We start from the raw sequence: 288358 nt of genomic DNA on the forward strand, positions 1-288358 counted from the left end.
TGTCCCCCAATGAGGCGAAGGAGAAACTAAGAATAGTGGCACCACTCAGCAGTAAAATAATGCACCACTAAAGTGGTTCATTTTAACAGGTTTAGTTTTTCCAGAATACTTACATGTGTGATTCCTACACATTATGAAATAATTTCAGAGACACCTGTGGCATAGCCTGAAAACGCCTACATAGGACACTCAGAGGAAACCACAATCGATGCAGACAGTAGTCATGAAAGATACCAGAGAAGGGAGTTTATTATTTTACCTCTTGAATAGAAGCGCTCACATATATACATATGTAAATGGAGTTGTACACAGTTATGTTGTGCAAAACAAAAGCACAAAACCGGAAAATAGGTACATATACCTCTACCATACAAAAATATTGCTCGTTACTGTGTGATTCTCTATTTCAATGGCAATGCATCGTCCGCATGAAAAGCCCCCAAATGCCGGTTTGTGAGGAAGTCAAATAAAGGAATATTGCAAATTGCTTGATGAATGTTGGCAACGCTGATTTCTCTTGGTGCTCTGTTCAGGACAAGAACAAAAAAAAAATTTGTACAATCCACAAATGACATGAGACAATTAAGAAAATTAATTGTAAGCATTTTCAACAAGAATTAATCACCGTACATGATTACTGCTTAGAGACAGACTGACTGAAGGCGATCGCCACAAAGAACATTTATCAACTGTAGATAAATGTCTGATTGCGGGGACACAAGTGATCATTCAAACGGAATAATTGATCCCCCCCTGTCCTGCACAACGACAGAAATGAGGAGTATGACTAGAGTGGTGGTCGGCCATGGAGGGCACAGGGAGAAGTCTGAGGTACAGCATGGAAGCACAGAGGTCACAGAACGGAGGCAGTGAGGGACACTTCCTGTCTGTTAGCCCCATAACAATAAAATAGAGAGGCAGTGAGCACTGACTACACCCCACTCACACTTCTACTCACTGTGGTTGTGCAAAAGAAAGCAATTTGTGGGGAAGTTTTAGTGACTGTGAGGTTCCCATGAATCAATCTTTTGTTTAGATGTTGTATCGTATAGATGATAAAATGTGCTTTCATAGACAACACCTTGGAAATAAGCTATGTTCAAAGTTAAGCTGTAGCACCCATAGCCGCAGCCTTGTCTTCTTCAAACCAAAGACAAAATGTTAATTTACCCAGTGATAGTGGTCAGCTAGACATTAACCCTACAGATGAGACATACGATCATATGCGCACCTGGTTGGAGTTTGCATGAATGAAAATGGGCATCTCGCTGTGATGTTCATATGTTTAGGATAAGTGCACATGGTGTCTTTGATACGTCGGCGCACCTATATTGTTTTTTAAGAAGTTTTAAGAAGATGCTTCCAGAAATTACCAGTGGTGTAATCCCTGATGATTGTTTACTAATGTTCTTGAGCTGCAGCATTGCGTTTTTTAATTCCATATATACAATGGTGACAATTTCCAAGCAAAAGCAAACAGGTTATTGGACCGGTCACTTCTTTTATCCACTTCACATCTTTCGAAGCCTAAAGCACTTAAAAGTAGTTACAAAAACCATAAATATGCACAGCAATTTTGATTTGACATTGCTGTGCATATGGTAATTATTTTTGGATTTTCAGCGCTTTTTCATGTGGGTTGCAGCTGTCGGACCTTCAGCGATCATAGAGTTATCCCCCATTACATGGCTAGCAGATAACTGGGCACAATTAAACATGACCTCCCAATATTAAGAAATCACTGGACTACTCAACACATTCATAGCAAACCTGCTTTAGCGGAAATTTATAAACTGCGGTTCATTTTACCATTTTGTAACAATGTAAATGAAACTATGATATATAATGTCCAAGCACTTTTATGTTAACCACAGACCCAGGAGGTGCGTGGTTATGCTGTCGAGCCGAGAGGTTGCACTGGACCATAGCTCCCAACATCCTGATTTATAACCAAAGAAAAAAATCAGCATGATCTCCCCTCCAGGCTGAAGGGCAAGAAGATCCTTCCAGGTTGAAAGAATTTACTGGTTGGGCAAGAAGGCCGCCTCGGTGCCTGCTGAAAACTTCCAGGTCACCATTTACTGAGCAGAAGACAGCGGCCATCTTAGGAGCGGGACCTAGTACTGCGGCACAAGCAGTCACTCCGCCACCAAATACCCAAGTCACCGGGTGTCCAGGAGATCTGACACACGTCCAGCCTCTGAATCGGCAACGGCATACGCTCTTCAATCTTCTGTGTGAGCGGGAGAAGGTGACGCAGCTGGGTCCTAGAGCAGTCATACTGGCTTTCACAGTGAAGTGAAGATGAAAAGAGCATGGACCGAAAGAAGGGGGATTCACATGGAACCTAAAGATGGTGCCCCTGCTGGATCAGCCTGCAGAAAGAGGGGGTGAGTGTGTAATGGTCTTTCTCCACTCTTCGCCTCAGGGAAAGGACTTGGCGCCATTTCTCCCCTCCGTATTGCACTTTCTGATTCTCTTGCTTCTAACACGGTTTCAGCAGTTGACAAGGGTCTCTAGTCAGATGGAGGTAAAAATGACCCACAGCAAAAGATCTGGCAGGGAGGAAGGAGCAGATTGAATTTCAGGAAGACACCAGCTCATCTGGTGTGAGGAGACAGAGAAATGTTAGTGAAGAGGTGGCAGCCAGAATGGAGCCGATCACGCATAGGGCGCAAAATACATCAAGAAGCCAAAAGCTGGAGGGGAGCATGCAGGGTCCCTCAACTAAGTCACCAACAGGGTTCCAATATGCGGGCCTAAATATGGAGGAGGAAAAGGATGGATCCCCTGAAATGGCCTCCACGTTTCAGGGGTCCCCAGAGGCTGGAAAAAATAAAAAGGGTGCCTTTGCAAAGGCAGCCTTGGGGGACTCTCCATCTTTACTGGATGTACTTTCCTGGATGTTCTTTAAGCAGTCAATAAGTGTAATACCACTCTTGATAAACTGACTGTAGAAGTTTGCCAGAGCGCACCACGGCTCTCAGGGGCAGAGTAAGCGAGATGGAAAATGCCCTTCCCCGTCTGTAGAGATATCCAAAGTCATGCACAGGCAGTGGCGGACCTGTTGGCAAGGGCGGAAGACCTAGAAAACTGCCAGAGACACAATATCAGAATAGCAGGGGTTCCGGAGGAGGAGCAGGGCGACCTGGACAGCTTCTTTGAAATATGGCTACTTGAGACCTTTGGCAAAGAAGTCCTTATGCATTTACTTGCAGTACAAAAAGCTCATAGGGAACCTGTAAGGCCAGGACAAGTGAGTAGACCTCCTCGGACAGTTCTGATTAAAATCCTACATTAAAAAAGATTGGGACATAATTCTGAAGAAAGCTCGGGAGAACCAGTATATCAGGCTTGGTGGGCAGAAAGTCTCATTCTTCCCGAACTTTTCGGTGGCAGTCCAGCGAAATAGATCTGTGTTACTGGACATCAAAAGGAAAATCAGAGCATTGGGCCTACAATATTCTATGATTTACACCGCCAAGCTGAGAGTGATTGCCCTTGATACCACCACCTTTTTTGAGGACTCAAATGATGACCTCAGATGGTTGAACACTCATGAGCATCAGATCCTGCAGGAGATAAGAGCTGAAAGAGATTGAAGAGGAGAGGCTTTTGGAGGAAGGAATCCTATGTATTTCACCTGCAGACTTCAAGGTTCATGGCGTTATTCGGCCTGGAACCCGGGTTACCTGGACAGCCCAAGTGTTTCGGTGTTAATTCGGTGCCTAGGTTTTGAGCAGGTTTCTTTTATTTGCAGTAGGGGAGAGGGCCCTGCTCTGGAGTCACCTAAATATAGTATACTGTACGGGATTCTGAAAGTTCTCTGTCTTAAAGTATGGGTCTAACGGTGAAATTCCTGTCATGGAATATTCGGGTCCGCAAAGACAGCTCCAAAGGCAATTATCGAGTACATTAGGAAAATTAACCCTGCTATTATAGGGCTGTAAGAAATGCACATGACCAGGGAATCCACCAGAATGCTAAATAAGTCCTGGTGGGGATGAATGAGTCTAAACTATATACTAGGCTATTGATTTAAGCTCTTCTATAAGTAGTGTTAGTTTCGTTATTCACTGTGGTTTATGTAGGTGAGGTCCACCAAGAAAGCAAGGTAGGAGGTTGGTTGGGAGATCTTATGGGAGTTTAAGTTGTTGGGATTTTTAGCTTTTTGAACAACGGTCATGTATGAAGACAAGATGTCTTTGTTGATCAGGCACAGTTTGTAGAAATTAACTAATGTACCTTTTGCGAGAGGTCATCTGATAGCCCACAGCTAAAGCATCTCGTAGCAAGTCACTGACAAACTGCTGAGTGGCCTGAGGGAATGAAGTAACAAAAATAAATTAAGAAATTCAAGAATAAACAAAAAGGTGTAAGGCGACCATAATATAAAAATTACCTTCAACATCATTTCTTCAACTGGAGAGGCATACACGTTTTTGTGGACTTCCACAGGTTGTAACGAAACCCCAATCTAAAAATGAAAAGAATGAAGCTTTTGCAGTTGAATAGTTTCTTGGTTATACACGGATATACTGTGTTTAGCATTAATAATGCATCCTGCATCCGACAGCATGATTCCCCTGTTACAGCCATTTTAAGTAAGATAATCCCTTTAACAGACATCACAATGATCACTATATATATATTTTTTTTTCTTTTTGCTGAAATGCTGTATAAAATGGGAAAGATCGTCAAGCAGTTTCCGAATTTTTTTTCCTAAATCAGCAGTAATAAATCTGTACCTCTTGAGCGGTGTCCCTTATAAACTCGCACGATAAGCTGGGGGTCAAGTAAAATTTGACATCTTCTCCTTCCTCCTTTTCCTTCTTAATCTGAGGTTTGTGCTCTACCTCTGTGCTGAGGATATCAACATCTTCTTCCACTTCTTTTTCCTTTTGAAGAACCTTCTCTAGTTCATCCATTTTTCTACAGAGAGCGTTGGGAGAGGAGTAGGAGGAGGGTAAAGCTAAAAGGTAAAGAGAAGGCATAAATACTTGGAATTATAGATATATGAAACTTATATTCTCTGCCTCGTGCAGGGCCATACGGGGCAAGGAATGACCCAGGGATCCCAAGAAGGGAAGTGTTGTCTCTGCATGCGCTGCACTTGGCATAACACATTGTACAAGTTTAGCAAAATGTTTTTTAACCTTTAAATATGTCACATGGGTGTCGGATGAGTATGAAATGGGTACAGGAGCTGCGGGTGCAATTACCCACTACCGCCCCTGTGACTAACTGCAGATTGCCAATGGGTTACGGTGGAAGATGGGGGACTCTTCGAACTCCTATGAAGCAGTCACAAATCTGTACAGTCACATTATTCTGAGGCACTGAAGAATTGTAATGCGTCACAAAGACAAACTAATGACTGTAGGCTCAAGTTCCCAAAGGGAAAGAGATGCTATATATGAATATTGAAAATTTATAAAGTTGGCCACCTTTGGGAAAAGTTTTTTTATGCATGCATTTTGAGTTAAAAATTACTTTTACTATTGAGTTTCATTACAAATTTTGCACCTTTTGGCTTTTACATGCTCTTTTATTTCCCTGTACATTCAACTTTAAACGTGGTATTAGGTCATAAATAACCCGAGAAGAGCCCAGAGAAAGGGTGTATTCAGACGTCCATATAAATTAGTCAGAGATGAGAGCACAATGCACCGACTGGCCACAGGTCTACCGACAAGAGTGGACAGCTTCCTATACTTCTGTGAAACGGTCACGCTCGGGTCGGTAGGCCGACCAATTTGTATGGACGTTTGAATGCGCCCAAAGACAGATAAAAAACCCTTTCCTGTTAGACTGTCAGGGCGAGCTTCCTGATGGAGATGTACTTAGAGGTTAGCCACCTAGCCTGGTTAGTGAAGCTTCCCTGACACTGACCAGCACTTCTGCCTACAATGACTGCTTGTAGAGGACAATGTGACCAGACTTGTCCATCGGACTCTGCCATTTGTAAGTAAGTTATGCCATTCTCTGTATGATGGCGACGTTGGGCAGGCACTGCTCTAGTATCACATATACACAGCCACACAACCCAGCCCCTGCTAATAAAAGCCTCACTTGCCTGCCTCATTATCTATACGAGTCAGCACATCTTCAAACGATTCCCGCTCATCAGTAGCAGTCTCAGGATCCGGAGGAGTGTAACCATGATTTCGACACCAATGTACAATTTCCTTTGTCTTCAGTGGAGCGAAATTACCAAATTTTGCTTGTTTTTCTATGATTTCAAGTAGCTTCTTTTTCATAGCTATCGCTCGTTGCCACTAAATTAAGGATATAAAATATGTGAAATAAATAAAGAGAGGATAGAAATTCACTTCTGAACCTCATTTCTCTATATGTTGCGATGTTTAGTCAGATGGCGAATGAAGCACTGGTTGCAGGGGAATATTTTTCTATAATCATATAACATTAATTCCTCAGCACTTTACAGATATCATCATCGCTGTCCCCATTGGGGCTCACAATCTGCGTTCCCCATCAGTCTGTCTTTGGAGTGTGGGAGGAATCCCACGCAAACACGAGAAGAACATACAAAATTGCTTGGTTTGACATGTACTGTCTACCGGTCCACAGTACGGCGCTGTAAGGACTCTACATGCCAATGAGCACAGCCCCGGAAAATGGATGTATCCATCAATGACAATAGGGTCCACCTTCACGAGGTTAAGTGATAAAAACAAAATAGATTGAAACAATACCTCAGACGCTCTCCTTTTACCAATGTTCCAACTATAATATTGTTCCAGTGACCTTGCACAAAATGTGTTGCTGCCATCTTCATCTATGGAAAATGAGAAAGAGAGCAGAGATCTTTAATTGTTTGTAAGTAATGATCTACGTTGGTTACTGAGAAGGAATCTTTCGCCAGATTTAAAATTGCTTCTTAGGCTGCTTTCACACATCAGCTTTTTTGCCGTCAGGCTCAATCCGGCGATTTTTTTTCCATCGCAAATTGTGAAAAACTGATGAGACGGATCCGTTCTTGAGGAGAGAGAGAGAGAGAGGAAGAGAGGGGAAGAGAGAGGAAGAGAGAGAGAGACCCCAGAACGGAAAATGCATGATTTGTTTAAAAACCGGAATCCGTTGCGAAATTCCATCATTTGACGGATCCGCGGCCATAGGGTTCCATTGTAGCAAACGGCAATGGATCCGTCGCTGCCCATTTTTTTCAACGGACATAAAAAACGTTCTTATGTCCGTTTTCTACAGCCGCCGGAAAACGAAGTTTCGACAGATCCAACGAAAAACGGATGAAACGTGAGGCCATCCATCGCTAATACAAGTCTATTAGCAAATTCACGGGATTGTGCCTGACGGCAAAAAACTGATGTGTGAAAAACAGGATTTTTGGTTGCTTACCGTAAAATCTGTTTCTCGGAGCCTTCATTGGGGGACACAGGAACCATGGGTGTATGCTGCTGCCACTAGGAGGCTGACACTATGCAAATAAAAAAGTCAGCTCCTCCTCTGCAGTATACACCCTACCGACAGGAAGTAGGATATTCAGTTAGTGAGAAAGCAGTAGGAGAAGCAACGTGTAAAAGAGAAAGAATAATAATATAATAATAAACTTTATATAGCGCCAACAAATTCCACGGCGCTTCACAGATCAACAGTTTCAAACACTCAAAGAGTGTTCAAAGAACTCAAACGTATACAGTAAACAGAGCTGTTCAACTTGGGAGGGTGCTGTGTCCCCCAATGAAGGCTCCGAGAAACAGATTTTACGGTAAGCAACCAAAAATCCTGTTTTCTCTATCGCCTTTCATTGGGGGACACAGGAACCATGGGACGTTCCAAAGCAGTCCCTGGGGTGGGAACAGCAGAAAAACTCCCTTCAGGTCGGAGGAATCACCACTGCCGCCTGCAAGATCCTTCCGCCTAGGCTGGCAACTGCCGAAGCGTAGGTATGGAGCTTATAACCCCTTGGCAAAGGAGTGACCGGAACACTAGGTTGCCACCTAGCAAAGATGTAGGGCGGATGCCCCATGGTGTACCGCCCAGGAGGCGCCCACTGCCTGGAGCAGAGGGAGGAGTCACTCTGTTCTTGATCCGATGAGCCTCCAGAATGGCAGGTCTGATCCAGAGAACAATCGTAACCTTGGAAGCCAGCAGGCCTCTTGGCGTACCGTCTGGAATGACAAAAAGACAGTCCGTCTTCCTAAAGAAGGCGGCCCTAGACAAATAGATCCTCACCGCCCTGACCAGGTCTAGCCTGTTCAGAGAACGCCCCAGAGAATCGATCAGAGCAGGACAAAGGTGGGAAGGATGATCTTATTCAAGTAAAAGGAGGACACCACCCTGGGAAGAAAAGGCGACGAAGGCCGTAAAACTACCCTATCCTGGTGAAAAACCAAGAAAGGGGCGACAGGAGAGAGCCACCAACTCCGAGATGCGTGGAGATGGCCACCAGCAAAGCCACCTTGCAGGACAGAGCAGACAGTGAGGCTCATGGAGAGGCTCAAGGGAGAAAGTCCACCGAGCCTCCAGAACAAGACTGAGGTCCCAGGGATCCACGGAAGTGTGGTACGAGGGAGCCGCATGCGCTACTGAAGAAAGGTTCTGATCTGAGAACGGGACGGATATAAATCTTCGTACCGTGATAGCCAGTAGCGAAGGACCTCTGAAAAGGGACTTCAGAAAAAGGATGGAAAGGGTTGCTATCTGACCCTTCAGAAAACTAAAGGGCAAGGCCAGCATCAAGTCCCGCCTAGAGAGAACGGCCAAAAAGGAAGGTTTCAACAGCAAAGCTGTTAACTTGAGACACCAAGAACTCTGCGGCAGATGGGTCCCTAGTACAGAAGATCTGACCTGACTGGGGCCTCCAGTGAGAGTCCGCGATGAGACAAACGATCTCAGCGAACCAGAACCTTCTGGGCCAATCTGGTGCGGTCAGAATGACCAGCACCCCCTCGCATAGATCTTCAACAGTCTGGGAAGAAAGGGGAGGGAGGAACAGAAAGGTAAGTACAAATGGCGACCCAGGAATGGTCAAGGTATCGGTATCCACAACAAGAGGATCGCGGACTTGGAAACAAAACGGTGGACCCTTCCTAAGCAGTCGGGCCGCCAGGAGATCCGTGTCCGGAGTTCCTCATCCAAGGAAAATTTGAAGGAAGACCTCCTGAGTCGGGACCCCTGTCCTGCCGCAAGACCCTCGCGGCAGAGAAAACACTGCGGCCTAGTTGTCCACGGCGGGGATATGCACTGCGGATAGTGCTGAAACCGTCGCCTCTGCCCAGAGGATCCTGGATACCTCCGCCATTGCCAAGAGACTGATTCCCTCCCTGGCGATTGATATAAGCCACAGCCAAGGCATTGGACGTCTGGATTCTGACTGGCAGACCTCCGAGAAGCCTTTCCCAGTGACTCAGGGATAGAAGAAAGGCCCCTCTCTCAATGGTGTCGATCGGCGGAGAGGACCCTTGCTCCGACCAACGCCCCCTTCAATGACGGATGGCGAGAAAACGCACCCCAGCCGGGAAGGCTGGTGACCGTCGTCACCAGCTGCCTTGGGGAGGACCGGACATGAGGAATGAGAGGGGATGACAGCCACCAGTTGAGAGGCTATTAGAATCGGATGGAAAGTCGGATTGGAGGGTCCAGAGACAGCACAGACGTGTCCCACTGAGGAAGGATGGCCTGCTGAAGTGGTCTCAAGTGGAACCGCGCAAAAGAGAACGCTTACGGAGCTGTCACCATGCATCACAGGACCGTCGTAGCTGAACGGAAGGAAGGCAGCCGAGGGCCCTGCAGAGAGCGAACTCCGTATGGAGAATTGCCCGCTTCTCAAGAAGAAAAACCCCTGGCGATGTCGAACAACATGCCTAAGAGGACGAGACGCTGACTCGGAACAAGACAAGACTTTGTTCTGTAGGCCAGCCACCAGAAACAGGACAGGGAGTCTAGGACGATGGTCAGACCCACAGGGCCTGAGAGAGGGGCAGAGGCTTGATGAGGATTACTTCAATGTATGTAATGAGCACTAAGGCCATTGATCATCAAGGAAAATCAGGACATGGAGCAAGGCCTCTTGGATATCCATGTAGCACAGGAAATCCCGTGGGTCCATGGAAGCCAGGACTGAACAGAGGAACTTCATCCTGAAATGCCGCATGCGGAACCTTCTGTTCACTAAGTTCAGAGACAGAAAGGGCCGAACTGCGCCGCTCTTCTTCGGCACTACAAGCAAGTTTGGATAGAAACCTTGGAAGCGTACCTGCTGTGGGACGGAAACAACCTCCGAACAAGGAAGGAAGGTAATGGACGCAAAGAAACATGAGATCAGAGGAGGATTTTTAGAGGGCGGGATTCAAAGAAGCGATTCCAGGCCGCTAAGCGAACCCTATCTTGTATCCAGAGGATACCACCACCCTGATCTAGGCGTCCTCCACCAAAGCCAGCCAAACATCCCTGAAAAAGGCAGGAGATGCCCGCCCAAACGGGAAGAAACGCTGGGCCGTTAGCACGAGTTATTATGTCGAAGAAGATCTGCCAGGTCTAGGCCTGGTGGACCAACCATGGGAGTTGCGGGCACACCGGGAAGGGATAGGCTTAAAGGAAGCCTTTTCTCTAGCCAGACGAAATCGCAGTCTGTGTTAGCTAGAGGAATCTTCCGACGCCGCAAAACAGCGAAGGGACAAAGGGAACTCGTGCCTCCCGTGGTGTCATTAATAATTTGTTCCCACATGTAGCCAAAGAAACAGGCCCCCTGGAAGGGCTGTGTGTAGAGCCGAATATTCCGTCGGATGGCCACCATAATGCTGGATGCGTGAGCTGCACAAGCTGCGCATCTAGGGAGGCAAATACCAAATATTTCCCTGCATAGGAAATCCGGTCCGTCAGGTCGGCTAGCTCCCCCGGAGGAGCTCCAGGCGGGGTGCTCTTACAAGGCTGTTTGGTCCATCTATCTATGGTCCTTGAGACCCAGGTAGAGGTAATGGCCGAGGCACAAAGTAGAAGCAGCCGTTACAAAAGGCTGATTTTTTCAGCGGTTCTATAAAAGTATCCTTGGAACCCGTGCCAAGCTGGTAGACAGTCTGGGAACTGACGAGTCCAGAATTGCCCGCTTCCTGTCGAGGAATCAGTCCAGTTAGCGATAAGCTCAGGAGAGAAGGAATATAGGATGCCGAGATGCTTCCCTGTCTGCAAGCATCTGGTATGGCTCGCATTTCTCCTGGGAAGTACCACCACATATTCAGTGTGTGTGGGGCAAAGATCCTGGAAGGTGGTTTGACCGTCTAAACGAAAACCGCCTATTCTGCGGGTTCTGTAGAGGTATCCATGATGCTTAGGGTCTGGTTGATCGCAACAATAAGGCTATCCAAGTCTGAAACTTCCTCTGCAAACATGACCGAGGAAGCCCGTCTCTCTCTCGATAGAGAGGAGGATCAGGAAGAGGGATCTCACCGGTCCAGACCGGAGGGCAAGATGGAGCGGGAAAGACAGGTGTCAGACGTCCATGGGGCTGATGGTGGACGTCCTGGTCTCCTCCAACCGACAGGCTCTGGAGGGCGAGTGGGTGGGGAATGGAGCTGGGACCGAACATCTAAGCACGCTTATGTGCTAGGATCATGGTCCTGCCGTTGGATCTATGAGGATACGGGGTGGCAGTACACGCCGTACTCATAGTCCATAATGTGGGATTGCAGGTGTGACTGTTCACCCTGTATCCCTCTGTTCTGTATCTCTTGTGGCCCAAGTTGAACAAGGCTGGATGGAGAATCCTGTGACCCACTAGCGATTGCGGACAGGCACGGATACCAAGGTCGTGACATGCTGGTGAGGTCCGCCCCAGACTGAGACAGAAGGAAAGCCCACCCAGGGATAGGGGTCTCAGCCTCACCCGGGTTAGGGACTCCTGGACAGGGAGTTGCTGCAGCTGACAAGAGGAAGCAGGAGGACGGGGACGCTCTCCTTATAGGGTTAGGCCTGGGAGCAGACACACTAAATGATGCCCGAAGGTTAGGGGAACAGGAGAGGGGAGTAATAGGCTGCATAGCAGAGCTACTCACAGTAATAGTAGAGTCCTGTAGACTGCTCCTGGCTGTAGCTGCGACCGGCATCATGGCACAGGTCCAGGGCACCAGCGATGAGATGGCAACCTAAGGAGGATGCAGGGGACCCCGCCGGAGGAAACGTGTGCTGGGGAAAAAAGGGCCTGGCTGCAGTCTGGAAGAACCGCAGAAGGAGACCGCTGAAAAGGGCGCTGGAACGTGCGCCCTGCTGCGATGTGGCGCTAAGCAGCGGTGTAGAAATCATGGGCCCAGGAGCACCAAGATGGCGCCGGTGGGCGGGGAGTAAAGAGATTGTCGGGCGGGAGAAAGCCCGCCCGATGAAAGCGGAAGTGGACGGAGCGCGGCACCGGAAGTAGGCCCGGGCAGAAGCCGGGGCCTAAATTACAGGCCAGCGACCGCCGGAGGAGAGCCGCGGCGCCGGATCAGTGCGCCGAAGGTAGAAAAACAGCGCGGCAGCCTGCCAAGGCTGTCACGCTGGAGAGGATGGAGCGGCTGCTATGAAACACCCGCGGCGCCAGAGCAGTGCGCTGCAGGGAGAAGTGGCGCGGCAGCCTGAGAGGGCTCTCGCGCTGGAGAAAGAAGTGTGGCCCCATTAAAACCGCGGCGCCGGGGAAGCGCACCGCAGAAAGAAGGGCAGGACAGCTAGTCAGGGCTGTCTCACTGGGGAGAGTGGAGGAAGCGGCGCGGCTGTAAAGGCCCTGTGCCGGAATAGAAGGCAGAGGGGGCTGCGTGGGAACAGTAATTCTGGGCCGTGCTGCGCAATCTGGGAGCAAGCGACGACCAGGTAATCTGGGAGCCCTAGCCAGAACACCCCTTGAAAGATTTGGGATGGAAAATACTCACCTCAACTTCCCACGTCGATACTAACCTGAAGAGGAATGAGACGTCCAGGAAGATGTGATGGACGTCCTCGTCTCCTCCAACCGACAGGCTCTGGAAGGCGAGTGGGTGGGGGACGGAGCCAGGACCGGACTTCTGAGCACGCTGGTGTGCTAGGATCATGGTCCTGCTGTCGGATCTATGAGGATACGGGGTGGCAGTACACGCCGTACTCATAGTCCGTATTGTGGGACTACAGGTGTGACTGTTCACCCTGTATCCCTCCGGAAACCTGAAAAGAAACGACGCACATTGAGGTAGATAAGGGTCTAATAAAAGACCCGTGTCCACCTCCTACTGACACTAAGCTAAACTGAATATCCTACTTCCTGTCGGTAGGGTGTATACTGCAGAGGAGGAGCTGACTTTTTTTGTGCATAGTGTCAGCCTCCTAGTGGCAGCAGCATACACCCATGGTTCCTGTGTCCCCCAATGAGGGGCGATAGAGAAACAGCCTTAATGCACAATAAATTAGTATTTTTGAGGAGTAGTGCTTAACAGAGTAGGAGTACACAACTTACAATAGCCAAAAGTTGTAACAGAAATTGTATGCATACATAATGTTAATAACTCGCTATTTATACATAGAAACATTAAAGGGGGTGATCCGATACCTAAAATGTCCTTACTAAATATGTATCGTTACATCATAACCACTTTTGCAAGTAACTTGCAAAATATACTACATTTCACAAATGTGTTTTTTTTTTTTTTAACCTAATTTCCTGTGACATTTCGTTTGAAAGGAGTTTCAAACGTAACATCACAGGAAACTGGGGCTGCACTCGCCTTCCTGCAGCGTCTTTTGCCCCTCCTGGAACAGGATGTATTCAGGTGGCAGCAGTGCAGTTACTTACATCACCACCCTCTGAAAATGTCTATGATCCATGGTGGGAAAAGCTATGGGAGAGGCAAGTGCAGCGCTGGCAATCTGCTTCTATTTCCGCCTACACATTGTCCAACTGTGAAACAATAGGTCCTCATACATGCCGGAATGTGCTGATTAGACGAACATGCTCTTGCTCAAACGTCAATAGAGTGAGGCAAGCATATAGAGTTGGAATATGACCAGAAGAATGCAAATCGCTTACCTGCCGTCACGTGACCGCCTGCTCTCACTGACAACGCCAGAGAAGCCTGACCGCCAGTAGTGCACGCGCTGTAAGGTTTCAAAAGTCTGCAGTCACAAAGTGTGACTGCTGACTTTCATCAGAAGACTGGAACCCCTTTAAAGAATTATTATCTTCATCTTTGTGATGAAGGAATAAAGCAGGAATTTCATAGAATTTCTGCGTATGTGCCGAATCATCTTTTACTAGTTGGTGGAATATTATCTGGTGGTCACTGGAAGATCGGCTCCTGACATATAAGTATCTATAGTGGAGTAACCAGTGGGAAGTCCTCTTATATTTCAGGGGTGGGCAATTAATTTTCCTGATGGGGCCACATGAGAGACTGGAACTGTTGAGGATGACAGGACCAATAAGTTGATTCTGTTCAATACTATGATTAACATTTTATAATCATTTCATTGCTTATTATTGAGCCGATCAAAACCATATAAGTTACTGATTTTTATAGTTTAGAAAAAACAGTAAAAATCATAGTGCATCTATTATTCAGCCCTTGTACTATGATCAAATCCCCCCCCCAAAAAAAAAAAAACAGTATGATGTTCCCACACACCCACACAGTACGATGGTTCACAGTCCCCCTCTCAGTACACAGGACCTCACAGCCCAACTACACAGAATGGTGCCCCTACAGCCCCCCACAGGATGATAAGCCCCACAGCCCCCCATAAGGTATGATCCCACCCATAAAAGGATGACACCCACGCAGTATGATCCCTTACAGCTCCGTAGATACAGAATGAAGAGCCTCAAAGTACGATCATCCATAGCTTATAATGACATTATGATTGCCACCATAGCCCCCTATACACAGTTATACAGTTATGATACCCATAGTCCCTCACACAGAATGATTCCTCACAGTCCTCAAACACCGTATGACTACCTCTGTAGCCTCCCAACACAATATGATGGCACCCAAATACCCTCAAACACAAAAGACAAAAACAGCACAGTGAGGTCAAAAATACTCTGTTGTAAAAAAAAAAATCACAGTAATAAGAAAGTGCTAGTCAAAAGATGGAAAAACAGGGTATTTAGTTGATACTTTTTTTTTGCAAAAAAATGTATACTAAGCTGCTCCACGACAGTGCCTCCATCTGCCTCATTATAGAGAACCTTCCTCTTGGGGTTCTGTCTGAATCTTGTATTTCATAGATTTACACGAAAAATCAGGTGTAAGCTCTCAGGGCAGAGTGCAGGATAAATGTGAGATGAGCCTTACTGCGATCTTTGGGAGGCAGAATGATCAATCAACAACAGATGAAGAATTGGTTCACACAGGCCAAATGGTAGAAGACAAAGCCAAAGACTCCCTCCTCCACCATTATTATTCACCTGTATCTGCATGATGATAATGGTGAAATTGGTACAGAGGGTGGGAGGACGGCCACGGCGAGAAACCGTAGTTTACTCAGGTCTGTTCTATTTCAACGCATATAAAGGAATCTTCCCCGTTAACCTTTAGATTGTAAGCCCGTGAGGGCAGGGTCCTTTCCACCCATGTACCAGTCTGTACCTGTTAACCTGTTCATTGTAATTTATATACGTATTTAATATATATCCCCTTCTCATATACAGCACCATAGAAGCAAAAATGCTTGAAAGAAAAAAAAAAAAATAATAAAAATATTACCTTTGCTTTAAAAGTGTGATAGCTAATTTGCCAGCGCTGGGCACCTTCACAGTAAACCCTACCCAACTTTATTCCCTTGACCAATGGCTCCACCATTTCACTAGATCACGGTGTTCAGTGCATCTGTGGAATCGTCAAGGCCAAAAGTGGGAGCTGTTCATCAGGGTCTGTGCATCACCTGCAGACGTGGGACCTTCCACAGGACACATGTAAGCTCATTTATATGAGCAATCAAAGTTCTTTTTCTGCACCACTCTCTTCACGTGCCCGGAGAAGCTATTGGTTTCATTGCCATAAACCATTTGACAATATTTAGCATCATCTATGTACAGACACCTTCAGACACTCATCCTTTTGTAGAGACGATAAAACAGGATTTTTGGTTGCTTACCGTAAAATCTGTTTCTCGGAGCCTTCATTGGGGGACACAGAAACCATGGGTGTATGCTGCTGCTACTAGGAGGCTGACACTATGCAAATAAAAAAGTTAGCTCCTCCTCTGCAGTGTACATCCTACCGACAGGAAGTAGGATATTCAGTTAGTGAGAAAGCAGTAGGATAAGCAACGTGTAAAAGAGAAAGAATAATAATAACATAATAAACTTTATCCACATAGCGCCAACAAATTCCACGGCGCTCCATAGATTAACAGTTTCAAGCACTCAAAGAGTATTCAAAGAACTCAAACGTATACAGTAAACAGAGCTGTTCAACTTGGGAGGGAGCTGTGTCCCCCAATGAAGGCTCCGAGAAACAGATTTTACGGTAAGCAACCAAAAATCCTGTTTTCTCTATCACCTTTCATTGGGGGACACAGAAACCATGGGATGTCCCAAAGCAGTCCCTGGGGTGGGAAAAACAGACTTCCATCAAGTACGAGGACTCCCCACTGCCGCCTGCAGGATCCTTCTGCCCAGGCTGGAGTCCGCCGTAGTCCGGCGAAACGTGTGGATGGAAGACCAGGTTGCCGCTTTGCAAAGCCGTCGGCGAAAGCCCCTGTGACGTACCGCACTGGAAGCGCCGACTGCCCGGGTAGAGTGAGCCTTTATCTCAGGAGGGAGCACTCTGTTCTTGACCCGGTAAGCTTCCAAAATTGCCATTCTGATCGAGCGAGCAATAGTCGCCTTGGAAGCGGGCAGGTCTCTACGCACGCCATCAGGGATGACGAAAAGAGAATCCATCTTTCGGAAAGCGGCCGTGCTAGCCAGGGAGATCCTCACTGCCCTGACGGGGTCCAGCCTGTACAACGATCGCTCCAGAGGATGAGTCGGAGCTGGACAAAAGGAAGGTAGAACGATGTCCTCGTTGAGGTGGAAAGATGAAAACCACCTCGTGAAAGGAAGGAAGGCGGAGGCCTGGGACCACCTTGTCCTGGTGGAAAAACAAGAAAGGAGGTCGGCAAGAAATGGCCGCCAACTCAAAAACGCCGCGGATTGAAGAGATGGACTTGAGAAAAGCCACCTTCCGAGATAGAACTGACAGGGAAAAACTCCCTCAGAGGCTCAAAAGGGGGGAACCCCTAAGAACAACCAGCACAACCTTTAAATCCCATGAATCCACAGAGGCCCTGTACAGAGGGACAGTGTGGGCTACTCCTTGAAGGAAGGTCTTAACCTGTGGCTGAGAAGATAACGTCTTCTTAAAAGGGAAGAAGAGCGCAGGAACCTGGCCCTTTATGGAACTGAGAGCGAAGCCCGAATCCAGTCCTGCCTGAAGGAAAACCAAATGGAAGGCAGGGAAAGGACATAGGTGAAAAGCGGTTGGACTCGCATCAACGAAAGTAAGCCTTCCAGGTACGATAGTAGATCCTGGAAGAAGACGAAGGCTTCCTAGCCTGGATTATAGCGTGACCCATCCGGGCCGAAAGACCGGACGCTCTTAGAACTGTGGAGTCCACAGCCACGCCGTTAAACTGAGCGACCGATAATTCGGGTGGCAGATCGGACCCTGAGACAGCAGATCGGGTCTGTTTGGAAGGCACCAGGGGTGTCCGTGAGAAGATTGATGATGTCCGCAAACCAAGACCTCCTGGGCCAATCCGGGACGATCAGAATGACCAACACCCATCCCGCCTTGATCTTTTCGACAGCTTGGAAAGCAAGGGAAAGGGGTGGGAACCGATAGGGGAGCGCGAACTGCAACCAAGGAATGGCCAGAGTGTCAACACCACTGTGAGAGGATCGCGGGACCTTGGGCCGACCCAAGGGACCTTCCTATTCAATCGGGACGCCATGAGGTCCACATCTGGAGTCCCCCAGTCGAAGAGCAATCCGATAGGAAACCTCCTGAAGTACCAGTCCCCTGCCACAAGGCCCTCGCGGCCGAGGAAGTCGGCGGCCTAAATGTCCACGCTGGGGACATGCACTGCGGAGCTCACCAGGACCGTTGCCTCTGTCCAAAGGAGGATCCTGGAATCTCGGCCGAGGCCAGAGACCGCCGAGTCCACCCCTGGTGGTAGACATATGCCACTGCTGTGTCATTGTCTCTCTAGGCTGCTGAGAATCCTTACCCAATGAAGGAAAAACAGAAAGATGATCCGGAACTCGAGGACATTGATCGGCAAGGAGGACTCCTACACCGACCAACAACCCTGAAAAGAACAGGTGACAAAGCCCCGCACCTCCGCCGAGCGGGCTGACGTCCGTCGTCACCACCTGCCAGGGAACTGAAAGGAAGGATATGCTGTGAAGGATCTACTCTGGGATAAGAGAAGTGACCTCGGCCACCAGTCGAGGAACCGTTTGACCCGGGAGAAAGCCGGATCGGACGATGCAGTGAGAAGACAGACCTGTCCCCCTGTGATAGAATAGCCTGCTGAAGAAGTCTTGAATGAAACGGGCGAAGGGAAAATTGCTCCCGATGTTGCAACCAACCTCCTTAGGACCTTTAAGGCCCATCGGAAAGGAGGGGAGCCGAAAACCCTGGAGCAAGCAAACTTCCTGACAAAGGAGGGATATCCTGTCTTCGGGAAGGAAGACTCTGGTCCGACAAGTGTCGAAGAACATGCCCGGAGATACGAGGCGCTGAACAAGACGGAACTTCTTCCTGTTGACGAGCCACCCACAACGGCTAGAGTGTCGGGAAGATGGATAGACTTTCGGGAGCCTGAAACCGAAATTCCTGAGCCTCCATGGAAGCGATTACTGAACGAGGGAATATCATCCTGAAGTGTCTCCGACGAAACCTCCTGTTTAGCAAATTGAGATCCGGACTGGGACGAACCTTGTCATCCTCTGATTCGAAGAGAAGCCTGTGAACCGTTGAACCGTTCCTGTTCTGGGACGGGAACGATTACCCCGGATCTAAGGAGGGAAACAATGGCTGTAAAGAAACCCGGGACTAGAGCGGGGTCTCTTGGAGGTTGGGATTCGAAGAAAACGATCCCAGGGCCGTGAAATGAAGATTTTGTATCTAGAGGATACAAGTGCCCTGGCCCATGCGTCCTCTACTGAGGAGACCCAGACGTCCCTGAGGAACAGGAGAAACGGGCTAGAGTCTAGTTGTGGGTCATGCCTAGGTGGAACTTCCAGTCCTGGACCTGGAGAATCCACCTTAGGAGTAGCGGGAACGCCAGGAAGGAGTGAGTCGAAGAATACCTTCTTTTCTTAACGTGCCTGTGGCCTCTGTTGCGAAAAGGAATCTGATGCCGCGAAACGACACAAAAAAGGCCGAAAAGGACCGAAGTTGCCGCCTAAGAGAACTGGTGCCGCCAAGTGGCTTCCTTAATAATTTGGTCCAGCTTGGAACCGAAAAGACGTGATCCTTGAAAAAGCCAGGCTCGTAAGGGACTTCTTTGATGACTCTTGAGCCAAACAGAACGACGGCTGGCAACAACATTACCGGGTGTCTGAGCGGCAGAAGACGCGACGTCCAGAGAACAAATTATTCCCCGGCATGAGTAATCTGGGTGGTAACTTCCGCCAGCCAGTCTGGTGGAGTTCCGGCTTGAATGCCCCAACGGAGTTGTTTTAGCCCCTTCGGATACCGACTTCGAAACCCAAGTGCAAGCGGGCATAGGGATGATGCGGCAGGTTCGAGAGCCGAATTCACAAAGGATTCCATGATCCTATCGATGGAACCTGTCAGAGTCGCCCCACCGGACAGCGTGAGGACTCTGTTGGTGGCAAGTCTAGCAGCCGGCGGATCCACAGGGGGAGAGGTCGTTCTCCATCGCCTCTCATTCCGGTTGGCGATGAGATCCGGAGGAAAGAGATATGAGACTCCAAGACGCTTTCCTCTTTGAGAACGTCTGGTCGAATTCGCTCTTTCTCTGGCCAGAAGCTCCTCGATTCAGGATGAGGAGCGAATCCCTTGGGAGGTAGTTTAGACCGTCTAAACGAAAACGCCTGATCTGCGGGTTTCGTAGAGGAATCTTTGTTGCCACAGGTCAGATTGGACGCTCCAATGAGGCTTTGAACCATATCCCTCATGTTAAGATATGGTTCGACTCCGGCCCCAAATTATCCTCCGAAGGCACATCAGAGAAAGCCTCGCCTGACTCAGAGGGGGAGGATAAGGGGGAACTCGACCACAGAGAAGGACCGTGGGGCGAGATGGACCGAGAAGAGAACTCAGACTGGCGTTCCCGTCTGAATCTTTCGCGGCCTGTATTGGAAGACTCGGACAGAGCTTCCCGTGACCCGCTGGCTACTACGGAAGGCTGCAGGGGCAACCGATCGAGCACGGACACAAGGGTCTGGGACACCCGTGTGAGATCCGCTACTGATAGAGACAGAGGGGAGGCCCAGCCTGGGGTGGGGACTTCGCTCTGAGGCGGAGCAGCGGGAACAAAATGTGGGTTGCTGCAGGCCTGCCTGAAGGGAGCTTGTGGTTACAAGGCGAACCCTGAAAGTGTTTCACTAAGACACAGGAAAAGGTAGGAGGCCGGGAGCGACCTCCCTTAAAATTAGACCGAACGGGCCCCTGAGGGAAATGTCAGAAGATTAGGGGTTTGAGTCAAACTGCGGTGCAGAGGTACTCACGGCAGGCGCTGTGGTGTCCAGATGGAAGGCTGCACGGCTTGGAAGATGCTCCTCAGGAAAGATAGCCCCTAGAAGAACAGGTAGACACATCTGGGGCACTCTTGTCCGGAACTTACTGCAGGCCTGAAGAACAGCAGTGGAACAGAAAGATGGAGCTGCTGCCCTGCAGCCTCTGGTGTAATCCGCGCAGATGATGTGCTGTGCCCCCAGGAGAAAATGCGGGCACGTTGGAATCTCCTGCCCTGTGCTCAGCAGCGACATGGAGGAAGGGGCGGAGACAGCCCAGATGGCACCGGTGGGCGGAGATTGCAGGGCACAGTTTGTCGGGCGGGAGAAAGCCCGCCCGAAGAAAGCGGAAGTGAAGGAGCGCGGTACCGGAAGTAGGCCCCGGCGGGAGCCGGGACCTAAATTAGAGGCCGGCGCCGCCGGAAAGGGGATCGCGGCGCCGAAGCTCGCAGGGCGGCCGCAGGGGGGAGCGGTGCCGGCGTCGCCAGAAAGGTGACATTGCGGCCGCTGTGCAGGGCGGCCGCAGTGAGGGCACTGCGGCCCCGATGAAGGGGATAGCCCGTAGTGCAGAGCCACTGCTCGTCTTGGTGCCCCTAGGATCCCTTTTAAAATAAAATCAGCGCCGCCATAGAAGATTGCAGCGTATTTAGGGACAACTACTCCCCCACACCGTGAGAGAGTAAGGGGAAGATCTGGAAATTTAGGGGAAATACTCACCTAAACATCCCACGCAATTACTAACCTGAAGGTATCAGACGTCCACGGAGCTGTGATGGACGTCCTCGTCTCCTCCAACCGACAGGCTCTGGTGGGCGAGTGGGTGGGGGACGGAGCCAGGACCGGACTTCTGAGCACGCTGGTGTGCTAGGATCTTGGTCCTGGAGAGGGATCTATGAGGATACGGGGTGGCAGTACACGCCGTACTCATAGTCCGCATAGTGGGACTACAGGTGTGACTGTTCATCCTGTATCCCTCCGGAAAAATCTGAAAAGAAACGACGCACATTGAGGTAGATAAGGGTCTAATGAAAGACCCGTGTCCACCTCCTACTGACACTAAGCTAAACTGAATATCCTACTTCCTGTCGGTAGGGTGTACACTGCAGAGGAGGAGCTAACTTTTTTATTTGCATAGTGTCAGCCTCCTAGTGGCAGCAGCATACACCCATGGTTTCTGTGTCCCCCAATGAAAGGCGATAGAGAAAACAATGTGCTCTGAATACAAATCAGGGACTGCTCGGCTACATCAGGACTATCAGCAGGAGCGAACGGTTATTACATATTGTGTGTTGTCAACGGCTCATACGAAGTAACGGATACAGTTGATTTGGGCCTTTCTATTGGAGCAAAAGAATCACTATTGGAGAGATTTATGAAAAAATAAAGATATCCGTCCTTCAAACGTAAATTATCGATACAGAATGCAACAAATCATATGCCCTCTCCATTTCACATGAAGACCCGACCTTCTGGAAATTCAGCAGTGTCACTAACAGTCCACAGTCTGTGTGACAGAGGAGCACAAAAACAATGTAGAAGGGAAAGGACAACTACCTCTTTCCCCTATAAGTGGAATCTTCTTTACCGTGGCTGTTAGCAGTTGCTTGAAATTCTGGAGATGCTCCGTCCTGCAAAAAAAGGATTAAACACGGATTTGAAGAACAAATCGTATAAAAGGTTTAGTCAAATGTGCGTACTGAAAACCAATAAAAAAAATAATAAAAAAAGCTTAAGGGTAGATGCACACAATCCGTAAACAATGCGGTTTGGACACTGCGTACTTGTGTAGAATCCAACCCGCAGCGTCCAGATGTTACATCATAGTGGATGAGATTTCACGAAATCCCATCTCCACTATGCGTCCAGAGAAGCCCGCGGATTACCTGTGAAAACGGACATGCGGAACGTGTTTCCAGACTGCAGCATGTCAATTTATCTTGTGGAGATGCGAGTCTACACAAGATAAATTTCACCTGTACAATGTATTGGATGCAGAGAATCCGTACGGTTCAATATACACATGCAGATTCACCTGCGTTCAATAGACTGCAGTGCTTTGGACGTAGCGGACATGTGCAGCTTCCAAAGCGCTGCCTATTCCTGGCCGTGTGTACATACCCTTACAGTAAAAAAAATAAAATGGAGCCAGGTGGCACAGAATTGATGGGACCTTTAAGTCAGGTCACGAGTGTGTAAATCAGGAGTGGCAGAGGACCCGGGCAGAGGTGGGGGTGTGCATAATGAATTTGAGAAGTTTACATTTTGTTTTTTTTTTTGGCCTGCCCCCGTGAATGCAGCCAATGGTCATGGGTACGCGGATATTTTTTTTTTTTCTAAGCATGTATTCCCTTCATTTAACCTCTGGCGGTAAACTGAAGACAACATGGATACTCAGAATTTGCATCATGTTAAGTGCAAACATCAACACAATCAATGTAAATCTAATGGGCAATGAGATATAGGGGCTGAATGATAGCAGAAGGGCGGACCACGATAATTACTTTAGGGAGCAGGATTCGGATTCCATGTGGTCTTCTAATTTCAATGACGTAGCAGCAGTGTGATACGATAACGTGTTACTGGAGTCTGGATCTGATTTTACTGGAAAATGAGAAAATGCAGTTTAGTAATGAGACTAAAGTATTTTAACTTCATTTATAATGTAGCATACTGATTAGAAGAAAACAAAAAAAAAAATCAGTCATTAAAAGGGGTTGTCCAAGTTCTACAAAAAAACCGCAGACTGGCAGCAATACTACTGAAAAGGTTAGAACAATATACCCTCTGTTACAGCACTGCATCCTCGCTGATTCCTGTACGAGTACTCTTTATTTTGACTGCAATTTACCTGCATGTGACATCTACAGCCAGTCACTGGCCTTCACGCTATCTTGCTGTATGCCATGGAGGCCAGTTGCGGTACATAGGCAGGGCGCAGTAGAGAAGCAGTGATGGAACAGAGGGCGAGTATATGCGGTTTCATTATTTTAGCAGCTTTCTGTATAAGTTTGACCACTTTAAGATACGCGATGCACAACATGCTAAAGGGTCAAAGATTTACACTATCGTCAGAGGTGTTATACTGGTGTTCATAGGCACCGTCAGCAGCTACATCAGATTTCACGGGAAGAATCAAGCAGCAATATTCTTCTGATCAAAATAATAGACACCAAAACAAAAAATCCTAATTTACATTCCTCCAGCTCCACGAGGCTCCCATATGTGACAGATCCGCCACTCATGCCATAGTACAGCTGGGTTAGCTCAGCAGTGTGGATACTAGAGAAAGACAGAGCTGCTGGTTGGTTGGTCTGCTCAGCAAAGAGAAATGTGCTGCAGCCAAACAGAGGTGTTTGTTTGGTGAACGCCTTTAATCTGAGTGTGCTGCTGCTGGGAATACCGAGATTGCTGAGGCTGTTACATTTTATTTCATTCTGAAAACCCACCTCTTCAAGAGAGCCTACAGCCTGCAATGACCCCACTGCCTCCTCACCACCACCAGAGCTACCCCCTCACCAACACCGGAGCTGCTGAAACCCCCAACCTATGGTCTCCATCCCCACCATCCTGCAGAATGTAAGCTCGCAAGGGCAGGGTCCTCTCCCCTCTGTATCAGTCTGTCATCTTTCGTTTGCTTACTGTAAGTGATATCTGTAATTTGTATGTAACCCCTTCTCATGTACAGCACCATGGAATCAATTGTGCTATATCAATAATAATAATTCTGCCTGCAGAAAATGACTGTTTATGTTATCCATTGATACTGAATGAAGGTTGTTGCTGTTTTGAACTGTAAAGCTTATGAGGGACAATAACGTACATGCTGTTTTAATATAAAACTTTGTGCCACATGTATCCAAGTGACTATCTGAGAGCGTGAATCCCAACAACATCTACACACCCACACAGACATTTTATATACACACAGTATACAGCTCAATGTATACGGATCAGTGATCAGAGCATGCACTAGATACAATACCTGCTAGTAGAGAAGTGCTGGGGACTGGGCTAAGCGCAGCTCTCGATGTGAGGACAGGGGCTGATAATGCACCAGATCTACTGCTCCCCACCATCTTCACTTGGCTGGTGGCGTTTGGTGCTGCAGGGGGTTGCTGTACATGGGTTTTACTGGATGACGTGGCAGATGGCACCGTGCTGCTTGACCCTTCGGTAACCTGAAAAACATAAAAATCATGAAGCAAGAAAATAGAATGTTTATAAACAAGACGGGTCAATGAACACCCCGTAAATATTTATACCTGTTCAATCTTTGCAAATTAGTTCTTGCTGAGCAAAAGTTTCTGGAAGTTCAAGGATTTTACAACATTTGTCTGTTACAACGTCATCTCTAGTTGTAAGCTAGTTCAAAGGCTACAATGGAGCTGAAAACTCAACAATTCTGATCTTTGCATTGCACCTTTCCTCTGTTATTCCTCATGGGAAGGTATTAAAAAAACCTGACAATTCGACATGATCATTTCCTATACAGTGTGCCCCTGCAACAACAATCTTCTCGGAAATTAATGAATATATTAAAAACTGGATGTTACCATTCCCCTTGGCAAAAGGCTGTGTCTATGACTGGATATTGTTTAACCATTGCCGACTGTCTTGCATTGTGTAGGGGCACATTCTATAGGTACGGGGGGGAAGGATATTGTCCAGTTGTAAATTTATTAATATATTTCCATGAGGAACAACAGAGGAATACAGAGTTCTAAAAAAAAAAAAAGATATTTACCCATCTGCCGATAGTTTTCTGCTCAGGGTATGGACTGACAATTGTGTAGCCCAGGAAGTACTGACAAGTGGAAGAGATTTCTAAAACCCTGTGCCGACGTATACAGTACCCAACTGGTGGCTGCTGAGGTCTAATCCAGTTATTATACTGTTCCCTTACAAGATTTGGTTGAAAGGAAACCTCCATTACCCAGGACTTTTCTATTCTCTTTCTCTGCATATTGCCAGCTGTAGAACGAGTTAACTAAGAATCCATTTAGCGAGCTCATTCAGATGAGGAGATTGTAATTATTTTATCTCCTTTCTTCTGATTTATGACCACATCAAAAGTACAGCTCAAATTTGATGTGGTCTGTGGTCATAAATCAGCCAAACCCAATTTGCAAAAGTAAGTTTTAGCCCCCCCCTCAAATAACAAGCATCTAAAAAAGAAAAAAAAAATCCCTGAAGGTATCCATATCTTTTAAGGAATAATTAATTACTCCTGCCCTTCATGCCAGAATACATTTGACAAGGATTGTATCGTCAGAAAGTAACCTACTGCATAAACTGAGTTTTCATGTTAAAGGGTTGTTGGAAGATTTAATCTTCTGGGCCACATGGCTCCCTATTTGCCTGGGCCGGTGCACTCCTGAAGATTGACAGTATGGAACAGAGTCATAGTTGAACACTGGCCCGAAAAGTGCACTCTCCAATGCCGCAGCAGAATCAGAGGAGTGCAGGGTAACTAAGGCCTCTTTCACACGTCCGTGTCTCCGGTACTTGTGGTGACAGTTTCCACACGTACCAGAGACACTGACACACGTAGACCCATTCAAATCAATTGGTCTGTGCACATGTCAGTGTGTTTCCACGGACCTTGTGCCCCACACGTAGACATGTCCAGTTTTTTACAGTCAGCACGGGCCGCAAATGGTCCCGCACACATGGAGAACACACATGGATGCCATCCGCGTGACACACATCGGCGCCAAGGAAGAAGCGTTACAGTAAGCGCTGTTCCCCGGCGCCGGGTGTAGAACACGGCTCTCATCATTCTCCCCTGCTCTGCGATCGGCGCCAGCACAGGAGAATGATGAGTTATATTCAAGTCAGCAGGTAGGGGCTTTTGGGACTATTACTCCCATCAACCTACACCTGCTGCTGTTAATAAAAGTGACAGCAGAAGCAGATGATGGGGATATTCCTCACCCGCCTCTTGCGCTATAACTAAATACCGTATATACTAGAGTATAAGCCGAGATTTTTAGCCCATTTTTTTTAGGCTGAAAGTGCCCCTCTCGGCTTATACTCGAGTCATTGTGCCAGGGAGTTGGCGGGGGAGCGGCAGCTGTCACATCATACTCACCTACCTCCCGGCGCGTCTCTGTATGTCCCTGCTTCTCCGATGGTCACCGGGCGCCGGTAGCTTTTCCTGTGTTCAGCGGTCACGTGGTACCGCTCATTAAAGTAATGAATATGGACGCGACTCCACTCCCATAGGGGTGGAGTGCATATTCATTACTTTAATGAGTGGTACCAGTGACCGCTGAACAGAGGAAGAGCTGACGGCGCCGGAGAGACCATCAGAGAAGCAGGGACGTGCAAACCGCGCCAGGAGGGTGAGTATAACAGGGGAGGGTGAGCCATGCGATATTCACATGTCCCCGTTCCAGCGCCGTGCTGTGTCTTCTGCGTCCTCTGGCTGTGACGCTCAGGTCAGAGGGTGCGATAACGTGTTTAGTGTGCGCCCCGCCCTCTGCCTGAACAGCAACTGAACAGACCCGGACACAGCGGCGCGCAGCGGTGGAACGGGGACAGGTGAATATTGCAAGTGCCGGTGTCCCAGCCTGCTCAGGACAAGAGGTGAGTATGTCGGTTTTTTTCTTTAAAACGCAGCAGCAGCATATGGAGTATAATATTCTGTGGAGCCATAATGAACCTTTATACAGCATTATATGGGGCAAATGTTTCTATGGAGCATCTTATGGGGCCATAATCAACCTTTATGCAGGATTGTATGGGGCAAATGTTTCTATGGAACATCTTATGGGGCCATAATCAACCTTTGTGCAGCAATATATGAGGCATATTTTTGTATGAAACATCTTATGGGGCCCATCATAAACTTTATGGAGCATTATATGGGGCATATTTTTGTATGGAGCATCTTATGGGGCCCATCATAAACGTTATGGAGCATTATATGGGGTGTATTTTGTATGGAGCATCTTTTGGGGCTCCTGATTCAATATGGATATTCAAAAACACTTAACCTACTGATGTCTCAATTTTACTTTTATTGGTATCTATTTTTATTTTTGACATTTACCAGTAGCTGCTGCATTTCCCACCCTAGGCTTATACTTGACTCATTAAGTTTTCCCATTTTTTTGTGGCAAAATTAGGGGTCTCTGCTTATACTCGGGTCGGCTTATACTCGAGTATATACTGTAAATTAATCAAAAACCCCTATTTTCTATAACCTAACCAGCCAAGCAAAACTCATAGCAGGGGGCTGCAATGTCAGCTTCAGCAAGGCTGGTTATCAAGAATAGAGGGGGCCCACGCTGTGTTTTTTAATTATTTTGCCATCACCAAGTAGCATAGTTTCTTTATGGATGGTTGTTTATACACTGGAATATTGTGACATCCCACAGCCAAGTATTTGGCATCTAAGGGTTTCTCAGTTTTGATTTCTGCCTGTAATTCAGTTATTTTGCGCCGAGTAATTGTAATGAAGGAGAAATCATTTCCTAGAGATGAGCAGTCACTGATGTCCCATATCTGTACATGGAGGACGGCAGCAGCTAGTTACAGCCCTCGCGTGGCTACAGCCTACCTGTATTGCAGGTCCATTTGCAGACACGGATGGCAATGATGTGCCACTTGCAGTTATAACGCCACCTGCCACCCTCAGTAGTGTAGTGCCTGGCTTCTGTGTCTGAGACGTCACTGGCAATGACTTTAGGACATTTTCAGATATTTTTACCAATCCAGGTGCGTTACTGTTTGCCTGAAACAGGTTTGACAAAAGTAAGAAGACAACCAAACAGTAGCCACATACAGAAATATCCTTATGTCTTATTCTAATCCCAACTACACAGCTTTTCTGCAGGCAACAGAGTAAGAAACGCATTTATTAGAGCATTTTTAAGGCGATTGTGCACCCATCTATTGGCAGCAACGATGAGTTTTCGGTCAGTGCCATGTCCTCTGATGGATTATGGAGGTCACACTCTGACCCTACCGCGCAAGAAAGAGAGCAGCGGAGGAGCCGCGGGGATGGATCGCCGAGAAAGACGTCTTTTCAATGTACGATTATATCCATGTTCATTTTTATATATATCACTTCCAATTATACAAGTTTAATGCCATGAATGAGATATGGATTCTTTGGAGATAATTCTCTCTGACGTTTGCTTTGGACGCCTCCAACATTTTTAAAGATGTTAAAGGGGAAGTTCCCAGATTTTTGTATTTATTTTTAGAGCATTTTATAAAATAATCATATTATGGTTGTCAAGGTGAAAATATATTTATCTTTATACTCTTTTGTACTTTTATATATTCTTATGCTGTGAAACAATAAGTTTTTCCCCTTTGCTTGCCAAATGCAAATTTAACTGTATTTAAGATGGCTGCCAGTATTCACCTTTGCTCCAGATTCGCCCTGCTGAAGAAACGAGTTATACATTCCAGAAGGACAAGTAACATTTCTCTGGAATTCGAAACTGGACAAGATGTGGACAAAGGAAAATTCATCAGATGATGTCAGGCCAACCAGAGGGACTGAATACTAGATACATTGCTTAACCCCTGCCTATCCCCGCCCTCTGCACACCTTCCCCCAATAGATCATGTAATATTGTGTTTTAGGAAATAAAGTTCAGTAGTTGCTGTGAGGTTACCACTACGTGTGGAAGCATAAGCAGACTGAGTTTGAACCAGCTTTTGTCTGACTCATTCTTCACTCCGGTACCACTGCTTTTAATCTGATTTGGAATGACTGGTGGATGAAGGGTATTGTCGTGACGACCCCGACAATTTGGCGCAACCAACGTGGGGCGTGGCCCGCGATCCGAGACCCCCTGGACCCATGCCTGGACGTCCGTGGACGACACCCGTAGTGGCTGACCTCGAGGACTGATCACCCTCCAAACACGGTAAGTGGAGAACACATACTATGTATGTGTCACACTTGCTAGTGTTTCAGCCGTTATTGGTTAGTCTGTGGTCTCCTTGGGTCTGGGGAGTGACCGGTCAAGTGGTGAGACCGAGCGCGATCCCGTGCCACGCTTCGAACCAGCAACTGAGAGACGTCGCACTCTGCGCGTCCTCGTGTACACCACACCTCCTCCACCGGTCATTGTACTCCATTCAACCACCCTACCCGTGACTGTTGCCTAGTAGTGATAGAGTGAAAGATTGAGAAGTTTGTGGATTGGGGGCGGCTTTGAGGAAGGGATAGGAGACGTAGCCTCTGTGATATTGCACGCACATACATCGGTAATTAAGACGTCCCAAGAGGGGGACCACCAGAAACACTTGCACACACTTGCACATATCGGTAATTAAGACGTCCCAAGAGGGGGACCACCAGAAACACTTGCACACACTTGCACATATCGGTAATTAAGACGTCCCAAGAGGGGGACCACCAGAAACACTTGCACACACTTGCACATATCGGTAATTAAGAAGTCCCAAGAGGCGGACCGCCAGAAACACAGTGGAGGGGTCTCACTAGGAGACAGCCTCCCAACGTTTAGAATATCGTGACAGGGCAGACTGTAATCACTGGTGTTCAGGTTAGGGAAAAATATTGAGCGGTAGGCTCTTTATTCATAACACGTAGAGCGCGACGCTCCGTGTTAGGACACAAGTGTTGCTGTCGCGGTCAGCGGCCTACTGCAGAAGGGCGTAGTATTCTGTGAGTCATGTTACGTCTCTTAAAGAAGAAGTCCGTGCCCCACAGGTTAGTTGAGGATGCTGTGGAAGTCAAGACAATAGTAGAGTCACGGGAGGGCAAGAAGGCAGTCAAGAATGTTGAAAGATGAAGGACTGTTAGAACAAGCGCAAGCTCATCTGCGAGTTGCGCGAGGTTTAAAGAACGAGGTTTAAAGAAAGAGGTTGATGGAGAGGGAGGATGAGAGGATGCAGAGCCCGTGTTTGGCTATAAAATATCTCAATCATTGGTTTTTCTAAGGTGTTTTGGTATATGAATTGTGTGAAGGTTTTGTAGAAATTAATTGAGTCTGAGAATTGCTGTATTCCGTTACTGTGGTTTTCCAAAACACCCCATGGGAGGGGGGAGTCAAATAGCTGCGTTGTTGTTTTTCTTCTTTTGTGTTGAGGAATGCTGTAAATTCTTATCTGTGTGTTTGTAGCCGATGGGAGGGGTGAACCCCTGCGTGAATTGTTTTTTGACTTCTCCTCTTTGTGCTGCGGGCCAGAGAAAGGGGGGCCGGCTGCGCTGAAGAATATGGAGTTGTGTATATTCTGTCCTTGGTTCAGTACGCGCTGAGTCCAGAAGAACTTAACCTGTTCTGTATCAGCAGCTGCAGCGATCCTTACTTGCTCTCTAGTCCCCCTCCCCCCCGCCACAGCTTCAAGGACACGGCACGCAGCTTGGTTCCTTATCAGTGGCCCAAGAAACAGATTCCAGCTCCAGCCCCCTCCCTTACACAAATCCAGTCTTACGCTCCAATATCCATTTTAACCCTGTGTCTGGAAATCTCCCTCCCAAGCCTCGCTATGTTAATTCTCAGACCAAGAGCTTGTTTTAATTAGAGTAGATGGCAGACCCAATTGATAGACTCTCACAAAACCCATCCCTGTGGGACCTTCCCCTGAAGTTACTGCTCAGTTTGTAATCTCTCCCTTATGTCCGGTAAATTTACTGGGGACAGATTTATTATCACAGTTCCACTCCAGAGTATAATTCCAAGATGATGGTCAGATGGTCCTTACGTTATATAACCCCTATGTAGATGAGTATAATGAGATGTGTATCTCACATGTCCTTTCCCAATCAGTTAAAAAAAAAATAAAAATAAAAAAAACAGGGGGGATAGTGTCTCTAACCCTGGCAGTTAGAATATCCTTATGTTATGCTGCTTCAGTATGTGGGTAATTTTTTTGTTTTTTGTTGTGTGCACAGACAGAGCAGGAAGCCATTGTTGCCACTGTTAGTTTTCACAAGTATCTGGCAGATCTGAACTGTCAGGTTTCGGCCTCGAAACTTCGGTTCTGCCTTGGTCAAGTGATATTTTTGGGTCACTGTCTCCTTCAGGGTGCCAGACACCTCACAGAAGAAAGAAAAATAGCCGTCAGCTCTACAAAAGATGAGACTGAGCTCCAGCGTTTCCTTGGACTATGTACTTATTGTTGTCAGTGGATACCGGACGCATCCCACATAATGCAACCTCTCTACAAGGCCCTGAAAGACTGCTCAAGATATGCTGATGATTTTAGCAGATTTGACACCGGATACGCTGTTATTACGGAAGACACTGTAGTGCACGGAGCTGCACTCCCTCCCTCCCTGCCTGTCAGCACAAGAAGCAGAACGTCAGGCTCTGTCTACTGCATGTACTTTGGCCAAGGACTGGCGGGCTAATATACACGGACTCACAGTATGCATTTGGTATTGCTCATGATTTCGGAGCCCTATGGACCAATCGAGGGTTTGTTACTACCGCCGGGACTCAGTGAAGAATGTTGAAGCTGTTAAAGCCCTCATGGACTCAATCAAATTACCTACTCAGGTGGCCATTATCAAAGTTTAGGAGTATGGTACTATGGAACAGGCCACAGACTGTTGGTAACACCTTTGCGGATATGCAAGCAAAAGCCGCTGCTCTCCTACCCGTTGAACTGACCATACCAGCTATGATGACCACACGCTCTCAGTGTAAAAAGTTACAAGAAACACTGGCTCTACAGGAACCTGATGATCTACGACAGACTGAGGTTTGCTGCCGGACCCCGCAAGACCGCTTAATGACGATGCAGAGAATGTCTCCAAAGGAAGAAGTGAAGCAGTGGAAAGCTGATGGAGCACGTATGGACAATGGTCGCTGGAAAAAGGACCAACTTGTGTGTCTCCCTAAGCCGATGTACGCTGCTATTGTCACGTGGGCGCATGGGCCCACACATCGAGGTATCTGTCAGACCTGCAAACCCGGTCAACTTCAACGTGTACCCCCGAAGCCCGATTATCCTTTCCAAAAGCTCCAGGTGGACGACAGGACCACATCACGTTGCCTAAGTCTGGAAGGTATGAATATTATCTGGTGGTTGTCGACATGTTCTCCAGAAGCATTCCCCGTTACCAATGTGACTGCAAAGATCACAGCAAAGAAACTGGTGATGGAAGTTATATGCAGATATGGTGTTCCAGAAGTTGCTGAAAGTGACCAAGGCCCGGACTTTTCTTCTCATGTGTATCAGGAGGTTCTGACAATGCTTGGATCCACTGTAGCCCTCCATACTCCGTACCATTCACAATCCAGTGGGAAAGTTAAGAGGCTGAACGGCACACTGAAGGGACAATTGACCAAAATGATGCAGGAGACTACGGCTCCATGGCCAGGGCTCTTACACATTCGTACTACCCCTATTGCAAAACATGGCCTGTACCCATATGAGATATTGTTTGGTGCTAGGTTCTCAGTTGTAAATTTTCAGTCTCAGTAGTTGTCAGAAGAAACTTACCGTGCTGTTCAATATGTTATTCAGCTTAGTAAAAATGTTGCTAACACCCATGTTTTAGTTTCTTTTTCCCTTCCAGATTCAGCAGAAACCGATATTTGTCACAATTTGAAGCCTGGTGGTTTTATGGTCGTGAAAAGCTATGTCAGTAAAACTTGAAGGAAAGAGCACCTGGATCTACGCTTCACACTGCAAAAGAGACCGAACCAGCGCTTAGTCACAGTGGTGATCGAAGGAAAATGTTGTTGTTGTTTTTGGTCCTAGGGCCAGGGGTCATCCTCACCCCTACCTCCCCGGCCCCTATTGTAAATAAGAATCCCGGTGCCACTATTCTCTGGGTAAACCTAACGGCCCCGGTAAATATCTGGTGATTTGATTTCTGCGATGTAGTCAAGTGCCCCGAGACTCAGCGGGTGGTAGAGGGAATTATCCAGTATTATATATGTGCTACCAGAGATAACAATTGTGCTGGGAAGATATTTTCATAATGTGTTTAATAGTGGATACTATGGGAATTTAGGCCATATACAGCTCCAGGATATTAGCTTCAGACCAACCAAGGCCCCCGTTACCAGTACAGCTAAACCAGGCCCAGGTGAACGTTTGCAAAATATAGTTAACGAAGTAATCCCCATTCCAGGTCTTCGTTGGCAAGAAGTCTTCTCCATAGAAACACAAACAGCCCCAAGGAAAAATTTATGGTTAGAATGGGTAAGATACAATGTAAGAGTTCAGAATATTTCTGTAGGATGTATTGCTTGTGCTGCAGCGAATACACATCTATACACACATGCATTGTTTTTTCCTGATGACAATACCACTGCCTGTGTTATGAATCTGTTGAAGGATTTAAAGCCCACTGATTGCTCAGATTATGTCCCACTAATTCATGAAGCACCCACACTAAAGGTCCCAGGAGGGATAACCGTATTAGCTGATAATTATACCTGCTATAATTCCCACAACACTACAGGTACATCAGTAGGGGTCTTCGAGACAGGTTTCTGCAAAGAGAACAGTTCCCTAGATACTGATTTGCTAGCTAATCATACACAGTACATGTACGACATTTATTGGTTATGTGGAGATGGTAAGCTCCGTCCTAGGTTGCCTAATACCTGGACAGGTCAATGCACCCTTGTTAAACTAGCTATGCAGTTTAAGATTTTACCTTGGGATCCAGAGACACCTGATGAATATACCAGAAAGAGGAGAAGTCTCGATCAGCTCCATATGAGTTATGAAGAAAATCCATTGATATATGTCGATGGCATTGGAGTGCCAAGGGGGGTGCCTGACCAATTTAAAGCCCAGAACCAGATCTGTGCTAGCTTTGCTTCTTTAATACCACAGGTGCAGATTAATAAAAATGTTGATTGGATCAATTACATATATTACAGTGAACAAAGGTTTGTCAATTTTACCTGTGATGCTTTCCAGGGTATAGTTGAGGAATTAGGCCCTAACACTAGAATGACCCTCCAAAACCGACTAGCCCTTGATATGATCTTAGCTGAGAAAGGAGTCTGTGGGATGGTGGGAGAGGAATGTTGTACCTATATCCCTCAGAACTCTGGGGTAAATGGAAAGACCATGATAGCCCTTAAAAAGTTAAATGGGTTAGAAGCAGAATTAAAATCTAATGCTGGAGTAGACACATCTTTCTTTTCCGGTTGGTTGGGTGGGCTCAAAGGATTCCTTCAACAAGCTTGTCTAGTACTGATTGCCCTTCTTGTGGTTAGATCGATAATCCTCTGTTGTGTTATTCCCCTGTATAAAAAGGTTATCACTAGGGCAACTCCGACTGGCACCTTCCTCAACCAAGAAGTAGACCCACCAGAGTACAATGGCACTGATCCAGGGGAGATCCCTAAGTACGTCCCCCTCAAGAAGATAGACAAAACCCCTTTACTCTCAGATGATGCTAAGAGATTTAGTTTAGGGACAGCGGGAGAACTCCATGTGAAGCTAGTGAAGGGTTCAGCTGCCTGGTGGCCTCTCACAAGGGGAGAGCTTCTGAGGTGTCTGGATGAAGAAATCCACCTCCCCTTTCCCCATCACATGGACAGTCTCGAAGGATCTTTCTTTTTAGGGAAAACTTAGTGTTTAGGGGGGATTGTCAAGGTGAAAATATATTTATCTTTATACTCTTTTGTACTTTTATATATTCTTATGCTGTGAAACAATAAGTTTTTCCCCTTTGCTTGCCAAATGCAAATTTAACTGTATTTAAGATGGCTGCCAGTATTCATCTTTGCTCCAGATTCGCCCTGCTGAAAAAACGAGTTATACATTCCAGAAGGACAAGTAACATTTCTCTGGAATTCGAAACTGGACAAGATGTGGACAAAGGAAGATTCATCAGATGATGTCAGGCCAACCAGAGGGACTGAATACTAGATACATTGCTTAACCCCTGCCTATCCCCGCCCTCTGCACACCTTCCCCCAATAGATCATGTAATATTGTGTTTTAGGAAATAAAGTTCAGTAGTTGCTGTGAGGTTACCACTACGTGTGGAAGCATAAGCAGACTGAGTTTGAACCAGCTTTTGTCTGACTCATTCTTCACTCCGATACCACTGCTTTTAATCTGATTTGGAATGACTGGTGGATGAAGGGTATTGTCGTGACGACCCCGACATGGTTACACTGACCCTTCACAAGAGAAAGTATGAGAACTTGAAAGGGGTTGGTTTTAAACCTCTTGGAGCAACTTTTTGCATTTATTTTATTTCAATTCAAGAATTTGGGATCAACCATCATTTTTACAATTCGTTTTCATTCTAAATTTTGCACTTGTGGACTTTTACAGGCACTTTGTTTCCTTGCAGTGATAAAATCAGGTGAAAAAGATAGATAAAAGAGTTACAAACTCTCTCATCAGAGCATGAACGCACTAACACATTCTCTGTTAACTCATTCTGCAGCCAGCAATATACTGTACAAAACAAAGACTAATTGCACAACATTTTAAATAAAACCCATTGCAACAACTGTTTTTAGCACCAAACATATGCATTTAAGTGAAAACAAAGCCCTCAAATGGTGGATAACCCCTTTAATACATATTTAACTCAATGATGAGTAATAGTATGCAGTTAGCATAGTTGGACCTTACACACTTGCTGAGCGGATGCCTGGTGCCGAATGGTCCAGGAGGCCCCCACTGACCGAGTGGAGTGTGCCTTAATCACTGCGGGGATAGACTGGCCCTTGACACGGTAAGCTTCTTGAATCGCTGAACGAAGCCATCTGACTATCGTGGCCTTAGAGGCAGGCAAACCCTTTCTGTGACCATCCGGAAGCACAAAAAGGGCATAAGCTTTGCAAAAAGACGCCGGTCTGGAAATGTACTTTCTGAGAGCCCTCACCAAGTCCAAAGCGTGAAGGGCTTTCTCAGTACGACGGACTGGAACCAGACAGAAAGAGGGCAGGACAATGTCTTCATTCAAATGAAAAGATGAGATGACTTTAGGTAAGAAGGACGGAGACGTCCTGAGCACCACCTTGTCCTGGTGGAAAATCAAAAACGGAGGTTTGCACAACAAAGCCGCCAGTTCCGAGACCCGTCTGATGGATGTTATTGCCACCAGAAAGGCAACTTTCCATGAAAGGAGAGAGGGAAACATCCTGTAGTGGCTCGAAGGGAGTCTCTTGTAAAGCACTGAGGACCAAGTTAAGGTCCCAAGGTTTTAAAAGGTATCTTGTATGGAGGGACAATATGTGAAACTCCCTGCATGAAGGTCTGAACCGGAGGCTTGGAAGCTATCCGAAGTTGGAAAAGGACGGAGAGGGCCGAGATCTGGCCTTTGAGAGAGGCCAGCGCTAGGCCTGAATCCAGATCCGCTTGGAGAAACTCCAGAATGGAGGGGACGGAAAACACCAACGGGGAAAGACCCGTATCTTTACACCAAGAGAAAAAAGTTCTCCAAACGTGATGGTAAACACGCATGGAAACAGGCTTCCTAGCGTTGGTCATGGAAGGTGCCACTTGACGGGAGAATCCGGCTTGTGCTAGGATCCAGGATTCAATGGCCAGGCCATTAAACTCAGAACTCTCGAGTTCTGGTGGCAAATGGGTCCCTGGGAGAGAAGGTCCGGAAGATCCGGTAACCTCCAGGGAACATTGGTGACGAGATGCATTAGCTCCGCGTACCAAGCTCGGCATGGCCAGTCCGGAGCGACAAGGATCACCGGAATGCCTTCCCCTTTGATTTTTCGGATGACCCTTGGGATCACCGGAACAGATGGAAAGATGTAAGGGAGGCAAAATTGGCTCCATGGGAGTACTAGGGCATCCGAGTCGATGGCTAACGGATCGCGGGATCAGGCTGCAAATGCCGGGACCTTGGCATTCAGCCTGGAGGCCATGAGGTCCACATCTGGAGTGCCGAAACGCTGGCAAATGCCGCAAAAGACTTCCGGGTGAAGAGACCACTCTCCTGAGGCTATGCCCTGGCGGCTGAGAAAGTCCGTCGCCCAATTCTCTACCCCCGGAATGTGAACTGCGGAGATGAGCGATTGATTTGTCTTGGCCCATTGTAGAATGTGCAAAACCTTGGTCATCACTCTTTTGCTGTGCGTACCTCCCTGGTGATTGATGTACGCCACAGCCGTGGCATTGTTTGATTGGATCCGGACGGGACGTGCCGCCAGTAGGTGATGGAAACTATGAAGAGCCAGCGTTATCGCTCGGATCTCGAGGATGTTGATCGGAAGCTTGGCTTCCTGAGCGAACCAATGTCACTGAGCAGTGTGGTGACAAAAGCTTGCACCCATCCGAGAAGTCTGGCGTCGGTGGTCACTACTAGACAGTGAACCGGGAGGAAAGACCTTCCCTGATCCAAGGACAAAGGTGCAGTGCACCACCTGAGAGATTGTCCGATTCTGGGTGCCAGGCGAAAGCGCGACCCAGGGAGGCTGGATTCTTGTCCCATGCGGAGATCAAGGCCTGCTGCAGGGGACGGAAGTGAAATTGGGCAAACGGCACTGCCTCGATCGATGCCACCATTTTCCAGAGTACCTGCATGGCGAACCGCAGGGAGTGAGAGCGGCCCAGAGATACCAACTGAGCTCCCCGGATTAGAGAGGAAATCTTTTCTGGAGGGAGAACTACCAACCCTAGGGAAGTGCCCAAGATCATCCTCATTCCACTGCAGGGAACAGCTTTTCGATGAAGGGCCTGGCTCCGGAAGGGAGTACGTGAGGGCGACATCTCATGTTCCCATCCGTTGTTGGTGTGGGGAGAGCAGACCCATTTAAGGATCCTTCACCCCTATAAGAGCCCAGGCAGACGTAAAAGTTGCAGGAGGGGGTACGGAGAGGCGACACTCCGCGTTCCCGCCTGTTGAAGATTTTTGGGAGATCGGAACCTTGAAAGGCCCCCTCGCCTGTCGAATCCGTGAAAAAAATGGAAAAAAAATAGAAAAATAAAATAAAGTCTGGGTCTGAAATCAGACCCTAGTGCCTCATAAAGACAGTAAGCAAGAACTGGTTCAGGATAGAGCCAGCAGAGGGTGTATACTGCGGAGGAGTTAACTTTTTTGTGTATTTGCTTAGTGTCCTCCTAGTGGCAGCAGCGTATCACCCATGGTCCTGTGTCCCTCAATGAGGGCGAAGGATAAAAACAAGCCCCCACATGGCCATATTGATGGAAAAATAAAAAAGTCATGGCTCTGGGAAGAAGGGGAGCAAAAAATGGAAACACAAAAACGGAAAATCCCAAGGTCAATGAGGGGTTAATATAGAACATAATATATAATCTTTAAAGAACCAGACCATACATATGTAGACCGAGGCTAGAAGCTAAATAAAGGTGCTCCTTACCTGTGCAATAATGGTGCCTTTTTGTCCGGAGGTTATTTTCAGAGCTTGCTGTCCCTGTGCAGAGGCTCCGGCACTTCCTTGAGCAGCCACATTGGAGGCGGCTTGCTTTCCGGATGCCTGTGCAGATGGCTGACCAACTAAAAATGTTCCCTACAAAACACACATTATAAAATATTCAACAATTATTGATGCTAAAATAGATTACATTTTTCACTTTGCATCTAACATTTATCCCTCTATAATAGAAGGGTGCCACACATCAAACATAAGAGCAGTGCTTTAAAAAGTCGTTTTTGAGTTACTGAAAAATAGTTATTAAGGTTGAAAGAAGACTATAAGTCCATCTAGCTCAACCCACAGCCTAACCTAACATGCCCTAACATGTTGATCCAGAGGAAGGCAAAAAAACCCCATGTGGCAAAGAGTAAGCTCCACATTGGGGAAAAAAATTCCTTCCCGACTCCACATACGGCAATCAGACTAGTTCCCTGGATCAACGCCCTATCAAGGAATCTAGTGTATATACCCTGTAACATTATACTTTTCCAGAAAGGTTTCCAGTCCCCTCTTAAATTTAAGTAATGAATCACTCATTACAACATCATACGGCAGAGAGTTCCATAGTCTCACTGCTTACAGTAAAGAATCCGCGTCTGTTATTATGCTTAAACCTTTTTTCCTCCAGACGTAGAGGATGCCCCCTTGTCCCTGTTTCAGGTCTATGATTAAAAAGATCATCAGAAAGGTCTTTGTACTGTCGCCTCATATTTATACATTAAAATAAGATCACCCCTTAGTCTTCATTTTTCCAAACTAAATAGCCCCAAGTGTAATAACCTATCTTGGTATTGCAGACCCCCCAGTCCTCTAATAACCTCGGTCGCTCTTCTCTGCACCCGCTCCAGTTCAGCTATGTCTTTCTTATACACCGGAGACCAGAACTGTGCACAGTATTCTAAGTGTGGTCAAACTACTGACTTGTATAGAGGTAAAATTATATTCTCCTCATGAGCATCTATGCCTCTTTTAATGCATCCCATTATTTTATTTGCCTTTGTAGCAGCTGCCTGACACTGGCCACTGAATATGAGTGTCATCCACCCATACACCCAGGTCTTTTTCATTGACGGTTTTGCCCAGAGTTTTAGAATTAAGCACATAATTATACATCTTATTACTTCTACCCAAGTGCATGACCTTACATTTATCCCCATTAAAGCTTATTTGCCATTTATCAGCCCAAGCTTCTAGTTTACATAAATCATCCTGTAATATAAAATTGTCCTCCTCTGTATTGATTACCCTGCAGAGTTTAGTGTCATCTGCAAATATTGAAATTCTACTCTGAATGCCCCCTACAAGGTCATTAATAAATATGTTAAAAAGAAGAGGACCCAATACTGACCCCTGTGGTACCCCACTGCTAACCGCTACCCAGTCCGAGTGTGCTCCATTAATAACCACCCTTTGTTTCCTATCCCTGAGCCAGCTCTCAATCCACTTGCACATATTTTCCCCTGTCCCCATTATTCTCATTTTATGTATCAACCTTTTGTGTGGCACCGTATCAAAAGCTTTTGAAAAGTCCATATACACTACATCCACTGGGTTCCCTTGGTCCAATCCGGAACTTACCTCTTCATAGAAACTGATCAAATTAATCTGACATGAACGGTCCCTAGTAAACCCGTGCTGATACTGGGTCATGAGGTTATTCCTCTTCAGATACTCCAGTATAGCATCCCTTAGAATGCCCTCCAGGATTTTACCCACAGTAGAGGTTAAGCTTAATGGCCTATAATTTCCGAGTTCAGGTTTTGTTCCCTTTTTGAATATTGGCACCACATTTGCTATACGCCAGTCCTGTGGCACAAACCCTGTTATTATGGAGTCTTTAAAGATTAAAAATAATGGTCTATCAATGACTGTACTTAATTCCTGCAGTACTCGGGGGTGTATCCCATCCGGGCCCGGAGATTTGTCAATTTTAGTGATTTTTAGACGCCGCCGCACTTCCTGCTGGGTTAAGCAGGTGACATTTAATTGGGAATTTTTATCACTAGACATTTTGTCTGCCATGGGATTTTCTTGTGTAAATACTGATGAAAAAAAGTCATTTAGCATATTGGCTTTTTCCTCATCCTCATCCACCATCTCACCCAGACTATTTTTAAGGGGGCCAACACGATCATTTTTTTAGTTTCTTACTATTAATGTAGTTAAAGAATATTTTAGGATTATTTTTACTCTCTCTGGCAATGAGTCTCTCTGTCTCAATCTTTGCTGCCTTGATTCGCTTTTTACAGAATTTATTTAATTTTCTGTATTTATTTAATGCCTCCTCACTACCTACTTCCTTTAATTCTCTAAATGCTTTCTTTTTGTCACTTATTGCGCCCCTTACAGCTCTATTTCGCCATATTGGTTTCCTCCTATTTCTAGTATGTTTATTCCCATACGGTATATACTGTGCACAGGTCCTATCCAGGATGCTAATAAACGTCTCCCATTTTCTTTGTGTATTTTTGTGTCTCAGGATATCCTCCCAGTTAATTGCACCAAGATCCTCTCTCATCCGTTGGAAATTTGCCCTCCTGAAGTTTAGTGTCCTTGTAACCCCTTTACTACACATCTTATTAAAGGATACATGAAAACTTATTATTTTGTGATCGCTATTTCCCAAGTGACCCCCAACCCTTATATTTGCTATGCGGTCTGGCCTGTTGGTTAATATTAGGTCTAGCAGTGCCCTCCTTCTTGTTGGGTCCTGAACCAGTTGTGAAAGGTAATTGTCTCTCATAGTTGTCAAAAACCGATTACCTTTGCTGGAACTGCAGGTTTCTGTTCCCCAATCTATTTCAGGGTAGTTGAAGTCCCCCATAATAATGACTCCTCCTTGAGTCGCAGCTTCATCTATTTCATTATTTTTGGAGATTTATAACAAACCCCTATCAGTAATTTATTATTTTTTCCCCCTCCCCTTATCTCCACCCACAGGGATTCTACATTTTCATTAAATTCAGCTATATTATCGCGCAGGATGGGTTTTAAGGACGATTTTACATACAGACACACCCCTCCCCCTCGCTTATCTGTACGGTCATTTCTGAACAGGCTATAGCAATGCAAGTTAACAGCCCAGTCATGGCTCTCATCCAGCCACGTTTCAGATATCCCCACCATGTCATAATTATGCTCCAACAACATTAGTTCTAATTCGTCCAATGGAACAAGACAAAAGAATGTATACTCACCAGTCATATCTCCCACCAGTGTTTGTGTACTTTCCTGCAGCAATGACGTGCTCTCATGTGAGAGCTGCAGCCTATCGCTGACCCCAGCAATGACCAGAGGCCAGTGATTGGCTGCAGCGGTCATGTGTGTACAGTACTTTATCCCTGCAGCAGGGGATATAACTGGTCAATACAAATTATTTCATTCTTTAATACCATTTTCCAGCTAGGTCCAAATGATGTATTATCTCTTTAACAAATCCAATGTTTCTCAGTTAATAGTCCTTTCAGAAATCTGCCACACACATTAGACAAAACTGATGATTCTGATGATTTGGCCATTAATGTGTAAATGGGTCTCCCGACTCTGCCTGACAAGAAGGGGAAAGGAACAATTGGGCATGTCAGGTCTCACGGCCTGCGGATAGAGAACACACACGAGTGTATTGGGTGCAAGGATGGAACGTCGTTTGCAGTAGTAGCTGTTGGCTCATTAAGCAATCAGCCATCTAAAGTATACAGATATGTGAACACAACGTCTTTAAGACCCCGGCAGACAACCTGAGGCCAAGTCTGTCTTCACTGAACAAATTGTACACGTCAATTGAGAATTTTGAAAATGAATGATGAGTCTTGGAGGAGGAAAAAAAGCAGATTTCTCTGATCAGATATCTTCTATTCATGTATACTATAGATTTATGGCATAGTAACATAGTAACATAGTTAGTAAGGCCGAAAAAAGACATTTGTCCATCGAGTTCAGCCTATATTCCATCATAATAAATCCCCAGATCTACGTCCTTCTACAGAACCTAATAATTGTATGATACAATATTGTTCTGCTCCAGGAAGACATCCAGGCCTCTCTTGAACCCCTCGACTGAGTTTGCCATCACCACCTCCTCAGGCAAGCAATTCCAGATTCTCACTGCCCTAACAGTAAAGAATCCTCTTCTATGTTGGTGGAAAAACCTTCTCTCCTCCAGATGCAAAGAATGCCCCCTTGTGCCCGTCACCTTCCTTGGTATAAACAGATCCTCAGCAAGATATTTGTATTGTCCCCTTATATACTTATACATGGTTATTAGATCGCCCCTCAGTCGTCTTTTTTCTAGACTAAATAATCCTAATTTCGCTAATCTATCTGGGTATTTTAGTTCTCCCATCCCCTTTATTAATTTTGTTGCCCTCCTTTGTACTCTCTCTAGTTCCATTATATCCTTCCTGAGCACCGGTGCCCAAAACTGGACACAGTACTCCATGTGCGGTCTAACTAAGGATTTGTACAGAGGCAGTATAATGCTCTCATCATGTGTATCCAGACCTCTTTTAATGCACCCCATGATCCTGTTTGCCTTGGCAGCTGCTGCCTGGCACTGGCTGCTCCAGGTAAGTTTATCATTAACTAGGATCCCCAAGTCCTTCTCCCTGTCAGATTTACCCAGTGGTTTCCCGTTCAGTGTGTAATGGTGATATTGCTTCCTTCTTCCCATGTGTATAAAAATGTGCATAAAAATGTAAACAATAGTTACTACCTAAGGTGTGTTCACACTCAGTCTTTGGAGCAAAATCTCACGCTCCAATCAAAACTAATGGATTTTGCAGAGTTTCTGTAAAAAAAAAATAATTCATGAAAACCCCTCACTATCACCATACCCTTAGACCCAACATGGTGGCAACGCCAGCCATTAGATGGGCAGGAAGCGGTGGCACCAGCTAATAAAACTTAATAGAGCGGTGTTATCACTTGTTGCACAGAGGGGGTCATTGTGCGGGGGAAACACTCTGCTGAGAAGACTTCTAAGAATGGTGAGTCTTAAGGTACCGTCACACTCAGCGATGCTGCAGCAATATAGACAACGAGCCGATCGCTGCAGCATCGCTGTTTAGGTTGCTGTAGAGACGTCAAACACAGCAGCTCCAGAACGATGCAGGAGCGATCCAGTGACGTAACGGCGACTCACTTATCGTTCTCGCTGGTTGTTAGCTCCATGTAAAACGTTGCTGCGTCGTTGCTTTTGCTGTCAAACATGACGATACACGCTGACCTGACGACGAAATAAAGTTCCGGACTTCTAGCTCCGACCAGCGATGGCACAGCGGGATCCAGATCGCTGATGCGTGTCAAACACAACGAGATCGCTATCCAGGACGCTGCAACATCACGGATCATTGTCGTTCTCATTGCAAAGTTGCTGAGTGTGACGGTACCTTAACACACCCTATGTACAGTCACTTACACCTACCTGAGGAGTCTGTTTTAGGATGTAGGACGTGTATGTGAGGTGCTGGGGTAACCCAGAAGTAGCATTTCCTGTGCCCGAGCCGCCACTTGTAGATGCCCCCGATTGGAGATCTGGAAAACAGGTTATGAAGTTGAAGACACTGGGCCAAGACCCACATAGGAGAATCCTGCAGAGAAGACCCTGGTTCCTGTAATACTACGTAATCATACAAGAGCCCCCATTACTAACCAGTGTCATCATGAAAACATGATTATGGTCCAATTAAATTAGCAATGACATTAGATAATGACTAAATAGGAAAAAAGACACCCAAGGACCTAGCTCCTATCTGCCGACAAAGCATTTGTATCATCCTTTGTTATTCTGAGTCCTCCATAACCTATGATTTGCATTTACACAGTGGAAAATAAGGATTTGATTGCAAGTTTTCCCACCTACTCCATTCTGGAGAGCACTGCAATTTTTATGGTAGATACAATTCAAGTGTGAGGGACAAAATCTAAAAATAAAAAAACAGAAAACCACATTGTATGATTTTTAAATAATTAAAATGCATTTTATTGCAATACATAACTATTTGATCACCTACCAACCAGCAAGAATTCTGTCTCTCACAGACCTGTTTTTCTTTAAGATGTGTGTCTCGCGCCTGTTTGACAGTTGCAATACATGAAGGGAGTGCTTTTTTGTTAGGCAATCCCTGCATATGTTGCAACTGTCGAACAGCAACGAGACACGCAGCTGCGGGGACTCGAACATATTTTTTGAGCACACCAAAATCACTCGGTTAGCAACCGAGCATGCTCAGATAACACCTTATCCCAGCACATTAGCTCATCATTACTCATTACCTGTATTGATTGCACCTGTTTAAACTCGTTACCTGTATAAAAGACAGCTTGTCCACACACTCAATAAATAACACTTAAACCTCTCCACCATGGCCAAGACCAAAGAGCTGTCTAAGGACACCGGGAACAAAATTGTAGTGCACAAGGCTGGGATGGGCTACAGGACAATAGGCAAGCAGCTAGGTGAGAAGGCAACAACTGTTGGCACAATTAATAAAAAAATGGAAGAAACACAAGATGACAGTCAATTTTCCTCGGTCTGTGGTTCGATGCAAGATCTCGCCTCGTGGGGAAAGGATGATTCTGAGAAATCATGAATCAGCCCACAACTACCTTGCCGGGACCTGGTCAATGACCTAATGAGAGCTGGGACCACAGTCTCAAACATTAACTTTAGTAACACACTACGCCATCATGGATTAAAATCTTTCCGTGGCGCACAAGGTTCCCCTGCTCACACCGCACATATCCAGGCCCATTTGCAGTTCGAAAAAGACAATTTGGATAATCCAGAGGAGGTATGGGAGAAGGTCATGTGGTAAGGCGAGACAAAAATATTGGGAATAATAGAAGTGGATCCAGCTCACTCACAGGGCTTATTTAAAAATCAGCAAACTTTTATTGGGTTATCCTTTAAAAATTGAAGGTTGTAAACAGACATCTCAGATGGCACAGCAATGACAGGGGGTGGTGTGTAATAAAACTATACGCGTTTCAAGCAACACGGCTCTTGAACATTGGTTACAAAGTGAAATACAAGCAAGGATTAAAAATACTATTAGGCTATGTTCACACCTTGCGTTGTCCTTCTGCGGGTTCTCCCGCAGCGGATTTGATAAATCTGCAGGGCAAAACAACTGCGGTTCTCCCTGCAGATTTATTGCGGTTTGTTCCGCGGTTTCCGCTGCGGGTTCCGCCTATACTATTGATGCTGCATATGCAGCAATATGCAGCATCAATAGTAATGTTAAAAATAATAAAAATTGGTTATACTCACCCTCTGATGTCCGGATCTCCTGGGCGCTGCACCCGGCGGTCCGGTTCCAAAGATGCTGTGCGAGAAGGACCCTTCGTGACGTCACGGTCATGTGACCGCGACGTCACCGCAGGTCCTGGTCGCACAGCAACTCTGACCGGACGGCCGCGTGCAGCGCTGAGACTTCAGAGGGTGAGTATAACCAGATTTTTTATTTTTTAACCCCAAATATGGTTCCCAGGGCCTGGAGGAGAGTCTCCTCTCCTCCACCCCGGGTAGGAACCGCACATTATCCGCTTACTTCCTGCAACGTGGGCACAGCCCCATGCGGGAAGTAAGCGGTTCAATGTATTCCTATGGGTGCAGAATCGCAGCGATTCTGCACAAAGAAGTGACATGCTGCGGGTTGTAAACCACTGCGTTCCCGCGCGGTTTTTCCCGCAGCATGTGCACAGCGGTTTGCGGTTTCCATAGGGTTTACATGTTACTGTAAACGCTATGGAGACTGCTGCGGACCCGCAGCATCAAAATCGCGGCGGTTCCGCGGTAAAACCCGCAAAGTGTGAATATAGCCTTACACTAATGAGGAAACACAAAACACATGAGGAGGTATAAGGGTCCAACAACAAGAAGGGAACAAGGTGCACGACCGCAAGCAATACAATGAACAATTAAAAAAGAAGTAAAGATATGGTACAAAAAATGCAAAATATACTCAGTATGTGTCAGAAAAAATATACATATACTGTATATATATATAATTTGATCTGGAAAAAGAATAATCAAAAAGGGAAGTTATGATAACCTTTAAAGCATCAATACCAAAACTTTGCAGTTAAAAACAACCATTTTATATTACCAAAAAAAATAAAATAAAAAAAAAATATAAAAAAAAAGGTATGGGAGGTCATGTGGTAAGGCAAGACCAAAATATTACTTTTTGGTAACAATTCCACTTGCCGTGTTTGGAGGAAGAAGAAGGACGAGTACAATCACACCGTCCCAACCATGATGCCTGGTTGGGGGAAACATATTTTGGGGGTGCTTTTCTGGACAGGACGACTGCACCATATTGAAGGGGGGATGGATGGGGTAATGTATCGCAAAATTTTGGCCGGCAACCTCATTCCCTCAGTAAGAGCACTGAAGTTGGGTCGTGGCTGGATCTTCCAGCATGACAATGACCCAAAACACACAGCCAGGGCAATTAAGGAGCGACCCCGTAAGAAGCATTTCAAGGTCCTGGAGTGGCCTAGCCAGTCTCCAGACCTGAACCCAATCGAAAATCTTTGGCGGGAGCGGAAACTCAATGTTGCCCAGCAACAGTCTCGAAACCTGAAAGATCTGGAGAGGATCTGTATGGAGGAGTGGGCCAAAATCCCTGCTGCAGTGGGTGCAAACATGGTCAAGAACTACAGGAAATGTCTGCTCTCTGTAACTGCAAACAAAGATTTCTGTACCAAATATTAAAGTTCTGTTTTTCTATTATAGCAAATACTTCATGCAATAAAATGCAAATTAATTATGTAAAAAATCATACATTGTGATTTTCAGGATTTCTTTTAAGATTCTGTCTCTCAAAGTTGTAGTGTATCTAAGATAAAAATTACAGACCTCTCCATTCTAAAAAGGAGAGCAAACCTACAAAATTGGCAGTGTATCAAATAATTAATTTTCCTTATTTTCATGTATGTACACATACATAGATTTTTTGTGTACTCACCGTAAAATCCTTTTCTCTGAGGCACTCATTGGGGGACAGAGGACCATGGGTGTATGCTGCTGCCCCTAGGAGGCTGACACTAAGTGAATATATAAAAGTTAACTACTTCTCCTCTGCAGTATACACCTACCACTGGCTCCAGCCGAACCAGTTCAGTGACAAAGCAGTAGGAGATACAAACCATTAAATACTGGTACAACATGTCAAACCGAAGAACTAACACAGCCATCTGTCCAATATAGAGTGGGTGCTGTCCCCCCCAGTGAGTGGCTCGGAGAGAAGTATTTTACGGTGAGAACAAAAAAATCCATGTTTCTCCTTTGCCTGATTGGGGGACACAGGACCATGGGACGTCCTAAAACAGTCCCTGGGTGGGGAAAACCGATATAACAGATCAAACACCACGTACCAACTGTCTAGAGATGAGCTACCGCCACCTGCAGGATTCGTCTGCCCAAGCCCGCATCTGCTGAAGCTTGAGTGTGAATATTGTAACGATTCGAAAATGCGTGCAGACTGGACCAAGTCGCAGCCTTGCAACCTTGTTCCGCTGACGCCTGGTGCCGAATGGCCCAAAAATACTGAGTGGAGTGTGCCTTAATCCCTACTGGGATAGGCTTGCCCCTGACACCGTGAGACTCGAAGCATGAACAAGGCGTCCATCTGACGGAAAGGGGCTTCTGAGCGCTCTCACGAGATCCAGAGTGTGAAGGACCCTTTCAACCTGGTGAACCGATGCGGAGCAAACCGAGGGCAGGACAATGACAATGTCCTTGTTAAGGTGAAAAGAGGAGACCACGTTGGGCAAGAAAAATGGGGGCAGCCTGATAACCACCTTGTCCTGGTGAAAAATTAGAAAAGGAGCTCGACAGGACAGAGCAGCCAGCTCTGAAACCCACCTGACTGACGTCACCGCGACAAGAAAGCCGACCTTCCATGAAAGGTGGGTTAGCGAAACGTCCCACGGTAGTTCAAAAGTAGTCTCCTGTAGAACACCCAGGACCAAGTTAAGGTCCCAGGCATCCAAGGGCATTCTACAGGGAGGTACCACGTGGGAGACCCCCTGAATGAAAGTCCTCACCTACGGCTTAGAAGCGATTCTACGCTGGAACAATACAGATAAAGCGGAAACCTGACCTTTAAGGGAGCTAAGCGCTAGACCAGAGTCCAGACTGGACTGAAGAAACTCCAATATGGTGGGGATGGAGAAGACAAGAGGAGGACGACCGCGGTCTCTACACCATGCGAAAAAAGTTTTCCAGGTGCGGAGATAGATGAGCACCGATACATGCTTCCGAGCGCTAGTCATGGTGGAAACTACCTCTTTGGAGAACCCAGCTTGGGTTAGGACCCAGGATTCAACCATGCCGTTAAACAGGGCCCCTGGGTTCTGGTGGCAAATCGGGCTCTGGGAGAATAAGTCCGGATGAACTGGTAGTCGCCAGGGAATGTAGACGACGAGGTGCACTAACTCTGCGTACCATGCCCGGCGTGGCCAGTCCGGAGCAACCAGGATCACTGGGACCCCCTCCGCCTTGATCTTCCTGTTGACCCTTGGGAGTAACGGAAGTGGGTAAAACACGTACGGAAGACGAAACTGACGTCACGGAAGAACCAGTGCGTCCGCCCCGATGGCTTCTGGATCCCGGTACCGAGCCATCAGATCCACGTCCGGAGTCCCCCAGCAAAGACAAATCTGTAGGAAGACCTCCGGATGAAGTGACCACTCTCCTGAGGCGAGACCCTGATGGCTGAAGAAGTCTGCCGCCCAGTTTTCCACACCCGGGATGTGAACTGCCGAGATGACCAAGTGTTTTCCCTCGGCCCGACAGAGGATGTGTTTCACCTCGCACATTGTCGCCCTGCTGCGGGTGCCCCCTTGATGGTCAATATATGCCACAGCCGTGGCATTGTCTGATTGAACTTGGATGGGTCGATCCGCCAGAAGACGATGGAAACGCCGCAGGGACAACCAGATCATCCGAATCTCCAGGACGTTGATTGGAAGGCGCGATTCCCGAGGTGACCAACTTCCCTGGCAGTGTGGTGACAGAAGACAGCTCACCAGCCGAGGAGGCTGGCATCGGTAGTGACCAGCCAATGAACTGGCAGAAAGGATTTCCCCTGGCTGAGGGAGGACTGCAACGTCCACCACCTGAGCGCCTGCTTGACCCACAGGGACAAACGGCACAGTTGGTCAATGGAGAATGGATTCCTGTCACAGGCTGCCAGAAGCGCATGCTGCAGAGGGCGGAGGTGTAGCTGGATGAAGGGAACAGTTTCCATTGCTACTATCATCTTGCCCAGGACCCCCATGCTGAAGCGGATGGAGTAAGGATAAGGACGACAAAGTGCCCGGGCTCCCTGTTGAAGGGCCAAGACCTTGTCTCGAGGGAGAATCACCAACCCTCGGGAAGTGCCCAAGGTCATACCTAAAAAGGGTATCTGCTGAGCTGGAATGGGGAAAGGCTTGCTTAAGTTTATCATCCAGCCCAGGCGAGAAAGAGTATCCATGGTGATATACTCCGTGCAGGCCTGGAAGGACGGTCTCTTGATTAGAAGGTCATCTAGGTAAGGCAACACAACCATGCCCCAAGGGTGCAAAATGGAGAAGACGGCTGCCATGACCTTCGTGAACACTCTGAGGGGGGTGGCAAAGCTGTGAACTGGAAGTGTTCCTCTCAGACAGCGAAACTTCTGGTGAGAGGGAAAGATCGGGATGTGAAGGTAAGCATCTCGGATGTCGATGGATGCTAGGAACTCCCCCTTCTCAATCGAGGAGATGACAGAGCGGAGGGACTCCATCCTGAAGTGCCAGACCCTGACAAATTTGTTTAAGAGTTTTAGGTCCAGGATGGGACTAACTGTTGCATCCTTCTTTAGGACCACAATAGGTTCGAGTAGAACCCCTCGAATCTCTCCTTTTGTGGTATCGGAATAATGACCCTCTCTTGACGAAGCAAATCGATGGCCCGTTAAGTTAAAAGGATCGTGTCCACGCCTTTGCTTTGGGAGGACGAGCGTGGAAGAACCTTGCTGGAGGGCGGGAAGAAATTTCTATTTTGTATCGGGAGGACACCAGGTCCCTGACCCATTCGTCGTGAAGCCAGGCATAACGAAACTGGAATAGACTGCTGCCAACACTGCTGGTGTCGACCGGATAATGCCATGAGTTATTTAGGTGAGAATCTATGGGACCTGGATCCCTTAGATCTGGACTGCTTAGGTCGGCTCTTCCACGACTGGTTGGTCTTATAGGAAACCTGGGGACCTCTGTCCCCATGAGGGGAGCGCCCTGATCCAGAAAAGTTGGCTGTAGTGGAACAACCGGGATTGCTGCAAAAGGACTGGAAACGAGCCTGTTGCGGACAGCGAAAGGGTGGCTTAACTTTCTGCTGGGGGAGGAATTTACTCTTCCCACCTGTGGCATCAGAGATAAGCCGATCCAGCTTCTCTCTGAACAAACAACCGCTCTGGTAAGGCAGAGAGGTTAGGGACTTTTTGGACGCAGAGTCCGATCGCCATTCCCTAAGTCACTGTGCCCGCCTAATAGAGACAGCATTTGAGGTCGCAAGCGCAGCGCAGTTAGCCGTGTCCAGAGAAACGTATGTCCGGCCTCTCTCTATGCCGACAAAATATGTCCTGAAACTTGGGGTGACTGGCAAACACCCTATGAGAACGTTTGAAAGACACCACGCGATCCGGGGGAGGGGGGGGGTGATTCGGGGTGGAGGTAAAGTCTTTGTCAACCCTCAGTCTAGTTAACGGCCTCTATGAGACTATCCACCGTTGCCTGATAATCCAGAGAATCGAGAGTGAGGGGCCCGTCAGACTCGTACTCAGAGTCCTGATCGATGCGAACCCCTGGTGAGGGGGGAGTAAAAAATGGAGCTCATGGATACCGAGGCGCGAGAGGGTCCAGGAAATGTGCTATGGGTCTGTTTTCTAGATGCCTGTGTATCTTTTGACTGAGAACGGCCCCTGCAGGCCGACTGTTCCCATGTGGTGGAGGAACTCTCTAAGACAGGCAAACGAATGCCCCGACCCGATGAGGGGTCTTGGAGGGACTCAATCGCTTTAGCTAGTGAAGCCACACAATAGTGACAAAGCTCACTCAAGGGGACTAGATACACTGGATTTGGTAGCGGCGGAGGGCTCCTGAGTGCATTCGGGATCACAGACCTGGCAGAGTGGAGCACTCTGTTCCCGTGGCAATGAAGTCTGGCAGATGGTACATGAGGTAAAAAACACTGTTTTTGGTGGCCCTCTTAGATGTCTTGGAGAATGACATTGTGTACCACAGTATGTCCTGACTCAATGCCCCAATAGAGAGAGTGGTGGCTAATCACCGGTGAAGTACTGCAGAAAAGGGCCAATGGGTGACTGGGCACAGCTCTTACCTAGGTCCTGTGGCCCTGTGATCCTCCCAGTGTTATTGATCCGGCTGGTGAAACAGAGGCGGCCGGTAAGCAAAAAATGGCCACCGAGAGCAGGAAGGACAGTCTGGCTCTGAGCGAAAAGCGCCAGGAGGGTAGGTGGAGTTTTCGGGTTGTGGCCCAACAGAGGCCGAAGCCAGGGACTAAATTTTCGGCGTCGGCCAGGAAGCACCCGAGGAGAAACAGCGCGCTACAGGAGCCCCCCTCCTTGCCGAGCCCTTACCCATCCTGATCTGGAGGCCCATTGAAGAAGCGCAGAGCTCAACTGCTCTGCCTGCAGGTCAGGTGCTGCAGTGTGGACGGTGCAGGAAACCTCCATCCACCATCCCTTTGTAAGGAATGTGGAGAGGGACCGCCCGCCTCCTTCCATCACCGCTGTTCTATCAGTGGTGATCCAGTGGGGGCTGCTCGGACTCCATCAGTGCCTCTGTACATCCTAGGGGTTAACTCCCCCAGGATGGAACAGGGCTATTGGTCCGGCGTTTGTAAGCATGGCTGCAGAAGGGGATACATGAGGCGACACTCCATGTTCCAGTCTGTTGTTGGTGTGGGGAGATCGGTGCTCTGAAGGGATCTGTCGCCCCTTGAAGAGAGCTCCAGCATGTGAACGGTGCAGGAGGAGGTACGTGGAGGCGACACTCCATGTTCCAGCCTGTTTGGGGGGTGATCGGAGCCCTGAAGGGATCCGTCGCCCCTGTAATCCTTTAAAAAGAAAAATATTAAAAGGTGAAAAATAGAATAAAAAAATAAAATAAATTGTGGTCTGAATAGCCGACCCATGTGCCTCCTACGCACACTAAGCACCTGGTTCGGCTGGAGCCAGTAGTAGTTGTATACTGCAGAGGAGGAGGAGTTAATTTTTATATATTCACTTAGTGTCAGCCTCCTAGTGGTAGCAGCATACACACATGGTCCTGTGTCCCCCAATGAGGCGAAGGAGAAATATACAGTTTGGTTGTAGTTTGTCATCACGTAGAGAGAATTATGACATACAGTAACATACAGTGGGTAAGGAAAGTATTCAGACCCCTTTAAATTTTTCACTTTGAGAATCATGAGGTCAAAAGAACCTGCCAAGGAGCTCAGAGACAGAACTGTGGAAAGGCACAGATCTGGCCAAGTTTACAAAAGAACTTCTGCAGTACTCAAGGTTCCTAAGAGCACAGTGGCCTCCATAATCTTTAAATGGAAGAAGTTTGGCACCACCAGAAGTCTTCCTAGACCTGGCTGATAAACTGAGCAATCGTGGGAGAAGAGCCTTGGTGAGAGAGGTAAAGAACCCCAAGATCACTGTGGTTGAGCTCCAGAGATGCAGTAGGGAGATGGGAGAAAGTTCCACAAAGTCAACTATCACTGCAGCCCTCCACCAGTCGGACCTTTATGGCAAAGTGGCCCGACGGAAGCCTATTCTCAGTCCAAGACACATGAAACCCTGCATAGAGTTTGCTAAAAAAAAAAACCCATGAACGACTCCCAGACTATGAGAAATAAGATTCTCTGGTCTGATGAGACGAAGACAGAGCTTTTAGGAGATAATTCTAAGCGGTAATTGTCAAGAAAACCAGGCACTGCTCATCACCTGCCCAATACAATCCCAACAGTGAATCATGCTATGTGGGTGTTTTTCAGCTGCAGGGACAGGATGACTGGTTGTCATTGAAGGAAATATGAATGCGGCCAAGTACAGAGATATCCTGGATGAAAATCTCTTCCAGAGTAACCTGGAACTCTGCGTTCACCTTCCAACAAGACAATGACCCTAAAAACGGAGCTAAAATAACAAAGGAGTGGCTTCAGAATAACTCTGTGACCATTCTTGACTGGCCCAGCCAGAGCCCTGACCTAAACTCAATTGAGGATCTCTGGAGAGACCTGAAAATGGCTGTCCACCAATGTTCACCATCCAGCCTGACGGAACTGGAGAGGATCTGCAAGAATGGCAGAGGATCCCCAAATCCAGGTGTGAAAAACTTGTTGCATCATTCCCAAGACAACTCATGGTTGTACTAGCTCAAAAGGTGCTTCTACTCAATACTGAGCAAAGGATCTGAATACTTATGACCATGTGATTTCAGTTTTTCTTTTTTCATGCAATTTGCAAAAATTACTACATTTCAGTTTTTTTCAGTCAAGATGGGGTGCAGAGTCAGAGTGTACATTAATGAGAAAAAAAAGAAATTTTTTGAATTTACCAAATGGCTGCAATGAAACAAAGAGTGAAAAATGTAAAGGAAGGGGTCTGAATACTTTCCGTACCCACTGAAAATACATAATGGTATGACAATTCCTGTCCATGTGCCATATGTGGGGACATAACAACTATGTGGGGGGATGGCCCAAGCCTGAAATTCCTCTGCGTGTTCAAGAACAGAGATGGACCATGTGGTGCAACATTTCTCTTACAGAAGCCCCCGAATAACTGCGCCCAGACGTGGTGAAAGATGCCAGAGCAATTTTACAACTAAAATCCTGGAAATGACAAGAAACGCATTTGTGAAGAAAGCAGTAGTCAAATTTTACATAGAAATCCTCTTACAAAAGGAGTACTATCATAAAGGGAATCTGTCAGCAGGTTTTTGCTATCCCATCTAAGAGCTGCATGATATAGGGCAGAGACCCTGATTTTAGTTATGTATCGCTTACTGGGCTGCTTGCTGCAGTTTTGATATCAGTTTTATCTGCTGCAGATCTACAAGTTCTCTGAAAACACCAAGATTACTTACCGGTAGCGAATTTTTCTGGAACCCACGACAGCACACCTGAGAGAGGGAGCCCCCAACCAGGACAGGAAACCTACTGAAATAAAAGGGCAGTACCTCTCCCCCACTTCAGTTGGGTTACAGAGCATGAGAGGACCCACGGTTAATTTACACACTTAACCAACACCACAGTATAAAAACGACCAAACTATAGTGCACACCCATAAGGTGAAAAGGGAACTATACGGGTGCTGTCATGGGTTCCAAAAAATGATAATTACTTACCGGTAATTTGATTTTCCAGATCCATGACATGATTAAGATGCTCCATAAAGATATTTGCCCCATATAGTGCTGCACAAACGTTAATTATGGCCCCATAAGATGCTCCATACAGACACTTGCCCCATTTACTGTTGCTGCGATTAAAAAAAAAAAAAAAAAAAAATCACATGCTCACCTCTCGTCGCTCATGCCACCGCCACTTTAAATATTCACCTTTCCTCTTTCCGGTCGCCGCTCCGTCTTCAGCATCTTCTCCACTGACGTTCAGGCAGAGGGTGCGCACTAACCACGTCATCGCGCCCTCTGACCTGAGCGTCACTGCAGAAGACGCGGAAGACGGAGCGGCGGCTGGAACGAGGAGAGGTGACTATCGCGCAGAGCTGCGCTCCCCCTCCCCATTATACTCACCTGCTCCTGGTGCGGTGCAGTCCCTGGTTCCCCGGCGCCGCAGCTTCTTCCTGTATTGAGCGGTCACATGGTACCGCTCATTACAGTAATGAACATGCAGCTCCACCCCTATGGGTATATATATTTTTATAATTTTTTTTTGTGCATCACACAACCATCACCAAGATAGGGCGGGAATTAGTGCGGTGCTGCCATGGATCTGGAAAATCAAATTACTGGTAAGTAATTATCATTTTTTCCCTTCCCCATGACAGCACCTATACACGAGAGGAAGAAATAGAAGAAGACTCCTAGGGTGGGACAATAGCCGAGTAAAATTTTCTCCCAAAGGCAAGACTTCAAAGCCCCAGGTTCAATATATAGTGGCGAAAGAAGGTAGAGGGTAAAGACCATACTGCCGCATTACAAATTTGCTCTATCGACACATTTGCCCTTTACGCCCAGGATGTGGCGATAGTTCTTGTGGAGTGTGTCGTTACCGCTAATGGAGGGCATTGCCCTGAAGAGGAGCAGGAGAGTGCAATAGCCATGTGGAGCCACCGTGCAATAGTAGATTTTGTGGCCTTCTTTCCCCTGTTCGCTCCCTGAAAGGAGACAAAAAGGGCTGAAGACTGTCGCCATGGTTTTGTCACTTCTAGGTATTGAATTAGGCAACGTCTGACATCAAGGCAATGAAAGGTTTGTTCTCCCTGGGATTTTGGGTTGAGGGTAAATCTCCTGGTCCCTATGCGATACATACATGCTAGCCACCTTAGGGAGAGACCCAAGTTGGGCTAAATGTAGCGGGACGAAAGAGACCGAAAAGCCCTCTACTCAAAGGAAATACATAGTGGATGCTTTCCTGAAACGGAAAGTACTTGCAAGCAGCATAATACAAAGAATAGCAGGTTTACCCAGAATCCTTTGCAGTAGGCGGAGCTATGCAAATCATCTCTTTCCACCCCTGTCTAATCCACAGCGCTTGGAACCGCCAAGCGTGCAATGCTGCGGATTAGTTTCTAAATTTACACAGCCAACCAATTCCTACCTGTGGACACGTGTTTCGGGCTTTAGGCCCTCATCAGCACAGGGCTGGAATTGGTTGGCTGTATGGAGTGGGGCTCGGTGAGCAAGCGATACATACATGCTAGCCACCTTAGGGAGAGACCCAAGTTGGGCTAAATGTAGCGGGACGAAAGAGACCGAAAAGCCCTCTACTCTACCTTTCCTTTGAGTAGAGGGCTTTTCGGTCTCTTTCGTCCCGCTACATTTAGCCCAACTTGGGTCTCTCCCTAAGGTGGCTAGCATGTATGTATCGCTTGCTCACCGAGCCCCACTCCATACAGCCAACCAATTCCAGCCCTGTGCTGATGAGGGCCTAAAGCCCGAAACACGTGTCCACAGGTAGGAATTGGTTGGCTGTGTAAATTTAGAAACTAATCCGCAGCATTGCACGCTTGGCGGTTCCAAGCGCTGTGGATTAGACAGGGGTGGAAAGAGATGATTTGCATAGCTCCGCCTACTGCAAAGGATTCTGGGTAAACCTGCTATTCTTTGTATTATGCTGCTTGCAAGTACTTTCCGTTTCAGGAAAGCATCCACTATGTATTTCCTTTGAGTAGAGGGCTTTTCGGTCTCTTTCGTCCCGCTACATTTAGCCCAACTTGGGTCTCTCCCTAAGGTGGCTAGCATGTATGTATCGCTTGCTCACCGAGCCCCACTCCATACAGCCAACCAATTCGAGCCCTGTGCTGATGAGGGCCTAAAGCCCGAAACACGTGTCCACAGGTAGGAATTGGTTGGCTGTGTAAATTTAGAAACTAATCCGCAGCATTGCACGCTTGGCGGTTCCAAGCGCTGTGGATTAGACAGGGGTGGAAAGAGATGATTTGCATAGCTCCGCCTACTGCAAAGGATTCTGGGTAAACCTGCTATTCTTTGTATTATGCTGCTTGCAAGTACTTTCCGTTTCAGGAAAGCATCCACTATGTATTTCCTTTGAGTAGAGGGCTTTTCGGTCTCTTTCGTCCCGCTACATTTAGCCCAACTTGGGTCTCTCCCTAAGGTGGCTAGCATGTATGTATCGCTTGCTCACCGAGCCCCACTCCATACAGCCAACCAATTCCAGCCCTGTGCTGATGAGGGCCTAAAGCCCGAAACACGTGTCCACAGGTAGGAATTGGTTGGCTGTGTAAATTTAGAAACTAATCCGCAGCATTGCACGCTTGGCGGTTCCAAGCGCTGTGGATTAGACAGGGGTGGAAAGAGATGATTTGCATAGCTCCGCCTACTGCAAAGGATTCTGGGTAAACCTGCTATTCTTTGTATTATGCTGCTTGCAAGTACTTTCCGTTTCAGGAAAGCATCCACTATGCTGGTCCCTATGGAATTTTGAATTGACCTTTGGTAAGAAGGCCGGGTCAGTTTTAACCCCTTCATGACCCAGCCTATTTTGACCTTAATGACCTGGCCGATTTTTGCAATTCTGACCAGTGTCCCTTTATGAGGTAATAACTCAGGAATGCTTCAATGGATCCTAGCGGTTCTGAGAATGTTTTTTCGTCACATATTGGGCTTCATGTTAGTGGTAAATTTAGGTCAATAAATTCTGTGTTTATTTGTGATAAAAACGGAAATTTGGCGAAAATTTTGAAAGTTTCGCAATTTTCGCATTTTTAATTTTTATTCTGTTAAACCAGAGAGATATGTGACACAAAATAGTTAATAAATAACATTTCCCACATGTCTACTTTACATCAGCACAATTTTGGAAATAAATTTTTTTTTGCTAGGAAGTTATACGGGTTAAAATTTGACCAGCGATTTCTCATTTTTACAACGAAATTTACAAAACCATTTTTTTTAGGGACCACCTCACATTTGAAGTCAGTTTGAGGGGTCTATATGGCTGAAAATACCCAAAAATGACACCATTCTAAAAACTGCAGCACTCAAGCTACTCAAAACCACATTCAAGAAGTTTATTAACCCTTCAGGTGCTTCACAGCAGCAGAAGCAACATGGAAGGAAAAAATGAGCATTTAACTTTTTAGTCACAAAAATGATCTTTTAGCAACAATTTTTTTTATTTTCCCAATGGTAAAAGGAGAAACTGAACCATAAAAGTTGTTGTCCAATTTGTCCTGAGTACGCTGATACCTCATATGTGGGGGTAAACCACTGTTTGGGCGCACGGCAGGGCTTGGAAGGGAAGGAGCGCCATTTGACTTTTTGAATGAAAAATTGGCTCCACTCTTTAGCGGACACCATGTCACGCTTGGAGAGCCCCCGTGTGCCTAAAAATTGGAACTCCCCCACAGGTGACCCCATTTTGGAAACTAGACGCCCCAAGGAACTTATATAGATGCATAGTGAGCACTTTAAACCCCCAGGTGCTTCACAAATTGATCCGTAAAAATGAAAAAGTACTTTTTTTTTCACACAAAAATTATTTTAGCCTCAATTTTTTCATTTTCAAATGGGCAACAGGATAAAATGGATCCTAAAATTGGTTGGGCAATTTCTCCTGAGTACACCGATACCTCACATGTGGGGGTAAACCACTGTTTGGGCACATGGTAAGGCTCGAAAGGGAAGGAGCGCCATTTGACTTTTTGAATGAAAAATTATCTCCATCGTTTGGAGAGACCCTGTGTGCCTAAACATTGGAGCTCCCCCACAAGTGACCCCATTTTGGAAACTGGACCCCCCAAGGAACTTATCTAGATGCATATTGAGCACTTTAAACCCCCAGGTGCTTCACAGAAGTTTATAACGCAGAGCCATGAAAATAAAAAAAATGTTTTCTTTTCTCAAAAATGATTTTTTAGCCAGCAATTTTTTATTTTCCCAAGGGTAACAGGAGAAATTTGACCCGAAAAGTTGTTGTCCAGTTTCTCCTGAGTACGCTGATACCCCATATGTGGGGGTAAACCACTGTTTGGGCACATGTCGGGGCTCGGAAGTGAAGTAGTGACGTTTTGAAATGCAGACTTTGATGGAATGCTCTGCGGGCGTCACATTGCGTTTGCAGAGCCCCTGATGTGGCTAAACAGTAGAACCCCCTCACAAGTGACCCCATTTTGGAAACTAGACCCCGAAAGGAACTTATCTAGATGCGTGGTGAGCACTTTGAACCCCCAAGTGCTTCACAGAAGTTTATAACGCTGAGCCGTGAAAATAATAAATACGTTTTCTTTCCTCAAAAATAATTTTTTAGCCCAGAATTTTTTATTTTCCCAAGGGTTACAGGAGAAATTGGACCCCAAAAGTTGTTGTACAGTTTCTCCTGAGTATGCTGATACCCCATGTGTGGGGGTAAAGCACTGTTTGGGCACACGTCAGGGCTCAGAAGGGAAGTAGTGACTTTTGAAATGCAGACTTTGATGGAATGGTCTGTGGGCGTCACGTTGCGTTTGCAGAGCCCCTGATGTGCCTAAACAGTAGAAACCCCCCACAAGTGACCCCCCAAGGAACTTATCTACATATGTGGTGAGCACTTTGAACCCCCAAGTGCTTCACAGACGTTTACTACGCAGAGCCGTGAAAATAAAAAATCATTTTTCTTTCCTCAAAAATTATGTTTTAGCAAGCAATTTTTTATTTTCACAAGGGTAACAGGAGGAATTGGACCCCAGTAATTGTTGCGCAGTTTATCCTGAGTATGGTACCCTATGTGGGGGTAAACCACTGTTTGGGCACACGTCGGGGCTCGGAAGTGAGGGAGCACCATTTGACTTTTTGAATACAAGATTGGCTGGAATTAATGGTGGCGCCATGTTGCGTTTGAAGACCCCCTGATGTGCCTAAACAGTGGAAACCCCTCAATTCTAACTCCAACACACCCCTAACCCTTATCCCAGCTGTAGCCATAACCCTTATCACAACCCTAACCCCAACACAACCCTAACCACAACCCTAACCCCAACACACCCCTAACCACAACCCTAATTCCAACCCTAACCCTAAGGCTATGTGCCCACATTGCAGATTCGTGTGAGATTTTTCAGCACCCCGCCTGGGCTGTACTACCACTCCCCCCTGTCCCTGCAGATCAGGTGAAATTGGAGTTAACCCCTTCACCCGATCTGCAGGGACGCGATCCCTCCATGACGCCACATAGGCGTCATGGGTCGGTTTGGCACCGACTTTTCATGACGCCTACGTGGCGTCAAAAGTAGGGAAGGGGTTAATTATTACTCTGTCCTCCAAAAAGGTAGTGTATGGGGGATCTACAGAGATAGCTTCAATTTCACTAATGCGTCGAGAAAGAACAGGTTATTGCTCGAAACGCGTAGTCTGCTGCTATTCACTTTCCTGTGAACTATATGGCACAGCTATGGGGCAACAATGAACGGCGCAGAGCACTATATGGCACAGCTATGGGGCAATAATGAACGGCGCAGAGCACTATATGGCACAGCTATGGGGCAATAATGAACGGTGCAGAGCACTATATGGCACAGCTATGGGGCAATAATGAACGGTGCAGAGCACTATATGGCATAGCTATGGGGCAATAATGAACGGTGCAGAGCACTATATGGCACAGCTATGGGGAAATAATGAACGGTGCAGAGCACTATATGGCACAGCTATGGGGCCATAATGAACAGTATGGAGCATCTATTTTTATTTTTGAAATTCACCGGTAGCTGCTGCATTTTCCACCCTAGGCTTATACTCGAGTCAATAAGTTTTCCCAGTTTTTTGTGGCAAAATTAGGGGGGTCGGCTTATACTCGGGTCGGCTTATACTCGAGTATATACGGTACCCATTGTGAGGTTTGTAACTTTTCCCACTGGTGGACCAAGAACCCAAGTCTCCCCCACCCGGATGTCGGCGTCATTGTTGTTTGGGGTCTGGTTTTTGAGGGGGCTAATTAAAAAGAAATCCTCTTTCTCTTCTCTCATTCCAGGGCTTCCCTCGTGTGGATTTGTCCCCTGGCCGACCCCGGTTCACCTTCTGATTCCACGTCAGAGGTTTGGGCAGGTCTAGGAGGTGGATTTTCAGAGCTATGTAACCCATACTGTTTCATCTGCTCTTTTACTGTGATTTTGACTTCATCCCTAACGATAGCCTTTATGTTTTGGAGTAATGATGAGGACTCCTCGGCCACAGTTTTATCTATACATAACCGGCAAATCCGCTTCTCATAAGTTCTAGGGAGAGCTTTATAACAGAGTGCACACACTTTATTTATCTGTTTGGCCGTAGCTTTCTTTCCCTGCATAATATGATACAGAAAGACATTGTTACTGACATGTTTTTGCCTTACAAAGCACTCACCCACCAGAACCTCAGTACCACGGAGTCTGTAGGATGTCCACCGGAACCGGCAATTGCGCAGTCGGGTCCGCCATTGTCAGAGAGGCGAATGCCACCGTTACTTGTGCTCTGCCTCTAAGTATTATGGGGTGAGAGCGGTGTGAGCGCCCCTGAACATTCTTCCACCGGGAGTGTCAGCACACCGCTCCCCCTCCCGTCATGCGACGTCACTTCCGGTCTGAACCAGAAGTCATCCGATTCACCTCAGCGCCTGCCTAGTGATGGGCACGCCCCTACCCCGGCCCAGCCTCCGGCCAGGAGCAGACGCCGGGGAGCCAGCAGCGGGACGGAGGCCACCGACACAGCCATTGCGCCCCTATCCGTGAGTAGTGTGTGCGCGCATGCCGCCAGCTGCTCCCGCTGCGGACCTCGGTCTCCAGACCGGCGCTGCCAGAGAGAGATCCCTCCAGACCGGCGTCGCAGGCTCCCTGCAGGAACAGGAAACCAAACGGAGGAGAGAGGTGCCGCCCTCATCTTATCTCCACTGCAGGTTTCCTGTTCCTGGGGGCTGGAGCCATCTCTCGTGTATAGGTGCGGTCATGGGGGAAGGGAAAAAAACTGCTACTGGTAAGTAACCTTTGTGTTTTCCCTTCACCCAAGACAGCAAACCTGAGAGATTTTTGGAGAACTGAAACACCTTAGGGAGGGAACACCGCTTCCAGCACCCTTCTACCAAAGGTCAAGTCAGCAGAGGAGGACAGATTCAGTCTGTAGTGCTTAAAACAAGATGTTGAGGACCATGTAGCTGCCTTACAGACCTGATCAATTAATACCTCTGCCATTTCTGCCAAAGAGGTTGCCACAGCTCTGGTGGAGTGAGAGCCTTGATGCCTTCAAGAACCGGAGCATCACTCGTAGCATAAGATAAACTAATGGCCTCCATGATCCATCTGCCAACGGTACTCCATACCCCTTTCTGTTACCCTGAAAGGCTACGAATAGGGACTGGTCCTTTCTCCACTGACTGGTCATGGACATATATTCCAACATGGACCTCCCCTCCTCACAACTAATGTATGGAATTTTTCCTCCCCAGGATTTTTAGGGTTATAACAAAAAAAGGGAAAGTAATCTCTTGGCTCCTTTGGAATTTAAGAACCACCTTGGAGAGATAAGACAGGTCCGGCCTTAGAACAACTCTATTGTTAAACACCTGTGTGTAGGGGGGACATATGGACAGGGCCTGTATATCACTCACCCTGCGGGTTGATGTCAGGGCCACAAGTAAAACAGTCTTAAGAGTGAGGTACCTAACAGGTGTTGGCAATAACTAAATCACACTTGCAGCCAGTTGACATGAATTAAAGTTGACTCAACCTCTGTCCTTGTGTGTACCACATTGAGCATGGAGAAAAGAAAGAAGACCAAAGAACTGTCTGAGGACTTGAGAAACCAAATTGTGAGGAAGCATGAGCAATCTCAAGGCTACAAGTCCATCTCCAAAGACCTGAATGTTCCTGTGTCTACCGTGCGCAGTGTCATCAAGAAGTTTAAAGCCCATGGCAGTGTGGCTAACTTCCCTAGATATGGACAGAAAAGAAAAATTGACAAGATATTTCAACGCAAGATTGTGCAGATGTTGGATAAAGAACCTCAACTAACATCCAAACAGGTTCAAGCTGCCCTGCAGTCCGAGGTTACAACAGTTTCAACCCGTACTATCCGTCGGCGTCTGAATGAAAAGGGACTGTATTGTAGGAGACCCAGGAAAACTCCACTTCTTACCCAGAGACATAAAAAAGCCAGGCTGGAGTTTGCAAAAACTTACCTGAAAAAGCCTAAAACGTTTTGGAAGAATGTCCTCTGGTCAGATGAGACAAAAGTAGAGCTTTTTGGGCAAAGGCATCAACATAGAGTTTACAGGAGAAAAAAAAGAGGCATTCAAACAAAAGAACACGGTCCCTACAGTCAAACATGGCGGAGGTTCCCTGATGTTTTGGGGTTGCTTTGCTGTCTCTGGACTGCTTGACCGTGTGCATGGCATTATGAAGTCTGAAGACTACCAACAAATTTTGCAGCATAATGTAGGGCCCAGTGTGAGAAAGCTGGGTCTCCCTCAGAGGTCATGGGTCTACCAGAAGGACAATGACCCAAAACATACTTCAAAAAGCACTAGAAAATGGTTTGAGAGAAAGCACTGGAGACTTCTAAGGTGGCCAGCAATGAGTCCAGACCTGAATCCCATAGATCACCTGTGGAGAGATCTAAAAATGGCAGTTTGGAGAAGGCACCCTTCAAATATCAGGGACCTGGAGCAGTTTTCCAAAGAAGAATGGTCTAAAATTCCAGCAGAGCATTGTAAGAAACTCATTGATGGTTACCGGAAGCGGTTGGTCGCAGTTATTTTGGCTAAAGGTTGTGCAACCAAGTATCAGGCTGAGGGTGCCAATACTTTTGTCTGGCCCATTTTTGGAGTTTTGTGTGAAATGATCAATGTTTTGCTTTTTGCTTCATTCTCTTGTGTTTTTTCATTTAAGACAAATTAAATGAAGATAATAATACCAAAGAATTTGTGATTGCAATCATTTTCAGAAAGAAACTGAGTCTTATCTGACAGAATTGCAGGGGTGTCAATACTTTTGCCCACAACTGTATACAACGCACCCAGGGCCGATACCTACAGTATACCTTGAGGGTGTTAGTTGCTAACCCTAGTTCCAAACCCGATTGCAGAAACTCTAGCATGGACCCTACCGTGGCCTCATCCCCTAGGGGCTGCCATGAGAAATTTCTTCCATGTCCTACCATAGATCCTTGATGTAATCGGTTTTCTACTTTTCAACAGGGTGGAGACTAGCCCTGGTGAGAACCCATGCCGACTCAGTAATGCCCTCTCAAATTCCATGCTGCTAGATGGAAGCCCTTCACTTGAGAGTGGCATACTGGCCCCTGGGAAAGAAGGTACGGGATCTCTGGCAGGATCCATGGATTGGACATGGACATTAGCCATAGAAGGGAAAACCATGGTCTCTTCGGTCAGAATGGAGCAATGAGAACCCCCCTCGCCTGATCCTCCCTGATCTTCCTCACGACTGTTGGAATCATCGCTATTGGAGGGAATGCATAGCAATCCTTAATCTCCAGGGAATCTGAAGAGCATCCATTGCAAATGGTTTCTCCCTTGGGTTTAATGAACAGAAGTTCTTAACTTTTCTGCTGTGTAAGCTGGCAAACAGATCATCTCCAGCTGCCCCCATGCTTGCACTATCTGATGGAAAATTTGGGAATTTAGAGATCCTTCTCCCGGCCTAAATTTCTCATGACTCAGGAAGTCTGCCTTTGTGTTGTCTATTCCCCTTATGTGAAGTGTCATAAGGGACAGCAGGTGTTACTCTGCTAACTGGAGTAGAATGTCCGCTGCCATCATTAGGGTATGGGACTTTGTTCCCCCCTGGTGGTTGATACAAGTCACAACTGATCGATTGTCCGATATGACAACACCTGAGGAATGGGAGAAAGTGTCTCAAGGCCCTTTCCACAGCCCACAGCTCTTTCAAGTTCGATCCCTGACACCTCTCTAGATCCAGATCCCCCAAACTGAATAAAATCTTAGATTTGCCCTCCATCTGGTATTGCTCGCATCTGTCGTGATAACTTCCTCTACTGGTCTTATCTACTGGACCACTGACAACAAGTTTTTCCTGACTGTCCACCAAGATAGGGAATCCCTTATTGCAGAAGAAAGATGCATCTTTCCTTCTAAATGCCCTTTGAATGACCTCTGCGCAGACAGGACTTTCCACTTAGGCCTTAGCCACCTTAGGTGAAATTGGGCTCTTACAGCCGAGATACAAGATGTTAGGGATCCTAGCAAGGACATTGCTTTTCTTAGGATCATTCTTGGCTGATCTATCGCTGACTGCGCCAGGGCCGTAAACTTGGCTATTCTGTCCTCTGGTAGGAGACAGATCTGGTGAATGGAGTCCAAAACCAGACCCAGGAAAGACTGTATCCTTTCTGGTTTTAGTCTCAATTTGAGGGTATTTACCATCCAGCCCAGCACCTTTAGGACCATCGTTCCCTCCATCAGCTGTTTTGCACAGTGATCTTCTGACTTTAAGGAAGTCGTCCAGGTAAGGGACAATAACCGTGTTTTGATAATGCAGGTAGGCCATCATCTCTGATATCACCCTGGTGAATACTCTTGGAGCTACTGACAGTCTGAACGGAAAGGGTTGTATATTGGTAATGTCTGACCCGTCCCTGGACATACAGAGCCACCCTCAGGAATTTTTGATGGTCTTCATGGATTGGGATGTGATAATAAGCATCCTTTAAATCGATGACCACCATGAAACAATTTTGGAATAAAAGCTTTATAGCTGTGTTCACTGACTCCATCTTGAAGGAATAATTCACAGTCCATCGGTTGAGCTTCCTCAGGTTGATAATAGTTCTTAGGGAACCATCCGGCTTCTTTATCAAATAGAGGGAGAATAAAATCCTCTTCCTATTTCTTCTACCGGGCTTCGCACAGAACACGCTTTTGTAAGAGTTCCATGATCTCTGCCTCCAGGGCCAGCTGTTCTCCTGGTGATTTCCTGAGGGGTATTAATAAGAAGCTCTGGTGAGGAGGATGGACCGTCTTTGATAATATTTAAGATCCAGCGACTGGGGGAGATATTCACCCAGGCAGGGAGAAAGAGGGAGAGCCTTCCCCCTACTGCTGACCTGACATCATTGGGAGGGCTTTTTGGAAGATGTAGAAGGTCCTCTGAACATATACAGGACTCCTTTCTACCTTTGAACTCCCACCTTTTCCTTTTTCCTGGGGGATGTCCCCTATAAAACTTCCTCCTCCGAAAGGAAGGCTTCCTATCCTCCACAGGGAAACAAGAAAATCCCTTCTTTTTGTCGCCTTTCTCTAAAATGTCTTTCAACTTCTGACCAAAGAGAAACTGGCCATCACATAGGATGGAGCAGAGTCTATTTTTGGAAGGCAGGTCTCCCAGACATCCTTTCAGCCATAAGGCCCGTCTGACCGCATTGGATAGGCTCACCGACATAGCCGCTAACCTGAGTCTGCAGAGGTATCTGCCAGAAACCCCGCTGCTCCTTGCAACAGAGGCATATTAGCTAAAATGTGATCTCTCGGGGCCTTGTTCTTAAGCTACTCTTCCATTTGTTGCAGCCAGATCATAAAGGAGTGGGCAGTACAAGTCTAAGCTATTGCCGATTTCAGACCCACCACGGCTGCCTCCCAGGTGTGCCTCAGGAACCCATCAGCTTTTTTATTCAATGGGACTCTAGGTGAGCCGGAATCCTCAAAGGGCAAGGCCGACCTCTTGTAGGATTTCGCCACTGCCCCGTCAATTTTAGGGATTTTATCCCAACTCTCAGAGTCTATCTCCTCTTTGAAGATGAGAGTAAGCTATCAGATCTTTCCGGCTTTTTCCACTCTTTATCTATGAGAGCTCGCATCCTGGAATTAACTCCAGGCCCCCATACATTATATCCTCTAGGGACTTAGGTGCTTTCTCCTCCTTCAGGCCCATTGTTGACCAGACTGCCCTGACCAACCTATTCGTGTCCTCAGCCGGAAAGCACGATAGGCCACCTATATCACTGTCCGAGGAGGAGGACGGGGAATCACTAGTGTTCTCCAACAGACAGTGGAGAGGCCTCAAATTCCGTAATTACCTCCTGAGCCGTTTTGTTCCCCTTTTTTAACAGGGTCTTTAGGGAACCTTCCACCTCAGCCCTGATCACAGACCTAAGGCTTGCGGCGAAGTCAAGGGTCTCATTCCGTATAGTTTTTTGGATACAGTCCGAGCAGACTATCCTGCCAATGGACTGCAAGCAAGGTCCTATAAAGGGCACATTCTATGTTCTTTTTGGCACCATCCTTCCTAGGCCCCTAGAGATTTAAGCAAGAAATGGCCCTTATTAACAAAAGGTGACCTTCTCGTAGATCACTGACCACCTGCTGTCATATCAAGGGTACCGGATTCAAAGGCTGATCAGGGGTACATACGATGCCCCTCCTGGATACCGAGAAGTCCTGCGACCTTCCACTCCTCTGACCAGAACGGCTGCACTCCTGCCACTTGAACGGCTGCTTCCCTTAGTGCGCCCGTGCTGGTGATCAGGCACTGGTAGTGGTGTGACTGCTGCTGCTCCTCTCTAAGAGCCTCCATGATGGGGAGCTTTGGCCATAAGAGCCTCTTCTGTGGTTATTCCCCATTTTATGAGAGATCCACTGCGCTACTCCTCAGATCCGCCTCCTCCGCTGCCTGAAACAATGCCTCTTCCCCCTCCACCGCCAGGATGCGCCAAGTCTCCACGTGTCCTGGATGTTTTTTTGCCCAGGGCGCTGCCATATTGCTTTCGGCATACCCCCTCCGACATCACTCGGGCACACCCATTCCCAGCATGCCTTGCGTGTGATGTTAGCGGTGCACGCCCCTGGAAGTCTAACCCACTATGGAGCTGCAGGAGGAAGATGGAGGAGGAAGAGCGGCGCCGTGGATCCAGAACAGCCAAGCCGAACCGCATCTGTGCCACCCGCGCATATGCTAAGGCCCTCTGGACCAACGGACAGCACCTCCAGCACCTGAAGGCCGGCATACAGGCATGTGCCTGTTCTTCCAGTACCAGGATAGGAGTGGGCAAGCAGAAATTAAAAAAATAATAAAATCTTCAACCCTCCAGGGTCTCAGCACGAGCGTTCCTGTCAGGACAGGAAACCCACCTGAAGTGGGGAGAGGTACCACTCTTTTACTTCAGTAGGCTTCCTGTCCTGGTTGGGCAGATCCCTCTCTCAGGTGTGCTGTCATGGGTGAAGGGAAAACGGAGTCCTATATAAGCCCTGTAAAACCTGCCCACACCACTGATTGCAAAGTGTACACAGAAAGCTGCCAAAAGCAAAAATGCTGCAAATCAGTGGAGGAGCGGTTATACAAAGCTCATGAATATGGAGGACTACTAGTCCTTTAGTGATAAAGTAAGTGACATCGCTGTAATCAAGATCTCTGTTTCTATATCATGTAGTTCTCAGAATAAGTGGAAAAAAACTGGTAATAGATTCCCTTTAAGGTCCCAAAACAAAATATCTGCTGGGAAATATAGAATAGCACACGTTATAAATTATCTGTAATACAGAAGATCATAATAACATGTAACAGTAGAATTTACTTACTGGCAGTATTGGCAGCTCGGAGAATTGCCCCTTGAGGTATAAGAAGTAGCTTTCCTTTTCCAGATGTATTCTTGCTGTTGGTGGTTAGGTACAGTTTGGTTCCGGGTGGAAGATTTGCTAAATTTCCTATATTTGATGACGGCAACTGTAAGGTTGCCATAACTTAAGAAAAAAAAAATAATTTCTGTAAGAAATAAGTAATACTTTACAAAAATGTATCTCAACAGAGCGGCCACAGCTATTGTATAACTTCCAATTAAATCACAGTATTTCTCATCGACACAAGATTTAAAATGGAACCATCATAGCATGTTATAGTTGGAAGGGACCTCCAGGGTCGCCTTGTCCAACCCCCTGCTCAGACAGATGTCTGTCCAGCCTTTAATCACATATCGGTTTTGATAATGGATCCATGTGCCCGTTCTGTGACACTCTGTGCAAGTCCTATTCTATTTTGTGGATTAGACTCTGCCATGCAATGTATGAGCCTCCAATAAGAACAGATGGTACCCAGAAGCCATCCATTTTTAAAAAGATCAGTTTTGGCATCCGCACAGACTGTCCCTATGAATGTGCCCTTATTACAGGTCTCTGATCATTTATACCACTTATCCCCCATTGCTGATAACCACATGAAATAGTGCCAGCCCCAAAATATAAGACTTTAATTAGAGCAATGCTTTATGTCTTAGTAGATAAATGAAATATCAAGTGATAGATACAGATGATTCCCCATTTCATTTCTGTTCCCCAATGCAGTTTGACTTTCCTGGATCACAATAAGGAAACACACGGACAAAGTTGTCAGTATCCAGGCGGCATATGGTTCACTCTCCTTGAGAAAAATGTAACATAATAATGAAGATGCAGTCTGCGGTTATGTCTGTACCTGAGCCCTGGGATCCAGCTTTTGTTGTTCCTGCAGGTGCGACTTGCATTTTGGACACGTTTTGTGTGGCTTGGGATAATACATTGACACTTCCGCTGCTAACAACAGCTTTTGCCACCCCCTGAGTAACAATCTGCTTTGCCCCTACAGCTTTGGCAGCTGAAGAGCCAGATTTGGAGACAAGTATCTGGCCACCGCTGATAGTTACGGAAGGTTTAATGGAGGCCTGGACAGCCGATCCAACAGGAATGCCTACAACCTGGAAAAAGAGAAAATAATTATGTCAGTGCCGGACCTGAAAAACTCACAACACAATGTATAATGTAAGCAAATATTTATTTTTCGGACTATAAAACGCACCGGACCATAAGACGCACCTAGGTTTTAGAAAAGGACATTAGAAAAAAAAAATTAAGCAAAAATAAAAAAAATATGGTTGGTTCTGTACTTAATATACCCTATCCTGGTCCCTCCATCCCCATTCTGGTCCCCTCATCCTAATACACATGGCTCCCTCATCCCCATCCTGGTATGCATGGTCCCCCCCTCATCCCTACCCTGGTATGCATGGCTCCCTCATCCCCACCCTGGTATGCATGGCTCCCTCATCCCCACTCTGGTATGCATGGCTCCCTCATTCCCATCCTGGTATGCATGCCCCCTTATCCCTATCCTGGTAGGAATGATCCCCCTCATCCCTATCTTGGTATGCAGGGTCCCACATCTCGTCCTAGTATGCATGGCCCCATCTCTAACCTGGTATGCAGGGCTCCATCCTTAATCTGGTATGATTGGCCCCCATTCCGATCCTGGTATGCATGGTCCCATCCTTACCCTGGTATGATTGATCCCAAACCCGGCTCCTGGTATGCATGGCCCCATCCATATGATTAGCCCCATCCACCCACCCCAATCCTGGTATGCACGGCACCATCAGAAAACATAAAAAACCCAAAACATTCTACTTACCTTCCTCGGGCTCCCTTGCAGCGTCCTGTTCCGATGCCAACAACTACTTTATGCTTGTAAGAAGTGCATGGCAGGGACGCAAGCAGAGCACAGCTGCTGGAATAATCAATGCTCTGCACGCCGGGACTGTGTGAGCGCAAAGCAGTGAGTATTCATTGCTCTCTAGGGAGAACAGTTTCATCTGGGGACTTCCTGCTGTTGTCGGCGGTCAAGTGTGGAGATACTTAAGAGAAATGAATATTCATGGAATGGGGTAAACATTCATTTCTCTTAAGTAGTGGCACACATGACCGCCGGCGTGCAGGGCATTGAGTATTCCAGCAGCTGCCCCTCGGCTTGCAAGCAGCGCATGATGTCCCTACAATTTCTGGCACTGGAACAGGACGCTGCAAAGGAGCGCCAGGAAAGTAAGTATAATGGTTTGTTTTTTTTATGTTTTTTGATGCGGCCATGAATACCAGGATGGGGGTGGGGGCCAATCATACCAGGATAAGGAAAGGATGGGACCAATCATACCAGGACCGGGATGGGGGCCAATCATACTAGGATGCCATTAAGAGAAATATTCATTGCCCTCCACGCCCATGGGTGCGGAATGCAGTGAATATTCATTTCTCTTTAGCAGCGGGCACAAGAGTTAGCCACAGCACCCTGCTCCTGCCTCTGTGACACCCCTCCTCCGCCGTAACCGCTCCCCCACCTCCCCACCATAGCCAGAACTTTAAGACATATCCAGGCTATAAGACACACTCTCCCCTTTCCCCCCCCCACATTTTCGGAGGAAAAAAGTGCGTCTTATAGTGCGAAAAATACGGTAGTTAGGAAAATTACCACCAGAGAAGTGGAAGAAACCTAGATATTAAACTCCTTAATAACGCAGACAAATTTAGTTTTAGTCCTTTTGCTTTTTCTTTCCCTTGAGAAAAAGATAGAACTGCACTCCTGACTACATCGGGCTATTTGAGAAGCTCTTGGGGAGAGGAGAGGTGAAGTACTTAAGAAAGGAGAGCAATCTCCACATTAAAGTGAAAGGCAGTGAATTCCGCCCGACTACTCTGACCTGGAAAAGGAGAGACACAGGTGAGAGCCTCGCTTGATGGAAGTGATAGCTAGAGGAGAAAAATCATTGGAAAGTCGAAATGCAGAGATCTCTTTGATCGGTGCCAAGTGGGAGGACTAACTAACAACCAGGCCCCGATCAAGGTCCCCTGAATTCGGTGGGCTAATACGATGGTCTCCAGTTTGCCCTGCCCAGATAGGCAGTCTTGACCTATGGCCTACAAGTCAAGTTCTGCTGGACCATGATATCCATGGCAGGAATCTGGCCATTGAAAGTCTCCCCAGCTCAAGCAAAAACTAAAAAAAAGGTCTAAAAACAGAAAAAAAGAAAGACGGTTAGCACCTAACCTAACAAGGCTAACAGTGGTCTGAGACTCAGGCATGTCTGCCTCCTACTGACACTAACCTAAACTGAGAAGGCCTAATGCTAGCAGGCGAGGTACAGGCAATTTTTCTTTTGTTAACGTGTATTATTGGTGTCCGTGACCGAGAAATATTTAAATACTTAGTGTCTGCTTCTTAGTGGCAGGCAGCTACAACCCATTAACATGTGAACCCCAATGGGACAGATGAGAAATATGTTTTTGCCATATGATATCAGCAAAATATTAATATAAGAGCGATTTTCCCATCAAACTCAATAAATGTATATTCTGGGATATCAGGTTTGATAGGCCAAGTTCTCATTGATGAAGCTACAACCTATCAGGCAAACACGAACTCCCTGACTCCCAAGTACATCAGGTAAGGATCCAGGGACTAAGAGAAGAGGTGACCAAATATATCCACAGCCATCACCATCAGGATTTACAAAATCAGAATGACATCCCTGTTCTCCTAAGTGGTGGGTTCTCAGGTTCGGACGTGAACTATTGACAACCTATAAAAAGGTCTTTGTGGAAATGCACATGGTGCCAATACAACACACATATAACTGTAGGAAGATCCTACCTTAGACCCCTCTGCAGTATTTATGGTCTTCTGGGGGGAAACTGCAATCATTTGGTTACCCTTCACAGTAACAATCTGCGGGAGAGATGGCTGTGAAGTAGAGGGAGTTTCTTGTTGTTGAGAAGGTTCAATCGGTTCCTGCTTAATAATTACCTAAAAGAAGCAGTACATTGTGGTTCAATCTCCAAAGCAGCTGGTTCCCAAGTCTAGCAAGCTACATGCAAGAGCTGTAAATGTAAGCCCCTGCCTCCATTCTTATATTTATCTTCCGGAGGCTTAACCTTTTACTGACGCCACTTCTGTCCCATGGCACCATCTTGTGACAGTAGTTTCTGACTGGCCGGATTTCAGAAGTTATGTCACAAAAGCTCAATGCAAGTCTATGAGAGCAAGAGCGAGGCTCTCAGACATGTATTGCAAAGTGACCTTTGGAACGCTCCATGAAACAGTGGAGTGCCCGCGCAGGCCACTCTTGTCTGCAGACCGACGGGAGCAACGCTGGAAAAGGATGTAGGTGGCGGCAGCGACTGAGACAGGAGAATCACATTTAAAGACCACTCCAATAGAAAACAAACAAAAAAAAAAACAAACAAACACTGGAGTGGTGCTTTAATGAAATTAAAAAAAATGTCTAGTTCGCCCAGCAGGCAACCTCCACCCCACAGCTAGGGCCATACCCCAAAACCATTCCGAATCGTTTTCAAGAAAAGAGAAAAAAATATATGTAAATTACCTACATTTTTATTTTAAAAAAACAAACAAAAAAACCCAAAACATTAATCTTTTCCCCTTTCCTTCCATCTTCACAACCGCACACAGAATTCACGCCATTATCACATAACAGATCACAGTGCTAAGGACAATACGTAATTTTACCTTTGTGAAAGCCCCGAGTCCTCCTGACACTAGTTTTGGACTCTGAGCCTTAGAATGACTTCCAATAGGACAAAGTGGAGGCATTGCTGCAAAGAGAGACTCCTCCTGCTAAGAGGGAAGGGATGTGCAAGACGTGAGGTTATCCGTGGGAATTATAAGCTATAAAATTACATAAATTACATTCACAAACTATGTACAGAGGCAGAAAAGGAGCAAGAGCAAAGACCTTTTTTTTTTATTTAATTTTAATAGATTTATGGCCGTGGCAATTCCAAATATATATGTGTATATATGTGCAGTCCGATTTTTGACGTGCACCCAGACTTGTATGGATGCGCGTGATCCGATTATCAGATGCACTTGCAGTAGGCTACGATTGTTTCGGCATGAGAAAAGAAATTGCAGATCTGCAATGCCCCATACTATAACATAAGGCTGAGTGCTATCCAATAAAACATCACATAGCACTCGGCTGTGTTATACACTCATTTGGGCAAGCTCTTAGAAACAGGAGAGGAAAAAGGACAAAGACAAAATTTTGAAAAAAAAAAAAGCCTAGTTATGAAGGGGTTAAACAAAATAAACCTGCTGTAGTCATTCAGATGAATGGCTTCTATTTAATACAAGGACGGCTGAGTTCACCAGGACAGGTACCACTCATACAGAGGCCTTCTAGTCTGGCTCGGTTGCCTCAGTGGAAACAAAACTGCTCACCTCAATATAAAATGCATTAACATTAACCTTTACCTTTATATTTTGAGTTATGAAACTGCTACCATGAATCTTGGGTAAAGGGGAGCGTGTCCCGGCTTGGGATACATTGGAGTGCTTGCTTGTTGGGCTACCTGAACATTGAAGAAGAATCCATTTTAAAATTTTAGAACATTTATTAATATAGAAACAAAAATATGAGTAAGAGAATCGAGGAGCCTTACCGGACACTATTTTGCAGCTCATTGTAATTGGCTGGAAAGATTTCCCAGGCGAGTCAGCCAGCCCCGCAGCCTGACCTTGGGGGACAATCTTACAGCTGGCAGTGATGGGCTGGAAAGCGGTGCTGCCCTGTGCTCCGATAGTGAACCTCTGGGTAACTTTTGTGGGTGTAAATGTGGGATCTGATGAATCATAACCTTATTAAAAAAATAAAAATAAATATTAGTCCATACTTAAAACACAGATAACAGATGAATGTAAATTGGGGTCCTCCTAACTCAAATCCCCTGCTTAATAATAAGCTTACATTAAGTGTATCTCCAGAAATAAGATCAGCAGTGCAAACTCAGACATGCCGGATCAATGTTACCCCCTTCCTGACAAATATTCGGGGCTCCCATATAGTCATGGCTGAAAGTGTTGACAGCAATGAAAATGATCCAGAAAATAAAGTATTTCCCTCAGAAAATTATTGCAATTACATATGTTTTGCTATACACAAGCTTGTTTATTTCCTTTGTGTGTACTGCAACAACACACAAAAAAAAAACAAAAACAAAAAAAATGCCAAATTGGACATCATTTCACACACAACCGAAAAAAAACAGGATTTTTGGTTGCTTACCGTAAAATCTGTTTCTTGGAGCCTCCATTGGGGGACACAGGAACCATGGGTGTATGCTGCTGCCACTAGGAGGCTGACACTATGCAAATAAAAAAAGTTAGCTCCTCCTCTGCAGTGTACACCCCACCGACTGGCATTATACTCTTCAGTTAGTGAGAAAGCAGTAGGAGAAAAGAACAAGGTTGAAAAACCATAACCACAAACTTGAGAACTGTAAACGTAAGAACAGTCATAGAACAGATAACAGAAACATTGGGAGGGAGCTGTGTCCCCCAATGGAGGCTCCAAGAAACAGATTTTACGGTAAGCAACCAAAAATCCTGTTTTCTTTATCGCCTCTCATTGGGGGACACAGGAACCATGGGACGTCCCAAAGCAGTCCCACGGGTGGGAAAAACAGACTTCCATCAGGTCAGAGGACTCACCACTGCCGCCTGCAAGATCCTTCTGCCTAGGCTGGCATCCGCCGATGCGTAGGTATGGACCTTGTAAAATTTGGCGAACGTGTGGATGGAAGACCAAGTTGCCGCTTTGCAAAGCTGTAGGGCGGAAGCCCTGTGGTGCACCGCCCAGGAGGCGCCGACTGCCCGGGTAGAGTGAGCCTTAATCCCAGGAGGGGGCACTCTGTTCTTGACCCGGTAAGCCTCCAAAATTGCCATTCTGATCCAGCGAGCAATAGTCGCTTTAAAAGCCGGTTGGCCTCTGCGCGTGCCATCAGGAATGACGAAAAAGGAATCCGTCTTCCGGAAAACGGACGTTCTGTCCAGATAGATCCTCACTGCCCTGACAAGGTCCAGCTTGTTCAACGATCGCTCCAGAGGATGAGTCGGAGCTGGGCAAAAGGAAGGTAGGACGATGTCCTCGTTGAGGTGGAAGGTGGAAACCACCTTAGGAAGAAAGGAAGGTGGGGGCCGGAAGACCACCTTGTCCTGGTGAATGACCAAAAACGGAGGACGGCAAGACAGGGCCGCCAGCTCGGAAACGCGGCGAATGGACGTGATGGCCACCAGAAAGGCCACCTTCCAAGATAAAACTGATAGAGGAATCTCCCTAAGAGGTTCAAAGGGAGAAACCCTCAGAACGTCCAGTACCAGGTTTAAGTCCCATGCCTCCACAGGGGCCCTGTATGGCGGGACGGCGTGGGCTACCCCTTGAAAGAAGGTCTTAACCTGTGGCCGGGAGGCCAAGGTCTTCTGAAAGAGGATGGAAAGTGCAGAGACCTGACCCTTTAGGGAGCTAAGAGCCAGGCCCGAATCCAGTCCTGCCTGAAGAAAGGCCAAAAGAGAAGGCAGGGAAAAAACCATAGGCGGAACGCGGTTGGACTCGCACCAACGGAAGTAAGCCTTCCAGGTGCGGTAGTAGATCCTGGAAGACGAAGGCTTCCGAGCCTGAATCATGGTGTGAATCACCCGGTCTGAAAGGCCGGACGCTCTCAGAACCGCGGTTTCAACAGCCACGCCGTTAAACTGAGCGACCGAGAATTCGGGTGGCAGATCGGACCCTGGGACAGCAGATCGGGCATGTCTGGAAGGCGCCAGGGAGCGTCCGCGAGAAGATTGACGAGCTCCGCGAACCAAGCTCTCCTGGGCCAATCCGGCGCGATCAGGATGACCGGCACCCCTTCCGCTTTGATCTTTTTCAACAGTTTGGGAAGTAATGGAAGGGGTGGGAACAGGTAGGGCAGCTCGAACTGTGACCAAGGAATGGCCAGAGCATCGACGCCCACTGCGAGAGGATCGCGTGACCTGGAGACGAATTGCGGAACCTTCCTGTTGATTCGAGACGCCGTGAGATCCACATCCGGAGTTCCCCATCGAAGACAAATCTGATGGAAGACCTCCGGATGCAGGGACCATTCCCCTGCCGCGATACCCTCGCGGCTGAGGAAGTCGGCGGCCCAGTTTTCTACGCCGGGGATATGCACCGCGGATATCACCGGAACCGTTGCCTCTGCCCAAAGGAGGATCTTGGATACCTCGGCAAGGGCCAAGGAGCTCCGAGTCCCCCCCTGATGGTTGACATATGCCACAGCCGTGGCGTTGTCCGTCTGGATCCGGACTGGAAGGCCCCTGAGGATCCTTTCCCAATGGCGGAGGGACAGAAAGATGGCCCGAATTTCGAGGACGTTGATCGGCAGCGCAGACTCGTGCGGCGACCAACGGCCCTGAACCGTCAGGTGGCGAAAAACCGCACCCCAGCCGATCAGGCTGGCATCCGTTGTCACCACCTGCCAGTGAACCGGAAGGAAGGACCTGCCCTGGGAGATGAGAGGAGACGTCAGCCACCAGTTGAGAGACCGCTTGACCCGAAAGGGGAGTCTGATCGGCCGATCCAGGGAGAAGACCGACCTGTCCCACTGAGACAGAATGGCTTGCTGAAGGGGTCGAGAATGGAATTGGGCAAAGGGAATCGCTTCCAATGTAGCTACCATCCTCCCCAGAACCTTCATGGCCGATCGGAGGGAGGGAGGCCGAGGACCCTGGAGCAAGAGTATGTCCCGACAAAGGGTGGATCTCTTGTCCTTGGGAAGGAAGACTCTGGACTGACGAGTGTCGAAGAGCATGCCCAGAAAGATGATGCGCTGAGAAGGAATAAGGCAGGACTTCTTCCGGTTGACCAGCCATCTGAAACGGGATAAGGTGTCGAGAACAATGGACAAGCTTTCGTGGACCTGAGCAAAGGACGGAGCCTTGATGAGGATGTCGTCGAGGTATGGAAACAGGACCAAGCCTCTGACTCTCAAAATGGCCATCAGCGCCGCCATGATTTTCGTGAACACCTTTGGCGCGGTTGCGAGACCGAACGGCAGGGCGACGAACTGAAAATGATCTTGTTGCACTGCGAAGCGCAGGAAACGGTGATGTCCGGGAAATATTGGAACATGTAGGTAGGCGTCCTGGATATCTATAGAGCATAGAAATTCCTGAGCCTCCATGGAAGCAATTACTGAACGAAGGGATTCCATCCTGAAGTGTCTCAGGCGAACCCTCCTGTTCAGCAATTTGAGGTCCAGAATGGGACGAACCTTGCCGTCTTTTTTCGGTACCACAAAGAGGTTCGAGTAGAAACCCGTGTACCGTTCCTTTTCTGGGACGGGAACGATTACCCCGGATTTTAGCAGAGAAGCGATGGCTGCTAAGAAGCCCGGAACCAAAGTGGGATCTTTTGGAGGACGAGATTGGAAGAAACGATCTCTGGGTCGGGAGGCGAACTCTATTTTGTATCCCGAGGATACAACTTCCCTGACCCATGCATCCTCTACTGCGGAAATCCAGACGTCCCTGAAACGGAGAAGACGGCCCCCCAACCTGGGAGTTGGGCTGGAGTCTTGCCGAGAGTCATGCGGAAGTGGATCTTCCAGTCCTGGGCCTGGACGATCTACCCTGGGAATAGCGAGGACGCCAGGACGGAGTGGGCCTGAAGGACACCGCCTTCTTCTCTTGACGTGCCTGTGGCCTCTGTTGCTGCTGGGAAAAGGAGTTTGATGCAGCGAAGCGACGAAAAGGCCGAAACGAGCGAAACTGCCGTCTAGGAGGAGGGCGACGAGGTTTAGCCTGGGGGAGAAGGGAACTTGTGCCCCCAGTGGCGTCCTTAATGATCTGGTCCAGCTGGGAACCAAAGAGACGAGAGCCCTGGAAGGGCAGACTAGTGAGGGACTTTTGGGAGGACAAGTCCGCCTGCCAGGCCTTGAGCCAAACGGTCCGGCGGATGGCAACGGCATTGCTGGAAGCCTGAGCCGCACAAGAGGCGACATCCAGGGAGGCGGAAACCAGGTATTCACCAGCGTGGGAAATCTGGTTGGCAAGTTCCGCTAATTGAACGGGAGGAGCCCCGTCCAGGATACCTCGCCGTAGATCCTTGGCCCATTTTGAGATGGATTTTGAAGCCCAAGTGGAAGCAAAGGCTGGGCATAGCGCTGCTGAAGCCGCTTCAAAGGTAGATTTCGCGAAGGATTCTATAACTCTGTCGTTAGAATCCTTCAGAGACGCTCCGCCGGACAGTGGAAGCACCGTGTTGGTGGACAGCCTGGAAACAGGGGGATCCACCGAGGGAGAGACCGTCCAATTGGCGGTAAGATCTGGTGAAAAAGGATATAACACCCCCAGGCGTTTTCCCCTCTGAAAACGTCTGGTCGGATTCTCTCTCTCTCTGGCCAGGATTTCCTCGAATTCAGGATGAGGAGCAAAAAATTTTGAAGGTGGTTTGGCCCGTCTAAACGAAACCGCCTGATCTGCGGGTTCCGTAGAGGGATCCTTAATGCCACAGGTTTGGTTTATAGCCCGAATGAGGTTCTGGACCGACTCACTCATGGTGGCGATTTGGCTAGGATCCAGCTCCGAAATCTCCTCTGAGGGCGCATCAGATAAAGCCTCGCCTGACTCAGGGGAGGAGGAACGGTGCGACACCAACCGCGGGGGAGGGCCGGGCGGCGAGATGGAACGCAAAGAGGACTCAGACCGACGTTCCTGTCTGGACCTTTTGTAGCTTGGCAAGGAGGTCTCGGGTGGCGGTTCCTGCGACCCGCTGGCCACGGCAGGGGTCTGCAGGGGTAACCGATCCAGCGCGGACACCAAGGTTTGAGATACCCGTGTCAAATCGGCCACCGATTGTGACAAAGAGGCGGCCCAGCCTGGGATGGGGGGATCACTCTCGGGCGGAACAGTCGGGGGATCCTGGGCGGTGGGAACAATCGGGTTGCTGCAGGACTGACACAGCGGAGAGGACTGACCTGAGGGAAGTTTGCTGTTACAGGACGAACATGCAAAGTACGTGACTAAGGCAGAAGATGAAGAGGTAGGGGGGCGAGAGCGGCCCCCTTTAGAAGACATTTTGAGAGATCCCTGAAGATGCCAGTGGGTTAGGGGACAGTGGGGCAGAGAAGGGTGTCAGTCTGCAGTGCAGCTACTCACGGACCCGGTCCTGGAAGATGTCCCACTTGTCAGCGGAGTACTCCTGTCCCGAGGGGCCGTATTCTGTGCAGATCGCTGAGCTCACAGAAAAAACACGTGCGGGGCTGAGCTGGTGCTGCTGCTGCGGAGTGCACACCAGAAGAGTGACTCATTCCCTGGAGGAAGTGGGAGGAGCCAGCCACGGAGGCGCCGGTGGGCAGGACAAAATATGTCGGGCGGGAAAAAAGCCCGCCCGCAGACCGGAAGCGCGCAAACCGGAAGTAGGCCCCGGGAGAAGCCGGGGCCTAAAGTAGGAGCCGGCGGACGAGGAGGATAACCGCGGCGCCGGAAAGATGCGCCGGAAAGGTGCGCCGCTAGTAACACAGGCGGCGCAGCAGCCTACCAGGCTGCGCCGCTAGAAAAAAACTGCTGCCGGGAAGCCCCCTGTGGCGCCAGAACAGCGCGCCGCAGGAAGAAGCGGCGCGCCGGTCTGTCAGGGCCGCAGCGCCGGAGTGGCCCCAGAAATCGCGGTGCGCTGACCTGTCAGGGCCGCAGCGCCGGTGAGCCCCTGGCAAAAGCTGCGGCGCGCCGGCTCGACAGGGCCGCAGCGCCTGTGTGCCCCCTGGAAAACCGCGGCGCAGAGGCAGTGCGCCGCGGGGAGAAAATGTGGCCCCTACCGGAAGACTGGTTTGCGGAGCCCACACTGGTAGACAAACGGCGCGGCAGCCATAACGGCCCCGCGTCCGAAGAGGAGGTCTGCAGAAACTGCAAGCCCAGGTCGTGCTGCGGGCCCTAGTAAGACCCCCAGGAAGCTCTAGGAAGGGATGGGGGGGGGGAAACGCGGCACCGGATATTTACCTCAAACATCCCACGCCGGTACTAACCTTAAAAGGGGGGTGAGACGTCCAGGGAGCTGATGGACGTCCTCGTCTCCACAACCGACAGGCTCTGGTGGGCGAGTGGGTGGGGGACGGAGCCAGGACCGGACTTCTAAGCACGCTGGTGTGCTAGGATCTTGGTCCTGGAGAAGGATCTATGAGGATACGGGGTGGCAGTACACACCGTACTCATAGTCCATAATGTGGGACTACAGGTGTGACTGCTCACCCTGTATCCCATTCGGAAACCTGAAAGGAAAACGACGCACATTGAGGTAGATAAGGGTCTAATGAAAGACCCGTGTCCACCTCCTACTGACACTAAGCTAAACTGAAGAGTATAATGCCAGTCGGTGGGGTGTACACTGCAGAGGAGGAGCTAACTTTTTTTATTTGCATAGTGTCAGCCTCCTAGTGGCAGCAGCATACACCCATGGTTCCTGTGTCCCCCAATGAGAGGCGATAAAGAAAAATGGACAAGACAAATTTATTGGTAACCTCTTTCTGAAATTGTGAGTAAAAATCTTTTACGTTTTAAGCATGTGATCCTTGTGCAAACTCATCTGTGGCAAGTAACTGGTGTGGGCAATATGAAAATCACACCTGAAACCAGATAAAAATCTTTGCATTGAGTATCTGTGTGTGCCACACTATGCACGGAGAACAGCAAGAGAAGAAGAGAACTGTCTGAGGACTTGAGAACCAAATTTGTTGAACAGTATCACATCATATAAGGTTACAAGTCCATCTCCAGAGATCTTGATGTTCAGTGTCAGCGAGAACGATCTGTCGACAATTGAATGCAATGGAAACGCTATAGCAGGAGACCCAGGAGGACCCCATTTCTGACAGACATAAAAAAATCTAGACTGCAGTTTGCCAAAATATACACGAGTAAGGCAAAATCCTTCTGATAATGCGTTGTGTGGAGAGATGACCTTTTTGGTAAAATACATCATTCTACTGTTTACTGAAGATGGAATGAAGAGTACAAAGAAAAGAACACCGTGCCTATAGTCAAATGTGGTGGAAGTTCAAAGATGTTTTGGTGGTGTTTTACCGTCTCTGGCACTGGGTGCCTTGCCTGCCTGTAAGGCATCATAAAATCTGAAGATTACCAAGGTTTTTGGACTGCAATGTAGTGCCCCGTGTCCGAGAGCTGTGTTTGCGTCCTAGGTCATGGGTCTTCCAGCAGGACAGTGACCCCAAACATACTTCAGGAAGCCCCCATAGATGGATGGAAAAAAGCGCTGGAGAGTTCTAAAGTGGCAGCAATGAGTCTGGATCTACATCTCATTGAACACCTGTGGAGAGATCTTAAAACCACTGTTGGGAGAAGGTGCCTTCAAATATGAGAGACCTGGAGCTGCTTGTAAAAGAAGAGTGATTTAAAATTCCAGCTGAGAGATGTAAGAAGCTTGTTGATCGTTATAGGAAGCGATTGATTGTAGTTATTTATTCCAAAGGGCGTGCAACCAAATATTAAGTTGTGGGTGCCAACAATTTTGTCCAGATCATTTTTGGGGTTTTGTGTGAAATGATGTCCAATTTGCCCTTTTTCTTCTTTTTTTACTCTTTTTTTATTTTGTTCTAATATACGCAAAGGAAATTAAGGCATAAACAACAAAACGTGTAACTGCAATAATTTTCTGGAGGAAATACTTCTTTATCTGGAACAATTTCAAGGGTGCCAACACTTTCAGCCATGACTGTACATTAAACCAGGGGTGTCAAACTGCATTCCTCGAGGGCTGCAAACAGGTCATGTTTTCAGGATTTCCTTGTACTGCACAGGTGATAATTTAATCACCTACACAAATAATGATTGCAGCACCTTGTGCAATGCTAAGGAAATCTTGAAAACACGCATGGTTTGCGGCCCTCGAGGAATGCAGTTTGACACCCCTGCATTAAACTGATGTTTGAAACCGATGAGGTCAGTGGGTTCAGCTGACAGTCTATTGTGTTTGAGGGGCTTTAGTGACACTGATGGAATCGGGGTCTCTTGTCCCTACATTATGCTGCTCTCAGTGTAAGTGGCAAATACCTGGTGACAGATTCCCTTTAAATCTACCTTTTTCTGATAACGTAAGACTCCCTTTATGTGGCGATGATGGTTTAACGACGGAAGGTCCAGGGACAGATCCTTCAGACTGACTAGACTCATTAGAAGATTGTGAACAGAGGTAATCTTCTCCAAATGAGTGTCTAAGGAGTTCAACTTCAACAACCTGCAGACAAACAGTAATAAATGGTTACAATTCTGAAGACTGAAGCCCACCCAATACACGCAAGATGACTGTCGGCTGAACGATGATTTGGCTGATCGTTCAGCTGCAGCCATCTCCCCCGTTCTCTCATACACAGGAACGTTCGTTCAGCCGTACACTCCTGTATTCTCTATGAGAGAGCTGCTGCCAGAGTTACTTCAAGCAACGCAAAAGGATTGGCAGTCTGAAATCGGACATGTCATGTCTTCATCTCCCCCATCATCTATCAAAGTCCACCATATGCATCAGACTGTTGCCTGAACCTGTCCATAGTGGTGGGTCGGCAGACATTGCACTAATGTGTATGGGGGGCTTAAGGGTTCATTAACACTAAGTTTCCCGCAAACGAGTGTTCATAAGGATGCTCATTTCACAACAAGCTGGCAGGCAAAACTGGTTGCCGATTACCCAACGAGTGAGGAAAAAAAATGCTTGTTCATAGGGTGAAATGATATTTTGTGTTGCGTTTAAGATTATCGGTTGATGGGCTGCCGAAAGCCGCGGCACCCTAAGGAAACGGACTGATCCATTTTCGATCGTTCAGTGCACATCTGAACCACGGACTGCGTAAATAATCAGGCTACTAAACGATCGCCGATTGGCAAACAAGTCGCTGATTAGAGGTTGTTATGACCGCCAAATCAGGACCTTCAGTTTAGGATCATAAGAAATGTAAACATATATGATGTCTACTCAAATTCCAGCGGAAAACATAGCCAGCATTAACTCACTTACGAGCACCATAATAAGGAACCACCTCATAAAAGTACACAAGGGTCCGAGAACTACAAGCTAAGAAAGACAAAGTAAACCGTACCGTTTCAGCGCCCAGTGTCTGTAATCCGGTGTACGTTCTGTCCAACTAAAAAAAAATATATATATATGTAAAAAGTGAAATATATTGAATATGTACCAGGGAAGAACAAGATGGTTTTATTACAATCTGATTAAGTTTAGGGGCCATGTGAAAGTTTAATCTTACTTTTCACTTCCTCTCTTCCCAAATCAAAACAATGGAGATTTAACCCTCTCCCCACCCACCCCTGTGCAGACAAGAAATTGGAAAAAGTATTGAATATAATTTTTTATATCTGACGTGGTAGGTAGAGATAGGAGGTTCAGACTTGCTCAGCTTTCTACATGTGTCTTGAACAATGTGTCTGTGTCTTGTGCCTGGGACCCCCTCTGTCACCTCATCTATATATACTGTCATGATTACTCATATTAGGCACACAGAAAATGCAGCAAAGTTTTCAAATAAATCCTTTTACTGATGGAAACTTGAGTGCTGTACTTGAGACGTCCACATGTATTCTTTTTCAACTGGATCCCAAAATATGTACCATGAAGTACACACGTCACTGGTAACTGTTCAGGAAATCACCAAACAGACTAAACCCAAATACCTTCAGGTTGTGAATGATATCGATCCTCTTATTTTGGTTGTCTTTGAAATGTATCTGGACTCTTACAGGAAATTCACCCCATCCTCTGCGTGTCAAGTGGAAAGGGGGCTCCCTAAAGACAAACAAAGCAAAATCAAAAGTATTATAGAGGCATAAAAATGAGTAAAGCCCCCATACATTTTAGATAACTGTCAGCTGAATTATCATAGAGCTAACCCATACACAGGAGCGCTCGCTCTTCTCCCCTGCGTTCTCCGTAAGAAAGCAGCAGCCAGACTCCTCTGATGGCGACTTGTCTCACCAACAACAAAAGGAATGGAGGTCTGAAATCGGACATGCCGAATCATTATTTCCTTCGATGTCATCTGCCAAGGGTCCCATACACATTAGGCTGGTGGCTGAAGCCCGTCAATAGTCAATATGGGCGAGCTCAACCGGTGTTTTACATGTGTACAGTGGTCTTAATAAGAAAGTACTCACAAGTACTTTTTGAAGATCTTCCAAAACCGTACATTTTCTGCAAGAAATCCGCATGCGTTTTTTTTTCGTTTTTTTCCGGAGCTTTCCCAATGCATTATATAGCAGGAAAAACGCAAAAAAAACCTGCAAAATTAATGAACATACTGCGTTTTTTACAGCGATGCGTTTTTTTCGCGGAAAAAAAACGCATCATGTGCACACAAATTGCAGAATGCATTCTAAATGATAGGATGCATATGTATGCGTTTTTTATGCGTTTTTATAGCGAAAAAATGCAAAAAAAACGCAACGTGCGCACAGCCTAAAGGTTCTTGGCTAGATACTAAACAAAATGTCACACATTCAAGCACATTTACAACAAGAGAATAATAGGGAGACTGGACCATCATTAAATAAGACCTGGTGACTAGTGAGCTCTACGCAAATATCTTTAATGACTGCTATAAAAAAAAAATGGTGTAATTTCTTATTGAATTTTAAAGAGTTGAGATTTCAAGAAAGGTTTGTCCTAAAACTCACTTGACTTCCACAAGGTCATTGGGTTTGTAGCTTGGGTGCAGAAAGAACCAAACCTTCTTCACAAAATGATCAATGCTGGGTTCCTTTCTAGAGCCCCTCACATAAATCATCCACTTGTGAGTAGATTGATCATTTTCTTCTCGCTTATCTGGAGGAATATACCTTAAAAAGAAAAAGATTAAGATAACGAGGATTTGCATAATCCAAGTTCAATCACTGTGTACTATTAGTATATACTTCCATCAGATTTCAGTGTATATTTTCAGATTTTAAAAATTAGATTCATTTTAATCACCATGTGGCTTGTACATCAATTATAAACTCCAATCCAATATGGTATTTTTATATTTTAAAGTTGAAATGCAACATTAGAAAATCAGTACTTGAGCAATCAGAAAAGTGGCATAAAACCAATACCACTCATCAGGTTATATCCCCAAAGAGGGAGTTACGCTTCAGTGGCTCTCCAATATGGTTAAAGGGCAACAAAATTAGGAAAACTATTACGCCCTACAAAGTCCATATGCAACAGCAATCCCGCTACCGGCCAAGGACACTTACTGCAGTTTAGAACTTAAGTTTGCTATCTCACCAAGGACCAGAAATTAGCTATAAAATGATACCGAATTTGTCCATCTTTGGTAACCCTGGATTCTCTTTACAGATTCTCCCAACTTCCAAGCCCTACTTTCAACATAAAACCTAAAATAAAAATTTTGTGTACACCCTGGTTATAAACTGACTGCTCACTTCCCACTCACCATCCTGCCATTCCCCCCTCATATTCTCCCATTCCCCCTGCCCATCCTCACATTTCTCCCATTCAGAAACTGAATCCAAAAGCTGGTTACTGGATGTGGCCATTCTGACTAAATCAGAGCTTTCAGATTTAGCTTGAAGCAGCAGTGAAAGCTGCCTCCGCCCTCATCAGGCTATGTATGTACAATGTCTATAGACAGTGAGCTGCTTATCACAGGAAGGGGGCGATGATGGACTAGTGTAGTGCAACAATATTAATCTCTTCGTAATAAATCCTTCACAGTTAGTAAGCAACAACATGTACTTTGACAAAAACACCTCCCTGAATTCTGCTTTTCAGCCTCTATCTACTGCGGTCTTCAGATTACATAGCAAAAACCTGCTGACAGATTCTCTTTAAATTGAATCTATCAGCAGGTTTTGCTACCTCATCTAATAGCAGCATAATTTAGGAAAAGACTATGAATGCAGGTCACTGGGTGCAGCAGTTGTGACAATCAAGAGTTTTTAGCATGAGGCAGAGCTGAGAAAGCGGCCCCCGGGCACCCCAGCCTCTATATGTACATTGTCTATTGACAGTAAGCTGCTTATCAGAGCAGGTGGCATGGTCGGACCAGTGGTCAAATGAGTATCCGTCTGGGAAGTAATAAATATCCTGGTGATTAAACATTCATTATATATGGAAACAACAGCACAAAGCCTAATAAGTGACATCACTGAAATCTGTGTCACAGCCCCTACCCGTACCCTCAGATTACAAAACAAAAAACTGCTGGCAGATTCCCTTTAACCCCTTCAAGAGCTTGCCCTTTTCCGTTCTCGTTTTTCTCTCTCCTCCTTCCCAGAGCCATTACTTTTTTATTTTTCTGTCAATATGGCCATGTGAGGGCTTGTTTTTTGCGGGACAAGTTGCACTTTTGAACGACATCATTGGTTTTAGCATGTTGTGTACTAGAAAACTGGAAAAAAAAGGAGATTTTTGTGTACTCACCGTAAAATCTCTTTCTCTTAGCCTCTAATTGGGGGACAAAGGACCATGGGTGTTATGCTGCTAGGAGGCGACACTATGCATAATCTGAAAAAGATTAACCATGGCCCCTCTGCAGTATACACCCCTGGACGGCGTTAAGCTTCACCAGTTTTGTGCAAAAGCATTAGGAGGAACGTAACATGAATAACATAACTATGCCTATAAGAAGGCCACTATGTACGAGCTCAAAGAACAATATGAGAACTCAACAGTAACAACGGCCCGTAAAGGGCAACAGGGTGGGAGCTGTGTCCCCCAATTAGAGGCTAAGAGAAAGAGATTTTACTGTGAGTACACAAAAATCTCCTTTACTCTGTCGCCTCATTGGGGGACACAGGACCATGGGTCGTCCCAAAGCAGTCCCTGGGTGGGAAGCAATGGACGAATATTGTGCAGACAGGCCCCTAAACTTCGGGCACCGCCTCCTGCAGAACCCGTCTACCCAGGCTCGCGTCCGCTGAGGACTGGGTATGAACTCTGTAGTGTTTAGTAAACGTGTGTAGGCTAGTCCAAGTGGCCGCCTTACACACTTGTGCCGAATGGCCCAGGAGGCCCCTACCGCCCGTGTAGAGTGTGCCATAAGATCGTCCGGAAGAGGAGAATTTTTAAGGCGGTAGGCCTCTTGTATGGTGGATTTGATCCACCTGGCAAGGGTAGCTTTGGAAGCAGACCCTGGCGGTCGCCTTCCAGAAGAAGGAAAAAAAGAATCAGACTTCCGGAAGGGCATAGTCCTAGACACATATATACGCAATGCCCTGACGAGGTCAAGTGTATGCAGAGCCTTCTCCACTCTATGAACCGAAACCGGACAAATGGATGGCAGTGAAATTTCCTCATTGAGGTGGGAGTGGGACACAACCTTCGGAAGGAAGGACGGGACCGTACGGAGAACTACCTTGTCCTGGTGAAAAGCCAGGAAGGGTCGTCTGTAGGAGAGTGTTGTCAGTTCACACACCCTGCGTGGTGAGGTGATTGCCACCAGGAAAACCACCTTCTGGGAGAGAAGGCGGAGCGGGACCTCCTTAAGGGGTCCGAAGGGTGGTGCCTGCAATGCTGTCAGGACCAGGTTGAGGTCCCACGTTTCTAGTGGTCATCTGTAGGGGGGAACCAATCGGGAGACCCCCTGAAGAAAAGTCCTTACTTGCGGCTTGGTAGCAATTGGGGAGGGAATAAGGGAGTGGGGTCTGGCCATGAGATTCGCACCAGGTAAAGAAAGCTTTCCAGGTACGGTAATAAATCTTGGCAGAGGTTGGCTTCCGTGCCCTGATCATGGTTCCAATGACGTCCGTCGAGAGCCCTGCCTGGGTTAGAACCCAGGTCTCAAGGGCCACGCCATCAAATTGAGAGCCCCTGAGTTCTGGTGGTAGAACGGGCCTTGTGATAGAAGATCGGGGCGGTCGGTGAGACGCCAGGGGCGTCTACTGTAAGTTGTACGATGTCGGTGTACCATGTACGTCTGGGCCAGTCCGGTGCGATTAGGATGGTTGGAACTCCCTCTTGCTTGATCTTCCTCACCACTCTGGATATCAGGGGGAGAGGTGGAAAAATATACAGAAGCTGGAACTGGGTCCAGTCCTGAACCAGGGCATCTGCTCCGAGCGACCGCGGATCGTGTGTTCTGGCCATGAAGTTGGAGACCTTGGCATTGAAGTATGATGCCATTAGGTCCACGTCCGGAGTCCCCCAGCGATGGCAGATCTGGCGAAAAATTTCCGGATGGAGAGACCACTCTCCCGAGTCCATTGCTTGTCGGCTGAGGAAGTCGGCTTCCCAGTTGTCCACACCCGGAATGTGGACCGCAGAGAGCACCGACCCTGTGTCTTCCGCCCAGTGGAGGATGTGTGTCACCTCTCACATTGCCTGGGTACTGCGGGACCCTCCTTAGTGGTTCACATATGCCACAGCTGTGGCATTGTCCGACTGTACTCTGATGTGAAAGGCTGCCAGTAAGTGATGGAAGGCTCTCAACGCCAGGAGGATGGCACAAATTTCCAGGATGTTGATGGGCATGGTCGCTTCCACTGGTGACCACTTGCCCTGTGGTGTAGGTGCACTCGCGTCGGTGGTCAGGACCTTCCATTGACCAGTGAGAAAGGATTTCCCCGTTGCTAGCAAGGTTGGCTTGAGCCACCAGTGCAGGGACCTCCTGATTGACGACGTTAGCTGGAACTCCTTGTCGAGAGAAAAAGGATTCCTGTCCCAGGACTTGAGAATGGGTAGTTAGAGAGGCCTGAGGTGAAACTGGGCAAATGGGACTGCTTCTATTGCTGCCGCCATCCTGCCGAGGACTCTCATGGCAACCCGGAGAGATCGGGATATTGGGTGCGGAGGAGGGTTGGCGATGACTTTTGTAGGGTGACTAGCCAGCCCAGGCAACAGAGTGTCGATTGTGATTGAGACGCTGAGCTCGCAGACCTTGAAGGTGGAAGCTTTGATGAGATCGTCCAGGTATGGAACGACTACTATGCCTCTGGAGTGCAGGACGTCCATGGTGGCTGCCATGACCTTGGTAAACACTCTGGGAGCCGTGGCGAGTCCGAACAGGAAAGCCACGAACTGGTAGTGGTCCTGGTCGATTGCGAAGCTGAGAAATCGCTGATGGGTGGGTGCAATTGGTATATGCAGGTATGCGTCCTGTATATCTATGGAGGCGAGGTATTCTCCCTTCTCCATGGACGCAATAATGGACCGAAGGGACTCCATGCGGAAGTGACGAACCCGTATATTTGTTGAGTTGTTTTAGGTCCAGTATGGGCGGTACGCTGCCTCCTTTCTTGGGGACTACAAATAGATTGGAGTAGAACCCTCGGAAGCGCTCAGCCGCGGGAGCCGGTACTATGACTCCTGCTTGAAGAAGCGAGGAAACCGCTTGGTGGAAGGCACAAGCCTTGGCTGGCGGTTTTGGGGGAACAGAGAGTAAGAATCGGTCTGGTGGGTTGGTGAACTCTATCTTATATCCGGAGGACACTAGTTCCCTGACCCACCTGTTTTCTGTAATAGGCAGCCAGACTTGCTGAAAGAGCAAAAGTCGGCCGCCTACGGATGGGATGTCTTCCGGAGTCCATGAGTCATGAGGAGAAAGTCTGAGGTTTTCCTCCTTTGGGCTTTGACTGGCCTGCTTTTGACTGCCAGGTCTTGTCCGACCTTTGCGTCGACTGTGAGTTGTCACTCCGTGGAGAATGGTTACAATTTTGTGCTGGACGCGAGACGGACCAGCCCGAATAATTCCGAAAGAATCGGACTTGGTTACGCTTCTTGTAAGTGCATTTAGGTTTCAGTTGCTGAATCCAGAGCTGCATGAAGCATGTAATCTGCTACAACTGCTATTTGAACCGCTTGGTCCGACAGCCAGGAGCGGATGCTTGGAGGCCAGCTTGTAAATTTTGGGCCCAAGCCAGGATGGCCTTGCCAGCCCAAACTGAAGCGAACGCGGGAGCCAGGGAGGCCCCTGCAGCCTCGAAAATTGAACGAGCCATGCGTTCTACCTGCCGGTCTGCTGCGTCCCTGAGGGTTGAGCTATCTGGCAGTGAAAGGAGGGTCTGTGCTGCTAGTCTAGAGACTGGTGGGTCCACTTCAGGTGGATCTGTACATTCTTTGGTGTCCTTCTGCGGGAAGGGGTACCTCGCCTCCAAATATTTGCGATTAGCGAACTTCTTCTCAGGCTGTGAGAGCTGCTTTTTAAGGATCGCCTTAAACTCTGGGTGGTTAGAGAAGACCTTAGGCGGTTTGGTTTCAGACCTCCTTCAAAGGAAATCTTGTGTTCTGGGGCCTCCGGGGGCGGATCAGAAATGTCCAGCACCCGATGGATGGAAGAGATTACGTTCTCAACTAGCGCTGTATTGCTAGGGGGAATCGGGATCAGGGAAGACTCCGTTTCATTGTCGGAGTCACAGATGCCTTCTAAATCCTGTGTATCGCTGAGGCATCCCCTGGTGGGTGAACTGGGGCAGAGGTCTTCTCTGGTCAGGGATCGCTGCGGAGATATGCATTGTCTGTCCCTGGTAGGGGACGGGCTAGGTGACCTGGAACTACGGTGTCTTTCCCTAGAGGGGGATAACCGTGTGCTATGGGATGACGCAGATGAACGTGACCTGTGGGTCCGCTTACGTCCTGTCCAAGACATCGATGTGCCCGGGGCGTCATGTCTCTGAGTCGAACTCTCCCTTTGCTGGGTAATGTTCAATAGCCGAGGCATGACCTTGCAGAGCCTGAAGCAATGTGGAGGTTAGGTTATCTATAGACTGCGTCATAGATTGCAACATCTGAGTAGCCCATTCCGGCGTGGCATTAGACACTGAAGCAGTGGTAGGGGCTTCTTGGGGCTCTGACACAGTAGTCTGGATACAGTCCCGGCAGTGCGGATACGTGCTGCCACTGGGGAGAGTGGTCCTGCAGGCTGGGCAGAATGCATAAAAGCAGTCCTGCCTGGTTTACTTGGACCTTGAGCCTGGCATAGTGCACGAGAGAGGTGGCTATGCAGAGGGCCCTACAGGGGTGGCTATGCAGAGGAACCAATAGGGTGTCTTATAGGAATATGGAATCACAGCCGAGTAAGCTGTGACCTTACCCCACCAGTTTGCCCCTAGGTCCAGCGCCGAAGATCCACAGTCCTGTGCCCCCCGGAGACTGGCTGGCCTGGACACCGGGAGATGCAGGGTTAATCTTGTCCTGCAGCAGAAATGGCCACTGAGGAGAAGAGGAAGGAGAAGGAGAAAGGGAGCGGACAGCAGAGAAAAAGGTGGCAGGGCTGTGTAAAAACACGCCCTTTCAGTCTCGATCCGCCCTCTCTATGACACTGTGGAGTGTCATATTTGTCATCCGGGGGCAGAAAGAAGGCGGCGGCCTTGACTAGGCCAAAGCCACGGCCTAAAGTAGATGCCTGATGCCCGAGAGGGCTCTAGGCCAGCGCAGAAGTCCAGGAGGGGATCGGATTTGAACCGGACCCTCCGGGATTTGAAAAGCAGGATAGCGGTAGGGCTATAAGTGGTAGGGGGGGGGGGGGGGGAGGGCTGAAGGGTCCCCCCCTGCTGATGCCACAGAGACAGGGCGCAGGGTGCCCTGTGTCTCAGATGTGCCATGACTGCCTGCACTCCCCCCGGCCCCGACAGGAGCCCGCAGCTGGGCTGGGGTCCCTGGATGCAGGCGCAGTGTGCTGGCCCAGGCTGCTGGGAGCTGCAGAGTGCTGCCTGTACAGACCCTAACTGAGGCATCTCAACCTAATGCCCCCAGAGGGGGATTAGGGAGGGTGCTGATGTCACCTTCAGGAGGCTTTATCCTTGCCTCGACCTCAACCCAGAAACCAAAAGGAATTGGGGAAGGAGGGAGGTCTCGACTTTGAACCAGCACCCGAGGGACTGGGGAAGGAGCGACATGGGGAATAGCCATCTTGACTTCAACCGGGCACCCTATAATAGGGGGACGAGGAAGGAACCGTGCCGGGAGTCTCGCAGGAGACCCACTTTTCTTCATCTGTAATCCCGTCGTGGAAAAAAACGGAGAACGAAATTTTAGGTGTGCCTCCTATGCGACACTAAGCAAAAACTGGAGAAGGCTAACACCGTCCAGGGATGTATACTGCAGAGGAGGAACCATGGTTAATCTTTTTCAGATTATGCATAGTGTGGCCTCCTAGTTGACAGCAGCATAACACCCATGGTCCTGTGTTCCCCAATGAGGCGACAGAGTAATTCAAAATGCGATGAAATTGCAAAAAAGTGCAATCCCACACTTGTTTTTTGTTTGGCTTTTTTGCTAAGTTCACCAAATGCTAAAACTAACCTGCCATTAGGATTCTCCAGGTCATTACGAGTTCATAGACACCTAACATGTCTAGGTTATTTTTTATCTAAGTGGTAAAAAAAAATTCCAAAGTTTGCTAAAAAAAAAAAAAAAAAAAAAAAAATTGCGCGATTTTCCGATACCCGTAGCGTCTCCAATTTTCGTGATCTGGGGTCAGGTGAGGGTTTATTTTTTGCGTGCCGAGCTGGCGTTTTTAATGATACCATTTTGGTGTAGATACGTTCTTTTGATCGCCCGTTATTGCATTTTAATGCAATGTCGCGGTGACCAAAAAAACGTAATTTTGGCGTTTTGATTTTTTTTCTCGCTACGCAATTTAGCGGTCAGGTTAATCCTTTGTTTTTATTGATAGATCGGGCGTTTCTGAACGCGGTGATACCAAATATGTGTATGTTTGATTTTTTTTAATTGTTTTATTTTGATTGGGGCGAAAGGGGGGTGATTTGAACTTTTATATATTTTTTATTTTTTTTTATATTTTTAAACACTTTTTTTTAAAAAATTTCGGCATGCACTACACGATCACCTCTGCTACATACAGGTCCTTCTCAAAAAATTAGCATATAGTGTTAAATTTCATTATTTACCATAATGTAATGATTACAATTAAACTTTCATATATTATAGATTCATTATCCACCAACTGAAATTTGTCAGGTCTTTTATTGTTTTAATACTGATGATTCTGGCATACAACTCCTGATAACCCAAAAAACCTGTCTCAATAAATTAGCATATTTCACCCATCCAATCAAATAAAAGTGTTTTTTAATAACAAACAAAAAAACCATCAAATAATAATGTTCAGTTATGCACTCAATACTTGGTCGGGAATCCTTTGGCAGAAATGACTGCTTCAATGCGGCGTGGCATGGAGGCAATCAGCCTGTGACACTGCTGAGATGTTATGGAGGCCCAGGATGCTTCAATAGCGGCCTTAAGCTCATCCAGAGTGTTGGGTCTTGCGTCTCTCAACTTTCTCTTCACAGTATCCCACAGATTCTCTATGGGGTTCAGGTCAGGAGAGTTGGCAGGCCAATTGAGCACAGTAATACCATGGTCAGTAAACAATTTACCAGTGGTTTTGGCACTGTGAGCAGGTGCCAGGTCGTGCTGAAAAAATGAAATCTTCATCACCATAAAGCATTGACCCTGCCCTTGATGAAACACAGTGGACCAACACCAGCAGCTGACATGGCACCCCACACCATCACTGACTGTGGGTACTTGACACTGGACTTCAGGCATTTTGGCATTTCCTTCTCCCCAGTCTTCCTCCAGACTCTGGCACCTTGATTTCCGAATGACATGCAAAATTTGCTTTCATCAGAAAAAAGTACTTGGGACCACTTAGCAACAGTCCAGTGCTGCTTCTCTGTAGCCCAGGTCAGGCGCCTCTGCCGCTGTTTATGGTTCAAAAGTGGCTTTACCTGGGGAATGCGGCACCTGTAGCCCATTTCCTGCACACGCCTGTGCACGGTGGCTCTGGATGTTTCCACACCAGACTCAGTCCACTGCTTCCTCAGGTTCCCCAAGGTCTGGAATCGGTCCTTCTCCACAATCTTCCTCAGGGTCCGGTCTCCTCTTCTCGTTGTACAGCGTTTTCTGCCACATTGTTTCCTTCCAACAGACTTACCATTGAGGTGCCTTGATACAGCACTCTGGGAACAGCCTATTTGTTGAGAAATTTCTTTCTGGGTCTTACCCTCTTGCTTGAGGGTGTCAATGATGGCCTTCTTGACATCTGTCAGGTCGCAAGTCTTACCCATGATGGGGGTTTTGAGTAATGAACCCGGCAGGGAGTTTATATAAGCCTCAGGTATCTTTTGCATGTGTTTAGAGTTAATTAGTTGATTCAGAAGATTAGGGTAATAGGTCGTTTAGAGAACCTTTTCTTGATATGCTAATTTATTGAGACAGGTTTTTTGGGTTATCAGGAGTTGTATGCCAAAATCATCAGTATTAAAACAATAAAAGACCTGACAAATTTCAGTTGGTGGATAATGAATCTATAATATATGAAAGTTTAATTGTAATCATTACATTATGGTAAATAATGAAATTTAACACTATATGCTAATTTTTTGAGAAGGACCTGTAGAAGTAAAGTACAGATCACCTCTATGTAGCAGAAATGCAGGTGTATTTTGAACGCCGACCACAGGGTGGCGCTCAAAGCAATCGGCCATCAACAACTATAGAGGTCTCAAGGAGACCTCTGGTTGTTATGGCAATGCACCGCTGACCCCCGATCATGTGACGGGGGTCAGCGGTGCGAGAAGCTCCGGCCGCGCGGCTGGGAGCGCTAGTTAAATGCCGCTGTCAGCGCCTGACGGCGGCATTTAACTACCGTAGTTAATGGGCGTGGGCGGATCGAAATTCCGCTCGCGCTCATTGCGCGCACATGTCAGCTGTACAAAACAGCTGACATGTCGCAGCTTTGATGTGGGCTCACCGCCCGAGCCCACCTCAAAGCAGGGGATCTGCCAGCTGACGTACTATTCCGTCAGCTGGCAGCAAGGAGTTAAAGCCCATGGCAGTGTGGCCAACCTCCCTAGATGTGGACGGAAAAGAAAAATTGACAAGAGATTTCAACGCAAGATTGTGCGGATGTTCGATAAAGAACCTCGACTAACATCCAAACAAGTTCAAGCTGCCCTGCAGTCCGAGGGTACAACAGTGTCAACCCGTACTATCCATCGGCGTCTGAATGAAAAGGGACTGTATGGTAGGAGACCCAGGAAGACCCCACTTCTTACCCCGAGACATAAAAAAGCCAGGCTGGAGTTTGCAAAAACTTACCTGAAAAAGCCTAAAACGTTTTGGAAGAATGTTCTCTGGTCAGATGAGACAAAAGTAGAGCTTTTTGGGCAAAGGCATCAACATAGAGTTTACAGGAGAAAAAAAGAGGCATTCAAAGAAAAGAACACTGTCCCTACAGTCAAATATGGCGGAGGTTCCCTGATGTTTTGGGCTTGCTTTGCTGCCTCTGGCACTGGACTGCTTGACCGTGTGCATGGCATTATGAAGTCAGAAGACTACCAACAAATTTTGCAGCATAATGTAGGGCCTAGTGTGAGAAAGCTGGGTCTCCCTCAGAGGTCATGGGTCTTCCAGCAGGACAATGACCCAAAACACACTTCAAAAAGCACTAGAAAATGGTTTGAGAGAAAGCACTGGAGACTTCTAAGGTGGCCAGCAAGGAGTCCAGGGACCTGAATCCCATAGAACAGCTGTGGAGAGATCTAAAAATGGCAGTTTGGAGAAGGCACCCTTCAAATATCAGAGACCTGGAGCAGTTTGCCAAAGAAAAATGGTCTTAAATTCCAGCAGAGCATTGTAAGAAACTCATTGATGGTTACCAGAAGCGGTTGGTCGCAGTTATTTTGGCTAAAGGTTGTGCAACCAAGTATTAGGCTGAGGGTGCCAATACTTTTGTCTGGCCCATTTTTGGAGTTGTGTGTGAAATGATCAATGTTTTGCTTTTTGCTTCATTCTCTTTTGTGCTTTTTCATTTAAGACAAATTAAAAGAAGATAATAATACCAAAGAATTTGTGTTTGCAATCATTTTCAGGAAGAAACTGAGTATTATCTGACAGAATTGCATGGGTGTCAATATTTTTGGCCATAACTGTAGATGAATTGCAAGCTTGCTATGAGTGCCGACCACAGGGTGGCGCTCACAGCAAGCCAGCATCAGTAACCATAGAGGTCTCAAGGAGACCTCTGGTTACTATGCCGACGCATCGCTGACCCCCGATCATGTGACGGGTCGGCGATGAGAGCATTTCCGGCCGCGAGGCCGGAAGCGTCGGTTAAATGCCGCTGTCAGCATTCACCCGCCGCTATTGCGGGCACATGTCAGCTGTTCAAAACAGCTGACATGTCCCGGCTTTGATGCGGGCTCACCATCGGAGCCCACATCAAAGCAGAAGCAGAGGATCCGACCTCCGCAGTAATAGTACGGCGGAGGCCGGTAAGGGGTTAAGGGCTCATATTGTGTGAAAAAAAGTTCCGATATCTGTACCAAAAAATGGACAAGTGTCATGTGAGTACAATCCGATTTACATCTGAATGCAGTGTGGTTGCTAGCAGAGCTAGACCCGTCGTGGGACAGATGGATTATCATCTCTGCGGAAAAGTAAGGAACATTGTTTTTTTTAACTCTTTTGTAGATGAAAATGGTGTCGGTGGAATGGGCGATGCAGTAAGTATGGTTTAATTAAGATTTATTAAAGGAGAATATGTGATTCTTTCAATTAAAGGACTTTTTTCTGGGTGTCTGTTTTATACAATGTGACTATGGTGTTACTAATGGATAAGTGTCTTATTGATGCCTCTCCATTATTAACCTGGACGGTTTCCAAGGCGACTATTGCTCGCTGGATCAGAACGGCAATTTGGGAGGCTTACCGGGTCAAGAACAGAGTGCCCCTTCCTGGGATAAAGGCTCACTCTACCCGGGCAGTCGGTGCCTCCTGGGCGGTGCACCACAGGGCTTCCGCCCTACAGCTTTGCAAAGTGACAACCTGGTGTTCCATCCACACGGTCGCCAAATGATACAAGGTCCATACCTACGCTTCGGCGGATGCCAGCCTGGGCAGAAGGATCTTGCAGGCGGCAGTGGTGAGTCCTCTGACCTGATGGAAGTCTGTTTTCCCGCCCTAGGGACTGCTTTGGGACGTCCCATGGTTCCTGTGTCCCCCAATGAGAGGCGATAAGAGAAAACAGGATTTTTGGTTGCTTACCGTAAAATTTGTTTCTCGGAGCCTCCATTGGGGAACACAGCACCCACCCAATATTTCTAAGTTTCTCTTGTTCTATGTTCTATGACTGTTCTCACGTTTACAGTTCTCATGTTTGTGGTTATGTTTCAACCTTGTGGTTTTTCTCCTGCTGCTTTCTCACTAAGTGAAGTGTATAATGCCAGTCGGTGGGGTGTACATTGCAGAGGAGGAGCTAACTTTTTATGTGTCAACCTCCTAGCGGCAGCAGCATACATGGTTCCTGTGTCCCCCAATGGAGGCTCCGAGAAACAGATTTTACGGTAAGCAACCAAAAATCCTGTTTTAAGACCAGGGAATACAGGTCATGTTGCCCCTTTAATGCAAAGTCGTCGCCACTGTGTGAGCCGGCCAGGTGGACCAAGATGGCCACCGGGAGTTGCAGAGGTGATAAAATCTCGCAGAAAGCGAGAAGCGCCAATTCGGGGGCGGAGCCACAGGCACGATGTGGGCGGAGCCTCGAGACTTCCATGAATAGGCCCAAGCCGGGGCCTAAATTTCTGCAGCTGGCGAGAGCGATACCAGTGGTAGAAGTGAGGGGTGTTGTACTGGCCGAGAAAACTGAGCGCTTCCGTGCCAGGCAAGTGGGCAGAGCCGCCTTAGGGCGCCATAGTGCGGGCACGGCTTCCGGGGTGCGGCCTACACATCGGCCGAAGCTGGGGGCTAAACTTTTGCAGCCGGCCGAAGCGTTACCTCAGGGAGGTGGGCCACAAGGAAGCTGAGGCTGCCTGTGAGCATGTGAATATCCCGCTGCAGAGGCCCACCGCTGACTGGATCCACTCACCATCGGTGCGCGTCCCGGCATGGAGCCGCCGTGGATGAGCCAATTATTGTTCTGCTGCAGGTCAGGTATTGCAGCGTGGACGGTGCAGGGATAGAGGGATAAACCTCAATCCACCATCCCTTTGTTAGGGAGGTGGAGGAACCGTCCGCCTCCTTGTGCCATCCGCTTTCACAGTGGTGGGACAGTGGGGGCCGCTCAGACGCCAAAGAGAGGGGCCTCTGTACATCCACGGAGTTCAGCCCCCGGGGGGACAGGGACAGTTGTCCGGCAATAGGCCTGGCTGGGAAAGAGGGTATGTGGAGGCGACACTCCATGTGCTCATCCGTTCAGGGTGTGGGGAGATTGGTGCCCTTGAAGGGACCCATCGCCCCTAAGATTCAGGTCAGGCTTGGCATCCCACGTCGCAGGAGAGGATACGGAGAGGCGACACTCTCCGTGCTCGCCTGTTGATGGTTCAGGGGAGATCGGAACCTTGAAAGGATTCGTCCGTGGAAAAAATAAAATCAAAAATTTAAAAGGTAAAAATAAAATAATAAAGTTTTGGATCTGAATAGCAGACCCGTCCGTGTGCCTCCTACGGACACTAAGCAAGGACTGGTTAGCTGAGAGCCAGCAGGAGGGTGTATACTGCAGGGGAGGAGAGAACTTTCTTTGTATCACTTAGTGTCAGCCTCCTAGAGGCAGCAGCATACACCCACGGGCTATGTCCCCCAATGATGGGAAGGAGAAAATGTATGTGTGCGTGTGCGCGGTGTATGATATATTTTATCTTAAATCCAGGTTTGTTTGTTTTTAGCGTGCTTGCCAAAAGTGAACAATTTACCTTTAATGGTGCTTTTTTTCCCCATTTAAATTGCCTGCAGATCAGCAGAGGTTCAGATCCCTAGATCCCCATTGATGGCTCAATAGACCCTCGAAAAAATGAGCAGCTCAGGAGACAGGAGCACATAGAGCAGCATACGGAGTCAATAGAATGCAAAGGCAAAGAAGCCCGAGCTTAGTACTGAATCCTTACCCCGCTCGGTGTGCTCCATTTGGGGGTTCATAGAGCGATCGGCGGCGATCTCAGTACCTGGACCCCCACCGATCTGCAGACACCTAAAGTGCCTGCTAAAGCTGATAAAATTCAAGTTCACTTATTCTTAAAGTAATTATATATAACCTGTAGTAGGCATACACAGACACCAGTGATCATAATGAAAACGTACTTTGAGACATTTCCCACCACAATAGTTTTCTTCACAAAGCGTCGAGAAGTGTCCTCAGATCCTGCAAACCCGATCGATCTATTGTTCATATTTTCCGTTGAGGCAGAATCCTACAGAAATAAGGAAATGATTGCACCAAGTCACAGTGTGAAGAACAAGAATGATCCCAATTACAGCACTCGATGATACGTACCTTCCCGAGCTGGCGGTCAGCTGAAGGAGACCCTTTATGGGTGGCTTTGGATAGAATGGTGCTGTCTTTATCCAGCTCGCTGTGGGTGCAGACAGAGTCCGTCTCTGAGTTATTGGCAGAGGGTGTATCCGAGCGGTGGTTTGCAGGAGAAGAAGCCCGAGAGGGGGATTCCAAAAACTTCTTTATAGACGGATGGTTCAAAATTGTGGGATCACAAGAAGCCGTAACCTGGTTAGACAAGAAGCAGCGTGGTAATTACAGCGTCGCTGGTGCAGAATTTATTTCTGACATTTAATAAAAATGTAAAGGAGTAAATAAAACAACACTTTTATAAAATGGAAGATTTTTGGTGTGGACTTCTTCAGTTACAGACACGGCTGCTAACAAAACAGCATTGGCTGCCATTAGAAACAGATGATGGTTTATCTCCACCCTGTGTCAGATACGTGACCTGTAAGATGGCTCAGACTACATTCACGCCTTTGTTGCCTCTCCTAGAGATTCAGCCTAAGATTCTGATGGTTAGGATGACGAGAAATAGCGATGCACGCCATGCACAGCTCTGCAGAAGACGACGGACTCCCTGACAGTGAAAAGGGTCTGCCGAGCCCACCTGGGGCCATAACCCACTACAGAAGTGTAACGCCTGTCATAGATGATGTCTCCACTAAGCCCATCAGTATGGGCTGCACTTTGCCCAGGACTGCTCAATGTAGATTATGAAATGTTGTAAATTGCAGTTTAAAGGGAAAGTGTCATAAGAAAATGACCTACTGTTTAAATTCTGTTTTTATATTTAAACGTATTGGTGATTTACACATCTACATAGAGGGATCTTTACAGCAAAGGAATGTGCACAAGATGGCTTTTTTTTTTTTTTAAGTGGATTCCGCGCTGCAAAGCAACTCAAAAGGCACTATCTGTACAGCCAATAGAATAAACATATACTATGAACACTTGGTATTCATGGGTTTAGTTTTTGAGCATCTTTTAACTGCTTTGGGTTTCCAAAGACGCAAAGTGGTTAAAGGAAGTGACCTGACCGTTCTTTAGGCTTTTTCTGCTCTACAGCAGCTGTCTGTGAAGCCATTGGTTTCTTCATCACTGAATGTATTTTAAAAGAAAAAGAAAATCCAAAAATGCCAGTTAAAAAAACCAAACATAACAGTGAAAAAAAAAACATCTTTCTATTTTCACACTACTGTCTGTACACATAGAGGCAGCAATACACTGACTCAGTGACTTCTACAGGAGGGTTCTACACATGCTGTAATCGGGACAACAGCCGTTATGCAGGGAGGAGGTGGTGAGCTGTGACCATCACACAAGGTGAATTCAGTTATCCTGTCAGTGATGATAATGAGACTGATGAAAAGTTATCTCCATAGAACAGGAAGATAGACTTTAGTATACAGCCTAGTAGCCAGTTTGAAAATTGCTGAATTTCTGATTTTTCTTTCAATTTTAAGTTGAAAATAGGAAACAAAACTATCAAATGTTTTAAAAATAAATTTCAAAAAATCAATTGATTAAATCAATAAGTCATTTTCTGGTGACACATGCCCAGTGTAGAAACTACGCTATCACTTGCCACAATGTAGAACCAACACTAAGGCTGTGATCACACACGGTTTTGTCAATATTTTTGTGACCGTGGTAAAAGGTAGGCGACAACCATAGGAATGAAGAATACGTCAAATATGCAGGATAATGGGAGGATAAGCGTAACAAGGGGCAGAAAGATATCTTACCTCCGGTAATTTGCTGACCCCTGCTGAGGCGTAGTAATTGGCCACAATGTAGGCACGAAGTTTATCCATCATACGCCGCGCTTCAGTCAAGCGCTGATTAAAAAAAATAATGAGAAAGAATAAAGATTAAATGTCATCACATCAATCCGTAACGATTTAGTAAACTAAAGACTCAGGAGATCAGGGAGATGAATCTGTGGCTCAGGACCCGTCTCTGTGTTGTATGGTCAGCCATTCCATAGAGCCAGGCACGGCTTTGCTTGGCCCGGCGATTACTGGGGTGTTATATTTCTTAAGGGCTTGTCATTAGAAGGCAGGATAGAGGGTCTCAGACCCTATTCCCATCAGTACAAAGATTTGTCTAAAGGTGCTACAATGTAACTCCGTTCTAGCTCATAGTCTACCTCTAAATCACCAAAATTTGCCCAAGTAAGATATCTGAATATCCTGAGAAACTGGATAAGCTGATACTGTTTCACATTCAAAAAGGTTTGTCACCGGGTTTTTACCACCTAATCTGAGAGCAGCACAATGTAGCGACAAAGACTCCGATTTCAGCGATGTGTCACTTACTGGGCTGCTTGCTGTAGTTTTGATAAAAAAATCAGTATTAGTTTATCACTAGAGGACTAGTAATCCTGCTGCTAGGTAGACCCTCATACTCATGAACTCTGTATGTATAACCCCACCCCCACCACTGATTGGCAGATTTCTTTGTACACTGTGCATAGGCAGAAAGCTACCAATCAGTGATGTGGGTGGGTTACACAACTGGTACATCTGCAGCAAACAAAACAGGATTTATTTTTCAAAATGACAAGCAAGCAGCCCAGTAAGTGACACCTCGCTGGAATCAAGGTTTCTGCCCCTACATTATGCTGCTCTGAGATGGGGCAGAAAAAAAACCTAGTGACAGATTCCTTTTAAAGGGAACCTGTCAAACTTCTACACCTACAAACCATATATATGACTGTGTAGCCATTTTAACCACCAGCAGATTGATTGCTTTATGACCCCAATGCTGTCCTCTAGCAAAGAGAAAATAGGGATTTTTGTGTACTCACCGTAAAATCCTTTTCTCCGAACCAATCATTGGGGACACAGGACCATGGGTGTTATGCTGCTGCCACTAGGAGGACACTAAGTTGACACAGAAAGATAACTCCTACCCTGCAGTATACACCCTCTCACTGGGCAATATTCAACCAGTTCGGTATTAAAGCAGTAGGAGTATTAAACATAAGACAATAAAACTAAATCAAAACCAAACAAGTAATAACAAGCCAATAGGCTAACAGGGTGGGTGCTGTGTCCCCCAATGGTTGGCTAGGAGAAAAGGATTTTACGGTGAGTACACAAAAATCCCTATTTCTCCTACGCCTCATTGGGGGACACAGGACCATGGGATGTCCTAAAGCAGTCGCTGGGGGGGGGGGGAATAATAGCAGCTATGTTGCTCCCCAATGTACCATAGGCTCACAGCTAAGGTACTACTGCCGACTGCAGAATGCACCTGCCAAGGGCAGCGTCTGCAGAAGAAAAGGAATGAATGTGGTAATGCTTTGTAAAAGTATGCAAGCTTATTGGGGGCTGCATTGGCGGGTGTGGCGGGGGGTAAGGCTCCGGGAGCGGATGGCATTCCAGCTGAGGTTTATAAGTCATTAAAAGAAACTCTGTTGGCCAAATAGGTAGGGGTGTACAATAGCTCGCTGGAAAGAGGGGAGTTGCCTTTGTCAATGAGAGAGGCTATCGTGGTGGTTATCCCTAAGGCCGACAAAGATCCACTGATGCCAGAATCCTATAGACCAATTTCACTCTTGACTGCCGACATTAAGATTTTGGCAAAAGCCTTAGCAAATAGGTTAAGTAGGGTGGTAGACAAATTGATACACCCTGATCAGTCAGGCTTCATGCCTAACAAATCAACGGCACTCAACCTGAGAAGGCTGTTTCTAAATTTACAAATCCCTTCGGACAATGTTGGCAAACGGGTTGTGGTATCCTTGGACGCCCACAAGGCCTTTGACTGTGTGGAGTGGAGTTATCTGTGGACAGTGTTGGAACGTTTGGGGTTTGGACCTAAATTCATCTCATGGGTTCAGCTGTTGTACTCTTCCCCAGTGGCAAAAATTAGAGTGAATAACGTCCTTTCTGAGACTTTTTCTTTGTCTAGGGGAACTAGACAGGGCTGTCCTCTGTCTCCACTGCTTTTTGCCCTGGCGGTGGAGCCCCTTGCTGCGAAAATTAGAGGTTCCCGGGAGGTGAGAGGGTTTATGTACGGGGATTCGGAAGAAAAGGTAGCGTTATACGCAGATGATATCTTGCTCTTCTTGGAGGATTCGGGGGAGACCCTGGTAAGGGCGGAGGCCATTATTGAGGAATTTGGGAGCTACTCTGGTCTGAGAATCAATTGGGAAAAGTCCAATATGATGTTAGTAGATGGGGATTATGAAAATAGTGAAATGAGGGACTCTTCTACAAAGTTGAGGTTAGTAGATAAATTTAAATATTTGGGGATCCAGATCGCGTTACCTCTTACGAGTTTTGAGGAACTAAATTTGGCGCCACTTTTGCGGAAGATACGTATTAAGGTTCAGGCGTGGAAAAAGTTACATTTATCGGTTATTGGTAGAATAAATCTAATAAAGATGATTGTGATGCCGCAACTTCTCTACGTGCTGCACAACTCTCCTATATGGATATCGCAGAATAGATATCGGAGGATTAAATCTTTGTTTGGCGAGCTGATTTGAGGCGGGAAAAGTCCTAGATTTAAACAAGAAATTCTACAAAGACCAAAGACGGAGGGGGGAGTGGCACTGCCTAACCCATGGTTATATTTTTTGGCTTCACAATGTCAACATTTTAGGGGATGGGGTGTGGAATCGGGTTGGGAGCGGACACCCTGCAGCCTGAGGAAATTGATTGGGTCAAGGGTACTGAGTGAGGGTTTGGAGGGTGGGCATTTCCGAGAGAAGGGTACTAAATTCTGCACTATTAGGCTTATCCATAAGGTTTGGGACAAAGTTAAGGGAATTAGGGGAGTGAGGGCACTTACTAGGTTTTCACCCATATGGAATAATTGTCTCTTGCAGGAGTTTAGACAGATGGAGGGATTTCATGTTTGGAAGGGAGCAGGAATCTCTAGGATGAGCCAAGTCTTGCACCAAGGTAGAATTAAGAATTTCGAGACATTGCAGGAGGAATTTTTGCTGCCAAACTCTGAACTGTATCAGTATAGCCGCATCTCTCATGCATATCGGGCACAATGTAGGAGGGGGCCTATAGAGATCCAGGTGGATCTAATGCTAGACTTTATCCTCATGGGGGAAGGCACGAAGGGGGCGATCTCAGGAATATACGAATTCCTTCTATTTTCCTTTTTAGAGGGGCATCCTATCAGAGCCAGGGCGAAGTGGGAGGCTGACTTGGGGGCGATTGACGGCGATCAGTGGGACTCAATATTGGAATATGTGCCCAGGATCTCGATGAGTGAGCCTGGGAGGCTGTCACAATTGTTTGTTATTCATAGGGCTTATAGAACTCCGGACATGCTGTTCAAAGCTGGTCTAAGACCTAATTACGAATGCCCTAGGTGCTCGCAGTCCGAGGCGGGTATCCTCCATATGATGTGGCAGTGCCCCAGGTTGTCCTCGTTTTGGATCGTGGTGATAAATAAAGTGGGACTAACATCAACGTATGATTCAACGTATGATTTTGGGATGTGCGGTTCATGCTCTTTTTTTTCTTTTTTCCACTAACATACAATTGTTCGGTACCACGGGACCCTCTGGTACGTGTATTGGGATACGTGGAGGAGATTGTAACTGATAACTTGTACAAAACAGTTATTGCTAGATTGCTGTTTATCGCGCGAAAGTTGATTGCTAAGTTCTGGATTAGGGTAGAGCCACCAACGAGAAGAGATTTCATGATGCAAGTGGACCATATTGCTGCATTGGAGAGGAGCATCTATTCTAAAAGAAACAAGATGGACCTTTTCAACAGGCTGTGGAATCCCTGGCTCGAGTCGACGTGATCTGGAGACTTTGCTCTTGCTCTTGGTCCTCTGTCCCCGTGGGAGCAGTATTGATACGACACCTTCTCGTTCCTGGTTAATGATGGACATTTGGGTAGATCGGAGCGGTTCTTGTTAGGTCTCTAGAGGTGGGGGTGTGGGGGGGGAGGGAGGCTGGTTTGGGGTTAAAAAGTTTATTGAAAATGTAAAACATATGTGTACTGTTTGCAGCAATGTAATCTGCATATATTTTTCTTACTGTTTAATAAAAACATTTGATTAAAAAAAAAAAGTATGCAAGCTTGACCAAGTCATAGTAACATAGTAACATAGTTAGTAAGGCCGAAAAAAGACATTTGTCCATCCAGTTCAGCCTATATTCCATCATAATAAATACCCAGATCTACGTCCTTCTACAGAACCTAATAATTGTATGATACAATATTGTTCTGCTCCAGGAAGACATCCAGGCCTCTCTTGAACCCCTCGACTGAGTTCGCCATCACCACCTCCTCAGGCAAGCAATTCCAGATTCTCACTGCCCTAACAGTAAAGAATCCTCTTCTATGTTGGTGGAAAAACCTTCTCTCCTCCAGACGCAAAGAATGCCCCCTTGTGCCCGTCACCTTCCTTGGTATAAACAGATCCTCAGCGAGATATTTGTATTGTCCCCTTATATACTTATACATGGTTATTAGATCGCCCCTCAGTCGTCTTTTTTCTAGACTAAATAATCCTAATTTCGCTAATCTATCTGGGTATTGTAGTTCTCCCATCCCCTTTATTAATTTTGTTGCCCTCCTTTGTACTCTCTCTAGTTCCATTATATCCTTCCTGAGCACCGGTGCCCAAAACTGGACACAGTACTCCATGTGCGGTCTAACTAGGGATTTGTACAGAGGCAGTATAATGCTCTCATCATGTGTATCCAGACCTCTTTTAATGCACCCCATGATCCTGTTTGCCTTGGCAGCTGCTGCCTGGCACTGGCTGCTCCAGGTAAGTTTATCATTAACTAGGATCCCCAAGTCCTTCTCCCTGTCAGATTTACCCAGTGGTTTCCCGTTCAGTGTGTAATGGTGATATTGATTCCCTCTTCCCATGTGTATAACCTTACATTTATCATTGTTAAACCTCATCTGCCACCTTTCAGCCCAAGTTTCCAACTTATCCAGATCCATCTGTAGCAGAATACTATCTTCTCTTGTATTAACTGCTTTACATAGTTTTGTATCATCTGCAAATATCGATATTTTACTGTGTAAACCTTCTACCAGATCATTAATGAATATGTTGAAGAGAACAGGTCCCAATACTGACCCCTGCGGTACCCCACTGGTCACAGCGACCCAGTTAGAGACTATACCATTTATAACCACCCTCTGCTTTCTATCACTAAGCCAGTTACTAACCCATTTACACACATTTTCCCCCAGACCAAGCATTCTCATTTTGTGTACCAACCTCTTGTGCGGCACGGTATCAAACGCTTTGGAAAAATCGAGATATACCACGTCCAATGACTCACCGTGGTCCAGCCTATAGCTTACCTCTTCATAAAAACTGATTAGATTGGTTTGACAGGAGCGATTTCTCATAAACCCATGCTGATATGGAGTTAAACAGTTATTCTCATTGAGATAATCCAGAATAACATCCCTCAGAAACCCTTCAAATATTTTACCAACAATAGAGGTTAGACTTACTGGCCTATAATTTCCAGGTTCACTTTTAGAGCCCTTTTTGAATATTGGCACCACATTTGCTATGCGCCAGTCCTGCGGAACAGACCCTGTCGCTATAGAGTCACTAAAAATAAGAAATAATGGTTTATCTATTACATTACTTAGTTCTCTTAGTACTCGTGGGTGTATGCCATCCGGACCCGGAGATTTATCTATTTTAATCTTATTTAGCCGGTTTCGCACCTCTTCTTGGGTTAGATTGGTGACCCTTAATATAGGGTTTTCATTGTTTCTTGGGATTTCACCTAGCATTTCATTTTCCACCGTGAATACCGTGAAGGTTTTTCCACCAACATAGAAGAGGATTCTTTACTGTTAGGGCAGTGAGAATCTGGAATTGCTTGCCTGAGGAGGTGGTGATGGCGAACTCAGTCGAGGGGTTCAAGAGAGGCCTGGATGTCTTCCTGGAGCAGAACAATATTGTATCATACAATTATTAGGTTCTGTAGAAGGACGTAGATCTGGGTATTTATTATGATGGAATATAGGCTGAACTGGATGGACAAATGTCTTTTTTCGGCCTTACTAACTATGTTACTATGTTACTATGAGAAGAAGGTGTTTAATATGTTAGCTTTTTCCTCGTCATCTACAACCATTCTTTTCTCACTATTTTTTAAGGGGCCTACATTTTCAGTTTTTATTCTTTTACTATTGATATAGTTGAAGAACAGTTTGGGATTAGTTTTACTCTCGCAGTTTTACAAGTCGCAGCTTTGCAGACCTGTTGTGCTGACGCCTGGTGCCGAATGACCCAAGAGGCGCCCACTGACCGAGTAGAATGGGCCGTAATCCCTGCTGGGATAGGAGCACCCTTGACACGAAAGGATTCCTGAATAGCCGATCGGATCCACTTGGCTAGAGAAGCCTTGGAAGCAGGAAAACACTTCTGCCGTCCCTCTGGAAACACGAACAGGACATCTGTCTTGCAGAAGGGAGCTGTCCGTCCGTGAGACGTACCGTCGAAGAGCCCTAACAACATCAAGAGTGTGCAGAGCTTTCTCAACTCGATGGACTGGTGCCAGAGAGAATGAAGGTAGAATAATCTCTTCATTGAGGTGAAAAGAAGAGACGACCTTGGGTAGAAAAGAGGGGGAAGTCCTCAAAACTACCTTATCCGGATGAAAAATCAGAAACGGGGTCGGCAGGAGAGAGCCGCCAACTCCGAAACTCGCCTGATTGACGTAATAGCCACTAGAAAAGCTACCTTCCCGGAAAGGAAGGTCAGAGAGACGTCCTGCAGTGGCTCGAAAGGGGCCTCCTGAAAGCTCCAAGGACCAAATTAAGATCCCATGGATCCAAAGGCATTTTATAGGGAGGCGCCACACGGGAAACTCCCTGAATGAACGTCTTAACCGGTAATCTGGTGGCAATTTTTCGTTGGAATAGAACTGACAACGCTGATACTTGTCCTTTAAGTGAGCTAAGTGCGAGACCGGACTCTAGTCCTGATTGGAGAAATTCCAAAATGGAAGGAATGGAAAATACCAGAGACCGCCTATGGGGGTTGCACCATGCGAAGAAGATTCGCCAGGTACGGTGATAAATGCGCATGGACACGGGTTTCCTAGCACTGATCATGGTAGAGGATACATTAGGGGAGAATCCAGCTTGGGCTAGAATCCAGGATTCAACAGCCACGCCGTCAAAGACAAGGCCCCGGAATTCTGGTGGTAGATCGGGCCCTGAGAGAGAAGATCCATGCGATCTGGAAGCCGCCAGGGGGTGTCGGCAACCAGCTGAACCAGTTCCGCGTACCATGCCCGGCGCGGCCAGTCCGGTGCAACTAGGATCACCAGAACCCCCTCTGCCCTGATCTTCTTGATGACCTTCGGTAGCAGGGGAAGAGGAGGAAAAACGTACGGGAGGCAGAATTGATGCCACGGCAGGACCAGTGCGTTTGCTCCGATGGCTAGAGGATCGAGGGACTGGGCAATGAATCGGGGGACCTTGTTGTTTAGTCTTGAAGCCATGAGGTCCACATCCGGAGTCCCCCAGCGAAGACAAATCTGCTGGAAAACTTCCGGGTGGAGAGACCACTCGCCGGAGGCGAGACCCTGGCGACTGAGGAAGTCCGCCGCCCAATTCTCCTCACCTGGTATGTGAATCGCCGATATGGGCGAATGGTGGCTCTCGGCCCAACGGAGGATGTGGGTCACTTCGAGCATGGCTGCTTTGCTGCGGGTTCCCCCTTGACGGTTGATGTACGCTACCGCTGTAGCGTTGTCAGACTGGATTCTGATGGGATGACCTGCCAGGAGATGGTGAAAACTGAGCAAAGCTAGTCTGATCGCTCGTATTTCCAGGATATTGATGGGGAGACGCGATTCCCGAGTGGACCACCGGCCCTGAGCTGTGTGGTGGTTGAAGACTGCACCCCAGCCCAAGAGGCTGGCATTGGTGGTCACCACCAGCCAACGCACTGGGAGAAAGGACTTTCCTTGGTTCAGGGAGGACTTCAGTGTCCACCACCTGAGGGTCTGCCTGACCTGTGGAGACAGACCGAAACGACGGTCGAGAGAGAACGGGTTCCCGTTCCATGCCGACAGGAGCGCATGTTATAAGGGACAGAGGTGGAATTGCGCGAACGGAACTGCTTCTATGGCTGCTACCATCTTCCCGAGAATGAGCATGCTGTAACGAATGGAGTGGGAGACTGGGCGGGAGAGACTCCGTGCTCCCTGCTGCTAGGCCAAGGCCTTGTCAGGAGGGAGAATGACCAGGCCGCGGGAAGTGTCTAGTGTCATTCCAAAAAAGGAAATCCGCTGAGTCGGGATCGGAGAAGATACTTCGAAGTTTATCTTCCAACCCAGGCGAGAAAGAGTATCCACTGTGATGGCAACGGACTCCTCGCAAACTGGATATGATGGAGCTTTTAATCAGCATGTCGTCCAGGTACGGGAGTACCACCACTTCCCAAGCATGAAGGATTGCCATGACGGCTGCCATGACCTTGGTGAAAACTCGGGGAGCGGTGGCGAGGCCGAAGGGTAAGGCCACAAACTAAAAGTGTTCCTCTCGAAAAGCGAAGCGAAGGAACGGATGGTGAGGAGGGAAGATTGGGATGTGGAGGCAAGCATCCTTGATGTCTATGGATGCTAGAAACTCTCCCTTTTCCATGGACGTGACGACAGAATGGAGAGATTCCATTCTGAAACGTTCGATTTTGATAAAGTTGTTGAGAAGTTTTAGGTCCAGTATCGGTCCTGGAGGAAGATTACTGTCGTGGACGGTGATGGTAAGCACCTCAGCCCAAGCGAACATAGCCTTAGCCACCCAAGTGGTGGCGAAAAATGGAAGGAGTGACGCTGCAGTGGCCTCGCAGACAGAGTGAGCCAGGTAGTCAATTTGATGGTCAGTAGGGTTTTTGACTGAACCGTCAAAGATAGGAGCGTTTTTGAAGCGAGGTGCGATGCGGCAGGATCCACGGAAGGAGACTGAAGCCAGTCCTTGATTAGTTCCTGAGCAAAGGGTATTTGGACCCAATAGGCTTTCGACCCGTGAAACATTTGTTGGGCCGGTCCCTATGTTTTTGGACAATGTCCTTAAATTCAGGATGAGTGACGAACACCTTTTGAACACGTTTAGTCCGTTTACAAGACACTACGTGTTCTTTAGTGGATACAGACTCCTCGTCCACCTTCAGGGTCTTGTTGACCGTGTCAATAAGAGAATCAAGTGTCTCTTGAGAAGTTGAGGAGTCCTGAACTAAAGATGCATCAGACTCGTATTCAGAGTCCTGTGCATTGGGGTTCTCGGGAGAAGGGGAACGAGAAATTGAGCTTGCAGAAGCTGAAGGACAAGCACGGTCATGGTCAGGGGACATGAGTCCGTTTTCTGGAACCCTTCGTTTTTACTGACAGAGTAAGCCCCCTGCTGGTGGACGGGTCCGTACCGTCGCCAGAGTCCTCTGCGGTAGTCTGGCTTAAAGAGGGACCCCAGAGGGAATCTAATACTTTGGCCAGGGAATCCATAGAACGTGAGAGGGAAGCGACCCACTCACGGGGACTAGGCTCCGCAGGGTCAGAGACGGCGTTGGCGGCTGAACACAGGTCGGATCACAATCCGCACATAACGGGGTAGTGTGAGCTAGGGGCAAGGCAGTACTGCAAGTGGCACATGAAGTGTAAATCACTGTGTGCTTTTTGTTAGCCTCCTTGGCTTCTTTAGGTTGAGACAGTCTTAGAGATAAGGGGCCAGATAGGCAGAGTATGCGCTATAGGGCCAGGCAGACTGCAGAGAATGGGTTAAGCTTTTGTGGCAGAGCTTACGAGTCCTGTGTTTGTGTCCCCAGGGAGAACAGGACAGCAGGGAGAGCTCTCACTAAATCCAGTGTGTGGAGGGCCTTCTTGATGCGATGTACTGGTGCCAGACAGAGAGATGGTAAGACAATCTTCTGATTGAGATGAAAGGATGAGACAACTTTGGCAAAAAGGACGGGGATGTTCTCAAAACCACCCTATCCTGATGAAAATTCAGGAACAGAACTTGACAAGACAGCAGCCAGCTCTGAGACTCGTCTAATGGACGTGACCGCAACCAGGAAGGCAAGCTTCCTCAAAAGAAAAGACAGGGAAACCTCCTGTAGAGGTTCCAAAAGAGCTTCTTGCAAGACTCCGAGGACCAGATTAAGGTTCCATAGGCATCTTATAGGGCGGCACCCTATGGGAGACTCCCTGAATGAACGTCTTCACTTGTAATCTGTTAGCAATCCTGCGTTGGAACAGAACAGACAGGGCTGAAAACTGCCCCTTGAGAGAACTAAAGGCGAGACCTAAGTCCAAATCCATTTATAAAAATTTGAGGATGGAAGGAATGGAGAATTCAAGAGGACAACGTCCCCGGTCGTTGCACCAGGAAAAGAAGGTTTTCCAAGTGCGATGATAAATGCGCATAGATGTAGGCTTTCTAGCGCTGATCATGGTAGAGATGACTTCCGGAGAAACCTGCCTGGGTTAGAACCCAGGACTCAATGGCCATGCCGTCAAACACAGGGCCTCAGAGTTCTGGTGGTAAATGGGGCCCTGTGAAAAGAGGTCTGCGTGATTCGGTAATCGCCAGGGAACATCGGCGACTAGTTGAACTAGTTCCGCGTACCACGCTCAGCGCGGCCAATCTGGCGCAATAAGGATTACCGGTACTCCCTCCGCTCTGATCTTCTTGATGACTCTCGGCAGAAAGGGGAGCGGGGGAAATATGTACGGAAGCCGAAAACGATGCCACCGGAGTACGAGTGCATCTGCCCCGATTGCTGCTGGATCGTGGGACCGAGCTATGAAGTCGGGAACCTTGGAATTTAGCCGTGAGGCCATCAGATTCACGTCTGGTGAGCCCCAACGACAGCGGATCTGGTGGAAGATCTCCGGATGGAAAGATCACTCCCCGAATTCGAGGCCTTGACGACTGAGGAAATCTGCCTCCCAATTGTCCACTCCCGGATGTGAACCACAGAGGTCATTGAGCGGTTTTCCTCGGCCCAACAGAGAATGTAGCCTACCTCGTTCCCATGCTGTGGGTACCCCCTTGTCGGTTGATGTATGCCATTGCAGTGGCATTGTCGGACTGAATCCTGATGGGACGACGTGCCAGGAAGGGATGGAATTGGAGAAGAGCCAACCTGATTGCCCAAATTTCTAAGATGTTGATCGGAAGGCGTGATTCCTGAAGAGACCAGCGGCCCTGAGCAGTCTGATGTAAGAATACCGCTCCCCAGCCTAGAAGACTGGCATCTGTTGTCACAACTAGCCAATATACTGGAAGAAAAGACTTCCCTTGATTCAGGGAGGACTATAATGTCCACCACCTGAGAGTCTAATTAGCTGGGGAAGGAAGAACCGACGGTCGAGGGAGAACGGGTTCCTGTCCCAAACAGCCAGGATGGCATGCTGTAAGGGACGGAGGTGTAATTGGGCAAATGGAACTGCCTCCAAGGCTGCTACCATCCTGCCGAGGACTCTGAAAATGAAGCGCAGAGAGTGAGTGCGAGGCTGAGAGAGCTTCCGAGCTTCGCGCTGTAAGGCTGAGATCTTTTCCAAGGGAAGAAGCACCAACCCCTGGGACGAGTCCAGTATCATTTCTAGAAAGGAAATTCACTGAGGCGGTACTGGGGAAGATTTTTTTGACGTTTATCTTCCAACCCAGGCGAGAAAAAGAATCTACTGTGATGTTCACAGCCTCTTTGCAGGCACGGAAAGAGGGGCCTTTGATGAGGAGATCGTCTAGATACAGGAGCACCACTACTCCTCGGGTGTGGAGTATAGCCATGGCAGCCACCATGACCTTTGTGAATACCCTGGTGGCGATGGTGAGGCTGAAGGGCAGAGCAACATATTGGAAGTGTTGTACCTGAACTGCAAAGCGAATAAACCTTTAGTGAGAAGGTAAAAATAGGAATGTGGAGGTACGCGTCCTTGATGTCTATAGACGCCAGGAACTCGCCTTTTCCCATGGAGGTGATGACAGAATGAAGTGATTCCATCTGGAACCGTTGTATCCTGATGAACGTGTTCAGCAGTTTTAGGTCCAGTACGGATCGTAGTGTACCGTCCTTCTTTGGAAACATGAAGAGGTTTGAATAAAAACCTTGAAACCGTTCGCTTTGAGAGACCGGAATAATAACTCCGTCTTTTCTCAGAGAGCATATAGCTTGGAAGAACTCTGATGTCTTTACCCTGGGAGGACAAGATAAGAAGTCTATCTTGTATCCGGAGAACACCAAGTCGCGAACCCACACGTTGTGAACGACCGAGAACCACGCGTCACTGAGGGAAAGCAGGAGGCCGCCTACTTTGAGGGTGTCCCCCGGATACCAAAGGGAGTCATTGTGTGGAAGATCTGCCCTATGTGGAGCCTCTGGATCCCGACTGCCTAGGCCTGCCTCTCCATCAAAGGAGAAGGTTAATAAGAGGCCAGGGAACCACTGTCCCCACGTTGTGCCGTGCTGGAACCGGGAGATGTGGAAGTAGAGGACCAGTTTGAGTTGTAACGACAAAATCGGGACCGAGCCTGTGGTTGTGGAAGACATTTACTCTTCCCTTCAGTAGCGTCGGAATCAATTAGTCGAGCTTTTCGCCAAAAAGGCGACCTCTCTGATATGGTAGAGAAGTCAGTGACTTTTTGGAGGCAGAATCCACACGTCAGTCCCTGTGCCATAAGGACCTCCGGATGGTGATGGCGTTTGCTGCTTCTTGAGAAGCACAGTTAGCGGCATCCAGGGACGCGGTCACTACAAAATCTCCAACTCTGGCTATCTGAGTAGCGAGGTCTACTATCTCGGGGGGGGGAAGATTGGTATCCAGCACCGCTGACGCCAGGACCTCAGCCCAGTGGGTAATAGCCTTAGCCACCCACGTAGCGGCAAAAGATGGGAAGAGTGCGGCTGCTGAGGCTTCAAAGGCTGAACGCACCATACTGTCGATCTGACGATCGGTTGGGTTTTTAATAGAGGCGCCCTCCGAGGAGGATAAAACAGATTTAGTAGCCAGGCACGATCAGGGGAGACTGCGACCAATCTATTCTTGGATCCTGGGCAAAGGAATATTTTGACTCCATTGGCTTCTGCCCTGTGAATCGTTTATCTGGACGGATCTTGTGAGATTCAATGATTTCCTTAAATTCGGGATGAGCGTCGAACACTCTGTGAGCTCGCTTGGTCCTGTTAAAGGACACGGCATGATCCGTTTTAGATAAAGGTTCCTCCTCAAGCTTCAAAGCCTTATTCACTGACAGAGAGTCGAGAGTCTCCTGATCGTGATGGAAATCCTGATCTAGGAACGTATCAGAATCGTCCTCTGAAACAGGTTCTCTACTAGCCCCAATGGAAGGGGAGCGAGAAATGGAGCTCTCAGAACCCGAATCCCGGAGATGGTCTGAGGATATGGCATGAGTCTTGTTCCTGGAAGAGCGAGAGCTCCTTGGCAAGGTACGACCCCTGGAGTATAAGGGGTTCTGATCATCGGAAGCGTTGTCCGAAATAGTGCCCTGGTTAGAGGGTCTCGCAACGATTCTAACGCTTTTGCCAGGGATGCCATAGACAGGGTAAGGGAGGTAGCCCACTCAGGGGAACTAGGCTCACTGGGTTCGGTATCAGTAACAGGTGGTTCCTGATCAGTCACCGGTTCACAAGCTGTGCACAATGCAGTATTGTGACCCCGGGGTAATGACACTTTACGAGCCGTACATGCCGCAAAGAACATAGTTCCCAGACTTTTTGTGAGGCTTTGATTGAGGCAGGGAACGAGAAGCGCCAGAAAGAGTGGGTGGTGGTAACTGCCAGTGGGCATGGCCAAAACTCCGGCCTGTATGAAGGGGAAAAGCCAGGGGCTAAATTCTAAACCTGCGGTTGCGGCCTGCAGTGCCGCGACCGCTATTAGCACCATTCTTAAGCCACACTCTACATTGAATTGCCGCACTGCGGACCACCCACGGACACGGGCTTTAAGGTGCGGACCTCCCATACCCTGGTGACCAGGACCCCCCAGCGCCTCGGCCCCCGCAGTGTACTCACGGTAGATGCGGTGGTCCGGTGCTCAATCCACCGTCGCCATAGTCAGGGAGGGGGTGGAGAGCTTCTGCCGCCATGCGTCATCCGCTATATCAGTGGTGATGCAGAGGGGGGCTGCACGGACGCCATACATATTTATGTCCGGCTATGCACCTGGCTCCAGGAGAGGTAGATGGAGTGCTACTCCATGTGGTCACCTGCTATGGAGGGGGGAGATTGGAACGCGAAGGAACCGTCGCCCGTAAGGTGAGCTCAGGGCTGGCATCCATCATTGCAGGAAAGTATACGGGAGGGACGCTCCATGTACTTACCTGTTAATGATTCAGGTGAGATCGGAAACTAGAAAGGAACCGTCGCCCCAGGGATAAAAATAGAATAAAAAAGAAAAAGAAAAACGGTGGGGTCTCAAACAGACCCAAGTGCCTCCTACAGACACTAAGCAAGAACTGGTTCACTTGGAGCCAGCAGGAGGGTGTATACTGCAGGGGTAAAGTTATCTTTCCGTATTACTTAGTGCCCTCCTAGTGGCAGCAGCATAACACCCATGGTCCTGTGTCCCCCAATGAGGCGTAGGAGAAGATAAAGTAAAAACGATGGGGTCTGAAAACCAGACCCAAGTGCCTCCTACAGACACTAAGCAAGAACTGGTTGAATATTGCCCAGTGAGAGGGTGTATACTGCAGGGGAGGAGTTATGTTTCTGTGTTAACTTAGTGTCCTCCTAGTGGCAGCAGCATACACCCATGGTCCTGTGTCCCCCAATGAGGCGTAGGAGAAAAAATGTTTTGAAATTCTGTTTGTGTGTGTCTGTGCACGGAGAGAGAAGTCATGTGTCCCTCTTGTGGAATTGTACTTACTGACTTTTCCATTTCTGGATTTTGGTGCAAGATTTTCCTTCTAATTTTGGTATATATCACATGACAAACACAGCCTTGTCAGTTGCGGGTTCACTCCCTGCTGATCTGTGTCCTGTTTTCCCATGAAAATGGTGAAATAGGTTTGTGGCCGTATTTTCACGTTTTAAATCAGCAACCACCCGAGTGGCCATAAATTACTGTTGGGCAGCACCTGCTTACATAGGTCAAATAACCACACCAAACATTTAGCACATGCAGGTGCTACAATATAACTGAGCAGAATATATATCAATAGTGCTGCTGCACTGACTTCTAAAAACTGCAACGTTAGTAGCTGCAGTATAATGAAGAATGAAAGACATCAGACAGACAGGTTGGATTTTTAATGGAACTTCCAAGTTGGATTATGACTTGCATATATATGCTGTTTATTTAATTTTAAAGAATATTAATACAAGTCAGTTCGTTCTGGCCCTTTAAGAAAGAGTCTGAAGTCAGGTTCTCCGTGGTCTTACTGTTTTGACAGCTGCGTGAGACTCACTGCTTCAGAGCAGGGAGATACAATGGAGGAAGTTGGGAGTGTGCAGCAGAGAAACACAGAAGATCTATGCTGCTCTTCATGCTGGATGCAGTAATACAGAAATCCTAAGATGGGTTCCTATGTATCATGGATCAGAAGAAGGAGGAGGAAAGAAGAAGAAACAGGCGTGTACTACGGAGGACAGAGAATGATCTTCAATCCAATATTGCGGCCAGCATGCAGCCAGCGGGTAAGGAAAGGGTGAATCAAACGCCCGAAAACTCTGCCCATATGACCGAAAACCGGTCCCGCCAAATCCAGGTGACAGGTTCCCTTTAAACCTTTTCTAAGAAGCCATTTCCTCCTCCTGAAAACTAGCCCTTTAGAAGCAGCTATATTACTCGCCTTTATTTTGAATGCAGCTATTACATGGCTTATAACAATATTCTTCATAATGTTACATTTAGAATACATTATTTTTAGAATCAAACCTTCATTTACTAAAAGAGTGATATTATTTTCATTTATTGACAAAAGGCTGTACAGCACATACCTGATCTATGATTTCAATCTCATTCTCCTTGTTCTTCAACTCAACAGCAAACTGTTCGTTAACGATGGACTCGATCTTTGAGATGGCAGCCTCACGAGCTATATAACAAATATAGAAATAATAAAATAATCTAATAGTATTATATAAACTAATAAGGCAGGAGTTTTTTTCCGCTCCTGCAATAACTCCTTGGTATTGTGCAGCAAAATTAAAAAGCTGCAGTATGGCGGTTATCATTACCTTTCTTTGCACTGACATTAAACAAAAACATAAAAATACATTATAACAACAGCAATTACCATATGAAACACAACAAAACTAATCTCAACAGTAAAGATTAAAAAAAAACGACTGGAGTATTAACATAACTAGCACCATCCACCAACCAACCCTAGCATTAAAACCATCTGCCTAAGGCCTCTTTCAGACATCAGTATCTCCGGTATGTGTACAGACAGTTTTCACATGTTCCAGAGACACTGACACATGTAGACCCATTCAAATGAATGGGTCTGTGCACAAGTCAGTGCGTTTCCAAGGACTGTGCGTCCGTGGACATAATACGCTGACATATTCATTTTTTACCAGCACCATGGGCCGCAAAACATCCTACACAATGATAACACACAGGGATGTCATTCGTGTGACACGTACCGGTGCCTGAGAAGCAGTGGTACAGTAAACGCTGTTCCCCGAAGCCGGGTGCGGAAAATGGCTCGCATCATTCTCTACTCTGCCGGCGATCAGCTAGAGCAGGTGAGAATGATGAGCATTACATTCAACGGATAACAGCGAGAGCAAGCGATGGCTGATGGGGGTATTCATCAACCAGCGCCTGCGCTATAAATAAATTAAAAAATTGGCGTTTGCTCCCCTGTATCTTCTCTAACCAGCCAGGTAAAACTCACAGCTGGGGCTGCAACCCTCAGCTGTCAGATTCAGCAAGGCTGGTTATCAAAAATAGAGGGATTCCCACTCAATTGGACCGAAATCTGGGGAAAACTCAGTTTGGTCCGACACCAGCATTAATTTATTGGCAATTGATTCTACAATAGATGATCTGTGGACTGAATCAGCTCCCAGCATAGATAGCCCAGCCATGTGTCTCCACGATTTGTTGCGAGTTCGCTAGTCGCGCTCTCTAGGATAATTTTTGGAGGTCATCACAGAAATTCAGCATAAACATTGGGTTCTTGCATCAAGACAGGTGTTGTTCATGTCGGTCTTGACTCCTCATGAATCAGGAGCACTGGAAGAGAGGCGTGCACTCCTGTGTGCACCTTGGCACAAATCCTACTACAGTAAGATTTGCAAACACCATGCGGAATTTACGTACAGTGGTTTGAAAGTCTATGTCCCACATACTGTTATACAGTTAACTAGTAGACCAAATAGTTCATCTACCACTTGCTTAGAGTGAGAATGCCAAAATTGTGTAGCTTCGGTGCAGCCACCAGTTGCACCAAAATTCTGCAATTTATCAGAGCTTTTAGGGTATGTGAAAACGTCAGGATTTCTTGCAGAAATTTTCCTGACAAAAACCGGACATTTCTGCCAGAAATCCGCATGCGTTTTTACCGCGATTTTATCGCGTTTTCGATGCGTTTTTTCCCAAATGCATAGAATTGCGGGAAAAACGCAGAAAATCCGCAAAAATAATCAACATGCTAATTTTTTTTACCGCGATGCGTTTTTTTCGCGGAATAAAAATGCATCCATGTGCACAAAACATGTAGAATGCATTGTAAATGATAGAATGCATAATGTATGCGTTTTTAATGAGTTTTTATAGCGTTTTTAGCGCAAAAAACACGAAAAAACCTGAACATGTGCACATGGCCTTAACGTCAGAATACTGACATAAAAGCTGATCAGTCAGGCCCTATGTGAAGTTATGCATGTAACACGAGACACACGTGATGGTGTCTCCGCAGCTTCTTTACATGCATCTGCATATTTCCCATAAGGGATGGGGGCAGTTTTCTGGAATCACTGCGTTGAGAAACACGTGATGGTGTCTCCGCGGTGTTGGATGTTTTGGTCTCCCCGAGGCCAATCATCTGTGCCTTTATAGCCTTTTTACTAGGCACTGCTCCTAATAGCCAGATTCCTACTCCACACTGATGAGGGGCAAAAACCCCGAAACAGCTGTCTGTGGATGGATACCATGCTTGGCATAGGTGGCTTTCCTTCATAGGATGCTGCCCTTCCCGTGGTTGTTCCTTCCCGGGGAAAGGCCTGGCTATTCACTGCTTGCGTCGAGAAACACGTGATGGTGTCTCCGCAGCTTCTTTACATGCATCTGCATATTTCCCATAAGGGATGGGGGCAGTGTTCTGGAATCACTGTGTTGAGAAACATGTGATGGTGTCTCCGCGGTGTTGGATGTTTTGGTCTCCCCGAGGCCAATCATCTGTGCCTATGTGAAGTTATGGACACAACAGCACAAACGAATCAGGACAATTTTTAAAAGGTTTTCTGGTTTCAGAGAACCCCTCTTTCCCAGGGAAGCTGCACTTTACTCACCCTTCCTGGTCCACCAGTCTCTGCCGTTGCACCTGGTGCTTCATTGTTTTCAGCACTGATATTATGTCGATAGCACTGCAACTACTAAATGAGCTCTATGCCTCCACCCGAGTTGACGACATGAGCCGTGGAGCTCAACGATTGTCTGCAGTGCTGTCAGCACGGTTTACAGTTACAGACTCCGGCAGAAGCAGAGACTTGTTGTTTTTTTTTTTTTTTTTTTATCAAACTGCAGCCAGGTAAAAGGATTTTCTGAAACTGGAAAAGCCCTTTAAAGATGGGATCCATTGCCCAACAATCACCCCTTCTCAATTACTTAATTGCCCCATGTAAAATAACGTGGAATGGTCTTCACATTATTCTTATATACTACGCATGCATTCTGAATTCATGTATGGAGATATGTTATTTCTGTATATACAGCTCTGGCAAAAATTAAGAGACCACCACATCAAAACCCCGTCATGGGCAGCCCAATCTCCAGACCTGAACCCCATTGAAAACCTCTGGATTGTAATCAAGAGGATGATGGATAGTCACAAGCCATCAAACAAAGAAGAACGGCTTACATTTTTGCGCCAGAAGCAGTGTGAAAGACTGGTGGAAAGCATGCCAAGACGCATGAAAGCTGGGATTAAAAATCATGGTTATTCCACAATATATTGATTTCTGAACTCTTCCTGAGCTATAACATTAGTATTGTTGTTTCTAAATGATTATGAACTTGTTTTCTTTGCATTATTTGAGGTATGAAAGCACTGGGTTTTTTTTTGTTTTTTTTTTAAATTTTGACCATTTTTCTTTGTCCGAAAAAAATACAAAAATGGTTGCTTGGAAATTCGGAGACATGTTGTCAGAAGTTTATAGACTAAAAGAACAATTTACATTTTACTCAAAAATATACCTATAAAGAGAAAAATCAGACAAACTGAACATTCTGCAATGATCTCTTAATTTTTTGCCAGAGCTGTATCTTCTACACTACGTTTTATATAGTATTTCTTTATGTTAAAGATTCAGAGACCCCCTGACAAAGACCCAGGAGAGGGCGAAACATCCAATTTAAGTGAGTGGCTCTTTGTTTCACCTGACTCCCCCCATCCTACTCTGTATATACATCACTGAATAAAATCACTATATAACTGATCTAGAGAGTGCGGTGGATGCTTCTTCATGTAAAATGAAAACCGCCTTTACTCAACCTCTGGTGTTGGCGACACATTTTAATGTCAGGAGAGCCCTGCAGCCAATCAGCAGATGTCACACAATGTGCCAATAGAGGAATAAATTGACAAATGGGTGTAATCTCTGATTGATAAATGCCCCCCCCCCCAGTCGGCACTGATTGGACCCTGAGATGACGCCCAGGAGGAGTCATTAGCTGTGTGTTCTGTGACAGTCCTCTAAGGCTAAGTTCACATTAGCGTTTTGCGTGTTTGCGTCGGGCGACGCATGCGTCATACGCCCCTATATTTAACATGGGGGACGCATGGACATGCGTTGTGCTGCGTTGTGCGACGCATGCGGTTTTTTTGCCGCAAGCGTCGGGCGCAGAAAACGCAACAAGTTGCATTTTTCTTGCGTCCAAATTTAGGCAAAAAAGGACGCATGCGTCGCAAAACGCAGCGTTTTTGCGTGCGTTTTGGTGCGTTTTTATTTGCGTTGTGCGTTGCGTTGCCGACGCAGCGGCGCACAACGCAAATATGAACGTAGCCTAAAGTGTTATGCACTGAATAAATCTGTGTGCGTCACGTACCGGACGTCTCGATTGCCTTGTGCCGCTTGTTCTGCCGCACCACCGATACGTCCTCGTAGTCTGGGTCCTTGTCTTCCATGGTCCTCTTCACCCCGGACATATTGGCGCAGGATAGCGTACTAGAAATGATAAACCACACAGCGCCCATTACTCCCAGACATCACTGCTGACACCACACAGCCTGCCATAGCCCTCCCACACCAAGCACATGTGCACTGCACCAGGGCTGATAACACACCACTACACCCCGCCTGCACTACTGGACATGTGGCTGCTCTGTGCAGCCCTGCAAGGGTTAACCTGCTCACCCAGCAAATCACGGGACCGTGCACGTCTGTGAGGAGGGTGTGACACGTGACTGCAGCGCCTGTACACTGCCGGGGATCGGCCGCAGCTTTGTGTTTACAGGGGTATCTTGGACGCTCGGTGTGCAGCCCTGGGGTAGATTGCCTATCTAGTCGATCATCGTAAGGCTCCTGATGGTGTACCACGTGAGGGAAACTGGAGTCATGAGGTAAATCAAAGAGACCGGACGCGGGATATTTACGTCACAGAGTCTAGCAGCCATCTTTGTTACTGGCAAAAGTTGCTCACAAGGCCGTGTGACGTCCATCCATATAGCGTATATATTTGGAGTCATGCAGTGTGGCGTGCAAGCCGCTGGGTGGCAGTGCTGCTTCTCACAAAAGTCCATCGAGGTTCGGTTCACATTAACCCCTTCACCCCCAATCCAATCTTCACCTTCATGACCAAGCCAAATTTTACAATTCTGACCAGTGTCAATAACTCTGGAACATTTCAACAGGTCAAGGTGATTCTGGGACTTTTTTTTTTTAAATACATATTGTACTTCATGATAGTGGTAAAAATGTGTTCAATACAACTTGCTTTTAGTTGTGAAAATATCAGAAATTTGGTGAAAATGTTGCAACTTCGAATTTTTATGCCCTTAAATCACAGAGATATGTCACATAAAATAGTTAACAAATAACATTTCTCACACGTCTACATCAGCACAATATTGGAAACATAATTTTTTTTTGTTAGGACATTATAAGGGTTAAAAATTTGACCAGGGACCACCTCACATTTGAAGTGACTTTGAGGGGTCTATATGACAAAAAAATACCCAAAAGTGACACCATTCTAAAAACTGCACCCCTCAAGGTGCTCAAAACCACATTCAAGAAGTTTATTAACCCTTCAGGTGCTTTACAGGAATTATTGGAATGTGGAAGGAAAAAATTAACCTTTATTTTTCACAAAAGTTTACTTTAGATCTCAATTTTTTATTTTATAACAGGAGAAAATATTTGTTGTGCAATTTCTCCTGAGTACGCCGATACCCAATATATGGAGGAAAACTACTGTTTGGGTGCACAGCAGGGCTCAGAAGGGAAGGAGAGACATTTGACTTTTTGAATGCAAAATTTGCTTGAATCATTAGCAGACGTCATGTCTCATTTGGAGAGCCCCTGATGTGTCTAAGCAGTGGAACCCCCCCACAAGTGACACCATTTTGGAAACTCGACTCCTCAGGAAACTTACCTAGATGTGTGGTGAGTACATTGAACCCTCAGGTGCTTCACAGAAGCTTATAACGTTGAGGAGTGAAAATGAAAAATCATATTTTTCCCACGAAAAAAACCTTTCTTTTAGCCCCATTTTTTTTTTATTTTCACAAGAGTAACAGGAGAAAATGCATCATACAATTTGTCATGCAATTTCTCCTGAGTAAAAAAACTGGAAAGCTAGGTTTTGGGTGCAGGGCTCAGAAAGGATAGAGTCACATTTAGGCCTCTTTCACACGTCAGTGTCTCCGGTACGTGTAGTGACCGTTTTCTCACGTACCGGAGACACTGACACACATAGACCAATTCAAATGAATGGGTCTATGCACATGCCTGCGTGTTTTCACGGACCGTGTGTCCATGTGAAAAACACGGAGACATGACCACTTTTCTCCGGCAGCACGGTACGCAAAGCGTCGTGCACACGGAGAATAGTATGCACTCTCCTCCGTGTGTACGTACCGCCCGCAGGAGAGACAGCGCTACAGTAAGAGCTGTCCCCCCTGCATGTGGTGCTGAAGGCAGCATTCATCTCTTCTCCCCACAGGAGAGAAGAGATGAAAAATCAAATTTTTCTGTTTTTTTTGCTAAAAATAAAGTTTTGGGGTCACCTCCAGCATCCAATCCCCCGTGCGCCCGCCCGCTTGCAGAGAAATACTCACCCAGCTGTGAGCGGTCACGTGGTACAGCTCATTACAATGATGAATATGTGGCTCCACCCCTATGGGAGGTGGAGCCGCATATTCATCACTGTAATGAGCGGTACCACGTGACCCCTAACACAGGACAAGCTGCCGGCGCTGAGAGGAGGCATCGCGGGAGCTGGGTGAGTATTTCTCTGCAAGCGGGCGGACGCACGGGGGATGGGATGCGGGAGGTGACCCCCAAACTTTATTTTTAGCAAAGAAAAAAAAAACTTGATTCTCCCCTGCGGGGAGAAGAGATGAATGCCGCCTTCAGCACCACACGCCGGGGGGACAGCGCTTACTGTAGCGCTGTCTCTCCTGCACCGTCCGTGTGGTCCTCGGGCGGCACACGGCTGCCGCACGTGTGCCACGTGAGCACACGGACACGGATAACTCTGGTACCGGAATTATCTGGACGTGTGAAACCGGCCTTAGATGGATGGAATGAAATGTTCTGTGGGTATCATGTCGCGTTTGGAGAGCCCCTGATGTGTATAAACAGTGTAAACCACCCACAAGTGACCCCATTTTGGAAACTAGACCCCTCAAGGAATTTATCTAGATATGTGTTGAGCACCTTGAACCCCCAGGTGCTTCACAGAAGTTTGCAATGTTGATCGGTGAAAATTAGAAAAGAAAAACTTTTTTTCCTTCAAAAATGTTATTTTACCCCCATTTTTTTTTCATTTTTAACAAGGATAGAAGGGGAAAATAGACTCCAAAATCTGCTGTGCAATTTCTCCCCATATGTGGTCCAAAATTACTTTTGAGGCACAGTGCAAAACTCAGAATGGAAGAAGCGTTATATTGGAGTTCAGATTTTTCTGCTCTGGTTTGTGGCGGGTGTCGTGCCACATAGGCAGAACCCCTGAGGTGCCAGAACAGCAGAACTCCCCCATATTTGACCTCATTTTATAAACTACCCAGTTTAAAAATTATAACCCTTTGGGAATTTATCTATAGGTGTAGTAATGATTTTGACTTGGGATGTTGCTGAGTGAAAAATGCAAACTGCCATTGTAGTGCCCAATAAGTTGTAGTGCCCAATAAGATGTAGTGACCAATACGTTGTAGTGACGAATGTCCAGCCCTTGCTTCTGGAGACATGCACCCGTAAATTAGGAGGGTTCTCATCGCTACAAAAATGCAAACGTGTGTCAAGCGGTTGTCTAGCTCCAGAACTGTCTTACCCAGACTGTTCCCACTCCTCTATCAATTGTTTCCACAACTCCCGTTGCTACGTCCAAGGATTTCTGCCACCACTTGCTGTTCCCTGCTCATGCTCCTTCTCCTGTTGGATTACAGCTGTTTCCACCAGAATCGTAACACACACAAAAGTCTGCTACAGCAAATCACACACAGAACTCTGCTACACCAAAACACATGCAGACACAACCCTGCTACACTAAGACATACAGCTCTGCTACACCTAAACAAACACATGCACACATAACAGGACTCGGATGCAGATACTTCAGGAAATTCTGGCTTCCTGAAATGTCATTTGCAATGTTTTTTGTTTTTTCCAGAGCGTTTTTTTTTCCCCACTAGAATTTTTTGAGGGTTTTTTCACCCAATAGACTAATGACGAAACCGCCAATGTTTTTTTGAATTTTAATTTATTCCTGACAGGGACTGTTATCCCCATTACTAAATGGACCAGCAGAGCGAATGCCGGATTGCGGCTTCATTCATTCTCTACAGGGATATTGAAAAAAGCCAAGAGCAGCGCTCAGTGGAATAAATGGAGCAGCAGTCGAGCATGCGCACTACAGATGCATTAAAAGTGCCCTGTGCTACTAATCGGTACACAGCAGTCGGACCCCCACCCATCAATAACTCGTTACCTATTCTGTGGATAGGTGCTAAATAGTGATGAGCGAGTGTACTCCTGGCTCGGGTTTTCCTGAGCACACTCGGGGGTCCTCCGAGTATTTTTTAGTGCTTGGAGATTTAGTTTTCATCGCCTCAACTGAATGATTTACAGCTATTAGCCAGCTTGATTACATGTGGGGATTTCCTAGCAACCAGGCAACCCCCACATGTACTTATGCTGGCTAACAGATTTAAATCATTCAGCTACGGCGATGAAAACTAAATCTCCGAGAACTAAAAAATACTCGGAGGACACACGAGCATGAACGGGAAATCTCAAGTAACGAGTATATTCGCTCATCACTAGCTCTTACCCTTAGGCTATACGCACACGTAGGAAATGTGGTGCAGAATGTTCTGCACAAAATCCGCATCTCCTGGCAGAATCCGCAGCTGCGGATTTGCCGCCTTTTCAATGCAGATTTTGTGCGGATTTACCGCAGAATTGATGTGGATTTTGTGCAGTTTTTGCCACTGCGGATTTCTATCATGGAGGGGTGCAGAAACGCTGTAGATCCGCACAAAAGAAGTGACATGCACTTCTTTTAAATCCGCAGCAATTCCGCACTGATTTTTCCGCACCATCTGCACAACTTTTTTTTTTTACCTATTGATTTACATTGTACTGTAAATCACAGTGCGGATCTGCAGCGTTTCTGCACGGAAAAATCCGCTGCGGATCCGCAGCAAATCCGCATTATGTGCACACAGCCTTAAAGGGAACCTGTCAGCAGAATTGTGCACAGTAACCCACAGACAGTGTCAGGTTAGCGCCGTTATACTGATTAAAATGGGGTGATGAAATCCGTCTTATGGTTGTTGTTTAATCTTTATTTTCAGTTCTGAGTTAATGATATGCTCGTGCTCCGGGGTGAGCCTGTGGGGGATCTTCATGTGGTGCTCTGATTAAGTATTCATAAGGGCAGTCCCACACGTCCAGATAATTCCAGTGGCGGAAAAATCGGTACCGGAATTATCCGTGTCCGTGTACCCGTGCGTTTCTGTGGCACATCAGTGTGGCACACGTGCGGCACACGTGTGCCGACTGGGTACCACACGCACCGTGCAGGAGACAGCGCTAGAGATAAGCGCTGTCCCCCCACATGGTGCTGAAGCCGCGATTCATATCTTCTCTGCAGCAGCGTTTGCTGTATAGACGATATGAATAATCCTTTTTTTTTTTCTCGTGTTTATCATAAAGATCCATGTCCCCAACCCCCTCCCACCCCCTGTGCGCCCGCCCGCTGTTATTAAAATACTCACCCGGCTCCCTCGCTGGCTGGCGCTGCTTCCTGTCCTGGCCGCACCTTCTACTGTATGAGCGGTCACGTGGGGCCACCGATTACAATCATGAATATTCATTACTGTAAATGAGCGGCCCCAAAAGGATTATTCATATCTTCTCTACAGCAAACGCTGCTGCAGGGAAGATATGAATCGCGGCTTCAGCACCAGTGGGGGGGACAGCGCTTACTGTAGCGCTGTCCCCTGCACGGCACACGGACTGCACACGGACAACGTCCGGTACGTGTTTTACACGGACCCATTGACTTTAATGGGTCCGTGTAATCCGTGCGCTCCCATGAACACTGACATGTCTCCGTGTTTGGCACATGGAGACACGGTCCGCAAAAAATCAATGACATCTGCACAGATGCATTGATTTGAATGTGTCTACGTGTGTCAGTGGCTCCAGTACGTGAGGAAACTGTCACCTCACGTACCGGAGCCACTGACGTGTGAAACCGGCCTAATGCAGACTGCTGACAGGTCACTGATCCCTCACTGACCTGCCCCTTAGTTTTCATAATGAATATTATATATACATATTGAAGAAAAAAAAACCTTCTGCAGTCAGGCACCAGCATGTGTACTGTGTTAATGTTAATGTATTAATAAAAGCAAAGGTATACACAATGGAAGCTGAATTATAAGAGCAAATTTGCAAAGTGAATAATCAATAAATAAAAGCTACCATATGTATCGGATAGTCATAAAAAAGAGGACAATCAGAAATTGCCAAATAACAAAAAAGAAAGAAAACCGACCAACAAGTCCAAAGTATATATTATTTTATTAATTACATACGTTTAAAAGAATCAGAGCAATTAACATTGGGACATAAGCATAATAACCTGGTATGATAAAAATAGTATAAAACAGTAGAAAAAAATCAATAGAAATCACATGGACGCACATCCACATAAGGTGAATACCAAAGTCCTAAACCAATATGCAACCAAGTAAATGAAACAAAAAAAATCAAGAAAAAAATTTAAAAAAATGTGCAAGTTGCAATACATACGTTTGGATAGTGCAAGTAATGACCCCTGACGAAGGCTACGAGCCGAAACGCGCGTCGGGTTGGCACGCTTTCCACTTTTGGTGTGAGGGACTATATTACAATTGTAAGTATATTACTGATCGTCTGTATACTACCCATATATCTTGGATTCATTTCCATTCATTAGTCCCCCTACCTGTTCTTACCATATTGCTTTTGCACTTTGCACATTTTTGGATATATTACGTTTTATTGATATTTTGCACTGAATGCTGATAGCATTTTTTTCATTACTTTCACTATCCCAACGTATGTATTGCAACTTGCACATTTAAAAAAAAATGTTCTTGATTTTTTGGTTTCATTCACTTTATTGCATATTGGTTTAGCACTTTGGTATTCACCTTATGTGGATGTGCGTCCATGTGATTTCTATTGATTTTTGTCTACTGTTTTATACTATTTTTTTTATCATATCTGGTTATTATGCTTATGTCCCAATGTTAATTGCTCTGATTCTTTTAAACGTATGTAATTAATAAAATAATATATACTTTGGACTTGTTGGTCGGTTTTCTTTCTTTTTTGTTAATGTTAATGTGCAGTCCGGGGAGAGAGAGAATTTTCAGGCTCAAAAGTTCGGGTCTGCTCATCCCTAGTGCCGAGTGAGCACTGAAAGGGCTGCAGCCTCAATATTTTCCAATACTTTATAATATTAAATCACCATAATCTTTTTTTCAATCTTTATTAAAATCAGACATAAGTAACAATATTATAATTGTCATATTACACATATTCAAGAAAAATACACAAAAATGGTACTGTACAAAAAAAGAAGGCACCGGGCTGCCTGGTAATTGCGCAGTGCTCCACACTCTTGTCCTTCCATGTTTTACTGTATGGAGAAGTGCTCTCAATACATTTCACAGATTTCAATCAATACGGAACCTGATTTGCAGAAGGAAATCCTCATGACGTAAAGTCCATATATGCGCTAGCAATTACCACGCGTTCGCTTAGCAAGAAAGAAATCCCCAGAGTTTATACATACCATACAAAACACAGGCACGCAGAATCATCCCTTTTTCCAAATGAAACAAAATTAAACGATATCACTAATAGTAAAAACTGTAAGATTGAATAAAACTGGCAAAAAGAATTGCATTTAAAAGGTCACCTCCAGAAATGCTATTTACTTGTAGATATAGTGGTAATTTACATGTAAATAGGGTTTTAATCATATTTTACTGTGTCACTGGAAGCCCAGCTGCAGGAGAAAATGAAGTTATATTCTCCCTGCAGCCGCTCGCTTCCAGTCATCAGGGTGGTGCAGGGATCATCATCGTTCACTATACACTGAGTGAGGCTGTAGTCACTCTCCGGTATATGCTGACAATCAGCTGTGTGCAGTGTATGTGTGCACAGCAGGCTGTCAATCAATGTGCCAGGGAATGATTGCAGTGCACTCACTCTGTATTGACAGGTGACTGTAACTGCACCTTGCACCACCCCGATGGCTGGAAATGAGCAGCTACAGGGAGAATAAAATTGTACTTTCTCCCTTCGGCCACATTTCCAGTAACACACAATAATAAGATTAAAACATAATTTGCCTGCAGATTACCACTGTATCCACAAGTAAATAGTATTTTTGAAGGTGACCGGTTTCCTTTAAGTTATACTTGTTATATGGCAGCAGGCATTAGAGTTTATTAGCTATACTTCTAACCTTTTTATTGAAAAGACAACAAGGACTGAATCATCAGCTTCGAAAGGGCCAGAAGTTCTAGTAAAAGCAAAGGCACAGATAAAGCCCCACAACTGTTTGGTTTAGTGGTCCCTGTGATCTTGTGAATTGTTATATGACAATCATGGGCAGCCATGGCACAGCAGTGGCATCTTGTCCACATCTTGTATGTATCTGCTACTGCAGATATCAAATTATTAAAAGTCTTTGGTTTGGAACAGAATAAACTCATATCAAAAAAACAATTTGTGTACAACTTCCTAATAGACTTCCAGTTACAGAACTGTCCCTACTTCCAGTAAGGAAGAAATCGGCTATCACTATCAATCCTATAGACAAGGAATGGAGTCGTGGTGTCCATGTGGGACCACTCAAGTGGGAGACTCCACAGCCCTGGTTTTCAGATTGGTGGATGTCCTGGCAATCAGACTCCCAGCAATTAGCAAGTTATTACCATTCTTGTGTATAGAATATAAGTGGTTGTGGTGGGACAATCCCATAAATGATGTCACAACATTTCAGTCCTCCCAGGCCTTGAAGCAGGAGCTCCTACAGAACCCACCATGTCTCTTCGTCTGAAATTTAAGACATATTGAGGTACGATTTGGGGCCTCAGATCTTTACAGATTATAGACAAATTAGGATAAAAATGTTTAGGAAAGTAAAGTATGTGAGACCTCAGAATAACAGAGCAGAGCAGGGACATCAAATTCCTCCCTGGAGGCCATCATGGATGGATGGGTGTTGGTGGACTCATGGAGAACTTGATTTGTCACTCTAGCATTGGATTTCTCATCCAGCTTATTGGTAAATTGCATGCTGTATTCACACTCATACAAGTCATCAATCAACACCATTAAACGTAATGACAGCTATTTGCTACCCACAGCTGGTCACACACAAAAACTCTACAATGTACGGTAGCTTCAGAAAGCGATATTCAACCATGCCAATCACAAGAAAAACAGATGGCGAGCGAGCCCAAAAGAGGACTGTAAGGCAAATCACGTGTCCGCAGGTATCTCCATGACCGTACATGTGACCGGTCAGACTGCATAAAAGGTACGAGCTTGTGTAATAGAAATCAATAGGAACAGAAGGATCAATTGTAAAGACAAGTTCCAGGATTTAGACGACAAGAACTTACAGGGCCACAAAGCTCTGGAAAATAACATATACATGGTATCTCATAAACAATAACACACGCCTGTAAAATCTCAGAACACAGCTACAAAGCAACATATTGTTCTACACTCTTATATCACTATTATAGTTAGACACAAAATGAAAAAAAGTAAAATTAATTTATAATTGATACATGAATTTATGAAGTTTAAACAGAAAATGTGATTTAAAGGGGTTTTTCTCATCTTCTTAAATGAGTACAATTGTAAAGTGCCTGTAAAAAAAAGCAACTTTACAATTTACTTCCTTTTAATCCTCAAGTATGGAGGAATTTTTTTTAAATTCTGTTGCTTACTGCTCATTGCCTAGGTTACCAGTCACCGCTGCAGTCTATCAGAAATGGCCGGTCTCCTAGGCAACGAGCTCAGTGCTTGCATGGTCTTTGATAGAGAGCTTGAAAGCGTCGCTCTGAAGCTGGCCGGATCAGCTTCAGTCCAGCTCCTAATGCTGCAGAGGCAAAACTGTCAATCAATGTGGAGCACACCGCCCCGAGCAAAGCAGGAAGCTGGTAGGTTGGGGAGCAATGCGCTCCTGAAAATCAAAGGTGACAGCAACCCTTTAAGTATGTTATGGCATGCTTACAAACATGAGAACTTGTCACATATTATGATCATATTTTTGTGCATTTATTTAGATGCTCCAAAGATTAGAACAATTTTTTTTCTGCTGTGAAATGCTTTAAAATTCAATTTGATTATGATGATTAGCCATCCAGGGTTCATCATTAAAGGGATTTTCCTGGTCATAAAAGATCTACTAACGAGATGCCTGTCGACCAACAGAATAAAGCGCTCAAGTGGGCACTGTGTTCCTTTCATTGTTCCATAGGCACAGTGGCTTGTCTATAAGGCGGCTGTGCCTGAAAAGGAGGCAGCAATACCTGGATTCTACGGGATAGGTGTGACGGCAGATAGCACTTTAGTGTACTAGATTTCAAATACATCTGTAAATGGCAATCGATATTATCTTAAAGGAAATGTTCACTTTTTAACGCCATATTATTCCAACAACGAATTCCTCCAGTAACTGACATCTCAATACTGAATACAGCCACCAATAGTAGGGAGCCACGGACCGCGTACCGGGGGCTGCACACAGAGTGTAGGGGGCTGGCAGAGAACTGAAGACTCTGCTCACCTTTCACATAAATCTATTAGCATGGATTGATTCTGGAACAAGGAGCAGTATGCCGCAGATGGTCAGTGGCCACTCACTTGCTTCCGCCAGAAAATTGGGTGGTACGGTACATTAACATGGTGAAGATAAGTATATGTTTTACTGTGAACAATAGGGGAAGGCTCTGATGTGACTACTGGGGGAGAGTAGGAAGTGCTGCTGTAATTACTTGGAGGATAGTGAAAAGACACTGATGTGACTACTGGGGGAGAGTAGGAGATGCTGCTGTAATTACTTAGAGGATAGTGAAAAGGCACTGATGTGACTACTGGAGGAGAGTAGGAGGTGCTGCTGTAATTACTTGGAGGATAGTGAAAATGCCCTGCTGTGACTACTGGGGGAGAGTAGGAAGTGCTGCTCTAATTACTTGGGAGGATAGTGAATAGGCACTGATGTGATTACTGGGGGAAGAGTAGGAAATGCTGCTGTAATTACTTGGAGGATAGTGAAAAGGCACTGATGTGACTACTGGGGGAGAGTAGGAGATGCTGCTGTAATTACTTGGAGGATAGTGAAAAGGCACTGATGTGACTACTGGGGGAGAATGTGGATCACACCTGCAACTAGATAAGGAAGCGCAGACAGTAGAGGGTGGAGTATGTGTCCAACCACCGCTGATACAGAGAGCTAACGCCAGAGTACATGTCTGAGTTGTGCCATCTCCTCTTACACAGTTCTCTGGATAGGATGTTGCATGTAACAACTGGTAATATGGTAACCAGATGTAGCTCCCTACCAGCAGATTGCATGGCACGAGTATGTTGGAGGTACATTCTGCTGTGAATACTGGGGGACGGCACCGCTGCACCTATAGAATGCAGGTCACTACTGCCAGTATGGTAAGGAGGAGAACACGGCTGCGCCTACAAGAGGGTAAATGGGAGAGAGGGCACAAGGTTGAGACTAGTGAGGAGCACAGACGCGGTTACTATGATCTTCAAAACACATTTACAGCGGGGTTCACAAGTCACGGTTGTAGTACAGATAGTGATTAGCTGAAATGGGGAAAAAAGTTGGAAAATAAGGCATCCGCATATACTTGGGCATACAAACTAGGCTTTGGATCACACCAATATCTATCCCATATTTGTTAGCAGTAAGACCGGAAGAGACGTAAGCGTTACACGGCTACAGAACAACGAACCCTGAAGCTCAGAAACCTTATACAAACAAACGAATAACCGCTCCTGAGATGACAGCTCATAGACCTCTGCACAAGTATAGACTGACCCTACTGGATCCCCTTCAGCTGCTCATTATACATCATGGGTTCCTGAACAGTAAAAGAGCAATCATTAGAAGATGTGCGCTTTGTTTAGGCGGCGTTGCCCGAGCACCTAGGGAGCACCCATTGAATGGACAGTGATGCATTTACCAAGCTTCCCTTAACTTATCAGATGGTAAGGGGGTTGTACAACAGAAAGGGTCTGTTTTCTTTTTCCTGGAAACAGCGCCACTTTTAATCTATAGACTGTGCCAAGTACTGCAGCTGGTCCATCCTTACAGCAATACTAGACACATCCCATTGACATCTGGTCTAACTAAATCATAGTCATAGTACCTGCAAACTGCTGCACTCAGGTTCCCGATTTCATTATTATTGTGTTCTGGACAGAATATCTTTTTGGAAAAGAAGAATTTACACTATCAACATTTTACTGACACAATATCATTGCATCCTAATTGCCCTTGAAAATACAGTTTATTCCACTAATTGGGGAAGTCAGTGATACCATAGGTGATACTATAGGGGAGCACACAACATCTACTGTCTCCATAACTCCAAAATCACAAAATGCTTCCATGCAATCCATGTATTAAATACACTCAGAATCTGGAACACATACACATATAGAAAAGTGCATAGAAAAGTGTATTAACAAAAATACAGATAGTCCTTTCCCCAAGGCTATAAATAAGGCAAGGGCCGCACAAAATCTATTTGGCGTACTTAGTAGGATATCAAAAAGGCGATCTACCATTGAGTGTTTGTATTCCTATGTGTTCTAGTGACGACTACCATCATCTTCTTGCGCCATGTTTTTTATATGTAGGCCTCGGTTTCCCTTGTGTCAGGTGACAGACAACCCAAATTGGACAAGGAATGACATGGTCCCTGTTGTGCTGCATTGTAGAACTCATGACGGGGTCACAAACATTTTCAATGACAGATTCCCTAAAACCATGTCCTGAATAAATGGCCGGTTTCCGGACAGTGTTCATTACGATGTCCCTGTCCCTTTTCCTCCGGGGTTGGGGAGGGGGTCACATTTTGAAGGGCTTGTCGTTGTATCTGTGAATTGTCACACAGCCGTGGTATGAGACTGGTCGGGGCATAGCTGCCACTCCTGTGATGATGCTGGTAGCCGGGTCGTAACACAAGATGGTGTCGGTCGCTTCTCCGCTCTCACCTCGTCCACCAAGAATAAAGATTTTCCCATTGCAGACAGACATACCGCAGTTCTCCTACAAGAAGACATGAATAGTGTAAGCTGTATCCTGCCATCACAGTAACTTACCCGTGGATTAGTACGATGAGACTGGAGACATTCCTATGTACATAAACACTAAGGACAGTATACAGAATAACATGACTTATTATACACAGTGCCCTTACTGCTAACTCTGTATGGTGCCTTAGAAAAACTACATACGCTATGTGGATAAAAGTATTGGGACATGCATCTTCATCATTGAATTCAGGTTTTTTTGTTTTTTCTCATTGCCACATGTGTATAAAATCCAGCCCGTCGCCATGTCGTCGGCCTTTACTAACGTGTGACAGAACAGCTGGTGGTGAAGAGCTCCCTGATACCAGCGTGGTCCTGTAATAGCACGTAACAAGTCAGTTCATGACATTTTTTCCCTTCTATATATTCCCCATCACCTGTGAGTGGTATTATTAACAAGTGAAAGGAACCGCAGCAACTCATACCCAAAGTGGAGACTACGTAAAGTCACAGAGCGGGGTCACCAAGAGCTGAGATGCAGAAGGCATAAAAGTCAACAATGCTCTGCTGACTCCATAACGGCAGAGTCCAAACCTTCCCTGGTATTAACATCAGCACAAAAAATCATCATGGCTCGAGTTTTCATGGCCTAGCAGCTGCACAATGCCAACCGTCAGATGGGGTGGTGTAAAGCAACCACCACTGGACTGTGGAATAGTGGAAACGTGTTCTGTGATCACATCTGGTGCCTGATGGACGAGCTCAGGTTTGGTGAATGTCAGGAGAACATTACCTGCCTGACTCCATTGTGTCAGCTATAAGGTTGTGTCGAGAAGGGATAATGCTATGGAGCAGATTATCAGGGATTGGCCTAAGCCCCTTAGTTCCAGTGAAGGATAATCTTAATGTGTCAGTACAACAAGACATTTTTGGCAATTGTATCCTTCCAACTTTGTGGGAAAAGTTTGGGGAAGACACTTTTATATTCCCCGTGACTGTGTCCCAATGCACAAAGCAAGAACCATAAAAACATGGTTGATGGGAGTTTCGCATAGAACAGGTGTGGGGAATCTTTTTTCTGCGAAGGGCCATTTGCATATTTATACAATCCTTCACGGGCCGCACAAACTCTGTCCACAAAGGACATCATGACTGTGGCACTGGTTTCAGGACGCAATCTTTCATTGCATGCCCTTCAGTGTTCAGTAGTGAACACTGTGTGTGTGTGCTAACAGAGCAAGAAGAAATTAATGAGCTGGTTACAATCAAAATACACCTCCCTGCCCAAGAATGCGGTCACTGAGAATCTGCTCAGGGGCCTGATAAAAGGTCATCAAGGGCCGTAAATGGCCCTGGGGCCTGAGGTTCCCCACCCCTGGTGTAGAAGAACCTGACTAGCTGCACAGAGGTTTGACTTCCACCCCAGGTTTGGGATGAACTACAATGGACATTTGTGAGCCAAGTCATCTCTTCCAACAGCAATGTCTAACCTCAGAAATGTTGCTCTGCTCTGGATGAATGAGCAAACATTCCCAGAGACACCTTAAAAATCTTGTAGAAAGCATTTCCACAAGAGTGGAGGTTGTTATAGCTGCAAAAGGGGAACCAACTCCATATTAATGCCTCTGGACTTAGGATGGGAGGTCATGAGAGCCCCTGTAGGTGTAATGTGGACATGTCCCAATACTGTTGTCCATGTAGTGTACACGAGTGCTACTAAAATAGTATAAGAAATACACAGTGACAAGAGGGATTAATAAGTGAAGTTATTTTACATGACTGGTGAAATCTCACCTTGAGAACTGTGTTCAAGTCAGAAGGCCCTACCACCTAAAGGACATGAAAATTAGACACATTCAGGGAAGGGCCACATAAATATCTGCGCAACACAGGACAACAAAAAACCATAGGTAATAAACTATAGAAATGCAGGAAATTAAGCGCCATGAGCTCAAGTTTCGTGGGTACATGTTATTACCCAGTTATCTGGTTATGCACAAACAGTGGAGATAAGTGGGTACATAAAATACCTATTGGTATAAAATTCTCTCCTATAGTAAAGGCCCCCTTACACAGAGTAATGTTGACCAATCCCGACGATATAGATGGGTTTAGCAGTCTAATGTGTATGAGGGTCCAGAGCAATTGATTGTTAGGTGAGATGTCAATCAGCCATGTCTGATTTCGGACAGCTCTCTCATAGAGAACACAGGAGCCTCGATTGAACAAGTGACCCCATGTACTGGAGACAAGCATCTGATGTGTATGGTGGTCTTAAACACCTTAGCCTAAAGTTGATGTGAATGGATGATTTCAACTATTCGTTGGGTTGAATTTAAACAGACAGACCGTCATTGTCTAAAATTTGGTTGGCCATGTTTGACTATTTTGTCCATTAGTTTGATAAAAAAAAGAGCTTTCGCATAACAAATGATTTTTCATTGAAAAAAACATTCCCAGAAGGATTTGTCACTTGGTATTATTGAACATGTTTGGCAACACCAAATCTCAGCCTCCATTTGTGACTTTGTTGGGGCTTCTGTATGAAGTCCTGAAAATTGGATTCCGAACTGCCCCTGGCAAAGCCATGAACTTAAGTGGAAAATGCTCCAAACATCCTAGTTACAAATGTCAAATATAAAAAAATAGGCAAAAACTCACTTCATTTTTCAACTTATCGCTCACCTTTCCGGCCGCTCTGCTGCTCATTACCTGCTATTCCGTCCTCTTCTTTCTACCGTCGGGTGCCGAGTCTCTGGCTACTTCACTATAGGCCAGGACTTTCGGCCGTGTCCAGGCCTCATAGGTCAATGCATATTGGCCACATCCAGAAGTCTTGGCCTATAGTGAAGAATCTTGAGATCTGGTAGAAACAGCAGCAACAAGAGGACTAGATTTCGGGCACTGAGGCAGCCTGGGAGGTAAATAATGACATGAGCATTGTTAGGGAAAAAAACAACTAATTTCTTTCCGAACACCTTGCTGCCTGCCATCTGGTCCCGTTCTTTCTAATGTCACGGGCTGCATCTCCACTGTCTGCACTATAGGTTATGATTCCAGGCTCAGGGTTAAATGAGAGTCCTAAGGTAGCGGCTAGTGATGGGCGAAACATTGGAAATTTGTGTCAGGCCGAAAAGTAAGGCTGGGTTCACATTACGTTATAGGCAGTCTGTTAAAGGGACTGCATTACACCGAGGCATAACGCAGTGTAAAGCAGTCCTTTAATGCTGCCATTAAGCAGGACGCATTTCGGACGCATTACTAGCGCACGCAAAAAATGGGCATGTGCTAGCGATGTGCCGTCATTGAGTAACGGACCCTGGGACGCGGGCTGCAGCGTTTCCGGGTCCGTCACCGCTAGTGCAGATGGAGCATCTGCTAGCTCTATCTGCGCTAGTGCGATCACATTTCAGCACTTGCGTTAACGCAGCCCGTTTAACGCATGTGTTGAACGGGCTGCTTTAACGCAATGTGAACTTAGCGTTAAAAGTTTGTTTTTGGGTACCTGAACAGTAAGCAACACGGTTTGACAATCAATTTCACATGCTGTTGTGCAAATGGAATAGACTATAGAAATTATTGGCAATTATCAAGACATACTTAACAAAGCAGTGGTTCTGCATGTGGGGACCACAGACCACATATCAGTACCAATGCTTTCTGGCTGATGTTTTGGTCACTTTTGAATGTTGGCTGTGCTTTCACACTCGTGGTAGCATGAAATGGACTCTACGACCCACGCAAGTGGCTCAGGTCGTGCAGTTCATCCAGGATGGCACATCAATGCGAGCTGTGGAAAGGTTTGCTGTGTCTGTCAGCGTAGTGTCCAGAGGCTGGAGGCGCTACCAGGAGACAGGCCAGTACACCAGGAGACATGGAGGGGGCCGCAGGAGGGCAACAACCCATCAGCAGGACCGCTACCTCAGCCTCTGTGCAAGGAGGAACCGGAGGAGCACTGCCAGAGCCCTGCAAAATGACCTCCAGAAGGCCACAAATGTGCACGTGTTTGCACAAAGGGTAAGAAACCTAGTCCATGAGGATGGTCTAATTGCCCGACGTCCACAGATGGGGGATGTACTCACAGCCCAACACCATGCAGGATGCTTGGCATTTGCTACAGAACACCAGGATTGGCAAATTCGCCACTGGCACCCTGAGCTCTTCACAGATTAAAGCAGGTTCACACTGAGCACATGTGACAGACGTGACAGAGTCTGGAGAAGCCAAGGAGCGCGATCTGCTGCCTGCAACATGCTTCAGCATGACCAGTTTGGCAGTGGGTCAGTAATGGTGTGGAGTGGCATTTCTTTGGAGGGCCGCATAGCCCTCCATGTGCTCGCCAGAGGTAGCCTGACTGCCATTAGGTACCGAGATGAGATCCTCAGACCTCTTGTGAGACCATATGCTGGTGCGTTAGGCCCTGAGTTCCTCCTAATGCAGGACAATGCCAGACCTCATGTGGCTGGAGTGTGTCAGCAGTTCATGCAAGATGAAGGCATTGAAGCTATGGACTGGCCCGCCCGTTCCCCAGACCTGAATGCGATTGAACACATCTGGGACATCATGTCTCGTACCATCCACCAACGTCAAATTGCACCACAGACTGTCCAGGAGTTGGCGGATGCTTTAGTCCAGGTCTAGGAGGAGATCCCTCAGGAGACCATCCGCAGCTTCATCAGGAGCATGCCCAGGTGTTGTAGGGAGGTCATACAGGCACATCGAGGCATCACACACACAACTAAACAGCATTTCCACTGAAGTCGGATCAGCCTGTAATTTGATTTTCCACTTTGATTTTGAGTATCCTTCCAAATCCAGACCTCCGTGGGATATTCATTTTGATTTACACTGATCATTTTTATGTTTTATTGTTCTCAACACATTCCACTATGTAATGAATAAAGATTTGCAACTGAAATATTTCATTCAGTGATATCTAAGATGTGGTATTTAGTGTTCCCTTTAGTTTTTTGAGCAGTGTAATTAAAAAATACGATGTGGTTTCCCCCTATTTTTGACAGCCAGTCAAGCTAAAGCAGACAGCTGGGGGCTGGTACTCTGAGGCTGGTAAAGGGCTATGGATAATGATTCCCCCAGTCTAAAAATAGTAGCCCGCAGCCACCCCGCTTTGCCTAGCTCTTTACACTTGCCCTGTCGCGGTGGCAAGTGGGGTTCATATTTGTGGGGTTGGTGTCATCTTTGTAACTCCAGGTGACATCAAGCCAAGCAGTTAGTAATGGATTGGCGTCTATGAGACGCCTATTCATTACTAACCCCAAAGTCATATTCTCATTAAAAAAACACCCAGAATAAAGTCCTTTATTTGAAATAAAAATACACATCATGTATTAAAAATAACAAATGGAATGGGCGTTAGGTGAGAATTTTTTTTGTGTATTATTGTCTATTTTTAAAGGAGACCAGGGCTTCGACGGAATGAGTGTAAGGTCAGTATAAGAGTGTTTGTTATTTTTAAATAAATTTGTAAAACTGTGTGCATTTTTATTTAAAATTAATAACTTTATTCTGAATATTTTTACTGACAATATGACTATAAGGTTAGTAATGGAGAGGAGTCTTATAGACACCTCTCCATTATTAGCTGCTGGGCTTGATGTCACCTGAAAATACAAAAGTGATAACAACCCCACAAATATGAACCCCACTTGCCACCGCCACAGGGCAAGTGGGAAGACCCGGGCAAAGCGCCAGAATTGGCGCTTCTAATGGCCTTTACTGGGGTATCTGCAGGCTGCTATTTTTAGTCTGGGTGTGGCCAATATTCATCGCCCATTACCAGCCTGAGAATACCAGTCCCCAGCTGTCTGCTTTAGCATGGCTGGTTGTCAAAAAATGGGGGGGGACCCCACGCCATTTTTAAAAAATTATTTAAATAATTTTAAAAAATGGAGTGGTGACCCCTCTATTGATAAAAAGCCATGATAAAGCTGATAGTTGAGGGTTGAAGCCCACAACTGTCAGTTTTGCCATCCTGGTTATCCAAAATAGAAAGACCCAACGTCATTTTTTTTAAATGTATTTATTTAAAGCGCGGGCATCGGCTGATGACTACTCCCATCAGCCACACCAGGTCACGCTGTTATTAGCAGCACCAGGCATAGGCTGATGAGAGTAGTACTCACATCAGCCGATGAGATTTTGACCAGAGGTAAACTTTTTACCCCCGGTCACAGCTGATCGCACTCCGTTCGGCGGTAATAATCTTACCGCCGTTCAGAGCCGCCAGTGTTTCTTGCGCTGTCATGCAGATGACAGTGTGGGAATAAGCCGATGTTCAGGGTGCCGAACCTGAACAGTAACACGGACTTCTTGGAGAAGTCCATGTTCGGGGTCCGAGCCTGAACAGTAGGTGTTTGGTACGCACCCCGAACTTTACTGTTCAGGTTCGCCCATCACTAGTAGCGGCGCATGTTTGGACTTCGACCTTACAAGATGGATTGACATTTGAGGCCTAGATTTTAACAAGAGCCCTGGCCTACAGTGAAGAGGTTGTACGACAGAGGAAAGTAAAGACGTGGAAAGCAGGAAGCGAACAACGGGGAGACTGGAGAGGTGAGCGATGAGGTATTCATTTCTTTTTTTGCCGGCACAATACCTGTTCCAGCATACATACTAATTCAAAATATGAACAAACCTAGAGAACTTGTCTAGTTTGTAACCCAGGAACTGCCCGTAGTTTCTCTCTGTTGGCTCAACTCCAGGGTTTTGGATCATTTTTAATAACACAACACCAGAAGTGTGAAGGTCGTCGAAGAGGTGAAATATTATTATATATGTTGTCACTGGCAGAATTTGAAGCTCGTGAGCTCTAATCCAAACTCTCCAACCAGCTACCACGGGTCTTTAATAGAACTGGTGTTCTCATATAGGCCAAAGGGACTTTTTAGCCAGCCTATATCTTCGAAAGCTCCAGGGCCCAGATGCATCCACTATAAGTAGGCATCTGATTTTTGTAGCATGTTCCGACCTATTTGCACCTCTACTTGCAGCTCTACTCTTTCTGTATGTAAAGTACCGTATATTATGCCCCCTACCATGAAGGACTAGAAGAGATAGATGAAGATGGAGGACTTGTGATATACTGTTCTTGTCCTAAAAATTGGCTAGTTCAGCAAATGGGAGGACTGGGGGGCCCACACAATGTGGAACAGGCTGCAAAAATTCGCTCAACTATTAAAGAGATAGTTATCTAGTCAAACAAAATACTTTTAGAACCGTCCCAGGAGCATTGATAGGCTCGTCTGATCCTCCTCTTTACCTAGTGATAGTTTTATGTGTTTATAGATGATTCTAGTAGTAGAGAAAGGAGAGCGAGAAGCATATATTGTGATGAAAGCGAGTAAGAATAATCATAAGCAACCACTAGAGGGCACCTCACAACACTTCATGGACTATTGCCACCATTGTTGTCATCAGAGATAAAATAAACAAAAAACTCACAACTTTGCGTCCAATAGCGTTTTATTACAATTAAAGCAAACCAACACGTGCATTTGTGGAGCCGAAACAGAAAAGCAATATCCTACAAGAATGTTTTTACTGGAATCTTTCCCTGTTTGTGTAAGCGGCTTTGGTCATGTGTGAATGGTGTTTTGTAAAATTGCGGGGGTTTTTTTCATAGCCCCAGTCTATCAAACTAAAAACTAAGCAATTTTCTGACCATATTGCAACTGCATTAAACCTAAAACTATCCCATTGTGTTGTGTCTACAGCTCCTATGCAGACCCGAGTGTCTCTATATCAACAGACTACAAACAAACAAATCCCGTGAAGTCTAATCCTGAGGGGACTCAATAATAGAGAAAAATTTGAAATGCTGTCAGAGACTCATTGTCACGGATGGAGCCAAGAGGAAACACTCAGCGAGTGGCTACAGCGGAGATGTGCACTGGAGGCTTGATATCACTGCTGCAGCTGAAACATCGAGACTGGAGCAACGGTGAGGAGCCGGTGATGGCCACAGGGAGGGCGACTACCTGCTCAGTTTGTTGTTTTAGGCATTTTAAAGGGACTCTGTCATCAATGACTGTTCAAGCCAAATACAGGCGCTCGGTGAACCCTTTGCAAGGCCAAACATTTTAAGGGGTATTCCCAGCACTAAGATCCTAATATTAGCAAATACCTCCAATTAGAAATGTATTATAGTTTTTCTGATTCCCTATGTCTCTCGCATGTTTCTCCCGACATTTGCAAGAAAAAGTGTGTGTGTTTTTTGTGGGAGGAAGGGACATTTTATTGGGGCATGTCCTGCAATTCCAAAGCAAAAAGAGACTTGATTAATCCTTAGGAACCTTGAGCTTGAAATTCAAGGGGTGTGTTTTTCTTGTTTTGCCCTGACAGCAGAGGTGGTGCTAGAGAGCAGGTGTGAAAAAAATTTCTGTGTGTGTAGACAGGTGGATGCTGAGTTTGCTAGAACTCATGGTTTTGTCTGCTCTAACTTGGCTAAACCTATTCCTATTTGCCCCATCTACACAGCACCACTTGCAGAGAGAACACTGACACATTGTTCAGAACATAAGACTGAAAGAGGGGTCTTTTCATTATGAAGTAAGCCCTTGTTATGTCCTGAAGGGTCTCCACAATCCAATGGTTCTGGGCTTGCCCTGGTAGGTGAAGCATAATCCAACTGTCAACTGGCAATCCAGAGAGATTGTAAAGTGGGGAGATTACGGTCATGGTAACTGCCTAAACGATTCCCCTTCTGCTGTATCTACAGGGTCCTTACTGGCATTTTTGTCTGACTTGGAGGACCCTCCCCAGTTTTGCAGAAGCGGGTAGGCATCTCAGCCTTGAATACTGACCTGGAAGGTGAGGTGTTGGAGGCCCGCGGGACACCCCTGTCTCCTGCCCTTCAGGGAGGTTATTTGTGCCGTCTAAATTGCGCTGCAAGTTAACTAGAGAATTTCATAACTCTGTACTTGCTGGCCACCCAGGTGGTAAGGTAACAGCGGACCTCCTTTCTCATCGTTTTTGGTGGCCGGGGTTGCATCGGGATGTGGTTGAACAAGTGGCTTCCTGCAATTTTTGCGCACGTTCTAAGGTAACACATACCTGTCCATCTAGTCCTGTTTCTCCACTACCTGTTCCTAACAGGGTCAGGAGAGACAGGTATAAACGTTTGACTGACAGAAAACGCGTTCTAGGTCCGGACCTGAATGTGAATGACTTAGTGTGGTTGTTTACCAGGAATTTCAGGTTGAGGGTTCCTTGCTGGAAGTTGGGTCATAGATTCATTCGTCTCTATAAGAAAACAGCCGTCGTTGGTTCAGCAGCATTTTATCTTGAGCTACCTCAGGCTCATCCACACCGTTTTTCACAGGTATTTGCTTAAGAGATATGTTAAACCACTTGAGCCCTCACCCCTACTGCCTCCCCCAATAATGTTTGATGGTAACTTCAAGTTTCAAATTTCGAGGATTGTAGATTCTCACCTGCGACGTTGTTCCTTTTAATACTTGGAACATTGGAGGGGTTATGGTCCAGAGGAAAGGATGTGCTTTTCTGCATCAGAAGTGAAAGCCCCCAGGCTGGTTTGCTCGTTCCACACCTCTTATCCTGAGAAACCTGGTCTTGAATGCCTGGAGGCCAATTGTAGAAGGGAGGGTACTGTCACGGATGTGTCAGAGGCTGGAGACTGTTGCACTGTATCTATCTGCAGAAGGTCTCAGCAGTTTTCTTTACAGTCTTCGGCCTGGTCCTACTGACGCGAGGACCCAGTGGCCACCTCCCCCAGCTTTAATGGTCACACCTGGATCTGGGTGTTTATAACTCCCAACTTGCTGTTGGGAGTTGTGGGTGATATTTCCATTTGCATTTCCCTGTTGAGGCTTGGAGCTGTAGCAGTTGCCTATTGTCCTCTTTGGAGTTTGGAGGACATTGGTGTTTGAGTCTTCTCAAGCTAAGTGTTCCTTTGTTTTGTTGGTCTATCCCAGTTGACTTTAGAGGTAGTGGGAATTGACTAGCGCTTATGCTGTCCTTCTCAATGCAGGGCTTATCGCCAAGGTCAGGTAGGGATTAGGTATCCTGCTCGGCAATAGGTGCGGAACCTATATAGGAACGACAGACAGATCTAAAGTTGCCCTGTCTGCTCTAGGGGTCTCCACTCCCCCCTTCCCTAGTGTTTGGTTCCATTTCCCTATTCCTTTGTGTTGCACTTAGCCTTTCCTTCACAAAGCGTGACACTGTTATAGTAACAGTTAATTGCCAGTGGCGACTAGAGTTGAGCGAATTTCTCCCAACAAACAGGCTCTCCGTGCATGTGCTGTGACACAGCTGCGACACATGCAGCTGCGGCGCCGATCAGCTGATCAGCCGGCATGATCCAGGAAGCCGGGTTCCCTCTGCAGCTTATTCGGAAAGCGCTACAGCTTGACGAATAAGAGGAAACCCAAACAAATTCGCTCAACTCTAGTGGTGACCAAAAGTTTTGCATTTATTTAAAAGTGTGATTAATTTTGTCTGGTTGTTTTGATGCCATTTTCCTGGTGATTTTAGTAAACCGGAAGCAAATGGTTGTCAACTATAAGGATGAAAATTGTGTTTGACATTGTTTTATCCCTTTTTGTGTTAGTTTTCAACATTTGCTGGGCCAAATGTTTTGCATATTTTGTCATAGGTAGTTGAATTTTGCCTAAATTTTTGTTTGTGTGTTTTTTGGTTAAAACATGGCAAAGACCAAGACAAATTTATCACCACATGTCAGAAAGATTATTATTCTGAGAGTGAAGTCAGGCAAAAACTAAAGAGGTAGCTATGGAATTAACCCCTTAATCCCATTGGACGTACTATCCCGTCAAGGTGACCTGGGACTTAATTCCCAGGGACGGGATAGTACGTCATAGAGATCGGCCGCGCTCACGGGGGGAGCGCAGCCGATCGCGGCCAAGTGTCAGCTGACTATCGCAGCTGACATCCAGCACTATGCGCCAGGAGCGGTCACGGACCTCCCCTGGAACATTAACCCCCGGCACACTGCCATCAAACATGATTGCAGCATTCCGGGGGCATAGGGAAGCATCGCGCAGGGAGGGGGCTCCCTGTGGGCTTCCCTGAGACCCTCGGTACAAGGCGATGTGCTCACCTTGTACCGAGAGTCTCCTCCCTGCAGGCCCCGGATCCAAAATGGCAGCGGGGCTGCAGGGAGGTGGTTTACCAGCGCCTGCTCAGAGCAAGCGCTGCTAAGCCTGCAGCCCTGCATGTCAGATCGCTGATCTGACACAGTGCTCTGCAAAGTGTCAGATCAGCGATCTGACCCTATAACATGATGCCCCCCCTGGGGCAGTGTTATAAAGTAAAAAAATAAATATTCACATGTGCAAATAATAAAAAATAAATTCCTAAATAAAGAAAAAAAAATAATATATATATATATATATATATATATATATATATATATATATATATATATATATATATATATATATATATATATATATATATATATATATATATATATATATACACACACACCGTATTTTCCGGCGTATAAGACGACCCCCAAATTTTCCAGTTAAAATATAAAATCTTCTCAAAAGTCGGGGGTAAAAGTCGACCGCAATCTGCGGTCGAAGTATATAGTGGGGGGGAGTGGTCCCGTTGACGAGGTGAGGGAGCGCCTCACCAGGAAGGTATAAGTGAAGCAAACTGTCAGCGTCTGGGATGCCAGGGGTATGCAAAAAAGAGAGAGATCGGTGCTGTGCCTAGAAAAACACTCTTTCACTCATCTGGCTCGCCCTTGCATCCTATTATCTCCTTCTCTGCCTCTGCTTCACTTACACCTTCCCGGTGAGGTGCCCCCTCACCTCGTCATTGGGACCGCTCCCCCCACAATATGCGGTGACCGCAGATTACTCCGCATCTGCCCTATAAGACGACACCTGGCGTATAAGACGATACCCGACTCTTGAGAAGATTTTCAAGGGTTAAAAAGTAGTCTTATACGCCAGAAAATACAGTGTATATATATATATATATATATATATATATATCTATAGTTCCCATAAATGCATTCCTTTATCTACCATATTTTCTGGTGTATGAGATGACTGGGCGTATAAGACGACCCCCAACTTTTCCATATGAAACATGGAGTTTGGGATATACTCGCCGTATAAGACGGGGTCATCTTATACGCCTCTGCGTTATAAACTGTAGTGAAACACTTGGGGGTTCAAAGCTCTCACAACACATGTAGCTAAGATCCTTAGGGGGTTTACTTTCCAAAATAGTGTCACTTGTGGGGGGGGGTTTCAATGTTTAGGCACATCAGGGGCTCTCCAAACGCAACATGGCGTCCCATCTCAATTAAAGCCAATTTTGCATTGAAAAGTCAAATGGCGCTCCTTCCCTTCCGAGCTCTGCCATGCGCCCAAACAGTGGTTTACCCCCACATATGGGGTATCGGGTTACTCAGGACAAATTGTACAACAACTTTTGGGGTCCTTTTTCTCCTGTTACCCTTGGTAAAATAAAACAAATTGGAGCTGAAGTAAATTTATTGTGAAAAAAAATTAAATGTTCCTTTTTTTTTAAACATTCAAAAAAATTCCTGTGAAACACCTGAAGGGTTAATAAACTTCTTGAATGTGGTTTTGAGTACCTTGAGGGGTGCAGTTTTTAGAATGGTGTCACACTTGGTTATTTTCTATCATATAGATCAGGGGTCCCCAACTCCAGTCCTCAAGGCCCACCAACAGGTCATGTTTTCAGGATTTCCTTTGCATTGCACAGGTGATGCAATTATTACCTGGGCAAGACTAAGGAAATCCTGAAAACATGACATGTTGGTGGGCCTTGAGGACTGGAGTTGGGGACCCCTGATATAGATCCCTCAAAATGACTTCAAATGTGATGTGGTCCTTAAAAAAAAATGGTGTCGTAAAAATGAGAAATTACTGGTCAACTTTTAACCCTTATAACTCCCTAGCAAAATAAAATTTTGTTTCCAAAATTGTGCTGATGTAAAGTAGACATGTGGGAAATGTTACTTATTAAGTATTTTGTGTGACACATCTCTGTGATTAGAGGGCATAAAAATTCAAAGTTGGAAAATTGCTTAATTTTCAAAATTTTCGACAAATTTCCGCTTTTTTCACAAATAAACGCATGTAATATCAAAGAAATGTTACCACTATCATAAAGTACAATATGTCACGAGAAAACAGTGTCAGAATCACCATTATCCGTTGAAGCGTTCCAGAGTTATAACCTCATAAAGGGACAGTGGTCAGAATTGTAAAAATTGGCCCGGTCATTAACGTGCAAACCACCCTCGGGGCTTAAGGGGTTAAACTGCTGTCAGAGTGAAGTGTCACATATAGTAAAGAAATAAAAAGAAGGTTATGGAACAGCTGACAAACCTAGAAGTGGACGACCATGGAAAACATCCTTCAAAGTTGATCACATTATTAAGAAAAATACAGTATCTGATGTCCATAGAATTGCTGTACAGATTATGAACGAAGAATATGGGGTCAAAGTGAGTCGCCAAACTGTGGTGTGACTGCTAAGAGCAGTAGGCTTGAATGCACAAGTTCCAGTCAAGAAGCCTTTCACCTCTGCAAAGAACCGGAAGGACAGACTTGTGTTTGCACAGAACAAGGCCATTGGAAAGAGACAGATTGGTCTAAAGGTACCGTCACACTAAGCGACGCTGCAGCGATACCGACAACGATCCGGATCGCTGCAGCGTCGCTGTTTGGTCGCTGGAGAGCTGTCACACAGACCACTCTCCAGCGACCAATGATGCCGGTAACCAGGGTAAACATCGGGTTACTAAGCGCAGGGCCGCGCTTAGTAACCCGATGTTTACCCTGGTTACCATCGTTAAAGTAAAAAAAAAACAAACACTACATACTTCCCTTCCGCTGTCTGTCCTCGGCGCTGTGCTTTCCTGCACTGACTGTGAGCACAGCGGCCGGAAAGCAGAGCGGTGACGTCACCGCTCTGCTTTCCGGCTGCCCGGCGCTCACAGCCAGAGCAGAGAAGCAGAGCGCCGGGGACAGACAGCGGTAGGTAAGTATGTAGTGGTTGTTTTTTTTACTTTAACGATGGTAACCAGGGTAAACATCGGGTTACTAAGCGCGGCCCTGCGCTTAGTAACCCGATGTTTACCCTGGTTACCAGCGAAGACATCGCTGAATCGGCGTCACACACGCCGATTCAGCGATGTCAGCGGGAGATCCAGCGACGAAACAAAGTTCTGGACTTTCTTCCCCGACCAGCGATATCACAGCAGGGGCCTGATCGCTGCTGCCTGTCACACTGGACGATATCGCTAGCCAGGACGCTGCAACGTCACGGATCGCTAGCGATATCGTCTAGTGTGACGGTACCTTAAGGTGTTGTGGTCAAATGAATCCAAGTTCAATCTATTTGGTTGTTATGGCAAGCACTATATATACCGCCCATTGGAAAACGTAATGATGTAAAGTACTAATCACCTACAGGGAAACATGTTGGTGGCAATGTCATGGTTTGGGGTTGCTTTCCCTCATCTGCCACTGGCCCTCTGCATAGAATTGATGGAAATATGAATGCTACCACGTACAAGGATATTCTGGAGAACGTAATGTTGCCGCATGGTAAAACCAAAGTAGGCAGGGGCTGGAAATTCCAGCAAGAAAATGATCCTAAGCACCCATCATATTTAGTTGAAAATTGCTTAGCAAAGAAAATTGTTCGCCTGTTGCAATGACCAAGCCAATCACCTGATTTACATCCTATAGAGAACCATTGGGATGAGTGATGGTGACGAGTTGGGGCCCATATCCATAGCAAAAAAACATGGATTATTTGCAGATCTGTAAATGGAATGGAGTAAGATCCCTCAAGATGTCTTGGATACCCTAGTAACTTCAATGCCCTGTCGGTGTGGTGAAGTAATTAAAGCAAGAGGTTATGCTACAGAATACTAAGTTATGGCATTGTAACAATTAATTACTCTCTATGTTGTGATCAATAAATAGTAGATATCAACTGACCTTACCTACCGTATACAGGTCCTTCTCAAAAAATTAGCATATAGTGTTAAATTTCATTATTTACCATAATGTAATGATTACAATTAAACTTTCATATATTATAGATTCATTATCCACCAACTGAAATTTGTCAGGTCTTTTATTGTTTTAATACTGATGATTTTGGCATACAACTCCTGATAACCCAAAAAACCTGTCTCAATAAATTAGCATATCAAGAAAAGGTTCTCTAAACGACCTATTACCCTAATCTTCTGAATCAACTAATTAACTCTAAACACATGCAAAAGATACCTGAGGCTTTTATAAACTCCCTGCCTGGTTCATTACTCAAAACCCCCATCATGGGTAAGACTAGCGACCTGACAGATGTCAAGAAGGCCATCATTGACACCCTCAAGCAAGAGGGTAAGACCCAGAAAGAAATTTCTCAACAAATAGGCTGTTACCAGAGTGCTGTATCAAGGCACCTCAATGGTAAGTCTGTTGGAAGGAAACAATGTGGCAGAAAACGCTGTACAACGAGAAGAGGAGACCGGACCCTGAGGAAGATTGTGGAGAAGGACCGATTCCAGACCTTGGGGAACCTGAGGAAGCAGTGGACTGAGTCTGGTGTGGAAACATCCAGAGCCACCGTGCACAGGCGTGTGCAGGAAATGGGCTACAGGTGCCGCATTCCCCAGGTAAAGCCACTTTTGAGCTACAGAGAAGCAGCACTGGACTGTTGCTAAGTGGTCCCAAGTACTTTTTTCTGATGAAAGCAAATTTTGCATGTCATTCGGAAATCAAGGTGCCAGAGTCTGGAGGAAGACTGGGGAGAAGGAAATGCCAAAATGCCTGAAGTCCAGTGTCAAGTACCCACAGTCAGTGATGGTGTGGGGTGCCATGTCAGCTGCTGGTGTTGGTCCACTGTGTTTCATCAAGGGCAGGGTCAATGCAGCTAGCTATCAGGAGATTTTGGAGCACTTCATGCTTCCATCGGCTGAAATGCTTTATGGAGATGAAGATTTCATTTTTCAGCACGACCTGGCACCTGCTCACAGTGCCAAAACCACTGGTAAATGGTTTACTGACCATGGTATTACTGTGCTCAATTGGCCTGCCAACTCTCCTGACCTGAACCCCATAGAGAATCTGTGGGATATTGTGAAGAGAAAGTTGAGAGACGCAAGACCCAACACTCTGGATGAGCTTAAGGCCGCTATTGAAGCATCCTGGGCCTCCATAACATCTCAGCAGTGTCACAGGCTGATTGCCTCCATGCCACGCCGCATTGAAGCAGTCATTTCTGCCAAAGGATTCCCGACCAAGTATTGAGTGCATAACTGAACATTATTATTTGTTGGTTTTTTTGTTTGTTATTAAAAAACACTTTTATTTGATTGGATGGGTGAAATATGCTAATTTATTGAGACAGGTTTTTTGGGTTATCAGGAGTTGTATGCCAAAATCATCAGTATTAAAACAATAAAAGACCTGACAAATTTCAGTTGGTGGATAATGAATCTATAATATATGAAAGTTTAATTGTAATCATTACATTATGGTAATTAATGAAATTTAACACTATATGCTAATTTTTTGAGAAGGACCTGTATACTCGAGTATAAGACAAGATTTTCAGCCCATTTTTTTTTTAGGCTGAAAGTGCCCCTCTCAGCTTATACTCGAGTCATTGTCCCTGGGGGCCGGCGGGGGAGGGGGAGAGGCGGCTGTGACATACTCACCTGCTCCTGGCGAGGTCCCTGCATCTCCGATGGTCTCCAGGTGCCGGCAGCTCTTCCAGCTTTGAGCGGTCACATGGTGCAGCTCATTACAGTAATGTATATACGCGACTCCACTCCCACAGGGGTGGAGCTGAATATTCATTACTGTAATGAGTGGGACCAGTAACCGCTCAAAGCTGGAAGAGCTGCCGCGCCCGGAGAGTCCATCAGAGAAGCTACCAGGGACCGCGTCGGGAGCAGGTGAGTATAATGGGGAGGGGGAGCAGGAAGATATTCACCTGTCCTCGTTCCACCGCTAGGTGCCGTCTTCCGTGTCATCTGCCTGTGACGCTCAGGTCAGAGGGCGCGATGACGTGGTTAGTGCGCGCCCTCTGCTTGAGCGTCAGTGCGGAGGACGGGGAAGACACAGTGGCGCCCGGCAGTGGAATGGGGAAAGGTGACTATAGCAAGTGCTGGGACCTGAGCAACGAGAGGTATGTCATTTTTTATTTTTTAATCGCAGCAACTGGGGCATAATAGTTTATGGAGCATCTTATGGGGCCATAATCAGCATTTGTGGAGCATTATATGGGGCATAATAGTCTATGGAGCATCTTATGGGGCCATAATCAGCAATTGTGTAGCATTATATGGGGCAAATGTCTGTATGGAGCATCTTATGGGGCATTAATCAACTTTTGTGCAGCATTATATGGGACATATTTTAATATGGAGCATCTTCTGGGGCCCATCATAAACTTTATGGAGCATTATATGGGGTGTATTTTGTATGGAGCATCTTATGGGGCCAATCATGAACTGTATGAAGCATTATATGGGGCTCCTGATTCAATATGGATATTCAAGAACACTTAGCCTACTGATGTCTCAATTAATTTTACTTTTATTGGTATCTATTTTTATTTTTGACATTTACCGGTAGCTGCAGCATTTTCCACACTAGGCTTATACTCGAGTCATTAAGTTTTCCCAGTTTTTTGTGGCAAAATTAGGGGGGTCGGCTTATACTCGGGCTGGCTTATACTCGAGTATATACGGTATATTCTAAAGCCGTTTGGTTAAAATTAAGGTCTTGCATGATGACAACTTCATGCACTTTCAAATCACCACAACAACAGGACAATGGCATCACGACAACCAGACAGAAGTAATCACACTTAAAAAAAAAATTCGAAATTTTTGGTCGTCACTGTAGTTGCTAGTGGTCGTAACCATGATACATAAGGTCCTGCAATGCCTGAACATGAGGAAAGAGACGGAGTGAATTAGAAAAACTATACTACATTTCTAATTGCGGCATTTGCTAATATTATTATTACACCTAATACATATTGGGATAGGGTCTTGGAGATGGGAATGCCCCTTTAGTGCACTTTCCCACTTGTTTATTTTCTCTCTCTGTCTTTACTAGTCTGAAACGTGTTTTAAGTTTATGTCTCATTTTGCTGTAAATTAAGTTTAATTACTACTCACACGAAATGTCATCATGAACCTTTCGGCCATATTCACACGTTCAATATTTGGTCAGTATTTACCTCAGTATTTATAAGCCAAAATCAGGAGTGCAGCAAACAGAGGAAAAGTGTAATAGAAACACGTCACCACTTCTGTATTTATCACCCACTCCTGGTTTTGGCTTACAAATACTGAGGTAAAATACTGAGCAAATACTGAACGTGTGAACATGGCCTAAGGAAAACTTTGGCTATTGCAGGGAGTGCTGACACTCTAGGCCACAGGTACACTCACAGTATTTGGTGAGATTTTTACCTCAGTATTTGTAAGCCAAAATCAAGAGTGGAACAATCAGAGGAAAAGTATAATAGAAACATGTCACCACTGCATTATTCACCCAATTTATCCCTCAAAATGAATATTTCTGAAATCTCATGCACATGTTGCTTATTTTTCTCTTGCAGATTTTAAGCAGTTTCAAGTCTGAGACATGTCCATTCCTTCAGCATTTTTCACCTATTCCAATGAATGCAAAAAATATGCATACAGTAATTTTTTTCCATTGCAGCGGCTTTTCTGCCAAGAGACGTGTTTTTGATGCAGAAACATGAGCACATATCCTTTCAACAGAGCACCCTTCGCAGTGACCTGACATGCACTTCCCTGAATCTTCATAAGTGTTACTGTGAAGAATACAAAAGCTTGGAAAATAAATTCTGCTGCAGAATGCAGATTGTCGTTCTTACTAAAACATGAATGATGGCGAATGAGGGGGTGTAAAAGCTGGGAAGTGGCTGACAATGGGGGCTTTTGTGTTTAGGCCCCAACAGCAATATCAATTTAGAAGTGGAATCGTCCCAAAGGAAATTCATGCCTCTATTATTATCCTGAAGGAAAGCCACGAAGTTTTATTGTTCAAAAGAATTAGAAATCCACATTAAAGTGTGAAAACCACAGTTTTATAAGTCATGATGAGCGCCTCTCCCGGTATATAACACACAGAACTCTCTTCTCCAGCACCACATTATACCCTTAGGCTGTGTGCACAGGTTGCAGATTTGGTGCGTTTTTTCCTTGCAGATTTTCTAGATAAACCAGAAACAATCCTGATGCCAGAAAAGTGAATGAGAAACCTGAAGTGTCATGCACACATTGAGTATTTTTGAATTGCAGATTTGGTCCAGAAAAGTCAATTTTCTGTGCGTTTTTGCCTGCATTTTTCACCATTGACTTCAGTCAAATCAGTCAAAAACGCAGGGCAAAACCGCTGTGTTTTTCCTGCCAAGAGCTGCAAAAATGGTGCAGAAATTTGACTCGATGTGTGCACTTAGCCTTATTCACAACCACCATCAGCTGGAGGAAAAAGCAAATACAAAGTATATACCGTATATACTCGAGTATAAGCCGACCCGAGTATAAGCCGACCCCCCTAATTTTGCCACAAAAAACTGGGAAAACTTATTGACTCGAGTATAAGCCTAGGGTGGAAATGCAGCATTTACCGGTGAATTTCAAAAATAAAAATAGATCATTATTTCCCCATAGCTGTGCCATATAGTGCTCTGCACCGTTCATATTTCCCCATAGGTGTGAACCATATAGTGCTCTGCACCGTCCATTGTGCCCCATAGATGTGCCATATACGGTGCTCTGCACCGTTCACTGTGCCCCATAGCTGTGCCATATACGGTGCTCTGCACCGTTCACTGTGCCCCATAGCTGTGCTGTGCCATATACGGTGCTCTGCACCGTTCACTGTGCCCCATAGCTGTGCCATATACGGTGCTCTGCACCGTTCACTGTGCCCCATAGCTGTGCTGTGCCATATACGGTGCTCTGCACCGTTCACTGTGCCCCATACATAGCTGTGCTGTGCCATATACGGTGCTCTGCACCGTTCACTGTGCCCCATAGCTGTGCTGTGCCATATACGGTGCTCTGCACCGTTCACTGTGCCCCATAGCTGTGCTGTGCCATATACGGTGCTCTGCACCGTTCACTGTGCCCCATAGCTGTGCTGTGCCATATACGGTGCTCTGCACCGTTCACTGTGCCCCATAGCTGTGCTGTGCCATATACGGTGCTCTGCACCGTTCATTGTGCCCCATAGCTGTGCTGTGCCATATACGGTGCTCTGCACCGTTCACTGTGCCCCATAGCTGTGCTGTGCCATATACGGTGCTCTGCACCGTTCACTGTGCCCCATAGCTGTGCTGTGCCATATACGGTGCTCTGCACCGTTCACTGTGCCCCATAGATGTGCCATATACGGTGCCCTGCACCGTTCACTGTGCCCCATAGCTGTGCTGTGCCATATACGGTGCTCTGCACCGTTCACTGTGCCCCATAGATGTTCCACATAAATTTGTGCCGCCGCTGCCGCAATAAAGAAAAAAAAACACATACTCACCTCCCTTGATTGCAGCTCCCGGCGTCTCGTTCCGGCGCCTCCATCTTCCCGGCGTCTCTGCTCTGACTGATCAGGCAGAGGGCGCCGCGCACACTGTATGCGTCATCGCGCCCTCTGCCTGAACAGTCAGAGAGCAGAGACGCCGGGAAGATGGAGGCGCCGGCCGGGAAGATGGATCGGCGCCCGGCGGCTGGAACGAGGACAGGTGAATATGCTATACTCACCTAGTCCTGGCGATCCTCGCGCTGTCCCCTCCTGTCTTCGGTGCCGCAGCTTCTTTCTCTATCAGCGGTCACCGGCACCGCTGATTAGAGAAATGAATAAGCGGCTCCGCCCCTATGGGAGGTGGAGCCGCTTATTCATTTCTGTAATGAGCGGTCCCACGTGACCGCTGAAGAGAGGAAGAAACTGCAGCGCCGAAGCCCGTGGGACGGCAGGGACAGCGCGAGGATCGCTGGGACTAGGTAAGTATACCCCAGCGCCCTCAGCCCCTCACCCGCCGACCCCACCGCTACCGTGACTCGAGTATAAGCCGAGGGGGGCACTTTCAGCCCAAAAATTTGGGCTGAAAATCTCGGCTTATACTCGAGTATATACGGTAATTATCTGTGACCGATCTGGCCTTGTGCATTACATGGACAGGATATAGTTGTGTGAAAAACTGTTTGCTTCCTTCTTGATTTCCTATTTTTTTGCATGTTTGTCACACTTAAAGGGAAGGTACCGCGTTTGTAGATCATTAATTAATCAATGTAATGTAGCATAACATGCTGTTATAACCCAGATTTGAATGCATGTAAAACAGATTTCGTGTGATATATGAGTAGAAAGAATGCACTGGGGGCTGACATCTTGGTTTTGCAGCAGTAGCAGGGCACTATCAGTGTCAGATTACGGCACCCCATGGACATAGGAGATAATAGACCGATAATTAGCAGTGAGCTGGGCACGCCTCTGTGGGCTGCACAACTCACTGCTGTAGGTGTGACTAGCTGCCATTTTATTATAGTCCAGTGCTATCTGTTCAGCTCCACTTGCTCTCTATTGCAGGACAGAAGCACTGACTTCTCCTCTGTACTGCAGGTTCTGGGCACACATCCTCTGCTCTCACACTCTGCCCTGTGTGCTTCCCTCTGCTCTGTCTCCGCCTCCCCACAATCCCAGTGATCTCCGGTAAACTGCACTCTCCCCCTGTGTCGCTCTCCCTCTCTGTGCGGCGTGGGGGGGTCTCTGTGCGGCGTGGGGGGGTCTCTGTGCGGCGTGGGGGATCTCTGTGCGGCGTGGGGGGATCTCTGTGCGGCGTGGGGAGGTCTCTGCGGCGTGGGGGGGTCTCTGTGCGGTGTGGGGGGGTCTCTGTGCGGCGTGGGGGGGGTCTCTGTGCGGCGTGGGGGGTCTCTGTGCGGCGTGGGGGGGTCTCTGTGCGGCGTGGGGGGGGTCTCTGTGCGGCATGGGGGATCTCTGGGCAGCGTGGGGGGTCTCTGTGCGGCGTGGGGGGGGTCTCTGTGCGGTGTGGGGAGGTCTCTGTGCGGCGTGGGGGGGTCTCTGCGGCGTGGGGGGGTCTCTGTGCGGTGTGGGGGGGGTCTCTGTGCGGTGTGGGGGGGGGTCTCTGTGCGGCGTGGGGGGGCTCTCTGCGGCGTGGGGGGGTCTCTGTGCAGCGTGGGGGGGTCTCTATGCGTGTATGCAAGCATCGTCCGATGGGACTACAAGTCCCATCGGACGATGCCTGCTACAATGACAGTGATTGACACATTAGCCAATTATGGGACAGTAATAGTCCCATCATCCGGCTAATGTGTTGAATGAAAAAAAAAAAATACTCCATACATACATGCTACATACATGCTACATACAATACATTACATACATATAGACATACAGTACATTAAACATAGATTTCATACTCACCATTACTTGTCACTTTGTTCCCCGAAGCCAGTGTCATCTGTAAAAAAAAATATGAAAAAAACAAACAACCAATATACTCCCTGTCCGCAGAAATCCACGAGTGTCCCACGACGATCTCCCGTGGAGAGCAGCAGCATCAGATAATGCGAGTGCTCTCTAGGGGCTCCAGGAACACAATGACAGCAGGAAGGTATCCTTCCACCACTGTATTCCTCCGCCGATGGAAAAAAAAAAGTCCCTAGTCTCACTTTATGCCATTGGTGTATGAGAAATTTTCCCAGGCAGCAATTGCCATAAAGTGAGACCTTGTCCTAAGGTAACCTCTCAGTGATGCACTGGAGGAGCCATTGTCTCATGTCAGTGTGTCACTGAGGGTCCTATAGAGCAGTGACATCACCCGATGTCACTGTTCTATAGGGGAGATCGTCGTGGGACACTTGTTATTAATTGGACTACGGCGGACAGGTAGTATACGGTTTATTATTTTACGTTTTTTGCAGGCGCTGAAGTATGGTAAGTATGGTGAAATGAAGAATATTAAAATACTTTTTTTTTAACCCTTTCTTACTATTGGATTAATAACGGATAGGCGTCTTATTGACGCCTCTCCGTTATTAACCCGGCTTAATGTCACCTTACAATAGCAAGGTGACATTAACCCTTCATTACCCCATATCCCACCGCTACACGGGAGTGGGAAGAGAGGGGCTAAGTGCCGGAATTGGCGCATCTTACAGATGCGCCATTTCTGGGGCGGCTGCGGACTGGTATTTGTAGCCTGGGGGAGGCAATATCCATGGCCCCTCTCTAGGCTATGAATATCAGCCTGCAGCTGTCTGCGTAGCCTTTCTGGCTATAAAATATAGGGGGACCCCACGCAATTTTTTTTTGGGGGGTCCCCTTATTTTAATAGCCAGTAAAGGCTATACAGACAGCTGCGGGCTGATATTCATAGCAGGCTACAGATATTGGCCCCCGGCCGTCGGCTTTCCCCCTCTGGCGCAGAAAATTGCACGGGCGCCCACGCGTTTTTTTTTGTTTTAATTCAACCCTCACAAAGGCCTCTTTCACAGTTGCGTCGGTACGAGTCCGTCGCTATGCGTCGGGCAGACGTACCGACGCACGTTGTGAAATTTGTGCCCGACGTGGGCAGCGGATGCAGTTTTTCAACACATCCACTGCCCAATCTGAAGTCTAGAAGGAGGGGGCGGAGTTTTGGCAGCGCATGCGCGGTAGAAAATGGCGGACGCGCTGGACAAAAAAAGTTCACTTGAACGTTTTTTCGTGCCGACGGTCCGCCAAAACACGACGGATCCGTTGCACGACGGACGCGACCACGCGACGTGTGGCCATCCGTCACGATCTGTTGCTAATACAAGTTTATGGGAAAAAAACGCATTCTGCGAGCACATTTGCAGAATCCGATTTTTTTCCGCCAGATCCGTTTTTTCCACCGGATCCATTTTTTCCCGCCGGATCCGTTTTTTTCCGCCGGATCCGTTTTTTCCCGCCTGATCCGTTTTTTTCCACAATTTCCTTTTTTTTCTGTCAGATCAGTTTTTTTTCCATCGGATCCTTTTTTTCCCGCCTGATCCGTTTTTTTTCACAATTTCCTTTTTTTTCTGTCAGATCAGTTTTTTTTCCATCGGATCCTATTTTTCCCCACCTGATCTGTTTTTTCCCGCCAGATCCGTTTTTTTCCACAATTTCCTTTTTTCTCTGCCAGATCAGTTTTTTTCCATCGGATCCTTTTTTTCCCGCCTGATCCGTCTTTTCCCGCCGGATCAGTTTTTTCCCGCCGGATCAGTTTTTTTCCACAATTTCCTTTTTTTTCTGCCAGATCAGTTTTTTTTTCCCATCGGATCCTTTTTTTTCCCGCCTGATCCGTTTTTTCCCGCCAGATCCGTTTTTTCCCGCCGGATCCATTTTTTTCCACGAGTTCTTTTTTTTAATCTGCCAGTTCCGTTTTTTCCCGCCGGATCCGTTTTTTTCCACAATTTCCTTTTTTTTCTGCCAGATCAGTTTTTTTTCCATCGGATCCTTTTTTTCCCGCCTAATCCGTTTTTTTCCGCCGGATCCGTTTTTTTCCCACAAGTTCCTTTTTTTTCTGCCAGATCAGTTTTTCCGCCGGATCCGTTTTTTCACGCCAGATCCGTTTTTTTCCACAATTTACTTTTTTTTCTGCCAGATCAGTTTTTTTTCGCCGGATCCGTTATTTTCTCATTGAGTTGTATTAGCGCCGGATGGCCACACGTTTCATCCGTTTTTTGCAGGATCCGTCAAAACAGCTGTTTCCGCCGGACGGAAAACACATACAGAGGAACGGTTGAATCGCGATCTCACCTGCCGCTATTGCGGGCACATGTCAGTCATGTTTTTTTCTATTGACAGATTGGGCGATTCTGAACGCGGCGATACTAAATATGTGTAGGTTTGATTTTTTTATTGTTTTATTTTTGATGGGGCAAAAGGGGGGTGATTTAAACTTTAATTTTTTTTTTTTTTTTCATATTTTTAAAAACATTTTTTTTTACATTTGCCATGCTTCAATAGCCTCCATGGGAAACTAGAAGCTGGCACAACTCGATCGGCTCAGCTACATAGCAGCGATCATCAGATTGCTGCTCCGTAGCTGAATTACAGGCTTGCTATGAGCGCCGACCACAGGGAGGCGCTCACAGCAGGCCGGCATCAGTAGCTATAGAGGTCTCAAGGACCTCTATGGTTACCATCCTGACGCATCGCCAACCCCTGATCATGTGACGGGGGTGGACGATACGCCCATTTCTGGCCGCGCGGCTGGAAGCGGTAGTTAAATGCCGCTGTCAGCATTTGACAGCGGCATTTAACAGGTTAATAGTGGCGGGTGAATTGCGATTTCACCTGCCGCTATTGCGCCCACATGTCAGCTGTACAAAACAGCCGACATGTCGTGACTTTGATGTGGGCTCAGCGCCGGAGCCCACATCAAAGGAGGAGACACGACATGCGCAGAACATGTTGCGTTTTTTACAAAAATTGCGGAATGCATTATAAATGATGGGATGCATATGTATGCATTTTTAAATTGTTTTTATCACATTTTTATAGCGAACAAACGCAAAAAAATGCGAAAAATCCTGAACGTGTGCACACAGCCTCAAGGTGTATCTCCCCATCACACTCCATATGTGTATCACTCATCTTACTTCATGCATCTTTCTCTCCCATCAGTCACTCTTAGGCCGGGGACACACACAACGTATAAAAAAACGGTCCGTTTTTGATGGACGAGAATCGCACAAATGTTACCAAAACAGTGATCCGTGTGCAGTGCGAGGATGCGATTTTCTCGCATTAAATGATCCGTGTGACATCCGTATGGTGAGATTTTCTCACACACTTGCAAAATGAGCAAATAATGGCTGAGCCTTTCCTGTCACCTGCCCAATGCCTGAGAATTTCTCGCACGTCACACTGATGGTCCGTGTGCTGTGCTATTTTTTCTCACCCCCATAGACTTTCATTGGCGACTCTCGGCCGAGATACGCTGAGAATTGCAGCATGCTGCGATTTCACTCGGATCCTGAATACGGCCGAGAAAATATCGGATGATGGGAGCTGCCCCATAGATTAACATTGGGACGAGTGCTATGCGATTTTTTTTATCGCATTGCACTCGTCCGTATTGCGGTCTAGTGTGACCCCGGCCTTAGCCATACAATGCATCTCTCCCCTCCCTCCATAATGCCTGGCTATTCACTGCAGAGCTGGAGCTCCCAGACAGCTCCCAATGCTGCTCCATGCACACCACATGTCTTCACTCTTCTTGGGTCCAGATGCTGCTGAGCCCACTGTGTTCTGCTCCTCTGTAAACAAGCTGTGCCTCTGATGCAGTAACTGCTGGTGATAGCAGGTCACAGGGCAGTCACACACAAAATGGCTCTGCCCTGTGATGCTGCTCTTCATTCTTACTGTTGGGGCAGTAACTGCTGACATCACCATTTCCTTCCCCTTTTGGGTGGTCTAATATCCCTGGGGCAGAGCTGCTAAATCTTACTATAGCTGCTTGAGGTCTAAAACGGAAAATGCTCCCCCTAGTGGTAAATATGTATATTTGTAGAAAAATATATAATATTTTTCATATAGAAATGTTTGCAAACAGTGCAAACATTGCATTAATACATTTTAATTACTATTTTAAGCTTAATTTCACAAAAAAACAAAATACGAGAAAAGTGGTGGCACCTTCCCTTTAAATGTTTCAGATGACGGTATTTATTATTAAGGGAAATAGAAATCCAAACCTACAGGGCCCTGTGTGAAAAAGTGACGGCCCCCTACCCCTTAAAAACATAAATTAACTGTGGTTTATCACATCTTTGGGAAGCGGAGTTCAAATTCCATAGCCAAATCCAGGCCTGATTACTGCTACACCTGTTCTCACTCAAGAAATCTCTTAAATAGGACCTGTCTGACAAAGTGAAGTAGACTAAGTGCACACGTTGCAGAATTGCCGCCGAAATTTCTGTGGCAATTCCGCAACTCCTGCCGCGGGTATATCGCATGTGGAATTGGCATGCGTAATCCCGCTAAACACTAGCGTTTTGCAAGCGTAATTAGCTTGCAGAATGCTAGCATTTTCCAAGCAATCTATAGCATCGCTTGGAAAACTGATTGACAGGTTGGTCACACTTGTCAAACACTATGTTTGACAAACGTGACCAACTTTTTACTATTGATGCTGCCTATGCAGCATCAATAGGAAAAGATAGAGTGTTAAAAATAATAAAAAAAAAAAAAATCATGATATTCTCACCTTCCGGCGTCCCGCGCAGCTTTCCCGCTCCTCGCGATGCTCCAGTCCCAGTAATGCTTTGCGGCATGACCCCAGATGACGTACGGTCTCGCGAGACTGTACGTCATCACAGGTCATTTTTGCAATGCATTACTGGGACCAGAGCGTCACGAGGAGCGGGAAAGCTGTGCGGGTCGCCGGAAGGTGAGAATATCATGATTTTTTATTTTAATTCTTTTTTTTAACAATTATATGGTACACAGGGCCTGGAGGAGAGTCTCCTCTCCTCCACCCTGGGTACCATCCTCACATGATCCGCTTACTTCCCGCATGGTTGGTATGTTTCATTAGATAGCACTTGGACCAATGTTATATCATGGGGCAGAGCAGATCTGCGATTTGTTTTTTTTTTCTACATACCGAACTGATCTGTGGAAAAAAATCACAGCATGCTGCGAGTGGCTCCAGAATTGGGATCACGTGCACCCATACAGGTCTATGGAGCGGTGAAACATTGACATGAAATCGGATATCACCCAAGTAAAGTCCGACATCTGCAGACTCAGACAATGAAGAAGATGGAGAAATTAAGTTCTCCATCTTCTCCACGGCTGTACTGCGATTCTCACATTATAAGAGAATCGGATCACACGTGGATCAGACTCTGAAAGACTTTGAGACAAGTGATATTAGTGTAATCGTCCCATGAGAGAATTTACAATCGTGTGAGCGAGCCCCAAGTAATGTATGAAGAGAGTAATTAGAAGAGCTGTGCTTTACAAAAATGCTGAACATCATACACACATACTGTGGGATTAGATCCATTTTGAATCGCTGCACTCCACCCGACACAGGTGGAGTCATCCTTCCAATACACAGAAAGCGTTATTCCTAAGGGGAGAGTTGGGCAGAGACACTTAAATGATTAGGACATGACTGATTACCTGTCTGCTGAACGTGTTCTGCACATGAATCCAGTAATCTTCCACTGGGTCGTAGCAGTAAATTGACTTTGTGAGCCCTCCAGCAACGTAGATGAGGTTGTTTAAGGACACGGCTGTGATACATCTCTTTGCTATAGGAATGGCAGCACGCAGTAACCAAGCATTATTGTCTGGATCATAGCACTGCACCTGGGAATCAAAGCAGGTTATCAGTTATGTGCTGGCATACAGAAGGCAGTGTTCATCTATGGTGACATCTGGTTTCCCAAACTCGATACACAACACAAGGTGATAACTATGGGGACAAGCATACGATGTGTGCCTGATCATCTGTCTCCGAGAATACGGCATTGCTCCTTTACATTTCACTTACAGCTGTGGCATCCTGAACACTTCCATGTAGGTCTTCCTCTAGATTATGGCTGCAGATACTATGGTCGGCTAAACCTCAAGAGCATTATTGAGCAATGACGATGTAGAGTAAGGCCTGCGATGCCTCTCTAGACTTGGCAAGCTATTTCTATGGACATTGCTGCAATGATATAGAAGAGTGCTGTCTACAAACAATTGCCGCAAGTTTGGAAAAAGTCTGAAAAAATGTCTGACTGCAGTGGTAATCTATCTCATTGACTTAATATTGCTGGAGATGGAAGAACAGAAATTGCCAAGAGACCAGGAATGGTGTAGAGAACAGATAGGTAAGGTAAGGCCGACTTCATGCTGAATCAGTCATGTTTTTGTTAAAGCTAAATACCAAGAAGTATCAAAAAGAAAGCACCTTTAGTTAAAACATGACAGACCAAAGTAAAAAATGCGACAAAAACGCATATAAAAAATACATTCAAGTAGCATAATGAAAACAATGCAAGTAACTTAAGGTACCTTCACACATAACGATATTGTTAACGATATCGTTGCTATTTGTGACGTAGCAACGATATCGTTAATGAAATCGTTGTGTGACAGCGACCAACGATCAGGCCCCTGCTGGGAGATCGTTGGTCGCTGAATAAAGTCCAGAACTTTATTTCGTCGCTGGACTCCCTGGAGACATCGCTGGATCGGCGTGTGTGACACCGATCCAGCGATGTCTTCACTGGTAACCAGGGTAAACATCGGGTAACTAAGCGCAGGGCCGCGCTTAGTAACCCGATGTTTACCCTGGTTACCATGCTTAAAGTAAAAAAAAACAAACAGTACATACTTACCTACAGCCGTCTGTCCTCCAGCGCTGCGCTCTGCACTCCTCCTGTACTGGCTGTGAGCCGGAAAGCAGAGCGGTGACGTCACCGCTCTGCTTTCCGGCTCCCAGACAGTACAGGAGGAGAGCAGAGAAGCAGAGCGCAGCGCTGGAGGACAGACGGCTGTAGGTAAGTATGTACTGTTTGTTTTTTTTTACTTTTAGCATGGTAACCAGGGTAAACATCGGGTTACTAAGCGCGGCCCTGCGCTTAGTTACCCGATGTTTACCCTGGTTACCGGCATCGTTGGTCGCTGGAGAGCGGTCTGTGTGACAGCTCTCCAGCGACCAAACAGCGACGCTGCAGCGATTCGGATCGTTGTCGGTATCGCTGCAGCGTCGCTAAATGTGAAGGGGCCTTTAGTTTAGCTAACAGATGCAGAAATGGTGCAGAAAATATGCAACATCGAAAACTCACCAAATACTCATCATGGAAATGTAGCCTTAAAAGACTGGCTGTGGGTAAAGCAAACCTGTCATCAGCTTTTGCTCAGTAACCTACAGACAGTGTCAGGTTGGCGTTGTTATACTGATAAGAATGATACCTTGGTTGATGAAAACCATCTTGTGGTTGTTGTGTAATCTGTATTTGCAGTTTTCAGTTAATGGGATTCTGGTGCTCGGGGTGGCCTGTGGGCAAGGCTTTTCTGGTGCTCTGTTCTCATATTCATCCTTATGGGCTTAAATGACAGGTCACTGAACCTTCAGTGACCTGCCTCCTATTTTAGATACTAACTTGCGCAGGTCATATTGTGGTCTTTAAAAAAAATGGTGGCAGCGCATGCGCCGTAGCATCTATTGGTGCCATTTTGCTGCAGCCAAATATTTTTTTTTTTCCTCCAACAAAATGGCGGAGCATGTGCAGTAGCATCTATTGGCAAGTGGTAGATGCTACTGAACATGTGCCACCGCCATTTTGCAGTAGTTATATTTTTTTTCAAGACCACAATATGAACTAAGAACAGTATTTAAAATAAGCAGCACATCACTGAAAGTTCAGTGACCTGTCATTTAAGCCCATAAGGATGAATATGAGAACACAGCACCAAAAAAAACCTCACCCACAGGCCGTCCTGAAGCATGAGCATCTCATTAACTAACAACTGCAATTACAGATTCAACAACAACCACAAGCTGGATTTCATCACCCAAGATATCATTGTAATCAGTATAACGGCGTTGACCTGACACTGTCTGAGCAAGATCCTGATGATAGGTTCACTTTAAATACTGTGCATCCATACAAAATGATGATCTCAAGCATAGACCTCATTGCCAGGACCACGCACCTTGTCAGAACAAGTGTTGTCATCTGGTCCTCCTCCAATAACAAATAATTTGCCCACACAGCTGGTAACGGCGGGAGAGCTGACAGCCTCCTTCAGTGGAGCCACGTCTGTCCATCGATTAGAAAATGAATCATAGCATTCAACGCTGCTCAGCCTGTTCTGTCCATCATATCCACCAACCACATAGACCTAGAAGAGAAAGGGCACAGAAGAGCTCAAGAGGTTACAAGAAGTAGATGAAGGCCGCCTTCACACATCGGTGCTTCTCGGTCTGAGTATGGAACAGGATGTCCACAATGGCCCTGGGTCTGAACAGCCTTCCAGTCTTCTATATACCTATAAGGCTGTGCAGCTGAGTGAGGAGACCTGTGGCCAATCTATATATTCCAGTAAATACTAAAAATACAATTTTCCAAAGTCCAGTATCGATTCTTCTCGGCTTTCAAGACCTCTGCTTTCAGTCATTTTTAAGGAAAATTAATAACTGCAAATAAATCAATCTGTTCTGGTCACATGGTGGTCACAAAAGTGCACAGTTGGTGGCCATTACATTATTGTAATCAATCTTTAGTAAAGAAACAATCAAAATCTGGAATCTATGTAAAAAGGTAAATCAATTAAAAAAGTGAATTTTTGACATTCTGGTATGAGAAGACAATTCAAAACTAATTTTATATTCCATATATCACAATAACTTACTTTGCCTAGAAGCACAGCCATTTTATGACGCCATCTTCCCTTGTTTAGGGAGGCAACTCTGATCCAAATATTTAGCTGGGAATTATAGATCCATACATCACGACTGTTGATCCTTCCTCCTAAAAAAATAGGATTGATCAATTAGTAATTAGGATTAATGTCTATTATCTATTGGTTAGATAGTGAGCAGCTGTAAAGAGCAACTCCAGCCCTGGAGGACCCTGCATGTCTATTCATTACAAAGACAGCCCATGGATTTTACTAGCCACTATGCAATGCATTGTTCCCCTTGTGGTGGCGCTGCAAGGAAACGGAGCATTTGCGGTCTTGATTCCCACTGGATTGCAGCGGATTGCTCTCGGTCCCGGTGGCAGGGCCTTACATAGAAATCATATGGCCTCATAGTAAAAGTCCTAATTGGTCTCCCCCCTACTCACACCACCCAAAAATATTTGGAAAATTAGGTAGGGTAATACTTTTCATCTTTTAAAAACAGGGAGAGGGACATGTATTGCTGTACTTCCACAGTAATTATGCCAATAATGATGCCCCCTAGGGTTCGTACCCACTACTATAACTCTTTCATTGCCCTTATAGAGTATGATGCCCCCAAAAATGTCCCCCCACACACATAGCATGATAACTCCATAGTGTAGTGAATCCCCCTTAACAATTTAACTCCACATTCCCCCCACACGCACGATATGATGACCATAGAGTACCTCCAGAAAAGTATGTCCCCATAGTGACCCTCAATAAAGTATAGTACATTTCACAGCATGATGCTCCTAAAGTGTCACACAAAATATGATGTCCCTATAGTTCCCTCACAAACAGTAGTATGACCTCTAGACAGTATGATGGACCCCATAGCTCCCACAAAGTATGTTGTCCCAACAGCCCCACATACACAGTATGATAGCCTCACATACCCCCTTCGCCACAGTATGATGCCCCCCAGGATTACGTTTCCCACAGCCCCCCACGCAGTATCATGGACCCCACAGCTCCCCACAAAGTATGAGGATGAGCTTACTGTTGAAATTGTGACGATGGACAGGTGGAGTGGGGGTGTCAGTGTGGGCAAACACCGGACTCCCCCAGCCCACATAATCATTAGTGGCCGCATGGTCTGCAACTATCTACAGTACTCCCCGGCCCTGTGACTAACCTATTACCTCTGTACCCTTTTAACATAATCCATATTGTGAAACATCTGAAATTAAACTAAGGGACAAAGGATTTTAGAACATTTTTCTAAATAAATATTAGATTAAAAACGTTTAAAAAAAATTATAGGGACCCAAGCAGTTAAATACGGACTTTTAGGGGTGTTTGGGGCTCAATGTTAGCAGTTGCACAAAGGCCCTGGTTCTTGATGGGATCAAAACTCCGCTCTACTGTAAATTAAAACACCAGTATCAGAAATGGCACAAGGCAGAATCTGCACTTAGGCCCAGGAGCTTCATCTTACACCTCTGCTGAGAAATCTAGACCTACTTATCACAGATGACTCAAAACCAAATAGTTATCCATACTTGAAACTAAATGAATCACTGTCATCAGGGCTGAGAGCTGCAACGGTTCGCACAACCAACCCCACTCACAAATCAATGACCCAAGTTTAACAAATTTGCCCTGGCTGTCGGCCCAGAAGGTGTTTGTTACATTGCTGGTGAGTAACTCCCAAAACACTAATCCCCTGGGAACTGGACCCCTTTGTTGTCCAACCCGAGAAATCGTAAACTGAGCAAATATTAAGATTGGTGTAGATCTACGACCACTGCCAAAATAGGAGGGCATGAAAAGTGCAGTGCCAAATGCTAAGACTGCCAATGCAATGGAAAATCGTAATAAACACATCAATCCTGCCGTCACCGTAACCCTCACCTGACACCAGGATGTCATTCCTTAGGGCACACACTGCATATTCTGACTTTGTAAATTCTGGAAGCTTTGCCAGGGATTTCCATTCTCCGGTTACCGGATCATAGCATTCGGTGTAAGGAAGATTAAATCCTCCAACGCGTTCACAACCTCCGACTACTACAATGACCTCAGAGTAGCCAGTGGACCTGTAACAAATAGCAAACACATCAACTGTATATTCAGTGCAGCCAAAGTGGAGCATGTGTATAATGGCGGCCTACAGTCCAAGGCCCACACACAGACATTCGGACTACCTTGGTGATGGGGCTATGATGTGCAAGAGTCAGAATCTTTGCAATTTATTGTCTGTATTGGTCATTGTTACCTGTTTTGCAACGTTAATATTTGTTTTATCTTTGTGAAGTTCAAAGGTTTGTCTCATCATAGATACAGAATTATTAAGCCAGGTAATATACATATTATTTGGCATTTTAAGTCTACGTGCTTTACATAATTATGGGGGAAGGGATTGTTTTCTATCATTGTAATCCTGCCCGTGATAATCAGTGTCAGCCTATGAGGAGGCTCAGTTGTCATTGTGAAAATTAAAAGGGGTTGGCTCAAGTTTTAAATGGTAAAAATTGCAAAGTGCTTGTAAAAAAAATGACCAACCCTGCGGTTTCAAAGAGGCCAGTTTCCTAGGCAATGAGTGCAAATCACTTTCAGGCTTTTTTAGCTATACAGCTTGTATGCGCCACTCCAAAGCGGTCAGGATTGCTGGATCTGGGTAGCTCCAGTTGCTCTGTGCATTTCCCATGCTTCAAAGACAAAGCTGCCACTGTTTGCAGCATGGGAGGGCCCCAGTACAGACCAGTAGCGAAGCCATACCTCTAGTCCGAAGTGTCAATCTTCAGGAGCGAACCGAACCTGGTTACCAGGAAGTGCTCCTGAAGTTAGAAGGTTTCAACACTCCTTTTTAACATATACAGTTAATAAAAAGTTTCAAAAATTCTTGCAAAATTCTGTATAATTTAGGTCATTTAGGTAATGTTCTAATGACAAACTCCCATGAATGTTCCTACAAATAGGAATATGGGTATAGCTTTTATTTTTCTCTACAACAATTACACACATTAGCTTAAAGGGGTATTCTCAAGTTTGGAAGTTATCTCCTACCCAAAGAATAGTGGATAACTTCACAATTGCTGGGGATCCAACTGCTAGGACCTTCCCGATCCCGAGAGCCAGGGTACTGAAAAGCCCTGGTTGAAAGTAGCTGTGGTTGATCATGTGCGCTGCCAGTTTGCTGGTCTTTGGCACTCTCATAAGAATGAATGGAGTGAAGGTGCATGATCGAACACTGCTCCATTCATACAGGGTGCTTTAAAGCCATGGTTCTCAGGATCGGGGGGGGGGGGGGGGTGTCTCAGCAGTCGGGCCCTCAGTGATTGGAAAGTTCTCCTATTCCATGGAAAGGGATTAACATCCAAACTGGTAAATACCCCTTTAAAGCCCCCACAGTAGAAATTAACAGGAGTTGACAAAAGTACACAATATGTGTTCTGAGATAATTCAAACCTGCGTGGCCTGGTCCGAGGTGACATCATTTCATTTCCAAGTATGTGATATCTCCTGGCTTCGTGGAGCAGCTGGTAGCATTCTGCGGAGTTCTGAATCAGCTGATCGACTTCTACTGTTTGCACAAAGTAGTTAGGGTGCAGCAGAGGTAGCCGAACATGTGTCAAGAGTTCATGCAACATAGGTCTCCTGACATCAACATGGTGGTACACCCATCGCATGACTGCCTCAAACACAAACTCTTCTTTGCTGACAACCAATTCATCACTACTGATGTAATCAATGACTTCAGCCTTTCCCAGCTCCAAAAATTCTTCATGTTGTACAACAACTTCAAATGCCTGTTGTGCAAACAATTTACACTTGGTGAAGAGTGTCTTGAGGGAGTGAGTGTCAGCAAAGTGTTGGATTCCTAAGCAATTGCATGGGTCCAGCTGCTCTTCCAAAAATTTGGCGCATGCATCGCGCAACACGCTGATCTGGAACAAGCTGGAGGTTTCGAACAGATACTGGACATTTTCAGTTGTGATCTTGACTTTCCCTGTATAGACATACTGCAAGAAGCAATCCATAGCTTCAGCAAAAATGCCATTGATTTCCACCAACATCTCCCTGCTTTCTCTGTGATCATTGCAGAACATGGCCCGAAAGTAGCTGCTACAGGCTGAGAGGACTGCTCTGTGACATGGGAATTCTCTGCCTTCCACACAAATGATGACATCTGTAAAAAGTCGGCTCTCACGAAACTCATTGAAGGTTTGCAGGATACTTTCGGAATGGGATGAACCAGAATTAAAATCAAACACTTCGTGACCTGACAACTTTTGGTCCATCTCAAACACTTTTCTTTTGGTTGCAGGAGATTCACGAACTCCACTCTCCTCTCTGTTTAATCGGCGTCCTAATATGAGTACCATTGTTCAGTTGTGTGGTTACACAACAGCTTTTCGGTGAATTATTCTACTGCCTGTAAAAAAACAAGATCAGCAGTTAGGAAACAAGGAGATTATTTGATCATACATTAATTTTCAAAATATACCTTTGTTCATTGTATTAGGCATATTAATCTCTGGTTATATCTACATCCATTGGGTTGCACTCAGGCATCTGTTGTTTGGATGAAAAAAAATTATAGCTTTTACTTAATTCCTACGGAGAGATAAAGATATAGCTAGAATAACTTTTTGTAACTCTCTCACCCAAAGAGATATAGCAGATGCTTTAGGGATCATGCTACAGTCATGGCCAAAAGTGTTGGCACCCTTGAAACTGTTCCAGAAAATGAAGTATTTTTCCCAGAAAATTTTTGCAATTACACGTTTATTTCCCTTGTGTGTATAGGAGCAAAAAAAAAAAAAAAACAAGAAAAAAAGGCAAATTGGACACAAAACCCAAAAAATGGGCAAGACAAAATTGATGGAACCATTCCAAAATTGTGGGTAAACAATTTTGTTTCAAACAGGTGCAGATCATTCAAACTCACCTGTGGCAAGTAATATGTGTGGGCAATATAAAAATCAAACCTAAAACCAGAAAAAAGGCAGATGTTGACTCCATCTTTGCATTGTGTGTCTGTGTGTGCTACACTAAGCATGGAGAACAGAAAGAGAAGAGAACTGTCTGACGATTTGAGAACCAACATTGTAGAAAAATATCAACAATCCCAAGGTCACAAGTCCATCTCCAAGAGATCTTGATGTTCCTTTGCCACAGCGCAAAACGTAATCAAGACGTTTACAACCCATGGCTCTGTAGCTAATCTCCCTGGACGTAGATGGCAGAGAAAACTGATGAAAGATTGCAAAGCAGGACAGTCCAGATGGTGGATAAGCAGCCCTAATAAAGTTCCAAAGAAATTCAAATGTCCTGCAGGCTCAGGGTGCATCAATATCAATGTGAACTATAAGTCGAAACTTGAATAAAATTAAATGTCATTGCAGGAGACCCAAGAGGACCACACTGCTGACACAGAGACATATAAAAGCTAGACTGCAGAATGCCAAAATGTATGTGAGTGAATAAGCCAAAATCCTTCTGGGAAAACGTCTTGTGGACAGAGGAGACCAAGATAGAGCTTTTTGGTAAATACATCATTTTACTGTTTACCGAAAATGGAATGAGGCCTACAAAAAAAGAAAACAGTACCTGCAGTAAAGTATGGTGGAGGTTGAAAGATGTTTCGGGGTTGTTTTGCTGCCTGAGGCACTGGGTGCCTTGTGTGCAAGACATCATGAAATCTGAAGCTTACCAAAGGATTTGGGGGTCGCAATGTGGTGACAAGTGTCAAAAAGCTGGGTTTGCATCTTAGGTCATGGGTCTTCCAGCAGGACAATTACCCCAACCATACTTCAAGAAGCACCCAGAAATGGATGAAAACAAAGAACTGGAGAGTTCTGAAGTAGCAAGCAATAAGTCCAGATCTAAATCCCATTGAACACCTGTGGAGAGATTTTGCAAAAGAAGAGTGGTCCAAAATTCCAGCTGAGAGGTGAAAGAAGCTTCCGATGGCTATAGGAAGCAATTGATTTCAGTTACTTATTCCAAAGGGTGTGCAACCAAAGTTGAAGGTGCCAACAATATTGTCCGGCCCATTTTGGGGGTTTTGTGTGAAATTTTGTCCAATTTGCCTTTTTTCCCTCAGTTTGTTTTGCTTTGTTCCAATACGCACAAAGGAAATCAACATGCAAATAACAAAACATGTGTAATTGCATAAGTTTTCTGGGAAATATATATATTTTAAACAATTTCAAGGGTGTCAACACTTTCGACTTTGATCACAGCATCACAAGCACTGATTCAATCAGGAATTTTCTATCTCCTTGGAAGGGGCAACTGTATTGTAAAATAGCAGGCTTGTAGACAAACTGACTGGCTAAAGATTCCCTTAGGACAATGAACACAACTTCTTTTTAGTGAATTAGTAGAGAGGAAAGATTTGAAGCACAATCTGCCGGGCACTGAATGGAAAGGTTTCACATAGGTGCGGCACATGACTTCAGAGTACTAACAATACCAACGACCTCATAGTCGCTAACATTTCTGGTGACTTTTACAACCCAACCCTGCCACAATCCTCCTGGGAACGTTCCAACCCCCCCTTGGGAACACTAATGGCCCACCCAGGGTTTAAATAAATCCCACCCTCTTTCAGTAACTATCGCACTATGAATTTTATATTTATAACAGTGCCGCATGTACCAATCAGATGTCAGCTTCAATTACTCCACTGCCGATGTCATCAATGACTTCAGCCTTTCCCAGCTGCAAAAATAATTCACGTTGGACAATTTCTCACAGAATATATCATGAGTAATAATGCACTAAATATCACATGTACCATTCATATGCCAGCTGGTTGTCATAGTTTACAGGAAAGCATCGCTATTTGCAAGTGTTTTTTTATACAAATTCGTCTACTTTGTTTTTTCTCCAATTAGGATAATGGATTTTTGAAGTGTAGGGTTACTAAACATGACGGGACTTGGCAAAATCATGTTTACCCTGTCGAGAACGTTGTGGACTTGTCAGTACTTTAGATAGGAAATAATGGTTATAATAACACCTCCAGAAGGACAAGTAAGAACTTGCACCACAGACATTTCTTGGCTTTAGGTCTTTCTACTTCTCAGAATTTTCTGCCAACTTATGTAATAAATAGTTTTACCATTATCAGCTACAGAAATTCAAAACTTAAATTGAAAATGACATAAACCTTGAATAAAAATGATCTGATAAAAAAAAAAGAAATTAAGAACTGAAAAAAATAAAAGAACTTCAAAGATAAATGCCTTAATACTTGGGACCAGCAGGTTATCTTATAGACATAAGGGTCTCCCAACTATACCCCCAACACATAGGAAAGGAGGATCGGGCATTAGTATTACTATCATGCCATTTATTCCATAGCACTTTATATGTGAAATGGGATAACATAACAAAAAAAAAAGTAAATAATCTTGAACAAAACGAGGCACCAACCATTCAGGAGAGAGAACCTTGCCCGCAAGGGCTGACAGTCTACAAGGGATGGGTGAGGATACAGTAGGTGAGGGCAGAGCTGGTCATCCAGCAGTTGGGTGGAACAAGGGTTATATTTCCATGCACAATCTTTTTCTTCTCGAAAAGTACAAGTGTTCATAACAGTTCCTTGGCTTCTTTATGCAGAAGCTTAAAGGAAAAGCCAGCTTCACAGAGTAAAATTCTTCTTTATTAATGAATCAGGTCAGTAAGGGTACCGTCACACAGTGAAATTTTGATCGCTACGACGGCACGATTCGTGACGTTCGAGCGATATATCTGTGACGTTCGAGCGATATCGCAATGTCTGACACGCTCCTGCGATCAGGGACCCCGCTGAGAATCGTACGTCGTAGCAGATCGTTTGAAACTTTCTTTCGTCGTCTAGTGTCCCGCTGTGGCGGCATGATTGCATGGTGTAACATATATCGTATACGATGTGCGCATAGTAACCAACGGCTTCTACATCGCACATACGTCATGAAATTATCGCTCCAGCGTCGTAGATTGCAAAGTGTGACAGCAGTCTACGACGCTGGAGCGATATTGTTACGACGCTGGAGCGTCACGGATCGTACCGTCGTAGCGATGAAAATTGCACTGTGTGACGGTACCCTAAGGTAGTTAGCTAAAACAATGTCAAGATAAAGTCCATGACTGGGTGGTGTGAGATCTTTTGGAACACCTGGAGTGGACCCGCAGATCCACGACAACGAACCTCCCAAAGGTGAGCTGACTAGGTAGACAACCCCCTATACAGGGAGCGTTAGGGGCAGACCCAAGGGAGACTATTGCCGCAGAAGCTGGAACCCGGAGACAGGTAGTACGAGGTACAAATAGAGAAGCTGGGCGTAGGACGGACAGAGCGGGGTAAGATAAAGTACAGTTTGGTAAGAACTGAGTACAGGCAAGACCAAAAGGAGCACTGGGAAGGGGAAGACAAAAAGGAAGCAGGACAGGACAGAGACACCAGACAAGAGTACGGAGCGTACACTGGGAAGGCTGGACTGGACGAGGAGACAAGGAAGCCTGGGAAAGGCAGAGAAGCTGAACTGGCTGGACAGAGCGGAGACTCAGAACAGGCAGTGCAAAGACAAAGGTGGACCTGAGTCATAGAAGCACAAATGACAGACAGGCAAGGAGCAGAGGAAGGAATCGCTTTAAAATACATGGAGTGCTGAAGGACTTCCGGGTCACGGTCCTCCAGGATCACAGAGAGGAGATACAGAGTGCCTGTAAATCAGAAAGAGGAAGTGCTGGAGTGGGCGGTGCGCACGCACACCCGACGAGAACCAGGGAGCGGAGAAGAATGAAGGAGAGAATGCACGCCTGCAGGAGGAGCGCGCCGCAGCGAGTAAGTATGAGCGGGGGGAGCGGCGGTGGTCCCGGCAGCAGGCACGGCCGCAGAAGGAGTGGCCGTGACAGGTGGTCAAACACATCGACGCATTTCAGGTGTTTCCACCCTTAGTCATGATTGACTGAATGGAGACCGAACAATAATACTAATGATCGCTCAGTCCCCATACAGTTTGCATCAGCTTTCAAAAAAAGCCAAGAATGGGTGCACATGTGCCACTTCTCTTTTAAATGTCCATCGGACTGGCAGGAAATAATGGAGAGCTCTGCTCCTGTATCTCTGGTGGTCTCAGAGATCAGCAATTTATCACCGATTCTGTGTATAGGTGATAACTTGGAGAGAAAAATAATCCTGTAAGGGTTCATGCACATTGCTGTGTTTCTGATTGGAATGATCCAACATAAATGGCTATGAGCTGGCATTGTACTGTGCGCCTGCCTTTTTATACAGGGGCACAGAGGATTTTCTTCAAGATAAGTTCACCACTATGGCCGGGGACACACACAACGTATAAAAAAACGGACCGTTTTTGACGGACGAGAATCACACAAATGTTACCAAAACATTGATCCGTGTGCAGTGCGAGGATGCGATTTTCTCGCATCAAATGATCCGTGTGACATCCGTATGGCATCCGTACTGCGTGTTTTTAATCGCAGGCTTGCAAAACCGACATACGGCTATACAAGGGATCCATGTGACAAAAAAAAAAAAAAACATATATACTGTCTATATATATATATATTTATATATATATATATATATATATATGTCAGTAGACACATATATGTATATATATTAATATTTCATCCAGCGCGATATAGCAGAAAGCCGGTAATTCAATTACCGGCTTTTGCTTTCTCCTTCCTAAAACCCGACATGATATGAGACATGGTTTACATACAGTAAACCATCTCATATCACCATTTTTTTTGCATATTCCACACTACTGTCAGTAGTGTGTCTATGCAAAATTTGGCCGTTCTAGCTAGTAAATTAAGGGGTTAAATGGTGGGAAAAATTGGTGTGGGCTCCCGCACAATTTTCTCCGCCAGAGTAGTAAAGCCAGTGACTGAGGGCAGATATTAATAGCCTGGAGAGGGTCTTGGCCCCCCCCTGGCTAAAAACACCTGCCCCCAGCCACCCCAGAAAAGGCACATCTGGAAGATGCGCCTATTCTGGCACTTGGCCACTCTCTTCCCATTCCCGTGTAGCAGTGGGATATGGGGTAATGAAGGGTTAATGTCACCTTGCTATTGTAAGGTGACATTAAGCCAAATTAATAATGGAGAGGCGTCAATTCTGACACCTATCCATTATTAATCCAATACTAGTAAAGGGTTAAAAACACACAAACACATTAAAAATTATTTTAATGAAATAAAAACAAAGGTTGTTGTAATATTTTATTGAACGCCCAATCCACTCGCTGAAGACCCTCGATCTGTAACAAAAAAAACCATAATAAACCAAAAATATCCTTACCTTCCGCAGATCTGGAAAGTCCAACGATGTAAATCCATCTGAAGGGGTTAAAATATTTTGCAGCCACGAGCTTTGGCAATGCAACATTGCTCATGTCTGCAAAACCCCGGGGAATGTAGGTAAAGTAGGTCAATGACCTATAATTACCTGCATTTGCGGTGAGGCGCCCTCTGCTGGCTGTTTCTAGATCGTGGGAACTTTCCTAGAAAGCTCCCAGGCTCGAGATCATAAGAGGGCGCCCTCTGCTGGTTGTCCTCATATGAACTCGAGCCAGGGAGCTTTCTAGGAAAGTTTTTATTTCATTAAAATAATTTTTAATAATGTGTTTGTGTATTTTTAACCCTTTACTAGTATTGGATTAATAATGGATAGGTGTCAGAATTGACGCCTCTCCATTATTAATTTGGCTTAATGTCACCTGACAGGGTGACATTAACCCTTCATTACCCCATATCCCACCGCTACACGGGAATGGGAAGAGAGTGGCCAAGTGCCAGAATAGGCGCATCCTCCAGATGTGCCTTTTCTGGGGTGGCTGGGGGCAGGTGTTTTTAGCCAGGGGGGGTGGCCAAGAACCGTGGACCCTCTCCAGGCTATTAATATCTGCCCTCAGTCACTGGCTTTACTACTCTGGCGGAGAAAATTGTGCGGGAGTCCACGCCAATTTTTTCCGCCATTTAACCCCTTAATTTACTAGCTAGAATGGCCAAATTTTGCATATACACACTACTAACATTAGTAGTGTGGAATATGCAAAAAAAATGGTGATATGAGATGGTTTACTGTATGTAATCATGTCTCATATCATGTTGGGTTTTAGGAAGGAGAAAGCAAAAGCCGGTAATTGAATTACCGGCTTAAAAGCTGTCTAGCGCTGGAAGAAATATTAATATATATATACATATATGCGTCTCACTGACATATATATATACATATTATATATATATATACACCTATTCTATGTGTACACATTTATTCGACCTATTGTATTCTAAGCTGTCAGTGTGATTTTACTGTACACCGCACTGAATTACCGGCTTTTCTCTCTAACAGCGCTGCGTATTCCTCGCAAGTCACACTGCTGGTCCGTGTGTGATCCGTATTTTTGGGGCTTCCATAGACTTTCATTGGCGATTCTCGGCCGAGAAACGCTGACGATCGCAGCATGCTGCGATTTCACTCGGATCCTGAATACGGCCGAGAAAATATCGGATGATGGGAGCTGCCCCATTGATTAACATTGGGACGAGTGCTATGCGATTTTTTAGCGCATTGCACTCGTCCGTATTACGGTCTAGTGTGACCCCGGCCTATAAAAGACTTATTGTGCCAGGCAGAGGTACAATACAAAGAAGCAGTGTCTATGTCACCGGAAATCCAATGTGTGCTGCCATAACCTATCTGTGCACATAGCTGTGCCATGAATGGACCATTTTGCAGTCTTGTTTCTTCAACACACTTTTCATGAACACGGCAAAATGCTGTAGTTTTCCGGAAAAAAAAAATGTTTTTTTTTACCAATATGGCAATATTCACTTTGCTTTGAAAATTGTCTTTATTTATGCTCACATATTGAGCAATAATTCCTCAGCTGCCAAATTATACTTGTACGCATTATATCTTTCTGAATGACATTTCTATGGAGATTTCCTAAGGACATATTCTTTTGATGTGTAAAAAACTGGCAGCACGGTGGCGCAGTGGTTAGCACTGCAGCCTTGCAGCGCTGGGGTCCTGGGTTCTAATCCCACCCAGGACAACATCTGCAAAGAGTTTGTATGTTCTCTCCGTGTTTGCGTGGGTTTCCTCCGGGTTCTCCGGTTTCCTCCCACATTCCAAAGACATACTGATAGGGATTCTAGATTGTGAGCCCCATCAGGGACAGTGATGATAATGTGTGCAAAAACTGTAAAGCGCTGCGGAATATGTTAGCGCTATATAAAAATAAAGATTATTATTATTATTATTACCTGAGTCGTAGAAATGACTGTCTTCCGAAATCTAATTTATTCTATTTACTTCTGTCTAATATTTTATATGAAAAAAAAAAAATCTATTTAAACCTCATCTCCTCCCAAAACTGAAAATAACTTCACGTTCACAGTGTGCTGTCACTGACCACTGTTTTGAGCACGTTTCTTACTGCAGTAGCTGTCACTTACTAATGTTATTCGCTAGTGCTGAGCGAACGTGCTCACATGAGGTGTTATCTGACCATGCTCAGGTACTAACAGAGTGTCTTCGGTGTGCTCGAAAAATGTTTGCGTTCCACCGGCTGCAGGTCTCGCGACTAACAAACAGGAAATCCCTGCATGTGTTGCTGCTGTCTAACAGCCACGAGACACGCAGCCGGGAAGGGTCAAACATATTTTTTGAGCACGCCGAAGACACTCGGTTAGTACCTGAGCATGGTCAGATAACACCTCGTGTGAGCACGTTCGCTCTTCACTATTATTCATTCACACAGCAAACATTTAGTTTATATGTATTGATATGAATCAAGGAATATAAATATTCAATGCCGAGAATAAAACAAGAGCATTACATTTTCATACTGTAAGGAGGCTAATGGCCTATCGTAATCGATGGGAGGTATGTGTCACAGTGATGGCTGCGCTCTGTGATGTAACTCGGAGTATCTTCTTTAGTGCACATAAGCACTAAGAGGTTCGTTTGGTGCACCTGGGACCGGGTTGCGGGTAGCAATGAGAGCTGGGTGGGTCTGGCTACCCACATAGCTCACCTCTGGGTGTGGTTATAGCCTGTATAATGGAGGCTGTTGTTTGGCACATGGTCTGTGTGTTGGGAGAAGGCCTCGTGTGTGTTTGGCTCCAGACCGAGCCTGAGGACTGGACACTAACTCAGCCTGTGTGCCCACAGGCCTGACGGAGCAGAGCTCTGTTTTGGACATTGTGACTTTGTTTTGCCTGACCCAAAGGCTGTTTATCTTCTGGTTGTGTTTTTGGGGTTTATGAAGTAATAAACCTCCATGAACTTTTAAAGGAACGAGCCTCCTGTTTTCCTCCCGTCGCACTCAAGTGAGTAAAACCCCTACAATACCCATGATAATAGAACGACTATGAGGATAAGTATGTTTGCCATAATATAGCTGTGTAATGCTGTAATGTTTTGACCGCTCAAAACTTCTGATAGTCCTATGCAGAAATTGGGAAACGCATAGTAAATACAACTGGGCTGATGGCAATACAAGTTGGATGACTGAGAAATACAAGTTTTAATCTCCCCAATGTAAGGTCTCCTTCATTCAGACAATTTTTTTTCCTGTGTTTCTTACAATAATTTTCGGTGTCGTTTTTATGATTTAATATTTTATATATGCTTTTTATTTCTTCCTTGTGTTCAAATCCTAAAATGAAGCTTATGGAAAACTCAAAAAATGCCATACTCAGGGCATGCGTTTTGAAAAAAAAATCCACTGACCTAAAACAGAAATGCCACCAAAATTCCCCAAAAATGCCACCGAAGCACCACAATCCAAAAGACATTGCAATTATGGAGTTTTATATTTCAATACAGACCTTAGGTTGGAAACACATGAAGTTTTTAAGTCAAAGCCAGAAAATGGTCTAGTAGGAAGCAGAAATAAAAGCCTCCCTTGAATCCACCTATGGTTTTGGGACAAAAAAACCTGGCATAAAAACAGCACAAAAAACTACATGCAATTGTAACCCCCCAAAGTAACATCTGACGGCAGCATTTTTGGTTAAGAAAAAAATTAGCCATAAGAAACAAACTGTTCTATAATCTGGATTAAAGGGTATAAGAATAACATGTTTGCTTTCTTGCAAAAAACAGGGCCAAGCCTGTCCAAGGGTTGTGGCTGATCCTGCAGCTTAGATGCACGCAAGTACATGGAGAAGAGCTGCAATACTACACACAATTTGTTGACATTCGTGATGCCGTTTTTAGACAAAAAGAAGCTACAGTATATTCTAATTATGGAAACCTCTTTCAGTATGCTGCAGCTAATCGCTGAGAAAGTCATCAAACAGCCAGCCAGGCAGACATTTCTCCAGCAGCGACATGTAATCCAAGCATGGCGCTCCCATTGGGTAGCCCTCAGTTGTGGCTCATAAAGTCATGCCCCCAACCCCATATCATAGTCGGATTGCCCTTATAGGTAAGATAAGAGATAAGGCCTTTAAAGGGACATAATAAAAAACTAATGTCATGGGATTTAGGGGATTCAGACGACTATTACTAATCCCTCGTTTCACATTGAATGGAAACTGCCCTGATGACACGTTGGATTGGTGATCATCAGACCTTGACTAGAGTCATCATTTTTCCAGACTTAATAGAGCTATATGCCTACTACAAAAAAAAAATGGAGTTTTTATCTCACCAATGCACCGTAGCCAATCATTTTGGGTGGATTGAATTTCTGGTAGAGATTATTATAAAAAAAAATAAAGAAATTGCTCTAAGTCAAGAAGGAAGATAATTCGACTAGGGAGTCTAAAGCTGGCAGTAGGCATCAGATAGATGTTGGCTGGAAAGTAGTTTTGGGTGGCCATATCATATTGGTGCAAACTTTTCCGCATAGGGGTGAAAGAGATAAAGGGGCCCATTTCACCAAAGTAGGTGGAATTGTGCATTATGATGTGCTTATTGGACTGCAAAGGGCCCATATATTGTTCTTGCATAGAGGCCCTCTTCTATCTGTGTCCGTCAGTGCCCCATAACATACTTGTTTGACCCTTATACACATTTGATGGTCAATAATAATTTATTCTGGGCTATTCTTGTTGCCAAAACTACGGGAAACCCCAATCTAACCCTGTGCACACAGCCTTAATTTTGCTTTTACTTGTTAAAGTTTCTTTTAAACTTAAAGGGGCTGTCAGTGATTGGACGCCCCTTATTGATTGCCCCAATGTTCTGCATAAATATTAAAAAAAAACAAAAAAACACACATTTACCTAATGATATTTTTTATTTATATAGCGACAACATTTTCCTCAGCACTTTACTAAAAAGCAGGGACATGTACAGACAATACAATGTAACAGATTTCAACAGGAGGAGTGAGGGCCCTGCCCGCAATCTTATAATCTATAAGGGAATAGGGTGGACACAATAGGCAGAACGTGCGGTCATGTATGGTCCAGCCATCATTATAATAAGAGTTTCCATATAAAGCTGCATGATCTGGTCATCAGCCAGGATCTGTCGGAGTGCAGTTACCGAGGGCTATCGGGTGCATGGAGGATGTGGAGACAGATGGAGGCAAGAGCAGATTATGATTAACATTTAGGAGTGAACAGGGGAGAGTTAGATTGGTGAATTAAGGTGATTGGCTTGTCTACACAGATGTATTTTTAAAGCATGCTACAAAACATGGGAGCTAGATATTAGTCAGATTGTTTGGAGTAGTGCATTCCAGTTGACTGGTGCAGCACTAGAGAGTTCTTGGAGACAGAGGTGCGAGGTTCGGATTATGAAGGAGGTTAGTCTTAGATCAGTTGCAGAACACAGGGCACGGGAAGGGTGAGAGACAGAAATGAGGGATGAGATACAGGGAAGTGGAGAACTTGGTGGGTTAGAGAGATGACTTTGTATTGTATTCTGTAGCGAATGGGTAACCAGTGCAATGACTGGCACAGGGTAGAGGCATCAGTGAAGCGGCTTGATAGAAATACGACCCTGGATGCTGTACTCAGGATAGATTGGAGAGGAGAGTTTGGTTAGAAGGAGAGAAATCAGAAGAGAGTTACAGTAGCCCAGACGAGAGTGAATAAGAGCGACAGTAAGCATTTTTGCAGTTTCAAAGGTGAGAAAAGGTCGGATTCTGGAGATGTTTTTAAGGTGTAGGTGACAAGAGTGAATGAGTGATTGGATATGGGGAATAAAGAAAAGTTCTGTGTCAAATATGACGCCAAGACAGCAAGCGTGCTGCTTTGGAGTTATGGTTGCACCACCCAAGGCAATTGCAAAGTCGGGTATAGGTATTTTAGTAGAGGGAGGAAACACAAGGAGTTCAGTTTTGGAGAGATTCAGTTTTAGTTAGAGACAGGACATGATGTTACAGACAGCAGACAGACAATCCTTGGTATTTTGTATTAAAGTGGGAGTGATGTCAAGAGTAGAGGTGTAAAGTTGGGTGTCATCAGCATAGAGATGATGCTGGAAACCAAATGTGCTGAAGGTTTGTTCAACAGGAGCAGTATATAAGAAGTGGAGGGGATCTAGGACTGAGCCTTGAGAAACCCTGAATAGTAAGAAGATTAGAGGAAGAAGAGCCAGCAAAAGAAACCGTGAAGGAGCAGTCAGAGTGATGGGAGGAAAACTAGGGGGAGAAAACTAGGGGAGAGCAGAGCATAGTGAGGAGGAGCTGGTGATCCTCAGTGTCAAATGCAGCCGAGAGATCCAGGAGAAACAGAAGGGAGTAGTGACCATTTAATTTTTTTGTCAGTAGATCATTAGAGACTTTATTAAGTGCAGTTCAGTAGTGTGAAATGCAGAAACCAGATTGTAAAGGGTCGAGAAGAGAGTTATCTGAGAGACAGTGGATGAGATGGAAGAGGACCAAGCCTTGCAAGAGTTTACAGATGAAAGGAAGATTAGAGACCTGTCTGTGTGGTTAGCAGTGCAGTTCTGATCCAGGGATGGCTTCTGAAGTAAAGAGGTTATGATAGCATGTTTGAATTAAGAGGGAAAGTTACCCAAAGAGAGCGATTAAATATTTTATTTAAGTGGGTAGTGACAGCTGGGGAGAGGGACTGAAGGAGATGTGAGGGAATAGGGTCACTGTTGCAGGTTGTAGGGTGAGAAGAAGCAAGGAGACTGGTCAGTTCTTCTGTGACAGGCTCGAAGATGGAAAGTGAACTTGAGGTGCAGGACAGAAGGGGATCCAGGCTCTGAAGGTAACTGTGCAAAAATGTCTTGACGGATATGATTTATTTTTTGTAGGAAGTGACCAGATTGTCAGCCCTTAGATTAGTGACAGGGGTCTGTAATTTAGGGCTAAAAGAGTAGTTTCAGATTATTGGCTAGAGATGTGATGAGGGTGGTAAGGTAGACTTGTTTAGGCGAATACCTACTGGAATGCTTGTGGTGATTGATCTCAATGCAATATCCACTGCAAAATATAATGTCACTGTTCTTCCTCTCAGGCAACATTGTGAATGCTGCAGACAATCAGGGGCTGATGATTATCTGCAGCGGTCATGTGACAGTTTATGTCATGAGACCAGCAGGAGACACAGCACTGAGATTAGATATGGAGCGTCAGTCCGAAAGGTAAGGATATTATTTTTTTTTCTTCGTTTATGCAGCACAATGGGAAGAGTAATAAGGGATTGTCTAGTAGGAGACAACCCCTTTTAAATAGACAATAATATATAATATACAGCAGGAATTATACATTATCTATAAGTTACACAAACCAAACATGTACACGATTATACATCCTGCACAGTAATTTATTACAGCACCTTCCTTCTTAACCTTAGTTAACACCAAATCCTCTGCCTCTCCCCATTTTCTAAACAATTTCCACATTCACACACCTAGAGCAAACCAGGAACCCTGTGATCTCATCAAGTCTGCATATATTAGTGGTAGAAGTCCTGGCAGAAACACAGCAGTGCTCCTCCAGGCCATGAGCTGCACCTCGGCTTCACGGTGATCTGTAAAAACGAATGGAAACCGGTCACTGACTACATACTGCCCCGTGCAGGCAATGGTGACAGGCTGGCCCAGTGTTTGCTAGGAATGAATATCCTTTCCCCCCCACTGCTGATCGGCAGATTTATCTCTATGCACAATAGCAAGGAGAAAGCTGTCAATCAGCAGCAGGAGGGCGGGGGGAGCCACAGCTCATGAATACACCAGAGCGCTCGCAACTTACTGGCACGCATAAAGTAGCATTTAGGGTTAAACCTCAGCATATTCATACATACAAGCTCTTTAACTCCTTTACCCCCAAGGGTGGTTTGCACGTTAATGACCAGGCCAACTTTTACAATTCTGACCACTGTCCCTTTATGAGGTTATAACTCCGAAACGCTTCAACGGATCCTGGTGATTCTGACATTGTTTTCTCGTGACATATTGTACTTCATGATAGTGGTAAAATTTCTTTGATAGTACCTGCGTTTATTTGTGAAAAAAACGGAAATTTGGCGAAAATTTTGAAAATTTCGCAATTTTCAAACTTTGAATTTTTATGCAATTAAATCTCAGAGATATGTCACACAAAATACTTAATAAGTAACATTTCCCACATGTCTCCTTTACATCAGCATAATTTTGGAACCAATTTTTTTTTTTGTTAGGGAGTTATAAGGGTTAAAAGTTGACCAGCAATTTCTCATTTTTACAACACCATTTTTTTTTAGGGACCACGTCTCATTTGAAGTCATTTTGAGGGGTCTATATGATAGAAAATGCCCAAGTGTGACACCATTCTAAAAACTGCACCCCTCAAGGTGCTCAAAACCACATTCAAGAAGTTTATTAACCCTTCAGGTGTTTAATAGGAATTTTTGGAATGTTTAAATAAAAATGAACATTTAACTTTTTTACACAAAAAATTTACTTCAGCTCCAATTTGTTTTATTTTACCAAGGGTAACAGGAGAAATTGGACCCAAAAAGTTGTTGTCCAATTTGTCCTGAGTACGCTGATACCCCATATGTGGCAGTAAACCACTGTTTGGGCGCATGGGAGAGCTCGGAAGGGAAGGAGCGCTATTTGACTTTTCAATGCAAAATTGACAGGAATTGAGATGGGACGCCATGTTGCGTTTGGAGAGCCACTGATGTGCCTAAACATTGAAACCCCCCACAAGTGACACCATTTTGGAAAGTAGACCCCCTAAGGAACTTATCTGGATGTGTGGTGAGCACTTTGACCCACCAAGTGCTTCACAGAAGTTTATAATGCAGAACCGTAAAAATAAAAAATCATATTTTTTCACAAAAATTATATTTTTGCCCCCAATCTTTTATTTTTCCAAGGGTAAGAGAAGAAATTGGACCTCAAAAGTTGTTGTCCAATTTGTCCCGAGTACGCTGATACCCCATATGTGGCAGTAAACCACTGTTTGGGCGCATGGGAGAGCTCGAAAGGGAAGGAGCGCCGTTTGACTTTTCAATGCAAAATTGACAGGAATTGAGATGGGACGCCATGTTGCGTTTGGAGAGCCACTGATGTGCCTAAACATTGAAACCCCCCACAAGTGACACCATTTTGGAAAGTAGACCCCATAAGGAACTTATCTGGATGTGTGGTGAGCACTTTGACCCACCAAGGGCTTCACAGAAGTTTATAATGCAGAGCCATAAAAATAAAACAAAATTTTTTTCCCACAAAAATTATTTTTTAGCCCCTAGTTTTGTATTTTCCCTAGGGTAACAGGAGAAATTGGACCCCAAAAGTTGTTGTCCAATTTGTCCTGAGTACGCTGATACCCCATATGTGGGGGGGAACCACCGTTTGGGCGCATGGGAGGGTTCGGAAGGGAAGGAGCGCCATTTGGAATGCAGACTTAGATGGAATGGTCTGCAGGCGTCACATTGCGTTTGCAGAGCCCCTAATGTACCTAAACAGTAGAAACCCCCCACAAGTGACACCATTTTGGAAAGTAGACCCCCTAAGGAACTCATCTTGATGTGTTGTGAGAGCTTTGAACCCCCAAGTATTTCACTACAGTTTATAACGCAGAGCCATGCAAATAAAAAATATTTTTTTTTCCACAAAAATTATATTTTAGCCCCTAGTTTTGTATTTTTCCAAGGTTAGCAGGAGAAATTGGACCCTAAATGTTGTTGTCCAATTTGTCCTGAGTACGCTGATACCCGATATGTGGGGGGGAACCACCGTTTGGGCGCATGGGAGGGCTCGGAAGGGAAGGAGCATCATTTGGAATGCAGACTTAGATGGATTGGTCTGCAGGCGTCACATTGCGTTTGCAGAGCCCCTAATGTACCTAAACAGTAGAAACCCCCCACAAGTGACCCCATATTGGAAACTAGACCCCTCAATGAACTTATCTAGATGTGTTGTGAGAACTTTGAACCCCCAAGTGTTTCACTACAGTTTATAACGCAGAGCCGTGAAAATAAAAAATATTTTTGTTTTCCCACAAAAATTATTTTTTAGCCCCCAGTTTTGTATTTTCCCAAGGGTAACAGGAAAAATTGGTCCACAAAAGTTGTTGTCCAATTTGTCCTGAGTACGCTGATACCCCATATGTTGGGGTAAACCCCTGTTTGGGCACACAGGAGAGCTCGGAAGGGAAGGAGCACTGTTTTACTTTTTCAACGCAGAATTGGCTGGAATTGAGATCGGACGCCATGTCGTGTTAGGAGAGCCCCTGATGTGCCGAAACAGTGGAAACCCCCCAATTATAACTGAAACCCTAATCTAAACACACCCCTAACCCTAATTCCAACGGTAACCCTAACCACACCTCTAACCCTGACACACCCCTAACCCTAATCCCAACCCTATTCCCAACTGTAAATGTAATCTAAACCCTAACCCTAACTTTAGCCCCAACCCTAACCGTAGCCCCAACCCTAGCCCTAACCCTAGCCCTAACCCTAGCCCTAACCCTAGCCCTAACCCTAGCCCTAATGGGAAAATGGAAATAAATACATTTTTTTTTATTTTTCCCTAACTAAGGGGGTGATGAAGGGGGGTTTGATTTACTTTTATAGCGAGTTTTTTAGCGGATTTTTATGATTGGCAGCCGTCACACACTGAAAGACCCTTTTTATTGCAAAAAATATTTTTTGCAATACCACATTTTGAGAGCTATAATTTTTCCATATTTTGGTCCACAGAGTCATGTGAGGTCTTGTTTTTTGCGGGACGAGTTGACGTTTTTATTGAAAACATTTTTGGGCACGTGACATTTTTTTATCGCTTTTTATTCCGATTTTTGTGAGGAAGAATGACCAAAAGCCAGCTATTCATGAATTTCTATTGGGGGAGGCGTTTATACCGTTCCGCGTTTGGTAAAATTGATAAATCAGTTTTATTCTTCGGGTCAGTACGATTACAGCGATACCTCATTTATATCATTTTTTTATGGTTTGGTGCTTTTATACGATAAAAACTATTTTACAGAAAAAATAATGATTTTTGCATCGCTTTATTCTCAGGACTATAACTTTTTTATTTTTTTGCTGATGATGCTGTATGGCGGCTCTTTTTTTGCGGGACAATATGACGCTTTCAGCGGTACCATGGTTATTTATATCTGTCCTTTTGATCGCGTGTTATTCCACTTTTTGTTCGGCGGTATGATAATAAAGCGTTGTTTTTTGCCTCGTTTTTTTTTTTTTTTTTCTTACGGTGTTTACTGAAGGGGTTAACTAGTGGGACAGTTTTATAGGTCGGGTCGTTACGGACGCGGCGATACTAAATATGTGTACTTTTATTGTTTTTTTTTTTTATTTAGATGAAGAAATGTATTTATGGGAATAATATTTTTTTTTTTTTTTTTTCATTATTTTGGAATATTTTTTTTTATTTTTTTTTTACACATTTGGAAAAATTTTTTTTTACTTTTTTACTTTGTCCCAGGGGGGGACATCACAGATCAGTGATCTGACAGTTTGCACAGCACTCTGTCAGATCACTGATCTGACATGCAGCGCTGCAGCCTTCACAGTGCCTGCTCTAAGCAGGCTCTGTGAAGCCACCTCCTCCCTGCAGGACCCGGATCCGCGGCCATCTTGGATCCGGGGCTCGAGCAGGGAGGGAGGTGAGGAGACCCTCGCAGCAACGCGATCACATCGCGTTGCTGCGGGGGGCTCAGGGAAGCCCGCAGGGAGCCCCCTCCCTGCGCGGTGCTTCCCTGCACCGCCGGCACATCGCGATCATCTTTGATCGCGGTGTGCCAGGGGTTAATGTGCCGGGGGCGGTCCGTGACTGCTCCTGGCACATAGTGCCGGATGTCAGCTGCGATAAGCAGCTGACACCCGGCCGCGATCGGCCGCGCTCCCCCCGTGAGCGCGGCCGATCGGCTATGACGTACTATCCCGTCCAGGGTCAGATAAGCCCAGGGCACCTCGACGGGATAGTACGTCTAAGGTCACAGAGGGGTTAAGGAATAGGTGGCAGGATCCCTTTAAGTAACAAAATGGAGTAGTACAAACATTTGATACAGTCATAGATAAGAATGTAAAGGTCATAAAGTCTGCCATTAAAGGGGCTTTCCAATCTGCTTTCTTCAGGAGCGCCCTCGCTTCCTGTTTGTCAGGGAAGGAAGGGCAGTTGCTCCTGAAGACTGAGATTTCACAACAACGGTATGATTGCACCTCTGATCTGAATTGTGCGCCATCCAGTGGTTGCTTTACGGATGCATCATCGGATGTGTGCAGGGGCACTGACCAGGGATCCGATTGCCTTCTCGGCTGCGATGCCCCTTGCAAGCACATGCTTCCTGTTTAAGAAACCAGCCACCACTGATAGACTGCAAAGGTGGCCAATAACCTAGGCAATGAGCTGTACTACAGAATTCAATGTTCTTGAGAACTTAAGAGTTTTAAAAAGCGGGTGCCGATAATCATGTGCTGCTTCTGGAGCTTCAGTATAAGGCTGTTACATGGCACAGTATCAAATGCCTTTGCAATGTCCAGTTAAATCACATCAGCTGCATTCCCAACACATGCTCAGAAGCAGCAGCAGGAATGACATTATACAGCAGTACTACTGAGCAGTATAGCTGTGAATCCAGCACTGCTGTTGATGTAAACACAGGAAAACTGCAGCACAATGTCTGTCTCCCTACATATGTTCTCACACACACCTTCCTCTTTATAGGCCTCATCATTGGTGCTTTATACACTTTATGATCAGTGATTTGGCAGACCACCGGCAAATAAGGTGAATGTTAGATGCCTTTCAGAATGAATATGAGTTAAATAGACATTGTAGGAGGGAGAAGTGGCTCATAAGTGGAAAAAGAAGCAAATCTCTCCGATAAGATTGCTTATATATTTTCTGTTACAACTGATTATGCAAAGTTTGTAGAAACAACAGTATTTCTCACATCACAAATGCAGTTCTCACCACAAAGTAAATTAGGCTTCTTATGTAACTTCTTGGATCAAAGTCATGAATATTGGGAACGAATAGATCGTTAGTGGTTGTTTTGATTGTTCGTGGCTGTTTTCATGGTTCATGCTCCTTCTCCTAAGGGACCACATATCACTGCTTAGTAATATCCCAGCACTTGAAGCATTTTAAAGGGATTGTCGAGTTAAAAAATATATACAAAAATATGCCAAAAATAGTATTGGCTGTGACAGGGGAAGGGGCGGAGCTTAGTTATTGACATGAGCCAATCAGTCAGCTCCCTTCATACACAACGCTGACGACTTGCTGACATAGGAAAAGTCCTGTATGAAGCACAGTCCAGGAGTGAACCCGGCACCTGAGCAGACATCCAAAGATCGAAGAAAATGGAACTATATTAGTACCTGGCATAAAGTGCTACTGTAAGAATAATGAAGTATAGTTTTCTTTAATTAGATAACTCCTTTAAAGGAAAAAAACACCTTCTAGTAGGTCATGTAAAAGGTAAGAAAATTACACTGGTGAAGATTACGACCTGGAGTGTGGAGTCGGAGTCATAGTCGGTGTCATTGAAATTGAGGAGTCAAAGGTTTGGCTTACCGACTCAACAGCACTGATTACGACCTCATAATACCACTGACTTCCATATTTTTAAGCAAAGGACGTGGCAGATCAATGGAAATGTAATTGGAATATTGTGCAAGATGTCCAGTATCAGTACTACAGTGACAAGGGGGTTACGGATGTAATTCACCCCCTTATTCTGGCAATCAGGGGTGAGATCACAGAATGCACCAAAACTGCACAATCTTCTTAAAAGAAATATTTCACTTTTAGCATCATATGTATTAGTTAAAACACACTTTCCTTTAAAAAAAAAAAAATCTATAGATTGTCAATTTTTATTCTACATTCTGTACATGATTATGCAGTCTCCATCTTGCTTGAGCTGCAGTTATCAGCAATCACAAATTTGATCACACTTTCCATAGAGAGCAATAGTCTGGGAGAGCGTTATGGGCATGCTCCGTGTCCTGTGCAGAGGTTAGTGTAGAGAAAAGGGAGGAGCTGTGGTGTGGGCATCTTCTACAGAGCATCCTTTCCCTTTTAATTTTCCAGAGGCAAAGTATGTAGACAGATCCTTAGCGAGGCCTAATATGATCTGAACTTTGACCCATTAAGCTCCACCCATGAGTTTTCTTTACAGCAGTAGCAAGGACTGATATAGAAACACATCTTTGACCCGTGGGATCATCTCACGGCCAGCAACAACTCCTGAAGAATAATTACAGTCGCTGGAGCCTACACAATGGCTGAGAAGACAATTAACTGCTTTAATAGCCTAAATGAGGGAATGACGTCTGGTCTTATAAAGCTCAATAAATGATACCCAATACTGATTAGTATTAGCATTTCCTCTTATTTTACATCAAATCACTTCACTTTATACAGTATAATTTCTTCACCCAATAGGATTATTACATATTCAGGACCGTTGGACAGACAAGTAGTGCCGCACAAAGTAAGCCTTGTCATAAATAGCTGGTGCCCAGGCCCTAACATCACCCCTCTGATGAAGCTGCCGGCGAAACGCGCGTCAGTGGCAAATCCTTTGGCTTCCACACAGGGTACTGCCCTCCTTTGGCTTCATCACTTACCCTGCATTTTACTACCTTCAGTCTTCTCTGTCAGCACGTCATTTCCATGACATTTCATGGTATTCTCAGTGTGTCCTCTTTTTGAAGGAATCTTTATGTGAGATCTCTGTCTCACCATCTTATTTAATTACCACTATGTGTTTATTATAATAATCTTTATTTTTATATAGCGCTAACATATTCTGCAGCGCATACATTATTATCGCTGTCCCCGATGGGGCTCACAATCTAAATTCCCTACCAGTATGTCTTTGGAATGTGGGAGGAAACCGGAGAACCCGGAGGAAACCCACGCAAACACGGGGAGAACATACAAACTCCTTGCGGATGTTGTCCAAGGTGGGATTTGAACCCAGGACTCCATCGCTGGAAGGTTTAGGACCTTGCTTGACCCAATTACGTGATTAGCATTGTGGCTTATCCCCCTCTATGTATATACCTTTTTCTCTACATTTGGGGGTCACTCTCAAAGATCTATTGGATCACTAGGATTTTCTCCAGTCTATCTATTTGCAAACACTTTGCTTTACCCCTCTTGAGGATTTAACATATTCACATATTTATGTTTATCTACTCCTTTATGAAGACAACTTGTATTATTGTGCCAAGGGATCCCTGCCTCTGTTTGACTTTCTCTTTTTTTTTATCTGTATTTATAGTTTTCTTTACATATATTTGCATCAATAAAGAAGGATTTCATTTTATGTGGGCTGTGTCATTCCTGATCTTGTTGTAGATTTTTTGGCTGTTTTCAGGAGAGCCTTTACTAGGTTTGGTCAGTTATAGGTATTCTTGTAAAAAGTAGTGTGTTGTCTTGGAGGTAAAAATCTTTTACTCATGGATCTGAATGGGTTAAAAAAATAAATAAATATTATAAATGAAAGATGGAAGGCTCACCTCCCTGACGCAGCACCGCTTCTGATGCTACCCGTGTAGTGGTGGTTCACTGTGCAGTGAATGGCAGGTGAGCTGCAGTACCTGACAATGGCCACTGCATGGTGTAATGAGCTGTGTGGTTTCAGCTCTGTACACTGTAGTGGTGGTTTACTGTGCAGTGAATGGCAGGTGAGCTGCAGTACCTGACAATGGCCACTGCATGGTGTAATGAGCTGTGTGGTTTCAGCTCTGTACACTGTAGTGGTGGTTCACTGTGTAGTGAATGGCAGGTGAGCTGCAGTACCTGACAATGGCCACTGCATGGTGTAATGAGCTGTGTGGTTTCAGCTCTGTACACTGTAGTGGTGGTTCACTGTGCAGTGAATGGCAGGTGAGCTGCAGTACCCGACAATGGCCACTGCATGGTGTAATGAGCTGTGTGGTTTCAGCTCTGTACACTGTAGTGGTGGTTCACTATGTAGTGAATGGCAGGTGAGCTGCAGTACCCGACAATGGCCACTGCATGGTGTAATGAGCTGTGTGGTTTCAGCTCTGTACACTGTAGTGGTGGTTCACTGTGTAGTGAATGGCAGGTGAGCTGCAGTACCCGACAATGGCCACTGCACGGTGTAATGAGCTGTGTGGTTTCAGCTCTGTACACTGTGTAGTGGTGGTTCACTGTGTAGTGAATGGCAGGTGAGCTGCAGTACCCGACAATGGCCACTGCACGGTGTAATGAGCTGTGTGGTTTCAGCTCTGTACACTGTGTAGTGGTGGTTTACTGTGCAGTGAATGGCAGGTGAACTGCAGTACCCGACAATGGCCACTGCACGGTGTAATGAGCTGTGTGGTTTCAGCTCTGTACACTGTAGTGGTGGTTTACTGTGCAGTGAATGGCAGGTCAGCTGCAGTACCCGACAATGGCCACTGCACGGTGTAATGAGCTGTGTGGTTTCAGCTCTGTACACTGTGTAGTGGTGGTTCACTGTGCAGTGAATGCCAGGTCAGCTGCAGTACCCAACAATGGCCACTGCACGGTGTAATGAGCTGTGTTTCAGCTCTGTACACCATGTGCTTTCAGCAGTACTGGAACCCACCAATATGATACGGATTACGATACGATACGATACGATACGATACACTTTATTGATCCCGTGGGAAATTATGGTATCACAGCAGCACAACTTAAATCATAAAAATCATAAAGGAATTCCATAGTTGACATGACAGTTTGTTGACAGAAGAACATTATACATTAGAATATGACATACACAACGAGTGAACTGAATGTAGAGAAATAAGTAGACATTCACCTTGGTGGTTTAACCCTAATGTTATTGTTGTACATTCCCATGGCAGTTGGCACAAACGATTTCCTATATTTTTCCTTCTTACACCTCAGAAGTATTAGCCGGTTGCTGAAGGTGCTCTTCTGTCTCATGAATAGCTCATATAATGGATGTGCATTATTGTTCATAATTGCCATACACTTTTTCAGAGTTCTTCTCTCCACTACCTCCCCAAAAGAGTCCAGATTGCAGCCCACAGCAGAACTTGCCTTCTTAATAATCTTATTCAGCTTATTAGCATCAGAGGCCCGCACACTACTACCCCAGCACGTGATTGCAAAAAAGATGGCACTTGCCACCACAGATTGGTAGAACATTTCTAACATTTTGCTACACACATTAAAAGACCTCAGTTTCCTTAGGAAATACAGTCTGCTCATCCCCTTCTTGTAGACAAACTCTGAGTGGCATCTCCAGTCCAGTTTGCTATCCAAATGGACCCCCAAATATTTGTAACTCTCCACCTGCTCTACCTCCTGACCAGCAATAGTGATCAGTAAGCATTCCAACTTTATCCTGCTATAGTTGGCCACCAACTCCTTGGTTTTCTTAACATTTAGCTGCAGATAGTTACCATTGCACCAATCCACGAAATGCGACACCACCCTTCTATATTCCTCATCCCCCTGATCTCCCCTAATGCATCCCACAACCACAGAGTCATCCGAAAATTTTTGAAGATGGCAAAGTTCAGATTTATACTGAAAGTCTGAAGTATACAGTGTGAATAGAAAGGGCGCAAGCACCGTTCCCTGGGGGGCACCTACACTGCTCAATAATCTGCTTGACACCACTGCTCCCATCTGTACAAACTGTGGCCGATCTGATAGGTAGTCAGTTATCCAATTTCTCATCCCCTCCTCCACCTTCATATCAGTCATCTTTTTGTGTAGTAAAAGTGGCTGCAGGGAGTTAAATGCACTCGAGAAATCGAAGAACATCGCTCGCACCGTGGTTCCGTCAATCTCCAGAAATGAATGTACCCTATGTAACAGAGAGAGAATAGCATCATCCACCCCCAATCTATGTCGGTAAGCAAACTGAAGGGGATCAATAAAAGCATTGACCCTCGGTCTTAAGTGAGCAAGCACTTAGGGATTATCTTCCCTAAGGATAGGTCATCAATAGCTTAGTCTTGGAAACCCCTTAAGAGGTCTTTCTAAGTTCACAGTATTCCTGGCCTAGACCATCAACATTAGATTGGTGAGGAGGAAGAAATCGAATCCAAGCACCTTTGCCAAACAGCCATTTGAAGAGACTTTGGCATTCAGGTGATCGCTGCAGGCTCTTCACGGTTTACACTGCTCTGTATACCACCATGTCATCTAGGGGCTATGCCAGGTATTGCCGGTATTTTACCATTGCCTTATTCACTTCAGTGTTATAAGAAGGGATAAATATTACACAAGTTCGCTCGAAGTTGATAAGCAGCCACTTCCTTCTTCACCCATGTCAGCTTCCCAGAAATGTATTACTTATCTTGCACAGAAACACTAACAAATAAATCTGCTTTCTGTAGCGCTACAGCAGGACATGAAATATATGAAATTGGAATTGCATTACTGCTCTAGAAAATAGGATTCAATTACTTAGCGCATAAGTTGGCCAAATCATGTATGCGCTAAGTATCTTCATTTTATCCTATTATCTAGAGCAGTAATGCAATTCCAGTGTCATGTATTTCACGTTTACATGTTATAGCGTTACAGAGTGCAGCTTTATTTATTAGTTATATATGGAGGTGGCTACTCTAAGGCTACTTAGACAGGCAGGATCCGGCAAATTTCTATTAAAAAAAAAACCGGATCCGTTGCAAATTGTGGAAAACGGATGCAACGGATCCATTTTTTAGCTGGATCCATTTTGTTTGTTTTTATTACTGAACCTGGGGAAAGAGTTTGGATTTCCTGTTTCGGGGAAAGAGAGAGAAAGAAGAGAGTAAAGAGAAGGGAAAGAGAGAGAAAGAAGAGAGAAGGGAAAGAGAGAGAGAGAGAAGAGAAAAGGGAAAGAGAGAGAAGAGAGAAGGGAAAGAGAGAGGAGAGAGAAGGGAAAGAGAGAGGAGAGAGAAGGGAAAGAGAGAAGGAAAAGAGAGAAGGAAAAGAGAGAGAGACCCCAGAACGGAAATTGTGCATGTTTATATGGAGAATGCATGCAAAACCGGATTCGGAAGCCAGATTCATCCGTTTATCGCTGGAACAGTCGCTGTGCGTTTTTTTTGCCGGACAGAAAAAATGTTCCTATGAACATTTTCTCCGTTCGCCGGAAAAGTTATTTTAGACGGATACGGCAAACAACGGATGAAACATGTGGCCATCAGGCACAATCCGGCACTAATACAACTCTATGAGAAAAATACGGATCCAGCGGGAAAAAAACGGATCCGTTTTTTTCAAAACTCGCCGGATTGTGCCTGACGGCAAAAACCTGATGTGCGAAAGTAGCCTAAGTAAGCATCTGTTCACACCGGTTTTCTCTTTGGAAGTGATGGTCAGTCTGATACAGGCTCTTGGACTGAGCTCTCCAACCATCAGCCTACGGCGGTTTTCACTACCTATCCATTTAATTGTGGGCTTGCAGCCCAGCAGAGGTTTAATATTAGGTTAGGTTCCCAGCAAAGAGGATCGCCTTGTCGTTGGCTGCGGGGCACACATGAATTGGCCAATTTATGCGCTATGTATCTTCATTGTTTCCTATTTTCTAGAGAAGTAATGCAATTCCATTTTTATGTATTTCATGTTTGCATGCTGTAGGGTTACATAGTGCTACTTTAGTTGTTAGTTATATATGGAGATGGCCACAGTAGCGCCACATATCATGATTTGCATTTTCGTTGATTGATTGGTGCTATGAACATGTGACAATATAGCATTTATTTTTACTTTTTGAAATGTCATCCAGTTTACCTGTGGTTATCAAATACTGAAATCACCCCATCCCCTTTGCCCTCCACCTGCCCTTCACAGCCTGTTTACTCTTCTATTACATCCTCCTGGCTTCGCTATCTGTTCATCAGTTTCCCCTTCACAGTACCGGTTATTTCTGTAGTAAATATACTGGTCACCTCTTCCTATCAGTTCATCTCTTGTGGTCGTATTTGGTTGATCCACAGTAAAACTCTCGTACTTCTCCTTCCCACGTTACCTTTCCCATGTTCTTAAAGTAAGAGAACACATGAATCAAGCTCAAACTTTATCTGATCAATTATAGATTGTTCATTGCCAAAATAATTACTACATAATGGGAAACATTGCTCGTTTTGTATCCTGAAGACATGTTAAATTCACCTCGGTAAATATCCATTTTAGACAGTTTTTATGCCCCCAAAAAAGATCCAGTTCTGTTTCCTTTTGCATTGGATGTGTGAAAATTAATGCCATACAGGTAGTATACAGCCTCTAGGTTTAAAGGGTGGGTATCAATCACAAATCAGACTTACCGTAACTTGTGCAAACACGGATTTCTTTTCACATGAGGAAGTTTCTATGAATTGACTTAAGGTACCTTCAGACTCAGCAACTTTACAACGAGAACGACAATGATCCGTGACGTTGCAGCGTCCTGGATAGCGATCTCGTTGTGTTTGACACGCAGCAGCGATCTGGATCCCGCTGTGCCATCGCTGGTCGGAGCTAGAAGTCCAGAACTTTATTTGGTCGCCAGGTCGGCGTGTATCGTCGTGTTTGACAGCAAAAGCAACGACGCCAGCAACGTTTTACATGGAGCTAACAACCAGCGAGAACGATAAGTGAGTCGCCGTTACATCACTGGATCGCTCCTAAACAGCGACGCTGCAGCGATCGGCTCGTTGTCTATATCGCTGCAGCTTCGCTGAGTGTGACGGTACCTTAACATTGGTCCATGTACAATCTATGTGCTCAAATAATGCTTTGTGTCATGTGTACGATAGCTCGATTTGCTACGAAGTAAGCAGGCAGTGAATTTGCCATGGTTTGTCCATATATAATCAGAAGCATGGTATGGTAAAGGTTCTAAGCACTTCTGAATGTGCCCTATTATGCCACCATTTAATAATAGAGCGGTAATATGGCGATATGAGGCCTTAGCCCTTAAACACTGCCAATATGTAAGTGTTCAGCTTTTATCATACAAAGCTTTAAAGGGAAACAATCATCTGACCTAGTGATTAATTCAGGTTTGGTATCACATGCATTGTTAAAAAACAAAATGAGAAATGTTGCCATTTTCACTGGCCACTAGGGGGTTTTCAGGCTCTAACTTCCTGTTGTTTCAGGAAACAACACATGTACATAGCCACAATGGTCAGGCCTAGACCTTATTTTTGGTAATTAAGCATCTAATGAGAATGTGCAAGGGTGATGGTGAAGGAAGGGGAAGCAGGGTCAGGTGTGACATCCCATATTGTTACTGGAGACTCCCGTGTTTTCAGCTGTGCATAGAGATGTTACCTGTCATTAAAACCCTGCCTCTAATGATAAGGAGCCTGCTGCAATCTTCCTGTATATTAAGGAAGTGTTAAGAGTCTAAAAAAAAAAAAAATTCTAGTGGCCAATGTCAAAATTGCAGGATTACCAATTTTGGTTTTCCAAGAAATATTGTGATATGTCAAAAAATGTTTAAAAACTGCATGTAACACAAAAAAAATCTAATTTAAACAGTAGGTTATTTTCTGATGATGTCTTCCTTATAAAATTGCCTCTAAAGTGTTAACAACCTGTACTATCCTTGCATGCATGAATTGTTAGAGAGATAACTTGGCACAAAAGATGGTAATTTGCAAGTTCCTACAAATCCCGACATGAATACAATGGAAGGTAGAACATCAGAGGGCATTTCAACAAGTTCAGGCCGGCCTTTGTGTCACACACTATTGTGTATGGCAGCAGCATCTCATCATTCATCTCCCGGGAACAGTTCCGATGCGTTTGACACAGAAATATATAGAAATGACTGATGGACTTAATTATCAGGGCTGTGCCAATCCCAACATCTGGCCTTAGTCCGACTGCTCCATTTCTGACTTCTCAGCTCCCTGTGTTGGCACCTACAACAGATGAAATCTGAACGCATATGGCTCCGAAATAAGTGACAGTTTCCCCACTACAGAAGGACATGGCACATCCAAGGGGTTGACCGGTGAAAAGAAGTTTCAGAACAAGGCACTTTTATCCAAGTAGAATGGAGCACATCATGCTCGATGGCTGCACCATATATGAGACTGCCACATTGCTCGGAAGCTCCATAAAAAAAAAAAAATCAATGGAGTGAATATCATTCTAGTGATCATGAGGCTCCCAGTGGTTGGACCCTCACCAATCTAGAAGTCATCACCTATCCCTGAGGATAGATGATAATTTCCTTTCATAAGAGAAAGCCTTTAAATATTTGCACAGAAATAACAAATCTGATCAATCAAGGTGAGCAGAGATTCCTTTTAAGGATAGTGTACTCCATGTCTACAGAGCAGCATCATAGGTGAAAGCTTGGGCTCCTGTCCACTAGTGGTATGCTTTGGGTTTCATATTTGGGATCCATGTGGCTGCTCATATTGCCTCATTTTTTTCTAAAATGGTTTTCGAAATTTATTTAATAAATGACACGTTGGGCAAGTAGACACACATGGATTAGCCCCCTTAGGCTGGGTTTAGATTAATGAATTTCATGGTCTATATACAGAATGCAATACCAGGAATGGGCGCAGGTCTCTCGACCCAAACTTACAGCCTCATAAACACATATAAGGCTGCTGTCACAACTCTGTTTGTGGGATAACCGGGGCCAGGGGCTCATTCCCTGTCCCTAACGTTAGGGGCGCCATAGCTATTCCTGCTCCCCGGATTACTTCTGATGGTGAAGATGAGGGCCATGTACCTTGCTGAACTCCTGAATCAGCCCTATTTCTATCCTCCTTCTCCAACCAAAGAAGTAGGGAGCAATAGTGTATGTATATACCCAAACCAGACTAACAAGGGAGGACGTAGAGGGATAAATAAAAACACCAAACATACAGTTATGCACTCGCAGGCAACAGAGGGGAACACCGGGGAGAAAAGGTAAGTAAACCATATAGGAGAGGATGAAGATTTGAACACAGCCAAAACACCTAGCAATAATCACAGAACAATACTCCAAAAGCCTCTAGCAACAACCGACACCTTCATACCAGGCAGCACAAGACTAACACTGGAAATCACACGCTGCAGTCTTCTGGCTCCTGTCTGTCGCGGTAAACCAGTGATGGCTGTAAGTTCGAGTCGTAAGACCCACAGTCAGTCCAGGCATAGCGAGTCATATACGGGCCATGAAAAACGCCTGTCTGAACCCAGTCTAATAAACAAGCAAACCCTTGGCAGTAAGCTTCAGCTTTTGTTTCCAGCATGAAAAAACTTGGTGTGAACAAACCCTGTTACAAGATTTTTTATTACAGAGAGAACTTTGGATATTCCAGGGTTACGGCGTCTTTTATTGACCAACTTTTTCCAAAGAAAGCAGATTAGAGAGCAGGTATACACGTATTCTATCCTGAGTAAGCACAACGCATCTACATTTTACAAATCAGATACTAAATTAATTCTTGCTACAAATGGAGGGAAAACTGTTCTTCATTGTGTTTTCCCAATGAGGGGAGTGACAGGAAGTCTAAGACCAGGAAAATATTTCCTCCAGTGAAATCTTCCCCACTCGTACAAGCTCCTGAATGAGGCGACATGTATTTATTTTGACTTTTATGACTTGCTTTTATGTCAGGCAGTTTGTATTTTATTTTTTCATAGCGCTTCTTTCGACAGTTTGCGTATTTGTTTTTTCTTGAGATGATACCATCTTTTTCTTCCAAGAAAATCCATTCCCTTGTAGAGATAAACTGACCCAGCTCCATCAGCGCTGATGGTATGTAAGTCATTAGTCAACAAGTCCTCTTTTTCAAGGAAGTAATATTTTTTAAAAATACTATTGTTTTTACCCTTGACATATAGAAACTAATGGAGGCTCTAAAATCAGCTCTTGGAATCCAATGCTTTAGTAGGTTTCATAGGCATCCACTGAAAAGAACCATTCTTGGATGCATCGGCCACATACTTACAGGCGTATATCGGATAGGCTGGTCCTATCGCCCTTATCCTCCTGGAACCCTTCAGTATCTGACTAAGGCCGGGGTCACACTCGCGAGTGTAATGCGAGAAACTTGCCTCAATACCCGGCACTGCCGCCGGCACACAGGACCAGAGCGTTCAGCTGCATAGAAATATATCTAGCCGCATACTCTGGACCCGAGTGCCGGCGGCAGTGCCAGGTATTGAGGCAAGAGACTTGCTCGAGTTTCTCGAATTTGACTCGAAAGTGTGACTCCGGTCTAGTAATTAAAAACCATTTATCGTACCTTTTAACGACCTCTGAAATCAAGACCAGAAAACAAATGACAGCAACCACACAGCTTGGCCTCCAATACATATTTTAAAGATAACTATAAAAACTTGTGCAAAAGAAGAACTTGGGGTTACTTTGCTTTTTTTGGTCTAATATTAGTGGTTGACGTTCAGTGGGGGCAAATAATTTTAAATGATGCACAATGGTTTATGAATTTTCAAAAATGTTTGTTATTTTTGCCTTTATCCTTTTTTTTTTTTTTAGGCTTTTTAGCTCACAAAGTTGTATGTTCTGCTAAAATTTTGCAAAACTTGGCATATATAAAATCACTCCGGAGTAGACCGGAACACATTCGCACTAAAATGGTTTAACTTTGTAGAAAAGTCACAACTGATGAGTCAGTTGAAAACATTTGGAAGCCCCAAAATCTGCAAAAACAAAGCGAACATGAAAAAAAAAAAAAAGATGAAAACATAAAATAAAGGAAAAAATTAGAAGAGGAATAAGAGGCAAAATGAAAAACAGGTAAAAAAAAAAAAAGGAGTAAAAGCAAAAATGAATTAGCCCATTGGTATTGGCCGTAGAAAAAGTATATTGATTGTTTTTTCTTTATTCTGCTCTCCATTGGCCAACTCACTGCCAACATCTTGTCCACAAAGCCCAATGGAGAGCAGAATAAGCCACTTTCCATAACTCCCATGGTCTTCAGTCAATACAGCAATGCACAATCATGGCTACCTCTCCAATGGTGCGGAGTGTAGAGATCAGGAAACAGAGAATGGGAATCCCTTTTTTCCAGTAGGTGAGGGTCCCGAGGGTAAGACCGGTGCATGTGCCATATATGTTTAACAGGGTTGTCCCCTAGTAGGTAGGATACGATCTCTGAGTATAGGTCTCGTATGTGACAACTTTGCAGTGGTAAAACAAGGTAAGGTGCATTTACAGAAAATCACTAAACAATTCATAGTGGAAAGTCAAGATTGGAGAACTTGCAGTTCACTGATAGTTCAAGTAGTTGCTTTTCTCATTTCTGTAAAGTACAAAGAGGTATTTCAGGAGCCCGATGAATGCCGAGACCAAAACTCGGAAAGATAAACAGTGGTATTCTAGGCTAACAAAGGATCTGATATGTAATATGCCAATAATGTCAGCGTCTGCCGCCAGCACACCGCAAACATCTGCGCCTCCATGTGTCTGTCCTGAATGCTTTATTCCCTGGGGTAATAACAACCTTTGTGATGCACAGAGCCGAGTAACACAAGGTGAACGCTACACATTAGAATTATTGGAAAGTGCCAGCAAATGATATCTGGTAGAGGAGATGAGGGCATGCTGCGCTGCTGGTTGATAATAAGGATATCCAGAGTATTGCAGAATATTTGTGGTTTTATCCTCATTGCGTTTGAAAGTCTCTATGGCTTCTTCATCAGGAGAACCACAGATGTTGAAACGCGTTAAGAATAAGACTACAAACATACTACAATACTACAGACTCTCTGCCGAGCATACCCGCATCTCCTCTACCAGAGCTCTATACTAGATCCCCCAACCTGCGGAGCATACCCGCATCTCCTCTACCAGAGCTCTATACTAGATCCCCCAACCTGAGGAGCAGTATACCCGCATCTCCTCTACCAGAGCTCTATACTAGATCCCCCAACCTGAGGAGCAGTATACCCGCATCTCCTCTACCAGAGCTCTATACTAGATCCCCCAACCTGAGGAGCAGTATACCCACATCTCCTCTACCAGAGCTCTATACTAGATCCCCCAACCTGCGGAGCAGCATACCCGCATCTCCTCTACCAGAGCTCTATACTAGATCCCCCAACCTGAGGAGCAGTATACCTGCATCTCCTCCACCAGAGCTCTATACTAGATCCCCCAACCTGAGGAGCAGCATACCCGCATCTCCTCTACCAGAGCTCAATACTAGATCCCCCAACCTGAGGAGCATACCCGCATCTCCTCTACCAGAGCTCTATACTAGATCCCCCAACCTGAGGAGCAGTATACCCGCATCTCCTCTACCAGAGCTCTATACTAGATCCCCCAACCTGAGGAGCAGCATACCCGCATCTCCTCTACCAGAGCTCTATACTAGATCCCCCAACCTGAGGAGCAGTATACCTGCATCTCCTCTACCAGAGCTCTATACTAGATCCCCCAACCTGAGGAGCAGTATACCTGCATCTCCTCTACCAGAGCTCTATACTAGATCCCCCAACCTGAGGAGCAGTATACCTGCATCTCCTATACCAGAGCTCTATACTAGATCCCCCAACCTGAGGATCAGTATACCTGCATCTCCTCTACCAGAGCTCTATACTAGATCCCCCAACCTGAGGAGCAGTATACCCGCATCTCCTCTACCAGAGCTCTATACTAGATCCCCCAACCTGAGGAGCAGTATACCCGCATCTCCTCTACCAGAGCTCTATACTAGATCCCCCAACCTGAGGAGCAGTATACCCGCATCTCCTCTACCAGAGCTCTATACTAGATCCCCCAACCTGAGGAGCAGCATACCCGCATCTCCTCTACCAGAGCTCTATACTAGATCCCCCAACCTGAGGAGCAGTATACCTGCATCTCCTCTACCAGAGCTCTATACTAGATCCCCCAACCTGAGGAGCAGCATACCTGTATCTCCTCCACCAGTTCTCTATATTGGATCCCCCAACCTGAGGAGCAGCATACATGCATCTCCTCCTCCAGATCTCTATACTGGATCCCCCAACCTGAGGAGCAGCATACCTGCATCTCCTCCACCAGATTTCTATACTGGATGCCTCAACATGTGGAGCAGCATACCCGCATGTCCTCTACCAGATCTCTACATTGGATCCCCCAACCTGCGGAGCAGCAGTAATTTGATCACACCTTGAGCTCGTTAAAGAGTTGCACGTTATCACAACCTAACCAGGGAAGCACTGCACACCAGTGCTAGTGATGAGAGAACGTGCTCAGGTAAAGTGTTATCCGAGCATGCATGGGTGCTAAGTGTCTTCGGCGTGCTCGAAAAATATGTTCGCGTCCCCGCGGCGGCATGTCTTGAGGCTGTTTGACAGCCAAAGACAGTCGGTTAGCACATGAACATGCTGGATAACACCTTACCCGAGCACGTCCGCTCATCACTACACACCACCCTATAATGCAGTTATCTGGATAATGTTCTTTTGTGCTTGTTTTTCCCCCCATTTTTTTGTCAACAAATGATATCTGTCAGGTACAGAGTGTAAAAATGCAAGTGAATACCATAATCGTGACAATCAAATATAAGGGGTTAAGCTGCAGTACCAGACACAGGCCACAGGTGGACTAATGGTGCCATGGTGCTGTATTCTGTACTGCAAAATGAATACATGATGACTTGCTGTACTGTTTTTAAGAAACAAGGATGCAACTACCATTACATCTCCCATGGGGACTGTCCTCCGATGCCCTGGACCCTGGCATGACAAGCCTAATGCACTGGTAGATGCCCTGATCCACTGCATAATATGATATATATGTTGTTCAGCACTCACATTGGAAATATTGGCGTTTCCACAGCTTTTAAGGAAATGGCCTACATTTGCTCTAGATCAGTGTTCCCCAACTCCGGTCCTCAAGAGCCACCAACAGGTCATGTTTTCAGGATTTCCTTAGTATTGCACAGGTGATAATTGCATCACCTGGACAGGCAAGCATTCAATCAACTGTGCAATACTAAGGAAATCCTGAAAACATGACCTGTTGGTGGCTCTTGAGGAGTTGGGGAACACTGCTCTAGATGATGGTGTTACAGTAAATGTGCCCCGCCACGCCAATCCTGGAGCTTCCTGGGACCACAGGCTGAAGCGGTGACCTCTCTGCTACAGTCATTGGTCACAAACTGCGCTGCCATCGGAAAAATGATGAGGAGACAGGAATCCAAGATTGCGGTTTATTGGCCAACGCGTTTCAAAGTTTCAAACTTCTTCATCAGGATAAACCACAGAGTCTCAAACTTCGAAACGCGTTGGCCAATAAACCGCAATCTTGGATTCCTGTCTCATCATCTTTCCGATGGCAGCGCAGTTTTAACCCATTTGATTCCAGTCTTTTGTATTTACAACACCGTGGGTCTGTGCCACCTAAACATTTTAGTGGTTTGGAGCACACAACCCGACCACGTGAGCACGATTGCCCACTTATTAACCAGATAAGACCCTATTGTTCTTTTTGTCCTTCCAGTTTTCCACTTTATCACCACTGGAGTAGAGTTGGCATAGGAGTGGGAGAACTGCAAATCCTCATGTCCCTGACAACATCTGTTGGGGGAGACGTGGGAGATAACCGATCCGACTAGAGATCGGTGGGCTCAACCAACTATGATCAAACATGTATGGGGGCATTAGAGAGTTAGCCACCCAAAAATTAAGTCATCCCCTATCCATATGATAGATCATAACTTGCTGATTGCTGGTGGTCAGATCCAGTGCGATTCTGAGAATGGGGCTCAAGAACCGGTCTTTACAGCTTCGTATTGAATGGAGGTGTGTGGCCACGGCTCCATTCACGGTGTATGGGACTGCTGAGCAAAGCACTCGGCTATTTCCTTCTGTCCCATAGACAATGAATGGAGTGGAGGTCATGTATATGCAGTTTTGCTCCATTCAGGACATGGCTGTAGAGAACTGAAATCGTTCTTGGGGTTCCAAACTCCCCCAAGATTAAGCACGCTATCCGCCATCATAGAGATAGGAGATAACTTGATATTTTTGGCTGCCAACATATATTCATTGGGATCCAATAACAGGATCCATGTATCTGTTGTAGAAAAATAAAGACTAGCGACGTCCCCTTCCTCAGATATGACGCCTTTTAAAATTCTATAACGTTTCTTGCCAGCTATGAACAAGTCCTATAGAAGAAAACCGCTACCAGCTGATGAGCACATTAGCTGATGAGATTTTATAGCTATACTGTTACTATTATGCCAGCTATGTGTGTATGTCATATACAAGAATCAAAATGCTTAAAAAACATTGGTAAAACTTTTTGACGTAGCCTGAAATAAACACCGCGTCACTTTAAATAGCAAAAGAAAAAAAAAAAAACGAAACCGAGGAACATCCTGGTAAACACGAGAGGGAGAAAAAAAATAGTGATCACGAACATGAGGCAGGTCTCAGACGTCAGCTTCCTTGTGGGTTAAAAGTAGAAACAAAGCAAACGTCCCTTCCTCTTCTGTGAATTACAGGGAAAGGAGAAAAACAGCTGAAAAAAAAAAAAGGAACAGGAGGCCGACACAAGCACGGATTCGTTGAGTGCCCCAGGCCTAACGTGCTGGCAGAATGCCCGAATCTCAAAGAAAAGACAACTGAAGCACTGACAGCCTAAAATAAGCTCCTCAGCAACAGCCGAGCAGTGATCTAGCCAATCCTCTGACCTGAGCCAAACCGACACTGTATGGAAAGCAGAACAAACACGGCCTGTGTCTCCGCGCCTCTGCCAACCGAATATTCAAATAGGGAGACAACGCCATAAGGTGAAGGGAGCCTGAGGCCAGAGCAGATGGCACAGGCCTGCAGCCAGAACTAGCAATGCCCTGACCTCGTGTTATTACTGGAAAACGGCCCTTCTCACTGGGGTCGGTTGCCAGCCATGCAGAATCACGACGGGGTGCACTGTCAGCAACTCAATACCAACGTTATATTAGGGAACTGATCGTTATACTACTCCCCTTACACAACTCTCATTCAGGCCACCACGGCTGAGGGGCAAAAGTGGCAGCCGCCAAGGTGCTCATCAACCAACGCTCTCCACCAAGGCTGTGGAGAACCAAACCTCCGACTCCTCAATTTCCATGACACCGACTACGACTCTACCAAAATGGGCTCCAACTCCCTGACTCCGACTCCTCAATTTCCATGACACCGACTCTACCAAAATGGGCTCCAACTCCCTGACTCCGACTCCACAGCCCTGTCACCAACGAAGGGTCGCCACCACCTCATCCTACTGACGGTGCTATAACCTGTCAGTGTATTGTAGCTATTTCCTCACAGCAAAGGGTTGGTAACGAGATTGAAAGTTACCCCCTATCCATCGGATAAGAGGTAACGTCTAGTGATGAGCGAGTATACTCGTTGCTCGGGTTTTCCCGAGTACGCTCGGGTGGTCTCCGAGTATTTGTGAAAGCTCGGAGATTAAGTTTTTGTTGACGCAGCTGCATGATTTACAGCTGATAGACAGCCTGAATACATGTGGGGGTTGCCTGGTTGCTAGGGAATCCCCACATGTATTCAGGCTGTCCAGCAGCTGTAAATCATGCAATTGCCTGGACAAAAACTAAATCTCCGAGCACTAACAAACACTTGGAGACCACCCAAGCAACGAGTTTACTCGCTCATCACTAGTAACGACATTACTGGTGGGGGTCCAGTTGAGAATGGTGCTCCCTCTGGAAAGAGCAGGGGTCGAGCATAGGCTCCATTCATTCTTGATGGGAGCGCATGGGGCAGCTAAGTGGTCGGACCCCCACCCCGTGATCAGGAAGTTATCTCTTATCCTATGGATTGAGTGTAACTTCTAATCTTGGTACAGACCCTTTTAGGAAAAAAAAAAATTGTTCCACTAGAAAGTCTTCCAAAGACTTTGGTCATATGTTAGTTCCATATTCTATTATTTCATGCCCTCAATGTATAAGATTAAAGGCCCGCATACAAATTAAAGTCAGTCGAACAAGCCAATATCATTGGAACCTAATGTGTTTGAGGTCGACTTATTAAGCCCGACTCTTTTATTTTCCGGGTGGTAAGGCTACTTTCACACTAGCGTCAGCCCGTCGCAGTGCGTCCGGCCAACGTGCCGACGCATCCTGTGACAACGCAGCACAACGGGGGCAGCGGATGCAGTTTTACAATGCATCCGCTGCCCCATTGTGAGTTGCAGGGAGGAGGGGGCGGAGCAACGTTTTTTTGTTCCGACGGTCCGCCACAACACGACGCAACCGTCGCACGACGATTGCGACATGTGGCAATGCGTCGCAAATGTTAGTCTATGGGGAAAAAACGCATCCTGCAGACAACTTTGCAGGATGCGTTTTTTCTCCAAAACAACACATTGCGACGTGCGTCGTACGACGCTAGTGTGAAAGTAGCCTAAGCCGCCACCAGAGCTGATACGCCACCAGTGCTTATGGCGAAAGATCCCGTTTAGTTCTCAAACCAGTGACCCCATATGGTTATTGGAAGAGGTCGTTATACTTTTTTTTTTTTTCAATTCATGGTACAATCCTAATATTACAAAGATGTAGCTGCTCCATTAGAGCGCCCCTGTGGTTCACAGGTTGTGTCTGGTACTGCAGCTGGTAATTTCACTTAAAGGGAACCTGTCAGCACATTTTTACATAAGTACATACTGCAGGGGTACGGCTGAGCAGAGGTTTCACCTACTCCAATAAAAAAAAAATAAGAAACTTAGCACATGTAAATCAAGCTGGAAAAGCACTGAGGGCGTGTCAGACTGCTTCTTCCATCGACACCCCCCCAGTGAGCTACCAGCCTGATCTGCATACGCATTTTATACTAGATTTCGCATCTTTGCCACAAAAGAGCCGTACAAAAAAGGTGTCATTTTTATTAAGGGACAATCATCTACGCCTGTATGTAAAACCATGCTGACAGGTTCCCTTCATGGTGCACCAACAGATTACACTGTCCATGGACTAGACTGTTGCTGTTTTTGGAAGCCATGTTTGCTAATGTCCACACATCCAGTATAAAGGGGCACTGTGTAATGACACGTCACGATGGATGATATAGTGCCGCAGCCCCTTCAGTCTTTCCCGTCACAGGGAAGTCACGGTTGTTTTTGTTCTGGGTGGGGACCGTACACCAGCGCTAGAATCAGCCATGAATAGATTTATTTTAAGGGCCCCAGTATATAAATGGAGCCGGGGCTAGAGAAGTGTAATCCTGAGTGACCGTATTCTCGGAGTGAGTCACCTAGGCCAATACTAACCCCATTTATTAGTGCGACCACATAGTGTGTGCACATTACTGGCGACGGACGAGCGCGGTGGTGTTCAGGTGACGTGCGCTGCGGCCGACGCACGCTACACTCCTCACTGCAGCCGGATCAGTTTCCTTTTTGCAAAACTTTGGCAGCAACAGAGGAGGAGAGAACGGCGAGAAACAATGCAGGCTGGAAATGAGGCCAGGCCGATGTGTAACCGTATAGTGCCGGCGCAGCGGGGGGTGCAGCTCTGCTCACACGCTCCGCAGTTAACCCAAGCGTCACCACTAGTGTCCCACAGTCAACATTCCCACGTGCTCGGAGGACACGGCCGTCCCGGGTGGAAACACTGAGATAAACAAAGCAAGTCCTGTTCTGTGTTATTGCAGAAGTAAAGCACCGAAGCTGCGCCGATATCCGAAATTATCGCCCGGGATCACATAGTGGCGGATTTATATTAGGAACACACAGAACATCACTAGGGGTTAACAAGAGGGGGGGTCACAAAGGGTTAAACACTAGGTGTATGTTATTGCCAGTGACTACAACAATCGTACCGCTGCGTGCAGTTTGATTGTCTGCAGCATATTCCCTGTTGACATGAGGGGTAAGTGCTGCTGCAGTCAGGATGGTTTCACACTTGCGTTTTTGTCTGCAGCGTTTTTTTTTCAAAAAAACGCATGCGTTTTTTTCCCCTATCTTTCATTGAAAACGCATGCGTTTTTTTTGTGTACGCGTTTGGTCGCGTTTTTTGACGCATGTGTTTTTTTACTGCATGCGTTCATTTTCTGAAATGCTACTTGTAGTATTTTTAGAAGCGTTTTTTGGACCAAAAAAAAAACGCATGCGTTTTCATGCGTTTTTTTGGGGTAAAAAAATACATTGGAGTCAATGGGGATGCATGCGTTTTTTGCGGTAAAAAACGCATGCTTTTTTTATTATAAAACCAGAAAACACACTCATATGCCACCCCCCAACATAAAGGTGATAAAGGGAACCTAACCCTACCCCTAACCCTAAGGGATCCTAACCCTACCCCTAAGGGATCCTAACCCTAACCCTAACCCTACCCCTAACCCTAAGGGATCCTAACCCTAATCCCTTTATGGTTAGGGGTAGGGTTAGGGTTAGGGGTAGGATCCCTTTAGGGTTATGATCCCTACCCCTACCCCTAACCCTAACTGTTTCTGTTTATAGTGGGTTTTTTACTTTTTTTTGATGATTGGCAGCTGTCACACATTTCTCAGCATGCATTTAAAAAACGCAAACGCATGTAAAAACGCATGTAAACGCGTCAAAACGCCGCGTTTTTTTCACCACATGCAAAAACGCATGCGTCAAAAAAACACAGCGTTTACACGCGTTTACATGCGTTTTTTCACCATGCGTTTTTTTGCGTTTTTTACCGCAAAAACGCACCCCAAAAAACGCCAATGTGAAACCAGCCTCAGACGATGATATTTACGACATCAGTGTTCGATCTCTTCATATATTTCCCCTGTGAAACGTCCGTCCGCTAACATTCAGGGGATCTGGGGGATTACTGACCACTGGTAAAGGCCCTTAAAGGGGTATTGTCAAGTTTGGAAGTTATTCCCATTAGAGGTTATGACTTGAGTATTTGGGAAGGACATCAGTCATGCCGGGGAATCACGATTACAGATTGGACTGGTCTGGGGGACGTGATGTCCCGCCGGACTGGTCCTGGTATTGGCACACATATAAAGGTTGGACTGGGAGAACATGGACATTACTAGAATGCAAAAAGGGCTCTAAAGTGCTATGGTGGTGGTTTAGGAGGCTTGGGGAACTTGACAGGATCCCTTTAAATTACACTTAAAGGGGTATTCTCAAATGTTAACTTTATCCCCTATCCATGTGATAAGGGATAACTTGTTGATCACTGGGGGTCCAAACCAATTCCGAGAATTGGGGTCCGAGCAGATACATCAGTGCTATGATCAATGGCAGCATGTTCTGAGGGTACATTTGCTTTAGGGTGGTCTTATTCTCTATATAGACTGACAGAGGTTGGGCTCCGGACCCCTCACAATCAGCCCATCATATAATGACAGGGAAGAAGTATGGGGTCATTGTGGAGCACACACCACGCCACAGTGACGCTCCAGTCACTGAGGGGATGTGGGACTCCCATTCCCATAATGGCTGGGGCTTCCCTTGGTCGGAGCAGTCACCTATCCGGTGGATTGATGGGACGACCCCTCCGCACACCTCCGTCACGTGGACTGAAGAGGGACAGGACACAACAGACAGAGCTCGCCCATAACTCAGGCATATGATGACAGCCAAGCTGGAGGAGAGTAAATAACCCTACCTAATGTTACGACACCCTGCCCGCCCCTCTGCTGGGACACGGTGTAAATAAACACGGTACGCCGGCTCACGTGACGGGCTGAGGCGAGGCCGGCCCCACAGAGGAGCTGTTTGCCTTTGTGTACAGGTGAGCAGATCACAGGCGACAACTTCCGAGGAGACGTTTGTAGCCCGAGGCAGAGAGCTCTGTCATACAGCTGATCTCCAGGCAACCAGGAGCCATGGCCAACCTCACCTTATAGCCCACGATGCGAGACCTGACTGCTGCCGTCCGCTGTCCACAATACAGCCCTGACATCTTCCTGTCTCTGGCACCTGGGGACTACAAGTACCAGGGCACCCGCCAACTTTCCATCATAATATAGGCCCCAATACTAACATTCAAGGGAAAGCACAGACCGGTTGAGGGCCCACATTGCTTGTTACTTATCAGGAGCCCAGACATATTCATTCTACTTAAAGGGGTTGTTCTTATAAAGTGACAGTATATCGCTAGGATAGGCTGGCGGGGGTCCGACCTCTTGGAATGCAACACTGGGATAAGGCTCCACCACTTTTACCTGCTCTGCCCAGTCTGAATGGGGTCAGCAGCAGTTCCCTGCACTGCCAGGTTACTGGGGGGGCGCTGTTGAGCAGGGAAAGCCTAAAAGGAGGAGTAACAACACTACATCAGTCCCAGAGGTCAGGCCGCAAACCCACCATGATGTCACATCCTAGAAGTGTGTGATCGCAAAGAAGTTATTCCCAAAAGTATAGGCGCCCAGTGATACTGAGACGCAGGCTCTGCAGAGCCCCATCTTGAATGGAGCAGAGATGCTCACGCTCGGCCTCCGCACCATACATTGTCTAGAGGACTGCAACAGAAAGCCGAGTACAGAGTGCCACTATTTATGGAAGACCCATAGACAATGGGAGGACTTTCTGGTTCAGCCCCTTTAATAAGATGGGAACATCTTGTTAGTTAGTTTGAACCCCTCTTTGAACAAATACAGTGCTATATTCCACTTTTTACCAGTGATTCCCACGGACCTGGCAAATAAGTTATTATAACAGCATTTAGAACATTGGGGCATCCGGGGTAACAGCCAAAAACATTGGTGAATATGGGGCGATCTCTACGACGTGGTCTCTACAATGCGGTCTGTACGACGCAATCTCTATGGCGCCGTCTGTACGATGAGGTCTCTACGACGCGGTCTCTATGGCGCTGTCTGTACGATGAGGTCTCTACGGCGCGGTCTCTATGGCGCTGTCTGTACGATGAGGTCTCTACGGCGCGGTCTCTATGGCGCTGTCTGTACAATGAGGTCTCTACGACGCGGTCTCTATGGCGCTGTCTGTACAATGAGGTCTCTACAACGCGGTCTCTATGGCGCTGTCTGTACAATGAGGTCTCTACAACGCGGTCTCTATGGCGCTGTCTGTACGATGAGGTCTCTACAACGCTGTCTCTATGGCGCTGTCTGTATGATGAGGTCTCTACGACGCGGTCTCTATGGCGCTGTCTGTACAATGAGGTCTCTACGGCGCTGTCTGTATGATGGTCTCTATGACGCGGTCTCTATGGCGCTGTCTGTACAATGAGGTCTCTACGGCGCTGTCTGTACGATAAGGTCTCTATGATGCAATCTCTACCACACAGTCTAAACGATGAGGACTCTATGACGAGGTCTCTAAGCCGCGGTCTGTATGATGAGGGCTCTACGACAAGGTCTCTATGGCGCGGTCTCTACAGCGTTGTCTGTATGACGAGGTCTGTATGATGCAGTCTCTACAACGAGGTCTCTATGGTGCTGTCTGTATGATGCGGTCTCTACGGCGCGGTCTCTATGGCGTTGTCTGTATGACACAATCTCTACGACTTTGTCTGCACGAGGAGGTCTCTACGACTCGGTCTGTATGGTGCAGTCTCTACGACGCGGTCTGTACAATGAGGTCTCTGACGCGGTCTGTACATGGTGGGCTCTATGGCACGGTCTCTACAGGGTGGTCTCTGGCACGGTCTCTACAGGGTGGGCTCTATGGCACGGTCTCTACAGGGTGGGCTCTATGGCACGGTCTCTACAGGGTGGGCTCTACGGCACGGTCTCTACAGGGTGGGCTCTACGGCACGGTCTCTACAGGGTGGGCTCTATGGCACGGTCTCTACAGGGTGGGCTCTACGGCACGGTCTCTACAGGGTGGGCTCTACGGCACGGTCTCTACAGGGTGGGCTCTACGGCACGGTCTCTACAGGGTGGGCTCTATGGCACGGTCTCTACAGGGTGGGCTCTACGGCACGGTCTCTACAGGGTGGGCTCTACGGCACGGTCTCTACAGGGTGGGCTCTACGGCACGGTCTCTACAGGGTGGGCTCTATGGCACGGTCTCTACAATGTCTGTACGACGTACAATACACAACCCAGTCTGTACAGTGTGATCTGCACAATCCTACATAACGGCAATGTCCTCTCTGGATGTCACTGTCACTTTTTTCGTGGATAAAGCCCCGAGACTGTAAGAACCCCACCAGCAGTTGTGGACTACTACAAGTCCCAGCATGCCCCGAAGCACGACAATAGCCGGCAGGAGCCACTAGAAGAGCAGTAATTCCCTATATAACGCACATGATTCGGTGCAGTATGGAGAGGACACTGACCTGGCCGCCTCCTCCCGGCATGGACGCGTGCAGTGCCGGCTCCGCTGGGCTCCGTCACACAATGATGAGCCTCCTGATACCTCTCAGTCCTCTCCGGTCTCTTCTATCCTTGAAAACAAAGAGCACAGAACACATGACACTGAAAATCCAAAACATGTGACGTCACCAAGGCGGACCAATCACAGCGCGGCCGGGGATGCCGGGAGGTGTAGTTCTCAGCCGGTGGCACGTCAGCTGTTGCGGGGACTGCTCGTTCCTCCTGGATGTTGCTGATCTGTGCAGGGGCCTCGCTCCCCCGCGCATGTTGTCTGCCTCCCTCTATATGTACGCTATTGTTCTCTGGAGTCAGGCAGACGGGTTTGTTTTGTGACAATAAAGTGCAATAAGCAGGCACTAACTGTAGAGGCGCTGACAGTCATCGTGTCATATGGCCGATCTGTGAGGGGCTGCACAGTGGGCGACCCCCATCTCCTGCGGATCATTTGGGCTATGTGCACACGTAGGAAATGTGGTGCAGAATTTTCTGCACTAAATCTGCATCTGCAGATTTGATGCAGTTTCTGTGCAGTACAATGTAAATCAATGAGAAAAGAAAAAAGCTGTGCACATGGTGCAGAAAAATCTGCGCAGAAACGCTGCAGAACTGCACAAAAGAAGCGACGTGCACTTCTTTGAAATCTGCAGCGTTTCTGCGCAGATTTTTCTGCACCATGTGCACAGCTTTTTTCTTTTCTCATTGATTTACATTGTACTGTAAATCACAGTGCAGTTCTGCAGCGTTTCTGCAGCAGAAAAATCTGCTGCAGTTCTGCACCAATTCTGCACTAAATCTGCATCGTGTGCACATACCCTTGGAAATCAGCCTCCTGCCCTGTGCTCCAGCATAAAGGAGACTGAGCCAGAGGCTGCAGCGCCACCTATGGGCAGCTTGTGTCTGCTAAATCCCTGCGCAGTCCGGTGTACTGGTAGTTACAGGTATTGTCAGCAGCACGTTGTAAGGACAAGTCGGATTGTATTCACCTAAAAGTTTAAGACTATAAAGATGTAAAAATTATAATATATGTATAATTAATAGTGATGAGCGAATATACTCGTTACTCGAGATTTCCCGAGCACGCTCGGGTGTCCTCCAGGTATTTTTTAGTGCTCGGAGATTTAGTTTTTCTTGCCGCAGCTGAATGATTTACATTTGTTAGCCAGCATAAGTACATGTGGGGGTTGCCTGGTTGCTAGGGAATCCCCACATTTACTTACGCTGGCTAACAGATGTAAATCATTCAGCTGCGGCAAGAAAAACTAAATCTGAGCACTAAAAAAATACCTGGAGGACACCCGAGCGTGCTCGGGAAATCTCGAGTAACGAGTATATTCGCTCATCACTAAATCATTCAGCTGCGGTGAAGAAAACTAAATCTCTGAGCACCAAAAATACTCGGAGGACACCAGAGCGTGCTCGAGAAATCTCGAGTAACGAGTATATTCGCTCATCACTAATAATTAACTTTTTCAGATAAATGTCACAAACAGGAAGCTAACACGGACGTATTTTTCCCTTGTTATTGGAACCCCCCGCCACAGTGAGCAGCTTAAAGGGAACCTGTCACCCCGTTTTTTCAGATTGAGCTATAAGTACTGTTAAATAGGGCCTGCGCTGTGCGTTACTATAGTGTATGTAGTGTACCCTGATTCCCCATGTATGCTGAGAAATACATTACCAAAGTCGCCGTTTTCGCCTGTCAATCAGGCTGGTCTGGTCAGGTGGGCGTGTTCACAGCGCTCTTTTCTTCTCCAGCTTTCCGTTGGTGGCGTAATGGTGTGCGCATGTCCAAGGTCCGAATTCCCTGCGCCCACGTGAAGACACAGCGCGCGATCTGCGCTGTAATCCCTTGCATCGGTGGGGGCGGCCATCTTCCTGGGGCCGCGCGTGCGCAGATGGAGTGCTCTGCTGCACGGGGCTTCAGGAAAATGGCCGCGGGATGCCGCGCGTGCGCATTAGAGATCGCGGCGGCCATTTTTCCAAAGCCGAGATGCAAACTCGGCTTTGGGAAAATGGCCGCCGCGATCTCTAATGCGCACGCGCGGCATCCCGCGGCCATTTTCCTGAAGCCCCGTGCAGCAGAGCACTCCATCTGTGCACGCGCGGCCCCAGGAAGATGGCCGCCCCCACCGATGCAAGGGATTACAGCGCAGATCGCGCGCTGTGTCTTCACGTGGGCGCAGGGAATTCGGACCTTGGACATGCGCACACCATTACGCCACCAACGGAAAGCTGGAGAAGAAAAGAGCGCTGTGAACACGCCCACCTGACCAGACCAGCCTGATTGACAGGCGAAAACGGCGACTTTGGTAATGTATTTCTCAGCATACATGGGGAATCAGGGTACACTACATACACTATAGTAACGCACAGCGCAGGCCCTATTTAACAGTACTTATAGCTCAATCTGAAAAAACGGGGTGACAGGTTCCCTTTAATAAAAAAAGAAAAAAAATCTGCATTTTATTTCTTATAATTAGAGATGAGCGAATGTTTGGAAATTTGAATTCACCAACTTTGACAAATTGTGATTTGTGGCACAAAGATTCCGGGCAAATTAAAAATGTTGTAAAGTCTCAAACTGCCCTGAAAAGCCGTCTGTCAGGCCATGTTCACAGGTTCAGTATTTTCTTCCAGATGTGCCTTTTCTGGGGTGGCTGCGGGCGGATATTTTATAACCATGCTCTTTCTCCAGGCTATTAATATCTGCCCTCAGTCACTGGCTTTACCACTCTGGCGGAGAAAATTGTGCGGAGAGGAGACTCTCCTCCAGGCCCTGGGAACCATATTTGTGTTAAAAAAAAAGAAAGAATTAAAATAAAAAATAATGATAAACTCACCTCTCAGTGCTGCACGCTGCCGTCCGGTCGCAGGGTTGCTATGCGAGCAGGGCCTGCGATGACGTCACGGAGGTCCTTCTCGCATAGCATCTTTGGAACCGGACCGCCGCGTGCAGCCTCAAGGAGATCGGGACATCGGGGGGTGAGTATCCATTTTTTTTTATTATTTTTAACATTACTATTGATGCTGCATATGCATCATCAATAGTAAAACAAGTGCAGGAGTAAAACCCGCAGCGGAAACCGCAAGACAAACCGTGATAAATCTGCAGGGATAACCACAGCGGTTTTGCCCTGCAGATTTATCAAATCCGCTGCGGGAGAACCCGCAGAGGACCCTGTCTACGTGTGCACATAGCCTTATGGTCTAGTGTGATTCCGCCCTTAGTAACATACTACGCCCGTACGCCGTCATGGACTAAAATCCTGCAGGGCACGCAAGGTCCCCCTGCTCACTCCAGCACATGTCCAGGCCCGTTTGAAGTTTGCCAATGACCATCTGAATGATCCAGAGGAGGCATGGGAGAAAGTCATGTAGTCAGGTGAGACCAAAATAGAACTTTTTAGTATCAACTCCACTCGCCGTGTTTGGAGGAAAAAGAAGGATGAGTACAACCCCAAAAACACCGTCCCAATCATGAATCATGGTGGGGGAAAACTCATACTTTGGGGGTGCTTTTCTACAAATGGAAAAGGACGACTGCAGCATATTGAAGGGTCATGAGGATGGATGGGGTCATGTATCGCAAGATTTTTGCCAACAACCTCCTTCCCTCAGTAAGAGCATTGAAGATGTGTCATGGCTGGGTGTGTCATGACAATGACCCAAAACACACAGCGAGGGCAACTAAGGAGTTTCTCCGTAAGGCCGGGGTCACACTTGCAAGAAACTTGCATGAGTCTCGCGTCTTAATAACTTGTAAAATGGTCAGTGTACCAAATACTTATTTTGCCCAGTGACAAGACATAATACTATGTAATAATGGGTCAGCTTCATATATAACTAGAGAGGATGTTGTGTAAACATTTTTCCAAATACTGGGCTCGTTCCTGGGATAATGTCCCCTTCCTAATATGTGTCCGTTCCAGGTATATATATGTTCCATCCTGGTATAATGGGCCCCACCCAGGAATATATGTACAAAAGTCTGCAGTTACTCTGTTTGACTGCGACTTGTGACAGTACGCAGTGCGCACGCAGTCACAATTCCCCGGTATTCTTGATGAAAAAGGAGTGGCTGCAGATTTTTGTCCCAAGCCTGGGCAAATTATAACCAAAAATCATCAGGCCTAGTCCTAACAAATCCAGCCAATTATATTGGCTCTAAAATTGTAATCCACCATGTCCACCCACATTGAAATGGGTGACAACCTCACTAAAAATACCGTGACTAATGGGGGTTGGGGAGGACGCTGATTCTCCGCTGTCTTCTCTCCACAGGACGACTCTCTAGACTTGCTATAAATTGAGAAGGTTTTTCCCTCCTAAATTGCTGCTGGTTAATCAGAAGAGACCTCGGCTTTCTTGGAGACTGATCTTGAAGCTTCTCCAGGATGCACAGCACAGCTGACCTGGACATGCACTCACCGGGTAAGTAACAAGACACCGGTCATAGAGGGCTCACCACCTCTGTGACTAAAATAGTCTCTAGGGCGGAGGTGTGGCGGTATGTATACCATTACCGTATGTACACAGTATAGCATTGTACACAGAGCCGTAATGGCGAGGGCTGGCGCACTAATAGTTCCTATGGTTCCACCAATGTGGATGTGATTTATGGAAATCTCATGACCACTATTCTTTTTTAACCTACAGAAATTGACCTGCCGTGCAATTATTTGATATCTGCAGAATCTCAATTTCTCTTGTAAATATTAGTTTCATTTGTAATCAAAGCAGATTTATTTAACCCCTTCACCCCAAAGCCTGTTTTCACCTAAGTGACCAGGCCAATTTTTACAATTCTGACCACTGACACTTTATGAGGTCATAACTCTGAAACGCTTCAACGGATCCTGGTGATTCTGACATTGTTTTCTCGTGACATATTGTACTTCATGAAAGTGGTAAAACTTCTTCGATATGACTTGCATTTATTTGTGAAAAAAACAAAAATTTGTCGGAAATTATGAAAATTTAGCAATTTTCAAACTTTTAGTTTTTATGCCCTTAACCCCTTAGCGACCGCCGATACGCCTTTTAACGGCGGCCGCTAAGGGTACTTAAACCACAGCGCCGTTAATTAACGGCGCTGTGGAAAAAGTCCATAGCGCCCCCCAGAGGCCGATTTTCTCCGGGGTCTCGGCTGCCAAGGGTAGCCGAGACCCCAGAGAACATGATTCGGGGGGTTTTTAACCCACCCCGCATTTGCGATCGCCGGTAATTAACCGTTTACCGGCGATCGCAAAAAAAAAAAAAAAAAAAAGCGATCTCTTTTTAATTTCTCTGTCCTCCGATGTGATCGCACATCGGAGGACAGAGAAAAGGGGTCCCAGGTGGCCCCCCAATACTCACCTAGCTCCCCCGATGCTCCTCGTGTCTCCCGGTGGGCGCCGCCATCTTCAAAATGGCGGGCGCATGCGCAGTGCGCCGGCCGGCACCGGGAGAATCTTTGGGGTCTCGGCTGCCGGGGGTAGCCGAGACCCCAAAGAGCATGATCGGGGTCGGTATTACCGACCCCTGTTTTGCGATCGCCGGTAATTAACTGTTTACCGGCGACCGCAAAAAAAAAAAAAAAAGTAAAGTGTAATTCTCTGTCCTCTGATGTGATCGCACATCAGAGGACAGAGAAATAGGGGGATTCGGGGACCCTAGCATACTCACCTAGGTCCTTGGATCCTCTTGCTGCTCCTCCTGGCCGCCGGCAGAAGAACATGGCGGACGCATGCCCAGTGCGCCCGCCATCTGTCTCCATCTGCCGGCCGGCAGGAGGACAGCAGTTGGGGCTAAAATTAGGGTTAGGGTTAGGGGTAGGGTTAGGGTTAGGGTTAGGGTTAGGGGTAGGGTTAGGGGTAGGGTTAGGGTTAGGGGTAGGGCTAGGGTTAGGGCTAGGGTTAGGGCTAGGGATGGGGCTAAATTTAGGGTTAGGGTTGGGGCTAAATTTAGGGTTAGGGTTGGGGCTAAACTTAGGGTTAGGCTTCTTTCACACTTATGTCGGTACGGGGCCGTCGCAATGCATCGGCCCGACATACCGACGCACGTTGTGAAAATTGTGCACAACGTGGGCAGCAGCTGTAGTTTTTCAACGCATCCGCTGCCCAATCTATGTCCTGGGGAGGAGGGGGCGGAGTTACAGCCACGCATGCGCGGTCAGAAATGGCGGATGCGACGTACAAAAAAAGTTTCATTGAACGTTTTTTTGTGCCGACGCTCCGCCAAAACACAACTGATCCAGTGCACGACGGACGCGACGTGTGGCCATCCGTCACGATCCGTCGGCAATACAAGTCTATGGGCAAAAAACGCATCCTGCGGGCACATTTGCAGGATCCGTTTCTTGTCCAAAACGACAGATTGCGACGGAATGCCAAACGACGCAAGTGTGAAAGTAGCCTTAGGGTTAGGGTTGGGGCTAAAGTTAGGGCTAGGGTTGGGGCTAAAGTTAGGGTTAGAGCTGGGATTAGGGTTAGGGTTTGGATTAGGGTTGGTATTAGGGTTAGGGTTGGCATTAGGGTTACGCTTGGGATTAGGGTTAGGTTTGGGATTAGGGTTAAGGTTAGGGTTGTGATTAGGGGTGTATTGGGATTAGGGTTAGGTTTGAGGTTAGGGTTGAGATTAGGATTAGGGGTGTGTTGGATTTAGGGTTTTGATTAGGGTTATGGTTAGGGTTGACAGTAGGGTTGTTTTGGGGTAAAGGTTGTGATTATGGTTAGGGTTAGTGATTAGGATTATGGATCAGGTTGGGATTAGGGTTAGGGGTGTGTTGGGGTTAGGGTTGGAGCTAGAATTGGGGGGTTTCCACTGTTTAGGTACATCAGGGGGTCTCCAAACACGACAGCCAATTTTGCGCTCAAAAAGTCAAATGGTGCTCCCTCCCTTCTGAGCTCTGCCGTGCGCCCAAACAGTGGGTTACCCCCACATATGGGGCATCAGCGTACTCGGGATAAATTGGACAACAACTTCTGGGGTCCAATTTCTCTTGTTACCCTTGTGAAAATAAAAACTTGGGGGCTACAAAATCTTTTTTGTGAAAAAAAAAAATATTTTTTATTTTCACGACTCTGCATTCTAAACTTCTGTGAAGCACTTGGGCATTCAAAGTTCTCACCACACATCTAGATAAGTTCCTTGGGGGGTCTAGTTTCCAAAATGGGGTCACTTGTGGGGGGTTACTACAGTTTAGGTACATCAGGGGTTCTGCAATCGCAACATAATGCCCACAGACCATTCTATCAAAGTCTGCATTCCAAAAAGGCGCTCCTTCCCTTCCGAGCTCTGCCGTGCGCCCAAACAGTGGTTTACCCCCACATATGGCGCATCAGCGTACTCGGGATAAATTGGACAACAACTATTGCAGTCCAATTTCTCCTGTTACCCTTGTGAAAATAAAAACTTGGGGGCTACAATATCTTTTTTGTGGAAAAAAAATATATTTTTTATTTTCACGGCTCTGCATTATAAACTTCTGTGAAGCACTTGGGCATTCAAGGTTCTCACCACACATCTAGATAAGTTCCATGGGGGGTCTAGTTTTCAAAATGGGGTCACTTGTGGGGGATTTCTACTATTTAGGCACATCAGGGGCTCTCCAAACGCGACATGGCGTCCGATCTCAATTCCAGCCAATTCTACATTGAAAAAGTAAAACGGCACTCTTTCTCTTCCAAGCTCTGCGGTGCGCCCAAACAGTGGTTTACCCCCACATATTGGGTATCGACATACTCAGGAGAAATTGCACAACAACTTTAGTGGTCTAATTTCTCCTGTTACCCTTGTGAACATAAAAATTTGTGGGCAAAAAGATCATTTTTGTAGAAAAAATGTGATTTTTTTTTTTTTTTTTTTCACGGCTCTACGTTATAAACTTCTGTGAAGCACATGGGGGTTCAAAGTGCTCGCCACACATCTAGATAAGTTCCTTAAGGGGTCTAGTTTCCAAAATGGTGTCACTTGTGGGGGGTTTCCACTGTTTAGGCACATCAGGGGCTCTCCAAACGCGACATGGCGTCCAATCTCAATTCCAGCCAATTCAACATTGAAAAAGTAAAACGGCGCTCCTTCACTTCCAAGCTCTGCGGTGCGCCCAAACAGTGGTTTACCCTCACATATGGGGTATCGACGTATTCAGGAGAAATCGCACAACAACTTTTGTGGTCTAATTTCTCCTGTTACCCTTGTGAAAATAAGAATTTGTGGGCGAAAAGATCATTTTTGTGTGAACAAAAGCGATTTTTTATTTTCACGGCTCTACGTTATAAACTTCTGTGAAGCACTTGGGGGTTCAAAGTGCTCACCACACATCTAGATAAGTTCCTTAAGGGGTCTAGTTTCCAAAATGGTGTCACTTGTGGGGAGTTTCCACTGTTTAGGCACATCAGGGGCTCTCTAAACGTGACATGGCGTCCGATCTCAATTTCAGCCAATTCTGCATTGAAAAAGTCAAACGGCGCTCCTTCACTTCTAAGTTCTGCGGTGCGCCCTAACAGTGGTTTACCCCCACATATGGGGTATTGGCGTATTCAGGAGAAATTGCATAACAAAATTTATGGTTACATTTCTGTTTTTACACTTGTGAAAATAAAAAAAAATGGTTCTGAATTAAGATGTTTGCAAAAAAAAGTTAAATGTTCATTTTTTCCTTCCACATTGTTTCAGTTCCTGTGAAGCACGTAAAGGGTTAATAAACTTCTTGAATGTGGTTTTGAGAACCTTGAGGGGTGTAGTTTTTAGAATGGTGTCACACTTCATTATTTTCTATCATATAGACCCCTCAAAATGACTTCAAATGTGATGTGGTCCCTAAAAAAAAATGGTGTTGTAAAAATGAGAAATTGCTGGTCAACTTTTAACCTTTATAACTCCCTAACAAAAAAAAATTTTGTTTCCAAAATTGTGCTGATGTAAAGTAGACATGCGGGAAATGTTATTTATTAACTATTTTTCGTGACATATCTCTCTGATTTAAGGGCATAAAAATACAAAGTTTGAAAATTGCAAAATTTTAAAAATTTTCGCCATATTTCCGTTTTTTCATAAATAATCGCAAGTAATATCGAAGAAATGTTACCACTAACATGAAGTACAATATGTCACGAAAAAACAGTCTCAGAATCAGCGGGATCCGTTGAAGCGTTCCAGAGTTATAACCTCATAAAGTGACAGTGGTCAGAATTGCAAAAATTGGCCTGGTCATTAAGTACCAAATTGGCTCTGTCACTAAGGGGTTAAATCAGAGAGTTATATCACACAATATAGTTAATAAACAACATTTCCCACATGTCTGCTTTACATCAGCACAATTTTGGAAACATAATTTTTTTTTGTTAGGGAGTTATAATGGTTAAAAGTTGACCAGCTATTTCTCATTTTTGCCATAAAATTTGCAAAACCATTTTTTTTACGGACCACCTCACACTTGAAGTGACTTTGAGGGGTCTATATGACAGAAAATGCCCAAACGTGACACCATTCTAAAAACTGCACCGCACAAGGTACTCAAAACCACATTCAAAAAGTTTATTAACCCTTCAGGTGTTTCACAGGAATTTTTTGAATGTTTAAAGGGACACTGTCACCTGAATTTGGAGGGAACAATCTTCAGCCATGGAGGCGGGGTTTTTGGGTTTTTGATTCACCCTTTCCTTACCCGCTGGCTGCATGCTGGCTGCAATATTGGATTGAAGTTCATTCTCTGTCCTCCGTAGTACATGCCTGCACAAGGCAATCTTGCCTTGCACAGGCGTGTACTATGGAGGACAGAGAATGAACTTCAATCCAATATTGCAGCCAGCATGCAGCCAGTGGGTAAGGAAAGGGTGAATCAAAAACCCCAAAACCCCGCCTCCATGGCTGAAGATTGTTCCCTCCAAATTCAGGTGACAGTGTCCCTTTAAAAAAAATTGAACATTTAACTTTTTTTTTCACAATTTTTACTTCAGGTCCAATTTGTTTCATTTTACCAAGGGTAACAGGAGAAATTGGACCACAAAAGTCGTTGTACAATTTGTCCTGAGTACGCCGATACCCCATATGTGGGGGTAAACCACTGTTTGGGCACATGGCAGAGCTCGGAAGGGAAGGAGCGCCATTTGACTTTTCAATGCAAGATTTGCTGGAATTGAGATCGGAGCCCATGTCACGATTGGAGAGCCCTGACGTGCCTAAACAGTGGAAACCCCCACAAGTGACACCATTTTGGAAAGTAGACCCTCTAAGGAACTAATCTAGATGTGTGGTGAGCACTTTGAACCTCCAAGTGCTTCACAGAAGTTTATAATGTAGAGCCGTAAAAAAAATGTCATATTAATTTTCACAAAAAATTATCTTTTTGCCCCCAATTTTTTTTCCCCAAGGGTAACAGGATAAATTGGACCCAAAAGTTGTTGTGCAATTTGTCCTGAGTACGCTGATACTTCATACATGGGGATAAACCACTGTTTGAGCGCATAGCAGAGCACGGAAGGGAAGGAGCGCCATTTGACTTTTCAATGCAAAATTGGCTGGAATTGAGATCGGAACCCATTTCGCATTTGGAGAGCCCCTGACGTGCCTTAACAGTGGAAACCCCCCACAGGTGACCCCATTTTGGAAAGCAGACCCCCTAAGGAACTTATCTAGATGTGTGGTGAGCACTTTTAACCCCCAATTGTTTCACTAAAGTTTAGAATGTAGCTGTGTGAAAATTAAAAAATCATTTTTTCTTTCCACAAAATGATGTTTTAGCCCGCAATTTTTTTTTCACCAAGGGTAACAGGAGAAATTGGACCACAAAAGTTATTGTCCAATTTGTCCTGAGTACGCTGATACCCCATATGTTGGGGTGAACCACCGATTGAGTGCATGGCAGAGCTCGGAAGGGAAGGAGTGCCGTTTGAAATGCAGACTTAGATGGATTGGTCTGTGTTGTGAATTCTGTGGCAGAGCTCCCTCCTGTGGTCACAAGTGGTACTTCGGCTCATTCTCTCTGTGAGCTTCTGTTGGTGGAGGGAAGTGGTACTGCGGCTTCTGAGTTTCCTCCCTCAGGTGATCTGGTGAGGTCGTTAGGTGCTTCTCTACTTAACTCCACCTAATGCTTTGATCCTGGCTTCCTGTCAATGTTCCAGTGTTGGACTTGCTTTTCCCTGGATCATTCCTGTGGCCTGCTGCTCTGCATAGCTAAGTTCTTCTTTGCTATTTGTTTGCTATTTTTTCTGTCCAGCTTGTCTAATTTGTTGCTGGAAGCTCTGGGACGCAAAGGGTGTACATCCGTGCCGTTAGTTCGGTACGGAGGGTCTTTTTGCCCCCTTTGCGTGGTTTTCTTTAGGGTTTTGTGTAGACCGCAAAGTTACCTTTTCTATCCTCGATCTGTTAAGAAAGTCGGGCCTCACTTTGCTGAATCTATTTCATCTCTACGTTTGTCTTTTCATCTTAACTCACAGTCATTATATGTGGGGGGCTGCCTTTTCCTTTGGGGTATTTCTCTGAGGCAAGGTAGGCTTATTTTCTATCTTCAGGCTAGTTAGTTTCTCAGGCTGTGCCGAGTTGCATAGGCAGAGTTAGGCGCAATCCACGGCTGCCTCTAGTGTTGTTTGGAGAGGATTAGGGATTGCGGTCTGCAGAGTTCCCACGTCTCAGAGCTCGTTCTATGATTTTGGGTTATTGTCAGATCACTGTATGTGCTCTGACCGCTATGTCCATTGTAGTACTGAATTGCCTTTCATAACAGTACAGGAAGCCAAAAGTACTAATGATTCTCAATAGAGGGAAAAGAGAAGTTCTGAGACCATTTTTTTTTCTTTGCACTGTGTTTTGCCTTTTTTTTTCCCCTAGACATTTGGGTGGTTCAGTACACAGGTGTAGCGATGGACATTAGAAGTCAGTCTTCATTTGTGGATCAGCTCTCGGCAAGAGTACAAAAGATTCAAGACACTATTGATCAGAAAGCTATGTTGGAACCAAGAATTCCTATTCCTGATTTGTTTTTTGGAGATAGAACTAAGTTTCTGAGTTTCAAAAATAATTGTAAATTATTTCTGGCCTTGAAACCTCGCTCCTCTGGTGATCCAGTTCAACAGGTTTTGATTGTTATTTCTTTTTTGCGCGGCGACCCTCAGGACTGGGCATTTTCTCTTGCGCCAGGAGATCCTGCATTGAGTAATATCGATGCGTTTTTCCTGGCGCTCGGATTGCTGTACGATGAACCTAATTCAGTGGATCAGGCAGAGAAAAATTTGCTGGCTCTTTGTCAGGGTCAGGATGAGATAGAGGTATATTGTCAGAAATTTAGAAAGTGGTCCGTGCTCACTCAATGGAATGAATCTGCGCTGGCAGCTATGTTCAGAAAGGGTCTCTCTGAAGCCCTTAAGGATGTCATGGTGGGATTTCCTATGCCTGCTGGTTTGAATGAGTCTATGTCTTTGGCCATTCAGATCGGTCGACGCTTGCGTGAGCGTAAATCTGTGCACCATTTGGCGGTATTACCTGAGCTTAAACCTGAGCCTATGCAGTGCGATAGGACTTTGACCAGAGTTAAACGGCAAGAACACAGACGTCTGAATGGGCTGTGTTTCTACTGTGGTTATTCCACTCATGCTATCTCTGATTGTCCTAAGCGCACTAAGCGGTTCGCTAGGTCTGCCACCATTGGTACGTGAAGACACAAAAGAGAATGGTAAAACCAAAAACACTCAGTTTGAAAAAATGTTTGCAGTAATCCGCAAGTGCTAGTAAAAGATGTAAATAACAGGGTATTTGGTTGATACGTTTTTTGCAAAAAATGTATACTAAGCTGCTCTACCAATCTTCACGGTATACCCATATCAGAGCAGTCCTAACTAATGTATGCAATCCCTATCTGATGTATTTAAAAACCTGATCATCTGTATATTACCTGTGTGAACAGGGTTCAGAGAGGAAAAATCCATGTGTGCATACAGGACAGAACAGCTTTTGTGCAGCTAGCCCAAGAGGAGTGGTGGAACTCCCCAGTCTTGTAGACACAAGAGAACAATCATGGAAACAGGAACACATGGGCTACTTGCACAGTGAACAAGTCTGTAAGAACATGTTCACACACCACCAAGAAACCTGAAGACACAAAAGAGAATGGTAAAACCAAAAACACTCAGTTTGAAAAAATGTTTGCAGTAATCCGCAAGTGCTAGTAAAAGATGTAAATAACAGGGTATTTGGTTGATACGTTTTTTGCAAAAAATGTATACTAAGCTGCTCTACCAATCTTCACGGTATACCCATATCAGAGCAGTCCTAACTAATGTATGCAATCCCTATCTGATGTATTTAAAAACCTGATCATCTGTATATTACCTGTGTGAACAGGGTTCAGAGAGGAAAAATCCATGTGTGCATACAGGACAGAACAGCTTTTGTGCAGCTAGCCCAAGAGGAGTGGTGGAACTCCCCAGTCTTGTAGACACAAGAGAACAATCATGGAAACAGGAACACATGGGCTACTTGCACAGTGAACAAGTCTGTAAGAACATGTTCACACACCACCAAGAAACCTGAAGACACAAAAGAGAATGGTAAAACCAAAAACACTCAGTTTGAAAAAATGTTTGCAGTAATCCGCAAGTGCTAGTAAAAGATGTAAATAACAGGGTATTTGGTTGATACGTTTTTTGCAAAAAATGTATACTAAGCTGCTCTACCAATCTTCACGGTATACCCATATCAGAGCAGTCCTAACTAATGTATGCAATCCCTATCTGATGTATTTAAAAACCTGATCATCTGTATATTACCTGTGTGAACAGGGTTCAGAGAGGAAAAATCCATGTGTGCATACAGGACAGAACAGCTTTTGTGCAGCTAGCTTAAACCTGAGCCTATGCAGTGCGATAGGACTTTGACCAGAGTTAAACGGCAAGAACACAGACGTCTGAATGGGCTGTGTTTCTACTGTGGTTATTCCACTCATGCTATCTCTGATTGTCCTAAGCGCACTAAGCGGTTCGCTAGGTCTGCCACCATTGGTACGGTACAGTCAAAATTTCTTCTGTCCGTTACCTTGATCTGCTCTTTGTCATCGTATTCTGTCATGGCATTTGTGGATTCAGGCGCTGCCCTGAATTTGATGGACTTGGAGTATGCTAAGCGTTGTGGGTTTCTCTTAGAGCCCTTGCAGTGTCCTATTCCATTGAGAGGAATTGATGCCACGCCTTTGGCCAAGAATAAGCCTCAATACTGGACCCAGCTGACCATGTGCATGGCTCCTGCACATCAGGAGGTTATTCGCTTTCTGGTGTTGCATAATCTGCATGATGTGGTCGTGTTGGGGTTGCCATGGCTACAAGCCCATAATCCAGTATTAGATTGGAAATCCATGTCGGTGTCCAGCTGGGGTTGTCAGGGGGTACATGGTGATGTTCCATTTCTGTCAATTTCGTCATCCACCCCTTCTGAGGTTCCAGAGTTCTTGTCTGATTACCGGGATGTATTTGATGAGCCCAAGTCCGATGCCCTACCTCCGCATAGGGATTGTGATTGTGCTATCAATTTGATTCCTGGTAGTAAATTCCCAAAAGGTCGACTGTTTAATTTATCCGTGCCTGAGCACGCCGCTATGCGCAGTTATGTGAAGGAATCCCTGGAGAAGGGGCATATTCGCCCGTCATCGTCACCATTAGGAGCAGGGTTCTTTTTTGTAGCCAAGAAGGATGGTTCGCTGAGACCTTGTATAGATTACCGCCTTCTAAATAAGATCACGGTTAAATTTCAGTACCCCTTGCCATTGTTATCTGATTTGTTTGCTCGGATTAAGGGGGCTAGTTGGTTCACCAAGATAGATCTTCGTGGTGCGTATAATCTGGTGCGAATCAGGCGAGGAGATGAATGGAAAACTGCATTTAATACGCCCGAGGGTCATTTTGAGTATCTAGTGATGCCATTCGGACTTGCCAATGCTCCATCAGTGTTTCAGTCCTTTATGCATGACATCTTCCGAGAGTACCTGGATAAATTCCTGATTGTGTACTTGGATGACATTTTGATCTTCTCGGATGATTGGGAGTCTCATGTGAAGCAGGTCAGAACAGTTTTTCAGGTCCTGCGTGCTAATTCTTTGTTTGTGAAGGGATCAAAGTGTCTCTTTGGTGTGCAGAAGGTTTCATTTTTGGGGTTCATCTTTTCCCCTTCTACTATCGAGATGGATCCTGTTAAGGTCCAAGCCATCCATGATTGGACTCAGCCGACATCTCTGAAAAGTCTGCAAAAGTTCCTGGGCTTTGCTAATTTTTATCGTCACTTCATCTGCAATTTTTCTAGTATTGCCAAACCATTGACCGATTTGACCAAGAAGGGTGCTGATTTGGTCAATTGGTCTTCTGCTGCTGTGGAAGCTTTTCAAGACTTGAAGCGTCGTTTTTCTTCTGCCCCTGTGTTGTGTCAACCAGATGTTTCTCTTCAGTTCCAGGTCGAGGTTGATGCTTCTGAGATTGGAGCAGGGGCTGTTTTGTCGCAGAGAGGTTCTGGTTGCTCAGTGATGAAACCATGCGCTTTTTTTTCCAGGAAGTTTTCGCCTGCTGAGCGAAATTATGATGTGGGCAACCGAGAGTTGCTGGCCATGAAGTGGGCATTCGAGGAGTGGCGTCATTGGCTTGAAGGAGCTAAGCATCGAGTGGTGGTATTGACTGATCATAAGAACTTGACTTATCTTGAGTCTGCTAAGCGGTTGAATCCTAGACAGGCTCGTTGGTCGCTGTTTTTTGCCCGTTTTGACTTTGTGATTTCGTACCTTCCGGGCTCTAAAAATGTGAAGGCGGATGCTCTGTCTAGGAGTTTTGTGCCCGACTCTCCGGGTTTGTCTGAGCCGGCGGGTATCCTCAAGGAAGGAGTAATTGTGTCTGCCATCTCCCCTGATTTGCGGCGGGTGCTGCAAAAATTTCAGGCTAATAAACCTGATCGTTGTCCAGCGGAGAGACTGTTTGTCCCTGATAGGTGGACCAATAAAGTTATCTCTGAGGTTTATTGTTCGGTGTTGGCTGGTCATCCTGGAATCTTTGGTACCAGAGAGTTGGTGGCTAGATCCTTTTGGTGGCCGTCTCTGTCGCGGGATGTGCGTGTTTTTGTGCAGTCCTGTGGGATTTGTGCTCGGGCTAAGCCCTCCTGTTCTCGTGCCAGTGGGTTGCTTTTGCCCTTGCCGGTCCCGAAGAGGCCTTGGACACATATCTCTATGGATTTTATTTCTGATCTTCCCGTTTCTCAAAAGATGTCAGTCATTTGGGTGGTCTGTGATCGCTTTTCTAAGATGGTCCATCTGGTACCCTTGTCTAAATTGCCTTCCTCCTCTGATTTGGTGCCATTGTTCTTCCAGCATGTGGTTCGTTTACATGGCATTCCAGAGAATATCGTTTCTGACAGAGGTTCCCAGTTTGTTTCAAGGTTTTGGCGAGCCTTTTGTGGTAGGATGGGCATTGACTTGTCTTTTTCCTCGGCTTTCCATCCTCAGACTAATGGCCAGACCGAACGAACCAATTAGACCTTGGAAACATATCTGAGATGCTTTGTTTCTGCTGATCAGGATGACTGGGTGTCCTTTTTGCCTTTGGCTGAGTTCGCCCTTAATAATCGGGCCAGCTCGGCTACCTTGGTTTCGCCATTTTTCTGCAATTCTGGGTTCCATCCTCGTTTCTTTTCAGGACAGGTTGAGTCTTCGGACTGTCCTGGTGTGGATACTGTGGTGGACAGGTTGCAGCAGATTTGGACTCATGTAGTGGACAATTTGACCTTGTCCCAGGAGAAGGCTCAACGTTTCGCTAATCACAGACGCCGTGTGGGTCCCCGACTTCGTGTTGGGGATCTGGTTTGGTTATCTTCTCGTCATATTCCTATGAAGGTTTCCTCTCCTAAGTTTGAACCTCGTTTCATTGGTCCGTATAGGATTTCTGAGGTTCTTAATCCTGTGTCTTTTCGTCTGACCCTTCCAGATTCTTTTTCCATACATAACGTATTCCATAGGTCATTGTTGCGGAGATACGTGGCACCTATGGTTCCATCTGTTGATCCTCCTGCCCCGGTTTTGGTGGAGGGGGAGTTGGAGTATATTGTGGAGAAGATTTTGGATTCTCGTGTTTCTAGACGGAAACTCCAGTATCTGGTTAAATGGAAGGGTTATGCTCAGGAAGATAATTCCTGGGTTTTTGCCTCTGATGTCCATGCTCCCGATCTTGTTCGTGCCTTTCATGTGGCTCATCCTGGTCGGCCTGGGGGCTCTGGTGAGGGTTCGGTGACCCCTCCTCAAGGGGGGGGTACTGTTGTGAATTCTGTGGCAGAGCTCCCTCCTGTGGTCACAAGTGGTACTTCGGCTGATTCTCTCTGTGAGCTTCTGTTGGTGGAGGGAAGTGGTACTGCGGCTTCTGAGTTTCCTCCCTCAGGTGATCTGGTGAGGTCGTTAGGTGCTTCTCTACTTAACTCCACCTAATGCTTTGATCCTGGCTTCCTGTCAATGTTCCAGTGTTGGACTTGCTTTTCCCTGGATCATTCCTGTGGCCTGCTGACAGCATTGCGGAATCCCATTGAATTCAATGGGTTGTGTTGTGTATGCGTTTTTTGCGGCGAAAAAACGTGGCAAAAATGCATACAGTCCACCAACGTGTGCACATAGCATGAACGTGACCTAAGCTAAGTTTACATGATGAGTATTCGGTGCATTTTTGACGTTGTAGATTTTCTGTAACATTTCTGCACCAATTAGGTAGATCAGGTTACTTGCATTTTTTTTTAGATGCATTTTCATAGCTTTATTTTTTGTCTCTTTTGGTCTATTTTAACCCCTTCGTGACATGCGCCGTACTAGTACTGCGCTGCCGGCACTGCATTTGTGCCAGCAGCAGTTCTAGTACGGCGCACCGATCACCGCGGTCTTGCGCTGAGCGCCGCGGTGATCGGGTGCGGGTGTCAGCTGTATATGACAGCTGACACCCCACAGCAATGCCCTCGATTGGCGGTAGCGCCGATCGCGGGCATTTAACCCCTCTGATGCCGCTGTCAGTAGTGACAGCGGCATAGAGGGGGATTGCGCAGGGACGGGGGCTCCCTGCGCTCTCCCACCAGAGAAACGCGATGAGATCGCGTTGCTCCGGTGACCCGGAAGGAGTCCCCGGATCCAAGATGGCCGCAGGACTCCTTCCGGGTCATGAAATGACCTGGCTAGCCGGCGACTGTTGAGAGTTGCTGAGAGCAGGCGCCGGAAAGCCTCCTGAACTTGCCTGTCAGATCGTTGATCTGACAGAGTGCTATACCCAGTGTCAGATCAACGATCTGATCTAATACAGTGATGTCCCACCCTGGGACAAGGGTAGAAAGTAAAAAAAAAAAAAAAATAGAATGTATAAAAAAAATTTTAAAAAATCCCCAAATAAAGAAAAAAAAAAACATTTCTCAGTAAATCCATTTATTTATGTAAATTGAAAAAAAACAATAAAAGTACACATATTTGGTATCGTCGCGTCCTCCAGGTCCTGGGAATAAAAAATAGTTATACTCACATTCTGGCGGCCCCCGGATCCGGCCCTGGCCTTAGCGATGATCCCTGCAGTTCCCGTTCCCAGTGATGCCTTGCGAGAATAATCTGTGATGATGTAGCTGTCTCATGTGATGCTAAATCATCTGGGGTCAATATCGCAAGGCATCGCTGGGAATGTGAGTTGCCAGGAGCATAGCGAGGATCGGGAAGGCTGCGGGGGGCTGCCAGAAGGTGAGAATATCACAATTTTTTTTATTTTTTTTTTTAATTATTTTTAACATTCTATCTTTTACTATTGATGCTGGCTAGGCAGCATCAATAGTAAAAAGTTGGTCACACTTGTCAAACACTATTTTTGGCAAGTGTAACCAACCTGTCAATCAGTTTTCCAAGCGATGCTACAGATCGCTTGGAAAACGCTAGCATTCTGCAAGCTAATTACGCGTGCAAAATGCTAGTGTTTAGCCGGAATACCCATGCCAATTCCGCATGCGTATTTCCCGTGGCAGGGAGTTGCGGAATTGCCGCGGAAATTTCCGCGGCAATTCCGAACATGTGTACATAGCCTCACACATTCAGTTTTTGTTCAGTATTTTACATCAGTATTTGTAAGCCAAAATTAGGAGTGGAAAAGTCCAAAGAAAGAGTTTAATAGATACATGTGATGTGTACCACTGCATTGTTCTTTTGGCTTACAAATACTGATATAAATACTTACCAAATACTCAACGTGTGAACATGGCTGATTTACATCCAATAGACCTGATGACTTTGATCTGTATTGTCATCAGTGTGTCCATTTTTTGACATCTGTATTTATATATCAATAGTGTAAATTATATTGGATCGAGTACAGTTTGCTATGTGAACTCCTTCATGAAATAAGACGAATATTTACGTCATATGTCGTGTCCCTGACTTTGATGCGGGCTTCGACACAGAGCCCGTGTCTTTCCCGCACATGACAGCTGATTTAATCTCTGACAGCAGGATTTAACTCGCTCCAGCTAGAAGCGCCTCATTTTGGCGGCCCATCGGCGCCCCTGTCACATGATCGTTGGGCGCTGATGGGTTGCTATGACAGCCAGGGATCTGCAGAAGACCCTTGTGACTGTCATTGTGCTCCACCTATGTATGCCGGCTCATGGCTGGCGTTCATACGAGGTCGTGATTTTAGCACAGGCGATCAAATGATCACAGCTTCAACTCTACAAAGGTGACTATTATAGTAAAAAGTGAAGAAAAAAGGTTTTAAAAAAATATGAAGAAAATTAGAAAAACGCAAAAGTTCAAATTACCCCCTTTTCACCCCAAATAAAACAATAAAAAAATACACATATTTGGTATTACTGCGCTCAGGAATGTCCGATCTATCAAAATATAAATAAATTAATCTAATCGGTAAACAGCATAATGAGAAAAAAAAATTAAAGACCAGAATTACTTTTTTTTGTCGCCTCAACATTGTCATAAAATGCAATCAAAACATCATATCTACCCCAAATTGGTATCTATAAAAACATCAGCTCTGGAAGCAAAAAATAAGGCATCGCCCAGCCCCAGATCATAAAAAATGGAAACGCTAAGGATCTCTATAAATAAGGACAACTGCAAATACTTTTTTCATACAAATTTCTGATTTTTTTCACCACCTTAATAAACAAACAACTATACATGTTTGGTATCTGCGCACTCGTAATGACCTTGAAAATTATAATGGCAGGTCAGTTTTAGCATTTAGAGAACATGGTAAAAAAATACTATTGTGGAATTACACTTTTTTGCAATTTCCCTGCACTTTTTTTCCAATTTTTCCATACACTGTATGGTAAAATCAATGGTGCCAATGAAAAGTATATCTCATCCCACAAAAAACAAGACTTCATACTCATATGGGTACGGAAATATAAAAAAGTTATGGCACTTGGAAGTAATGGAAAATAAAATGGAAAATGGCCATGGCGTGAAGGAGTTAATAAATGCAATGCTTCCAATTAATGGGATACAGTTTTTTTTGCGCACCAATAGATTTCAATGGGCGACTTCCATTCGATATATGGTAGAAAATAAGTCATGTTGCAACATTTTTTTCTATATGGACCAAATGAAATACATTGGTCAGCGTGCTGTCCGATCTTTCTCAGACAGCACACATCCATAAAATATTGTTGTGTGAACAAGCCCTAAGATAGGCTTTATAATGCTCATCATGAGAATTGTAAATTGTGCTTCGTTCATTGTGGTTGGGCTTGTGGCAAGTCCCTGCAAGCTCCTCCATGATTACGGGCGCTGCCTCACATAGTCTATTGTCTATATGAGTCCATTGGAAGGAGTTGACATGCTGCCGAGTGAAGAAAAAATGAGACAGACTTTATGTATAGAAAATCAACACCAAATATGCAACCAATGAACCGAGCCCAATTCCTTCATGTCCTTAATAAACCTGTGATGAGTATTGTCTGAATACATGTTTGTTCTTCCATGTAAATCACGTGTACACCCTTATGTCTACGATCCAGGGTTTTTACATTGATATCCTGAACATCTGCAGCTTAGTTTTGGGCTTTGTGTTCTATGAAACCTTGAGGCTGCTGAAAGGCAATGGAAAGTGATCCAGAACAAGAAGGAAATAAAGTGTCTGACTGATCTCCACATGCTTGTTACCAATAACTTGATATGAAGCGTATTTTCACTAGTAGAATAAGCCCTCTACTTGTCTTGTTCTGTAGATGTCTCCATCCCTATTAAAGGGAACCTGTCACTAGGTTTTCCCTATATAAAGTACCACCTCCATTAGGCCCTTTTTTTACATCATACTGGATGTCCCTAATCCAGTCTGAAGATCCCCCACAAAATAGTTTTTATTACATTTACCGAAGTGGCGGCCTTGTCCAATGGGCATCTTTGGTCTGGATCCAGCACCTCCTCTCATCTTAAAATCTCCATCCTCCTTCCCTGTGTCATGAAGATGACGGGTCCTACGTCATCCACATAGCGTCATCCATCGCGCTTCTACACAGCAGCACTTCTCTCTGCCCTGCTGAGTACTGTTGTGTGTAGACCGTCCCGTCTGTAAGTATAATAAAATCTATTTTTTGGGATCTGCAGACTGGATTGGGGAATTATTTTTTACAGCATTCCAGTATGCTGAAAAAGGCCCTAGTGGTGCTGTCCGTGTTTTATATGGGAAAAACCTGGTGACAGGTTCCCTTTAACTTGTAGATATCGGGTTATCCTGCAGATTAAGAATGTTCTAAAGCGGGGGAGGCCAATTAATTTTCCAAAGGGGCCACATGAGACATTATGACTGTTGTGGAGGGCCGAACTAATCTGCCAAACTAATTTCTACTTATTATTATTGTTTTATATTCATTTTTGTCACTTAATATTAAAGGGAACCTGTCACCCCCGTTTTTTGAGATTGAGCTATAAATACTGTTAAATAGGGCCTGCGCTGTGTGTTCCTATAGTGTATGTAGTGTACCCCGATTCCCTATGTATGCTGAGAAATAACTTACCAAAGTCGCCGTTTTCGCCTGTCAATCAGGCTGGTCAGGTCGGGAGGGCGTGGTGACATCGGTGGTTCTTCCTCAGCTTTACGTTGGTGGCGTAGTGGTGTAGTGGTGAAGACACAGCGCGCGATCTGCGCTGTAATCCCTTGCATCGGTGGGGGCGGCCATCTTCCTGGGGCCGCGCGTGCGCAGATCGAGTGCTCTGCTGCACGGGGCTTCAGGAAAATGGCCGCGGGATGCCGCGCGTGCGCATTAGAGATCGCGGCGGCCATTTTCCCAAAGCCGAGATGCAAACTCGGCTTTGGGAAAATGGCCGCCGCGATCTCTAATGCGCACGCGCGGCATCCCGCGGCCATTTTCCTGAAGCCCCGTGCAGCAGAGCACTCGATCTGCGCACGCGCGGCCCCAGGAAGATGGCCGCCCCCACCGATGCAAGGGATTACAGCGCAGATCGCGCGCTGTGTCTTCACCACTACACCACTACGCCACCAACGTAAAGCTGAGGAAGAACCACCGATGTCACCACGCCCTCCCGACCTGACCAGCCTGATTGACAGGCGAAAACGGCGACTTTGGTAAGTTATTTCTCAGCATACATAGGGAATCGGGGTACACTACATACACTATAGGAACACACAGCGCAGGCCCTATTTAACAGTATTTATAGCTCAATCTCAAAAAACGGGGGTGACAGGTTCCCTTTAAGTAGAATTAGGTTTCTTGACTAGTTATTAATGCTAATACAGTCCCTCATGCAAAATTATATCCCCACACAGCCTTCTTACACAGTATTATGTCCCCACACAGCTCCCCATTCAGAATGATGTTTCCACACAGCCCCGTTACATACTATTGTTTTCACAGAGCCCCCCCTACATAGTATTATATTTCCACACAGCCCCCTTACACAGTATTATGTTCTCACACAGCCCCCTTAAATAGTATTATTTTCCCACACAGCCCCATTGCTTAGTATTATTTTCCCACACAGCCCTGTAATGGGTTACAAATACGGATGTGTGCCTTCACCCCTTTAAGTGTGTCCTGGTTTACCGTGATCTCTAAATACTGTATGCATATTGTTGTATAGCACTGTGAATGTTATTTATAGGGAAAGTGCAGTGCTTAGTTAAGCTGCAGGATGGAGGCACATAAAGTTTGGGATTGTACATAGTATAGTAAATAGTTAATATACGAGAGGCACGGTGGATAAGGCAGGAGGAACTTCCTCAGTTGGGACCAGGGCGCCCGTGCAGCTCAATTGGGCTAGCCAGTTCAGTCAACACCGCGCCACGCAATGTTAAGAAAGCAGTGAAGCCAAGCCATTCGGGGGGGGGAGGGGGGGAGGGGGGGGAAGAGGGGGGGGAGGGGGGGGGTCCTTAGGACCGAAGAGCAGTATTAACAATCAGTGTTGCAGCAGTTTGGATGAGAGGAAAGAAAGCCGTTCCGGAAGAGTACAGGACGCAGATTGTCCAGTCCAATATGTGTGGGCTGATATCCTGTGATTCGGGGCGAAACGGATGAGGAGATTTCCAGATATAGTGAGTCTGGACAAAGAGGATGATGCGGTACCGCCAAAGGCACTATTACCCTGTATTGTACTGGAGGACGTGGCAAGCAGTGCAGGGAAAGATACATGTGCTGTGCAACCTGTAGTTTATGCTGGGAAATACTTGGATGTGCTGAGAAATGGTAACAGTAAAGATGTTCAGTTTCAGGTTGGAATGGACTGTGTCTCAATTCTTGCTAAATCGTCTGCAGACAGCCTTCATGGGCGCAGAGGAGAACCTGACGATGGTGGACCTGAAGACACAGGTATGCTGACTAAAGAGCATCGTGTTTTTGTAAGGGGAGGCCAGGGTGCGATGGAGCAGGAGTCGTCAGCCATGACTACCGCTCTGGCCGACCCTTAAGGTACCATCACACTGAACGATATCGCTAGCGATCCGTGACGTTGCAGCGTCCTGGCTAGCGATATCGTTGAGTTTGACACGCTGTGCCATCGTTGGTCGGCGCAGAAAGTCCAGAACTTTATTTTGTCGCTGGACTCCCGTAGACATCGTGTGTGTGACGCCGATTCAGCGATGTCTTCACTGGTAACCAGGGTAAGCATCGGGTTACTAAGCGCAGGGCCGCGCTTAGTAACCCGATGTTTACCCTGATTACCAGTGTAAATGTAAAAAAACCAAACACTACATACTTACATTCTGGTGTCTGTCCCCCGGCGCTGTGCTTTACACTTTACCTGTACCTTTACACTTGGCGTAGTCAGCAGGATGCCAAAATCGTGCAGCGTGGGAAAGCTGTGAGTGATGAGATTGATGTGACAAGAAAAATATGAGACTGAAGATTTGAGGAAAGGAACAGCAGGAGCCGCGACAGAAGCAAGGAAGAGGACGTCATCATATGAAGATAGGAGGCGCCGGACCCGGATCCGCGATGCCCATCGGACCCGGACTGAACTGGGAACTGGGACCACCCCTGGATGAGTATAATCTAACTTGTTTTTCTTATCTTTCAGGTTACATCGGGGGCTTATCTACAGCATTACAGAATGCAGTAGATAAGCCCCTAATGCCGGTGGCCGCAGCTTATATGCGAAAAATGAGGTGACAGATTCCCTTTAATAGCATTTAGGAACTTGACGGGTTTCTTTTAAGGAGTTTTTTATGGGATTTTGGACCAGTGTTTGACTTGAAATCCGAGTAAAAAAACAAGCAAACCTCTGCTGGTGTCTGATTAAAGTAATGGCATAGAAAACCACCACCACCAGCAGGTGTTACATTAGTTCCCTTGCTTTCTCAGGGTATGTGCACACATCTTTTTGAAGCAAGTTTGCTATGGAAACTTCCTGAAAAACTTAGTAGAAAAAAAATACTCCAAATGACCAGATGCATTTCTATGTTAAAACGGCTCACTGTTCATATATTCAGGCTTTTTAATGTCTTTTTTTAGTACTTCAGGTTTCTAAAAAACGCTGTTTGGTTGTAAGAAATGGCACATCCATACTTCAGACGTTTTCCACTTGAAAGGCGCTCAATAAATATATAACATACGGGTGCTTAGATGCAGTGACACAGAAGCGCAGAACAGGGGTTAACTATTATTTAATTGTTCAACAGCAATGAACTCCTGGCAGGGAGATAACAGGGGAAAGGGATGCAGAATAAACAGTATAACGGTTATGTAACTAGACAGTCTTTTGTTAGGTTCAACTTATCGTGGCTTCGCTGTCCGTCATTCTCTGGAGGTCTGACAGGTGATGGTATGCCGGCGGAGGCCGTGAAGCGTCTCCAGGTATCCCTGCCCAACACACGGTTTCGCTTCTGGAGGCAGCGGGCGGTAACCGGTTTTGCCTGCTGAGATCCCAATTCATTTAACTGCGGAGCAGAAGAGTGAAGTTCTCCGCAAGATTCCACTCAGAGCATGTGTCTCTGAGCAGCCGCCGTCACCTGAATGTCTGCACTAAAATGCTCTGCTCGGCGCGCGTCTTTTTGTGTGCCAGCCGATACCTGGATGTCCGTACTACAAGGCTCTGCCCAGCGCGCATCTCCCTGGACACCTGCTGATATTGGTGAGACTCTCACGTGGCTGCTCTGGATCTGCGCGCTGCGGCCTATCGCTCTCCTCGCTCCAGCAGTGGTGCGCACCTGCCCAGTGCTCTGGCGGGAAGCCCCCGCACAACCCCTTTTAACCCACTCACCCCGGCTACACCCCCTTCACCCAGGCTACGGGCAATCTCATTCCCCCCAACAACAGGAGGTTTGGCCCCAGCAGTTCCGGACCTGGCTCTTCAGCAGCACTTGCAGCCCAGTCCTCTCTTCTACAAATACAAGTCAATGGGAAAGCTCAAAAGATGCCCAGACGTCTTATAGAGCGCTTTACATTATTTTTTTGTTAAAAAAATACACCAGTGTTTATTTTATTATTCAATTGAGTGAAATGAAGACAAGAATAAAAGAGTCATCACAAAAAAATGGAAACCCTCCAAAAAAACATTGCAGGACAAAAAACCTCCTGAAAAACACCTAAGCAATGTCTGAAAAAATGGTGCTTCAAAATACTAACGCCAGAATTTCCCAAAGTGTCTTCTACTTGAAAAACTAAGCAGGTTCCCCCAATGTTAAAAGAAGTCTTGTGCACATGTCCTCAGGATGTTTACTTGCAGAAGAAAAAGCTGGATTTGCTCAAAAGGAATTTATTTTAGTGCATTTTGTATGCTAATTGCAATTAGGTGGAACAGTTGGGGAGAAAATACAAGATGGCCATGCCCCAATCCATCTTGATTGATATCCCTAAGGACAAGGTATCAAAAGGCGAGAGGAAAAAATGCTCCATGTGTGAATTGATTTCAGAAAGAAAACACACTCAAGGGGTCAAGACGAGTGCAATCCCATAAAAAAGTGGATTGTACTCTGACCAATGTTATTTAATGGGTGACATCTCATCTGCAATTTTTTTTTTTCAGCTGAAATCGGACTAAGAAAAAAAATTGCAGCATGCTGCGATTTGCCGTGTATCTCAGACGAGACTCGCCAATTCAAGTCTATGGGGGCAAGAAAAAAAAAAAATCGCACAGCACTTGGACCATGCGACAGGTAGATACAGTTATATGAAAAAGTTTGGGCACCCCTATTAATCTTAAGCTTAATGTTTTATAAAAATTGTTTTTTTTTTCAACAGCTATTTCAGTTTCATATATCTAATAACAGTTGGACACAGTAATGTTTCTGCCTTGAAATGAGGTTTATTGTACTAACAGAAAATGTGCAATCTGCATTCAAACTAAATTTGACAGGTGCATAAGTATGGTCACCCTTATCATTTTCTGGTTTTAAATACTCCTACCTAGTTTTTACTGACTTACTAAAGCACTTTTTTTGGTTTTATAGCCTCATTGAGCTTTGAACTTCATAGCCAGGTGTATGCAATCATGAGAAAAGCTACTTAAAGTGGCCACTTGCAAGTTGTTCTCCTGTTTGAATCTCCTCTGAAGAGTGGCATCATGGGCTCCTTAAAACAACTGTCTAATGATCTGAAAACAAAGATTATTCAACATAGTTGTTCAGGGGAAGGATACAAAAAGCTGTCTCAGAGATTTAACCTGTCAATTTCCACTGTGAGGAACATAGTAAGGAAATGGAAGAACACAGGAACAAAAACAATCCTCAGACCACCTCCAGAGAGCTGCAGCATCAACTTACTGCAGATGGTGTCACTGCATCGGTCAACTATACAACGCACTTTGCACAAGGAGAAGCTGTATGGGAGAGTGATGAGAAAGAAGCCGTTTCTGCAAGCACGCCACAAACAGAGTCAGCTGAGGTATGCAAAAGCACATTTGGAGAAGCCAATTTCTTTTTGGAAGAAGGTCCTGTGGACTGATGAAACCAAGATTGAGTTGTTTGGTCATAGAAAAAGGCGTTATGCATGGCGACCAAAAAACACAGCATTCCAAGAAAAACACTTGCTACCCGCAGTAAAATTTGTTGGATGTTCCATCATACTTTGGGGCTGTGTGGCCAATGCCGGCACCGGGAATCTTGTTAAAGTTGAGGGACGCATGGATTTCTCTCAGTATCAGCATATTCTTGACAATAATGTTCATGAATCAGTGACAAAGTTGAAGTTACGCAGGGGATGGATCTTTCAGCAAGACAATGATCCAAAACACCGCTCCAAATCTACTCAGGCATTCATGCAGAGGAACAATTACACTGTTCTGGAATGGCCATCCCAGTCCCCAGACCTGAATATCATTGAACATCTGTGGGATCATTTGAAGAGGGCTGTCCATGCTCGGCGACCATCAAACTTAACTGAACTGGAATTGTTTTGTAAAGAGGAATGGTCAAAAATACCTTCATCCAGGATCCAGGAACTCATTAAAAGCTACAGGAAGCGACTAGAGGCTGTTATTTTTGCAAAAGGAGGATCTACTAAATATTAATGTCACTTTTCTGGTGGGGTGCCCATACTTATGCACCTGTCAAATTTAGTTTGAATGCAGATTGCACATTTTCTGTTAGTACTGTGACAAAACACTCTGGGATCGCCTTTGCTGGGGTCAAGGGTCACGTGGTTTGTGCATTGAATCTGAGGCGTACAGCAGGTTTCTGAGCAGGCTGACCTCAGGTCAGATTTATTAACGTGAAAGCAACACAAAAAACAAAACATAAAAATAAATCCTAGCCTGTCCGGCACTAACTAAACAAATACGTTGCTATCTCAACAACTGGGGGGGCTTCTCCCACCCAGCTAACATCACACAGATCTTGAGCAGAGCTCTTCACTCACGTTTGTCTCACACAGGCAGGCAATCTGTGTGCCCCAGGCAGACACTGGAAACACCCAGCTGGTCATCTTTTATTCCTGCAATCATTAACCCATTAGCACCCTGAAGATACTGAGTGGCCTAATTCACATAGGACAAACACCTGGGCGAGATATACCTGCCTTCAACTACCACACCAGCATGAGTCTTACATATCCCCCCCCCCCTTGCTCAGACCACTCCGGTCGAGCAAGAACACTTTTGAAACAGTGCACTCGGGATAGGGCATCGGCGTTCCCCATCTGCACCCCAGGTCGGTGCTCCACCGTAAAAGAGTAAGCCTGCAGGGCAAGGAACCACCGGGTTACCCGACTATTACGGTCCTTGTGGAGGTGCATCCACTTGAGAGGGGCATGGTCTGTGACCAGCCTAAACTTCCTACCGGCCAGGTAATACTTGAGGGAGTCGAGAGCCCATTTAATGGCTAGGCACTCTTTTTCAACCACCGCATACCTCTGCTCATGTACATTCAGTTTCCGACTGAGATAGAGGACCGGGTGTTCGACTCCGTCCCTCACCTGGGAAAGTACAGCTCCGACACCAGTATCAGAGGCATCAGTTTGTACCACAAACTCGCTGCTGAAATCAGGAGTCACTAGTACGGGCTGAGAGCACAAAGCCCGTTTCAGGCTGTGGAAGGCCTCTTCAGCAGCTGAGGTCCATTTTACCATGACGGAACCCTTCCCCTTGGTAAGATCCGTCAAGGGAGTAGCCATGGCTGCAAAATTGGGTATGAACCGGCGATAATAGCCGGCAATCCCCAGGAAAGCCTGCACTTGTTTCTTGTTCACTGGTTGTGGCCAGCCCTGAATTGCCTGTATTTTGTTGATCTGGGGTTTAACCACTCCTCGGCCAATCACGTAGCCCAAGTATCGGGCTTCTTCAAGCCCGATGTGGCATTTCTTGGGGTTTGCCGTTAAACCTGCATCTCGCAGGTCATCAATCACCGCTTGTACCTTCTGGAGATGAGTTTCCCAGTCCATGCTGTAAATTACGATGTCATCCAGGTAGGCAGAAGCGTACTGTCTGTGAGGCCTCAAGACTCGATCCATCAATCTCTGGAACGTTGCGGGAGCTCCGTGAAGTCCAAACGGCATATAGACATACTGGAACAGACCTTCCGGTGTAGCAAATGCCGTCTTCTCTCTGGCCGCCTCGGCCAGAGGAATCTGCCAGTACCCCTTTGTTAAATCCAGGGTCGTAATGTATCGGGCTTTACCAAGCCGGTCGATCAACTCATCGACCCGGGGCATAGGGTATGCATCAAATTTAGAAACTGCATTCAGTTTCCTAAAGTCATTACAAAACCGGATGGAGCCATCCGGTTTAGGTATCAACACAATTGGACTGGACCAGGCGCTGTGCGACTCCTCAATGACTCCTAAGTCCAACATTGCCATCACTTCCCGGGAGACGGCTTCACGGCGGGCTTCCGGAATCCGGTAGGGCTTCACATGAACAGTGACGCCAGGCTCTGTGACAATCTCATGTTTCACCAACTTAGTCCGGCCAGGTTTTTCGGAGAAAAACTGTCGGTTCTGTAACAAAAATTGCTTAACCTCAGATTTTTGTCGTTCTGAGAGAGTCTCAGCAACCTGCACCTCTGGTACAGTAGGTGAACAAACCGGACGGGGCAGATCCGCCGTTAGGGCAGAGCGGTCTTTCCAGGATTTTATCAGATTCACATGATAAATCTGTTCCGGTTTTCTCTTACCCGGCTGGTACACTTTATAGTTCACTTCACCAACTCTTTCTCGGACCTCAAATGGGCCCTGCCATTTCGCCAGGAATTTACTATCCACCGTAGGGATTAGGACCAACACCCTATCGCCGGGTGCAAATGTACGGACCTTAGCGCCTCTATCATAACTTTGCCTCTGGGCTCCCTGGGCCTGTAACATATGGTCCCTAACAATGGGCATGACAGCGGCAATACGATCCTGCATTTGTGTTACATGGTCGATCACCGTTTTAAAGGGAGTGACTTGACCTTCCCAGGTTTCTTTTGCGACGTCCAGCAGTCCCCGGGGACGACGGGCGTACAACAGTTCGAAAGGCGAAAACCCTGTGGAAGACTGGGGAACTTCCCTAATGGCAAACAGCAAATAGGGTAACAAGTAATCCCAGTTCTTCCCATCTTTGTCTATCGCCTTCCGGAGCATCTGTTTTAAGGTTTTGTTGAAGCGCTCAACCAGGCCATCTGTTTGAGGGTGATAGACAGACGTACGCAACGGGTCTATTTGTAAGAGCCTGCAGAGCTCCTTCATTACCCTCGACATAAAGGGAGTCCCCTGGTCGGTGAGTATCTGTTTTGGAATTCCCACCCGACTAAACACTTGTACCAATTCCTTGGCGATCGTCTTGGTAGCTGTGTTACGCAAAGGGACGGCTTCCGGGTAACGAGTGGCATAGTCCACGATGACGAGGATATGTTGGTGCCCACGTGCGGATCGTGGAAGGGGCCCAACCAAATCCATCCCAATTCTCTCAAAAGGGACCCCGATGATAGGAAGGGGTACCAAAGGGCTACGGAATTGAGATTTAGGGGCCGCGATTTGGCACTCTGGACAGGACTCACAATAGTTACGCACATCACAATGTATTCCAGGCCACACAAAACAATGTAATATCCTTTCTGTGGTTTTCTGTACCCCCAGATGTCCCCCCATTATATGTCCGTGGGCCAAATCCAGTACCTTCCGCCGATAAGGTTTGGGTACCACTAACCGTTGCACTGTGTCTTCCCCTTTTTTTTCTACCTGGTAGAGCAAATAATTTTCAAGAACCATATACGGGTACGCTAGCCTAGTGTCAGGTTCTACGGGTACCCCATCTATCATTTTTACATTTTTCCTAGCCGGAGTCAGGGTAGGATCTTTCATTTGCTCGCTGTGGAAGTCATCCACCTGGACTCCCAAATCTGGCAGGCAGGGTGCCGGATGGCTGTCTGCCTCCGCCTCTCGCTGAGGTTCCTCAGTTTCCTCTGTTTCCCCCGCCATGACGGAGAAGGGGTACTGAAGGTTAGATTCACTAACCTCCCCAGCCACATCTTCCTGTGGGGTCTCCTCTAGGGACTCGGGACCTCCAGATGGCATGGGAGAAGATTCACGGGTACAGCTACCGTGAAGGAGCAACTGATTCTCCCACAACTGCCAGAAATAGGGAAAATCCCTGCCCAGGATTACATCCTGTAACAATGCGGGAACGAGTCCCACTTTGTGCTGCACCGACCCATAGGGAGTAGAAATCCATATGACCGCTGTTAAGTACGAGCGGGTGTCACCATGCACACACGTTACAGAAAACTTGTCAGACGGACCAGATGGAAGTGCCACCAGACTAGCTTTCACCAGAGTCACCACACTTCCAGAGTCTAGTAATGCCACAACATTTTTCCCATCAACAGATAATTCACACAGGTGTTTCACTGTATCATTTTGACCCGCATTCACACTCACTAGCTGTGTAACCAAAGACATGCGTTTTCTAGAGTCTATAACGTCGCACTGCATGGGTTCAGCGGTAACAGGACAGTTCGCAGAAACATGACCCTTCTCATGGCAGCGGAAACACCTAACAGGTCCCCTACTGAGACCACCGTCCAATACTCTTGGTCTCGGAGTGCGAGCAGTCCCGGGCTCCTCCCCCACAGTTTTAAACGATTTTCCTTCACCCGTGGTCCCTGGAACAGTCTTACCGGTTCCACGAGGAGGAGGCACAGACCGGGGGTTGGCGGAGTCGTCGGGAAGTCCTTCTGCCACGGAATAACGCTCGACCAACTCCACAAGTTGATCCGCTGTTGTGGGATTTCCTTGGCTTACCCACCTTTTCAGCGCTGGGGGTAGTACTCTCAGGTACTTGTCCAGGACAACCCGCTGGATTATTTCGGGTATTGTCAGTACCTCGGGTTGCAGCCATTTCTTTGTCAAGTAGATCAGGTCGAACATCTGAGACTGCGCCGGTTTATCTTGCTGGTATGTCCACTGATGTACCCTCTGTGCACGGACAGCCGTCATCACACCCAGCCGGGCCAGGATCTCAGCTTTCAGCTTCTCAAAGTCCTGAGTGACCTCCGGGTCCAAATCATGGTAAGCTTTTTGGGCCTCGCCGGAGAGAAACGGGGCAATCAAATCGGCCCATCGTGCCTTCGGCCACTTCTCTCTCAATGCCGTCCGCTCAAACGTTGTCAGGTATGCCTCGACGTCATCTTCTGCAGTCAGCTTTTGCCAGTATCGACTCACATGGATCCTTCTGGACTCTGCTTCCGAGTCAGCGTCAGGCATGCTCACCAGGCGCTGCGCCACCTGTTGGAGAAGTTGGCGGTCTGCAACCGTCATGTCCAGTAACTCCTTCAGCTGTGCGGCCATCAAGCGATTAGCTTCGTGCTGTGCGGCAGTGGCCTGCTGCTGTACGGCAGTGGACTGTACTAAGGCTTTCACCACGTCTTCCATGCTGTCGCCTGTGCCACGGTATGCCTGCATTCTCCACCACAATGTGACAAAACACTCTGGGATCGCCTTTGCTGGGGTCAAAGGTCACGTGGTTTGTGCATTGAATCTGAGGCGTACAGCAGGTTTCTGAGCAGGCTGACCTCAGGTCAGATTTATTAACGTGAAAGCAACACAAAAAACAAAACATAAAAATAAATCCTAGCCTGTCCAGCACTAACTAAACAAATACGTTGCTATCTCAACAACTGGGGGGGCTTCTCCCACCCAGCTAACATCACACAGATCTTGAGCAGAGCTCTTCACTCACGTTTGTCTCACACAGGCAGGCAATCTGTGTGCCCCAGGCAGACACTGGAAACACCCAGCTGGTCATCTTTTATTCCTGCAATCATTAACCCATTAGCACCCTGAAGATACTGAGTGGCCTTATTCACATAGGACAAACACCTGGGCGAGATATACCTGCCTTCAACTACCACACCAGCATGAGTCTTACAGTACAATAAACCTCATTTCAAGGCAGAAACATTACTGTGTCCAACAGTTATTAGATATATGAAACTGAAATAGCTGTTGCAAAAAAAACAATTTTTACAAAACATTAAGCTTAAGATTAATAGGGGTGCCCAAACTTTTTCATATAACTGTATATAGGATAGGTAAATATATAGATGTCAGTGGAGAGCCGTGGGGTACTCGGGCTGGGTCTGACGGCTCTTAAGGGGGTGGTCACGGCAGCAGTGACCCGGTCCGTGGCTCTGGACGTCCAATAAAATTAATGAAATGAAGGAGAAATAGAGTTTATAGGGAGTTAGTTAGTGACACCACCTGTGGTGTTTGGCAATGGATGGCCGACGCTGCTTAAGGGGACTGCAGGGGCCGATGGTGACGCATCTGGGACTGAGGGTGCGGGAAATGACTGGAAGACACAAGGATTGCAGTTTCCTTTACCTTTACTTGGTAGTTGCAGGTGCAGTCCGGGGCACGGGTATCAGGTGATGATGGGGTCCGGGCAGCCTGGAAGCAACTGGGAAACCACCTAGTCAGGTGGGTTTGGAGGCCTTCTTTCTGTGCTATTATCTTAGGTCCTTGCTGCTTTAAGCTCTGTTCAAGTTCCTCTCCTGCGTGTTGCTTCTAACCTGTATGGCAGACAACGTGAACCTATCACGGGCACTGCCTATTCACTGGCTCTTGATCTGCTGCTCTGCCTCCAGGCATTCAGTGTGGCCAAGGAGCTTTCCGTTCCCTGCCCTCCAGATCCGGCATCAAAGTGGCGTGGCATGGAGGCGATCATCCTGTGGCACTACTGAGGTGTTATGGAAGCCCAGGTTGCCTTGATAGCAGGCTTCAGCTCGTTTATGTTGTTAGGTCTGGTGTCTCTCATCTTCCTCTTGACAGCACCCCATAGATTCTCTATGGGGCTATGGTCAGGCAAGTTTGCTGGCCAATCAAGCACAGTGATACTGCTGTTTATAAACCAGGTATTGGTATTTTTGGCAGTACGGACAGGTGCCAAGTCCTGCTGAAGAATGAAATTTCCTTCTCCAAAAATCTTGTCGGCAGAGGGAAGCATGAAGTGACCTAAAATTTCCTGGTAGACGACTGAGATGACTTTGGTCTTGATAAAACACAGTGGTCCTACACCAGCAGATGACATGACTCCCCCAATCATCACTAATTGTGGAAACTTCACACTAGACCTCAAGCAGCTTGGATTGTGGCCTCTCCTCTCTTCCTCCAGGCTCTGGGATCTTGATTTCCAAATGAAATGCAAAATGTAGTTTCCATGTGGAGTGTGTCAGTGACTGCCTTCTGGACATCTGTCAAGTCAGCAGTCTTCCCCATGATTGTGGAACCTACTGAAATAGACTAAGGAACCTTTTTAAATGCTTAGGAAGCCTTTGCAGGTGTTTTTGTTAATTATTCTAATTTACTGAGAAAAAGACTTTTGGGTTTTCATTGGCTGTAAGCCATAATCTTCAACATTAATAGAATGATATACTTGAAATAGATCACTCTGTTTGTAATGACGCCATATAATGAGTTTCACTTTTTGTATTGAAGAACTAAAATAAATTAACTTTTTGATGATATTTTTATTTTGTAAGAAGCACCTGTAGATGTCAGTGACGTATACAATTAGTACAGTGTGTGTGCAGCTTACTGTACATGTATTTAATTAGTAAAAGATTATTTTTCAGAAAAAAATGGCGTGGGCTTCTGCGTAATTTTCTTAAGCAGCAGAGGGACAGCCAACAGCTGGGGTCAGGTGTTTAAAACCTGGGAAAGGGGGTAATACCCATGGAGCTTCCCAGGCTATTAATATCAGCTCACAACTGTATACTGCATTTACTGGCTATTAAAATAGGCGACCCTAAAAAAAGCAGACAGCTGCGGGCTGATATTAATAGCATAGGAGGAAGTCATAGATACTGCTCCCCAGGCTAAAATCATCAGCTCTCAGCCACCCCAGAAATGGCTTATCTCTAAGAAGTGCCAATTCTGGCACATAGCCTCGCTCTTCCCACTTGCCCTGTAGCGGTGGCAAGTGGGGTGATAGTTGGGGGGTCGATATCACCTTTGTGTTGTCAAATGACATCAAGCCCCGAGGTTAGTAATGGAGAGGTGTCAATAAGATGCCCCCATTACTAACTCCATAGTCATTTTGTATAAAAACACACACACAAAGAAAAAAGTCCTTTAAAGGGACACTGTCACCTGAATTTGGAGGGAACAATCTTCAGCCATGGAGGCGGGGTTTTTGATTCACCCTTTCCTTACCCACTGGCTGCATGCTGGCTGCAATATTGGCTTGAAGTTCATTCTCTGTCCTCTGTAGTACACACCTGCACAAGACAATCTTGCCTTGCACAGGCGTGTACTATGGAGGACAGAGAATGAACTTCAATCCAATATTGCAGCCAGCATGCAGCCAGCGGTAAGGAAAGGGTGAATCAAACACCCAAAAACCCCGCCTCTATGGCTGAAGATTGTTCCCTCCAAATTCAGGTGACAGTGTCCCTTTAATTGTAAGAATGACACAGACTCCTTTACTAAATCTTAATTTAACCATAATTACGACCTCACCCATTCCACCGACGCTTTTGTCTTCTGCAAATGAGTTAAAAAAAATAAACAACCATATTCCTCACTTTTCCGCAGAGATGATAATCCATCTGTCCCACAACAGGTCTAGCTACATCTAGATGGCAGGCTGCATGGTTGCATGATACAACCATACATCCTGTCATCTGGCAGAGACACTGATCAGCTTGTACTCAGTGTCTCCCTGTGAACTCTTATTACCTGTTCTCCTGCTCACGGTGCTGTCAGACAGGTAATAGGAATTCACAGGGAGACACTGAGCACACGCTGCTCAGTGTCTCTTCATTTCCTAAATGAACATTTAAAAAAATCCTGACTGTTTACTGTTAACAGTATTAGAGCAAATACCTGAAAAAGGACAGGCCGGAGCGAGCCGCCCCCTCCCCCCCGCGGCTAAGTGAAGGCCTACATGACAGGGGTTAGGAGAGGAGGGGGTGGGCGTTTTGTTAGGCTAATTAAAGGGGTGGGGGGCTAGTGGCAGGGGGTATTGTAAGGGGCAGGGGGCGGGGGCAGGTCAGTTCCCGCTCACCTTCCTAGAAGCATGGCCAGCGTGGACGCCGTCCTAGAGAGCCTGAGGGCGGCTGCAGCTTCTCGCCCTCCGGGTTGGCTGGAAGCGCAGGTGGCTCATTTGATGGATGGCGGTGATGGAGGACCTTCATCAGCGGTCCCCCCTTTGGAGCGGCGAGCTCGGCGGACACGGCCCCCCGAGCGGCTGTCGCCGGATTCTGGGCCACGTGCCCCCTGCAGGCGCAGGAGCCCCTCCCGGGACCCTCCAGGCCGGGCGCCGGTAAGAGCAGCGGCGAGCAGGCCCCGGCCTGGGAGGAATCCGACAGCCGGACGGGGCCCAGCGGAGGTGGCTAGGCCCTCACCTCGTTATCACTGTGATAACTTGGGGGTGGTTTGCGCGATTAACAGCTTGTCCGCGTCATCACCCCCGGTGGTGCGTGTGTTAAGGCAATTGGTGTTGTTGTGTTTGTCTCTGAATGCACACGTAACGGCGTCGCATGTGCCGGGAGTTTGTAATTCCATCGCTGACTCTCTTTCTCATTTACAGTTCGATCGTTTTCGGTCTTTGGCTCCGGAGGCTCAAGCGGTCGGGTTGGAGTGCCCTGCGGAACTTTGGCTAGTGGTATCCGGGACGCTGAGGCGTTGATTAAGGCGTTGTTGGCTCCTAGAACTTGGGAGGCTTATCAGGCGATTTGGAGGGAGTGGGAGGATTTGTTTTTGGCTGCACATTGTGGGTCGAGTCAGGAAGATCAGGTGGGGTTCCTGCTGTCATGGTTGAGTCGCTGGGCATCGGTTGGATGGTCATCTTCTAAAGTGTCAAGAGTCTTGGCGGCTTTGGCCTTTGGTTTTAAATTGCGGGGTCTTTGCGATATTACCAAGTCATTTTTGGTGCAGCGAGCAGTAAAAGGTTTCAGGCGGAGGTCGGAGAAAAAGGATTCTAGGCGGCCGGTTTCCTTTAAAGTATTAGAGAAGTTGGGCGAGGTGTTGTCATCTTTATGTTTTTCGGTTTTGGAGCTTTGTTTATTTCGGCTGGCTTTTTCCTTAGCCTTTTTCGGGGCTTTTCGAGTTGGCGAGTTAGTGTCGCCTAGTAAGCAGGTGTCGGGGGGACTTTTGGCCAGGGATGTGTTTTTGTCTGATGGTCGTGTGGAACTGTGGTTACGGCGATCAAAATCGGATCAGGAGGGCCGGGGTAGCAGGATCGTGTTGGGCTCAGTTGATGGTTCGGCTATGTGTCCTGTTGCTTGTTTGCGCCGGTACTGGGGCCTTCATCCTAGGCGCGATCGATCATTATTGTGTCATCAGGATGGTTCTTGTTTGTCTCGCTACCAATTCACAGCGGTTTTTAAAAGAGCAATTGCGTTATTGGGATTGGATGGGGCCTGCTTTGCCCCCCATTCTTTTCGGATTGGGGCCGCGACTGAGGCTGCACTTGGGGGTCTCGGGGCTCCGGCCATTCGGCGGATCGGCAGGTGGCGATCAAGCAGGTTTCGCAGTTACGTGCGTCCACAGGGGATGGTCGATGGGGAGTTATAAGAGTTATGTTGAAGGTTTTTCTATGGTGTGGGTTTTATTTTGAGTTTTGTGTTTTTGTTTTCCAGGTCCCCAGGCATTACTGGTGTGGACTTTCGGACACTCTTATGTCCATTGGGGAGCGCTGCGGGCCGATATGCAGACGGAGGGCAGACAGCTCGGTTTTGATCGAGGCGTGGCAGTGATCCGGTGGCTTGGTTTTCGGGGGATGGCATGGAATCGAGTGTTGCGCGAGATTCATAACGGTGTGAGTTTGGACAGAGCCCCGGATGTGTTGGTTTTACATGTTGGGGGTAACGATTTGGGGACCCGGCCTTTTCGTAAGTTGGTAAAGGACATAAAGCAGGATTGCTTGAGGTTATGGGTATTGTACCCAGGTTTGACCATTGTTTGGTCTGACATCGTTCCACGGAAACGGTGGAAGCATATGAGATCTTTGGAAAAAATCGATAAGGCCAGGATAAAAGTTAATAGGGCAGTGTCCGCCTTCGTGTCTCGGAATGGGGGCGTGGCGGTGAGGCACTTTGAATTGGAAAAAAGTAAAGGGGAGTATTGGTTGGCTGACGGTGTTCATTTGAATGCCGTGGGCATGGATTTTTGGACTCTGGGTCTTCAGGAGGGCATTGAAAGGGCCATAGCTTTTCGTTTTGGTGGGGTCTCGGGCCTTTAAGGTGTTCAAAGGCCTTTCGTTGTGGCGGCTGGGGGGAGTCCTTGGAGTTGGTGAAAATTGGTTTGGGGGGTCCATTGGCATATGGCTCCCCCCGTTTGGAGTTAATTTGTTTCGGATCTGGTGAATGGTGGTGGGGAGTTCCGGCAGGGGTGGTCGGATCTCCAGATTAGTACCGTGAACAGTGAACCCTCTTGTGGGTTTTTGGTGCTCCCGAGCCAGGGTTACAACGGCTGGGAGTAAAAGCATTGGTTAAGTTGTTGTTCACTTTATGGGTTATTAAATCACCAGATTCTTGCGGGCTCCAAGGACTTCTCCTAGTTTTAAAGAATGTTAATGTTTTTACATTTATTGTTAATGTTTGATGTTTAATAAAAGAGGCTGCTGTGGCCTATACTATTCCAACAAAATTATGTCTCTGTTATTAATTGGTAAGGGGGGTGGGAAAAACGGTGGGTTTGGTAAATAGGGGTACCAACAATTAGTTGGATTAAGGGGTATTAGTATTCCCATAGAGCGCCTTCGACTATACCAAGGTCAAGTCCCTGATAGGTTCCAAAAAATCAAACATGTCCTTCTGGATTTTCAAATTGTCTACCTTGACACCAGAAGGTCTCAATGAATGTAGAGAAAATACACAATAAATACTAATATCAGTTGTGTACTTTGTATTGGATTTTTTTTTAAATAATAATCTTAATTTTAGTATGCATGATTTGATATCATATAATTTTATATAATTCCTTTGTATAATCTTGTTTTTCTGTGTTAATAGTGTTAATATTGTATTATTCCCTGTTTGCAAATATGTAATAGCCATTTTTCAAGTGACTGTGAGAAACGATATTGGATGTTTGGTTTTGCAAACAAGGGGTTAATAACCTAATTGTCATTGTCACCACCGACTGGCATATGGGGCGGAAATAACTTCTTATTTGATTATGCCTGAAGAAGGGGATGAACCGTCCCCCATATGCGTAGTTCAGTAAACCTTCTTGTACCTAGAATCAGCCTCTCCTCCTGCACGGCAGTGCTCGCAATACATCACAACCTCTATCCTTGGATTTAAGGACAAGTTTTGATATCCCAAACCTCTGAAATCCCTCTTTTGTGCTGTTGTCTTCTAGTTCTGATTCATATATCAAAACAATGGCGCAAGCATGGGAATTCATACTTGGTAGGCCATAAATTATGTCAGTCAAGTGGGATTACAGCACAGCCAACTGGGCTTCTCTCTCCAATGGCTTCACCTTCATGACTTTCAGGATTAAAGTTCTTTTTTGAGCAAATCCAATTTCTGCAGCTAAACACATTATCATGGGTGGTGATCTGGAGGGAAAAAAAACGTTCCAACAAGTTGCCTTCAGTGGTATATTTTTACATATGTCACACCAGCAGTCCCACCCAGGATCGCAACGAATCCCACCTAGCAATGTCCCCAAACCATCCCCGCATTTGCCAGAGTTGCTGATGCACAATCAGGACCGTCCTTGCAAATCTGTTGACATGCGTGTGAATGATGTGGTTTCTGTAGGTGCATAAATTTTTAGAATCTACACTGAGATGTCTGGAAAAATTTCTGAAAGTTTTGCAAGAACTCTACAATGTGTGAACGTCTCCAAAATGGAAACACTTTACGTACCCAATCATTAATAACCAATCTGCGGTTCCTGTTCTGATGAGATTATCTGATGCATCTGCCCCTAGTATGATGGAGGAACGTCTTCAGTTGGTTTTTAAAAACCAAAAAAAAACAAAAAGGGAATGTTTATTTTGCTTACTGATATAAGACTTGTAACTTTTGATGGAGGAAGAAAAATTATAATTATTATTTTTCCAAAGCCCCACACTGTACACATGAAAATGGATTAGGTGGAAAAGAGAACAAATACAAGCACCGTACATGACAGAGTGCTACAGAGCATAAGTCAGTCTGCCTGCCCGGGCTTACAATCTACAGGAAGATAAGAATCGCTCATGTTCAGAAATGAAGCCATGTGTGACCTACTGTTCAAATATAATGAAGGTCAGGTTATCTCAGGTCCTTATAAATCCGAGGCCTATCACCACTGCTCTTATATTGCGTTGGGTATTGGAGTACATGCACCGTGTCTTACATACTCAATAGAGTGCACGGATCTTCAATTTTCTGTATTCCTGATTCCATCAAGTCCTTACAAAATCTGTGGTTTCTGTGAAGTCTGAATAAAAGATGTCCCTTCATGAAAATCAAGTGCACACCCTTTTTTCTGCAATTCATTTTTTATATATATATTCATATCACTCCTGAACATCTGCAGATTAACATTACCCTTTGTGCTATATCAAAGCACGAGACTGCCGGAGGGGAATCAGTGCACAAAAGCATAAAAAGTATAATCCACAATGACAGGGAAGTCAAGTGTCTCATTGAACGCCCCATACGTCTTACCAATAACACTGTTTGAAATACATTTATACATTTTCACCTGCAAATATATATAGAATAAATAAGAAAAGGCCAGAGCAAAGCCGCTCCCCACTGCATGGGCGGAGGCCGGCATGACAATGAATTGGAGGGGGTGGGGATAGCGAGGGAGGAGGGTGGGGCTGAGTGGGGCATTTATATGGACACTCATGGGGAGAGGATTCGCACTTTCAGACTCTCAAGGGTCAAGTTAAGACCTGCCCGCCCGCCCGCCCTGAAGTTTTTATTTCATGAAGTAGTTGATGGTGACAATTCTTGAGTCATGGAGGGTTTCACTGTTGGGGGGGGGGGTTCTTGAAGTTGGTTTTAAATTGGTCTGGGGATCCATGGGGGATGGATTCCTCAATTTGAAATAAAAGATGGTTTTGATCTGGTGAATTTTGGGGGGGATTTTCGGCAATGGATTGTTGGATTTCCAGTGGACAATGGAACTCTTTGGGTTATGCTGTTATCGGGCCAGTGAGGTAATGACTGGGAGTAATTGGGGTTTAATTATGTTCACAGTTTATGTTTGGTAATAACCAGATCAATGGGGGTTTCAATGGGGGAGGTGATTTTGGGTAAGGGTTGAGAGTTAAATTGTGAGACTTATCCCCACCAGAACATTGACAATACCAGTGTCATGAGAATATACAGAAGTCCGGTCTTCTGATAAAAGTCTGGAGTCAATCTACATGACTGCAGACTTCTAATTCCATGCATCACGCACTGCCATCGAGAGCAGGTGGTCACTTAACCGCAACTATGAAATGTGCTTCTTTCTGGCCACAATCTACTAGAATGAGCGGCCTTGCTCAATTCACTTGTATTGAGCGAGGATGAGCACGTCTAGTCAAAATGTGGTTGGAAGTATGCAAATTGCATACTTGTGGTCACATGACCGCCGACTCTCACTGGCAGTACCGGAGAATCCTGGCAGAGAGCACTAAGTGCCTGGGCTTTGGGTTGGTTGTACATTGCGCTTGGTATCCAATTGAAATGGACATATGTGAGGAGCATCGTGAGGCGAACCCTGACTGTCCGGTGTCCTTGGCTTGTCAGCATTGCCAGCAGTATTCATAATAGTAGATGCAGAGAATAGCTGAGTGACAGCCTTCAATCTGGTTCCTGTTATATGAATTTAAAGCCCTCCATACATAATGTACACTAGATAAAAAAGGGTTCAAATTGCCAAGTTCTTTGGCATGGCCGACCATCCAATGTGTATGGGGATCTCCCAATGATTTTTTTTCTCACTTGTCATCAGTGTGCAGTTCATATACAATCCGTTTTTGTACTCAGCAGCTATTAATCATTTACAGTGTCCAATGTTACAGAACTGCAATGTCTGCACCGGTATTCACGGTGGAAAATGAAATGCTAGGTGAAATCCCAAGAAACAATGAAAACCCTATATTAAGGGTCACCAATCTAACCCAAGAAGAGGTGCGAAACCGGCTAAATAAGATTAAAATAGATAAATCTCCGGGTCCGGATGGCATACACCCACGAGTACTAAGAGAACTAAGTAATGTAATAGATAAACCATTATTTCTTATTTTTAGTGACTCTATAGCGACAGGGTCTGTTCCGCAGGACTGGCGCATAGCAAATGTGGTGCCAATATTCAAAAAGGGCTCTAAAAGTGAACCTGGAAATTATAGGCCAGTAAGTCTAACCTCTATTGTTGGTAAAATATTTGAAGGGTTTCTGAGGGATGTTATTCTGGATTATCTCAATGAGAATAACTGTTTAACTCCATATCAGCATGGGTTTATGAGAAATCGCTCCTGTCAAACCAATCTAATCAGTTTTTATGAAGAGGTAAGCTATAGACTGGACCACGGTGAGTCATTGGACGTGGTATATCTCGATTTTTCCAAAGCGTTTGATACCGTGCCGCACAAGAGGTTGGTACACAAAATGAGAATGCTTGGTCTGGGGGAAAATGTGTGTAAATGGGTTAGTAACTGGCTTAGTGATAGAAAGCAGAGGGTGGTTATAAATGGTATAGTCTCTAACTGGGTCGCTGTGACCAGTGGGGTACCGCAGGGGTCAGTATTGGGACCTGTTCTCTTCAACATATTCATTAATGATCTGGTAGAAGGTTTACACAGTAAAATATCGATATTTGCAGATGATACAAAACTATGTAAAGCAGTTAATACAAGAGAAGATAGTATTCTGCTACAGATGGATCTGGATAAGTTGGAAACTTGGGCTGAAAGGTGGCAGATGAGGTTTAACAATGATAAATGTAAGGTTATACACATGGGAAGAGGGAATCAATATCACCATTACACACTGAACGGGAAACCACTGGGTAAATCTGACAGGGAGAAGGACTTGGGGATCCTAGTTAATGATAAACTTACCTGGAGCAGCCAGTGCCAGGCAGCAGCTGCCAAGGCAAACAGGATCATGGGGTGCATTAAAAGAGGTCTGGATACACATGATGAGAGCATTATACTGCCTCTGTACAAATCCCTAGTTAGACCGCACATGGAGTACTGTGTCCAGTTTTGGGCACCGGTGCTCAGGAAGGATATAATGGAACTAGAGAGAGTACAAAGGAGGGCAACAAAATTAATAAAGGGGATGGGAGAACTACAATACCCAGATAGATTAGCGAAATTAGGATTATTTAGTCTAGAAAAAAGACGACTGAGGGGCGATCTAATAACCATGTATAAGTATATAAGGGGACAATACAAATATCTCGCTGAGGATCTGTTTATACCAAGGAAGGTGACTGGCACAAGGGGGCATTCTTTGCGTCTGGAGGAGAGAAGGTTTTTCCACCAACATAGAAGAGGATTCTTTACTGTTAGGGCAGTGAGAATCTGGAATTGCTTGCCTGAGGAGGTGGTGATGACGAACTCAGTCGAGGGGTTCAAGAGAGGCCTGGATGTCTTCCTGGAGCAGAACAATATTGTATCATACAATTATTAGGTTCTGTAGAAGGACGTAGATCTGGGTATTTATTATGATGGAATATAGGCTGAACTGGATGGACAAATGTCTTTTTTCGGCCTTACTAACTATGTTACTATGTTACTATGTCTCTGTACAAATCAGATGCTGTACTGTGGCTCTATATGGCATCCGATTTTCTTTTACAGACTCACGCACAAACCCAAACAATCATTCAGTCGATTGCTATCTAATGTGTGTAGCCAGGTTCAGGGCTCGCTCGCATTAGCGTACAGAATCCGATGATTCTCTCATGTGAGAGAATCGGATGCCATATACAAATTACCCTCAGCTCAATCTCTGCTGCGAGTGTGAGCCGAGTGTCATTTTACTGTGATCCGATTCTCTCACATACGAGAATCAGATAACAGGTGTGGAGAAGATGGAGAACTTAATTTACCCATCTTCTCCATTGTGTGTGTTGACGTATAATTGGACTGCACTCATATGACATCTGAGTGCAGTCTGATGTTTTGCACGCACCCACAGACTTGCATGGATGCGCGTCATCCAATATACACAGCATACAGCGTTTTTTTTTTCTCACGCCAGCTCGGCATGAGAAAAAAAATGCTAGTAGGCACTGGTCGATAGAATAACATTGGCCACATAGGGGTTGACACTTGATATAGGGGTTGGCACGGCTTTGCAGTGCTGGGGACCTGGGATCAAACCCCACCAAGAACAACATGTTCTCACCAGGTTTCCTCCCACACTCCAGACATACTGATAAAGAACCTAGTAACGGGACACTGGTGATGTTTGTAAAGCGCTCTGGATATTGTGGTATGTGAGTGTGTAAAATACCGGTAAATCTAGAAGAAATTCTTTAATATGCTGTATGCAAACAAACCATGCATGCTAGCAATCCTATCAGTCTATGTCTGCCGCCAATTAATATGAACCTCGATTGTCCCAGTCATGTGAAGATCCCACGGGTGCAGGGATCATTACAGTATATAACAGCTCTGATCACTATTGTGACTTTGTGTCACCACATGGCCAGGACAGATTTGTGTCCCATGGAAGTAAACCATGAACATTGCTATTCAATTACTTCAAGCAGAGAATTATCAAGACAATTAAAAATTGATGGTTATTTATTCATGTAAAGTATTTCCATGGCGCGTTACTGTACATCCGAAAATGGTTTACAACATGAAACACACCTTATAACAATGTAATAACAATGCACAACAACCTACAAGATTCAGTAAGTATAGTGGAATATAAGGAACATATCCCTATAATAACATTTCTGGAACTTTACTATCCCTTTAATTTAAAAAAAAAATAAAACAAAACAGTTTCCTAGTAATCAGAATTCGCAACAGTGTGCCATTGTTTCCAGGAAAAAAAACAGAGGTTATTTATTTTTTGTCTTACAAGGCAGTGGATTGCATAACCATCACTGCTGGGCAGGAAAAATCTATGCAAGTCCTCACACCAAAATAGTGTGAGGGTGAGAGATGGGTCATCAAGATAAGTAGGGAAAACATGAAAAAACTTTCTCTACTAAAAACTTATAAAGTGTTCCTTTTATCTTTATCTAAAAGCACCTCATTTCCACAAAACTACTATTGGTGCTCATAGGAGCCGATTCACTCAGACTGGTGCTGTACAGTTGTGCTGAAAAGTTTACATACCCCAGCAGAATTTTCGCTTTCTTGGCCTTTTTTCAGAGAATATGAATGATAACACCAAAACTTTTTCTCCACTCATGGTTACTGGTTGGGTGAAGCCATTTATTGTCAAACTACTGTGTTTTCTCTTTTTAAATCATAACAATCCAAAACATCCAAATGTCCCTGATCAAAAGTTCCCATACCCCATTTCTTATTACCGTGTATTGCCCCCTCTAACATCAATGACAGCTTGAAGTCTTTTATGGTAATTGTGGATGAGGTTCTTTATTTTCTCAGATGGTAAAGCTGCCCACTCTTCTTGGCAAAACGTCTCCAGTTCCTTGAAAATTCCTTGGCTGTCTAGCATGAACTGCGCGCTTGAGATTTCCTCAGAGTGGCTACTCCTGAACCTTCACTTTGTTCTGCTGTAGCCAACGACAGGCCGACTTGGCCTTGTGTTTTGGATCGTTGTCATGTTGGTACGTCCAAGTACGTCCCATGCGCAGCTTCTGGGCTGATGAGTGCAAATTTGCCTCCAGTATTTGGTAACATGCTGCATTCATCTTTCCTTCAACTTTGACCAATTTTCCTGCACCTTTGTAGCTCACACATCCCCAAAACATCAGCGATCTACCTCCGTACTTTACAGTAGGAATGGTGTTCCTTTCATCATAGACCTTGTTGACCTTTCTCCAAATGTAACGTTTATGGTTGTGGCCAAAAAGTTAAATTTTGGTCTCATCACTCCAAATTACCTTGTCCCAAAAGTTTTGAGGCTTTGTGCTGTTTTGCGTATTGTAGGTGAGATACTTTGTGGCATTTGCGCAGTAATTGCGCAGTAATGGCTTTCTTCTAGCGACTCGACCATGCAGCCCATTTTTCTTCAAGTGCCTCCTTATTGTGCATCTTGAAACTTCCAAACCACTAGTTTTCAGAGAGCCCAGTATTTCACCTGATTTTATTTGTGGGTTTTTCTTTGCATCCCGAACAATTTTCCTGGTAGTTGTGGATGACATTTTTGCTGGTCTACTTGACCGTGGTTTTATTTTTACAGAGCCCCTGATTTTCCATTTGTTAATCACAGTTTGAACGCTGCTGACTGGCATTATCAATTCCTTGGATATTTTTTTGTATCCCTTTCCAGTTTTATACAATTCAGCTACCTTTTCCCGTAGATCCGTTGACAATTCTTTTGCTTCCCCATGACTCACAATCCATAAACGTCAGTGGCTGGATGAAAGATGCAAGAGTCTGTCTGGATTCCAGAAACTCACTCAGCTTTTATGCAAACACACTGATTACAAGCAAGCAGGTCACAGGTGAGGATGTTACCTTTAGTAGCCATTCAAACCCATTTGTGTCAACTTCTGTACATCTTATCAGGCCAAGATCACCAGGGTATGTGAACTTTTTTATCAGGGTCATTTGGATGTTTTGGGTTGTCATTATGATTTAAAAAGAGAAAACACAGTAGTTTGACAATAAATGGCTTCACCCAACCACTAACCATGAGTGGAGAAAAAGGTTTTGTGTTATCAGTCATATTCACTGAAAAAAGGTCAAGAAAGCAAAAATTCTGCCGGGGTATGTAAACTTTTGAGCACAACTGTATATGCCAATCCTAATGAAAGGGCATGGTGGGGTAAGAGGTGCAAAATTTGTTAAGAAGCACACGTCTTGCCAGAAATGCTACTCCAGTCACAGTTTTCACACGTACTGGAGACATTTACAGATTTATACCCATTAAAATCTATGGGGCTCTGCACATGTCCATGTGACCCATACATGGACTTGTCTGTTTTTTAACTGCAGCATGGACATCAATATATCCCGCACACGTGCATACAGATGATACAGAGTGTGACATCTGTGTGACACGTACAAGAATGGAAATGATAAGCAGCATGGTGGCGCAGTGGTTAGCACAGCAGCCTTGCAGCGCTGGAGTCCTGGGTTCAAGCCCCAATAAGGACAACATCTGCAAAGAGTTTGTATGTTCTCTCCGTGTTTGCGTGGGTTTCCTCCGGTCACTCCGGTTTCCTCCCACATTCCAAAGACATACCGATAGGGAATTTAGATTGTGAGCCCCAACGGGGACAGGGGCGATAATGTGTGCAACCTGTAAAGCGCTGTGGAATATGTTAGCGCTATATAAAATTAAAGATTATTATTATTATTATTAGATGTGCAAAGATAGAGATTGATATGTTGTAGGTAGATAGATAGAAAGATGCCCATGAGATATATAATTAGTATGTTGCATCTGTAGTTGTTAAGCTAATAAATAAATAAAAAAAAATGGTGTATGATAGACACCTCTCCATTACTAACCACCGGGGGTTGATGGTAGCTCAGATTTTTGTCAAATCATGGCTGTCATTAACCCCAACTACCATTACCCTGATTGCCACCGCACCAGGGCAATCAAGAAGAGCGGGACAAAGCGCCAGAATTGGCACATCTAATGTAATGCGCCAATCCTGAGGCAGCCGCAGGCTGTATTTTTAGGCTGGGAAAGGCCAAATAACCATGGACCTTCCTGGCTTGATAATATCTGCTCGCAGCTGTCTGCTTTACCTTCCCTGGTTATCAAAAATAGGAGGGGATCCCATGTCAATTTTTTCATTTATTCACTAAATACAAGTACAGTAAACTACAAACAGAAGGCACTAAGTGGGGAAAATAAGTATTTGATACGCTGCCAATTTTGTAAATTTTCCTTCTTACCAACAATGGAGAAGTCTGTAATTTTTATCGTAGGTACACTTCAACTGTGAAAGACAGAATCTAAGAAAAATATCCAGAAATTCACATTGTAGGATTTTGACATACCGTATATACTCGAGTATAAGCCGAGATTTTCAGCCCAAATTTTTGGGCTGAAAGTGCCCCTCTCGGCTTATACTCGAGTCACGGTAGCGGTGGGGTCGGCGGGTGAGGGGGAGAGGGCGCTGAGGCATACTTACCTAGTCCCAGCGATCCTGGCTCTCCCCCTGCCGTCCCACGGTCTTCTGTGCTGCAGCTCTTCCCCTCTTCAGCGGTCACGTGGGACCGCTCATTAGAGAAATGAATAAGCGGCTCCACCTCCCATAGGGGTGGAGCCGCCTATTCATTTCTCTAATCAGCGGTAACGGTGACCGCTGATAGAGAAAGAAGCTGCGGCACCGAAGACAGCTGTGCGGGGGAAGGAGCCGAACGCCAGGACCAGGTAAGTATGTAATATTCACCTGTCCACGTTCCAGCCGCCGGGCGCCGCTCCATCTTCCCGGCGTCGCTCCATCTTCCCGGCGTCTCTGCGCTCTGACTGTTCAGGTCAGAGGGCGCGATGACGCATATAGTGTGCGCGGCGCCCTCTGCCTGATCAGTCAGAGCGGGGAGACGCCGGGACCGGACGCTGGGAGCTGCAATCAAGAAAGGTGAGTATGGCTTTTTTTTTTTTTTTATTGCAGCAGCGGCGGCACAGATTTATACCGAGCATCTATGGGGCAATATGAACGGTGCAGAGCACTATATGGGGCAGATATGGAGCAATATGAACAGTGCAGAGCACTATATGGGGCAGATATGGAGCAATATGAACAGTGCAGAGCACTATATGGGGCAGATATGGGGCAATATGAAAGGTGCAGAGCACTATATGGGGCAGATATGGAGCAATATGAACGGTGCAGAGCACTATATGGGGCAGATATGGAGCAATATGAACGGTGCAGAGCACTATATGGGGCAGATATGGAGCAATATGAACGGTGCAGAGCACTATATGGGGCAGATATGGAGCAATATGAACGGTGCAGAGCACTATATGGGGCAGATATGGAGCAATATGAACGGTGCAGAGCACTATATGGGGCAGATATGGAGCAATATGAACGGCGCAGAGCACTATATGGGGCAGATATGGAGCAATATGAACGGCGCAGAGCACTATATGGGGCAGATATGGAGCAATATGAACGGCGCAGAGCACTATATGGGGCAGATATGGAGCAATATGAACGGCGCAGAGCACTATATGGGGCAGATATGGAGCAATATGAACGGCGCAGAGCACTATATGGGGCAGATATGGAGCAATATGAACAGTGCAGAGCACTATATGGGGCAGATATGGAGCAATATGAACGGTGCAGAGCACTATATGGCACAGCTATGGGGCAATAATGATCTATTTTTATTTTTGAAATTCACCGGTAAATGCTGCATTTCCACCCTAGGCTTATACTCGAGTCAATAAGTTTTCCCAGTTTTTTGTGGCAAAATTAGGGGGGTCGGCTTATACTCGGGTCGGCTTATACTCGAGTATATATGGTAATTAATTTGCATTTATTGCATGAAATAAGTCTTTGATACAATTGAAAAACAGAACTCAATACATGGTACAGAAACATTTGTTTCCAGTTACAGAAGTCAGAAGTTTTCCTGTAGTTCTTGACCAAGTTTGCACACACTGCAGCAGGGATTTTGGCCCACTCCTCCATACGGATCTTCTAAAGATAGTTCAGGTTTCAGGGCTGTCGCTGGGCAACATTGAGTTTCAGCTCCTGTCACGATTCACACCGTGACCGTCACCCCTACATCACGGATCGGGGTGACTTTAGGCCAACAGACGGCTATCACATGTGTGTTATGATCCGGTGACCTTGGAGCTGCATGAGAACTTTCACTGGAGAAAGTGGCCACTATACTGACCGCCAACCTGAACTTAACACCGCAACTAGAAGTAGCCGTGGAGTGTACCTAACACACCTAGACACCTCGTCACAGCCGGAGGACTAAATTCCCCTAAAGATGAAAATCGGAATACTATCTTGCCTCAGAGAGAATCCCCAAAGGATAGAAAGCCCCCCACAAATATTGGCGGTGAGTCGGAGAGGAAAAAACATACACAGGCAGAAAAAACAGGATTTAGCACAGGAGGCCACTCTAGCTAGATAGGACAGAATAGGACAGAGTTCTGTGCGGTCAGTATTAAAACCCTTCAAAAAATCCACAGCAGAATATACAAAAAACTTCCTACATCCAAGTAAAGATGTAGGAGCGTATATCTGCAACTCCAGTGAATCCTACACACAGAGCAGGAATAAACTGAAACAAGCACACAACAGTGTGCCACAGATACCAAAAACAAAACACTTATCTTTGCTGAAATTGGCAGTTAAGCAGGTGAGGCCAGGCAGAGATCCAATACTTCCAAAGAAACATTGACAACTGGCAAGGGCTAATGAATCCTGCACACTTAAATATCCCAGTCAGAACAGCAATTAGCAGATACACCTGGCCAGGACTGTGACTCGGAGACAACTGCATTCCCACCTACCACCACTGGAGGGAACCCAAGAGCAGAATTCACAACACATGTGCAGGGGGGCTTATCTTAGTTATCCCTCCACTCCACAATGTGATGAAAAACACACACAAGGCTATTGACCTCTTAGTTTACAGCAGGGGCTTATTCTAGGTATCCCACTGCTCTTTAATATACCACAAACTGCAGGGATTTATGTATATCCCACTTACAGTTCCACTTGAAACTTGCAGCTCTCTGACGCCCCCCTTACTCTCAGGTCAGATTAGGTACTGCACCTAGGGGAATTAGTCGCCAGAAAAGCTGCCTGCTATGTACTGGCTATTGGGCATGCTGCAGCGACGCGATAAACTACGCCCACTCAGGCAGGAACAATAATTATCAACGCCACAGTCGCTACGACACCCAAAGGCCCGCACACGGTATGCTGCCACCAGCTTTGATTAAACGGGTCCGAAGCTAACCCAAAACAGTAGCGTAATTCCCTTCAGAAGACTTAGGGTATGTTTTAGGGCAGAAGAACGAATCTAGTATATTAAATATTATACTCCGTAAAAGATTTAAGGCAGTGTTTATAAAAAGTCATATAAAGATGTTCCAATATGAGACAATTGAAAATATGTACAAGGTAATTATAAAAATAACGGGTTAAATGAGAAATAACACTTACATGTGTTCAGATCATGTGAGGCAACCAGGCTAGTGGTGGAGTTTCCATCTGTCCCAGTGCATCAGGACTCTGGTTAGTAACAGCTCTTCAAGTCAGACTCACATGGGCTCCAGCAGACAGACTCACTGCTGGGGTCTGGCCAAAAACTTATAAACTGCAGCCTGTGACATTACAGAAAGGGCTGGCTTTCCCAGACCCTCCTACCTCTTCAGTGTAACTAAATTTAACCTAAATTTGTCTAATGCCTGTAACGCCGCTACAGAACATGTCATAGTCATAACAAACCCAGCATTCATCTCGTATTAACATTGGCATTCTAATGAGATCAAATATGTCCTATTTGTGATGCATAATTACAGAGAAATCCCTACTTTTTACCTGATGGAGTTAGAAGCTTGTGTTTACAGCGGCTGACAGATCCGCCGAGGGACGTTAAGAGTAGGTATTTTCCTTTTTCTAGCCTAAATCGTTAGCCCAATATCTTACAATAATAGAACAAAAGACTCTCATGGATTCTGGAAGCTTCTATACCAGTTTCTGATAGTGCAAGTATCTTTCTTGAGCCTGGAATTTATGGCTAGGGCAATAAAACCCTCTTCTACCATACATTCCAACACAAAGAGACAAAGAGAGGGGAGTTAACCCTTTCACCCGATCTGCAGGGACGCGATCCCTCCATGACGCCACATAGGCGTCACAGGTCGGATTGCCACCGACTTTCATGATGCCTACGTGGCGTCACAGCTCGGGAAGGGGTTAAATGTGGTTTAGGCGGGGGACGTGGCCAGCTGCCAAAGGAGCAAGACGTGGTTCCCTGAGCTCCCTGAACCACGAGGGTAATCCACCCGTTTTCAAGACTACTGGACCTCCATCTAGTGAGGAATAAGGCAGCAATCTGCAGCCCCGGAGCCACTGGTGCGATATCTGGCCACGGAGGTGGAAAATAACGGTCCAAAACTACGGCACCGAACTGAGGCCTACAGTCAGGCCTGCGGCCTGTGAGATGCCGGTGCGGCCTGCTTCCGGCCGTAGAATTCTCGGCGCCTCCCTGCATCAACGAGGCGGCCCGGGCTTAGCCTGAAGAGGAAGCTCGCTTACCCCCATCGTCCCGGATCCGAGGAGTCCCTGCGGCCGAGGTCTGGTCGCCGCCGAGGAGGAGCGGAGACCACGGCGCGGTGAATCACGGTGAGCACTGCAGGCTCACGCGCCGTCCGACCTTCCCTTGGGCCATAGAGGCGGCGGCGTGCACTCCGGCCCACTCCGGGGAGGAGACACACCGGTCGGTACTTACCTGCACGCCGACCGCTCAGGAGCCGCTGCCGAGCTGTGCCGCCCGCTCTTCCCCAGGACCCCCTTCCAGCGTCGGGGCTTGGCGGTGGAGGCTGTTACCGCTAGGGGGCGCTTGGTCCGTACTGCTGGTGGCCGGCTCCCTGTGAGGAGAGAAAAGGACGCGCGGCCTCAGACGTGGCGCGCCGGACCCCTGGAGCTGCAGGCCCGAGCGCCATCGCTCCACCGCGTCGCTATAGAAAACCCGGAGCCCCCCGGTGGACGGAAGACCCCCCCCGGTGCCTGGCGACACCTGACGGCAGAGGTGAGAGGTCGCCCCGCGATATATCCCCCCACCTGAACAATCTGTGAGGGATTTGGGCCTCGGTCACAGAGGAAGTTGCTGCCCCCCTCGGCTGAGGGGCTGGCGCCGCAGTGGACTCCCGGCTCCCATAAGTAGCCTTCGGCTCCGCCGATCCTGCAGGCTCCAGCCGGCATTCATCCGCGCGCCGGTTGCCCCGGCGCTGCGGCGACGTTACGCGGCTGGTCCGCCCGAACTGCCTACAGTCCCGGAGTCCCCGGATCCTGTGGAGGCTCCTGCCGCCGCTGCGGTGAGTGAGGGCTCGGAGGTTCTGTTTCACTGGGGAGCGGCGCCTCAGACGCGCCTGGTGGTGGGGGAGTTCCGGCCCTGGACTCTGGTCCTCTGCTCCTGCCGCCGGGTGGGGCACTGTCCGCCGTGCGGCCCCCGTACCCCCTAGATCTCTTTGCGGTGGTCCTGAAGGCCCCCCGCACAACAGGGTCAAACTGAGCGGAGGAGGGGGGGCTAGTGAGCGATCCCCCAACCGCCTGGGCTATCTGTGAGAGGGTCCCGACAGTGACATTAGGGCCCGTTGCCTTCCCTGACTGGGCACTGCAGAGCTGTCCGGGACCTGAGTCGGGACGTTGGACCGACCCCTGCTGAGGCTCCCCTGACCTAGGCTGGCTATTCACCATCATACCAACCCTCCCATCGCAGTTGATATTTATCTCTGACAATCCTCCGCCACGCCTCCACCCCAAATAGGCCCAGCTTATAATACACCTTAAGACTCTTGTAATGCCTTAAAGTGCCCCCCCTATATCCGCTAGGGGTCGCTCTGCAATATGCCCTCCTTCTGACCCTCTTTCCTTGAACGGGATAAGCACCACGCCCCTTTCCTACTCAACTCGCCCTCATGCCTAAAGCACGCAGAGCTAGCTCAAAACAACCCAGCAACAGATTTGCCGCTTTAACAAATCTGGACGGCGATATGTCCTCGGACCCCTTCTCCCAGTCAGAATCCTCTAATTCGTCTATACCTGAGGGTGCGGACTCTGAAATGATTCCAGCTTTAACAACCAAGACCTCTAATACCTCAACCTCAGATCAATCTGCCTTACTATCACAGTTTCAATCAATCTTACATTCAGAATTACTCAAAATGTCAGAAAAATTGACCAAGGATTTAACTAAGGAGATCAGAGAACTTGGTTCCCGTACCTCTGACCTGGAGGACAAAATGGACGCTACCCACTCAACCCTTGCTACTCACGAGAAAGACATCGAGATGCTACACGACGAAATTCACACCCTTAACAACAGACTGGAGGATTTCGAGCCCGCAGGTGCAACATCAGAATCAGGGGCATACCCGAAACAATCACCAATCTCCAGTCCACGGCGACGGCTCTCTTTCAGGAACTATCACCAGGAATCCCTATAGAACGCCTAGAAATAGACCGGATTCATAGAGCCCTGAGCAAACGCAAATCGGAAGGTCCACCAAGGGATATCATCCTTAAATTACATCATTACAAAACCAAGGAACAGCTCTTACAGGCAGCTAGAAATTCGTCACCGCTGGTATTTCAAGGCCACTCATACGAGCTGTTCTCCGACTTGGCCCCCTCTACCATCGCCAAAAGACGTGCTATGAAACCATATCTGGAGGTCCTACGCTCCAACAACATCAAGTACCGCTGGGGCTTCCCATTGAAACTGATCTTCTCTCATCTCGACATGGTCCATACAGTTCTCTCCCCTGAAGGAGCGAGCCGCTGCCTGTCTAAACTACAACTTATGGACCTCCCATCATCCCCCCCCCACCTTCTTCCTCGAGGCCCCAACCTGCGACCCTCCGTCCCAGACCACGTGATCCTCCGGCTCCCCCATGACGTGCTGGATATCCACTAATTTTAGTTTGTGCCTATACTACTCCATAGGCTTCTCTTCAGGACAATCTCACAGCGTAGTCCCGGATACAACACGCTAGCCTATACTTTATAATGTTCATTGGAACAAACAGTTCATATGTGTTTTTTTTTCAGTTTATTGTTACAGACGTTCCTGGAGCGTACAGCTCCACTACCTACCCTACAGAAGCCGTAGCAGCTTTCGCTTCAACCGAACTTCTAGACTGTCAACGCCATTTGACTTGCTCTTCACTTCAGACAAGTGACTATGTTTATTACACGAGTTTTCACAGTGTTCTTCTTTGTTTTTTTTGTTTTTTTTTCTCTTTTCTCCTCTTTATAATGTGTTAAGTTGTAGAATTCTGTCAGGCCTTTTAAATGGGCAGCCAGGTTTCAATTATCTCACTAGACCATATTATGTCGTTAATTAACTATGTTTAATATAATGGTTATTTTCAGGTCTCGCATTACGCCCCCTATCCCCAATCCCCCCGGCGCTATGAAAAGCCCACTCCTAGCCTGCGAAATTGAACTTCCAGTTTAACTTAACCCACTACCTAGCTCTCACTCTCGTTCTTCACGACATTTAAATATGTTTCATTGCGCCCCTAGCGGACCCTCATGACCCCACAGTGTCCTTGTACACTGATGCTTCGCACTATGTGCTTAGCCAACAACAGTCCTACCCCCCCTCCCCAAAGAGTTCTTCCTACCCTTTCCTAATCATAGTTATTGTTCAACCTACCCTCCCATCCATCCATACTACTCGCCCGAGTACACTCTACCAATTTAGTCCACCTAACAATAATTTCTCTATCTCCGCTAACGACCCAAAACTTACTGCTAACATAAGCAAACTCAACAACCATTTATCATGCCATTAAAGATCCTATCACACAATGTGAGGGGCCTAAATTCCCCTCACAAACGCACTAAGGCCTTTCGTTATTATAGATCCCAACAGACAGATGTGGTTTGCCTCCAAGAGACGCACTTCTCAACCAGCTCTTACCCCAAATTTATGTCCACTTCTTATCCACTTTTCTACATGGCGAACGCCCCAAATAAAACCAAAGGAGTCGCGGTCTGTTTTAAAAAATCTGTCCCCTTCGTTTTTAAGTCGTCAGTGGCTGATAAGGAAGGACGCTATATCATGGTGACAGGCTCGATATCAGATGAACTGGTCACTTTTGTCTCCTACTATGTTCCCAACTCCCACCAAGCTGCCTTCTTTTCCCAGTTATTGGAATTAGTCTCCGAACATGCCCAAGGCACCACAATACTATGTGGAGACTCCAATTGCATACTGAAAGCTAGCCTCGATAAATCCTCAAACCCCCATTCCTCTAATCCCCCGCAGCCTTACGCTTCTGCGGATTCAACCGCTCTTAATAAGCTTCTCGCCCAACACCACTGGGTGGATGTATGGAGGGAGACCCACCCCTCCAATAGAGACTACACATACTTCTCCGCACGCCACTTAGTGTACACTAGAATCGACCACATATTCGCTAACCCATCCTTTCTCCCAAACATCTCTAACATATCCATTCTTTCTACACCCTGGTCGGATCACTCCCCAAATCTCCTCACATGCTCGACGCTCCACCCACGGCCCCGTTCATTCAACTGGACTCTGAATGACTCACTGCTCTCCTATCCCGATATTTCTCAAAGGCTGAAAAATCACATTGATGATTATTTCTCCTTGAATCAACATTCAGCTTCATCGCCAATCCCCCTTTGGGAAGCACATAAAGCTGTGCTAAGAGGTCTCTGCATTCAAGAGGCCTCTCGCAAGAAAAAAGACAGGAACGCGAAGATAGCTGAACTGGAGGGCAGGGTGTTAGCCTTAGAGTCTCAGATGAAAAATAACCCTTCACCAACTACGTATCGCGACCTTCTCCATGCTCGCACTGAACTAGATCTCAGTCTCTCTGAGATAGCAGACCGGGCCATACGATGGTCACAGCAACGCTTCTATGCTCTCAATAATAAAAATAACTGTAATTTAGCCCGACGCTTAACATGCCTACCCTTACCCAGGCCCCCTATTCGAATATGTACACCTACGGGTATCACATCTAACCCACAACAAATTTCCCACTTCTTCCAACAAAAACTTAAACAGCTGTACAGGGCCCCAACTACCTCAAACTCAGAAACGATAGAGAAATTTTTAGATTCTATTCCCCTTCCGGCTCTTGGCTCCGATTTGATTGAACTCCTCAACCAACCCGTAACGTCAAGTGAAATTGAACTAGCCATTCAACAATTGAAAACCAACAAAAAACCTGGCCCCGATGGTTTTACGGCCCTCTACTACAAGAAATATGCTCCAATTCTGATCCCCCACCTCACTAATTATTTCAACTCCCTGAGAGAAGGTAACAAGCCAGGTGCTGCTTCTCTAATTGCAGCAATATCTATGATACCTAAACCCAATACAGACCACCTACTCTGGTCTAACTATAGACCAATATCCCTTATCAACATAGATCTCAAAATTTTAGCCAAAATATTATCCCAAAGACTGAACTCTGACCTAGGTACCCTAATCTACAAAGATCAAGTGGGCTTTGTCCCTCGGAGACAAGCTTCAGACAACGTACGGAGGGTCTCCCATCTGTTGCATCTCTGCAAACATCGTGACATTCCAAGTATGCTACTTTCTTTAGACTTCAAGAAAGCCTTTGACTCTATATCATGGCCATATTTGTTTGCTGTGCTGCGGAGATGGAATTTTCCCGACCACTTTCTTTCTTGGATTCACGCCCTTTATAGCTCCCCTTCGGCCTACGTACGTTACAATGGCTTTTCCTCCACATACTTCCCTATTGGTAGGGGGACCAGGCAAGGATGTCCCCTTTCACCCCTGTTGTTTCTTTTGGCGCTTGAACCTTTAGCTATTCATATGCGCCTTAATTCTGAAATTCAGGGAGTGGAGGTGGCGTCAGTTTCTCACAAACTTCTTTTATTTGCCGACGACATGCTATTACTTTTGTCATCCCCTAAGACATCTTTGCCGGCCCTCTTACTTACTCTAGAAAGCTTCAAAACTATATCAGGCCTTCATTTAACCCCTTCATGACCCAGCCTATTTTGACCTTAAAGACCTTGCCGTTTTTTGCAATTCTGACCAGTGTCCCTTTATGAGGTAATAACTCAGGAACGCTTCAACGGATCCTAGCGGTTCTGAGATTGTTTTTTCGTGACATATTGGGCTTCATGTTAGTGGTAAATTTAGGTCAATAAATTATGCGTTTATTTGTGATAAAAATGGAAATTTGGCGAAAATTTTGAAAATTTCGCAATTTTCACATTTTGAATTTTTATTCTGTTAAACCAGAGTGTTATGTGGCACAAAATAGTTAATAAATAACATTTCCCACATGTTTACTTTACATCAGCACAATTTTGGAAACAACATTTTTTTTTGCTAGGAAGTTATAAGGGTTAAAATTTGACCAGCGATTTCTCATTTTTACAACGAAATTTACAAAACCATTTTTTTAGGGACCACCTCACATTTGAAGTCAGTTTGAGGGGTCTATATGGCTGAAAATACCCAAAAGTGACACCATTCTAAAAACTGCACCCCTCAAGGTACTCAAAACCACATTCCAGAAGTTTATTAACCCTTCAGGTGCTTCACAGCAGCAGAAGCAACATGGAAGGAAAAAATGAACATTTAACTTTTTAGTCACAAAAATTATCTTTTAGCAACAATTTTTTTATTTTCCCAATGGTAAAAGGAGAAACTGAACCACGAAAGTTGTTGTCCAATTTGTCCTGAGTACGCTGATACCTCATATGTGGGGGTAAACCACTGTTTGAGCGCACGGCAGGGCTTGAAAGGGAAGGAGCGCCATTTGACTTTTTGAATCAAAAATTGGCTCCACTCTTTAGCGGACACCATGTCACGTTTGGAGAGCCCCCATGTGCCTAAAAATTGGAGCTCCCCCACAAGTGACCCCATTTTGGAAACTAGACGCCCCAGGGAACTTATCTAGATGCATAGTGAGCACTTTGAACCCCCAGGTGCTTCACAAATTGATCCGTAAAAATGAAAAAGTACTTTTTTTTCACAAAAAAATTCTTTTAGCCTCAATTTTTTCATTTTCACATGGGCAACAGGATAAAATGGATCCTAAAATTTGTTGGGCAATTTCTCCTGAGTACACTGATACCTCATATGTGGGGGTAAACCACTGTTTGGGCACATGGTAAGGCTCGGAAGGGAAGGAGCGCCATTTGACTTTTTGAATGGAAAATTAGCTCCAATTGTTAGCGGACACCATGTCACGTTTGGAGAGCCCCTGTGTGCCTAAACATTGGAGATCCCCCAGAAATGACCCCATTTTGGAAACTAGTCCACCAAAGGAACTAATCTAGATGTGTGGTGAGGACTTTGAACCCCAAAGTGCTTCACAGAAGTTTATAACGCAGAGCCATGAAAATAAAAAAAAAAAATTATTTTCTCAAAAATGATCTTTTAGCCTGCAATTTTTTATTTTCCCAAGGGTATCAGGAGAAATTTGACCCCAAAATTTGTTGTCCAGTTTCTCCTGAGTATGCTGATACCCCATATGTGGGGGTAAACCACTGTTTGTGCACATGCCGGGGCTCGGAAGTGAAGTAGTGACGTTTTGAAATGCAGACTTTGATGGAATGCTCTGTGGGCGTCACGTTGCGTTTGCAGAGCCCCTGATGTGGCTTAACAGTAGAAACCCCCCACAAGTGACCCCATTTTGGAAACTAGACCCCGAAAGGAACTTATCTAGATGTGTGGTGAGCACTTTGAACCCCCAAGTGCTTCACAGAAGTTTATAATGCAGAGCCGTGAAAATAATAAATACGTTTTCTTTCCTCAAAAATAATTATTTAGCCCAGAATTTTTTAATTTTCCCAAGGGTAACAGGAGAAATTTGACCCCAATATTTGTTGTCCAGTTTCTCCTGAGTACGGTGATACCCCATATGTGGGGGTAAACTACTGTTTGGGCACATGCCGGGGCTCGGAATTGAAGTAGTGACGTTTTGAAATGCAGACTTTGATGGAATGTTCTGCGGGCGTCACGTTGCGTTTGCAGAGCCCCTGATGTGGCTAAACAGTAGAAACCCCCCACAAGTGACCCCATTTTGGAAACTAGACCCTGAAAGGAACTTATCTAGATGTGTGGTGAGCACTTTGAACCCCCAAGTGCTTCATAGAAATATATAATGCCGAGCCGTGAAAATAATAAATACGTTTTCTTTCCTCAAAAATAATTATTTAGCCCAGAATTTTTTATTTTCCCAAGGGTTACAGGAGAAATTGGACCCCAAAAGTTGTTGTTCAGTTTCTCCTGAGTACGCTGATACCCCATGTGTGGAGGTAAACCACTGTTTGGGCACACGTCGGGGCTCAGAAGGGAAGTAGTGACTTTTGAAATGCAGACTTTGATGGAATGGTCTGCGGGCGTCACGTTGCGTTTGCAGAGCCCCTGGTGTGCCTAAACAGTAGAAACCCCCCACAAGTGACCCTATTTTAGAAACTAGACCCCCCAAGGAACTTATCTAGATATGTGGTGAGCACTTTGAACCCCCAAGTGCTTCACAGACGTTTACAACGTAGAGCCGTGAAAATAATAAATCATTTTTCTTTCCTCAAAAATGATGTTTTAGCAAGCATTTTTTTATTTTCACAAGGGTAACAGGAGAAATTGGACCCCAGTAATTGTTGCGCAGTTTATCCTGAGTATGCTGGTACCCCATATGTGGGGGTAAACCACTGTTTGGGTACACGTCAGGGCTCGGAATTGAGGGAGCACCATTTGACTTTTTAAATACGAGATTGGCTGGAATCAATGGTGGCGCCATGTTGCGTTTGGAGACCCCTGATGTGCCTAAACAGTGGTAACCCCTCAATTCTACCTCCAACACTAACCCCAACACACCCCTAACCCTAATCCCAACTGTAGCCATAACCCTAATCACAACCCTAACCCCAACACACCCCTAACCACAACCCTAACCCCAACACACCCCTAACCCTAATCACAACCCTAATTCCAACCCTAACCCTAACCACAACCCTAATTCAAACTGTAGCCATAACCCTAATCACAGCCCTAACCCTAACCCCAACACACCCCTAACCCTAATCCCAACTGTAGCCATAACCCTAATCACAACCCTAACCACAACACACCCCTAACCACAACCCTAATTCCAACCCTAACCCTAAGGTTATGTGCCCACGTTGCGGATTCGTGTGAGATGTTTCAGCATCATTTTTTAAAAATCCGCAGGTAAAAGGCACTGCATTTTACCTGCGGATTTTTCGCGGATTTCCAGTGTTTTTTGTGCGGATTTCACCTGCGGATTCCTATTGAGGAACAGGTGTAAAACTCTGCGGAATCCGCACAAAGAATTGACATGCTGCGGAAAATACAATGCAGAGTTTCTGCGCGGTATTTTCCGCACCATGGGCACAGCGGATTTGGTTTCCATATGTTTACATGGTACTGTACACCTGAAGGAACACTGCTGCGAATCCGCAGCGGCCAATCCACTGCGGATCCGCAGCCAAATCCGCACCGTGTGCACATGGCCTAATTCTAAAGGTATGTGCACACGCTGCGGAAAATGCAGCGGATCCGCAGCAGTTTCCCATGAGTTTACAGTCCAATGTAAACCTATGGGAAACAAAAATCGCTGTACACACGCTGCGGAAAAACTGCACGGAAACGCAGCGGTTTACATTCCGCAGCATGTCACTTCTTTGTGCGGATTCCGCAGCGGTTTTACAACTGCTCAAATAGAAAATCGCAGTTGTAAAACCGCAGTGAAATGCGCAGAAAAAACGCGGTAAATCCGCCATAAATCCGCAGTGGTTTAGCACTGCGGATTTATCAAATCCGCAGCGGAAAAATCGGCAGAGGACCAGAATACGTGTGCACATACCGAAACCCTAACCCTACCCCTAACCCTACCCCTAACCCTACCCCTAACCCTAACCCTAGCCCTAACCCTACCCCTAACCCTAGCCCTACCCCTAACCCTACCCCTAACCCTAACCCTACCCCTAACCCTACCCCTAACCCTATTCTAACATTAGTGGAAAAAAAAATTCTTTATTTTTTTTATTGTCCCTACCTATGGGGGTGACAAAGGGGGGGGGGGTCATTTATTATTTTTTTTTATTTTGATCACTGAGATAGATTATATCTCAGTGATCAAAATGCACTTTGGAACGAATCTGCCGGCCGGCAGATTCGGCGGGCGCACTGCGCATGCGCTCGCCATTTTGGAAGATGGCGGCGCCCGGGGAGACGACGGACGGACCCCGGCAGGATCGGTAAGTATGATAGGGTGGGGGGGAGCACGGGGGGGGGGGGATCGGAGCACGGGGGGGTGAATCGGAGCGCGGGAGGGGTAGAACGGAGCACGGGGGGGTGGAACGGAGCACGGAGGGGGGTGGATCGGAGTGCAGGGGGGGTGATTGGAGCACGGGGGGGTGATTGAAGCACGGGGGGAGCGGACAAGAGCACGGGGGGGAGCGGAGCACAGGACAGAGGGGAGCCGGAGCAGTGTACCGGCCAGATCGGGGGGCTGGGGGGGCGATCGGTGGGGTGGGGGCACATTAGTATTTCCAGCCATGGCCGATGATATTGCAGCATCGGCCATGGCTGGATTGTAATATTTCACCCGTTATAATAGGTGAAATATTACAAATCGCTCTGATTGGCAGTTTCACTTTCAACAGCCAATCAGAGCGATCGTAGCCACGAGGGGGTGAAGCCATCCCCCCTGGGCTAAACTACCACTCCCCCTGTCCCTGCAGATTGGGTGAAATTGGAGTTAACCCTTTCCCCCAGCCTGCAGGGACGCGATCTTTCCATGATGCCACATTGTCGTCATGGGTCGGATTGGCACCGACTTTCATGACGCCTACGTGGCGTCAAAGGTCTGGAAGGGGTTAAACACCAGCAAATCCTTTGCTATGAACATATCCCTTTCGCGACCTACTGTATCATTTCTTCAACACAACTTTCCGTTCCAATGGGCCACTGACCACCTGGACTATTTGGGGATTAAACTAACAGCTAACCTAGACTCCCTTTACGTGGCTAATTATCTTCCTATGCTTCGGAAACTTCGCCTCCTGCTCCAATCATGGGAGAAACTGCATCTCTCTTGGTTGGGTTGTGTACGTGCGCTAAAAATGACAATCCTCCCCAAACTGCTCTATCTATTTCGCGTTCTGCCTGTACCTATCCCCTCACACTTTTTTAAAATGGCCCAAAGATCTATAGACACCTTCGTATGGAGGGGAGGCATCCCGATGGTTAACAAGGCTACTTTATACCGTCACCGCCTGAAGGGGGGTTTGGGAGTCCCCAACCTTTTGAAATATTACCGCGCAGCACAATTAGGCCAACTGACTTTATACCACGCCTATAACGAACCCCCATTATGGCTATCCCTGGAAGCATTCGAAATGCAACCCAGTACGCTTGACACAGTACTATGGATCCTCCCAATTCAACGCAAACACATCTCGAACCCCATTATAAAGCATTCTCTTACAATCTGGGACACTCTAAAATATTCCTCACAACTGATCTCACCCTTTTTACCCCTAGCTCCCATTTGGGGTAATACCCTATTCCCCCCAGGCGTCGGATCTATCAAAAGTTTTTATAGATGGATCGAAGCCGGCATAACTAAGGTTCACCAGCTGTTCAATATCGACGGGATAATCCCATTCCCGGCCTTACAGGAAAAATACCATTTCCCCCCCGGAGAAATCTTTCGTTACTTACAATTAAAGAATTTTGTCAACTCCTTATTAAAAAATTCTACCCCTCCTTACTCCATGACCCCATTCGAACAAAAGTGTCGCCAAAACCCACATGCCTCGGGGATTATTTCTCTCCTCTACTCATACATTAATGCCCCTTCCCATAGGCATTGTTTGAAATATACCGTTCGTTGGGAGTCGGACATCGGATCTACCCTGACTGATTCGGAATGGTCTCAAATTTGGTCCTCTTCTACTGGAGGAATGTTAAATACACTCATGTTGGAAACCAACTACAAAGTGCTAACCCGATGGTATCTGACCCCTGCTAGAATAGCTAAAGCTGTGGCTAACCATTCCCCAAACTGCTTCAGGGGATGCAATTCTACAGGAGACATGTTCCACATATGGTGGCTTTGCCCGATTGTCAGAAGGTTCTGGATTAGGATATACCATTTGGTTTTTTCCATAGCGAACATCAACCTTAAAAAAAACCCATGGGAAGCGCTACTCAACAAACGCATCCCCAATATCCCTAATCATACCCGATCCCTTATCTCATTTATATTTTTGGCAGCAAAACAAACCATTGCTTTGGCATGGAAAAAAACAAACTTAGACTTTTCCGCGGTCAAAACACGCCTCACCTGGTACATGATCAACGAGAAATTGTCGGCTATTTTAATGGACAAAGTTGGCAAATTCCAGAAAATATGGCTCCCCTGGGCGGAATACACCAACCATACCCCTTTTGCCACTCCGGTACTATACCTAACTAACTACACCCAGTCGGATTCAGAATAACCTACCATACCCCTCAGACGCTATACACCCCTTCACTTGGGCTCCCCTCCCCTACTCCCCCTTACTTTGGTTAGGTTGTATGATTGCATGTCAGTTAACCACATGCACTATTGTTCAGATTGTATGCAAAGACTTATTCTGATTTTTCTTGATTATCTTAATTATCTCTTAGGCTACGTTCACACTAGCGTTGCGCGCCGCTGCGTCGGCGACGCAACGCACGCAAAAACGCGGCAAAACGCACGCAAAAACGCTGTGTTTTTCGACGCGTGCGTCGTTTTTTGACGAAAATCGGACGCAAGAAAAATGCAACTTGTTGCGTTTTCTTGGTCCGACGCTAGCGTCAAAAAAGACGCACGAGTCGGAAAACGCAACACACAAAAACGCATGCGTCTCCCATGTTAAACATAGGGGCGCATGACGCGTGCGTCGCCGCTGCGTCGCCCGACGCTAGCGCGACGCACACTAGCCGAACGCTAGTGTGAACGTAGCCTTATATGTAAACCGAAATCTTTCAATAAAAATTTATTGTTTAAAAAAAAAAGAGCCAAAGAGAGCCAGAGAGAGAAGGGGGGGTTTTAGCCCTCAGCGTGGGCTGAAGGACAAAGCTACAACATCATATTATATTTCATACAATATTGTGACACCTCCCCTTTTGGTGTGCGCTACGGAGGCAGAACCCCTCGGTATGCCTCCATGCGCACCTCAGTAGGTTCCCCTGGCGGGACAGTCCATCTGCATTTCCATGCTCCCTGCCCGTTTTGTGTTCAATGTTGAAGTCAAACTGCTGAAAGGCAAGGCTCCAGCGTAGCAACCTGCCGTTGGTTCCACACATGACATTTAGCCAGCGCAGAGGGTTGTGGTCGGTCACCATGGTGAAGGTGCAACCGTACAAGTAGGGCTGCAAGCGCTGCAGGGCCCAGACTATGGCCAGGCACTCCTTCTCGACGGTGGAGTAGGTCACTTCCCTCGGCAAAAGTTTCTGGCTCAGGTATAACACGGGATGCTCTTGGTCCTCCGAGTCAACCTGGCTGAGCACAGCACCAAGGCCAAACTCGCTGGCGTCAGTCTGCACCAAGAACGGTCGACTGCTTTCAACACAGGGGCGTTGCACAGTGCTGTTTTCAACGCCTGGAAGGCCCCCTCACAGCCGTCGGTCCAGTTGATGATGTGGGGTAGCTTCTTCCTGGTGAGGTCCGTCAAGGGTTTTGCCAGGCTACTATAGTGCTGTACGAAGCGCCTATAGTACCCTGCAGTGCCCAAGAAGGACATCACCTGTTTCTTGGTCCCAGGAGTGGGCCATTTCACGATTGTGCCCACTTTCTCAGGCTCTGGCTGTAGGGTGCCTATGCCTACCCGGTGCCCCTCCCTCATGCCCATCTGGCACTTTCCCGGCTTGATAGTCAGTCCTGCTTGGTGAATTCACCTGAGCACCTCCTCGAGATGCTGCAGGTGTTCCTCCCAGGAGGGACTGAAGATGGCAATGTCATCCAAGTACGCCACTGCGTACTTCTCCAGTCCCTGAAGCAGGAGGTTGACCATCCGCTGGAAAGTGGCAGGGGCATTCTTCATGCCGAAGGGCATGACCGTGGACTCGTACAGTCCAAAGGGTGTGATAAACGCGGACTTCTCCTGCGCCTCAGGGGAATCTGCCAGTATCCTCTACTCAGATCCATTATTGTCAGGTATTTTGCACCAGCTACCTCTCAAGCAGCTCCTCGATGCGTGGCATTGAGTGCACGTCAGAGGCTGTGATGGCGTTGAGCCCCCTGTAGTCCACGCAGAACCGGGTGGACCGGTCTTTCTTTGGCACGAGAACTACAGGTGAGGCCCACGCACTCTTTGACCGTCGAATCACCCCAAGCTGTAACATCTCATCGATCTCCTGGCGCATAATCTGCTGCACCTGGTCAGAGATTCGATAAGGTGTTCACCGTAGTGGGGCGTGATTCTGGGTGTCCACCTTGTGGACTGTTAACACAGTCCTCCCAGGTCGGTTGGAGAACACGACCCGGAAGGGTTCCAGTGTGGTTTGCAACTGCAACCGCTGTGGTTCATTTAACAAGGCGCATACCTCCACGTCCTCGATGGACCCACCGGCCTTGGCTTGGGCCAGCATGTCCAGGAGGGTGTCTTCCTCCCCGTCTTCGGGTAAGCTGCAGACCGGTAGGACGAAAGGTTCACGTTCGTGATGAGCCTTCATCATGTTGACGTGAAAGGCCTTTCGCCTACCCCGAGCGTGGTCAAGCGTGACCACGTAGGTGACCGGGTTGAGCTGTTGGTGGATGAAGTACGGGCCCTCCCAGGCTGCCTGAAGCTTATCCTTGGGTACAGGGACCAGCACCCACACCTCTTGACCCACGTGGTAGGTCCGCTCCCGGGCGTTCTGGTCGTACCAGTGCTTCTGGTCAGCCTGAGCCTGCGTCATGTTGTCATGCACCAACTGCATCAAGGTCTGCATCTTGTCACGGAAGTGCATTACATACTCCACTATGGACACTTCAGAAGGGTTCGGCTCCTCTTCCCAGGATTCTCTGACCAACCCAAGGGGTCCCCGGACTCGCCTGCCGTACAGGAGCTCGAAGGGGGAGAACCCCATCGAGGTCTGCAGAACCTCTCGGTAAGCGAATAGCAGGTGTTGGAGGTACCGCTCCAAGTCGCACCCTTGGGTCTCAACCAGCATGCGTAGCATCTGTTTGAGGGTACCATTGAAGCGTTCACACAAGCCATTGGTCTGTGGGTGATACGCACTCGATACCAGGTGCTTCACCTGCATTCTCTTACAGAGAGCCTCCATTAGGCGGGACATAAATTGGCTCCCTCGATCAGTAAGCATTTCCCTGGGAAATCCTACACGTGAAAAGATTGCCAACAGGGCATCTGCCACCTTATCTGCCCTAGTTGGCGACAGAGCTACTGCCTCTGGGTACCGGGTAGCGTAGTCTACCACAGTAAGGATGTATTGCTTTCCAGAGCTGCTGGGGACGGCCAGCGGGCCCACAATGTCCACCGTGATTCTCTGGAAAGGCTCTTCTATCACTGGCAACGGGATCAGGGGAGCCTTAAGAGCAGGCCCCGCCTTCCCCACTCTTTGACAAGTGATAAAGGAGTGGCAGTAGTTTGACATATCTGTCCCCATCTTAGGCCAATAGAAGTGTTGAGACAGCCGGGCCTTAGTTTTGCTGATCCCCAAGTGTCCAGCTAGCGGGATCTCATGGGCAATCCGTAACAACTCACCCCGGAATTGCTGCGGGACGACCAGCTGTCTTTCCCTCAACCACTCCTTTTGCGATTTTCCGGGTACTGTCTCCCGGTACAACCTTCCTCGTTCCCAGAACACCCTCTCCTTATCAGTCCCCAACAAAACATCAGTGGGCAAATTATCAGACAGCCCCATTTCCTTCACCCCGCTCCCGGCACCCCAGTCAATATAAACCCAGGCCATCGGTAAGGGACAGCTGATGCCCCCAATCCCAGTGACAGTTAGGGTTTTCCCCGGAATAATCTCTTCAGGGGCCGCCAGTTCGGATCGGATGAGGGTTCGTTCAGCCCCGGTGTCCTTGAGGCCTGTAGCAACATGGCCTCCCACAGTGACGTGCTGTACGTTGTCACACACCCTCCCAACCACACCACCCACCAAAAGAACTGCTGCATTAGGCCCTGGGGCCTTGGCTGGGGGGTTCTTCGGCTTGTCTGGACAGTAGTGACTGATATGACCAGGCCGACTGCAGTGGAAACACTGGCGAGGTTCAGTGGTAGGTCTGGTGTTGTTGGCCATGGGGACAGGACCTCTGGTGTGTTGGCTGGCAGGGGTACTGGCGTTGGATGCAGGCTTACCCCCTCTCCAGCTGGTGGTGACTGGCTTCCGCACTTCCGATCTACGGTTGGCCTCATAGGCATCGGCAGTCTGCGCTGCTTTCGTCACGTCTTTGGGTTCTCTGTCAATCACGAACTGTCGCACCTCAGCTGGGCAAAGATGTAAGAACTGGTCTTTGATCATCGGGTCTCGCAGCTGTGCAAAGGTGATCACTGACAGTCCTTGGGTCCACTGGTCAAATTGGGTCCCCAGTCCATGTGCCACATCACTGTAACTGTCGTGTGGGCCACGTTGGAGGTTCTGGAACTTTCTACACTAAACCTCGGGTGTAAGCTGGTACTTTGCTATCAGGGCCTGCTTGATGGCCCCATAGTCACCATCTTGTTCTTGAGGGAGGGCAGCAATCGCCTCCAGAGCTTTGCCTCTCAGCCCTGGGGTCAGGTATAATGCCCATTCATCTGTAGGCAGCTGGTACTGTCTGCAGGCTTTCTCAAAGCCCACAAAGCCCACAGAAAAGTGTCCAAGTCCCCGTCCTTTTCCATAACAGGAAAGTGATCGGGTTGGGGCTTCGGTATCTGAGCGCTGCTGGGCTCAAGGCTGGACTGGGACGCCCCCTGCATTGGCAGTCGGGCTATCTGCAGCTGGTACTCCTGCTCCGCTTGCCGCCCGGCTCTCTCAGCCTCCCGCTCGGCTCGCTGGGCCTGGGCCTCTCGCTCGGCTAGCTCCTGGTATTGCTGGATCAGCTGCAGACGTCTCTCTAGGTCATCTGGGGAGCATTGTTGCAGAACCAGCTGCAGGCGGAGGTCTGCGCCCCTTGGTTGCCAGTAGGGCCCGTATTCAGTGGTTGGACCTCTGCTACAGCACCATGTTCGCTTGTGATGGCTTCTGCGGCCTCTGGGCTCTATGGCCTGGCTTGGTCTGCTTCAAATTGCACCAGTTCAGCGACCATTTGAGCCTTGGTCTTGCCCGCACAGTCAATCTGCTGTGACATGCACAAGGCCATAAGAGTGTCCTTGGACTGCTTCTTATAAAAGGTTTCTCCCAGCACAACCATGGTTGCCAAATAAAAGATAGGACAGAAAAACGAAGAGAAAGGGAAGGGATAATTACCAGTACACACAATTGTCTCAGGACTAATAAACACTGAGTTCGTTCTCCAAACTTATTTGCGCAGAGTTCCCGCAAGAACTTTGCAAGTTTTTAGTGAAAGGAATGATTGCTCAAACCAAATCACTAATGCTCTAAGATATCCCACCGCTGCCACCAATTTGTCATGATTCACACCATGACCGTCACCCCTACGTCACGGATCGTGGTGACTTTAGGCCAACAGACGGCTATCACATGTGCAGGGGGGCTTATCTTAGTTATCCCTCCACTCCACAATGTGATGAAAAACACACACAAGGCTATTGACCTCTTAGTTTGCAGCAGGGGCTTATTCTAGGCATCCCACTGCTCTTTAATATACCACGAACTGCAGGGATTTATGTATATCCCACTTACAGTTCCACTGGAAACTTGCAGCTCTCTGGCGCCCCCCTTACTCTCAGGTTAGATTAGGTACTGCACCTAGGGGAATTAGTCGCCAGAAAAGCTGCCTGCTATGTACTGGCTATTGGGCATGCTGCAGCAACGCGATAAACTACTCCCACTCAGGCAGGAACAATAATTATCAACGCCGCAGTCGCTACAACGACACCCAAAGGCCCGCACACGGTATGCTGCCACCAGCTTTGATTAAACGGGTCCGAAGCTAACCCAAAACAGTAGCGTAATTCCCTTCAGAAGACTTAGGGTACATTTTAGGGCAGAAGAACGAATCTAGTATATTAAATATTATACTCCGTAAAAGATTTAAGGCAGTGTTTATAAAAAGTCATATAAAGATGTTCCAATATGAGACAATTGAAAATATGTACAAGGTAATTATAAAAATAACAGGGGTTAAATGAGAAATAACACTTACATGTGTTCAGATCATGTGAGGCAACCAGGCTAGTGGTGGAGTTTCCATCTGTCCCAGTGCATCAGGACTCTGGTTAGGAACAGCTCTTCAAGTCAGACTCACATGGGCTCCAGCAGACAGACTCACTGCTGGGGTCTGGCCAAAAACTTATAAACTGCAGCCTGTGACATCACAGAAAGGGCTTGCTTTCCCAGACCCTCCTACCTCTTCAGTGTAACTAAATTTAACCTAAATTTGTCTAATGCCTGTAACTCCGCTACAGAACATGTCATAGTCATAACAAACCCAGCATTCATCTCGTATTAACATTGGCATTCTAATGAGATCAAATATGTCCTATTTGTGATGCATAATTACAGAGAAATCCCTACTTTTTACCTGATGGAGTTAGAAGCTCGTGTTTACAGCGGCTGACAGATCCGCCGAGGGACGTTAAGAGTAGGTATTTTCCTTTTTCTAGCCTAAAGGCCCCTTCACATTAAGCGACGCTGCAGCGATACCGACAACGATCCGGATCGCTGCAGCGTCGCTGTTTGGTCGCTGGAGAGCTGTCACACAGACCGCTCTCCAGCGACCAACGATGCCGGTAACCAGGGTAAACATCGGGTAACTAAGCGCAGGGCCGCGCTTAGTAACCCGATGTTTACCCTGGTTACCATCCTGAAAGTAAAAAAAAAACAAACACTACATACTTACCTACAGCTGTCTGTCCTCCAGCGCTGTGCTCTGCACTCCTCCTGTACTGGCTGTGAGCACAGCGGCCGGAAAGCAAAGCGGTGACGTCACCGCTCTGCTTTCCGGCTGACCGACGCTCACAGCCAGTGCAGGAGGAGTGCAGAGCACAGCGCTGGAGGACAGACGGCTGTAGGTAAGTATGTAGTGTTTGTTTTTTTTTACTTTTAGGATGGTAACCAGGTTAAACATCGGGTTACTAAGCGCGGCCCTGCGCTTAGTTACCCGATGTTTACCCTGGTTACCAGTGAAGACATCGCTGGATCGGTGTCACACATGCCGATCCAGCGATGTCAGCAGGAATCCAGCGACGAAATAAAGTTCTGGACTTTATTCAGCGACCAACGATCTCCCAGCAGGGGCCTGATCGTTGGTCGCTGTCACACATAACGATTTCATTAACAATATCGTTGCTACGTCACAAAAAGCAACGATATCGTTAACAATATCGTTATGTGTGAAGGTACCTTTAATCGTTAGCCCAATATCTTACAATAATAGAACAAAAGACTCTCATGGATTCTGGAAGCTTCTATACCAGTTTCTGCTAGTGCAGTTGGGAGGGGTACGAGTAACTTTCTTGAGCCTGGAATTTATGGCTAGGGCAATAAAACCCTCTTCTACCATACATTCCAACACAAAGAGACAAAGAGAGCCAGAGAGAGAAGGGGATGGGGGGTTTAGCCCCCAGTGTGGGCTGAAGGACAAAGCTACAACATCATATTATATTTCATACAATATCGTGACAGCTCCCTCCAAAGATTTTCTATTGGGTTAAAGTCCGAAGACTGGCTAGGCCACTCCAGAACCATTAAATGCTTCTTATTGAGCCACGCCTTAGTTGCCGTGGCTGTGTGTTTTGGGTCATTCTCATGCTGAAAGACCCAGCCATCACCCATCTTCAATGCTCTTACTGATGAAAGGACGTTGGCAAAAATCTCGCAATACATGACCCCATCCATCCTCTGTTCAATACGGAGCAATTGTCCTGTCTCTTTTGCAGAAAAGCACCCCCAAAGTATGATGTTTCCCCCACCATTATTTATTGGGGTGTTCTTGGGGTTGTACTGCTCCTTCTTTTACCTTCAAACACGGCGAGTGGAATTAATACCAAGAAGTGCTATTTTTGTCTCATCTGACCACATGACCTTCTCCCATTCCCCCTCTGGATAATCCACATTGTCATTAGTGAACTTCAAATGGGCATGGGCATGTGCTGGTGTGAGCCTGGGGACCTTGCATGCCCTGCAGGATTTTAATCCATTATCGCGTAGTGTGTTACTAACGGTAATGTTTGAGACTGTGGTCCCAGTTCACTTCAGTTCATTGACCAGGTCCTGCCATCTAGTTCACGTAGCCCTCCCCAGCCTTGTGCAGGTTTACAATTTTGCCCCTGGTGTCCTTAGACAGCTCTTTGGTCTTGGCCATGGTGGAGAGGTTGGAGTCTGATTGATGAAGTGTGTGGACAGGTGTCTTTTATACAAGGGACGCATGGACTTACGGTGGATGCCGCGTCCCTTCAGACCACACACACACAGGCTCCAGATTCTCCTTAAGGGCACCCTCCGGATATTTATACAAGCCCTGAGACACTGTCTGTGTCCACCATCCCCCATGAATCTACTGAGATCTCACAATCCTGGGGTCTGCCTGGTGTCAACCATATCTTATTACTGTCAGCGTCGGACTGGAGTACCTTGGGCCCACCAGAGAAAAATCATTCTTGGGGCCCACCATGCAGTTTAAAAATACCACACAGGATAGATCCTATATACCACACCACACGGGAGAGCTGACAGATCCTCTATATACCACACCACACAGGAGAGCTGACAGATCCTCTATATACTACACCACACGGGAGAGCTGACAGATCCTCTATATACTACACCACACGGGAGAGCTGACAGATCCTCTATATACCACACCACACGGGAGAGGTAACAGATCCTCTATATACTACACCACACAGGAGAGCTGACAGATCCTCTATATACTACACCACACAGGAGAACTGACAGATCCTCTATATACTACACCACACAGGAGAGCTGACAGATCCTCTATATACTACACCACACAGGAGAGCTGACAGATCCTCTATATTCTACACCACACGGGAGAGCTAACAGATCCTCTATATACTACACCACACAGGAGAACTGACAGATCCTCTATATACTACACCACACGGGAGAGCTGACAGATCCTCTATATACTACACCACACAGGAGAGCTGACAGATCCTCTATATACTACACCACACAGGAGAGCTAACAGATCCTCTATATACTACACCACTCGGGAGAGCTGACAGATCCTCTATATACTACACCACTCGGGAGAGCTGACAGATCCTCTATATACCACACCACACGGGAGAGCTGGCAGATCCTCTATACACTAC

General features: G+C 46.2%; 2 protein-coding genes across 5 annotated transcripts; both read right to left on the bottom strand.

The window, feature by feature from the left end:
* Positions 1–231: 231 nt before the first annotated feature.
* On the bottom strand, positions 232–123259 carry YEATS2 (YEATS domain containing 2). Of its 2 annotated transcripts, none has more exons than XM_069727777.1 (28): positions 123077–123259; positions 122769–122887; positions 118487–118584; positions 102292–102384; positions 100541–100768; positions 100348–100457; positions 85983–86144; positions 84984–85095; positions 84395–84439; positions 83382–83538; positions 74918–75112; positions 74730–74827; positions 73983–74090; positions 73107–73259; positions 70128–70386; positions 69239–69400; positions 44417–44526; positions 38938–39087; positions 28236–28409; positions 24654–24849; positions 23173–23272; positions 22226–22299; positions 6717–6799; positions 6077–6278; positions 4857–4972; positions 4403–4477; positions 4246–4319; positions 232–525 (listed from the first exon to the last, which is right to left on the bottom strand). In XM_069727777.1, exons 2-28 carry the CDS (start codon positions 122866–122868, stop codon positions 402–404), a joined length of 3558 nt encoding a protein of 1185 aa, XP_069583878.1. In that variant the 5' UTR covers positions 122869–122887; positions 123077–123259; the 3' UTR covers positions 232–401. The 2 variants fall into 2 exon arrangements, with proteins under 2 accessions (XP_069583878.1, XP_069583877.1); XM_069727776.1 differs by having other exon boundaries at positions 4749–4972.
* A 6654-nt stretch (positions 123260–129913) lies between these two features.
* KLHL24 (kelch like family member 24) lies at positions 129914–214913 on the bottom strand. 3 transcript variants are annotated; one of them, XR_011312503.1, is made up of 9 exons: positions 214738–214897; positions 170638–171604; positions 169081–169265; positions 167191–167309; positions 166492–166680; positions 163963–164151; positions 137537–137572; positions 132488–135758; positions 129914–132421 (listed from the first exon to the last, which is right to left on the bottom strand). XR_011312503.1 is itself a non-coding variant. In XM_069727778.1 (8 exons), the coding sequence occupies exons 2-8, from the start codon at positions 171552–171554 to the stop codon at positions 135558–135560; spliced, it is 1836 nt and encodes a 611-aa protein (XP_069583879.1). In that variant the 5' UTR covers positions 171555–171604; positions 214738–214897; the 3' UTR covers positions 129914–135557. The 3 variants fall into 3 exon arrangements, 2 of the variants coding, with proteins under 2 accessions (XP_069583879.1, XP_069583880.1); XM_069727778.1 differs by having other exon boundaries at positions 129914–135758; XM_069727779.1 differs by lacking the exon at positions 137537–137572 and having other exon boundaries at positions 129914–135758; positions 214738–214913.
* Positions 214914–288358: the final 73445 nt, after the last annotated feature.

Source organism: Ranitomeya imitator, chromosome 5, assembly GCF_032444005.1.
Source record: "Ranitomeya imitator isolate aRanImi1 chromosome 5, aRanImi1.pri, whole genome shotgun sequence".
NCBI lineage: Eukaryota > Metazoa > Chordata > Amphibia > Anura > Dendrobatidae > Ranitomeya > Ranitomeya imitator.

Coding starts and splice junctions, on each gene's coding strand:
- YEATS2 (XM_069727776.1), bottom strand. CDS start 122,868: ATGTCCGGGGTGAAGAGGACCATGGAAGACAAGGACCCAGACTACGAG. Junction 86,145..100,347: donor GTGGTGGGAAATGTCTCAAA/GTACGTTTTCAT, acceptor TTTCTTTTTAAG/GTATATTCCTCCAGATAAGC. Junction 44,527..69,238: donor CCGAGCTGCCAATACTGCCA/GTAAGTAAATTC, acceptor CCTGTTTTCCAG/ATCTCCAATCGGGGGCATCT.
- KLHL24 (XM_069727778.1), bottom strand. CDS start 171,554: ATGGTACTCATATTAGGACGCCGATTAAACAGAGAGGAGAGTGGAGTT. Junction 169,266..170,637: donor CCTCGGACCAGGCCACGCAG/GTTTGAATTATC, acceptor TATTTGTTACAG/GTCCACTGGCTACTCTGAGG. Junction 167,310..169,080: donor GAATGACATCCTGGTGTCAG/GTGAGGGTTACG, acceptor CTATTTTTTTAG/GAGGAAGGATCAACAGTCGT.